This window comes from Ovis canadensis, chromosome 12 (assembly GCF_042477335.2).
Source record: "Ovis canadensis isolate MfBH-ARS-UI-01 breed Bighorn chromosome 12, ARS-UI_OviCan_v2, whole genome shotgun sequence".
NCBI lineage: Eukaryota > Metazoa > Chordata > Mammalia > Artiodactyla > Bovidae > Ovis > Ovis canadensis.
The window spans coordinates 13,580,170-13,865,239 of record NC_091256.1 but is presented as its reverse complement, the minus strand read 5'-3'; the positions used below and the strand labels follow the sequence as shown (position 1 = coordinate 13,865,239).

General features: G+C 52.3%; 2 protein-coding genes, 1 long non-coding RNA gene and 1 other non-coding gene across 6 annotated transcripts; all 4 read right to left on the bottom strand.

Annotated features, from left to right (window-relative positions):
* Positions 1 to 3,419: 3,419 nt before the first annotated feature.
* Positions 3,420 to 35,851, bottom strand: CNTN2 (contactin 2). The gene is made up of 23 exons (XM_069544499.1): positions 35,666 to 35,851; positions 26,775 to 26,925; positions 21,245 to 21,389; positions 20,989 to 21,164; positions 20,738 to 20,833; positions 20,153 to 20,362; positions 19,775 to 19,874; positions 18,112 to 18,287; positions 17,702 to 17,838; positions 17,120 to 17,249; positions 15,273 to 15,423; positions 15,020 to 15,147; positions 14,368 to 14,543; positions 13,741 to 13,861; positions 11,839 to 11,997; positions 11,004 to 11,153; positions 8,825 to 8,895; positions 8,335 to 8,569; positions 7,873 to 7,985; positions 6,692 to 6,878; positions 6,304 to 6,416; positions 5,675 to 5,843; positions 3,420 to 5,323 (listed from the first exon to the last, which is right to left on the bottom strand). Exons 2-23 carry the CDS (start codon positions 26,842 to 26,844, stop codon positions 5,214 to 5,216), a joined length of 3,123 nt encoding a protein of 1,040 aa, XP_069400600.1. The 5' UTR covers positions 26,845 to 26,925; positions 35,666 to 35,851; the 3' UTR covers positions 3,420 to 5,213.
* An 11,808-nt stretch (positions 35,852 to 47,659) lies between these two features.
* LOC138415953 (uncharacterized) lies at positions 47,660 to 48,342 on the bottom strand. Its single transcript, XR_011247462.1, has 2 exons — positions 48,188 to 48,342; positions 47,660 to 48,108 (listed from the first exon to the last, which is right to left on the bottom strand). It is a non-coding gene; the product is annotated as an uncharacterized lncRNA (long non-coding RNA).
* Positions 48,343 to 61,162: 12,820 nt separating this feature from the next.
* NFASC (neurofascin) lies at positions 61,163 to 258,939 on the bottom strand. Of its 3 annotated transcripts, XM_069544498.1 has the most exons (32): positions 258,803 to 258,939; positions 156,214 to 156,322; positions 130,342 to 130,519; positions 124,588 to 124,605; positions 123,840 to 123,945; positions 121,795 to 121,991; positions 121,214 to 121,336; positions 119,069 to 119,239; positions 108,545 to 108,656; positions 107,940 to 108,124; positions 106,303 to 106,434; positions 103,232 to 103,375; positions 102,199 to 102,310; positions 101,731 to 101,897; positions 101,130 to 101,277; positions 99,882 to 100,006; positions 99,038 to 99,082; positions 97,820 to 97,921; positions 97,344 to 97,541; positions 96,490 to 96,560; positions 94,751 to 94,973; positions 93,089 to 93,204; positions 91,208 to 91,412; positions 89,841 to 89,963; positions 88,537 to 88,710; positions 86,037 to 86,051; positions 80,225 to 80,458; positions 76,719 to 76,835; positions 75,513 to 75,665; positions 67,657 to 67,788; positions 65,334 to 65,403; positions 61,163 to 62,550 (listed from the first exon to the last, which is right to left on the bottom strand). In XM_069544498.1, the coding sequence occupies exons 1-32, from the start codon at positions 258,907 to 258,909 to the stop codon at positions 62,319 to 62,321; spliced, it is 4,344 nt and encodes a 1,447-aa protein (XP_069400599.1). In that variant the 5' UTR covers positions 258,910 to 258,939; the 3' UTR covers positions 61,163 to 62,318. The 3 variants fall into 3 exon arrangements, with proteins under 3 accessions (XP_069400599.1, XP_069400597.1, XP_069400598.1); XM_069544496.1 differs by lacking the exons at positions 75,513 to 75,665; positions 76,719 to 76,835; positions 80,225 to 80,458; ... (2 more) ...; positions 93,089 to 93,204; positions 124,588 to 124,605; XM_069544497.1 differs by lacking the exons at positions 75,513 to 75,665; positions 76,719 to 76,835; positions 80,225 to 80,458; ... (3 more) ...; positions 124,588 to 124,605; positions 258,803 to 258,939 and adding an exon at positions 225,467 to 225,632.
* TRNAC-GCA (transfer RNA cysteine (anticodon GCA)) lies at positions 123,359 to 123,431 on the bottom strand. The gene has a single exon. It is a non-coding gene; the product is annotated as a tRNA-Cys (tRNA).
* Positions 258,940 to 285,070: the final 26,131 nt, after the last annotated feature.

Genomic DNA, 285,070 nt, shown 5'->3' with positions numbered 1-285,070 from the left:
AAACTGCTCTAAGCTGTGCAGTTCAGACATGTACAGAGCTGGGGACTGTCACTTCAGACCTGGACACTTGGCTGAAGCATTCAGGAGAGAGCTTGCTCTGCTTTGAAAGAGGACCGAAAAACATTAATACTACATTGATGAGGATGGTTGAGGGGTGCAGTGTGTTCCCATTATACAGATGGAAAGACCTAAGAAGAGCTAAATAACTTCTCCAGCATTCTATTGTAAGCCAGCAGTCAAACATCAGATGGGATATCTTACAGCTCTAGGTTTAGAGCATTCTGCATTAGTTTGAGGATGTGAGGGTACTGAGTTGGGAAGAGAACAAAACCCAATTAAATGCAGCCTCAAACCCAACTTAGTTCTTTGATTCTATGCGTGGGGCCTGTCTCTAAAGCGTCAAGGAGATGCTGCCTAGATTTGGGCTCCAAAATGGCCAATGCTTCCAGCATCCCTCTGGGTGCAAGGTAGCGGGAATGAAGCTGCGTGCCCTCTCGGGGCTCACTGTCAGCCTCGGCTTCCCTGTGCCTGGCAGGCCGGGGGCAGGCCACTGCTCACCTTGTCTCCCGCGCAATCAGCACAGGGCCCTACCTGCTTCACGTTGAGAGAACTGAACACTTAACAGCTGCCTATGTGTGTCCTGCATCTCGGGTGTAATAGATGTTGTGGTAAATGTTGAATGCAGAATAGTGTTGTAGTTGGAAAATGTTGACTAGAAATTCAAAAACTAGGCTGCTGTGCGCCAAGGCTGGAGGCACCCACTTCCCAGAAGGGGGTCACTCTGTCTCTGCAGGGAGACGACTGCCCTTTGGTACTGTTGAGTCAATACAGGTATCTCCTGCTTTTTGAAAGGTCACTTTCCACCACTTTGGAGTTATGAGAAACCTACATTAGTACCTGTTCTCACTAACTGAAAGACATCTGAAGAGGATTTTCCCTTTAAAAAAAAAAAGAGTAACTGCTTCTTTGCTTTACACCATTTCAGCTTAAGAGTTCATAGGAACACTTGACGTTTGAGCTGCAAGAGAACCTGTACCTCAAATGCCTTAAAAAGCAGGGGAGCGGAGAACAGCATCATCACACGAACACGGTTTACTGCCCGCCTTTCAGGGAGAGCCAGCCAGGCAGGGAGCTCTGCCCTGCTCTGCGGAGCCTGCCTTAAGGCCGCTCAGCCTAACTTTTCTCCCCTCGCAGCACTGGGTGCAGCGTATGCACCACGTGCTGTGACTTCCTTGGAGCTGGCTGTGCGGAAGGTTGAAGGTATTGGATAGAGGCCTAGAGAACACAACAAGGAGACACTCTTCAGTCTGAGGATAAAAACACCCACGGCTGGTGGCAGCTGCCTCACCAGGTTGAGAAATCATCTTTATTTAAGAACTGCCCGCTACCAGAGTCAATAAATAACTACCATTACAAGAAGTGTGAGAGAGGCAGGTAATAGATCAGTGGGAGCGGGTCCATTTTAACAAAAGCCGAGTTGACAGTGGTCCGATGAAGCCCCAACCCTTGCCCTTGCAAGCTTTTCTAAGCTGTGCAGACCCTGGAGGGGGTGTGTCGGTTGGAGTCTGGGGAGTCAGAGCAGGGTGGACCCCATTGGAGGGCATGAGGCTTCCTAGGACTGGGGGAAGCTATCTGACCCATCTTTTTCCCTCTTCATTTTCCTTTTATTGTCCTGCCTTCCCAAAGCCTATACATACAGCTGGCTCCCAGGAACCTCTTTCCGTGGAGCTCTCTGTGAAGCTCCTTAAGTGCCCACCTGACCCCCTGTGCTGCTCCAGGGGCCTCTCCGGCCGCCTCGCTCGTCTCCAGGATGAAGCCTGGTCTGACCTGAGCCAGGGAAAGAGGGCGCCACCCCTGTGCTGCAGACCCAGGCGTGAGCACCCTGCTGCCTCTCCATAGAGAGGAGCCAGCAGGCGTCACACTCTGAGACCAGGACTAGCACAGTCCTCCAGTGGGGAAGACACCAGGGCGTGAGGCACTCTGGAGTCAGCGCAGGCTCTTGCCCAGAGGAGACCAGACCACTCCCGGGACTGCCAAGGGGCAGTAGCGTGTGCTGGGCAGAGCATGCCTGGGGTGCACCGCACCTGCAACCACCCCCACCCCCCACCCCCCGCAAATGACGAGACTGCAGTCACTCCCTCGCAGTGCGGGGGTCCCCTGCAGGGAGAAGCGCCAAGACTTCCCGCGCTGAGCACATTTTGATTCCAAGAATGTCAGTCCTGAGGGACACTTGGAGCATCCTCTCCCGTCATCACCTGACCTAGACTCCAAGACACAGCCGTCAGAATTCCTCAGAGCCCCCTAGGAAAGGTCTCGCAGACATCTCTCTGGCGTCTCTGCTGTTGCTTTATCCCCTGGTCAACAGCCCTCCTGTTCTCTGGCACCGCCTGTGCCATCTGAGGCCCAGTGGGGGCACTGACACCACTGGGCACTGAGGCTGCGTCTGGAGAGAGCTCCGGGCTGAGGCACACATCGGGGCTGTGGGGCAAACAGCATGGTGGAGCCCAGACCGGGGCAGGCCGAGCCCGGCGTGTGCGGCGCAGAGGTTCTCCCAGTCCCTGAGGCACGCTCTGCCCCCAGTCCTCAGGCACTCACTGGCCACTGAGCTGCAGAGGGAAGCACTCGCTTGTGGCTGTTCCCCTTGGCTGCCAGCCCAGGGCTCGGCATGACCGCGGTAGGAGGGAGCCGCAGCCCATCCAAGCAGAGGTGGTGGCAGGCCGGCCTCTCGGGCAGGGAGGGACTCAGAAGTTGCCTCATCTCACCTTCCGCCTCCACGCAAGCTCCTGTGCAGCCACCACCCCAAGAGGTCACCTGTCTCATTCGGTCTGAATCAGCTCGCAGCCTGAAGTCTCGGCCTGCAGGAGCATCTGTTTTTGTCTAGTTCTGAGTCCCTCCAAACAAGTCCTCCCTACACAGGCCTCAGGTGTGGCTGAGGGTGAGTTTTCCTAGTTACTAATAAAAAATCCTGGGTTTCCAAGAGGGTCGGTCTGCCCCCCCAGAACTAAGACTCTTGGTTGCGTCTCTGGCTTCAAGCAAGCCTAGGGCCGCAGCTGCAGCCACACAGGTTCTGCGCCAAAGCAGCTCAGCCCTCTTGGCCGGCATCTGGACACCTGTCCTGCTTCTGCCGCAGCTAAGGCAACGAAGAAAGAATCAACGCGACCTTGGAAGGAGGCTTCCTCCTTTCAGATTCCCCTTTCCAAGAGCGGGGTACAGGCCACCTCACAGCCTTGCAGGACCAGGCTGGGGGCTGGGCGGGTTTGGGTCTCTGCAGTGGCAGAGCAGTCACGGAGCTGAGCCCCCAGCACCGCATGGGGGTGAAGGACGGGGGCAGGTGAGGAGGGTTTGATCGGATGGCCCAGGGGGGCAATCCCGTGGGCCAGGGGCAGGGCGGTGAGTACTGTGGTGGCACAGAGAAGGCATGGTGAGCTTACATTGTTAAAAAACTGTAGTGGGTAAACATCAACATAAACCTGCCCAGTAAAATAGAGCAGGACTTAAAAATTTAAAAAACCATAACAAAATAGAGCTCTGACTGTAAACTACAGAAACCAGGCTCAGGGGGCCTGTCCCCTGCAAGATGCCTGTCCTGCTGCTCCCGTGCGCGAAGGGTCACCTGTCACAACGTAGACTTTGGAACCTCCTGGTTAAGCCTCCGCTGCTGCCTGGATTTGGGGTCCCTGTCCTTGCCTCGGCCTCTCTTGAAGCAAGGGTAAGAGGCACAGCGGGTTCCAAGCCAGCACTGCATGCTGAGGGCCCAGCAGAAGCCAGCTCAGGAGGCAAAGGAAGACGGGACCTCTAGCGCTCTGCACACGTGTGGGCTGAAGCCAGCCCTGCCGAATACCCCACCGTCACCCACCGGAGCCTCCTGAGCAGGGTCTTCACAGCCCCCTCTGCCCTTCTTGACCACCTTCTTAACCAGGTCATGGCTATTCAGCATGGCCCCCTTCCTCGGCAGACAATGGGCCTGGGACTGGTGGGAGAAGAGGGCCATTTCCGCCCCATCCCTGGTGGGCTGTGTGACCGGAGGCAGGCCCTGCTCCTCCCAACCTCCGCTTCCTCCCGGTAGAGCAGGGGCCTGGGCACACTGAGGTCTAAGCCTCTTCCAGCTCTGATGTGCCAGGACTGGCATCACACCCCAAGAGCAGGCCAGGGGGCCCCATTTACTCGCCCCCTCGTCTTCAGGGGAAATGCAGAACAGCACCCGAGGCCGCATGGGGGTCGGCTCGCCCAACGGCCCGGGGTGTTCCTGGGAGCGGGCAGGGCTGCGTTTATCCTCTGGGCTTCTTGGAAGGTGCCTGACTGCAGACTCAGAACGACTGCTCACGTTCTGTGGGACGAAGCCGGTGGGTCATGACAGCTGTCCCACCTCCTGCCCAGACCCTGGAGGGACCGCGCAGATGGGTCTTGGTGTGGTAGGGGGCCTCCCCAAGACGAGCCCTTTAGTCACCAGCCCCCTGTCGTGGCTTCCGTCACTCGGGGTGACAGGGTCGGGTTGGCAGTGTTGGCTAAGAGGGTGACTGCGCCTCAGGCCAGGTCTGGTGCAGCTTTCCAGCAGGAGGCCCAGCCTCTCAGCCCTTCGGAGCTCCCACTCAGCAGTGGGAGCACGGCCACCCAGAGCTGCGGGGCTCAGGCTGCCGGCCTGACACCAGGACACTGGTTCTCAGCCGTCTGGGCAGGTAGGGGGGCCTCCAGGGAGTCCTCGGGGACAGTGTCAGGGTCCAGCCGTGCTGCCCTGTCAGAGGGGAAAGAAGAGTCCCGGTCTTCGGGTCGGGCCCGCTCCTTAGACTGAGCGACGCTGATGCTGCTGCTCTGTCCCACTTCAGCTCGTTCCTGTCCAGTGTTCCCGGGCTTGGGACTCTGCCGTCTGGGCCAGAGTCCACATGCGGTCCCAGAGTGCCATCTCCGCTGATACACAGATACACATCTAACTCCCTTCTTCCTGCCTTCCATGCAGGCACCCTAGAGGGCCCAGGCCTAGGGTTCAGTATCATCATGGAAGTTACTGCCTGGTGCCTCTCGATTAAAACAAAAAATCCTTGCATGGGTTCTATCCTGTGGCAGAATATGACATATCCTACCTCCTACAAAAAGGGCTCTGTAAATACAGTCAGTGTTTGAAACCAGCAGTTCTCAGGCACAGCGCTGGGCCACCTTGGCATCGGGAAGGGGCTGGGGCGGGTGCCCAGCTGTGGTGGGGAGGCAGGGCGCCGAGATCAGAGCTGCAGGTAGCGTAAGAGGACCAGAGCTGCCACGGAGTGGGTGAGGGCGGTGTCTGGATGTGGGGCTGGACAGACCGCGGAGTTCTCCACCATCATGCTGGTGCCTGAAACCAACAGGCGGGATGGGCTGAAGGGGCTCATCCCTGCCCCGCCCCCAGGACAGAGTCCAGACCTTCCCTAGGGAGACTCACAGAGTCTGCTTTCAGGACTGGGAGGTGCTCTCAGCCCTTCTTGGGCAGGGCTTTGTAGGACTTTTGCTCTTATTCCCGAGCAAGGAGCGCACCCAGCCCTCAGGGATGTTTGGGGAGGAGGGAGGCGGCAAGGGCGGGTACAGGGCTACTCTGCAGGAGGTCCCTGACACCGCCTTTTGTCTCCCTGGGGACTGGCTTGGGCTGGGATGATCCCTGTATCTGGATGGACCCTGATCTTTCTGGGGGAGATGGGCAATACAGCACCTCCGTTGCGCACGATGTGAACCTCTGCTGGGACCCCGTCGCCTCCTGGCCCTGTGGTCCGAATCTGCACCAGGGCGTGGCCGATGTCCTCGGGAACTGTGATTTCTATCCAGTTCTTGCTGGTGAGGTGAAGCGTGGGAGTCGGGTGTAGGTCGTTCTGGTACAGCATCTGTGGGAAGGGGTTAGCCAGCCAGGTTTCCTGACAGCGGGGCTGATCCTTCCCTGGCCCCAGAACGGGAGGAGCCCACGTGGCTCTCTGACCTTGAGGTCCTGCCCCCTCCTGTTGCCCGTTGACCAGGACCAGGCTCTTGAATATGCTCTTCCCTGGAGCCAGTTTCCTGTTCCCAGCAGCTGAACTGATTTTGTAGGCTCCTCAGACCAGAAGGGCCCCAAACGTCACCCAGTCTGTCACCGCCCTCGTGAACCCTGCTTTTCCGCAGTCACCCCTCTTTCCTCCGTGCAGTCTCCACTGCATGCTCCCCAGAGACTCACTCACACAGTCGCCTCTCACGGTCCCAGACGCTCTGCTTACATCTGACTCAGACACAAGCTGCTAGCTGAAGCTCCTTTTGTTTACGGGGCACACAAACGTGCTGTCCCTCAGCGTTCAGTGCCTGCTCGCCCCTTACCTTGTAGCCGGTGACTGCAGACTCATTACCCAGCGGGACTACAGGGTCCCACTTGATACTCAGGCTGGAGCTCGAGAAAGTCCAGGAGATGTTGCCAGGGGGTCGCCGTGGAGCTGCCAGAGTGGGGAGAGAGTCAGGAGGAGTCTTCCCGGTGTTTCCCCACCACGCGCCCCCCTGCTTTCAGCCGGCCACTTTCTAGACAATCTGCCCATCACAGCTGTGCCCGGAACGTTGTTACCACTGCCTGAGAAACAGACTCCAACAGAGACTGAGAAGAGAGGTGCCCCAGAGGCCGTGAGCCCCACTCCCTCCTCACCATTAGCTGAGCGGCCTTGGAAAGTGGTCCGAGAGCCCCCCGCCCCTCCTGCACCCAAGCTGCCAGACTCACGCGGCTTCATGGTTGTGGCGTTGGCAGAGGGGCTGGCGGGCCCGGTGCCGGCCCGGTTGTAGGCCCGCACGGTCACGTGGTACTTGGTGCTGGCGTGCAGGCCCGTGACCAGGGCGCTGGTGTCCAGCCCTGCAGTCCTCACTCGCTCAGCGGCTGCCGCTTTGGCGCCGGCCTTCCAGTAGCGGATCTGAAGGGAGCAGGCGTCGCCAGGGGTCAGCGGTCACGCCCAGGGTCTCGGCGCTGCACTGTCCCGGCCCTGCCTGGCCCCTCTGTCTCGGGCTCGGAGCCTAGACACTCGACCATGAGGCCCATGAAAGAGACAAGCCAGTGTGATTTGCTGCTCCCTTCTTGATGCCCAGTGGAGGGCCCAGTCCAAGGAGAGAGCTTAGTACCTGTGCTGGATGCAGGAGCAGGTGGCTGGGTACAGACTCCACCGAGAGGTGGCCTGCCGAAACCCAGCCCCACTCAATGAACTCAGGAGTCCTGTGGGGACTCTCCAAGGCCACGGAATGCATAGTTGAAAGCAGTGCCCCAGCCCCGCCGCCAGCAAGCTCATGATGGCTGCCCAGTAAATGCAAGCCCACTGGCACAGTCCTCGTGGCACCAAGGCCTTCTAGATCCTCTTCTGAGTCAGGGCAGGGTTTGATGCTCTCTCTCCAGCGGGCTCACCTGGCGTATTTGCTGAAGCCCAGAGCTGACTACGGGGCTAGGATGTACAGCATCACTAGGGTTCCCCCTCAGACAACATTTTCTGCTGGTCCTTCTTTCCCTTCCTCTTGCTCCATCTCACTCTCCATGTACCCCCACATGCACCCTAGTGGGCTCAAGGCTCGGGTCAGAAACCGCTAGGCCAGAGTTCCTCGGGGACAGGATGATGAGGGGGCTGTGCTGTTCTCTGCCGCCCTGAGCATGCCAGGAGAGCTGGGCTCTGGCACGAAAGGGGCAGGCCATGCCCCTCCTGGATCTCCTCCTCCAGGCTCCCACCAGGCAGTAACGTCAAGGCTGTCCACAGGCACCGGCCACAGGGCTGAGCTGAGGCTGCGAACGCCGTGCTGCAGAGGCTGCATGTGGCGTGCCCGTTGAGTGCAGCGGAGCTTCTGGGAGGAAGGCCGCGGAGCTGCGAGGCGGCCCTGCGCCCGACCCCAAGCCCTCCTCCCCTCCCAGTCCCTGCCAGCGCTCACCTCGTACCCCAGGAGGATACCGTTCATGTCCTGCTGCACGGGCTCCCAGCTCACGTTCATCTCCGAGGATGAGACCCCTTTGGCCCAGACCTTGGGAGGGGCCACCCTGGGCTCTAGAGACCAACACGGAATGGGTGTGGATTCCCGGGGCCTCCCTGTGTCCTGCAGAGCGGCCGCCAACTGGAACTGCTCTTGCGCAGGATTTTAAAATGCCCGAGGTGCAGGGTAGGGGCCTGGTAGGGGTTCCCAGAGCACCCCCCACCCCCGGGGGCCCACTTCTCTCGCAGACGGCCTTCCCCCTTCAGGCCTGAGCCGGGCGGAGGCTGCCAGGGCTGGGAAGGCAGCCAGGGGTCTCCCCTGCCCCGCCTGTGGAGCCCAGTCGGGGTGAGGGGTCCTTCCCCCACCCTACACCCGGCAGACAGGCCGCAGGGGTGGCGGCGCCTGGTGGCCCCGGTGGCCCACCTTCCTCGGCCGAGTACACGACGGCCACGAGGCTCTCGGGCCCCTCCCCGCGGCGGTTGTAGCTGCGGATCTTGACCTCAAAGGGCGTGTAGGGCCGGACGCTGTCGTTGCTGTAGACGAAGTACTGGGCGTCGGCGCCGGGCACCCTCGCGGTCTGCCAGCTGGTGCTGCCCTGCCTGCGGAAGGACACCAGGTAGCCGAAGCCGCCTCCGTGCTGGTACTCCCGGGACATGGGCTGGGGGCGAGAGAGCGCGTGGGCGAGGGGCGGCGGCCGCCTGCCCCGCCCGGCCCCCGCCCCCGGCGTCCCCGGGACTGCGGCTTCCGGCCTGCAGCGGGGGCACGGGGCCCAGGTTCGCGCCGGAGTCAGGGCCCTCTCTGCACGCTGCGCCCCTCCGGATGTGAGTCCCAGGGGCGGGGCGGGCCGCAGGTGGGGAGAACCGCCCTCCCAGAGCACCGCAGGCCTGTTCCTGCCTCTGTCCTCGCTGCTTACCGTCCAGGTCACAGTGAGCTCTCCCGGCGCTCCACCGCCTCCGCTGAGACCCGACGGGGCTACCGAGGGCGCTGTCGGGGCCAAGGGACAGACAGTTAGTGGAGACGGGCCTGCGGCTGCGCTGAGAAGCACCGCAGGGTCAGGACTCCCTTCCAGTGGGCCCTGGCTACACGCCCACAGAATGGACCACCTGGAAGGAATGGACAAACTCTTAGAAATGTGCAGTCTCCCGAGACCAAACCAGAACCAGGAAGAAATGGGAAATAGGAACAGACCAATTACCAGTACTGACATGGAATCAGTAATTTGAAACTCCCAAGAAACAGACGTCCAGGATCAGATGGCTTCCCAGGTAAATTCTACCAAACAATTAGAGTTTACATCTGTTCTTCTGAAACTATTCCAATGAGCCCTGCTTTTGTCCACTGGGTCCCTTTGGATGTGGGCTCAAGAGTCAGGTGGATCTGAGATCAAATTACACCCCTGCCACTTACTAGCTGTGTTTCTCTGGACAAGTTATTTAACCTCTCCAAGCCTCTGATTCCCTTCTCCATAAGATAAGGATAATAATGTTTCTCTCAAAGGCTGTAAGACAAACAGAATTAAACGAGACAGTGGCTGGCTTATACATAGAACGCACACTCTAGAAATGAGCGCTAGCCTCATCCCTCTAGTTGGTGTAAATGCAATAACAACAGACCAACTCCACTTTTCTTTAAGGGGAATAAATAATCCAGAAGCGCAGTTAATCCAAAAAACATTTCTTTTGGGTTACGGGGTGTTTTTTGGTGTGTGTGGCAGATTTAATTTCCTAATTGTCTCTAGTAGTCAAAAAGGCTGCTATTAAAACAATGTATTTAATTAGACTGTGAAGCTTGGCAGGGAGTAACTTGGCTGAAGGTCAAAATATTTCTGCAGCTGACACAGCGAATGGAGACTTATCACTTGGTTCTGATGAGAGTTGAGGGCCTTCTCATTTGCAAAGGGTACTTAAACACCTATTACCCTTTTCAGAGTGGAAAGGTTGAGGCCCAGAGCAGTTAAGTGACTTGCTTAAAGTCACACAGCTAATAAATGTCACAGTTTGAATTTGAACTCAGGTCTTCTGATTGAAAAGCTCACCATCTTTCTTCTGCATCATGGCTTTGTACTCAACTCCTGAATACTACGGTGGAGGAGACCACTTCTCAACCTTTGACTCTCCAAGTTCAGTCAAAGAAAATGCTCCTTCTGGAATTCTTACTCAGGAGAGGTACCAGTTAAAAATGTTGACTGATTCCATAGGGAGCCTGGAAAGTCAGCCTGGGGCACATAGGAAGCTGTTTCAGGGACACAAAAAGGCAGACCCTTGTCCCACAGCTGGTGGGGCGGGCCTGGGTGGGTGAGGAAGGGGAGGCAGGTCCTGACTCCACGCTGCTGGCCTTGGGAGCCCAGGGCTATGGTCCTGGGCTTCACCTTCACCTCTTCCTTCCCCACCTGCCTTTAAGGGAGGGGTGTGGGCAGGTTGTCCATCCCTTCTGCTGCCAAAGAAACCATCTAAAGAAGGACTTAGAGAAGCTGGCTGCTCACCTAGTGCCCTGCACAACACACATCACTACCTGATTCCTGCAGCTCGTGTCTGTCCAAGGAAGAGAGCTGCCCCTTACCCCATGCTCCTCGGGTCGAGTCCCTGCTCTGACAGTGTGACCCTTCCTTCCTTCAAGCTCTGTTTTTTCCATTTTTTAAAAAAAATTAAACTTTTAGGGGCTCCCCTGGTGGTCCAGTGGCTGTGACTCTTGATCTCTCAATGCTGGGGTCCTGGGTTTGATCCCTGGTTGGGAAAGTAGATCCCACATCCCACAACCAAGACCCTGTGCAGCCAAATAAATATTTTTAAAAAATAAAATTTAAACTTTTAGATAATTGTAGATTCACATGCAATGGTAAGGCAGGCCCGTTTCTTTGGGTGAACAGTTTGGACTGGAGGGCTTCCAGCCCTGACCGCCTGGGGACCAAGGCACAGTGTGTCGTGCAGTGTAGCCGCCTTGCCCTGACATAGGTTCCTTCCGCATTTGTTCTGTTAGGGTCCGAAGTCTGGTGAGCAGGGTTGGAGCTCCATGTAACTGCTGTTGGCTTGGAGCATCCTTTAAGGAGAGCTGGTGTCTGTGCCCTGACACTACTTCTCACCCAGGGCTCTGACCTGCTTCCTTGGTCTGGATTTTGCTGGAGGGTCCACTGGGCTCCCCAGTGCCTAGGATGTTGCTGGCTAAGACCCGGAACTCGTAGTCCATCCAGGGCGTAAGGCCAAGCACCTGGGCAGTTTCAGCGTTTCCCTCGATGTTGGCGGGATCTGCAAGGCACAGGGAGTCAGTGTCTCACCGGTCTGGATGCAAAGGGCAGGGACTGGGTGCGCATCATGTGCTTATATCCAGCTCTCACACCGGTGCCTGCTATTTACTAAAAGTCAGTGCCTCTTCTATCAGTGACGGGGAACTAGGAGGCAGACCTCCCCACCTTGGAACCTTTGTAAGATGTTGTGAGCACCCTGTAAGATGTTGTGAGCACTCTGTACCCCAGGAATGCTTTCATCGCACCAGCAACGGTCCTGCCAGGGCTTCAAGGGTGCAGACTGAGCCTCCTCCTCCAACTCTTGCCCCGTTCTCCTGCTCCCTGTGTGGCCCTTTTCCCTAATGGCCTGGGAGCTCCTCCAGGCAGAGGGGCCTACACCTGTCCCCCTTGGAAGCTCCAGGCTCAGCCTTGGCCCCCAAACCCCACCCCCTCCAGCACTCCTGCATACGTGCTGGTTGCTCAGTCATGTTCAACTCTTTGCGACCCCGTGGACCACAGCCCAGCAGGCTACTCTGTCCGTGAGATTCTCTAGGCAAGAGTACCGGAGTGGGTGGGTTGTCATGTCTTCCTCCAGGGGATCTTCCCAACCCAGGATCGAACCCAGGTGTCCCGCATTGCAGGTGGATTCTTCACCATCTGAGCCACCAGGCTAACCAGTGCCGACCTAGGTAGGACCTCACACTTACTAGTCCGAACCTGCTTCCATTTCCCTGAAGGCAGAGTGCGAGCTTGCAGGGTGTACTTGGCAATGGGGCTGTGGTTGTCAAAGCCACGGCTCCAGCTGAGCTGGACAGAGGTGTCGCTGATGTCTCTCACCACCACGCCTCCTGGGGCACCTGGCGGACCTACGCCAAGACGTCAGAGGAAAGTGGGTCAGAATTGCAAAGCTTCCAATGGGAGCCAATCTCCTTCAGGCCTGCGTGGGCCGCTGCAGTACCAAGGGGGAGCAGCAGAGGGCGCAGCAAACACACGCTCGGTGGGAGGGCAAGGATCGGGCGGAGTGAGCTGCTTGCCCGGAGGAAGGACGTGTTCCGGGCTGGAGGAGTCACAGAGGCGTGAACGGACTTCGCAGCATGAGCCTCTGATATTCCAGTGAAAGTGTTAGTCACTCAGTCGTGTCCGACTCTGCGAACTTATGGCCTCTTTATGCGCCCGCCAGGCTCCTCTGTCCAGGGAATTTCCCAGGTAAGGATACTGGAATGGATTGCCATCCCCTTCTCCAGCCTCAAGAAATTTCTCCAGGCTTGGAATGTGTTTAGAAGTAGATTTTTATAATTTTGGCTTTGGAGAAAGGGTATTCTATTCATTCAGTACCTGCAAACGCCCTCGGGATGAGTTCAGCTCAACAGACTTGTTAAGATGTCCATCCCAGTGGGGGTGGGGTGGGAACCCCGTACCTCGGACCAGGACCGTGGCCTCCCTAGACGCACCGTCCACCACCGCCTGGCCTTACCTCGGACCAGGACCGTGGCCTCCCTAGACGCACCGTCCACCACCGCCTGGCCTTACCCTGGACCAGGACCGTGGCCTCCCTAGACGCACCGTCCACCACTGCCTGGCCTTACCCCGGACCAGGACCGTGGCCTCCCTAGACGCACCGTCCACCACCGCCTGGCCTTACCCCGGACCAGGACCGTGGCCTCCCTAGACGCACCGTCCACCACCGCCTGGCCTTACCCCGGACCAGGACCGTGGCCTCCCTAGACGCACCGTCCACCACCGCCTGGCCTTACCCCGGACCAGGACCGTGGCCTCCCTAGACGCACCGTCCACCACCGCCTGGCCTTACCTCGGACCAGGACCGTGGCCTCCCTAGACGCACCGTCCACCACCGCCTGGCCTTACCTCGGACCAGGACCGTGGCCTCCCTAGACGCACCGTCCACCACCGCCTGGCCTTACCCCGGACCAGGACCGTGGCCTCCCTAGACGCACCGTCCACCACCGCCTGGCCTTACCTCGGTCCAGGACCATGGCCTCCCTAGACGCACTGTCCACCACTGTCTGGGCTGTGCACGTGTACTTCCCACCGTGGCCTCCCTAGACGCACCGTCCACCACCGCCTGGCCTTACCCCGGACCAGGACCGTGGCCTCCCTAGACGCACCGTCCACCACCGCCTGGCCTTACCTCGGACCAGGACCGTGGCCTCCCTAGACGCACTGTCCACCACTGTCTGGGCTGTGCACGTGTACTTCCCACCGTGGCCTCCCTAGATGCACCGTCCACCACCGCCTGGCCTTACCTCGGACCAGGACCGTGGCCTCCCTAGACGCGCTGTCCACCACTGTCTGGGCTGTGCATGTGTACTTCCCACCGTGGCCTCCCTAGACGCACCGTCCACCACCGCCTGGCCTTACCTCGGACCAGGACCGTGGCCTCCCTAGACGCACTGTCCACCACTGTCTGGGCTGTGCACGTGTACTTCCCACCGTGGCCTCCCTAGACGCACCGTCCACCACCGCCTGGCCTTACCTCGGACCAGGACCGTGGCCTCCCTAGACGCGCTGTCCACCACTGTCTGGGCTGTGCACGTGTACTTCCCACCGTGGCCTCCCTAGACGCACCGTCCACCACCGCCTGGCCTTACCTCGGACCAGGACCGTGGCCTCCCTAGACGCGCTGTCCACCACTGTCTGGGCTGTGCACGTGTACTTCCCACCGTGGCGCAGCTGGGCACTCAGGATGGTCAGATCGCCAACCGTCTCCTTCTGCACACGAGGGACAGGGCGCGGGGTAGGTCAGAGGACCCTCCCCTGCAATGAGTCAGGGGACAGGAGGTGCGGCTCACTGTCCCCTGCTCCGATATGCCCTCAGACCTCTTCACCTCGCTTCGTGGGAGGAATCAGCTACTTTCTACTTGGTACCACTGGGGATTAAACAGCAGTTTTGTTGTTGTTTTTAGAGAGGACAGCCAATGTTGGTTCGGGTTAATAATATCATCTGCCTTGTGGGGAGGGGCAGCAGGATAGTGGGGAATTAATCTTGCTGGATGCTGGGAATCCAGGCTTGCCCCTAACCTTCTCCTGCGTGCACAAACTTTGAGTGGAACCAGGGAGCTGCCTGTCTAAGGGAGGGTGTTTATGGACCCAGGGATGGGCTTGCCAGCATTCCTGGGGGAAGGGGAAAGGCTTTGGGGTGGTGATGATTAAGGACATCTTGGGTCCCCTGTCACCAAGGAAGGAGGAGCCCTGAGCTCTCTGGCCTCAGGCCTTACCATGCTGGCCCTTTGGTAATGACCCCCAGGCTTGTCAGAGTCGATGGGGAAGTCGTCCAGGGTCCAGACGAAGGTGAGGTCCATGGTGGGGTCGTGGGAGGCGTGGCATTGCAGGGTCAGGTTGTCACCTAAGTTGATGTCGGCGCTCGAGGGGGCTAGCGTGATTTTGGTTGCATCTGCCAAGACAACGGGCCCCTGAGTGGAGCAGGAGGCAGGCCACAGCGGGGCAGCAGGCCAGGGTGAGTGGGTTTGCCTTGAACCCCAGGAAGAAGAGAACAGGCCGTGTGGCAACAGTACCCTGACCTGCCAGCAGCCCCCTGAATGTGTGGGAGGGATGGAGGCGCATATCCTGGATGGTGGTCCCCATTGAGACCAAACCCCAGGGTAGCCTCGAAACGGAACTGGTGAACACGTGTCCCCCATCCTGAATTCCTCCCACCTCCCTCCCCATTCCATCACCCGAGGCTGATTCGAAAGCTACTATAATATTGTAAAGTAATTAGCCTCCAATTAAAATAAGTCAATTTAAAAAAACCACGGAACTGAGAGGAACAGAGGAACACAAGAGCCGGGTGGTGGGGAGGGAGGGCGCCCGAGGGAGGGCGCCCTGCAGAGCTCGAGTGGCTGACCACAGCCGAACCGCAGCCCTCACCTCGCACGGACAGGGTGCCTGTGCTGTTGGCTTTCCCCATGAAGTTCTCAGCAAAGCAGGTGTATTTGCCTTCATCGGACCGACTGATGTTTCTGATGATCAAGGTGCCATCCGGAGTCACGGTCACTCTGCAGCAAGGACGGAGCGCACCTGGCTGACCCAGGAACACCCTGTGGTCCTGCGACGGGGGTGGGAAGCCAAGGAGAGGGAGTGGAGCTGGAATCGCTGGGGGCAGAGGGGGCTGGGCTTGTACCTGCTGCTGTTGACCAAAATCTCAGTGCCTTTGCTCCAGAGCACCACGGCCTTGGGAGCGGCCCGGGGCTGACAGGGGATCACAACCTCTCCTCCTCGGGCTGCAGGGATGAGACGCCTTACGGGGTTCAGCCTGAAGTCGGGGGCAAGCGCTGGAAGAAGGGGAGAGCCCCGCAGTCACCCAGGGAATCCAAAGAGTGCCCCTTTTGCTTGATTAAGACGCCACCTGGCTACACGCTAAACATCTGATGGGCTCTCTATGGGTGACTCCCAGCAGCACCACTTGTAAAACAGCCAGGCTGCAGCCCCTTCTCCTCACCCCCCGCAACCTCAACTACCACCAAATCTCCGCTGAACTACTGAGAGCCCCTTATTTGGTCTTCCTGTTTTTGCATTTTCTTTCTACAGTCTTCTCCACACAGCCGCCAGGAACGTCTTTTTAAAGTCACGCAAGTCAGACACTCAGAATGAAGCCAACACCTCCCAAGGGCTCACACAGCCGTCTCCACTCTGACTGCAGTTCGCTGCTTCCCGCACCCACTGTGCTCCAATCACCTGGGCCATTTTTCCTTTTTCTTTTCTGTCCCATGAAAATGCCATGGGTTTTCCTGCCTCAGGACCTTTGCGCTTACCATCGATTTTGCTTCCGAATGCCCAGATCTCACATGATTGATTCACGTCCCAAATGTGACTTTCCCCAGAGAGGTCTTCCTTGACCCTTCCCTCTAACTGACCCACCTTACCCCCACCACTCAGGGATTTTCCTTTCTTTTTTTTTTTTTAATTTATTTATTTATTTTTGGCTGTGCTGGGCTTTTCTCTAGCTGAGGCGAGCAGGGGGGTCTACTCTCTAGCTACAGTGCGAGGGCTTCTCATTGCAGGGGCTTCTCTTGTTGTGAAGCGCAGGCTCTAGGGCACGCAGGCACCAGCAGTTGTGGCCCATGGGCTCAGTAGCTGTGGCACGCAAGCTTAGCTGCTCCAGGCATGTGGGATCTTCCCGGACCAGGGATCGAACCCATGTCTCCTGCATTGGCAGGCGCATTCTTTACCACTGAGCCACCAGGGAAGCCCAGGGATTTTCTTTATACTGTATTTGTTATGACTATCTGAAATCATCCTTTTAAATTATTTGATTTTCTGTTTGTTTGCCCCTCTCCACTGAATTGTAAGATACTTGAAGGCAGAGACCTTATCTTTCATCCTGACTTCTTAGGAGGTGCTGAAGAAATGCTAGTTGAATGCATGAGTGAGTCTTAGGTAAGCCTCACTGCAACTTGATGAGATAGGCACCATTCTGTCCATTGTACAGATCAGGACACAGGCTGCAAGCTCAAGTCACACAGCTAAGGCTGCTGGGCCAGCTGACGCTTGTAGGCACCTGTTACGTGATGGGCAGGTTCTCTATGCTTTAGCTCTATCATCTCCTGTAACCCCACAGCCTGTGTGAGGGCTGGACGATGATTTCTTGATTTTATTAATCAAGAAACTGAGCCACAAAGAGGTTAATAACTTGCCAAAGGCCACATAAGCAAAGGGGCTGCATTAAACCCAAATCTAGTTGATTTGGTTTCCAGTGACTTTTGCCACTTTTTTTTTTTTTACAGCAGTAGGCATTTACTTTCAGATGTGGGTCAAGCCGGAGACCCTGTCCTCTGGGAGCTCTCTGTCTAGTGCCTCAGCTCCTGTCTTCAATCCCTGAGTGCTACTTAGAAGCTGTTGGAAAACTGCCAGGTGAGTGTGTGAATGTAGACATGCCGCTGGTCAGAATTCCTGACCCCCTCCCCCCGCACCACCCCCCCCCCCCCCCAGCGTGTCCCTGGGGACATCCTCTCTCCCTGGGCCCTTTACCTTGCACCGCCAGCTCCGCGCTGGCGTAGATGGTACCGTGCTTGTTCTCCGCCACGCACTGGTACATGCCGGAGTCCTCCAGGCTCAGCTTGGAGAACCGCAAGTCCCCGGCCAGCACTTCTACCCGGGCCTGTGCAGACACGCCCGCCCCAGGCAGGGCAGGGGCATCAGGACCCCTGGAGCGCCCCGTGGGCGCTCACAGAGGCGCGCAGTGGAGACGGGGCTGCCTGGAGAAAGCCCCCCTGTGCGGTCCTCTCCAGGGCCGCCTGGATCCCAGGCTTCAGAGGTTCCCCAGCCCTTCCATGTCGGCACGTGGAAGCCAGGGGGCTGAGGGACCGACCCACTCAGGACCACCGGTGCGTTTGTGGCTGAGGTGTGCCTGGACTCAAGTCCCAGGACCCTCCAGTCAGGATTCTCTCCAGCTGACCGGGAGAACGTGACTCGGATGTACAGAAGCACCTAGAACTACCCTCCGGCACCCTTACTGGCCCAGAGGGCCCCCGGGGGTGTGGGGGGGAGGGGGCCAGGGAGCAGAGCGCACTGAGCTGGGGGGTGGGGGGGCGGACGCCCCAGGTCTCCTACCTGGGAGGTCAGAGGCTCCCCGTTCCGCAGCCAGCGCACTGCCGGCCGGGGCTTGCCGGCGGCGGCGCAGGCCCAGTGGAGATCGGAACCGATGTCAGCCTCCCTATCTGAGATGACCCGGAGCCACTCGGGCTGAGCTGTGGAGACCAAAGGGAGCGTCTGCCGCGGAGCCGGGCAGGGCCTCGGGGCTAAGTCTCCGGGACAGTCGGACAGCAGAGGGCGGAGGGTTCCGGGACCGGGGCGGGGGTGGTGGGCGGTGGGGAGAAGCAGGTTCACGAAAACCGGCATTTGGCGCCTCTGCCAGTAGCTTTGAGCGACTTAAACCTCTGTAGCGCGTCCCGTGCGCTCTGCAGCTCAGGGGCCGCCTCTCGGGACCGGGACGGCGGGGCCGCGGGCGCCGGCCGGCCTACCCTGCACGATGATGCGGCCCTGGACGGTGTCGCGGCCCTTGGCGTTCTCCGCCTCACACTCGTAGGTGCCCTCGTCCTCGAAGCCCACGCTGGGGATCTGCAGGGTGGGCTCGGCCGTGGCCCACTGCGGGGACAGGGAGCCGTCCACTTTGCGCCATTTGATCCTGGGCACGGGGCTGCGGGGAGACAGAGCCAGGGGGCTGGGCGGGGCTGGGCAGGCGCCCCGTGCCTCACGCCCACCAGGCCCTCCTGGGACGCTGGGCAGGTGGGGAAGGGAGAGGGGTCCAGGAGAGACGGGGAGGGGGGCAGCGAGAAGCTGCTCCCGGGGGCTCAGCGCCCCCGGGGCCTGCACCCCGAAGCTGGCTTGCCCTCCCCCCACCCCCTCAGTGGCCTCTCCTGGGCCCTGCCTTCCCAGCAGCGGCCTGAGACCGAGGTCTCTACGGGTCCCTCTCCTTTCTCCTCAGCGGGGCCTGGCCTCTACTTTTCAAAGGGGATTTAGCTGTTAGTAATCTGTGTACTAAATTGACTGAGGACTCAATGACTCTTATGTGCTTTCAAGATGGGTTTTCTGGAAGCCCAATCAGTCTCTACAAAGCAGGGGGCATCCTGGGTAACCCAGGAGATATAGGAGGGAGGAGAGGACCAATGGTCAAGTTACATTCTTTCATTCATTATAGGGACATTTATCCAGCACCTGCTAGCAGCTTAGCACTGGTCCAGTGAGTTCTTCTCCCAAGCGGGGAAGATTTCTGTTACAAACTTTCTATCTTAAAAGGTAACTGTTAGCATCCATAGAACACTTACTCAATGCCAGATACTGTTCTAAGCACTGTATGTATATTAGTTCATGCAAACCTCATAACAACCCCAGGAGGTAGGTACTATTATTAACGCTAGGTACAAGTAGGGAATGTGAGAGCTGGACTATAAAGAAAGCGGAGTGCTGAAGAATTGATGGTTTGAACTGTGATGCTGGAGAAGACTCTTGAGAGTCCCTTGGACTGCAAGGAAATCCAACCAGTCCATCCTAAAGCAGATCAGTCCTGGGTGTTCATTGGAAGGACTGATGGTAAAGCTGAAATTCCAATACTCTGGCCACCTGATGTGAAGGGATGACTCTGATGCTGGGAAAGATTGAGGACAGGAGGAGAAGGGGACGACAGAGGATGAGATGGCTGGATGGCATCACTGACTCAATGGACATGGGTGTGGGTAGACTCCGGGAGTTGGTGATGGACAAGGAGGACTGGTGTGCTGCGGTTCATGGGGACGCAAAGAGTCGGACATGACTGAGCAACTGAACTGAGCAAATAGGGAAACTGAGGCTTAGAGAGGTTAAGTGGTTTACCCAAGGTCTCCATGTCAGCAAGTGACAGAGCTGGGGTTTGAATAAGGCAGGCCAGCTTGGGTCCACGCACCACGTTACCTGCCTCCAGCCTGTGGTGCTACATAAGCTGCCTGAACCAGTCATGGGCTGGGAAGACCAAGTGAGCCGACATGTGTCAGGGCCCTGGAGTGTGCGATGCCTCACCTACAGACTCAGTGTCCACTGAGGGCCCAGCATTCTGCTAGACCCTGCGCAGGGACACCAAGATGACTGAGAGCTGGCCCTGCCCTCTCCCTGGGGGCTCGGAGGGGCTGGCCCTCCCTTCCCACCACTCACTTCCCAAAGGCGAAGCACTCCAGGGTGACCTGCTGTCCCACCAGTGCGTAGGTCTCTGCTGGGAACCGGGCCTTGATGCTGGGAGCAAAGAGCCTGGTGTCTGCGGAGAGGGGGAGTGTGCGCATCAGACACAAACACTCCAGGTCAGGGCTCCTGTGCCTGTGACCTCAGCGCAGCTCAGAGCCTGCGTTTCTTGATTTCCTTTCCCGTTGGTGGCTGGAGCAAGGCCCTGAGACTGGGCCGCAGGAGGGCCCCAGGGTCCAGGCACAGACCCTGTGCCCTCCGAGCTGCTCTTTACAGCTTCAGACGGAAAACCCGCGTTCCCAACGCCCTTGAGCCTTCAGCCCCCTGCCCCCGGCCCTGCACACCGACCCTGACCTTCTGCGGCCAGGTTGAGCTGAGCAAACTTGCTGAAGACGCTCTTGGTGGAGAAGTCCATGTGGCTAGTGGCCAGGCAGGAGTAGTTGCCCAGGTCCGAGGCGTTGGTCCGGGCGATGTACAGGTTCCCTGTGGTCTGGGACACGAAGTGCCGCCCGTCCGTTGGGATGAAGTTGGGGAACTCATTGAGGAGCCAGCGGTAGGACAAGCCTGCGAAGGGGGCGTGTGAGGGGCCTGGGCCGCTGGTCAATGGAGCAGCTCTGCTGGGACCCCACAGTACACTGGGGACCCGTAGACCTGGTCCTGAGAGGCGCTGGGCCCTGAACTGGGGCTGGGGGGAGACCCAGAGGGAAGTCGCATCTTTAGCCCCACTCTCAGGGAGTGCGGTCTGCTGGGGAGACAGCTCGCAGTGGTTGGGGGACACTCCCAGTCTGGCGTGCTGGGGGGCACAGAATCATCTGGAGCTGGGGACCCAGGGATCAGCATTCCAGGGCCCCTCACCACCGCTTACTCCATCCCTCTTCCATAAGTGGCCAGACGCCTCCTGTACCCTCTCGCATCGGCATCACCCAGGGCCTGGCTCACCTGGGTAGTGGGCGGGTGGGTTGCAGGGTAGCATCACCCCCCAGCCTTCGTGGGTCTTCACTGGGTCTCGCTCCTCCTTGGAGAATTCCTGCAGAACTGGAGGTGGAAACCAGGCCCTCAGGCGCTGGCCTTCAAGCCTGCGGTCCCTGCCCCATCAGCCTCCATGGGGCAGGAGTCACTCGCCCTTTCTGGACACCTCCCAGCACCCTCTTTGCCACCCCCACAGCATCTCAGCCCCCCGTGGGGCTCACAGCCGAAGCGGAGGACAGCCTCTCTGCTGACGACAGTGCCCACGGGGTTGGAGGCCAGGCACTGGTAGACACCAGCATCCTGGGCCTTGCTGGGGTTCATGATGACCAGGTTGCCCCCAACCAGCTGCTGGCGGGAGCCTGGCTCCAGCTTCATGTCGGTGCCGTTCATCTTCCACCTGCAGTGGGGGTGGCAGGGGCTGATGTGAGGACAGCCTGCCGCCGCCCAGGGCCTCCCTTCACCGCCGCGGGGCCTCACCTATAGGTGGCTGGAGGGCTGGCCCGCGCACGGCAGGCCAGCGTCACCTTCTCCTCTGTGGACTCCTCTGGGAATAGCAGGCCAAGGGGCTGCTCTTCAAAGACAGGCCCAAAGGTAGCTGGGGATCCCCAGGCCGAGCTCCAAGCTGCAATGGGGGACATCACCAGACGTCTCAGGGCCTCGGGGCCAGCTGGAGCCTGATCTCCAATAGAACTTCCTGCAGTGATGGGAAGCTTCCATTTTCTGAACTGTCCAGTACAGTAGCCACTGGCCACTGTACCTCTGAAATATGGCTGGTGCAGCCGAGTAACCAGATTTTTAATTTTGTTTGATTATAATTAATTAAAAATTCAATTTCAATAGGTTAGGCAGACCACAAATTTGGAAAACTCAGCAGTGGCCACAAGACTGGAAAAGGTCACTTTTCATTCACATCCCAAAGAAAGACAGTGCCAAAGAATGTTCAGTGTACTATACAGTTGCGCTCATTTCACATGCTAGCAAGATAACGCTCAAAATTCTTCAAGCTAGGCTTCAACAGTACATGAACTGAGAACTTCCAAATGTAAAAGCTGGATTTAGAAAAGGCAGAGGAACCAGAGATCAAATTGCCAACATCTGTTGAATCACAGAAAAAGCAAGAGAATTCCAAAAACATCTCCCTCATTGACTATGAGAAAGCCTTTGACTGCGTGAATCACAATAAACTGGAAAATTCTTAAAGAGATGGGAATATCAGATCACCTTTCCTGCCTCCTGAGAAACGTGTATACAGGTCAAGAAGCAACGGTTAGAACAGGACATGGAACAATGGGCTGGTTCAAAATCGGGAAAGGAGCACGTCAAGGCTGTATATCGTCACCCTGCTTATTTAACTCATATGCAGAGTACATCATGCGAAACGCCAGGCTGGATGAGTCACAAGCTGAGATAAAGACTGGCGGGAGAAACAAATATCAACAACTTCAGATATTCAGATGATACCACCCTTAGGGCAGAAAGTGAAGAGAAACTAAAGAGCCTCTTGATGAGAGTGAAAGAGGAGAGTGAAAAAGCTGGCTTAAAAAACTCAACTTTCAAAAAACTAAGATCATGGCATCCGGTCCCATCACTTCATGGCAAATGGATGGGAAAACAATGGAAACAGTGACAGACTTTATTTTCTTCGGCTCCAAAATCACTGTGGACAGGGGCTGCAGCCATGAAATTAAAAGATGCTTGCTCCTTGGAAGACAAGTCATGACAAACCTAGACAGCGTATTAAAAAGCAGAGACATCACTTTGCTGGCAAAGGTCCATGTAGTCAAAGCTATGGTTTTTCCAGTAGTCAAGTACAGATATGAGAGTTGGACTGTAAAGATGGCTGAGTGCTGAAGAATTGATGCTTTCAAACTGTGAAGCTGGAGAAGACTCTTGAGAGTCCTTTTGGACGGCAAGATCAAACCAGTCTATCCTAAAGGAAATCACCCCTGAACATTCATTGGAAGCTCCAATACTTGACCATCTGATGCAAAGAGCCAACTTTTTGGAAAAGAGCCTGATGCTGGGAAAGATTGAAGGCAAGAGAAGGAGGCAGTAGAGGCTGAGATGGTGAGATGGCATCACCAACTCAATGGACATGAGTTTGAGCAAACGCCAGGAGATGGTGAGGACAGGGAAGCCTGGTGAGCCACAGTTCATGGAGTTGCAAAGAGCTGGACATGACTTAATGACAAAACAACAAGGCAGATTCCATCTCGTCAAGTTAGTTCAGTCAGCCACCCCTCCCTCGCAGGTACTGAGTACCTGCTGTATACTTAGCACTGGGTAACAGCGACTCCTTCCATCACATGGAGCCGGAGGCCCAGGAAGGAAGGCAGAAAGCTGACAGTGCAAGGAGGCAAGGACCGTGACAGTGGCTTAGGCTCACGCGCAGGGACCCTTGGAGTGGAAGAGGCCAGAGGACTCACGGGAAACCTGGCCTGTGGGGTGTGAGAGGGGCCTGGAGAGACTCCTGGAAGCCACAGGCCAAGCGGCAGGGAGAGGACGCGTGGCCCTGGGCCTGTGCTCCTTCTGGGGGGCGTCCCCAGGGAATGTGCTGGGGCTTGGGCCTCTGTGGGCTGCCACAGGACCCTCGGCCTCAGCTTCCTCACCTGGGAGGTGGAAAGGTGACCGCCCCTCGAGGCCCAGAGCAGGGCCAGCCTGACACAGGTGGTGTGCTCAGTGCTGCTCCTGGACCCAGGTGAGGCGTGGGGCGGGGACCAGGGGCAGGCAGGCTCAGGGGCGGGTGGATGCTGTGCAGGTGGCTTTAGGGCACTGTATAAAATTTCCATGTGTCAGTTCAAGAAAGAGAGGCCCAGAAAGGGGAACAACTTGCCCATCGTCACAGGGCAAGCCTGGGGCACACAGAGGTCTGGACCCTGGGCTCCTGGGTTTGCTGAGCGGATGGGCATCCCGCATGCAAACGGCGGCGTTTCTCTGCCTGGCCCCTCCCAGAGCAGATGCCTTGCTCTTCCCGGCGCGGGTCCAGGCTCCCTGGGCAGGGGATGCGAGGCAAAGGGCAGGGTCCCACACCCGCCTCGACGTGCTGGCCAGGCAGCTGGGCATGCCTTGCCTTTGTGGCGTCAGGCGGGAGCCAGGCCACCCCTAGTTGGCTCCTGTCCCTTAGTGAAGCTGATCTTAGCTTCCTTGGTCGGTCGTGAGGTGGGGTCCCCATTAACTAGTGCCTACTCTCCTGGTTCATCCAGCTGTCAGCCTTAGTCCAGGGGCGGGGATGGACCCCATGTCACAGCTGAGGCTTGGTTCCAGACCCCTGGGAATGACGGCAGCTGCTAAGCAGCTCTCAGAATGGAGGAGGAGGCGGGGCTTCCTGAAACGGCACCCTGCCTCCTGCCCCCTCAGCCGTCCCTCTCCCTCATGGCTGCCCCGGGCCTCAGAGATGGCCCAGCTTAATCCCGAGTTAATGATGGTGGTGGAGGGGAGGGACCCCTGCCCCAGCTGGGACTGTGCGGAGGGGCGGGGGAGGCAGCCAGGCTGCTGGGAACAGCCCTGCATAATCGCAGCTTCCAGGAAGTCTGTCTTCATGGTGGGGGTGGGGGGCTGAGTGGGCCTGGGGCACGCTGATGCTTTAAGACTGGCTTCCTTCTGCACTTGATCCCAAGCTTGATCCCCTGCACTTGGCCATATACACACCCTCACCCCGACATCCACACAGGCACACTTTCCACGCCTGCCATGTACGCCCACTTCCTCACGTGCACACAGACATCACACATATATACATACATGACTCTCTAAGCTACTCCAGGAGTCAGATACATACGTTGATACACACATCGGTTTCCAGGCACAGACGGCTACAAATGTCCACATATACTTGCCTATGTGTATACATATACAAAACGGGCGTTCATAACATCCAGGCGTTAATAACCACAACATAGATTCTATCTCTTGAGGGCTTACTCTTTATCAATATCATGTTCTACGTTTCTTTTTTGTAACCTCTTTACAAGATAGGTACCGCCATTTTATTGTTTGGCTAATCTGAAAACTGAGACTTAGAGGTTAAAAAACTGGCCCCAAATCACACAGTGAGAAGGAGCAGATCTGGGGTGTGGACCCTGGCCAGCCTCCCCGAGAGCCACGTCCTCAGCCACCGGGCTCAGGGCTCCCAGCAGAAGCGTCAGAGGTGCTGGTCCATCCTGAAGGTACCGAATCAGCATCTCTAGGAGGGAGGCCAAAGAATCTAGATTTTAAAGGGGCTGCGTGGACGTTCTGAAGGGCAGTTAGAGCTGCGAGCCACTGCACCGCGTGTAAGGACGTCTGTTCACGTTTGTCTCCCCCAAAATGCAGCACGTCCTCCATGCAATAACTCGCTCACATCTCTACCCTCCCAGACATCCACAGGCACACACTCACTCACCCCAGGCCTCCCTGTGAAGCTACACACACATCCACCCACATCCACACACACACACACACACACACAGACTCCCAGGCAAACCCACCCCCTCCATGCTCTCCTTGTTTGACAGCCTCTCTGATTTTCTCCTGATTCCCTGTCCAGACAACCCTGCTCCTCAGTGCACAGGCATCGGGGCCTCGCAGAGGAAGCAGAGAGGGAGCTGGGAGTCTGCGGGGGAAGCCGCACAGCGCTGCTTTGCACTGGGGCGTAGGAGTCCAAAGCTGTGTCCTCAGGGTGGGTGCACAGAGACAGCTAAGAGCCGAGGCCCCTCCCAGGACGAACAGCTGTAGGACACTCCACTCCTCCCTCTGCCGCTCTCCAGGGGGCCGGCCAGGTCCCACCTCCCTGGGTCTTCCTGCCTCTCAGGGTCTGAGGACTCCGCTGTCTGCCTTGGGGGCTGGAGCCCCAGGACTGAGCTGCCCCTGAGGGTCAGGAATGTGGCGGAGCCCAGGCACCCCCCTCCTCTGCTTTCTCTGGGCTAGATGTCTCCTGCTCCTGAAGCCTGGGCTCCCTACCCCAGCAGCACCTCCAGGCCTAGAAGCCCCGGCACCAGAAGCTAGGCCTGGGCTGGGCGCCCAGGAGGCTCCCTTACTTCCTAGCAGCCTCAATGATCTGGGTGCAGGGCTGGGAGGTGGTCAGAACATAATGAGGACATTTGACAGTATACCAGTGGGGTCCCTCCCAGCCATGACGAAGAATTTAAGATATGCAGCCCTGCAGGGGACCGCGGGGTGGGGAGGTGGAGTCTGAAGCGGTTAGGGCTCCAGAAGGCCATCAGACGATGGGCACACTTTCTCCCGTGGCGATCTTGAAGGGGAAAGGACACGTCTGTGGGTCTAGGCTGGGGGTCAGGGCGGAGAGACAGAGCAGCGGTCCCAGCAGGTGCTTGAGCTGCAGAGGCTGCTGGAGACCCTCCGGCTCTGCCAGCCCAGCCTGGGGGCCTGCAGCTTGCTCTGCCCTGCCCCCTCCCCTCCTGCCAGCCCCCCACCCCGGGATCCCTGGCTCGAGAACCTTTCCTTGGGCCTCTCCTGCCTGCTTCCTGGGCACCCTCTGCTCTGCCTCATCTCTGCGCAGACCCTGTTCCATATCTCGTCTACTTGCCAGGCCTCAGTGTTGCCCTGAGGAGCCCGCCCTCCCAGGGTTTTGTGGTCAGGGGACCTTAGAGCGGTCCTATCCAACAGAGCAGTATGTGAGGATGGTAATATTCTATAATCTGTGCCGTCCCATGCGGCCATGAGGCCTTGAAGTGCGGCTAGGACAATTAAGCAGCTAATTTTTAATTTCATCTTGCAGCCTTAAGGGCTACAACTCTGCGCTAATGTGGAGCTCTGGCTGGGCCGTAGTCTTGCTGTGTGACCCAGGGCAAGCCACTCACCCTCTCTGGATCATGTTTCGTTCATCTACAATGAGACAAAGACTCGTCCCCTCTTCTCCTAATCTCAGGAAAAGTAAAATCCGCAGACGTGAAAATTCCACGAGGACATGGCCTCACGCTGAAGTGCAGAGTCAGTTATCTCTGTAGTCATCCCTAACAATGACAGAACACCCGACCCATCGCTGCTGGCTCCGGACAAGCCCTCTTACCTGGCGTGGAGACTAGGGCCGCGGCTACCAGCATCAGCAGGCATGCTCTCCTCCCGAGGGGCGTCCCCATGGTGGGCTCCAGGCTGGGGCCGGCAGCGGAGATGAGCCTCAGCCCAGCACAGGGAGTGTCCGGCTGGAGGCCGAGAGGGACCTGGTGGGGCAGAGGGATGGGGAGGCCTCGGAGCTGAGCAGTGCACTCCCGGCTCTGGGCGCACGGGCCGGCAACGCTTCTGCCTCAGCCCGAGGAAAGGCTGGAGTCGCTCCCACCCTCTTCAGGGCCCTGGGGAAGGGCCTGGCTATTGCCCAGTAGCTCTTCCCGGGCTGAGTGCCTCCTGCTGGCCCCCTGGGGGTCTGGCTCTGCCCTGGGCCCCTCCCCTCCTCCTACCGCCCACTGAGTGGTGCTGCTCGGGAAGTGAAGGCAGTGACTAATCGGGAGGCAAGAAGCCGCTGCATGTTCACCGGGAACAGCTCTCCTGGAGGGCTGGAGAGCTCAGGCTGGGGCCTGAGCCCGGGTGTGGGGAACTGGCTCCATCTTCTCAGGCCCACTCTCCCTGGTCGCGCTCCCACAGTGGCTGGGTTGGAGGGTAATGAGGGTCTCTGTGAGCTGCTTCTAGCCTCTAGGAACCAGCCTTATTTTCTAGCAGTGGGGAGGAGTTTCACTGATGCATCCCGCCCCTTTCGCCCTTATGTGCAGTGCATGATGGAGCCGTAACTGTGGCCCCCTTAGCAAGGCTCCCCGCCAGGTGGACTAGTGGTCCCGACAGGCCTCTGGGCAAGAGATAATGCAGCTCCTAGACGAACTTCCTGCCTGCCGAGACGAGCTGCCCTTCTCCAGGGGATCCTCTTGACCCAGGGACCCAACCTGGGATCAATCAAACCGGGTTTGATTAACCCAGGAATCAACCAGGGATTGACCCCGGGATCCAATCTGGGATCAGTTGAACCGGGTTCGATCAGCCCAGGGATTGATAGATCCAGGTATCCAACCTGGGATCAGTTGAACCGGGTTTGATCAGCCCAGGGATCGAACATGGTTCTCCTGCCTTACAGGCAGATTCTTTACCGCCTGAGCTACCAGGGAAGTCAGGATGAGCAGAGGTGTGGTTAAATCCTGAAGACCTGGAAAACATGCTCCCTGGGGGCACCAATAGCAATCAGAGCCTCTCTCCATCAGTCTGAGAGGTGGGGGCCTCATCCTGGAGCAGGAGTGGGGCCACCTACCCCCATCTCCAGGCAAACCCGCACAGTTTGGGGGAGTGTGGAGTCCAGGGGCCTCCTTCCGGTCGTCAGAGTGAGCCTGGGTTGCAGGGCCCCCAGGCTGCAAGGAGAGGTCACACCACTGCAGGGCCCACCTCTCAGCCCCACCACCTGCTTTGCAGGAAGCTAAGAGCAGGAGAAGGTCTAAGGTTGAGGGAGACAGCCTGGCTGGGGACTCCGCTGCTAGCCTGCTCCGAAACCCACGTGCTCCTGTGCTTCAGCGTCCTCCTGTGGCAGGCGGGTGCTCCAGTGTCTCCTGCAGCTGTGAGACAGCAGTGCTCCCGAGGGCCTGGGAAGGCTGGCCTGGATGGGGGTGGGCAGTGGAGGCCTGGGGCCCGTGCAGGGCCTGCAGACCAGGCAAGCTCAGGGTCTCTCTGCCTCACTGTGGGCTCCACTCCCCGCAAAGAAGGGCTCCCAAACCTCTTTCAGCCTCAGCATGGGCCGGCACCGCCCTTTTCCTGCCTCCCCAGCAGCCTCAGCTGGGAAGGTTGTGGGGAGAAGCGGCCGCAGGGCTCAGGCAAGATGTGGGCTGAGGAGCTGGGTGTTCTATGGGGGGTGAGCTTAAACTGGTGCACCCCCTCCCCTGCCCCAGCTCCGGCATCGTGCCCCTCCCCATGTCAGGCGGCCCGGACTTGCCCATCCCCATCCTTGTCCCTTTCCGCTCCAGACCTCGACGCAAGGTTTCAGCACTTTCAGCCGGCCGGACACTCCCCCAGGGCGCTCGGTGCAGAACGGGCACCACGTGTGTGTCATGCTCACCTGCCTGAGAACAGCTGTCGTGTCAGACGCTCACACTCACACTCACACTCACACTCACACGGTGGGTTGACCAGGCTTCAGTCCTGCTTAAGGGTTAACCCAGGGCAGACAGACACACACGGGCACCCTCCTACTCTCACACACACTCCCTCACACACACACACTCTCACACAGGGTCAGCAGGGTGCTCAGTCATGGAAGAATCTAGAAGCAGGACCCTGGAGGGTCACAAATGCAGAAAGCTGTCCTCATGACAGGGAGCCACTGGGCACTGGAAACCACCGCAGGCTTTGGAATCACAACAGGAGTCGGTGACCTTGGCTTTGTCTCCTAACAGTGTTGTGAACTTGGACGAGTCTTCTCCCCTGGTGGACCTCAGTGTTCTCATCTGCCAAGTGGAGACCATAACACTTCCTTCCCAGAGTGGTTCTGAGCGGTCAGTGAGGTGTGGAGCACCCCGCAGGGGCAGTCCTCGGGCTGTTTGGACTTGCCCTGGCTGACGGTGGGGCCGGGGGCATGGACAGAGGATGGGGCAGCGGACCCTCCCCACTTCAGCCAGAGCAGCTCCCCTCACCCTTGCTGGATCCACTAGAGACCCCTCCCCGCTCCAGCCAGAGCAGCTCCCCTCACACTTGCTGGATCCACTACAGACCCCTCCCCGCTCCAGCCAGAGCAGCTCCCCTCACACTTGCTGTATCCGCTGGGCTTCCCTCCCAGGTTCCCTCTACACAAAGGGATCCGCGGTTCCGAATGGTTTGAAAACGTCTCTTTGGCAGTGTGCCCCGTCTAGAGTCTGGCCCAGAGAAGGTGCTCAGTCATCCTTCGCTGCCTGCCCTTTGTCTGTCTGCCAGTCCTGCGAGCTCACAGGGGGAGGGTGCAGGCTGGGGGAGACGTGCCCTTATCCTGAGCTGCCCGAGCGGCACAGAGACGGACTGACAGGGACCGGAGGCTGGCCTGCAGACTTGGGCAGGGGTCTGCTGTGCCCAGCAGCAGTGCTGGAGAGAGTGGGTGGGTGTGCGTGTGTCCACACGTGTGTGATGTCTGTGCGTCCCTCTGTATGTGTGTGGTCTGGTCTTCTGTCTCTGTGTGTATGCATGTACCTGTGTCTGTGTGTGGGGGCAGTATCTGTTCTTTGTGCATATGCCTCTGTGTGTGTGTGAGTGCGTGTGTGTCTTGCGTCTCCACCCGGCACAGGGTGCGAGGACCCAGCCCTGCCTTGCTTCTCTGAGACCTACACGCTGGATCATTCACCCCCGCACGGCAGTGCTCAGAAGCAGCTGCCATCTCTTTTGTTTGCTTTTGTTGCTAAGTCATGTCTGACTCTTTGAGACCCCAAGGATTGTAGCCCGCCAAACTCCTCTGTCCATGGGACTTTCCAGGCAAGAATACTGCAGTGGGTTGCCATTTGCTTCTCCAGGAGATCCTCCCCACCCAGGGACTGAACCTGCATCTCTTGCATTGGCAGGCGGATTCTTTATCGTTGAGTCACCAGGTTCTCTCTCTTACTATAAGTAATTATAACTCATCATGAATAACACGATTCCTCTACTCATCCTTCAGTTTAATCCAGGCTTCAATCAGTCACCTCTGGGTTCAAGCGCCCTGGGCGTCCCTGGGGACTGAGACCTGTGGCCCCAGAGGAGACGTGGATGCAGAGGGGCTGGGACTGGGCACGCCTAGGGCTGTCCTCTGGGAGCACTGGAGACTGATCAACTCCACCAGATGTGCACTGAGCCAAGGCCTGTGTGAACACCCCCCCGAACCCCCCACCGCCTCCCACTCCCACCACAGAGCCTGGGGCAGAGATGGGACCTCACTGCCTCCCTGATACGAGGCACTGGCATCTGGCCTCGTCCTGCGTCTGTCTCCGTTGTATATTTAACACTGTGTGCCAGGCACTGTGCTAAACGTGAGGGGTGGGCAGGAACAACACCACCACCCTTGCAGAGCTCCTGCCCAGCTGAATGCAACCGGGGGATGTGCTCGAGAGCCTCAGGGGCCAGTCGTCTTCCACACCAGCCCTGTGACACACTCTAGAATGCCCAGGATGGAGCTCGGGCTGGAGTGGAGCTATGCCAGGCCAGAGCTGGCCCCAGGCAGCTGCCCTGGTGCAGGGGGGCAGGCGCAGGCTGGCACAGGCGGGCACAGGCTGCCACTATTTGGGACCCGTCCTGAGAGAACGCGGGAGTTCATAGCTGCTCGAGGTTCAGGGGAGCTGGCTGAGTTGCTGGGCCCTGGAGACAAAGGATCTGGAAGACAACTGGGGATTGGGAGGCTGGGAGCTGGACTCCACCAGGGTCTGCGGGCTGAGGACCCCTGCTCAGGGCCAGTCAGCAAATGAAAGACGCCCTCTACTAGGGTACTGAGGTTCCCGGCCCTGGAACCCGTCTCTCCTTTCCCCTGACAACGGAGATCTGAGCAGGTCTGGGATGAATGGGGGTAGGAAAAGGAGTTAGGAGCCCAGTTGAGGCCAGAGACTCAGTGACTTCTTATAAGCCACCAGGGCTTACAGGGGCACCCTGGGTTCCCCGCCCCCGGCATGCTGCTTAAAGGCGGGGGTGGGGTCCGGTGTTGACAGGCCTCATGCTTACTAGCCAGTGTAACCTTAGGATAACTAACCGGTATAACCCCAGTGACTGTATGTTCCTGAACTCTGAGCCTCAGTCTCGGTCTGCAGAATGGGAATGAGAAGGGAAGTACCCACCTCCCGGGACTCCTGTGAGGTCAGCACCATTCCTGGCCCACAGCAAGTGCTTGAGGAACATCAGAGCTTGTCACTGAGAACCCTCACCAGTCTCAAGCGCAGGCACCGGCACACCGAGGGACACACAAGCGGGCCCACAGACGCCGCGCCTGGCTGTGAGCCGAGGTTCCACACGGTCTCAACATCTGGGCCAGACTCACATGCACGGAGAACACTCCCCTCTCCTGTCTCCCTGCACGGGCGCCTTCCCCCTTCACCCCCACCGGTGTGGGGGGCCTGGGCAAGCACCCACAGGCATGCCGTTGCAGACGAGGACACAGGGGCACACTGTCACACCCAGGCTCTGTGCGTGCAGGAGGGCGCCTGGCTCAGACACACATGTGGGCTCCCCTGAGCAGGTACTTTTTATCAGCCGCCCTACCTCCTGCCTGTGGGGTCTAAGATGGGAGGGGGACTCTGGCTACAAAAGGAATTGCCTGTGAAAGGGTCCTGGGACATGACCACTGTCTTCCAGAAAGGTCTAAACCACCTCTATGCCCCTGGGAGGACGGGGTCTGCACAGGCCTTGTGGGGCTCCGTGCCCGGTGGGGCAGGAGCTGGTGGGAAGAGGATGGTGCCTTTGAGGCCTCGGTGGCGGGCGGCTGGTGTCCTGAGCTGGAGCAGGTCCCTGGGTGTGTTGGGCGGGAGGGGAACCCCTCAGTCCCCGTGGGAACAGGGACTGCTTGGGGACAGGGCAGCCTGGCCGCGGTCCCGCCCCTGCCTGCTCCTTATGCTGCCTCCCTCCTGGGCCCTGCTGGTCTCTGCAGCCTCTTTGTATTTGCAGCTGGCACCCTGAGGCCCTGCCCCGGCATGATTGTGCCCTCCGGGGAGAGCTGGGACTCCCAGGCTTGCGGATCTGCCTAAGCGTTGGGCCCTGGTCTGGGAGGGTCAGCCCTTGATCTGCGGCCTGGAGTCTTTCCCTCCTGTGCCCATTCTCTCCACTGAAGAGACCCCGCAAAGTTGGGAGTGGACAGAAGGGGCGAGCTCTGCGGGCTTCTGAGGTGACCTGGAGGTGGGGCTCGCAGCACCCAGACTCCAGGGTTCCTGTCTGCCTGCCTGCCTGCTAAGCGTGGGGTCTGGGGGCAGAAGGAGAGAGGGCTTTGGAGGAGAGTCCCTTTCTGCGATATCAGGAGCGGGAGCAATTGTTCCAACTTGGTTTGGAAAATCCAAATCAGGAATAAATCAGTAGAGCAATTTTGCATGTCCCCTCTTCTCTGCTGAGAGATTCCCCCGTTTCTGGACAGGCTGGTTCGGAACCAAACCTGGTCAGGCTGGGTTTGAACTTGCTCCTCCCCTTCGGCCAGTGTCCACGCCAGGGCCCCGGTTAATGGCACCTGTGGGGCTATGCTGCAGGAGGGCCACCCTTCCGCCAGACCCAGGGTGGAGAAGCCTTTGGTCTATCAGGCGGGCAGACATGGAGAGGATGCAGGCTGGAGGAGACCAGCTGGTGTCATCCGGGGGGTGCCCTGAGTGTGGGGTGGGAGTCATCAGATAAAGAAGCGGAGTGCCCTTGGGTCGGCCCAAGTCCTGCGATGGAGTGTGCTCGGTTTTGGGTGAGACCATCACACACCTTAGCTGTGATTTGCACCCTCTTTGGGTAAACAAGGAAACATGGGCTCAGTTTATAGCAAGATAACTCATTAAACCCATGGAAGGACTTCTTCACTCCAGGATGGTTACCATCAGGGCACAGAACCCACAAAAATTTCCATGAATATTCCAAGTTAGCAAAGCCCCAGGGGGTTTGGTCTAGACTGGGGAGGTCCAGAAGGGTGAGAGGTGGGCAGCATGGAAGAGGGAGAGAAAAGGATGCCTGTCTGCCCATGGATTCCTGAGTCACTCCTGCCTGTATTTATTGCAGGATGACCTGAGGCTGGGAGAAATTTACAGGGTCATCCAGCCCAACTTCTACTCCAGGCAGAAGTGCCTCTCAGCTTGGCCCGGACCCCACGTCCCCGCCCCTCACACAGTCATGGGAAAGAGGCTGCCCCAACTCTTCACGGCTCATCGTCCTGGTGAGGAAGTCGCTCCTGCAGTCTAGCTTCAGTCTCTCTTGCTTCATTGGCGTATCTGTTGCTCTAGTTCTTTTCCTGTGAATCAACCCTGTGGTTCTGACCTTAGGCTTCTGAGATAAGCTTTCTCACAAACATTTGGCTGAGGACATCTCTGGGGGTGGGGGCACTGTGCCTTCTCAAAGGGCGTGGCTTCCCCAATGGTCTTCAAGTCAAAGAAGACACTTTGCGGGCACCTCTTTCTTAGTACTGCTCCTGAGGAGCGAGTCTGGTCAGCCAGTCAGAGACCATCCTGCTGAGCGCACTGCCTCAGAGGCCCTTCCCACACGTGTCTATTTAAACTACTCTGGCAGAGAAGGTGTTGGAACGGAGTTGCATAAGGGAGTGAAATCCGGGGCTGGGGGGGATGGTGTGGGGTGGGGGCGTGCATTTGACCCGCAGGGACCGTGTGGAGACAGCTTGCGGGTGTAGACACTGGGTGGGGAGTAAGAGGGGAATAAGCAGGGCCCCTCTGCTCGGGCAGTGTGCTTCTGAGTCCCCCGCCACTCAGGGGGGCCCCAGAAGGAGAGGGGGCATCGGGGACTTTGCTGCCGTGGGCACAGCGGCCCCTCCATGTCTGTCTCACCTCAGCCCCCTCCTGATGGCTGGGAGCTCCTGGTAGATCTCATGAGGAAGGAGAGAGAACTCTGACCTCAGGTGAAAGCCATCCTCGAGGGGACCTGCAGCCTGGCTGGAGAGGGTTAGGTGGTGGGCCCCGGGTGGGGCATGGACCTCCCTGCTCCCAAGGCCAGGGTCGGGCACGTCTCTGCCCCACCTCCGGCCCACCCTCTCTGCCCTCGGTCCCATCGGGTGGGCTCTCTGGCCGGGAGGCTGGGAGAGGAGTCCCAGACGGCCGCCGGGAATGTGATCAGACCAGCGACACCCTGGCTAACGTGGAGTCTTCCTCCTCTCGCCTCCCTCCAGGCAGAAGGACAGGATGCCAGCTGGGCTGGGGAGGGAGGCTGGGGCTTTGGGGGTCAGGCCGGAAGGCAAGGGTGAGAGGAGTCTGACCCACTGCAGGCTGGATGTGAAGCAGGGGGAAGTTAGGAGCAGGAAACCTGGGGGCAAGCAAGCCCAGATTCTCCGGGGCAGGGGTCATGGGCACTCACAGCTCCCCAACCTCTAAACAGCCTGGACCGACAGCTTCTCCCCTAGGACTCAGGCTCAGCCCCCACCCGTCTGTGGCTTTGTCCCTGCGCGGCGCGAACACTCTCCTTCCACAGGCGCTGTCTCAGCTCACCCCCTTCCGCTCCCCAGACATGGGGACCCCTCCTGGAGGAGGAGATGGCTGCGCACCCCCCTCTGCCTCTGGCCCATAGGACTGCCTTCTCTTTCAAGACCCCCGACTTGGCAGCCCTCTCCCTTCCGGCCCATCCCCTCCCCTGCTGGAAAGTCAAACTTCTGCACCTCCTTCACCGCCACCGGCGAGGATGGGGTGGCCCGAGGAGACGAGGAGGGTGGGCAGGGCAGAAGGGATGTGACTTGACCCAGGTTCTCCTCCCTAAGTCCGGGCTCCTGGACGGGCCTTTGCCTAAACTTGCGCTCCAGTCTCCCCTCACCTCCTGCAGCCTCCCCCTCGGTCTAACAGAAGCAGGACTTTATAAAGAGGTCAACCTGCACAGGCAGGCCAGCGCGGCCTCACGTCCGGCCAGTCAGGTTCGCTCCCATCCAGGGACAGGGCAGGCCAGGGCACGGGGGCCTGGCCTCACTCACAGACAGTCAAGCCCTGGGCTAGGGGCACAGGGCAGGGCTGTGGCCTCTGCCCACTCTGGGGGCAGTCACTGCTGCCAGCCTGTGGCTTGAGCTCCTAGACACACTCTTGGGGTTCAGCTTCCCGGCCAGGCCTGGCCTGCCAGGGCCCTGCAGGGTGCCACCTACATCGACAGGGCGGAGGGGGTCTCGGTCTCGGCGGCCCCTGGGGGGCTGGGGTGAGAAGTCAGACGGCCCCTGCCAGCCAGCTGGGGTTTCTGCTCTGGCCCTGTGCCCTGCTCCCCGCAAAGGAACTGAGCGCCCAGCCCCTGCCCACAGCGGTGCCCCGGGAAGCCCCTGGGCTGGAGGAGACAAAAGCGGCTGGCACCTACCTGGGATGCAAGGAGGGTGTTGGCCGGGGAAGGGGGACGCCGCTCACGCCGGGGAGCCGAGCCAGCCGGGCTGCCGGCCCGAGCCGCCCTCCTCCGCTCCGCTCCCTCAGCCCCAGCGCTCGCTGCCGACCTGGTGCAGCGGCGGGCGAGGGCGCGCGTGTGCGCGTGTGCGCCTGTGTGCGCCTGTGTGCCGCCGGTTCACTGCAGCATCTCTGCACCGAGATGCGCTCCTCCCTCTCGCCGGCGCCGCTCACTGGCTGGCGCGGGCTCAGCCTGGAGACGCGCCCCGGCCCCTCCCTTCCCCAGCCGCCCTGCTTCACCTCATTTGCTTCCCGTGTTTAAGGGCCGGGCGCGTCTTCCGTGGGGCTCGGGCGTCTCAGCCCCCGCGCCGCCTGGCCTCTGCCCCCGCCCTCCCTGCCCAGCGCCGAGCTGAAGGGCTGCAGAGGGTGCGCTGAGGAAGTACTAGAGAGCAGCTTAGTCCTCAAACCGGAGACCCATGGCAGCAAACTCCATGGAATCGACTCTTAGAGGAAGGGCTGCAAATTAGAAATGAGGTGCGGGCCGAGTGGGGTGGAGGGCTGCCTCCGATCGTCTTTATTGTTTCCCGTTTATGAGAGTAAGGTGGGCTCTTGGTCAAGATAACCGAACAGTAGAGGAAATTTTAACATAGATAGTGAATGTACCTTAACAGATTTAAATTACATGCCTCCGGGTTTATTATTTTCCTGTAAATAATTACATGGATTATTAGTATTATTTTATGCAGATGGATCACCTCATATATCATTGATTGACAAAATATTTTAAAATTATATAGTAGACCTTGAGCCGCTTTTCACACTTTCAACCAGCCCGCAGTGTGTTGTCATGAAAAGCCCACTAGGTTGAGTCTGGGTCTCTGCAAGGCAGTCTGGGCCCTGCGACTAGCTCAACTGAGTGTTCTAGGCTGAGTGTGTCATCTTCCTGAGCCTCACTGATAACCTGAAGGGGCTAAAGGTGGCCAGGGTCCCTGCCGGCTCTGAGACTCTAGGTGCTCTCCGGTGAGCGGCGCGTCTCCCGCTCTCTGCTCCTGTCGTGTGGCAGGCGTGCCCTGGGAGGCTGGGGCCTGGAGGAGGAGGAACGAGCCGTCTGTGGCAGCCGCGGCCAGGCAGGCTGTCACTGTGTCCCCATCCCGGTCCACCTGCTGTCTAGCTCACACAGATGAGACCAGTGAGCGGTCCAGATGCTGAAGCAGCTGGTGGGGCCACGCCAACGTCAGAGCTTTCAGGGGGCATACCTGTCAAGCCTGGAGCGTGGCCATCAGAGCTTTCAGGGGACATAGCTGTCAAGCCTGGAGCGTGGCTCCATGTATCTTTGAGTGGAGAGGGACACAGAGGCTTGGGACGGGGCTGGGTCGACAGAGAAGGGGCCTGGAAAGGGAGAAGGAGGTGTGGACGGAGGGAGGGTCTGTAGCTCAGCCTCCAAGGCTGGAATGCCTGCCCGGGTCCCATCCACTTCCCCCCCGCCCGGGCCTGCCCCTGCATGGAGCTTTCCCAGCTCAGGGACAGTCTTCCTCGCTCCTGATGGAGGCTCTGTGAGTCCTCCTTGGACTGCTGCCGAGCAAGTCCCTTCCGGGATGTCCTTCCTTCTTCTGCCTCTGCCCACGTTGTCCTTGTCTCTCTGTCTTCCTGAGGCTGGCAGTTGGCCTCAAGCTTCTGAGGTGAGCTCTGCCCTCTGACCCCACTCACGTCAACCAAGGCTCCAAGGAGAGCGCCCCGAGTTCTCTCCAAACAGAAACGGCTGCCAAGAGGGGTTGGCTCAGCTGCTGCCCTGGGAGAGGCGGAACAGGTATTGGCTGACTCAGGGGCCAATAGTCTGGAAATGTTTGCAGGGAGGATTGCTGTAGATTGACACTGCTGTCTTTATGACTGGTTTAGGACAGCTGCCGCCCTTGTGGCGGGGGGTGGTTCCTTGGGGAGGCCACAGTTCCCATCCCAATAATACAGGTGACTGGGGTCTCTAAGATGTTCTCAGACCCCTCTGCAACCTGCCTGCCCTGCCCGTGGGCTCCAGAAGCCACAGTAAGTGCAAACAAGAGTGCTAACTGAGCCCAGGACTGGATTCGGGGCAATATCTCCCAAAGTTTCATCTCAGGTGGATTTAGCGGGCTTAGGGGCTCCTCACTGCCTCTCAGGTGCTTCTGTTTCTGACAAAAGAGTGGGCTGAGCCTTTGGGGGTCTAGGCTGAGTTTTGCTTGTGGGTCCATTAGATTGATAATGGCAACAGCATTTTATAATATTATTATTAATTATTGTATAAATTATTAACAACAACTTGAGTGTCTCCAACGAGCCAGGAACTGTACTAAGTGCTTTATCTGAATTGTCCACCCAAGGGGGTGTGTGTTATTATTATTATGCTCCCTCTACAGATGAGGCTCAGAGAGACTGAAGAACCTGCTCAGAGTAAACAAGAGGAGAAGTGGAGCATGCTGGTCTGACTGCAGTATCCACGTACTCCAGCCCTCATTGCAGGCCCCTCTGCGGTGGGCAGAGCAGGGGACAGGGCGGTATACTTTTTTTTAGTGCCTGTCAGATCCCAGAATCCTCAGCATAGTTGATTACAAGGGGCACCTCTTCTTTCCGGGGCTAATCAGTGTGTCTTCCTGTTGTCTAGAGCCGGGCACCTCATCCCCAAGTTGGGTCCACAGACTTCCAGACGGGCAGAGAAGGTCACCTGAAGACGGTCAGGCAGCTAATCAAATGGCCACTGTTTGCCTGGCAATGTGGTGACCCCGAGTGGGGGCTTCCAGGAGGCATCTTGAGGGCCACTCAACCCTGCTCTGGCCACCTGCTCCCCACTCCGGAGGCCCACCAGGGGATCTCCTGTGGTCAAGGAGGGGCCTCGGGTCAGCCCCAGGGGGCCAGTGGGGAGGAGCTCTCTGCCAGGACACAGGCCTCTGATGGTGTGGCTCTCCTCCCGTGTTAGTTCTGAGCCTCACATGGCCTTTCCCAGCCCCTCCTGCAAGCAGGCTCTTCACCTCTGGTCTCAGGCTTCAGAAGTTTTCTAGCACTCCCAGGAGTCTTCATGTGTTTATGGAGCCGGGTCTCTACCTAGAACAGCAGGGTGTTCAAGAGCCACCAGATATGGTCTGTCTTCAGTGTGCCTGTAACCTTTCCGGAAGCAGTCTGGCAGTGGGAGGCGGATGGTCCATCCGCAGCCTCCAGAAAGAGGGACAGGCGGGTTGGGCAAAGCTCTGAAACCAGACCAGCTTGACACATAGTCCTGCTACTTCCGGGCTGCGTGGCCCCAAGCAAGTCACTAATCTCAGAGTCCCAGGTTCTCCATCTGAAAAACAGGGGTGAAGATACAAACCTCACCTAGTTGATGTGAATGCTGAATTAAGCATATGGTAGGTACTCAGTAAACATTCATACTTCCCTTTGGGCCCTTTTCGGATTCAACTTCCCTGTCTATAATGAGTGTGTGCACCTTCATAGCTGAGCCCTTCTCTGCTTCAAGGGTTGGGGGACTCTGGATTCACTTTCAGGAGAGCTGGACTCTCTCTGCTCTGGATGACCCAGCTGGGGGATAATGGCAGGTCACTGACAGACATTCAATTTCTCTGAGAATCCAGGTTCTCATCACCAAAATGCAAATAATCCTATTCTTAACTTAGAATAGTGTAAGGACAAGTAGATTAAAATATGACTTTTATAGGCACTGTTTGTGTGAAAGCGAAAGTGAAGTCGCTCAGTTCCACCATCTCTGGAATTTTCCAGGCAAGAATACTGGAGTGGGTTGCCATTTCCTTCTCCAGGGGATCTTCCTGACCCAGGGATCGAACCCAGGTCTCCTGCATTGTAGGCAGACGCTTTACCGTCTGAACCGCCAGGGAAGTCGCCATGCAAAACACTGGTGACGATTCACTCGACCACGCAGTCTCTGCGGGCAAAGACTTTCTCATTCATGCCCATGTTTCCCGCACCCACACCCCCAGCGTGACCTAGTGACTGATGCCTAGCAGAGACTCAAATAACTATCCGTTGACTGGTGAATAAATGGGGGAGAATGACTGCTCTGACAGTTCAGATGGGGGAGAGCGGGAGCTAGGAGGTGGGCAGAGGTTTTGGTGGATGGGTTGGGGGTGCTTCCTGAACTGGAATAAACAGTGTAGAGGTGGGGAACGTGTTTCTGGCAGGGGGTTGCTGGGGACTGGAAAGAGCGTGATTCGTGTGGGTCCGGGAGGAGCCAAGTCGAACTGAGCAGGGGGCTGGAAGGGAAATCTCAGTACCCCACCCACATCTGCCTTCCTAATGTTGCGTGAGGGCCTGAAGGGGCCTGTGGCCCGGAGGGGCCTAATTATTCTCTTAGCCATTTCAACCCAGGGCTCTTGGAGCTTCTTTTCAGGCTTATAATGGACAATGCTAATGTCATTATTAATATTTAATAGTAATGACGCTAATAATGCCTTGCATTTATGCGGTCTCTCCAAAGAGCTCAAAGAACCCTGAGATCATTTTTTATGCACAGTTTGGCCAGTGTGGGAGGTGGAGGGTGGGAGGGCAGGGGCAGCCAACAAAGGACGGAGCCGTAGGGAAACCGAAGCCCAGAAAGGCTGGCCCAGGGTCCCGGATGGTGGAGGTGGAGCTGGGCTGGGATCAGGCGCTGGGGTTCCCCATCTGGGGCTCTGCCCTCTGCCTCTCCAGGACATGCAGGGCCATGTTTTGACTTTGTCAGAAGACTCCCCCACCAAGGATGGCCTCCTCCTCAAAGCACGGCCCTGGATGGGGCAGGGCTGCTGGGCAGCGGCCTCTGAGTGCTCTTTACAAAGCCCGCTCTGTATGACTAACGCGCAGCCTGGGCACATGGGAGCCGGAGGGGCAGGTGAGGACACTGGTCCTTGGCCAGATTCTGCAGGCCTCCCTAAGCCTCAGGCCAGGCCCTGCTGTCCAGCATCCCCAGATGGCTGAGATGTCATCTCCTGGAAGCAGCTTCAATCCACCCATGTCAGGGTACAGGCCCTCTCTCTGCTCAGTCTTCTTGGGCTGAATTTGCTGTCTTTATATTCCCTGCTACAATCTGTCAGGGCCAGAAACATACCCCAAAGATGCAGTCACAAAAAAGCCAGCACATTAGAATTTGGGGGCTGCTAAGAAGCACTATCCAGGGAGCTGCCCTTATATAAGCATGGTGGGTGGTGCCCCTCGAAGGAGACGGTGCGGAACAGAGTGGAAGGCTACGGGCTTTGGTGTCTGACAGCTATTGATTCCAGTCCCACTCACTGTATTGATTGTCTGGTGACCTTAGGCTTTTCTGAGCCTCAATTTCCTCTTCTGTAAAATAGAGGTGAGATGATCTGCCTCAGAGGGCTGTGTGGGTCAGAGGAGGGAGGCACCCATGTTGGACTGCAGCAGAGGAGGCGGCAGGACGCTTATGGCTCTGGCACCCGTGGGGGAGCGTCCGGTGTGAGTGACGCCCGAGGCGGTGTCCTGAGCAGGCTGTCCTGAGATGTGACCTTGCCGCCTCTGCTGCCTCTGTTTCTGCCCATTTCTGAGTTGGTTTCTATAGCCTCCTCTGGTTCTGTGATCCATCTGATAACCTCCTGGTGAATGTCCTTTTTGCTTACGACAGCCGAAGTCTGCTTCTGCTGCCTGCAACCCAGAGCCTGGGCTCAGGATTCAAAGTTCCTAGACAGTGCCTGGAACAGAAGAAATGTCCAGCCAGAAGCTGGGAGAAAATTGACCACATCTGTCCTTCCATCCATCCATCCGTTTAACAAGCAGATATTGAGTCCTCTTGTACCAAGCACTGCGCTGGGTACTGGGGACACTGAGAAGAATAAGGCAGGGGATGCCCTCTTACAGAGCTCACAGCAGAATGGTGGGATGACGTGAAAAATGATCAGAACACAACCCATTGAGTGCTGTAACCCCAGCTCGCACAAAGTATCATGGAGGGGTACCTGCCTTGGCCTAGTGGAACCACAGTGAGGCTCAGGAACAGAGAAAACATTTTAATTGAGTCTTGAAGGTATACTCTGAGCTCACGAGGTAGGCCAGGTGTATTTGGCATGGGCTTGGAGACGCTTACTCCTTGGAAGGAAAGTTATGACTAACCTAGATAGCATATTGAAAAGCAGAGACGTTACTTTGCCAACAAAGGTCCGTCTAGTCAAGGCTATGGTTTTTCCAGGGGTCATGTGTGGATTTGGACTGTGAAGAAAGCTGAGTGCCAAAGAATTGATGCTTTTGAACTGTGGTGTTGGAGAAGACTTTTGAGAGTCCCTTGGACTACAAAGAGATCCAACCAGTCCATTCTAAAGGAGATCAGCCCTGGGTGTTCTTTGGAAGGAATGATGCTAAAGCTGAAACTCCAGTACTTTGGCCACCTCAGGCAAAGAGTTGACTCATTGGAAAAGACTCTGATGCTGGGAGGGATTGGGGGCAGGAGGAGAAGGGGATGACAGAGGATGAGATGGCTGGATGGCATCACCGACTCGATGGATGTGAGTTTGAATGAACTTCGGGAGTTGGTGATGGACAGGGAGGCCTGGTGTGCTGCGATTCATGGGGTTGCAAAGAGTCGGACACGACTGAGCAACTGAACTGACTGACTGAACTGGAGGGGCGAGGAGCATGTGGTTCCAGGAAGGAGCAACCGTTTGTGCAAAGGCAGCAGTGTGGCAGAACATGGTATGTTTGGGAAAGGAGTTGGTCTAGGGTTGAGGATTCAAGGAAGGGATGAGGTTGAAGGGGAAGGCTGTGGTCAATCCTCAAGGAACCTTATGAGTCCAGGAGGAGCTTTATCTGAGGGAAGTGGGGACCATCGGAGGGGTCTAAGCTGGCAAGAGACAGTCTGAGATGTGTGCTTTGGAAAGTCCACTCAGGGGTGGCAGGGAAGGGGGAATGCACAGGGCAGACACAGACCTGGAGGCAGGGAGGCAGTGTACTCAGCCACTGTCAGAGGAGAAGTGATGGGGACTTGGAAGTGTTCTGAGCATGGGGCTCAGACCTGCGCTGGCCAGCCAGGAGTCTTCATCAGATGACCACGGGGCTCTCACACCTCTACATGGGACCAGCCCCTGTATCCATCCCTGTGTTGGTCAGTTTTGTGTGTCAACTTGGCTAGACTACAGTACCCAGCTGTCTAATCAAACACTGATCTAGGTGTTGCTGAGAAGTGATTTTGCAGATGTGGTTCACATCTACCATCAGTTGACTTCAAGTAAGGAGGTTACCTTCCATAATGTGGGCGGGCCTCATCCAATCAGCTGAAGGGCTTGAAAAGCACAGCTGAGATTTTCCAGAGGAAGAAATTCTGCCCTCAGTCTGCAGCCTCAGCTCTCACCTGAGTTTCCAACCTGCCAGCTTGTAATAAGCAAACAGACTCGATAGCCCTCACAGTTATGTAAATCAGTTCCTTGAGATGAAGCATATTTGTTTCACGTGTATTGGTACACACGCACGCACACATCTTGTTTTCTTTCTTGGGAGAACCCCGGTTGATACCCCCCCTTTACCCTGTCCACGGGCCTCTCCTCCTGGCTTCCCTGCCTCATGAATGGCGCCCCGCCCTTTACACCCTCTGGGACCCACCCCCTCCCCCTGCCTCCTGTGTCCTGCCAGCCACTCAGTCCTGCTAGTTCTGCCCGCCAGGGGCCTCTCCCATGCACGCCCTGCCCCGGTCCCCCTCCCGAAGTTGTAGCTCTGCTGCTCACCTGTTTTCACCTGCGCCCTTACCATCTGTCCTCACCAGGCTTTCTGTTTCCAGTCTCGCCCGCTCCCATTCACCCTCCAGACTGCAGTCAGAGGGAGCCTCCTAAAATGCAAATCAGATCATACCACTTTCCTGCTAAAAATTCTTCAGCTTCTCCGCCTCCAGGCTGGGGCCAGGCTCCTTGCAGGGACTCGTGGTCTAGTGTCGCCTGCCCCGCCCCCTTTAGCTCAGCCCCTGTCCAGAGTATCCCCCGCTCGCTCCAAGCACACTGACCTGTCTGCCCTTTCTGGGAGGTGCTGGACTCCAACTTCACTCTTTTGGTGGTGTTCTTTGCTGAAAATGGCTGTCTTTCTCTCTTAGGTATGCCTGGCTACGTCCTCCTTGCTCTCGAGAATTGGCCTGGAGGTCGTGCCTCCAGGGAGCCTCGTGTGCCCGCCTTTCCCGGGCACGAGGTGCCCTCCCCGGTGCCCTTGTCACGCGGGCGTGCTCCTCACTCACCTGCGTGGGGATGGGCTGTCTCACCTTGTGCCTTACATCTTTGCACCGTCAGCGCAGTATTGCTGCTCGAAACGTGTTTGTTAAACGGCTTGACAAGTGCGGCCCCCATTCTTCTCCGGGGTTCAGGATGCGGCAGAGGAAGAGACCGTGCTGGACCACAGCTGGCTGCCTCCCTCCCCGTCCCAAAGGTCCTGAACCTCCCTCCCCGTCCCAAAGGTCCTGATATCGTGATCCCTTCGAGAGCCTTAGGCCCAAGTGCTAAGAGTGTGTTTCAAATTTTCAAAGAGTTGAAAAAGGAAAGATGTTTTGGGATACACAAAAAGAATATGAAATGCAAATTTCAATGTTCATAATAAACATTTCTTGGAACACCGCCACATTTGTGCCTTTCCGGCCGCTTTCCTGATGCTCTGGCAGTGGAAGAGTTACCAGAGAGTCTGTATGGCCTGCACAGCTGCAAACACTCCTTGTCGGGCGCTGCGCAGGAGCTGTTTGCAGGTGCTGCGTCTGAGCCGTCCCTTTGTCGCCTGGGGGGTCTGAGGCTCGAGGGTGGCAGGCTCTGGTGTGGAGGTGTCGGTTTTCCTCTTGCCTTAGCTCAGTGCTTCTTGACCAGGGGATATTTGGTGAAGTCTGCAGACATTTTATCACAATCGGAGTTGTGGGGGAGGGTATGGAATGTGTATCAGGCATCTAGGGGGTAAAGATCAATAGCCTATAAAGCATAGGGCAGCCCCACACCCAAGAATTACCCCATCCCCAAGCATCATTGAGATTCCCTGTGTGGAAGGTCAGCACAGGGCCGGACAGGTTCCTGGCTGGTCTTCTGGGCTGAGGAGCCAGCCAGAGCTTCCACTGCTCTGGAACAGAGCAGTTCAATGATTGTGTGTGTAGGGGAGGGGCAGACAGGCCAGTTCTTTTCTTGGCCCCCTGAGGCTCCTGTACCTGCTAGGGGCCCTGGGCAGGCCTCCAGGGGAAGACTAACCTCTTTTCCGTATCCCCCAAAGGACAGGACAGGTGCCTGCCTGCTTGGGCAGGTGAGTTTGGTTCCAGAAGGGGAGATGGTTACCAAGGCTGCCAGCTGAGGACATAGGGAGGGGTGCCAGGGCCAGGGGTAGGGGGAACTGGGGGTGCTCGCAGGGGCCCAGGTGATCAGGGTACCCAAACTGGCAGAAGGTGCATGAGGCGGGGGGAGCCTCAGGGAAGGGGTTTGGCACGGCTCCCACCCAACCTTCTGGAAAGTGAGAAGAACAGATGCTGTGACTGTCAGATGAGATGCTCCTGGCACTTTGGGAAATTGCAGAATTAACAAAAGGACGGTTGCTTTCAGGGAACACAAGCAGGGGCGCAGCGTGGACAGCTGGGCCAGACTCTGGGGACTCCTTTTCCTGGAAGAGCAGCGAGCAGGGGGTCCTCCTGCCTGGCTTCTGGGCCTCTTGCGGGTCAGGACTGGGGGACAGGGGGATGAAGCAGAGGGTCGGGTCTGGGGGCAGAACAGGGTCGGGTCAGAGTCAGGCCAGTCTGCACGCAGCTTGGAGCCTGGCAAGTGGCAGGGCTGTTTGGAGGTCATCTCATCTCTACTTCTGCTCCTCAGCAGACGGTGTCCTGCCGGCTGAGGCTCCACACAGAGGGGCCCTCAGCAGGAATGCGAATTCACCAGCTGTTACTTGCAGAGGCCCCAGAAGCAGCAGCCAGCTCTCTCTGGAAGTTTCATGGACAAAGAAGCAAGGGCCTGAGGGTCTGAAGGGAGCCTGCACTTCCTCCTGGCGGAGAGCTGGGCGGCAGGACGGCCCGCAGCGGTGCGGTTGCCTCCTGGACGATCACCGGGGAGGGGGAGCCGGTGTGCGCACCGCGTGGCTGGGGTAACCGAGGGAGGCGCAAACCAGAGCTGGCTGGCCGGTCCCACTCAGAGGCAGGAGGCTCAGACGCCGTGCTTCTAGACCTATTAGAAGAACAGGAAAGGAGCGGATGATAAGCAGTGTCCCAAGAGGGGATGGTTTTAATTGCAATGTGGAGCTAATTTAGACTCAAAGAAAAAGCTTTCTTTTCTTTTTTTAAATTGGGGTATAGCTGACTTTCAACACCGTTAGTTTCAGCCGTACTGTATAGCTGATTTAAAATACTGTGTTCGTTTCAAGTGTACACACACACACATACATACGTATGTATCACCAGTATTTTCCATTATGGGTTATTATGAGATATTGAATATAATTCCCTGTGCTACATAGTAAGTCCGTGTTGTGTAGATATTACATATATAGTGGTGTGTATCTGTTCACCCTAATTTTGCCCCTTCCCACCCTTCACCTATAAGTTTGTTTTCTGTATCTGTGAGCTGGTTTCTGTTTTACAAATCGGTTCAGTTGTATTATTTTTTAGGTTCTGCATATAGGTGATATCATCCATCACATTTTGTCTTTCTGTGTCTGACTTACTTCACTTAGCGTGGCATTCTCTAGGTTCGTCCACCCAAAGAGAACTTTCCCAAGCCGGGAGGTCAGACAGGGGAGCAGTGCAATCTCTGCGGAGTCAGGGACCTGCCTGCCTGCCCTGGATGCCTGGCCTGGCTAAAGCCCCCCATTCGGGTGGTCCCGGGGCATCGCTCTGGCAGACCCTCTGCTTTCTGGCCCCTGGAGCTGCAGCAGCTGAATTAAGGATGGGAGACGGGGGGGGGGGGGGGGGGGGCGGGAGCCGGGGGCTCCGACACTCTGGAAGCCCCTGGGCATGGGCCAGGGAGCCCCCAGAGGAGGCGGTTGTCTCGTCTACCCTCGCAAAGTGAGCCGGCCATCGTGAGGGCCACTCGTGACTGGGAGGCGAGCAGGAGCGGAGGGCGAGGGGCAGCAGAGAGGCGAGGGGTCACGCTCCTCATTTGCTCCAGTGTCATCCGTCTCCTTGTCACAACTCTCTCCAGGGGGCCAGCCGGCGACAGATGCGCCCCTGAGGAGGGGCTGCCGGCCTCCTCCGCACGGCCCCGCTTCTCCCGTCCCGGTCCCCTGGAGCCTGCTGCATTGTTAGCCGGCCCCCCGGGGGAAAGACTGCAGATGGAGCGAAGCGGGTGTCTGTTTTGTTTTGGGGGCGGGGGAGTCTCTGAACCAAGAACCTATTTGTCTAATGAAGTTGTAATTACTCCCGGGCTCACTAATGGGATGAAAACCCGCGGCTCCGCTAAAGCCACTGATGGCCCCGCGTGTGCCTGACGGCTCTGCAGAGGGCCGGACGTCGGAGGTGGGAAGGGTGGGTGCTGGGCAGGGAGAGGGCGCAGAGGCTGTGCTTCCGGGAGCAGGTCGCGCTGGCACGGTCCTCGGTCCAGGATAAGACGAGATTCCTGAGAACCATCGTGCCCCCAGTTTTCCCAAACCCAGCACAGCTCCCAGCCACCTGGTTTGGTGGGGGATAGAGACAGCTGAAAATCCCAGACTATTTCTACCTGTCTTTAGAATGCATCTATCCTCAGGTTTGTACATATTTTGTTTCTTCTAGAAAACCCCTCAGCCCTTTCGGATGCGGTCCAGGTGAGCATAATGAGAAACGTGAGCCTGCTTTCGCCAAGGAGGGCTTGGCTAAAAGGGAAGGCAGGGCCAGGGCATTCGCTGGGAGCCGGGGACTCAGTGTTTGCTGGGAAATGAGGGGACGGACCGGGACTCACACTGGCCTTCACTTTCTGCAGGGCCAGGATCTTACTTCCCGTTCAGGGATTGAACCTTGCTGCCCTTCTACCAGGGGCTAGAGGCTAGAAGCCAAATTTCCTGATTCTTACCCCATTTAAAAGCAAAAAACGCTTCAAGGAGTCAGAAACTGCAAAACACGCTCAAAGTTTATTATTAGAGACGCAGCCCAGTGTATATGGGAGCACACAGAGGAACATTTATTTTTGTCCGAAGCAGCACAGAAATACACACTGGGAGAGGGGTGTGGAGCACACTAAAGTGATTTAAATCACCAATATAGGACGGCCCTTTGGGTCTTTGCTTTCATTTGGCCGATTACTTGTTTCTTCCTTCACAGCTGACAGGTCCTTGGACCCCCCGCCAAGATGCACGCACAACTTTCTGCTGAGACGGATCCCACTGCAGAGGCTTACGGCTGCAGGTCCACACTCATTATGGGGAGGGCCCTCCCCTTTCGACCCCCAAGAAACTTTCCTGCACGTGTGCAGAGGGAAGTCTCCCTTGACCTCAAGAGAGGCCATCTTATCTCTTTGCTTCAGCAGAGCTTAGCTTCTGCCAATAGCTTTGCCTTTGGAATACCTGAGAGAGAACAACATTTGAATTTTACTCCGCTTGACAGAAACCTGCCGTCCAGCCCAGGGGCCCGTCCGTCTCCTACCTCAGGTCCGAGCCACATGCACAGAGCTGGGAGGGCTGGGTCCGTCCAGGAGCCCCTGCCGACTGAAGACTGCGCTCGCGGCCCTTGTGCACACCCGGCCCAGCCCACGTCCCATCGCAGCCGCTGGCCTGTGGCCTTGACCGCAGCAGGCAGCCCAGGGCATCGTCACGTGGAAAACTTGGGGAGGAGGTGCGTGTGGCTCAGGAGGAAGGACTTCCTGGCTTTTGTTTCTCGTGGAGGCTGTTGCTCGGCTTTGGGAGGGAGAGGGATAACGGATTTTAGCTTCTCTGGACTTCAGAGCTGATGGCATCAATGATGGTCTCTGACAAACACCCCTCCTCGGTGACAGATGTGTCGGTGTGGAGCCAGAAGGAGCCCTGAGTCCCATCCCTGTGGCCTGGACGGGTGGTTCCTCCCGTCGAGCTTGGGTGTTGGCTCCTCAGTCTCAGGGGAAGTGGCCCCAGGGAGGTAACCATACCCGATTCCAGTCTGGGCGAGAACTCAGGAGGGGAACCTGGCCGAGTTCTGCCATGGGGCCATCCTCTCTTGGGACAGATCCAGGCCTTCCGGATGTCTAGCCTATTCCTCTTCTGTGGGTTGTCTGGTTGGGGGGGGCGGTGTTGTGCTGTGTCCTAATGGCTAGGCTGGAGAGAGCAGGGGCAGGAGGGAGGGAGGTTCAAGATGGACAGTTCTTTCCCATAAATGAGAGTGGGTTCCTTGGCTTTCAAGGGAGACAAAAGCACTTAGGGGACTTTGGGAAACTTAATTAATGGGGCTGTAAAATGAGCGTCTAGCTCTCAATATCCATCACCAGCCGTTACATCCAACCTCTTGGAACCTGGTAAACCTGCTTTTAGGAAGATAAATACTGCCCGCTCCCATCCCCTCCCACCTGCCCCCACACAGTCAGCACCACCCAGACTAAACCACTAGCTGGGCAGTAAATACTGTCATGCAGACAGCTTGAAGACAAACGGGCCTGCTCAGCCTGTGGGGACCACCCACTGCGCGTGAGGGGCCACAGAGTTACCGAGTCACGGGCCGCTGCTCCTGCCCACCAGAGGCCTGCAGCCTGGCCAGGCGTGGAGGAGACAACTTGGACACTTGTGCTGAAGGCTGGGGCAGAGGAAGCGGGAGGTCAGGGGAAGCTCTTTGGAGAGAGATGGAATTGTGGGCCAAGGTGCTTTTGAAAGGAGGGACTTGAGCCCCCCTGGGAGGATGGGAAGGACTTTCAAAGGAAGGAATCAGGCTAGGGAGAACATCCTAGAAGGCAGACGAAGGCAGAAGTATAAGAGGATTCATCCATTTATTTAAATTTAACAAAGTATTATATAATACTTACTATGCATCAGGCATTTTTCATATTTTAACTAATTTGATCCTTGGTGTTGTTTAGTTGCTAAGTCATGGCTAACTCTTTGAGACCCCATGGACTGTAGCCCTCCAGGTTCCTCTGTCTGTGAGGTTCTTGAGGCAAGAATACTGGAGTGGGTTGCCATTTCCTTCTCCAGGGGATCGTCCTGACCCAGGGATCGAACTTGCGTCTCCCGCATTGGCAGGCAGACTCTTCACCGCTGAGCCACAAAGGAAGCCAAATTTGATCCTTACAGAAACCTAAAGGTTGCTACAATTATAACCCCTGCTCTATAGATGAAGAAACTGAGGCAAAGCAAGGCCAGGTAACCTGTCTGCAGTTACACAGCTGGGATCTTACTGACTGTCCCCCGAGCCCTGGCTCTTTCTCGGTACTCGAGGCTGACTTGTGGAAGGAGGCATGCCTAGGGCTTCGCTGCCCCTCGTCATGTGGCCAGGGGCTGTAGGCACCCACAGCCCTTCCCTGGGTTCTCTGGGCTTTCTTGGAGTGGGTTCAGGGGCCCACATGTGCTACCACAGCAGAGCAGAGCAGAAAGGGACCAACTGCTGCCGGATCCCGTGAAGAGCTAGCAGGGGCCACTCCGGCATGAAGCCTTGAAAGCAAGATGCCAGGGCTAACTCTTCACAGAGATGCGCATTCACATCCGAGTGTAGCCGTGAGAGCTGAGGGGTCAGGGTCAGAAAGCCCTGACGGCTGGTTCTGGCTTCGTCACCCACCTTGGGCCAGAGATTTCAGCTGCATGGAGCTGCAGCTTCCTCATGCATAACAGGACATAAAGCTACCTCCTCAGAGGACGGCTGTGAGGTTAAGAGACCATTTGCGTAAAGCACACAGCCTCTGCCTTGCACGGTCGGCCAGCCTCAACGTTATTAGTTACTCTTTTCCTGAATCACTTAATGTAGATGTACTGTGACCCAAATGCCAGCTGGTGCCTCTTGCCTCTTTGACATCTATGTATAAACGGCTTGCTGCTGCTGCTGCTGCTGCTGCTAAGTCGCTTCAGTCGTGTCCGACTCTGTGCGACCCCATGGACTGCAGCCTTCCAGGCTCCTCCGTCCCTGGGATTCTCCAGGCAAGAACACTGGAGTGGGTTGCCATTTTCTTCTCCAATGCATGAAAGTGAAAAGTGAAAGGGAAGTCGCTCAGTCGTGTCCGACCCTCAGCAACCCCATGGACTGCAGCCTTCCAGGCTCCTCTGTCCATGGGATTTTCCAGGCAGGAGTACTGGAGTGGGGTGCCACTGCCTTCTCCCATAAACGGCTTAGTTGCCTGCCAATTCCATGGTCTGTAGAAGTCAAAGTCTCCCATAATTCTTGCTAATTCCTGAGGCCTTGTGCTCTGACCTCTGCATTCTCCTGTGGCCTCTGCTTCCCTTTGCATCAGTTTGGATGTAGCAGTCACCAACTTTGCTAGTTTTTATAAAACATTGACTCACACAAAGCTAATCCATCAATTGGGTAGACTTGACTGACAATTTGGGGGCAGTGGGTAGGGCTGCATCCCAGAGTTCCCAGGCTTTTCCTTGTGGGTCCTCTAATCTAGGGGTCCTCAAGCATCAGTCTGCCTCGAAGGTTTGTTAAAACACATATTCCAGAGTTTCTGAGGCAGTATATGGGAGCGGGGCAAGAAATCTGCATTTCTGCAGGTGATCCTACTGCTCCCAGGTGATCCTATCACTGCTGGTCTAAGAACCACACTCTGAGACCACCGCTGGTCCAGGGACCACACTCTGAAACCACTGCTAGTCTAAGAACCACACTCTGAGACCACTGCTGGTCCGGGGACCACCCTCTGGGACCGCTGCTGGTCCAGGGACCAGACCCTGAGACCACTGCTGGTGTGAGGACCACACACTGATACCACTGCTGGTCTAGGGACCACACCCTGAGACCAGTGCTGGTCGGGGACCACACCCTGCGACTGCTGCTGGTCTGGGCACCACCCTCTGGGACTGCTGCTGGTCTAGGGACCACACCCTGGGACCGCTGCTGGTCCGGGGACCACACCCTGAGACCACTGCTGGTCGGGGACCACACTCTGAGATCACTGCTGGTCCGGGGACCACACTCTGAGACCACTGCTGGTCTAGGACCATACCCTGAGACCACCGATGATCTGGGGACCACACCCTGAGACCACTGCTGGTCTGGGGACCACACCCTGGGACCACTGCTGGTCCGGGGACCACACCCTGAGACCAGTGCTGGTCGGGGACCACACCCTGAGACCGCTGCTGGTCGGGGACCACACTCTGATATCACTGCTGGTCTAAGGACCACACCCTGAAATCAGTGCTGGTCCAAGGACCACACTCTGAAACCACTGCTGGTCTAGGGACCACACCCTGGGACCGCTGCTGGTCCGGGGACCACACCCTGAGACCACTGCTGGTCGGGGACCACACTCTGAGATCACTGCTGGTCCGGGGACCACACTCTGAGACCACTGCTGGTCTAGGACCATACCTTGAGACCACCGATGGTCTGGGGACCACACCCTGAGACCACTGCTGGTCTGGGGACCACACCCTGGGACCACTGCTGGTCTAAGGACCATACCCTGAGACCACTGCTGGTCCAGGGACCACACTCTGAAACCACTGCTGGTCCGGGGACCACACTCTGAGACCACTGCTGGTCCAGGGACCACACTCTGAGACCACTACTGGTCTAAGGACCATACCCTGAGACCACTGCTGGTGGGGGACCACACCCTGAGACTGCTGCTGGTCCGGGCACCACACCCTGGGACCACTGCTGGTCTAGGACCATACCCTGAAACCACTATTGGTCTAAGGACCACACCCTGGGACGGCTGCTGGTCCGGGGACCACACCCTGAGCCCACTGCCGGTCCGGGGACCACCCTCTGGGACCGTGCCCTCATCTTCCTCCTGCCGTCGCCGAGCTGCAGCTGTCTCCTGCCCTGGATTGCTCCGGAGTCCTCAGACCTGCCCCCTGGGTCATGCAGGCTTCCCTCACTGCTCTCTGGGAACACTCCACCCAGGTCAGCCGCAGACCCTCCACTAGTAGGAATCAGCCCTGTTAGAGGGCAGTTGTGATTTTAAGTATCTCCTCAGTAACTTTGTTTTGTTTTGTTTTGTTTCATAGTGATCTACTCTCACCTGCCAGCCACAGCTCACCCTTCCCTAGTTCTCCTGAAGCTGAGTTCCTGTTGAGGATATGATGAGTTCCTATGGAACCCTGGCCAGGACCCTACCAGACCCATCCCTGTCTACACAAAGCCGCGCTTCTCTGCTAAGGGTCTGAGGCTCAACAGCGGCAAGCTCTGGGGGTGGGGGATGGGGGGTGGGGGGTGGGGAAGGGGAGAGGGGACTGGGACCTGGGGCTGCTGGGCCGCAGCTGTGGCTCCAAATTGCTCAGAGGCCCACTGCCTGGTCTGCAATTCGGCAGGAACCACATCAAACAAATGGGCTCTGATGCATTAAGTGGGGAGAGGGAGGCTGAAATAAGCCCTCCCCCCCCCCACCCCCCACCTAATGCAGTGTTGAGCAGTAGAGGCTGCCTTGATGAGAGGGACCATAATGAATTCCCAGATTCCATCCCTTCGGGGGCAGCTGGGCAAGAGGGGGTATAGCATTCACTCTTAATAAAGATTGGAGGATGACTCGCTCCCTCCCACTGGGTCAGTTAATCCAGCTCCACACTGGGGATTAGCATTTCTAATGGGCTGGGAGGCACAGCCTTCAGAAGACGGGGATGAGGGATGACAGATATTCTGGGGGTCCCTGGGGGCTCTGAAGGGAGGCCGGCCTCTCTTTGTTTGGACTCAGTTGAATCGGGGTCCGTGTTCTTCAAGTAAGACAATTGCTTCATCTCTCTACTTCTGTGCTCTTGAGTGGGGGCTCCTGCTCTAAAAATGGGCCAGTGGACCCCCCAAATATATCCAAGTCCAAAATCCAAATATCCAAAAGGATGACACAAAAGTTTCGAATTCACCTGGCTATTTCTTTTCTTCAAAGGCACAGCCGTGTCATTCATCCATCCATAGTCATTCTGTCCTTACTGTGTGCCAGGCTGGCCTGCGGATACAGAGGTGAAAAAATGATTCTAATTCAGGCTGTTCATCACTTAGTGAAAGAAGCAGAAAATAAGTGTTGTATGCTGAGCCCCTGGGAGAGACGTGAAATAGGTGTTCTGGGGGCTTAGAGAGGGAATCTTAACCAGACTGCTCTGTGTGTGTGTGTGTGTGTGTGTGTGCATGTGTCTGTAGGGGAAATGTGGTTAGAGAGATTTGGGAAAGATGAAAGAGCCTGGAATTAGGTGTTTCAAGGCCTGGTTGTGAGCATCAGATTATGAATTATCCGGTTGGACAGGTGTCTGTAAAGTTGAGAGGAGAGTATTTCAAGCCTGCCAACTTTTGATGATAATTCATTTATTGAATCCACAGTTACTTAGCCCGTTGTCCTGGGCATTGTCACATTGCTTTTGCCTACCTGGCCATTTCCCTTGGTAGTCTGAGTTTCCTGAGGACTAGAAATCTATCCTACTTATTTTATGTCATTAACTGGTCCAGAAAAAGTTATTAATAGGTGCTTTTTGAGGGGAATTAAATTGCCAAAATTGAGAAGTCTGAGAAATTGCATGTCAAAGGCACTAGAAATAGCTTGAACTGGCTAGAATTTAGGGTATATGTGAAGAATAGTTCAGTTCAGTTCAGTTCAATTCAGTTCAGTCGCTCAGTCGTGTCCGACTCTTTGCGACCCCATGAATCACAGCATGCCAGGCCTCCCTGTCCATCACCATCTCCCGGAGTTCACTCAGACTCATGTCCATCGAGTCCATGATGCCATCCAGCCATCTCATCCTCGGTTGTCCCTTTCTTCTACTGCCCCCAATCCCTCCCAGCATCAGAGTCTTTTCCAGTGAGTCAACTCTTCGCATGAGGTGGCCAAAGTACTGGAGTTTCAGCTTCAGCATCATTCCCTCCAAAGAAATCCCATGGTTGATCTCCTTCAGAATGGACTGGTTGGATCTCCTTGCAGTCCAAGGGACTCTCAAAGAATAGTAAAAGTAATAAATAAGACTGCAGAGGTAAGGGTCAGATCATGAAAGATCTAACATGTCAAACCAAGGAGTTTAGACTTTATCTTATTGTAGCAAACTTGAAGTTTTCAAGTAAAGGAGTGACATGGTCAGATTTGTGTTTTAGATCTTTTGGCTACAGTTTCAAGAGGGAGTAGGGAACACTCTTGGCAAGGACACTGTCAGTTCAGCATGAGGCCGTGGACTAACGCTGGGGACAGTGCAAATGAACACAAGGAGCAAATTTCTGAGATAGTTTGTGAACCTGAGAATGATAAGATCTTTCTTGCATTAGAACAAGTGCACAGGGAAGTTCAGAAGTGGTGTGTGATAAACCCAATGAGTTATTCAGAAGGAGCTAGACCTGGAAATACGTTCTTATTTTAATCTAGTGAAGCAGTAACTCCTCAAGTCAATGATCTTTTCTGAGGGAAGAATAAATACCAGTGGCTTGGAACTTGGTGGTTCTTTGTCCCAGAGATTTGGGTCTGCATTTGCAGGGGAACCTTTTTGCCTATGTTTCCCATTACTGCCTATAAACCACTAGTTACCTTTCTGCACAAGCAGAACCGCTGTATGCCCACACTGTCCTGAGGAAAGGGAGGGGGCTGACAAAGTCTGGGTGCATCCCTCACCATCCACCCTGCCTGGTGATGGTCTGCAGCCGCTCCTCGGGGAAAACGCGTGCTGCCGTGGGCCAAAGCAAAGGAAAGGAGGCGCGGTGGGGCTGGAGCCGTGTTCCTCGCCAACAGGGGCCCCTCTGGCTCCTTCCCTTCTCTCTTTGCTCATTGGTTGATATTCCTTTGAGTCTATTTGTTTCAAATTTAATTTTATTTTTAATTGGAGGATAACTGCTTTACAATATTGTGATGGCTTCTGCCATACGCCAACGTGAATCAGCCCTAAGTATGCTTATGCCGCTTCCTCTTCAATCTCCCTCCCCGCACCCCGTCCACCCCTCTAGGTTGTCGCAGAACACTAGCCCTGGGCTCCCTGTGCCACAGACAGCCTCTGAGTCTATTAGGAGGGGCTTTTGGTGCATCGCAAGCAGTTTTATTCATTCTTTCAACAATATTTAATATTAAGTATTAAAATTAAACAATATTACATTGCAGCAGATACCAGGCCAGGCATGCGATGGAGCTCTCCAGTCTCAGGGCAGGGCTGCGGGGGCGGAGCGGCCAGCAGGCACTCCTCGCCCCCGCCCCCGCGCCCCACCCCCACCCCCCGGGCCGGCGCTCCTCTAGAGGCGGGGGTGCAGCAGCAGGGCGCAGCTGCAGGGAGTCAGCAGTGTCCCCACAACCGAGCACGTTTCCGTGCCTCTCCGTCTACGCTGAAAACACGGACTGTGCCAGTGAGGTTTCCGGGATGTGACCAACTTCAACACGGGGGCTGGAGGGACTGCCCTGGTGGCCCAGTGGCTAAGACTTTGCATTCTGCATGCAGGAGGCCCGGGATCAATCCCTGGTCAGAGAACTAGATCCTGCACTCTGCTATGAAGATCAGAGATCCCACGTTCTGCCACTGACTCAGTGCAGCCAAATGAAGAAAAGAGAGGGGCTGCTATCACAGAATTCTGTGTGTATGCTGGCTAACGCCCATGAAAAACCCTATGATTCATTTCTTTTTATATATAATTTCATTTTTATTCTTTTAAAATGTATTTTGGCTGCACCGGGTCTTCGTGGGTGCGGGTCTCACTGGGTGGCGGTGGGCCTTCTCGGCGCGGAGTGCAGGCTCCGGGGTTTGGCCGGCAGAAGTGGCACACAGGCTTAGTTGCCCTGCAGCACGTGGGATCTTCCTGGACCAGGCGTCAGATCCATGTCCCCTGCATCGGTAGGTGGATTCGTAACCACTGGACCACCAGGGGCGTCCCCTGTGATTCATTTCTGTCATTAACCCCCAAACATCCCTCTTCTAGCCACCAACTAAGGAAATTGAACAAATTACATGGCCAGAGTCCATTGTGAACAACTTTTATTATACGTTTAGTGTTCTCTATACAAAAGAAATCAGTTTTTTTTTTTTACAGTGATTCAAAAAAAAATTCTGAATAATTTGGCCTTTCCATTGCTCATGCAGTCAGCTTATAAGTCCACATATTAGATGGTCCTCTACGGCCCAGAAGCCTTCCCTGCTGAAGGCCGAGTATGACACCCTCAGATACGCATCTGTCACTGACAACGTTGGTTAATGCAAAATAACTCGAAAAAAGGAAAGACACGATGTGAGAGGGGTTAAAACAAGGTGTGCCTTGGTGAGTTAAAATATTTAACCAATGGGAAAAAAAAGATCAGGCCAACTTGTGGGTGTGTGGGTATGTGGGAAGGGATGGAGACATTTGGAAAAGATTTCCCTGCTGAACGGAACAAACTGGAAAATGTGTGTGCTGGGGAGGCTGCAGGGCCAGAGGTCCCTGGGGCCCAGCGTGGGGGAGGGAGGGGCAGGACAGACCGGTGCTCAGAGCAGGAGGGCGCGAGGCTGGCACAGGCTGGGAGCTGGGCGGGGACAGCTGATGAGGACACTGAATCTGGGAGTCAGAAAGGAGAGCAGGGCAGTCATCCGACCTGCATCCTCTTTGAAAGAGAAACAAGAGACGTGCACAAAACTCCGGATTTCTTCTCCCAGAGTTTTGTGTTTATTGCTTCACTGAAGTCTTTGCACGTGCTGCACTCCAGCCTGGCGGATCCAGGGGCAGAACTTCCACGGCCCTGCTCCCTCTCAATGCCCTGCAGCCAGGGTGGAGGGGACAGAGCCCCCCAGGCCCCTCTCGCAGGGACGCAGTATGCTGGGGGCCCAATGCATCATGAGGCAAGAGATGCCACCCAAGGGGAGAGCTTCGTGGTGACAAACACCAATCAGCTGGTCCCTCTTCTCCTGAACAGCACAACCGGTTCACCATGGGCTGGCAGACTGACTGACCTGGGACTCAGAAAAATCCTGTGATTTCACTTGTGGAGATATAAGGGCATGTGGGAGAAGCAGAAAAGAATGTGGGCCAGCTCTTAAATAACATCACTGTGTCCAAGGCGGGAACACCGCTGTTTCCAGCTGTGCTGAGATGAAGGAACACTGGACAAGGAGTCAGAGGGCCCGAGTTCAAGGCTGGACCTCACCTCGATTCGCCAGCTGTGTGACTGCAGACAGTCCCTTCCCCTCTCTGGATTTTACCGTACAATGAGTCATTTCAATCAGATCAGCTCTGTGGTTCCCATGCATGCTGAAATCTGACCCTGTTTAAGCTAGACACCTTTGTACCTATTTCACTTCCGTCCTTATTATGATGAAACCACCATTTAATACTACTAGACCAGCATGGGGCACTGGTTTTGGCTTGAGACGCCGTGTAGTGGGGTCTGGCGGCTTCCCTGGATGGCTGTCCTCCCTTCCCCGTCCCCTCTCAGAACCCGTTCTCAGTAGTGGAGGGAGGGTAAGCTGGGCAGGCTGCCCACAGCCATAGTTCAGCGTGAACTCCCACAGGTTGCCCCTGCCTGTCCTAAAGAGGGGCTGCCCAGGAGTTGGGCTCTGCAAAGGCCACTGAGGGTCCTCCTGTAATTTCAAGCTCTTTGCTTTATTTGTTGACGCCTCTGATTTATTTTAATCAAGGGTCTCCCTCTATGCACCTCTTAAGCCCCCCACCTAGTGATCAAACAGGATCTGCAGGGAGGTTTCTTTCCCAGGGACTGAATCACAGCGCGGGCTGGGGTGTACGTGCTGCTGGCGGAGTGATCAAGGCATCACAGACGGGGTGTGTGCTGGGTCCTGCCGTGGAGGTGCCCTCCCGCCCCCGAGCTCAGAGGCCAGGAAGGCGCTCTTCAGCCCTTAGCGGAGCAGCCGTGCAGAGACCGAGGCGAGGGTGGGAAACCCCCACGGCGAGGGTAGGAAACCCCCACCGCTCTCGTAACACGGCTTTTGGGGATGCTCTGTGACTTGGCCCTGGCCCTGCAGAGGGCTCCAGGAGCCTTGGAGAGCTGCGGCCCATGCTGTTCCCAGGGAGAGCTCCCTTTCCTTTGGATCAAACTCTGTCCTGGGTTTGCCCACAGGAATTGCCCAGACGGGGTCCGCGTGGGCAGCCTCCTACCGCTGCCCTGACACTTCCAACACACTTCCCCACAGCCCTTCACACTTCATCTCCGCGTCTGGGAGTGGACTCAGCCTCTTCCAGACAAGGTCACGCTCTGTACTGCTCCTCCTGAAAGCGCTACCCGGTGATGGAGCCTCAGCCTGCTGCATGTGCACGTCCGTGCGGGTGCTGAGTGTGAGCAGGGGAGGCCCTCCCTTGGCTGGAAAAGCCGCAGACATCCACGGATCTGTTTCCAGCCCTCTTCTAAGGCTAATTGTGTTCAGGGAAACCACGAGGGTACTCTCTGGGCCCAGGCCACAGATGTCCTCCTGGGGAGAGCAGTCCCGACCCCGGCAGCCTCTCGGACAGGTGAACGTTTCTCTAGGCCTCGGGACTTGCTGGGAAGGGGCCAAGGCGATGGCCAGGGGACAAGCGTAAGCTCAACCATTTCCTCAAAAGCAAGGCAAGGGGCAGAGGGGCCTGTTCACCACGACCCTGGCCACGGAGCAGGCACTGCCCCCGGTCCTGCAGGCGTGTGCTCCCTAGAGACTGGCACCCGGTCCTTTAGCTGGGCACATGCCCCTCTGTGGGGACAGGTTTTCAGAGGAGGGACTGACTAGGGGAGACAGAGGCACTGAAATACAGACCAGTCAAGCAGCTTGCCCCAAGCGCGGCACAGAGCGATCCGGGAGGACCGCTCCCGTCCGGCCCAGCCCGGGTAAGCGAGCTGTCCCTGCAAGGACCCTCCCTTCAATCTGCAGCCACGGGGGCTTGAGCATGCAGAGCGCTCCCGTCACCACCGCCTGTCACAAGACCTCGCGCTGAGGACAGGGGCCGCGGCTGCCCATCACCGCAGTCTCCAGGGCTCAGGCCAGCTGCTCCTAAGCATCTGCGGCGCAGAGGGACGGACGGACAGCTGAGAGCAGGAGGCGCCATGGCTGAGCCCCGCGGGTGGACGGGGGCTCAGGCTGGGGATTTCCAGAGCTGGAAACGGCCTACACTTCCACCCCTTCCCCTGCCCCCGGCCAGGCAGGCCAAAGCACCAGTGGTGGAGCTCTCCTGGCATTGCGGTGGGTATGTTCGGGGTGGCTCTTGAGCACCCTGCTTGGCAGGGAGCGCTGGACAATGCTGCTCTCCAGCTGAGCTGGGTGGGCTCTGGCGCGGGCTCCACAGAAGATGCACTCTCCTCGGCCTAACCCTGCGGCCCACACAGCCCTCTGGGCCCCTGCCGTCTTTGATCAGGGTCAACCTGGGCCCCACCTGCCAGGAGGGCGGCGGTCACGTGGTACGTGGCTCTTAGCACAACAGCGCACAAGGGGGCTGGTGGCACTGCCTTCACACCCAGGGGGCAAGCCTGGCAGGACAGGGAGACAGGCTGAGGGGTCATCACCCCCCGAGCCCCCGGGAGCAGAACCCCTGCCCGTCATCGGCCATGTGAAGCGCTTTCCTGAGGCAGGGGGATGGTGTGAGGACAGCTCACCATCCACCCCGCTCGCAGAGCTTGCTTCCCGCGCAGCAAGTGTGGACAGTGCGATGTGGAGTGAAGGCCTGAGTAACGACTGCTCTGCTCACATCCAGAGTGTCCCCCAGAAATCCAGCTCACAGGCACACCTCCCTGCATTCCCTGCCCAGGCTCCGGGAATGCCCAGCGGCAAACAGGCAGGTGGGGGGTGAACGCCCGGGAAGGCGCCCCTGAGCTAGCTCCTCAGCCCCTGCCGGTCACCCTGTCCCTCTAACGAGAGCCCGCCCAGGCCTCCTGCCCGCACACCTCCTGCGGCCTGGGCCAGTGGAGAGCTGCCTGCCCTTCGGTTCAAACAGCACAGCTGGCACAGCTCAGGGCTACCTTTTCTTATCTGCAGAGAACACGTGTCTAGGGGCTTGACCTTCAACTGACCAGTAAGTGACTCAAGCATTGCTAATACCTTTGTGGCTTAAACATGTGGCAAAAGAGGCTTAAATAAGGTCTCTGAAGAACACAGTGCTGCTCCGGCCCAGGTGCCCTGGCCAGCAGCTGGAGGCTCCCAGCGGAGGCTGTGTCTGTGGCAGGCGGTCCACTCTGGGGGTCAGCTCCACTCTCCTAAAAGCAACTCTAGCTGCAGCAACAGCCGAAGGGCTATCCTTAGGCTCAAGATCTCTCTCTCTGAGGCTAGGTACCTTTGGTTTCAAAATGGAATAGGTGGGGAGGATGAAGGCAGAGCCCTGGGTCTCTGAGAACCGCAGGTCTTCGAGTGTCTCCATCTGGGGCACGTTTTGAGTGGCTGCTTCGGGCTCTGCTGGGACGCCTGCATAGGCTGCCCTGCTCTCGAGACAGGTGTCACTGGAGGCTTCAAGGCTTGCAGGGAGGGGCTGCGGAGCTGGGGACTGCAGGGACAGGTCAGAGCTGCGTAAGGCATACGGAGAGCCCTGCCAGGCCCAGCTCTGCAGCACCAGGTCCCGCGGTCCTGTGGGGGTTCCTGATCATGAACACCCTAAGGAACGGACACGCAGGCTCGGTCCTGGGGGTAGCTGCACCCCATGCACACACCATAAAACACCAGATTCACCGTCACACAGAGCCGACCGAGGAGAGGCTACCTGCCAGACAGGCAAGGGGAGTGCAGATCCACCCCCAGGCACACCAGCACAGTCTTTGCATCGTGCGGTCCATCTCCTGGGGGCAGCCCCAACCCTGGATGCTGGGGGCGTGGTCCTCTGCCCCACAGCCTGAGTCTCACTGATGAGGAGGAAGGCAGTCCAGCCCTTCCCTTCTCTCTCGAGGTGGGCACAGCTCCCCAGGGACCAGACGCCTGGCTTCCTTCTGCTTGAGGTACATGGTCACCGGAGCCGAAGTCCTTCATCTTGGTGCCCACTCCTGTTCCTCAGAGGCCTTCAGTCAGCACAGCTTTTGTCTTGGACGCTCCAGAGCAAGGGGCAGGGTGAGAGTGAGAAGCAAGAGGTAAGCCCACCCCCACAGCTGAACCAGAGCCAGGCGAGGAGGCCTGACCCCCTCTCCCTCCCTGCCAAAAATACTGTCGTTTCCCAGAAAGGCGCCAAGCCCAGCTCAGCAGCTGACAAGGTTGAGGTGGAGGGGTTGGGGGCCGGGGGAGGCGTGTGAAGAGAAAGGCATCCTTGGGAAATACATGGGCCCAGCAGCGGTTTGAATACTACAGCTCTTCGGCACGTTCGCTTACAGATCAATCCTTTTTGCTTATCTTTGCAGTTTCCTGGGGGAGAATCCGCCTATCGTTTCTTTTTTCAGGGACATTTCTTCAAAAGGAAAAGAAAATGGACATGTTGGGTCTGGAGGGGTAAGACTCACAGCAAAAACAGAGACAATGGAAGGGCTGTAACCAGCGGAAACCTGGTGAGTGTGTGTGGAGGTCGGGGCGGGCAGTGGGCGGAGGCCTGGGGTGACCGTGGGGCTGAGCGAGAGACCGGGGCTCCCTCCGGCGGAGCTGAGCCGAGGCAGCAGCTTGCCCACAGTGGGCACCGGGGAGTCACCGGGAGGGGGCTTGCGGCCGGCTGGGCGGTCACCGGCCCTCACAGCTCGGCAGCCTCTCATGCTGTCCTCCGTCCCTGAAGGTGGTGGCGGCTCTGGGGCAGGTCTGCAGCGGCTCTCTCCCCTCTCCCTTCCTGCTTGCAGAGTAGCGGTTGTGCCTGCAAGGCTCCGTTAGGCCAGAGAATAGATGGCGTTGACCGGAGACGTGGCCTCCGAGCTCTCGTTGCCTTCCGTCTCCTCCTTGTCCTTCTTGACCGTGTACTGGCCGATGAAGGAGCCGTCCTCGTTGAACTGGCCCTCGCCGCCCTCGCCATAGTCCACCAGGCTGTCGTCGCTCTCCTGCTGCTTGATGGTGCCGTCCAGGGACGTCTGGCTGCCCTGCAGGGGCTTGTTGTCCTCGTCACTGGACGAGGAGAGACAGAGGATCAGAGCCAGCCTACTCAGTGCCACCCAAACCCCAGCCGGAAGGGAGAGGGCCTCCAGCCTCTCGCTGCTCAGAGGACCGGACCCCAGGATGACCCAGACAGCCCTCACTTGCTGGCCTGTCTGGCCAGGTCTGCAGGGGAAGCTGAGGCCAAGAGAGGACACTTCTCTAAGGCAGAGGGGCAGGGTGGTGCTGGGCCAGGATACCAGCATGCACCCACACTCCTAGATGCCTGGGCGGGGGTTTTTTCTGTGAGGCCGGGCTGCTGGCTCTCTGGGATGGAAGCAGACAGAAGCAGCTAGACCCCCCCAGGAGGCAGAGGGAACTGCTTGTGGACCAGCAGGGACAGGAAGGGTCAAAGAAAGGGGTCAAGGATTCTGAGTTCTGGTCCCGTGTCCCTGCGGCTTTGGGAAAGCCCTTCCTTTTCACTGGGCCTTAGTCCTGCCATCAAGAAGGTCCATCTAGCTCTGACTCCGTGATCTGTGACTCTCTCTGGAAAGACTGCCCTTGGCAACGAGTGAGAGTCCGAGCCTGAGAGAGTCAAACCCCTCCCTGCCTCTCCTCTCCTCTTTCTTGGCGGTGTTACCCTCAGCTCTGGTTTATCCACAGAAAGGTGCTGGTTTCAGGGCAAGTGGAGGGAGGCGGGAGGGTGTGCGTATGAGACAGGAGGGCCGGCAATCAGAGACAAAACTAGCCAGGCGCGGAGGACTGTGCCCAGCTCCCTCGGAGGCCCTGCAGGCCCTGCCCTTAAGCTCCTCGCATGCAGAGAGAGCTGGTCATTACAGTGGCATCTGCCTGCTGGGGTGCCTGCTGTGCCCCTAGGGAGGGAGACACCCGGAGGGGGTGGGCATCTGCTCTGGCACCGCATCCCGTCCCCTGAGGCGGGGACCAGATGCTGCACTTCAGAGGAGAGCGAGGTCCCGGCAGGCAGGAACACAGCAGGCCTGGCAGGCTCAGCAGACACTCCGCAGCCCACTCCTCTGCCCCAGGCCACACCTAGCCATCCCTGGGCTTGTGGCAAACACTGGATTGTCACTAGAGTGGGAAGGGAGTTCTTGCCTCAGCACCGGGCACAGGCAGCTGCCAGGGGCGGGGAGGACTGTGAACCAGAGCAGAGGAGCTGGGCACCAGCAAGTGGGAAGCTAGCAGCCCATCCCTGCCGTGCCGAGCAAGATACCCCCGCCACACGCTGAGGGACAGTGGCCCTGTCTCCTGGCCTAACTGCGGGAGGGGCAGCTGAGAGGGAAGTGGGCCTCCAGCGTTATGTTATCTTTGTTCAGGGGGTGAAACTTCATGTTTTGAAAACCAGCAGATTCTAATGACCAAGCTCCTTAGCCCACTTGCCACTATTTCGCAGGCACCCTCCCCCGGGGCTCTCCACCCCTGCTGCAGGGCTGTGATGACTGTGTCTGTGTGATTCTTGTGAACTCCAGGCCCCCAAGCTACATGCAGGCACTCTGGACAGGCTGGCCCAGTGGGCGTGGAAGCGGTGGGAGAGGTCTTCACCGTGTCAGGTTCTTGTGGGGAAAGACCTACATCCGGGAAAGGACTGTGACCTCATGGTCTAGGCACCCGTTCGCCTCCCTTCCAGAAGACCTCTGAGGACCAGGCAGACAGACCAGGGAGAGAGAAGCAGAGAGAGCCCCACCAGAGAGGTGCTGGGCAGGGGGGTCCAGACGAGCAGGGCGAGCCCGCACCCCAGGCTGTCCTGCCCGGGAACCTGGCTTCTCCTTTAACATACTGATTTTCGCCCTTTCCAACTTCCGACTCTTGGACTCATCCAAGTGGGGCTCCAGGATGGATGCTGCAGGGGCCCCAGAGCCACAGCGAAGGGGTGTGCGTGTGCACACGTGCGTGTGCGCGTGTGTGCTGTGCAAGCCCGTGCCTGCACGCACCAGTATGTGTCTCTGGCCTCAGAGTCAGTGGGCCGGGGGTGGGAGTGGGGGGGAAGCAGACGTTTTCACCCAGCAACTGTGGTGTCTGGGAGGAGAGGTGCCCGAGGAAGCGGCTTCTCTGAGCACAGGTCCCTGGGCCCTGCCCTCACGCCGCCTCGGGGTGCACTGAGGGTCTGGGAGAGAAGGCCCAGGCTCTCTGGGACTCGTGGCCAGAGAAGGACCCTCGGCCCACGGGGAAGCTGGGCCCCACGAGGGGTGCTGAGGCCGTCAGGGAAGGGCCTCTCACACTTGCCCTTTGGGAGGCTTATGAGGATGCAGAGTGGACGGATAGACAGTCTATAAGGCGCAGACACTCCCCAGCCTGGGCCTTGATCCTCTCGTCTGGGACACGGGCGCCGGACCAAATGCCGTCCAAGGCCCATTCCAGGCTGCAGCCCAGAGGTGTCATTCTAGGTCCTGAGGGGAAGGCCCAGAACACCGCTCCCTTCATCCCTCACCCGGCTGAGTCTCAAACACAATACAACTTCCCCGTGTCGTCACCATTTTCAGGGCCGGGGTGGGGTACAGGCAGAGGGGAAGCTGAGAGCAGAGCTCATTTCACAGCAAGAGGGAGCCTGGGGCGCGCTTTCAGAGCAAAAAGGCGGAAACATACATACACACAGTGAACCTGAGTTGTGCAGCCGGATGAACAGAACGCTGTTCATCAAATGAGTGTGAGTGTGTTGGCGGTGCTCCCGCCACAGGCAGAGGTGATGGGAGGACATCCGCCTGGCGGCCTCTGAGCCCAGCTGTCAGCCCTGAGGGCAGGAAGGAAAACCCACCAGACAGGGGTGCTGAGCGTGAGCAGGAGTGAAGGGGACCGCGCACCTGTAATCGAAGGAGCCATCCTCTTCTTTGGGGTCTTCAGGGCCAAGGGGCACATCCTTCTTTTCTCGCACTTGGTCAGGAAGAGAAACAAAGACACAGAGGTGATGACCGGCCCCAAAGGAACAGCCGAAGACGCGGCCTCTGGGTTCAATACCTCTCCTTCTCAATACCGCACGACCCACGGCCTCTGGTTCTTGCCTCCCGCATTTAAGCAGGTTCCAAGCTAATTCCGCCGCCTCCTCGCCATCATCTCCACTGACCACTGAAATCTTCCCCAACCTGGCTCACCTCAGCCTCTCCATGAGGTCTCCCCCAAACACCTGGACGCTGTCCTTTCCTTGGCAACTTTCTTTTTGCCACACTGTGTGGCAGGCGAGATCTTAGTTCCCTGAACAGGGATCCAACCCATGCCTCCTGCACTCCTTAGCACGGAGTCCTAACCACTGGGTTGGCAGGGAATTCCTTGGCACCTTTCTTAATCCTGCTCTGTGTTACAATTACTTGTGCACATTTATGACGCCCATAATAGAATGCCAGTTCTTTCCTTGAGGGTGGGGCCTGTGTGTCTCTTCAAAGCTCCTAGGAGAGTGCCCTGGGCAGAGAGGACACGCTGCACATGCCTCTGGAATGGAAGGTGCTCCCCTAACTGGGACCCCACTTGTCTGCGTGACTCCCCTTTCCCACTCCGCCCCGTGAAGGGCCAGCCCTCCTCCCAGGCCCTGTCTGGTGCTGTGACCCTCCTACAGCACCAAGCACCAGGACTGGTACACCGCAGACACTTAGGTGAGTGACTGCTTCTTTTTGAGGACAAGGCGGGATAACCACCCCTGTTTTAGCGGAGGGAAGCTGAGGCCCGGACGATGTCACAGGACAATTAGCAACTAAACAAAGTGTAGAGTGGACACTGGAGCCCCTGTCTCACGGCTCCCGGTTCACTCATCCTCTGATGAAAGGAAAGGAGCTTAACTGTACGAAGAACTTCCTAAAATGGGCAGAGGAAGGTCCAGAGTTATCTGATCAGTTCTCAGGTGTCCCAGTTCCACCTGGAACAAGGAGTGAGATCAGAAAGGCCGCCCTTCCTCAGTCTTTCTTACAGAAGAAAAACAATCCCAACACAGCGCAACGAAGTGAAGGACTCGTTCACCAATGAGCACGCTAAGCGCTAAGTCGCTCAGTTGTGTCCAACTCTTTGCGACCCCGTGGACTGTAGCCCGCCAGGCTCCTCTGTCCATGGGGATTCTCCAGGCAAGAATACTGGAGTGGACTGCCATTTCCCTCTCCATCATTCACCAATAATGAAGTATAATTTCCTGCCTTTCCTGACTTGAAGGAGTCCGTCAAGGAGTCCTTTAGAATCCTAGGGTCTGAGAGCACGTGGGCCAGAGGACGGAAATAAAATAGAACCTCCTCTCTCTGGGCTGAGTTTTAGATTGTGGAGAAGGACTTGTTCACAGAGACAGGGAGGAGCCAGCACTTGGAGAGCTCAGGGTGCGTCTGGTGACGGCTCTGGGGGCAGGGAACAAGTTCACCCTGCAGTCCAGCCGGACGTCTGCTCTCAGGGTCATCCATTATCCTGTTTCCTGGCACCCTCCCCACCCCACCGCAGACAGATGGCTTTCTTGTCCCTGTTTGAAAAACAATCAATATTTCCAGAAACAAAAAAGCCAGAGGTCCTTGTCCTTGACCTTGGTTTGTCTGGGCTGGAGGATCTTGAGGCCACAGAAGTACCTCTCTGGGAATCAAATAAAAGCCCAAAGCCCTTTAAGGACTCGCGAGGGGTGGGGGTCCTCTCGGTGCAACCTACCCCCCAGCCTCTGCCTGCTCCTCATATAGGGCCGTCTGCCCTCCTGTTGAGGTATTGTGATTGCAACCCCGCCGCCGTGCTGAGCGCCCAGCTCCACGGCCTCTCTCATGTGTGTGCTTCTTCCGTCCAGACCTCTCCTCCCTCCAGCCTCTCTCTCTCATGGTTACAGAAAAGCATCTCTCCTTTCTCCTTCACTGGGATACAGGATCCTAATGAGATTCAGGCTGAAAAAAGCCAATTACTGAGCAGATGGGTGGTGAGTCCAGGGGAGGGAAGGTCACTCGTAATGGGAGCCAGGGTTCCTTCCATCCCCTCTCTGGCTGCTTGGACCGCTCCATCCCCCCATCTCAGGGGAGCTTAATTAACTCAAGTGCTTTCTGGCAACTCTACGGTGCACAGAACAGGCAAAAGGACCATTTGTCCCAGCCTGGGGAAGGGCTGTGCTTGCTGAGAGAATGGTGACTCACAGGACAGCCTGCTGGCCCTGTCCCTGAAGCCGGCTCCTTGGACACATCTTACCGGGGTACTTGCCACCGCGACTCCTCTTGATGAAACAGACGATGAGCAGGATCAGCACCAGCAGGGCGATGGCACACATGAGCCCGATGAACCAGCCCTGGGTGGCAATGTCCGCCTGGTTGTTGGTGTAGGCTGCGGGGGAGGGCCAGAGGCAAACACATGAGTGAACGGTTCGCAAGGTGGCAGGCAAGGAGCAGGGAGAATTCCAGCTATTTCATGGCCAGCTTCCTCCTGCAGCCTACTGCTACCACCCGGCGGCCCTCTGGCTCAAACCACCCCGCTACAGGGACGAAAAGGCGAGGGCCGGAGGTCAGGAAAGAGGCACCACCAAGGAAGGAGCAGAGGGAACAGAATAAGCAGCAGAAGGCTGAGCAGGCCCTCTGGGAAGAGGACGGTCCTAAGCTTGAGGCACTGGCATTCTTGCAAGCACAGTGGCTGGGCACAGCCTGGTGGGGAAGGAGGGAAGGCCAGCGATCGACTGTGACTCCCTGTGGATGAGCCGGGCTGAGCTGGCACGCTGCCCACCCAGGAAAGGGGGCCACGGTCACACGCACAACCCTGGAGGAACACCTTTGCAGGCCGGCACAGACACTGTGACAGAGACCTGTCCTAGCAGCCAGTCGGCCGTCCCCGAAGCGGGACCTGGGCGCGGTGCAGTCCAGGGTGCCCCGTGCTCCCTCGTGTCTTTCCAACGGCACTGCGGCTAGCAGCAAAGACGTCCCAGCGTGGGCACCTCAGATGGGCCCGTGGAGGGGCCGTGCCTTCAGTACACCCCACGCCACTCCACCACACGCAGAGACCCCTGTGACAGACGGCCCTTTGCCATCCCTGCCTAGACACGTGGAGGCCTGTCTCAAGGTGGGAGACCCCTTCATGACTCCAGGGGCAGGCTGCATGGGCCTGGAGACCGGAGGCACGTCTGATGGTGTCCTGGAGGACCCAGGACTGAGGGTAGAGATGGGAAGGGGTGGGACGCATAGGAGTCACCTGCCCTCTTCCTGTCTACGGACTGAAGAAGAAAAGACACAGCCTTCCATGGAAACCACGACTTGGAGGACAGGATCAGGGACAGAGGAGACCGCAGGGAACCCGGGGCAGGCAGAGCCAGTGGAGGAGCCTCTGGGAGACCCAGACTATGGTGGCAGCACTGGGAGCCACGCAGCCCGAGCTGAGGCTCCAGGCCTCCTAGGGAAGAAGCACAGCGGCAGAGACGCGACCCCAGGCTGGACCCCAGGCTCTGCGTCACACCATCGTGCGGGGCAGGTATCCAGGTGTGGCCTACTCTTGGCTCTTCATGGGCGGAGAAACTGTCTTTACCGTGTTCTCAGCATCCAGCCAAGGGTCTTGCACCAAGCTGGGTCTCAATAAACAATGAAGATTGATGAGCAAGACCTTTCCCTCTCTCTGCAGCCTGGCTGCCCAGGCAGTCCGGGCTGGAAAGTTCCATAAGAACACGGCCATTACCACGCTGATCCGGGTGCTGAGGGGGAAGTCCCAGCCCTGCGTCCACAGGCTACGTCCCACACAAGATCTGAGAGGTCTTCCCAGGCCCCACACAGGATCAGATTACCTCATTTCAACCTCCGGTGTTTCTCACTCCCATTAGGAAAAACTCCTCCATTCCCTGCCCTGACCCGCCGGGCTCCATCAGTCGCGTCTCCCACCACCCGGGCCGCTCCGGGCCCCCTGGCCGCCCCCACGCCTGCCTCAGGGGCCTCTGCATCTGCTGCCCTGAGATCTGATGAGACGGCGGCCTCATCCAATGTCGTCTCTTCAGAGAGGCCTTCCTGGACCTTCCCAGCTAAGACAAAACTCTCTTTCCCACCCAGCCACTCTATCTACAGGACTGCACTTGCCCTTTTCGTAGCACGTAAAGCAACTGGCTAGACTACTACTGCTCACAGCTTACACTTGTTTAAGCACTTCCTATGGGCTGACACAGCTCAAAGCACTTTCCCACATTTATCTAGTTTAAGCCTCACAACAGTCCCATAGGGTGGATTTGTTGTTCGGTCACGAAGTCGTGTCTGACTCTTTGCGACCCCGTGGACTGCAGCATGCCAGGCTTGCTCAAACTCGTATCCATTGAGACGGTGATGCTATCCAACCATCTTGTCCTCTGTCATCCCTTCCCCTCCTTAAGCAGCAGCAAGAACTGCAATCCCATGGCCTCCAGAATGAAAAGTACAATCATAGAAAACTAACCAAAATGATCACATGGATCACAGCCCTGTGTAACTCAATGAAGCCGTGAGCCATGCTGTGCAGAGCCACCCGAGATGGATGTTTCATGGTGGAGAGTTCTGACAAAACCTGATCCACTGGAGAAGGGAATGGCAAACCTCTTCACCAGCAGGAAAAGGCAAGAAGGTGCATTTGTACTATCACCCTATTTCATAGGTGAGGCAACCGATGTGCTGAGGTCAGTGATCGGCTCAGGGCCCTGGAACGGGTAAGTGGTAGAGTTGAGCTGTGGCCCCAGGCTATCTGGTTTGAGTCTGTGCTCTTCACGACTCCACTCAGAAGGTGAGCTCCTTGAAGGAGGGACTGTCGTCCCCGGGGCTGGGCCAGAGCCCGGAACACAGGGCACTCGGTTCTCATCTGCTCCTTGGCTTCGTCCCCTGGCCCACCCCCTCACCCTCTGGGCCTGATGGGGCTCTGCCTCCTGCAGGCTGCATGCTGCCCTCCCTTCCGTGCCACACCTGACCCAATCGCCCGCTGCGGCTCCCCTTGGCAGTTACTGCGCTCTCCTGCTCTTACAGTGAGCTTCGCTGGCGGAAGATGCAGACCAGGCCCGTCACAGACTCACGGAGTCATACTTCAGTGGGCCCTCCACGGCAGCGGCCCCTCTTCCGCTCCTCCCTGCTCCCCCTCTCCCTCCCGCTGATCCGACGTGACCCTCCCTCCCAGTCTGCGTCTTGGTGTCATGCTCACCTGCTCCACACTGGAGCGTCACAGCCTCTGCAGCCGGCTCCTTCCATACCCGGCTCCTTCCATACCCGAGAGGGCTCTCCTCTCTCCCCTCTGCAGGGACCCAACACCTCATCTCCTTGGTGGCTCCGTCCTGTAAGGATCTCTGAAAACTCCAGCATTTCTCAGTTTCTCCCCCCGTCCTGTCTCTCCCCTTTCTCTGTTAAACGCGCTGCAGCTCCCTGTTTTAAGGCATTTCTGAGGAGCCTGCCAGGCTTTTTGGCTCTCATGCGCACACTGTCCTCTTACAGGGAAATGCTCCAACCTTTCGCCATCATCGCCGATTCCTGCCAGCTCTTCTGTGCCCCACGTGCTGGCCTCCACGCCCGCTGTACTCCGTGCTCACCCACCACCACCAAGGGCGCCTTTCCCAGACTCACCACAGCACCCTGGACTCACTCTCACCTGTCCTCTGGCCGTGCCTTTCCAAACTCCTTTCATCTCCCCTTGTCCTTCCAGCCAGTTCCACACTGCAAGCCCGGGGCTTGCTCCCGACATCTCCCTGGCTCACCCATCTGCCCCTGCTGCCAGCACCTCACATCTCACCTCTAAGGGCGATCATTTGCTCCTTCCAAAGTGTTTCCCATAGTCACGTCACTACCCAGTTCTAAAGGGTTCCACTCAGTCTGTTCGTCAGACTCCAAGGATACAATGGTACATCATGCTGTTATGTTTTCAGAACACTTCAGTCAAGTCAGGTGCCCTGGTTGTCCCCTTCCGCACCCTCCCCACCCTGCCCCAGAGAGCCTGGACAGCCACCCTTCCCATCCTTCCCCTTTCCACGTTCAACCCCCTCCTTCCTGAATCTCCGATTCCTTCAGCTCACACCAGTCTCTTAACTCCAGTTTCAACCCCCTTTACTCCACATGATGCAATATTTAATTGCTCTGTTTCCTGGGTTCTGATGTCCAATGATATTACAAAGGCTGGAGACCTGGGGATCCTTTGAGCCCCCTTGTCCTTAGCATGATGCTGGTCACCCAACTAGTTGTCACCGACTACTTACTGACTAATGGCCAATTTAATCCTAATATAACTATGGAGGAGAAAATGGCAACCCACTCTAGCATCCTTGCCTGGGAAATCCCATAGACAGAGGAGCCTGGCAGGCTATAGTCCATGGGGTTGCAAGAGTTGGACATGACTTAGCAAATAAACCACCACCACCACTAAGGTTAACACGGGCTGTCTCTTTCATTTTTTCTTCATACCAGCCAAAGGGTCCCAAGGATGTTGGCTTCACCACATGCCACCTGGGCACTGGGATGAAGGAGTCACTTCAACTTATGTTTGAACGGTGGTTCCCATCTTTTGCAAAGAAGTTGGTCTGAATGTCTGCAGTGACCTGTTTGCTCCCCTATCTTGCTGACAGCTGTCTCCCATGAGACTCCTTCCTCCACAGAAGGTGGCCATAGGAGAAATTTACAAATTAAATATAGCTTTCCATTCCTGACACCACCATGCAAAGTTCAAATGTTACTTTCAGTCCTTACTGAAAAGATCAAAGAATTTTCTGTGAAGTTCAGACATACAAGGCTCTTCAAAACCAAGCAGATTTTGTAACTATGTTTGGTGATAGATGTTAACTAAACTTGTCCTGATAATCATTTTGCATAGGTCAAATGATTATGTTGTATGCCTAAAACTAATCAATGTCAATGATACACAATAACAAAGACACAAAAAACCCAGTGGGATCTGGGGTAAGGTGGGCTCAATCAGACTCCACCAAAATGATTTAGTTTCTCAAGAACCAAAAGAAAGTTAAGGACATAATCTCACTCACATGACTCCAAAGACCCTGAGAGGAGGCGGCATTTTTGCAGGGCTTCAGGGCAATTACATTTGTCTGCCAAGACCATTCTTAATCGATCCATTCAACATGTTTCCAGATCCCTAACGGTCACGGTAATAGCAACATCCCAAGATCAGTGAATATCTACATTTTCGACCTTTGTTGGAGCTAACAGAACCCCGGACAGCACCTGTTCACTGGGAACACACAGGTTCTAGTATCTCCTACTCTGGCCTAGAGGTCACAACCATTCTCTACAACCCTGCTCGGAAATGTGTAGTTTACTACAGGTCCCTTAGGCTCTTCACTCTAATCAAGAGGAAATTGGTTTGATCATTGGAGAGAGGCCAGTCACTCAAAGCAGGCAGAAAAACTATTTCAGAAATAGGGTGGATGAACAAATATGACAGGGACGGGCTTTCTTCAAATGCAGTTTGGTGTGGCTGCTCTCACTTACGCATCATTTTACACCTCTCCATCTTCACCTCACTCCATCCTGGGCTTCTCCCAGCTCAGCAAAAAGAGGCCGACCGCAGGTCCCCTAATGTCCCTCCTCGCACGTCCCTGAGGCCTAAGGCAGCTTGCTGTCTGTCTCGCTGGGCCCGTCAGCACCCCATCCAGCCTGCTCCAGGATGTGAGAGCTGAAAGGTCTCTTGGAATCCAGGGTTATGTGTTGGGGCCCCTCAGGCCTCTTTGGTTTCAAAAGCTTCCAGAAAGTGATTAACTTCTCATGTGGGATCTTTCTGGTGAGAATCAGGGAGCCTGTGAGCATTCCTTGTGGTTTTTTTTCCATTTCCTTCGTGAACCATTGTAACGTGTTTGAGTCTATGGACAGAAGCGATAGCCTGTGGTTGTCTAAAGACTGGTGGTTGGGCCCCAGGATGGTTATGAACTTGATGAGACCCAGGGACCTGGGAGATGATTGTGTGAACTTGGCTCTGGAGTCCACCCACTCCTTCGTGTATTTTCAGAGGATCTGGACACACACTCACAGGCATACACGAAGTTTAGAAAGTAAAAACAGTTTTCTTCTCTATGTGGTTTGCACATAGTCATTTCCAGCCAGCCCGTGAGGAAAGGGAGCTGTAAGTGCCCAGAGCGAGGGTCACGAGCCTGCCCTCTCCAGCTTGCATGGGGAGGAGGTGGGGACACATGCGGGCGCTGCAGGCCTCACACCCTGAAAGCAAGCTATGGGGTCAGCCTCTCCATAGCAACCACAGGAAAGGGGAAATGAACTTCTAAGTCAGTGTTCAGAAGGGCATCGCCAATCACTCTCACGGCTTTCCTTTGCACGGAATGCTGGGACTTCAGAGCAGACTGGGGCGTCCCTGAGGGCAGGGACTGGCCCCTTCCCCTCTGGCTCTTTCTCCCCAGCCCACACCCACAGCCCCTGGGCTCAGCACTGGGCAAAGTTAAGCTCTGCAAGCAGGCTGAGCCGGCTTTTGCTGCATTCCCTAGGATGGAACTCTCTCATCAGATCTCATCCTTGCTTTCTGCCCCTGGGCTGGACTCAAGTTTGTAACAAAGCAAAAGCAAACGCATGCACACGTGAGCAACAGCTCGGAGCCCTGACTGGGTCAGACAGAGTCCAGCCGCCTGCTTCAGTCAGTCAACTGCCCAGTCTCCGGGCCTGGCTCCCAGGATGGCCTGGCTACTTGCAGACTTCCTGTCCTAGCTGGCCTGGTGAGCCTCAAGCAGGCAGCAGGACTCAGACTCCCCGAGTCTTGATGGCATGGATAGGCATGGACATGCACGTGCGCAGAACAGGCAGAGACACAGGGAGGAGGCTGGGACACCCGGACCGCGAGGGACCAGGCTGGAAGGGGTGGCGGGAGGCATTACACACACGGGCTGAGACTCTCGAGACGCAAGCCACCAGGATCAGCCTCAAGCCAGGCACAGGGGGACACGTAAGTCCACGTTTGGAACTCCACATAAACCGTGGCGTGTGCTTTCCTTTGGCCTTGTGTCTAGCAACCTGCACCTGAGCAGGACGTGCCTGAGGGCAGGGATGGTCCTTTCTTCTCTGTCTCTTTCCCCAAACTCATCCTTTCCCCAGGGCTTAGCAAACAGGCCCCTTGGCCAGCTTGCCCAGCTGATTTTAAAGAGAGACACAAACAGACAAGCAAGTGCCCTCCAGACTGCCAGCCACCCTGACGAACAGATTTCTGAACCTTGTTAACTGAGCCCCAGTTTCCCTGTTGGTTTGGTACAAATGAAGAAGCTTCTCCATCCACAGCTGAAGGCTGGAAAGGTCCAGAGCTCTTCTAGGACTGGAAAGTTTCTCCTCCTCAGTGCAACAAAAGGCCAACTACTTTTAAGCCATGACAAATCTGGGGCAAAGGTAAGCTAAAACAAACTGAAGTGAGGTCGCTCAGTCGTGTCCGACTCTGCGACCCGTGGACGGTAGCCCACCAGGCTCCTCCGTCCACGGGATTCTCCAGGCAGGAATACTGGAGTGGGTTGCCATGTCCTTCTCCAGGGGATCTTCCTGACCCAGGGATCGAACCCAGGTCTCCCACATTGCAGGCAGACGCTTTAACCTCTGTGCCACCAGGGAAGCCCAAAAACAAAGCTCCAAACAATTCGGGTCACACCCTTTGGAGTTTTTAAACAACAGTTGACAGTGGCAAGGCAATGCCATACACGCTGATCCTTGGTTTGGTTCCTGGGAAGATTCCTGGGGTAAAGACCTGGTCTATCCCCTAACCCCACATGCAGGAAGCGAGCCTGTGTGAGGCCAGATCGCACTGCCCCGAGACCCCCACACAAAGACCATGTTTATGCTCACACCGAGCCCTCGTTTCCAGCACAGTGGAGGCTGGGGGGCTCCGCTGTCCTCAGGCTGCGTGGTGCCCCCTCATCCCCACAGGGTCGGGCGTGCACTTTCCTCTCTGGCGGCATGCACTTTTGGCTCATTCTGTCTTTCCGGTAGCTGCAGACTGACACGTAAGAAGAGCCGAGCCACGCCATGCAAGGTGAGGAACGGGAGGGTGAGTCTTCCTTCCCGGGAGGAGAGACAAGCGGGAAGCTGAGGATGAGCACGACATGCCCATGCTTGCCGGGGATGGCCAGGCCAGACCCCTCTCACCTGCACTGGTCATAAAGGTGATGACGGCACTGCTGATGCCCTCGTTGTCCCGGGAATAAACGCGCAACGTGTATGTCATCCCGGGATAGAGGTCTGTCAGCTGTACGGGCTGAGCCTGGGCCTTAACAGGGACAGTTTTTTTCGTATGATTGCCTGGGGAACAGAAACCTCAGTCAGCCTAAGGCTGGGCACGGGGAGCTGGAGAGGCAATACCTAGACGCCTGGGCACCTGCCAAAGGTGGAGGCACGGTGGGGGCGGCGGGGGCCAGGCCGTCCCGCAGGACACTGGCCCTCATGAGGCTTCCTGTGCTCGCCGCAGGCTGAGGCACTGAGCACACTAGGACCCGCTTCCTTAGGCTCTCAGGGTGTTAGCCAGCGCTCCGCTACCCTGCAGAGGGAAACTCAGCACCCCGCAGGGTGGCTCTACTCCTCAGGCCTCACTCCCGGCTTCCCCTCTCATTTCTCGCTGCATGAGCTCGCACTTCAGGAGAAGCGACAGCCTCGTTGTCTGGGGGGTGGGGTGAATGCTGGTCGTGGGAAGCGCTGGAAAACTATGACAAACTAGCAGTTCTGGGCTCTCCAACCACAGAGAACCGAGTTGGTTTTGTTCTCTCTCAGAGCTTCGGGCGCCCTTCCAGCACAAGTCTAACAGGCCAGCACGGCGGGTCTGAGCCCTCCGGAATGGGGCCTTCACCCAGCTACCCTGATCTCACTCCAGTCTCACAAATATCCAGTAAAGGAGCACCAGCTCAGCTCAAGCTAAGACATGTGACCCTGGATGGCGTCTCTGACCTGTGGGCAGCTGGCGTCCCTCTGTGAGCAAAGTACAGTTGGGGGTCCAACTGTCCAGGGGAGACCCTAAGAGTAAGGATCCTAAATTAAGGAACCCACACAGCAGCAAGAGTGAGCTCACTGGGGTACTGTCGAAACCCTTGTCCTGGGCAGGAAATGGACAGAGGGCCCTCAGCCAGGCCATGCCCCCGCTGCCGAGCAAGGCACCCCTGGACCGCCACTGATGGCGCAGAAACCCCTCTTCACCTCGAGCTTGCTCTGCCCACCCCTGCCGCCTGAGCACGCATCGACTTCATGAAGCCACAGTGGGGCGGCGGAAAGGCCTCCCTGAGCCCAGGGGCGCGCCCTGCGCCTCTCGAAGGGCATCCGTGCTACCCGCGGCAGCTGCTGCCGCACCCACACAGCAATGCTTACTGTCGATGTACTCAACCACAAAGTCAGTTCCCGGCCCGAAACTGTGCTTCCAGGTGATGTTGGCCCATTTACTGTTGGGGACCACAGTGACGTTCCAGATGGACTGCTCGTCGGGGGCTGGCGGGGGTTAGAAGAGGAGTTAGTGGTGAGGAGGGAGGAGGCACTGGAGACAGACAGACAGACACACACACGGGCAGCTAGGACAGGGTAAGTAGGAAGGGGCTGCACACAGGGCCTGACGGAGCTCCAAGCTGCAGCCTTGGCGGCCAGGCCAGAGGTCGCCATCCAGGCACGAGCAGGACAGTCCGGGGCCCTGCGTGTGAGGCAGAGCTGGAAACTGTGTGTCCACATAGGTGGGGGTGCGAATGAAAGAGTGGGTGTGGCCCAGGCCACCGGAGGCCCTAGCCAGGGTTCCTTCCCTTTTTAGGTCCCTTCTCACAGATTTCCACGGTGTAGTGAAAAGCCCTGTTAGCTAGGATGCAGACCTGGGTGGGGTGGGGGGCGAGGGGCCGGGGGGAAATGTGCCTCTTTCCCATCAGCTACAGACATTCTACAGAAAGGAAAAAGGCATCTTGAAAAGCCGGTCGAGAGAGAGATGAGATCTGCACAAAGGACAGGACCAAAGGAAAACCTTATTGCACTCCTGAAACTGGAGACGGAGAGCGGCAGCTTACACAGAGCCCTTGGGGTCATTCTTGGTCACCAAGACGCTGAACTCTGTGAAAAAGGGCCTCAGACTGTCTAACAGGACTTGGGCCTAAAACCCCAGGGCTCCGAGAAGAGACAGTACGAATCCTTCCTCTCCCTTTCACGGCACATAGAAGGTAACTCCTTCTTGACACCCAACATTCAGAGGCCCAGACACCAGCAGAATCCTGTTCTGTTGGTATCTTTGAGGCCTGATCTCCATGCAACACAGAAGACATTAATTACGTAGTTCCTATGAGCTGGGAGCTGCTTTATTAAAGCCATCACACAATCTGAAGCTATAGCCTGTGGACAGGAGAGTGGCAGGAATCTTCAAACACAATCATTTTCCCACATCCCAGCAGTCTAGTCTCTGTACCCCATTTCTCAGCAAAGATTTCACAGCGGAGTACTAGCACGAAGCCTTGTATCTCAAAGACTCTACCAGTGCGGCTCTTTTATTAGCACGCAAGGGGGCACTGTCACCAACTCACTTGTCAAAAATAAATGAAGAGAGTACATTGGTGATGCGTGCATTATCTATCTGACACGTGACTGAGTCTGCAGGGCTCGGGAAGTGATAAACGATCTCCTGGTCTTCACTCCAAAGCAGCGCCTTTTCTACTCCAACCTTGCTAGTTGCCGGTCGCCCCAGGTGAATGTGATTCGTTTTAGGCGAGGAGCAAGAAAGAGATTCCATTGATGGTGCCAGGCCTTCTCTGCGGGCGGGGCAGAAGGCAGGCTTCCTTACTGATCTGTCTACGGTTTCCACTGTATCGGCTGCTTTAAGTCAGCCCGAATCCCAGCTCCTTAGGAGCTCATGGCTCTTTCTAGTGGGAGTGAATTGTGATTGGTTATGGTCTAGGGACTTGACATTTTCCCTCCTCAGCTCTGGGCCCTGGAAATAAGCCCAAGGATTTGGGTTTAAACAGTTTGACTACCAACACAACCCTGGCCCAAGGCTGACTGTCTTAAAGGTAATGGAAATGGGGGCACTATTAGATAAGGTCAAGCAGTGGGAAACCAAATGATTTTTAGTGGGAGGTGGAGGAAGGCTCTGCCGTCTAGAAATACCAAGATGATGATCACTAAAAGATGAAAAGCTCAGAGAGAGGCAGCAATAAGGAAACCTATCCTGGACTATAACAACAAGAACTGAAGGGAAGCAGGGATTGTTCTGTCGACTCCTGAGATGTGAGACGTAAGGGCTATCCCTTGAGATCAAAAAAGGAGAGCCACAGGACAAAGTCCCATTTCACCCTGAAAAAAAAAGTAAACTTAGGAACAATCCTATCCTCAGTTGTAAGGCGTGATAAAGATGCACATTCCTTTTGGAAACCCTGGGCAGCAGAGCCGCTGCGCTGCGTGCAGGGACCGGGGATGTCGAGGGGGCCCCATAAGGACGAACTCGGAGGGCGGTGTGGGCCCTGCAGCATCTCAGGTGCAGCTACAACTCTGCGTGCACGTCCACAGGCTGGTCCTCTGTGGCATCAGGACCAACCCTTCCAAGAGCAAGGCCCACTCCCTGTCTTCATTCTCAGTACATCTCTCCTGCGAATTTGGAGCATCCACGTGGGACACAGAGGCCCACCTGAAGCCTCCCATGGCCCCAAAGAACACCCATCACCAAACTGCCAGGGGCAGCTCCTGATAGCCTAGCAGGTTTCTCCTTAGCCAACTTTTTCTTGCAGAGCAGGCTGTCTACATTTTCAATACTGCAGCTTTAAGCTAAATCAGTTTCCAAGGTCTGAGGAGCATCATGTCAGCTACACATTGCGTGTCTCACTTACAGCTCACACAACTCCACGTAACTGGATTAAAGAAAAGACTCACACGTGCATTAAGCCTCCGTTCTCACTCGGGTGCTGAGAGAACAGGGGAGGGGTGAGTGCAGCCCTGGCAGCTGGAGGGACGTGCCCAGGAGAGAGGGCGGCCTACGGCCCTGCAGCTGCCGGAGGAGCGTTCCGGGAGCTTCCTGCCCGCAGCCCTGCTGCCGCATCACGCTGGCTTGACAGTTGGTCTCTGGGCTCCACAAGCTGGAGGCCCTCCCCTCCACGGTAATAGGAGTGTTTGATGTCAGTTCTCAGAAGCACTGCTGGGTCCCCAAGGGGTCTCCGCGGGCTGGAAGTACAGAGCTTCCCGGCCTGGCTGCCTGATGCAGGAGCAGCACATTGTCTGGGCTCAGCAGGCCAGCCCTGGGATCGATCCTTCCCAGGGGCCCCTAGAAAGCCTGTGGTTTTCCCTCCGTGTGTATAATCTGGGGGTGTGGGGAATACGAGGGGAGAGAGCAACAAAGCACTCGCCAGCATTTCAGAACTCCTCGGCAGTACCATTTCCTGGAAGCTCTGACCTTATAAAAAAAAGCCTATAAACCTGCTTTTCCAGGAGAGGCTCAAGGGAGGCGCGGGATTCTGGGAACAGAGCCGCCTGGCTCGGCCAGCTACGCCCCCCTCCCCAGGCTCTGCCGCAAGGCTGGGGCAGCACGGCAAGGGCAGGAGGCCTTTGTAGTTGGCCAATGTCCGGCCCCTCTCCTTCCCCCCTCGCCCCCTCTGCAGTGCTCAGCCCTCAGCCGATCCCTCAGTATGTAGCTGGAGGCGGCCCTACTGTCTGGGCCCTGGAGTGCCTGCCTGCGTGGTGTAGCCCTCTGTTAAAGAACAAGGATCTGAGGTTAGGACAGGGTCTGAGTGGTGGAGACCCCCCAAAGAGTGGGGGCAGGGTGCCCTGTGCCTCGAGGCCACCAGCCTGAGAATCCAGTCTCCCCCCTCCTGCCTGGGGAGGCCTGCGGATGGAGGGGCAGGGGCATGGACGATGGGCAGTACCGGATTCCCGGATCTCAGTCCTGGTGGTGGCGGGACTCTCCGTGGTGGTGGTGGTGGTGGTGGTGGTGGAGGCGGAGGTGGCGGCAGTGGCTGTGGCTTCGGTGGTGGCGGTGGTGGTAGGAGAGACGGGTGGGACGGTGGGGACTGCTGTGGCTTCGGCGGTGGCGGCAGTGGCATCGGTACTGCTCACCGTGCCGGGCGCGCCCACCGTGGTCGGGGGCGACGTGGGAGGCGCTAAGGGGAAATGTAAAATAGTCGCGTCTGGTCGGTCTGGCTGTCCCAAGGCTGGACGCAGGGCCCCGCGTGCAAGGCAGGCAGCCCACGGGACAGATGGAGCTCAGTGACCGGAAGGCTCTCCAAGCAGGACAGATGGGTCAGGCAGGCACAGGGCCGCGGGAAGGGAAGAGAATGAAGCCTGAGTGTTTCATTTTCTTCTCACGGCCTATGTGGCTCAAAGCGCCCAGCATGCACCCAGCCAAGGGCAGTGACGACGAAGGCACATGGACTGAGTCCCTCAGACCCCAAGGGTGACATGGAGTCCCAGGCCAAGCGCCACCCAGCAGAGGCCAAGCAGCATCACTCGGGTCCAGGCCTGGGGCCTGGGCCTTGAGATGGGCAGCTGGCAGGGCCCTGTCTGCAGGAGCACCAGGAAGCCTGCCATTCCCAACCGTTCACTCCAAAATGACACTTCCGCCCACCTGCCTGAGTCCTAACACCACCCAAACCCAACGACAGAGAGAGAACCATCCCCACTCTGCAGGCAAGCCTTGTCCCGTGCTTGCTCTTCTCTGCCTCCACCGTCACCCCTTCCCCAGGCTCTCAGCTCGTATTTACTTCCTGCCTCTCTTTCCTTCTTCTCTGCCCAGGGATGGTCCTTCCTGCAATTACCCCAGTCCATCCTGGGGGCGACACAGGATGAGATGGTTGGGTGGCATCACTGACTCAATGGACATAAGTTTGAGCAAACTCAGGGAGATAGTGGAGGATAGGGAAGCCTGGCGTGCTGCAGTCCAGGGGGTCACAAAGAGTCGGACATAACTTAGCGATTAAACCACCACCACCACCCTGGCTTGTAGTAACTGCCTTTCTCTCTAGGACATTTGGGTCCTGGGCCCCACCTCCCCAGTCCACAGTAAATGCAGAAATCCCAAGATACGACTGAGGCACACGCGGGCTGCTTTTTTGCATAAATCTTCAGAGGGCTTCGCATCTGCCCTAACTCTTACTTTCTCATCTCCCATCCAAAGCTGCCCTTTGACAGGGGTGAGCCGTAGGGGGTTAGGTCTATCATGACAATGTTTCCACAGACCCTCTTTCTTTCTATAGAAGAGCTGTGGATGCTAACAAAGGGCTGACCTATTACTCTTTAGTTCCAGTACTGCTAATGCTGAGAAGAATGATGGGAAATCAAGAGAGCCAGGGATACCGCTCCTCCTTACCGTCTATCTCCTGTGATCTGACCAGCCTACTTTCCGCTAACAGGGCAGAACGTAGGGTATCACTCAGCTGTGTCTGACTCTTTGTGACCCCATGGACTGTAGTCTGCCAGGCTCCTCTGTACATGGAATTATCCAGGCCAGAATACTGGAGTGGGTAGCCTGTCCCTTCTCCAGGGTATCTTCCTGACCCAGGAATCAAACCAGCCTCTCCTGCATTGCAGGCGGATTCTTTACCAACTAAGCTATCAGGGAAGCCCTTAAGGCACAAATAGGTAACGCTAACTTCCAATGAAGAGAGATATCCTATCTTATCTCAAATCTCCAGAAGTTCAGGAAAATACTATCCACACTCCCCAGAAGAGGGCCGAAGCAAGAAAGAGACCAGAGAGAAAACTGCCAGAAAGCTTCTCTCAAGAATTAAGAGATCCTAAGCTTCTCAACAAGAGCCTGACCAACAAAAGCCCTTTTCATTCCCGTGGGCCTCCACGTTACAAGTCCCCCACAGAAAAGGAGTGACTGTTCCTGGGATCCCAGTTGCTTCCCTGTTTATAAGATCAGAGGCGTTACTGGGCCTGAGGGTGCTGATCACAGAGGTCACAGTGGGCAACTGACCATGCCCCATGCATTCCAGAGATTCCTGGACAAAGTCAGGACCAGATAGCACTACGTTCCCCAAACCCAGTCAACACGGACATCAGGAAGGTGGGCGTGAGGGGAAACATGTAGTGGGAAAAACTCTCCCTCTCACAGTGAGTACTCAAGGATGCATTTCAGGTGGCACAGGCCTGCAATGCAAGCCTGGTGTTTCAAGGATCAGCCAGCGGGAATTTTCTTATCCCACTCACCAAGACAGGCAACGAGACAGACGTGCACACACACGAATCTGAGACCCACAGGGCAAAGGCGAGCTCCTGCCTAGGCCTGGTACTGGCAGCTCTATGGCCATGGACACACATGGGCTTTTCCTGCTGTTCTGAGCTGCTGGAAGGAACCCTGAGAAGCTATTTTGTCCATCTGGACAGAACTACTCTGATTTGGCTCCTTATCAAGTGTGTTTTCTAATAATTTCAGAAGTCTCACCTTTGCTATGACTACTTAAAAGACATCATCAAGAAACTGACACTCGCTTTTAAGTTAAGTCACCCCCCTCTGTATAGTGTGGAGATGCGGGCTTCCCCCCATGTGCACAGTGGTTCTGCACTCCAGCCCCTGGAGACTACACACTCTCCTGTGGGCGCTGGGCCTCCCATGGGCAGGGACACAAGCTCAAGTGGACACAGGGCCGACTGGAGGCCCACATGCGTCCCCGGGCACTGCAGTGAGCAGCCCTAGAAACAGATGCAGAGAGGGCCAGAACAAGTCCGTCCTGGGCTCTGCTGGGCAGAGACAAGAACGAGAAATGAAGATGCTGCCACAGACTCAACCCCTCCCTCTCCGGTCCCTCCACCCAGTGTGGCTGGAGCAAGGGTTTTCTCTGATGATGGCTACTAGATGCTCTTCCTTCAGCTTGGCAGCAATAATCAGGCGTTAGTGAAAGGGGCCCAAGAGGAGCGGGAGGAAAGGAATTGCTTCCCAGGTGCCCTCCCAGAGGATGCCCAGCATTGCAGGTGCAGTAGCGGCGGCACCTTAGCTGGCCGCGGTCACAGCTGGTGAATCGGCACTCTCTGGCCCACTGCTAACAGTGTCGATTGTCCCAGGGATGGGCAGGGCCAGAGAGACTGGGAGGGCAGAAGCAAGAAGGCAAGGTTCTGAGGGAAGGGCTGGAAGTCAGTGGGTGAGCTGTCAAGAGCCGTGTGCAGGCAGGAGGGAAGGGCGGGCTTTCCAGGGGAAACAACCCAGTGTTCGGGTCTAAGGGGATTCAGATGACTTCAACCCCCGGGGCGGGGTTAGGGGAGCAGATAGATACCCTTATTTCCAGGCTACCCTGGGCGGGGGGGGTTTAGGCAGTGGGGCTTATAGGCAGAATGGCCCATGGGCTGGACAGACCCATCGCTGGGCTGGGATGCCATCTCCAACCACAGCAGAACCAATACGCTCACTGCTCAGCAGAGACCACCAGGCTGGAAACTAACTGAGTGACGGAGGGCCAGGGTGATAACCGAGAGTGACGGAGGGCCAGGGTGGCGGCCAAGAGTGATGGACGCCAGGGTGGCGGCCGAGAGTGACGGAGGGCCAGGGTGGACCTGGAGGCACAGGACCCCTCCCCGAAGTACTCAACCCAGTGTGCTAACACACTCTGGAAGACGCCCCAGCCAAGGCCAAGGGTTTTCCACCAGAGTTTTGGGTGATACCATGCAAGAAATGGAGAAAATTAAGAGACAACATGTCTCTTATTCATCTTTTGTTGCCCAGAACCTACCACAGAGCTGCCCAGCAAACGCTGGCAGATAAGAGCTGAGCCAAACACAAGGGCAGCAGTTCCCAGACATTCCAAGGTGGATGGCTCGGTCCAAAAGTGTCCACCTGGTGGACAGACTACCTTGGCCAAATACAGATGGCCAGAACAGATGGGCAGCAACCCTAAGAGACTGCAGACATGGGCGCAGGAGAGGGATCATCTTTCCTGGGTGAGAGGAACACATCAGTTTTGGGGAAAAACACCCACAATTGGCGAGAAAGAGAGAGAAGGGAGCAGCGGGCTAGGGTCCAGACCACGCCAACAATGGAGACCCTGGGCGCCGTCACTGGCGCCTTCAAGGCTGGGAACAGCCAGTGCTACTGGCACAGCTCATTTACCAAGAAACGCCCTGTGCCCTGCGGAAGCAGAGCCCAGGAAACACGTGACAGACAGACAGAAGTCCCGGCTCCCTCTGCACACCAGGGTGAGCTCGGATCCTTCTTAAATGAGGAGGAAGTGGGGGTTTGGAACTACACCCATCCCTCTCACACCTGCCACGTGAGAGGGGTATCACAGCCCGGCATGGATCCCACCGAGCAAAACAGGCTCTCTGCCACCAGACCCAGCTGCCTCGGGTCCCGGGTGCCAGCATGGGGAGGGGACTGTGAGCTGTTTGACCAGAGAGCTTCCAGGTGACCTGCGTGGCTCCCTCACTGCCTCTCTCCTTCCGCCTGCACTGAGTGGTTTCGGGGCCCTGGGGACCTGCTGGGCCAGCCCCAGGGGCGCCCATGCAAACTCGGATCAGGAAGTCAGGGCGACCCCCAGGCTGCATGGATGGCCCTCCCCCGGTCTCCAGGCCCAGGACCCCCCTCTGCCTCCCGTCCCAGCAGAGGCAGGGAGGCACTGGCCGTTGGGCTGGGTTATCTGAGGGTAGGAAGGAGGAGAGGGAAGCACGATGACCGCGCACCTCCCAGAGGTCTGGCTGACGGGACAAACGCAAACAGAGGACGCAGGGTGCGCAACAGAGACAGAGCCAGCCTAGCGCGCGGGGGCTGTGAGTGAGGATGCAGGGGATCAAGCCGGGGAGGCGGCGTCCTCCACGCAAGCCGGCCCTCCAGCTCCTCACCCCGCTCTCAGCCTCCCTGCTGCCTGAGGCGGCCCCGGCGCACCCACCTCACGGCCTCCGCTCTGCCTCGAAGGAGGGCAGGGGCGGCAGCCTGGGCCCCTGCCCAGCCCCTCCAGCTTGAGGGCCGGCCTTGCTGATGCTCCTCAGACCACAGCGTGAGGGGGCTTGGGAGGAGGGCCTCGGAGGGCAGGTCACCTCCTGCTCCAGACCTGCCCACCCAGCTCCTCACGGTGTATCTGCCTTCCAGACCCCAGAAGTGGGCACTGTCCTTAACACCCAAGACTGAGAAGCTGGGTTTCGGCAGGCTGATGGGACTCTCAGCCCATGGCATCCTCTGAGACTCCAGGTCAGGGGTACCTGGCCCATCCAGGACACAGACTCACTGAGCGGAACCCATGGGAGATGGCAGAGCTGGTGCCCGGCCCCATGCAGCATGCAAGGCCAGCATGCATGGCACGCTCACCCTCGGGTCACCCTTTCAGGGGGTGGCAGCCTGACCCGGAGACAGGAGCCAGCTGTCCCCACCCCCAGGGCACAGCAGGTCACCCAAGGGCTCTGTGCCTGCTGTGCTCTGAGATGGCAAGCCGGGCAAGAGACCAGGTGCTCAGAGGAGGTAACCACTCAGCTCCAGAGAAAGCTGCAGCTCCAGGGAGCAGGTCTGGAGCCGCTGAATGGGCTCCCTTCCAAGCCAGCTGCCTTCGTTAGTGAAGGGAGGGGAAGGTGCTGGCTCTCCTCTGGCCCTGCCCCCCACACACAGCCTCCTACAGAATCCGGCTTCCCATCCGCTGAAAGGGTGCGTGCCGAGAGCATGCTTTCACCCCAGGCCTCTCCCTCTGTCTGCCCCGCCAGGCTGGCCTCTGCCTGCGCTGCCCCATGCCATGCCCGTTACCTCTGTGGTTGGTACAGTACCTGCGGTTGGTGTGGCTTCAGAACACGGCACCCAAGATAGCCAGAGAGGGAGAGGTGGAAAGAATGAGAGGAAAGAGAAAACAGCACAGGTGAGACCACAGGACAAGCAATCACAGGAGAGACGGTTCTGGCTCAAACTGACCCAGATGGCGTGGCTGGGTGCTGGCCACAGCCCTGCGGATACCACCTGGCCTTCAGGGATCGTGTTCAACCCCACGGGGGTCTGCCACGTTGCTACAGAAAACCTTCCTGGGTCTTGGAGACCTTTCTAACATCTTTGCTTCTATCTCAACTCAAGGACATCTAGGAGGTGGCTGCAGAAACAGCCCACCTAGAATGCCACGTTTCCATGTCTGTTTTGAAGGGTGTGTCCTTCTCTAGCGGGGCTGATCTTTACGAAGGAGCTGGGTGACCCTTGATGGTGCCAGGAGTTGAGGGCATAAGACAGAGGTGTATAGAAGGATACCAATCCCAGGCAAAAGGAAGCCTCCTTTATCCCCAGGGGCAGGCGGTGGGTAGCTGAACCACGCTGGGGTGGAGGGAGATGGAGAATGGGTTTGGTGGCCCTCCCTGCACCATCTCAGCCTGGAAAGCTGGGGCCTGTGATGAACGGGAGTGCGGGGCCCTGTCCCATGTCCTCCCGTCCACTGGACTGCACGAAAGAGGAAATGCAGCTGCGGACTGAGAGCCTAAAAGGAACTCCTGAATCTGCTGCAAAGCCCTTGGCTGAGTGGGGCTGAGCACCCCTCTTTGTTCTCTTGCCCCCTGGCACTGAGATCCTTCCCTGCGGTGGTCACCGGAGCTGGGCAGTGGGGCTTTGTTTATCTGATGTTCAGTATTGGTGGGGGCGGGAAAAGGGAGGGAGAAGAGGCTCTCTACATATCTCCTTGTAGAGTGAAGTCGTCAAGAAAGTGCACCATCCCTGACCTGACCTTTGGTACCAGGCATGTATCAACCACTTACCCAAAGTCACCCAGGCCTAATACACTGTCCAAGTACCCGAGAAACTGGAAGGGAGACTGGGGGAGAGGGGTGTGTTGTGTGGCTCACTCCTGGTTTACAGGAGCAGACAGGAACACACACAGCACCGTCAGCCTTCCCCAGCTTCCGCCTGGCCCCTCGCCCCTCTGCTTCAGTGCTAGCCTGTTGGTCAGGTGAGCAGGGCCAGGGGAGGGACGCGGGACTGCTTGTGGAGCTCAGCTGGGAGCATGGGGGGAGGCAGCAGGCCCGGAGGTACAACTGCTCTCCTGGGCTGGGGGTGGGGATGCCCAGGAGGCCCCCCAGGCCAGCAGACCTCAGCCTCCTTGGGAGAGTGCTGGATGTGGTAATCTGTGGTCAGCGTCAGAGGTCCCTAACCACATGGCCCCTTCTTTGCAGCCTTCCCTTGTGGACTCAACCCTATCCCCTGGCCAGCCACTGCACTTCCGTCACCTAAACACAGTGCTGCTTGTGGTGAATCACAGTTGAATCCTCTTGTGGGCGTCCCTCCTTCTAGACTGGGGGAGCTCATTAGTTTTATACCCCTGGTTTTTGGCACAGCTGTCTGGCATCTCGGGCAGTGGCTGTTGAACAGCCCACGGTGCTTCTGGGGAGGCAAAGCCCCCACCCTCTCTCACAGGGGGTCTGCGGATGGATGCCAGGGCTTTCAGTCTCTCCCGCCCGAGCGCTCCCGGACGCCACGAGCAGGGGCGCCGGGCGCCCTCTAGTGGACACCGCGTGTGCGCAGCTCCGGGCCGGGCGCCCTCTAGTGGACCTCGCGAGCAAGCGCAGCTCCGGGCCGGACGCCCTCTAGTGGACATCGAGTGCGCGCGCAGCTCCGGGCCGGGCGCCCTCTAGTGGACATCGCGAGCACGCGCAGCTCCGGACGGGCGCTCACGGTGAGAAGACGCCAGAGCCCAGGAAGGAGCTCACTGTGAAGCTGGTTGGGCCGACGGCTGTTTCCCAGCTCCCTGTCCTCTCCTCGGCCTGACAGCTCACTCCCTTCAGGCCGCCAGGAGGGCTACATCTGTCTCCTGCTCGACCCAGGACGCCAGCAGTCAGCGTCAGTCACGGCTGGTCCGTGCTCCCCTCCGCGCCAGGCCGCCTCAGAGAAGGGGCAGCCCCAGGGCCCTCAGGGGCCGCCTCCCTCACAGCGCGGCCTCCCTCACCTGGCGAACGCCTTCCTGCTCCGTGGAGTCCGTGAGCACACTTGCTTCCAACGTGCATTCTCTCTCGTCCCCTCAGCTCAGCCACGAGTCACTCTCTCTTCCCTGTACCCCCAACAGGTAAACAGCTGAGCAAGTCGAGGCCACGTGGGGACCCAGGTCTGACTGGGACAGTATGAAGACGTGTCTCCCAGGTCCATCGCCGGCACCTACCTCTCAGCACGCAGGCTGGCTTCTCCCTCTGCGGGCCTGCGGGCCATGGCCCCGCTATCCCAGGAGGCCAGGCCAGCTCAGGGTTTCTCTGGGCGCCTGCACTTCCCGGGACCATCGCCCCGCGGCCGCCGCAGCGCACCTACCTTCATTCGGGGGTGCTGGCGACTCCTCGGTGACTGCTTCCCCCGAGCCCACCTGCGTCCTGGCACTGAGGGAAAAGCGGTAGCGCGACACGGGGTCTGCTCTCTGCACCGTGAACTTGGTCTGATTGGGAGAGAAGTTTTCCACTATCTGCTTTCCTACTTTGGTTCCATTAACTGGAGAGAGACAGGTAAGTGGAATTGAGCTTTAGCAATCTTGACCATGATGGCTTATATATAAACTGCTGCTGGAAGGAGGAAGCCTTCTCGACTCTGCTGGGAAGGGAACCCATGAAGCCTGCTCGTGATCTTAAGGACTCGGCTTGGGAGGCGTTTCAAAGGCTGAGTGTTGGGCCACAACTCCTCTCTGGCTCTTCGATGATGCACCAGGGTTAACACTTTCCCACTGATCTCATTATTGCTAGCTCAACACAAGGTTATGTGGCTGATTCTGAAAGATTCAACTTTTAATCCTCGAGCTTTTTCAACAAGGACAAACTTGAGTTCCTTTTTTCCTTTCAACAGAACTAGGGCAAAACCACTAGAGCTTTTTTCATTGTTAGTGCCTCCTTTGTAAAAGGCCTATTCACTATATACCTCAGAGGGGGAAGGTCAGGTCCAGAGATGGATTCAGAATCACAAACAAGCACACAGTTGGCTATTAAAATCCTTAATAACACAATGCCTGCCCTTTGAGCCTCACAGTAAGGTATAACATCACCTACTTTAGACGACATTTGAAGTCTTCCAAATGAATGACACTCCTGTCCCTGCCTGGTGATGCTGAATTCTTTAGGTGAGGTCATCCCAACCCAGGCTCCTGAGTGAGCCAATATCCAATACTGAATATTTAATATTCCATGGCAACTCCACAAACAGCTGCTTTACCCAAAATGGCAGCGTGTTAAGGTGGCCCCGAGGGTCAGTGTCGTGTGGATCCCTATGCACGTACTGTCTGCCCTAGCGGATGGAAGCTCTGTCAAGTAAGAAATGTTCTGTCCTAGACGTTTAGGAATTAGAGACTCTAAGATTCCTGAGCCTGGGGGTTGAATCCCTCATCAGACCAGATGCCCCCTATGCCTCACCAGGTGAGTGGAAGCCCCCCGAAGGAGAAGCTGTGACAAGAGAGCAGGGATTGGGTCTCACTCGCCTCCCATAATCCTATAGGAAGCTTTTTCCCTTCCCCTTGCATCCCTCCACGATGCCCTGTGTACCCGGAGGCTTTCTACCTTGATTCCTTAGGAAAAGTGGTGAGATTGGGGTTTCTGATTCTCAGATTATCCAAGAGAAAGAAGGGCAGAACGTACAGGCCACGTATTTGAGAGTATATCCAATCAGGATCCCATTGGGGTGCTCTGGATGGTCCCATTCCAGGTTGATTGTCTCCAGGTTGGGCTGCCGGACTCGGAAACGCCTGGGGGCACTGGGTACTTGGGGAAGGAGGAGAGAGCGGGGGACGGGGGGAGAGAAAGGGGCGGGCAGGAGGAGGAAAACACAAGAAACAAAGCACAAGTATGAAGGCATTGACCTCTGGACAACCCCTGTGCTGGACTGCTGCTAAGCCAGCACCTGGAGGGCTGTGAGGTGGCTAGCACCTACTGCCTCATCCAGGATGGCATTTCCCCACATCTAGGACAAGCACGGCTCAGACTTGGTTTATCTTGGGAAGGAGTCAGTCAAGTTCTCCTTTAAAAACTACCCTGAATACAGCACACATTAGACTCTGATCCTGCAAAAAAACCTCCAGGTTGGGCAGAATCATCCTCAGGTAGGAAACCGACTTTAGCCTCTGTTTGGTAACAGAAGCCGCAGTTCTCAATCTTTAGACAAGGATTCTTACCACAGGGTCAAAGTGTCAAACCTTGGCCTCTGGGCTGAGAATGCCAGGTTCAGGGGTGAGGAGAGAGAAACCCACATTGGAACACGTGGATGGGGCCAGGAGCAGGAGCAATGGGGAGAGGCTGGTGATGAAAACCAGACAAGGAGGAAGGGATACAGGAATAAAGAAACAAGGGCGGGGAAACACAGGAGAGGAAAAAGGAAGAGGGGCAGAAGAATGGGGGAAAGTAACAGGTAAGAAGGCACGAAGGAGAAACAGAAGAGGGCCTGGTCTTGGGGGCCTGGCAGGAACAGGAGATGTGCAGGGACCTGCCCAGGTGTCCAGCTCCCAGGACTGGGCGCCCCTGAAGGACAGCCTCTAGGTCATAGTGGTGACAGGAGGGAAGGTCCTTGGGGCTGAGGCTGGCGAACCAAGCAGATGCCTCCTGGGAGTCCAGGTGCCTTCTGGAAGTCCAGATGCCTTCTGGGAGTCCAGGTGCCTCCTGGGAGTCCAGGTGCCTTCTGGGAGTCCAGGTTCCTCCTGGGAGTCCAGGTACCTGGGCTCCCTCAAGACGCAGTGGGCGGCTCCCGCAGTGCCCTTAGGAGTCCATGTGCACAGCCTGTCCAGAGTCCTGTCAGCCGCCTCACAGTCTTGTTCTGACATAGAACCACCCGTCAGGGCAGCCGCCTTGGGGACAGCGCTCCACGGGTGCCATCAGCATGCCGGTCATCCCTCCACGAGGTTGTGCAGAGGTCAACTTGTGTCATCCGGGGAGAGGCGTGCTGGAGGCGCTTGGGGCCACTCGGCCATGCCACCCCCGTCCTGCCCTCCCTGGGGAGCAGCAGCCGGACCTACCTCCTTCCGGGGTGGTGAACTCCTTGGTTTCACTGCGAGGCCCATCGCCTCGCCCATTGACCACAACCATCTCCAGCTTGTAGTTGCTGTAGGGGAAGAGGCGGGACACCACACCACGCAGGCGGTCGCCGGGGAAGCCAGCTTGCTGCCTCTTCTGAGACACCCACAGGTTCTTCAGCAAGCTGCTCTCCCTCCAGTAGTAGGCCTTGGGACAGAGGCGGGCTGGTGAGGGCTCGGCCGGGCAGGGCAGGGTTAGTTGTTAGTGGTGGTGCTGGTGGTGACTGGTCTTCCCTTTCCTGGCCACGGGCTCCGAATCGCAGAGGCCCTCAGCAGCCCCCCAGAAGGCTGGGGGAGGCAACCTGACAGTCCCCGATCATGAGCCACTAGCGCGTGGGGACCGATGTCAAACCAAATAGAGTTTTTGTTTTCGATCATTTTCTGAGCTGTGTCGTCTCTCTGGGGAACAGGCATGCTGGCCAAACGTACAGCCGAGATGCTCCATCTTGAGACTTATTTCCAAGCAGGGGATAGGTTGCTCAGGGAGTCTGTACCAAAAGCACAAATTCGAGCCAAGGGCCCAGGCATGGAGAGCTCTTTTCTGTGCTCAGACACCACATCACCTTGAGTTAGATTTAGTATGGTTTAGATTGGCAGCAGACAGGAGCTGAAAAGTAGCAGGTTAGCCCCAGAAGTCTGAATACACGAAAGGGTTGATTTAGTCCTTTAAAATCAAAAGCTTCCTCTTGATACTATTTAAAAACCATTAGGAGAGTGACATGTCCAAGCCAATGGGAGACCAGGCTGTGGGATGGCAAGAGCTGGGGTGGGATGGGACAGCCTGTGGAAGGTGGTAGTGCCACAGTCAGAAGGCTGTGGCATGGGGTGTGATAAGCAGTGGGAGGGAAGCCCCAGGTCAGGCCGTCACACCAGCATCACCTGAGGCCTCCAAGGACAAGGTATGGAGGAAGTCCAGACTTAAGAAGGGGACCCAAAGAGAGCTTTAGCCAAAAACATCTCCAGGCAAGTAGGTTAAAGGTGCAAGTTGGGGAAGAGCTCATTCAAGCATATATATCATCTCCCTTTCCCTCCTCGGTCTGCCAAATCCATTTCCCTAGAAGAGACTGACTCCCTCTGTGCCACCAACTGTCCAGCCAACCCCCGATGACCCCTAAGGCACAGAACCCATGTTACCCCAGGGCCACAGCCTCTCCAGGAGTTTTAAATAGAGCAGCTCATCAGGGAGAGCCTTGAATACCCATTCAAGGCTCATTCAAAGAGAGAAACATCAGGGAGAGAAGAGGCGGCCGGGGGAAGTCAAGGGCCATAATAACTGCAGTTGGCTGTGGCAACAGGGAAGGGTTTGTACCCTTGTAGTAGCTCTTCCGGTTAGCTGGGGCTTCATGAAATCAGACTGGGTGAGGCAAGCAGCCCAGAAGGGCCTGTAGGAGAGGGGAGGGTGTAGCTCAGCGGTGCCGCAACACTGCCTCTGAAGATACGCGTGTGCCCTCACAGGGAGGGCAAGCATAATGTGCTCTGTATGGCCAGGGCACACCCAGCGCACCTGGTGCAGGAGACACCTGGTGTATCTGTTTTTGCTGAGGATATTTTGAACAGCTCGCTCTAGACATCCTCTTTTTTGTTTTGGCTGTGCTCCATGACTTGCAGGATCTTAGTTTCCCAACCAGGCCAAGGAGCTGAAAGTGTGGAGTCCTGACCGCTGGACCACCAGGGAATTCCTCAGACATCATCTTCTTAAACCAACTCTGGATCCAACAACTATCCCAAGGACCCCTTCCAAACATCTCATGTACCGCGTCTGCTACCCCCTCGCCCTGTTAGGGAGCTGCGTGGTTAGACGGGGCCTGCAGCTGGCCTCCTCACTCGATATTCTCTGAGCTGGCCCTGGACCGTGTCGGAGTAGACGCGGCTCCACTGAAGGCTGATGGCGGTGCTGTTCAGGACTCGGATTTTAACATCTGTGGGTGCAGCCCTGGGATCTGCAATGTGTCGGGACAGAGAGCTGGTTATGCAGGTGGGGCTGCCCCTCCCTGACTCCAGAGTCCCCTCCGACTTGCTTGCCCTCTGCTGGCTTGCGCCTTCAGCCCACTCTGGACGCCGGGCACTCCCTCCAGGCCAAGTGGCGTGATGGCACTCCACTGCGGCTGGCCTCCTGGTGGCTTACCAACCTTGCTGTTTACCCTCTAACCCTGTCCTCACACTGGAAATAGTCCCCCTTGAGTGGCATTTGTTTCTTGCCAGTGCCCCGCAGGAAACACTGCCTGCAGACTAAAGACGCCCTAGCCTAGTTCAGGAAAAGACTCTGATCCTGTGACTACCTGCAGAGGGAGGGCCACTGCACCCATAACTGGCTCTCTCCAGTTTTTTCTACTCTGCCACGACAGTGGTTCTGCCCTATCCCCTCTAACATATCGGCCGCAGGGTACACAGATGCGATGGAAACGGTGGGCTGGTCCGTGAGTCCATGGCTAGATGCTGCTTTTTCCATACTTACCCTCCAGAAGTCCCCACCGCCTTCTGTCTGGAAATGTCTGCCACCATGGAAATGAGGAGTGGGATGGACAGAGGGCCTTCTGATCCCCACTCCTTATCTCCCGAGGGGGTCCGATCCACAATCACCTCCAGGGAAGCGGGGCACGGGACCTGACCCTCACTTCCTCCTAGCTCACTGTCATGAACCCCACTGGCCCTGCTCATGACCCCAGCACTGGCCCCCTGAACCCACTCTTTCCCAAGACTCTCCTCCCTCCTTCCTTTGGGTCACCCCACCCACCTCCATGGTTTCTTCTCGGATCAGACCCACATCCACCAGGGTATGGATTACCCTGACCAGGAGGGGCATCACTAACCCTCCGGCCTTGCTCAGCAGCCTGCAGGACTGATGTACTGATGTACTGCCTCCACTGTCTGGAGAGGCAGGTACACACTTCTACACATATCCCACAATCACGTTGATTTATCCAGTGACAGCCTCCAGAGAACTCTTTTTATGCCCAGTGTTGCAGTGGGTGGTCCTGGAGTGTTCGGTCTGGGGAGCTGTGGACTTCAGGCCCTCCAGGATTCCCCTGGGGAGCCCAGGGAGGACTCTGGCCTGGCCCTGCTTCCTGTGGAGGCATTTAGTTATGGCCTTTGGGTCAGATGGTCCTTGAGGCTAGCAAGGCCTGCCAGTAAGATAGACCACAAACCTGGGTTCTGTTCTTAAGCCTGGAATTTGCTATTGTGCAATATGGGCGGAGGTTTCCCTCGCAGGACCCCAGTTTTCATGTTCATAATGTGAGAGTATTGGACTGTGTGACGATGTTGATTAATTCTAACTAGCATTCAGATGATACCATCTCTGCTCCCGGCACCACTTGGGGCCTGTCTGCTCTAGGTCACTGCTGGAAACCCCTCTTTCCTGGTAACTTGCTGTCCTCCAGGATGCTCTTAGAAGATCCAGGGCCCAGGCCAAGGTTCCTGGTCTGCGGGGATGGCCTGGGCAGCCCAGCCGTGCGGGCCCCGGGTGGAGGGAGGGCGGGTACTCACAATCTTCTCCAGAGTAACCGATGACGGTGTCTGGCTCAGGGCCCTTCCCAAAGTCATTTTCAGCCTGGACTCGGATCTCGTAGGGCACATAGACAGGGGTCTGCCCCACCACGTATCGGGAGCCCCACACGGTGACGTTGTTCCAGGCCTCGCGGGCCTCTCTCCGCCGCCACTTGACGATGTAGCGCAGGTTGGGGCCGAAGGCGGAAGTGGCATTCATGGGCTGAGTGGGGAGAGACGGCAGGAGTGGTGGGGCACTGGCGAGGAGCCCAGGCCACCCCGGCTCGCCCTCTTCCCACGGCAGGCCCCTGTTCCCAGCCTGCCCAACCATGGCCAGCCCCTTGCAGAGCTGGAGAGAGCCTGCCCCAACTCTGAGTCCCCCGGGAGCCCAGAGTCCTGCAAAGCCAGCAGCGCGCAGATCCCCCACCCAGGCCCCAGTCCCTGTGACCTCACAGCCCCCCCTCGGCAGGTACACAGGCAGTAAAAGCGTCACTGTCAACAGGACTCTGCAGTGATGGAGCAACCGGAAGCAGAATGCGCACGGGGATGTGACAAGCCCCCAGAGTCAGAGGAGCGGGTTCTGGTTTAGTCATGGCCCGCCTGCCACCAATGAGTCAAAATTCCCGACTTCAGTCCTAGCGAATCCACGCCTATCTGCCCTACCCTTCTTACAAGGCTGGAGCTGAGAGCGGGCGTAACTCTGTCTTTGTTCCCCAAGGGCTGGTCCAGGAAGCCGTTCCCTGGGCGCCTGCAATATGGAGCTGAACCACTTCTTGCCAGGTCCTAAAGATGAGCCCTGGAGTCTTAAGTCTGGGCTCAGCCCAACTGCCAAGGCTGCTGTGAGACCAGGCCCTCGGCAGACAGTGATGGTCGTGATTCTAAACTCTGCATCTATTTCCATTATTACAGCAACAGCACAAAAACGTTAAAAATTCAGTGGCTGGGACTTCCCCCGGTGGCACATGCTGTGGAGCGACCAAGCCTGTGCACCACAATTACTGAAGCCCATGTGCCCTGGAGCCTGTGCTCCATAACAAAAGAAGCCCCCACACCACAGCTAGAGAGCAGCCCCTTCTCTCCACAGCTGGAGAAAGCCCTCGCGCAGCAACAGAGACCCAGAGCAGCCAAAAATAAAAAATGTTCAGTGGCTGAATTTGCATCTCAGACTTAGAAGCAGTTTGGGAAAAAAAAAAAAAATGTCATTTGGAGGCCACATATCCCAGTTTTGGTTTGGAAAATGTGGTCAGGTGAGCCAAGACGGAAGATGAGTTTTCCAATCCTGGTCTGGCAGTCATCTTCGGAGCCCCTCTGTCCACCCTGGACTTACAGACGGCTGCCACTGGAGACCCACCACTCGGCTGGTCTCTCTCCACACTCAACAATCTCCAGCGAGAGGAGCTCAGAACTCACTGAAGTGGGGTACCGGTGTTTAGGCTACATCGTTTCTGGGGACTAATCTAAACCTCTCCTTCTTCTAAAGAAGCGCTTTGGTTTTGTGGGACACTCTCTGCTTTTGCCAGAAGGATAGCGTCTGTTTCCTAAGTCACCTCTGCTCCTGTCTTACAGCTTGCTCTTAGATACTCTCCTGTTTGATTTCTTGACGCTCGATGCAAAGAGTGGCCCTCACACCAGGCAGGACGCCTGGGCCATCCTGCAGCCTGGGGGCCCCAGGAGTGTACAGGGCGAGGGCCCCTAAGACTGCCAGGCAAGCCTCGCGGGCGGGCTGGAGGAGCTCTCACCGTCCATGTGATCTCCATGTTGTTCTTCCTGGTCCCCTCTCCCTTCACATCAGAGGGGTTGGACTCGGGGGCTGGAACCCAAATGGAGACAAAGTTCAAACCCAGAGCATGCATCACAGGGCACAGTAAACAGCCTCTCCTCCCCAGCTGACCGGCCCCTTCCGTGCTCGCCTCTGCACTTCTCAACACACTCCGTCCCCTACGCGGCTGAGCTTGCTCTGCCACTCTGTCGTACATGTGATGTGCCTTCCTAGCCGAGACTTAAACCCCCAAAGGAGGGATAGTTTCTTCTGAGTTTTAATCCCTGACACGATAGCATTTATTATAAGGCTTTCCACACTTCAGGTGCTCAATAGAGCCAACTCAATGTGGATTATCCACTAAGGGTGTTTAATACCAACTTGGTTTATCCTGGCATTCAACATTTTGGGGGAGCGGCTTTCACCCTCAGCGAGCCAGTGTGATTTCAGACATCTAAGCATTTCATTACCCAAGTATGTCAAGAGACCTTATGCGACATGAGAGTATATGTTTCTACCGCCAATCTTCACAGCTCTTCCCTTTAAAGCAGATCAAGAATTATTCATAATTATTACTAATAAGTAATAATAAAAATGTCAGTTAACATTTATTGTGTGCTTACTCCATGCACATTACATTAGGGACCTGAATTATATTTTCAAACAACTGTATTTTCACAATAGCCCCCTAACGGAGATGGCATAATTATTCTGTTTCATAGATGAGGAGGCCTGGAGTAGCTTGCCTAAATTCATGTGGCTGGGGACCCGGGGAACTTAGTCTGTACTCGGGTGCCCGGCGTCAGCACCTGCCGTTAGCCCTCAAGCACTCACGTGCTCCGCTGGTTCGGTAGCGCTCAGATGGGAGGCTGGGGTGGCTGCTGCCCACCTCATTGATGGCGATGACCCGGAACTGGTAGTTGACGTAGGGCGATAGCCGGAGCACAGCTGAGTTGACACTGCCCGGGAACCTGGAATGGTCATGCCAGACCCCCGGCTGGAACTGGTCTTCTTCAAACTGGACGACGTAGTCTGAGGAGGCAAGGAAATCCGGACTGTCTGGGGAGCTGAGTCAGTGAGCTCTTTCCCAGGGTGTCCCTTGGGTTCCCAGCAGTGTTGACAGCCTCCCATAGGGAGACAGAGGCACATGAACCCTTCCCAAACACAGAACGGGAGACAGACCACGGCCTCCATCCTGTCGACAGCCCAGGGCACATGCCCAGTGAGGAGGTGGTGGGGCCCGAAGCCAGGGCCGGGCCGGCCACCGGGCTGCATCCCTCTCTCCTGGTCCGCGCGAGCCCGTGGCTGACCTGTGATGGGGCTGTTGTTGTCGTCCCCTGGGATCCAGGTCAGCCTCACGCTTCTCTCGGCCAGGTCAGTGAGCTCCAGGTCCCGGGGTCGGTCCGGTCGTCCTGGCGGCAGAGGGAGGGGCCTCCAGAGTCAGAGCCGGCCGGCCTGCAAGGGCCCCAGCCCCAGCCACCGTCCCGCAGACAGGACTCGAGTGGGCTGAGCTCACCCCCAGCAGGGACCAACCCCAGCCTGTGCTGGAGGGTCAGCCCAGGGGCCACCCCTGCCCTCAGGGTTCAAGGAAGGACAAAGAGCAAAGACCCCCAAATTCCATCCCCCCAAAGAATATCAAGGGGTGCAGGGAGCAGTGAGAATTGGGGCCAACCCACCCCAATATGTGGGTGTTCTTGGAGTGGAAACATTTGGGAAAGAATCACACCTTTAGGAAAGAAGTATGGAACTTCTATCTATAATTATCTTCTACTGTGTGTGCTGAGGCTCTGAGGGGGCAGGAGCCCAGGAGGGTGTTTGGAGAGCTTGCAGGGCAGAGCAGTTAGGGGGATGGGGGGGGGGTGGTGGCGGACAAACACAGAGGACCAGGCCAGGGAGGAGAGAGCAGCTCCGTCTAGAAGCTTCCATGATGGACAGCAGGACAGTGTCCCCCCGCAAGGGTGGGGCAGTGCCTTTGGGGGCTCCAGTCTCACTGGGTTTCTGAAGTGGGTGTGAGTGCCCTCCTGGCCACCGACTGGGGAGAGCAGGCAGGTTTCTTTTCTCCCATCCTGGCCCCTTGAACTAGTTATTTCCACATTTTGGCTGGTAACTGGAAGGATCTGAAAGGTGGGTCCCAGCAGCCACATTTACGTGTTGCACGCGCGTGCACGTGGACTGTAAATGGGTGCATAACAGCAGATCTGGAGAGGCTGCCAAAGAGATGGGCCTACGGATGACTGGAAGCAAGGGTTCCGAGACCGCGTGGAGAACAGGCCGCCCAGGGGAGTGGTGGGCGTGGCCAGAGGTAAGGGGTGGGAGGGGACCGCAACTCAGTCTGCCAAAGGGGCGGGACTAGAAGGGCTCAGGAGGGGATGGGCCTCCTGAGAGGGGTCAGACTTGGCGGGGGTGGGGCGAGCTGGCCCCTCCCCTGTGCACAGCACTCCTCTCCTGCAGGGCCTCCCTCCTCCTACGTGCCCCACTCTGAGGCACCTGGAGTGCTTGGTGTGAGTCCCGGGGTTAGTACAAATTACCTTTGGGAAGGGCAGCCAAACGGTTAGTTGGAGTGGCCTGATCAGCTGCAAAGGTAAGACGGGTTACCCAGGTTAGCAGGTCATCTGGGGATACAGGTGCTCTAAGGGCGGGGTCAGGAGGCGAGGCTTGAACAGCAGCGCCTGCTTGGCCTAATCCCCCATCCCGTGGAGGGTGCCCCCGCCCTCACGAAGGCCTTCCCGTGCTCCCTCCGCAGCCAGGGCCGGGCACGCGGTCTGCTTGCTATCCTGGTGCCGGCACCCGCCTGGGCCCACTGCTCCCCGGGAGGGTGCAGGGACACACCTAGGCGGCAGAGGTGAAAAGAGGATACACTCTGCTGGGCGGGAGACCACACCCCCGGGTTTGGGATGGCTTCGTATTTACAGGCTGGCTTGGGGGCGAGCCTCCAAGAGGGAGTCATCGGGAGTGCCCGGCACCCTGTGAAATCCCTCCAGGAGAGGTGGGCAGAGAATAAAGCAGCAGCGGGTGTTGGAAGGCCAAACAGAGCTGTCTTGCTGGATAGGCAGTTTTAATTGACTTAGTGGTTTAGAGTCAGCTGTAAAGTTGGTAAAGACGACCACAATAAGAACCCCGTCCATCCCTCTCTCCTCCGGCACCTTTCAGTTGAGGACTGAGGCGAGTCAGCGATTCCATTCAGGAGGTAAGGCATCCAGTACAGCCTGCTCTGAGAGGAGCAGCTTCCTAACCCTCAGGTCCTCAGACAAGAGGACCCCCACGCCTGGCTGGCTGGCTGACTGCGGGCGCTGCCCTCCGAGCCACCCCCACCTCTCTGGACACGGGGAAGCGGGGTGGGGGCAGCGGCGGGGCGGGGGCAGCGGTGGTTACCTAGCACGGTCAGGTAGGCTTTCGCCAGGTCTTGGTCCAGCTCAGTGCTGGCAACGCACGTGTAGCTGCCCTGGTCCCGCTCGGCCACGCCGAAGATGGTCAGGGAGTCCTCCTCCTTCTTCATTCTGCAAAGGAACAGGGAGGGGTTGGAGGAAGGTGGAGGGGAGGCAGTGAGGTAGGGAGGCGGGGCTGGCGGGCACCGCCTGTCCACCTTTTCCCTGGGGTGGGGACAGTGGGTCCGAGCGGGCAGCTGCAGCCCTTCCTAGGGGACGGGGGCTCATCGCAGTGCTGTGGGAGGGGCAGGGTCTTCCTGTCACGCTGAGCACTTGCGGAGCTTCACGGAGGGGACGGAACACAGGCGGCACTAGAGCGGCCCCCTCTGTATTCACCGTGCTTAGATTCCCCCCCAACCCCAGGTCCTCTGCGCTCCCCTCCTGAATTAGGGCATAGCTTGGCACACCGCTGAAGGCAGGTCTTCTCAAGCTCCCAGCTCTGTCTCCAACCCAGAGCGATGCCTGCGCTCAGCCAAGTGCCCTGGGCTCCCCTGAACTGTCTCCACAGAGGGAGGAGGGCACCCAGGAGCTGGGTGCCAGCAAAACCCGTGCCCACTGGAGGATTATGCCCCTCCAGGAAACCAGATGATCAGCAGACCCAGCTGGTACCCATGTGCACCCTGCCCCAAGACCGAAGCTGGCACAGAAGAGAGCCCGGGAGGAGGCTCAGAGCAACGTTCTCAGCCCCAGCTGCATATTCCCAACAGCTGGGGGACTTTACACACCATCTACGCCTGGGCCCGCCTTCAACTCCAGTCAGATCCGAATCTGGCTGAGGGAGAGGACAGGCGTGGGCCCAGGGCACAGTAAGGGCGAGCCAACTAACCACAGGGTCAGAGCCTGCTCAGGCAGCCCCGCCCTCTGTCGGGGGATGCAGAACTGCTGGCTGGGCTGCAAGGAGGCGGGGGCGTGTCCAGTCTGGACACCAAAGAGGAGCAAGGAGGGGCCGAAGGACAGAGAAGAGAGTGCAGATGGAGAGAGGAGGGAAAGGAGGGAAGGAGGGGAGAGGAGCAGGGCGCTGAGTGGAGAGAGGGCAGGCACTGGAGGGGGTCTCCCCTGAGGGGTCCAGAACCCTCTTTGGCGGTTCTGCAGCGAAACACCGACATGGGAGCCGCAGGTGCGTCCACGCATCACCAGGAGCAAGGGAGAAGGCAGGGCCCCAGAGAGCAGCAGGCAGGGAGGCAGGAGCAGAGACCTGTTGCTGATGTAGAGTGGCTCGTCATCCTTCAGCCAGGAGACTGTGAGCTTCAGGGAGGGGTCGTGCTTCACGCGGCACTCCAGCTGCACCGTGCTGCCCCTCTTGGCGACCTGGTCCTCGGGCATCCGGTAGATCCTCGTGGGGTCTGCAGAGAAGCGCCTGAGCTCGAGCTCCTCTCTGCCACCCCCACCCGCAAGCAGCCACAGGGTGACACGCAAGACTAGCTTGCATGGACCGCAGAGGGTGGCAGAAATAGGATTCAGTTAGGTGAACTGGTCGGGGAGGCCCGGAATAGGAGATCCCCAGTGGAAATAACGCCCAGGTCCTTTCTCGCTGGCTCAGGAACACAGGACGTGGTTTCTGGGGCGGTGGTGGGGAGCTGGTGTGGGGAGCAGGCCTCCCTGCCTAGGGAAGTATGTGCAGCACCCAGGCCAGCTGGGGGCCCTGAGGGAGGTCCCACTAGGGATTAAACATTAAGGGTGGTGCGTTTTCAAAGTGACACACACGGATAGCTTTGAGGAGATGGCATTCTCAAAGTTAAAAATGCCCCCCACTCCCCAACTCACTGCGCCCTCTACCTAGCGACCCTCTCCTTTACCTTTGACCTCAAGGCGGACCTGGTTCTCTGCTTTGCCCAGGATGTTGGTGGCAACACAGGTGTAGATGCCCTGGTCCTCTTTTCGGATCATCTTGATTTCCAGACTGCCGTTCTCATAGACGTGGTAGTTGCCACCGTCCAGGTTGCTCCCTTGTCCATTCTTAAACCTCACAACGGAGCAGCAGGACACACAGCATGCTGAGAAAGGGCCAGCCCGGGGGGAAGGGACCCCGAGCCACGCGTCTGCCCCGACCCAGGGCTGGCCTTGGCAAGCCTCTGGCCTCAGTTTCCTTCCTTGCACAATAAGAGGCCTGACCCAGATGCTCTGCCAGCTTCGTCTCAGCCTCCACCCTTTGCGGCTCCCAGGACTTGCTGAAGCCCTCTCATGGGCCGAATGCGATGAGAGAGGTGAGACAGATGCCCCCTCCAGATGCCCCCGTGGGGGAAGCCTGGTCTCCTGGAACTTACCATCGGAGTGTGGGGATGGGAGACCCAAAGAACGGGCAGTCCAGCCGGGTCCGGTTGTACAGGATCACCCTGATGAGCTGGTTCCGGGGCGACAGCATCCGAGGCGGCACGTCTGCAATCCCAGAGACCTAACCCTGACCTTGGGCGGGCGTCTGCCTTCCTCTGCGACCCCAGAGACCTAACCCTGACCTTGGGCGGGCGTCTGCCTTCCTCTGCGACCCCAGAGACCTAACCCTGACCTTGGGCGGGCGTCTGCCTTTCTCTGCGACCCCAGAGACCTAACCCTGACCTTGGGCGGGCGTCTGCCTTCCTCTGCGACCCCAGAGACCTAACCCTGACCTTGGGCGGGCGTCTGCCTTCCTCTGCGACCCCAGAGACCTAACCCTGACCTTGGGCGGGTGTCTGCCTTCCTCCCCCTCCTTGGGGACCAGTCTTATCTCTGTGTGCCTTCTCCTCGGGGCAGCTTTCTCAATACCAGCGTGACCTCCCCCATCAACCTCCCTCCCAGATTAGGTGAGGAAGGAGGAAGCTTACCCATCTGCACCTAGCCTACATCCAGTCCCACTTTTGCAGAGGACGCCCCCAGCCTTCCAGCAGCTTCTGTATCTGCCCCTCCACAGCCCCAAGGCTTCTCCTAGTGGCACCTGCCCACTGCCCTCCATCTGCTCCAGGAGAGCCACAAACACACTCAGGGTAGTTCCTACCCTAAGGCCCCGGAGAACCCAGGGGAGACTCAACACGGACACACCAACAAGGTGAGATGGTCCCTTCTCTTGTTGGGGGAGGGAGGGGACTGAGACTGGCGTTTCAGCTCTCCGTTCGTCCTCTGAGTGGAATGAACAGTCTGCACACCCAGCTCTGCAGGTTTTAAGTCCTCCATCACCCCTCCTCATTTCACCCTGGGTCTCCACACTTCCCCACTCCGCTGCCCTTCTCCCTGCAGCCTGACCGATCTCTCAAGCAGAGAGGGAGCCCATGCTCCGAGCAGGGCCCGGGAGGCCCCCGGAAGGCGAGCGGAGAGGGGCGCACTCACCCAGCACGCTGACGAAGGCGTTGGCCAGCAGGTAGCCGTGCTCGTTGGAGCTGTTGCACTGATACACGGCCCGGCTGCTGATCTGCGTGTCACGGAAGATGATGGTGTCCCCGGCCACCTCACGGTTGGGGTTGGGCGGCGCCGCTACAGACAGGAAGGTGCTCCTCGTAAGATGGGGAGGGCGGGCAGAGGGCGTGTGGGACTCTGGTAGGACTGAGCCAGAGTCTATTTCTCAATCCGTCCACTGGGAACAGGAATCCCGGTCAAAGCCACATGGCAGCTGGGCAGCTGTGGTTTGAATTCTAACCACATTATGCACGGCCCTACTGTCTCTAAACGCTTCGGTCTCCTTGTCTGGGGATAACACCACCCCGTGGCATTTCTATGAGGATGACTGAAGAGTCTATGCGTGTCCTTAGAAGAGGGCTGAGCACATGTGCTGGGAGGGCTGGCTGGTTGCTGTTAGCATCTTAACCCAATGTGCATATACTCAAAAGGGTTTTGAAAAGCACATGAAAAGTGTTTTGAAAAGCAATACACAACTAGGTGGGACCTGCCCGCTTCCCATCCTCTGAGCAGAGCACTCTGCAGACGTCCACAAAGTTAAACCTGGAGGCGCACGCCTGCTGAAAGTTGATGCACCCTTGCATTTGCCAAAGGGACCTAACCTTCCCAAGACACGTGCGCACTGAGAGGACACCCCTGCCGCAGTTCTCCTGGCCGTGGATGCTGAGAACGGAGGCTGGGGAGTCGCTTTAGGCACGTCCGACTCTTTGCAACCCTATGGACCTTAGCCTGCCAGGCTCCTCTGTCCACGGGATTCTCCAGGCAAGAATACTGGAGTGGGCGCCACGCCCTCCGCCAGGGGATCTTCCCGACCCAGAGATTGAACCCGCGTCTCTTATGTCTCCTGAACTGGCAGGCGGGTTCTTTACCACCAGCTCCCAGGGAAGCCCAAATCACTCTAAGAGTTGGGGCAAATCAGTAGCTCCTCTGGGCCTCACTTCCTTCACCTGTCAAGTAGGGAAGCATTTCTTCCATCTTCCCCTCCTCTGAGGAAGGGTAGGGTAAGACAGCAAGAATGAGATAACAAGCGATACAAATAAAAGTTTTCCAGAAATGTAAAGAATCCACCCTTTTCTCATCTTTCACACCACGAGGTGCCTTTCCTCTGTAAGGTTCTGGGCCTGGGCCAGATGACTTGGCTTGTGTGATCTATGACCTCACCCAGGGTCACTCAGACCTTCCCCAGGAGTCAGCAGAGGGGGACCCAGGGCCCGGCCCCACGGGCGCCACCCCACAGACAGCAGGTCTGAGCCTGGAGATGTGGAATCAGCCGGTGAGCAAAGCCAAGGTCAGCATTCTTACCCTTCTTCCGGCATCTCAGCAAAAAGGCACAAAGGAAGCAACGCCAGCAACTTTACGTCTCCTCGCCTGGCGAGGCGACCAGCGTTTCTCCCAGTCACTCCTTTGAATGATGGGGGACCTTGCCAGGGCCAGGGCTCAGCTGCAAATCCCGGGCTCTGCATTTCTTTAATGGAGCTGTGGAGTTGAGAGCCTTTGTCTGCCTTATCCTCAAAGTGCCATCAGGACAGGGAGAAGGGCAGAGGGCAGGCCAAGTCAGTAAGTGGCTTGCATGCAGGGGGAGGCTATCTCCCAGGATAACCAGAGGCTCAGTACCAAACAGGGCAGGTTGGGTGTTGTCACAGCAGCCTCCAGCTCCCTCAGTCCCAGGTCGTGTGACCTTGGGCAGCTGCTGCAAAGGCAGCACTTCATTTCCTCATCTTCAACGTCTGAGGTTAATGAGGTAAGAGGGATGCTCAGCGCCCGGCACCCAGTAAATGTCTAGAAAGGTGCAGTCACGCCTTCTCCTCTGCCTGTCTCCCTACCTCTCCACCTTTTATCAGCTGTTGCTCATGAGTTAGGCTCTGAGTTCTTGCCATCTAGTTTCTGTCCCATCTGGTTGATAATACCGTTTGTATTTGCTCTGACCTTTCAGAGAAAGTAAGGGCAGGACCTTTAAAATGTAAAGCAGGGCTTCCCTGGTAGTGGAGAGTGGTAAGGGATCCACCTGCCAATGCAGAAGACACAGGTTCGCTCCCTGGCCCGGGAAGATCCCACATGCCACGGGGCAACTAAGCCCAAGCAGCAAACTACTGCACCCTGGAGCCTGGGGCTGCAGCTACTGGGCCTGAGCCCTAGAGCCCAAGCTCCATGCAGAGAGGCCACTGCAGTGAGAAGCCCGCACACCGCAACCGGAGATGAGCCCCCGCTCCCCACAGCCAGGGAGGGCCCCCCCCGCCACCGCCCCCGCTCAAGAGAGCCAGGGAGGGGCCTCTGCTCCCCACAGCCAGGGAGGGGCCCCCGCTCCCCACAGCCAGGGAGGGGCCCCCGCTCCCCACAGTTAGAGAAAAGCCTGCGCGGCAATGAAGGCGCAGTGCAGCCAAAAACAAATGAAGTTATTTTTTAGAGAGTAAATGCAACTGGAGTGAATTCAGATGTGAAACTCCGACTGAGACTCTGGCTGGAAGGAGCCTGGAGCCACGCACCCCTGCGTCTGGAGGGGACTAAGCCTCCCTGGGCGCAGTGTGCACTCAGCAACCGCTCTGGGCAGCTCTGCTCTCACAGGGGCTTCCCCTCATTTCCGATCGTATCGCCCATGTTGTCGCACAAGCCTGCCTCTTATTATACCCTCAGCAGAGGGAGGGGTTTGGTGGGGGGCAATGAAGATGAGCTACCAAGGTCTCCTCTACCTCCTGAGCCCCATGACCCAGAGCCCATAATCTCAGGGACACAGCTGAGGTCCCCAGCTCTTGAACTGGGTTTGCAGTTATTAAGGGCAGAAAGCAGACATTTATGAAAAAACCCTAGGGAGCAGAAATCCCCTAAACACGGGCACGGGCCTCCTGTTCTCTCTCGCACAAAGGAGGCAGGTTTCCCCCCTCTTGAAGGGTCCAAAGGGATGGGCCGCTCCCTCACTTCTGATGGTACAGAGCCGGTCCACAGGGGTGGGGAGCTGGATGCTCCCAGGAGGGAGAGCAGAGACAGGCAGGACAGCAGCGGTTACTCACATTGCAGAGGTTCCCCGTTCACCATCCACTGGACCGTGGGCTTGGGGTTTCCATTGGCTCGACACACCAGTCTCCCGTCCTCGCCAGGAGCCAGGATGAGGTTCTTGGGTTCATCCAGCCAGTATGGAGCAGCTGGAAGACAAGGACAGGCACAGGCAGGGCTGTCAGATGACACAAGCAGGCAAAGAAACCAAGTGGGCTCCCTCTCAGAAGGCAGGAGCCCCCGAGTGCCAGCCCCCACCCCCACCGGCCCCCACCGGCCCAGGGCTCGTCCTGATGGGATGACGGTCCAGACCTCTGGTTGACTCGGCACTACAGATGCGGACTGGTTTATTTCAAGTTCACAGAACAAGAGTTCTAAACTGAGGCCTCCTGAAGAGCTTTTAAGAAACACAAATGCCAGGGCCCATCTTCAACCTAGTAAGTCAGAATCCCCGGGGGAAAGCCCAGGCAGCCAATGATTTGAGAGCTACTCGGAGAAGGCGACGGCACCCACCCCAGGACTCTTGCCTGGGAAGTCCCATGGATGGAGGAGCCTGGTGGGCTGCAGTCCATGGGGTTGCTAAGAGTCAGACACGACTGAGCGACTTCACTTTCACTTTTCACTTTCATGCACTGGAGAAGGGAATGGCACCCCACTCCAGTGTTCTTGCCTGGAGAATCCCAGGGACGGCGGAGCCTGGTGGGCTGCCATCTATGGGGTCACACAGAGTCGGACAGGGCTGAAGCGACTTAGCAGCAGCAGCAGCAGCAGGCCCTCCTGATGTGCACCCAAGGGTTCGAGCCGGGGAGGGCAGTAAAGTAGCAGGGGCCGGCCCCGCTGGATTTCCACGCTATTGCTGCAAGATCAGACCACTAAGGAAAGGCATGCTGCTCATTCTTTTACTGTTGACCTTTGGTCAGCAGAAGCTCTTAGCTGGCCACTCCTTCCAACTGTTTGAAAATTTTGTGACTATGTGGATTTCTCTGAGAAGAGGGTCCTTCAGATCAGAATTCAAAGATCTTGAAACCCCAATAAATGTTAAGCACCCCTATTCTGAGTGTGGTGCTGAAACCAAGGTCACAGGTCAATAAGCTTGTGCTAAGAAAGTTCTTATCCTGTAGTATTTAACCTCATCACCCGATCATCCATTCAGCCCCGCCATTCAGACTGAGAAGTGATTGGCGGGCCTCCCAGCCCCATGGCTGGGACCCACAGGCACGTGCTCCATTGCTGACAACAGCTCAGGTGCTCTTAGGGGAGGGAAGTGATTTCCTAAAAAAATAATTCAGGCCATGATCCCTCCCCGTTTTTAAAAAGAACCACGTTCAAGTATACAGACAGCACAGGGCTAAGACAACACACCATGAACAGGAATGAGAAACGAAAGACGGGTTCTGGGTCATCCAAACGGGCCACAGAAGAGAGTGCGCCTGCTGAGAGAGCCCCAGGCGCTCAGGGGAGGAGGGCAATGGTGGGGGGATCTCCGCCCGTGACACCCCCTTCCCCCCTGCTCTTACACACTCCTGCAGGTCGCTATTGCCACTCATCAGTGTGCTGGTGTTTTCCCCACTCACGCAACCACCCCGAGAGGGAGGGATGGTCGTGGAGTTGAGGGCTGGCGAGACTGTCGTAACGAGAAGTGCGCACAACGTACCCTTCACTCTCACCGAGATCGTGTGCCGGATACTGCCCATCTTGTTCGAGGCCAGGCAGAAATACTCCCCGGAGTCTTCCTCGGACACGTTGGTGATGCGCAGGGCCTTGTTGAAGTTCTCAAACTTGGCCTTGTCGGATGGCAGATCCCCGCCTTTCTTGTACCATGCAATGTCTGGTGTGGGGCTAAGAGAGACCAAGCGAAAAACAGGGACTTACCACCAAATGTGGCTCTGCCACGCCTGTGTGGAGCCTAGGACACCACGGTGTGCTTATGGTGTCCTTGGGCTCAGGGGGACGCGTGTTCTTCGAGGGCTGATCCCTCCTGTGCAAAGGGGATGCTCGGCCACAGGGCACACAAAGGACTCAGCTAAGATCACAAGGGGGTCTACCACATATAGGAAGCCTAGCTCCCGCCTCTCCTCAGTATCTGAGAAAGGCGGCTGGAATGGGATGACGGTGATTGGCAGCATCCTCACTAGGAGCTGTCTGCTTCTCTCCCCCACCCCACCCCCGGACAAATGCTGCAACAAGAGCATGCACAATCCCCCAACCCATCCTCCTCAAAGGTGGGCAGAAGTCGGGGTGCAAACACCCCGTACATACACCCCAGAGGCGATGCACTCCAGCAGGAGGTCCATGCCACGCAGCACCATCTGACTGCTCGCGGTGCCCTGGGGATACATGAAGCTGGGTGTTCTCTCTGCAACTCCTCGGGCTGAAACAGGATGGAACAAGCTCTGTGAGCTTACTGCCCAGAGGGCTGTCCCAGCTGGGCCGAGCTATTGGACTAGAGAGAAAGGTCGTCATGCCCTCCTGATGATGCCCTTAGTCGCAGAGGCACCAGCCCCAGACCCCCACCCCCTGCTGCGCCGCTGAAACCACCCCAGGGGCCGGGGCATTATTAAGAGAGGTGTGTTAGGAAGCGCGGGGCTCCTCGGCCCCACCGGCACACGTGTGTGAGCAGCTCTAAGCTCTGAAAGGCTCTGCCAAGAGGAGCCCAGCGTCCCCCCAGTTCAGTAAGCCTCTCTGTCCCTGGAAAGGGCAAGGGCTGCCTGAGCAGGGACAGTCCACTCCCTGTGCATCTCATGCTGGGATCCAGAGGCCAGCACGGTGGCCCCAGGGAGGCCCTCTCAGCTTGGGGCCACAGGATAGACAACCTGCTCTTTGGGAGCCCAGAGACAAGGAGCCAGGATGAAGCCACAAAGACTCAGATGAGCAGTCAGAGATGCAAGGAGTATTATTAACGGCTTAGCAAAGACAGGGGGAGAATTAATGAACAGGGATGACAGGAAATCACTGTGGGGCTAGAAACCAATCTGCTGCTTCACTAATGACTTTGGCACGGCAGGGAGGAGGGTGTTAATTGGATGTGAGAGACTGAGGGAGGGGTGAGAAGCAAGTGCAGCTAAGACGGAGGAGCCGCTCCACCACTCGACCCGGCTGGAGCAGCCCTGGGGCCTGCAATCGGTGAGACACACACAGCTTTCCAAGGACAGGGGCTCACAGAGGCGACTCGCTCAGGGTGGCTCTTTCCCTGTGGAGGGGGTCATGCAAGTCTGGGGACACCCCAGTGCAGTGGACCCCACCTTACCTGAGCCTCACCTCTCCCTTAGAGCTCTCTGCACAGTTCTACGGGAATGAATGAGATGGGATGAGGAAGAACAAGGATTCTGTAACCAGGAACCCCAAAGCAAGGGCAAACTGGAGGGGTCACCTTTGCTCAAAAGGTGTATGACTGTCAACAAGAAGAGCTGAAAATATAAATACAACCTGGGCCTACCCACAGGTTTAATGGGTCTCTGACTCAGCTGGAGGGGAGGCGGGACTGCCAGGGGCTGGGAGCCCTCAGACGTGCCTGGAGTGCGAGCTGGGCATGCTTCCAGGCGGGGCAGGTACTGTTACTGGGTGCCTGGAGTGAAAACAGGCATGCTTCCAGGTGGGGCAGGTACTGTTACTGGGTGCCTGGAGTGAGAATGGGCATGCTTCCAGGCGGGGCAGGTACTGTTACTGGGTGCTGGTGGAACGAGGACAGAGTGGTGGGGACCCTGTCTCAGTGCCCCTGCTGGGCTCAGGGGCTAGCTGGGGTCTGGCTGGCGCAGCGGGGCTCCTGTCCTACAGGTACCCAGCTTCTCTCTATCAGCCATCAGAGGAGGGTGTATCACAGAACTGGCATGTATTTTATCCTCTCATCAAGGGGAAGCAATGATGAAACATACGTGGAGGTAATTAGTCTGCTGGCACAATACATGCAGTGTAGCAAGTGTTCGGTAAATGTTTGTGGAATGAATAAATCCAAGAGGAGGAAAGAAGAAAAAAGAAGGCAACGGTTTACCCTGTGTCATCTCTCTGTGCAGATGCCCTCATCCGTCCCACCAGCATACACACATATAACATGGGCTACTCAAGGGGTTAATCCATTATGTGGTTAATTCGTTACCATCTGCAACTCTAAGCGCATCCAGCTCTCAGTACCAAAGAAGCCTGATGCCAAGGCAGCAGCTTCCTCCCACCCGTCAGCCTGGAGTCGCCCAAATGGTCAGAGAGCACAAGGCCAGGGGCACCGGGAGGAGGAGGTCTGCAGGGCAGGAGGCTCTGGTGCCAGTTTGGCGGATCTGTTGAGAGCTGGGAACTGGGGGGTTACATGGAAGTTCAGTCAGCATATTCCTTCCACGTGGGACCAAACCTGCGGCAACCAATGTGTGTCCCTGTGGACATGTAATTCACACCTTAGCATGCAGCCCTGTAAGCACACGTGACCAGCACGGCCAGTATGGGAGAGGGGGAAGGGAGCACAGCGGCCCCCGTGGCTGCCTGGACACACTGCAGCTGGGCCTCTAAAAAGGCCACCGCATCCCTCATTTACAGGGTGCGGGCTCGCAACCAGAGTGGTCCCAAAGGAGGGGAAGCCACTGCAGCCAGGCCAAAGTTCAGAAACACAGGGAAGAGTGTCTTAAGGGCAGAGGTCATAGTCAGGGCTGCCGCTTGGCCGCTCACTGCTTGGCTCCGTCTCTACCACCATCGTCACGTTTGGAAATCACAGCAAACCTGGGGTATGCCTCTCATTTTCCAGAGAGGACGCAGAGGCTCAGCAGAGTCAACAGACTTGGCAAAGTCACGAGCCAGTCATGTTTGGATTCTGGACCATTGGTGCCAAAGCTTCAGTTGCAGCATCTGTTCTATACTGCCCCTCTCTTTAAAGATAGATACCCTACTTGTTCCTACGACTGACAGTCAGTTTCGGGAAGATCTTTCTTAACTCAAACCAAAGAATACCAAAATTCAAGGGCCAAAGAGACAAAGGAGAAAGATATTTTTGTTTTAATGGGCTTCTCTGGTGAAACTATTCCACGATGTTTCCCTCAAATATTGTTCTTGCCATCTCAGCTGAGAGTCCTTCTCTCCTCGATGTCTAGTCAGTAAAGTTGGGGAGATCCTTCGCTCCTAAACTGGAAAAACAGAAGCTGGGCTGGAAATTAAGAGGCTCCAAAGACATCTCAACTGGATTGTTAAGGCCACGGAAAGCTTAAGGAGGAGTCAGGGTGACATATGGGATCGTTAAGGGATGAAAAGGCTGGACTCAAAGGGGAGGCTGTGAAGAAGTGTCCTCTTACATGAAATGGATTTACAGGAAAGTTTACGAAAGATAAACCAGCTGGTACCTTTGGGAGCCACTGCTCCCAAGGGAGGGTAGCTCATTTCTTTCCTGGGGGACCCAGGAGGAGTGCTAGAGACAACGGTGATTGCTCTATGAGCTGTGTGTGCTGGAAGATGACAGAGTGTTTCACAGGATCTGTCTCAGAGCTGGGGATCCAGCCTCTCCAGCGTGATGCTACTTGTCTTATTCTCATAAATCATCAAGGCTGGAGTCAGACCTGATATCTGAACAAACTCAGAATCCAGCCGCTAACGCTCACATCTCTGAAGACTCACAGCTCCCCACATGGGCTCATCTGACTTCGAAGTCACGGGCAGTCCATTCTCTGCTGCTCTTGCTGTGGGGCAAGAGTGGGCTCATGGGTTTCCAGGGGATCGGGTCAGCAGGGGCTCATCAGGAGACGCCTCTGCCTCAACCACCTTGGCTTTACAGAGACAACGAAAACTGCCTCAGCACAAACTCGCCTCCTGCAAGAGGACACGGCAAGACTAAGGGAAATCCGAGTTGCTTGCCTCTGTCGAGTGCTGCGTGTTAGCAGAAGAGAGTTCACTGAATCAGACGTGTCTGAAAACCTCTGCCACACAGCTTTTAGGGGTGGCTGGATCCTACCTTTGCTGCTTCTGGTTCTCGGAATTGAGAACTTACGGGGCTGGATTCCTGGCATCTCACCACCTCTCTGGCTCTAGAAACAGCTGCCCAAGCAACCCCAGAAGGTGAGCAAAACTCTTTGCTAGTGACATTTAATATCTTCTACTGCCAAGAAATCTCTTCCATAAATCTACCCCCAGCCCCTCAAGCAGTAGCTGGAGCTTTGTTCTTACTGTGCTCTCAGCATAGCTGAGAATCGGAAAAGCTTTCGTTTTCCAGTTTGCCCCACAATTTCTCCCTCCATAGTCCCTTCTCCCTGTGATTGTGCCTGTCTCTCTCCCCTTCAGTTCCTCCACATCCCTCAATTTCAGAAGCAGAGAACCACCGTGCTTGATCCAGTCAACACTAAACCATCCTCTTTAACACCAACAATGGTAACACTTATTAACCATGAATGTGTTTCACATCTCACTAGGGACATACGCACATTATGCTATTTAATCTTCACAGCAATCTTTTGGAGCAGGTAATATACCCATTCTGCAGATAAGGAGAGTAAAGTCCCAACAGACTGAATGACTTGCCCAAGGTCACTCGATGGGATGTCTTGGAGCCTGAGTTTAATTCCAGGCAGACTGCCTCAGAGGGCTGAATTCTGAGTGGCAAGTTACCGTCTCAGACCAGCGTCCCCCTGCTACTTAGCATGTCAGGGGACACCTGGCATACATTCACAGGATACGAAACCACTCTAGGAAAAGTGTGATTATGATCTGGCCCTGCTGTTACAAAAGGGGCATATTTCAAAGCTAAGCCCAGAGGGGTCAGTTCAGTTCAGTCGCTCAGTCGTGTCCGACTCTTTGCGACCCCATGAATCGCAGCACGCCAGGCCTCTCTCTCCATCACCAGCTCCCGGAGTTCACTCAGACTCACGTCCATCGAGTCCGTGATGCCACCCAGCCATCTCATCCTGGGTCGTCCTCCGGCCTCCAGTCCCTCCCAGCATCAGGGTCTTTTCCAGTGATGGGCATTATTCATCACACTATGCCTCTCTGTCCAGGAACTCAGGGAAGGACTGTATCTTCTCTCCTTCCGTTTCACCTTCTGTTTTCTTCTAGAAGCATGTGAGCCAGTTGTCCTTGGTTCAGCACGTGCCTCACTTTGACTTTATGCTCTTTCTAGCCCAGGTCATACTTGGTCAGCCCCATGCACCTTGGATTGAGGATATGAGGCTAATCTTCCTGTGAGCTCCCGTGAGCTTTGTTTAGTCTCCCAGCCTTGGATGATTCTTCTAACTCCTGCTTACTCATAATACCATCCACCACCAGTCACATACTAGTTTATTAAATGGCTAGAATCACTCAAACTTATCACTGACAGAATAACTCTACACATCTGCCTCGATGGTTTATCTTATATAAAGCAAGGAGCTTGGACCAGATGGCCTCTACGAGACTTATTGGCTTCTATCGGCTCCAACCTAAAGACTACTTCCATGACAGATTACCCAGAATCTAATTTAGAAGAAGGCACATTTCACACCAGCACTCTGAGGCTCTTGACATAATGGTGGTTGGCCCCATTATTTTGAAAGCAATGCCCAGAATCCAACAGAGGTCCCCTGCATTCTTGGGCAGTAAATCTCTTTGGCAGGATCTCAGCGCGGCTCTGGCTGCTTGATGCCAAGTTAAAGCCTTTGCCTGTCTCCCTGGCTCTCACTCCCCCTTCCCTTCCTCCACTCCAGACACTGATCAGTTTATATTAGCACATCACCACACAGACACTTCCTATCTTTCTGAGCCCACAGTGACCCCCCTGGGAACCTGAAGCCTTAGCTCTGAGTCACAACTGATGCTGGGAGCAGCTGCGTCTCCAGAGCCAGCAAATGATGATGCCCCTGGCTGCTCAAGGAAAACGAGACATCCTTGAGCCATGCTTGGGGGGTAGCTCAGGTGTGGAAAGGGCCAATTACTCTCCTAATCAGCTTGAGCAACCAGTTGTGTGATGAGTTAGAAATATGCCTCATGGGAACTGTTCCATGACTTGCAAATGTGTGGCGGAGGGGGTGGGACTGGATCTGAGCACACTTCCAGAGGAGGCTTCGAGAATCGGGTGATAGGACGCAACGGATGGTCCAACTTCATTTATACTTACCTGGAAAGAAAACTCAGAGCAAGACTCTTCTTCCTATTTCCCAGGTGAATTTTAAAGAGATGTAGGACCTGTGAAATGTATCCCCAGTGACTAAGGCCAGAGCACGATGCAGGCAATTCACATGCAGACACTTAAACCCGGCTAAACAAACACTACAAAGTTTTCTGTGCTCTTCAAGCCACCGATGGAAACGAGACTTCCTGTTTCCTCCTGACTGTGCGAAGTCCCTTATTTTCAGATATTCTCTGTCCACCCACCACTGATTCCTAAGTTTCTACTGAACCTCTGAGAAGCTGTTTTGAAGTCCTACCCTGGTTTGACCAGGTAGGTCAACTTGTCCAGAATTCACAGCTGGAGGCTGGCATCTCCAAGGAGACCACACCATCGCACAAGCACCTCCGCCCTCCACACTGGCCACCTTCCTCCCAGTTCTGCAGGAGTCACCTTGGTACCCTGACCTGGCCAACTGTAAGACTTGGCAGCCGGCACGAGTTAATGACATGGTGTCAGTCGAGTTAGGCCAACTGGGGTTAGGACACGCAAGGTTACTCCCAAGGTTACCACGGCGACTCACCACTGTACATGTCAGGGTGGTTTCTTAAGGACGAGTCATTATAGGGGTGGTCTGCAATAAACAAAAGAGGGTGAGCAAACAGGGACCACGGAGAGGTCAAGGAGGCATAAACGGGAGAGAACAACAGAAATGCGAAGCCACAAAACAACCAGCGAGCACCAGTGGCCTTTTGCAAAGGAAACACACAGCATATTTGGAAAGGAAATACGCTTGGTGAAAAACAAGCAACACAAAACAGCTCCCAAAAGGGAAGAAAAGGTTAAATCCTGCAAAAGAAGGCAATAATGAGTTTCTTTTTTAATAAAGAAATTAGGCATGACCTCTAATTGCTTGGTCATACTATAATTTCAAACAAATGAGATATGAATTAGTGGTATCCTGTAGCAATTTGAACAACTCTTTTCCACCAAAATCCTCTGTTCCCAGGACTCTGGGTCAGGCCAGCTTCTGGGGTTGCTAAAGAAAAATGAGTGTTAGTGAGCCCTGGGGCAAGAGCAAAGACCCACCTGAGCAGAAGCCAGCTCGCAAGGGGTGGGAGGTAAATGAGGGGAGAAGGCAGAGACAGATCACCAACAGAATGGGACAGGAGGAGCGCTGGGAGGGCCCAGCAATCACGCGCTGAGCAGCAACAGGAACTCCCCAGCCTGCCCAGATGGGCACTATCCTGGTCTCCAGACTGAGGCTGTTGGCAGAAACGCCTCCTTCTGCAGAGGTGAGGAGTGATTCAGGGAGAGGGGGACAGCTAGGCTGAGCTTCGGAGTTTAGGCTCAGAAAGGGAGCCTGGGAGAGGAGAGAGTGCGTGAGTTGTGAGTTCTACACTTAGAACAGGGAAAGGCCTGCTAACAAGATAGAGGTTCAAAGCTCTCTAGACTAGCTTAGGATGAAGCCATCCCTTATAGAACAAGACCAGCAGGCTCTGATGTTGGGTAATGAAAACCTTTGGGCATTTAATCCTCAGTGAGAAAGACATTTTGGAATGGGGCTTATGATCATGCCAACATCCTTAAGGAGCTTTTCATTCTCCTACCAACGTCCTCATCCAGCTACTGGTTCAAGTTTTGACAGCACCAACAGAGGGTAGGGATGGGAGAGCCGACTGGAAGCCAAGCAGACGCCCCGAAAAGCCTGGACCCAGCCCCGCAGCCTGAGGAAGGAGAGGCTGCCAGAACATTTGCATCTTGGAAGGCGGATCAAATCCTCTTATAACTCATGGCGGGGAGACAACAGGAGTGCCGGCATCGCTCTGCGTCCCAGAGTCGCTTAACGTCCGCTAGAAGGAGTTTCGTTATTTAGGACCATTCTTTAAACAGGGGTGTGTTGGTTGTAAAAGACCTTGCCTGTGTGTGGGAAGGCAGCTTGGGTTTATCTGGAGGTAAAGGTGGAACCTGACCCTCACTGGCATGAAAAGGGAGGGCAGCGTGGGCCGGGAGGGGCAGTGGCTGGGCCTCGGAGGACGGGGGCGCCCCACGCTCCTGTGCCACCAGCTGCGACAGAAGGGCCCACGCTCAGAACTGACCTCACGCTTTGTGGACTCGGAAGCACATCTGAGAAACTCAGGGAGACTTCCTGATGCCTCTAAGAAGGTCACTTAGACAACAGATGTCAGAGGAAGGAGGGTTAGTTTTCCAGCCTGACTCAAGGACAGCCCTGCTCCTTCCCACGGCTGCCTCCTGTCCCCGGGAGGCACCCGGGACCAAAGTGGGACAGGCATTTCTCTGTTATTCCCACTTCACTGTCTTTGACTACCTCCCAAGGCAAGACTGTAAAATAATTTTATATTGCCCATTGTTCTGTATCAGATCCTTTCCTTCCTTTAATGCAGGTAATAAAAAATTGGCTGTGATGAGATTTATTTCTTCCTCAGTGGGCAGACTGTGAAAGAAACCCCTGGTGAGAACAGTCTTTGAAGCTGTCCCAACTTGTCTGATTTGTCTCCCACTCCCAGACCTGGTTCTGAAGGTACAAGAAAACGCTTGTGTCCTTTCCAGGCAGGAAAGCAGAGAAAGCACAGCTGAGTTATTTTAAGCAACTGAGCCCAGTTCTGAGCTGGCACGGATGCCCAGAACTTGCTCCCAGCCAAAGCTGCCCCTGGGAGAACTCCAGGAAGCCGACAGGGTTCTGTCCCCAACGCTCAGCACATTTCTCAGCAACTGGAGGTGAGAGTTTCGGTGGAGAAGGGGATCCAGAAATGCAGCAGAAACAAATATCCCTTACCTAACTCTGGTAGAGAAAAGGATGTTTCTGGAAAGTCCAACTTCTAAAGGTTGTTGAAATCTTCAACTGCTTAATTCTACAAAGGAAGGCTCTTCACCACCTCTGTCTCCCTGCCTCTACCCCAAGTACCAGTGAGAGCTTCTGCCCAGGACTGCAGTGGCCACCTGACTCTGCAGTCCCCACCAGGCAGGCAGGCTCCAAGCCTGGGTTGGGAGAGAGGGACCCCGGTGAGGCAATGAAGGAGGTCCAGGGAGGTGCTGCCTTAACATCCTGCCCCTCCACTGCTGCCTGAGGCTGCCTGCCCTGTCCTGGCTCCAGAGGCCCCTGGGCAGACCAGACTGTCCTCCTCAGCTCAGCCAGCTGGCAGGCAGTCCCTTCTGCACTGAGGCGACACCTCAGACAACCCAACTTTCTTCTCAGGGGTCCTCTCTGGGCCTGGATCCAGAAGGAAAAACACCAGGGTAGAGGCAGCAAGTGGACTGAAGCTGGGCAACCCTGCTAGGAACAAGCGAGGCTTGTCCCTGGTTGCTGGCCATCCTGTTGGCTATCAGAGTACGGGCAGCTCTGAGCAGGGTGTGGGGAGCCGCAGAGGTGGGAGGGGGAGATTAGGGCAGGAGGAAGTGGGGTTCAGAGAGAGACGAACGGGGAAAAGAGGAAAGGGGAGGCGAAACAGAGAAGAAGGGAAAAAGAGGGAAGAATGTGAAGAGAAAGGAAAAGAGAAAGGCCCACAACAGAAGGTGCACAGGAGGGAAGCTGCTTCGGGGCCCATCTCCACCCGTGGGACGGCTGGAGGGTGGGGCCGGGTCGCCCAGCAGCACCGCGGTTCCCATCACGCAGGGGCCAGTGAGGCGAGAAGGGCCCACGTGTCCTGAGAGAGGGGTGAGCTCACCGCTGCCTTCCTCTGCCTCCCGCGCCCACCCAGGAGGCAGCACCAATCACCCACAGTCCGCTCTGGGAAGCTGGGGCTCAGCCCCTTTGCTTTAACCTGTGGAAACGGCCAGCCCCACAGGGGGCCCTCTGTCTGCCCCACGGCCTCCCCTACTGCCTCTGTCCACGGTACTGAAACATTCACAACTGCCTGAGACAGATGAACATCTCTGGGGGCTTTTATACCGAAGGTCGGTGACAAAACCACAGTATAAACCAATACGGCCACTTCCAGTGTCCTGAGCAGGCTGAGGACTTTGTAGCCAAAGCTCCAGGCTGGCTGGTCTCTGGCAAAAAGTGACTCTCTAGACTGAGAGCTTCTCTCTTTCCTGGTGAAGGGTCATCAATGCTAAAATGATCAGGGTCAGGAAACGCTGATTCATTCTGGTACCAGCCAAACAATCAGGGAACAAAAAGGAAAGCAGATAAAACGAAAAGATAAACCTGCAACTTGCAAACACAGCGATTCCATATGGTCCAGCATACACTTATTGGCATTACAGAATCAAACACAATTTATTTTGCTGCATCACTAATTTCGATATTCCATGCGATTGCTTTATTTTAGAAATAAAGATAACCAAACGATGACGAAAAATAATCAAGCCGACTGCATGAGGGAGGTGCTGAATGACCGACAGCAGTGCTTCTCAAATTCTGGTGTGTCCCCAGGACACCTGGAGAACTAATGCAGACCAGAGAGGCCCAGGACTCCCGGGCAGGCGCGGGACTGGGTGCAAGTGAGGGTGCCGAGCTTGCCAGGTGACTCTGACTCCTCCACCAAAGTTTGAGAAGCACTGATTTGGAGCAGGACCAAATTTAACTCAAGGCTCCAGAATCAAGAGAGACGGCTAAAGAGCAGCTAGAGTCACTCAGGCACAGTGAGCTGGGAGAATTTCTAGGTCAGCCGTGGGGACAAGGCACTTCCCAGATCCAGGTGCCCAGGGCTGTCTGGGCTCAGTGGGCTGCTGTTCCCAGCCCCAGGCCCCCAGCCCTGGGCAGGGGCCCGCACACTCACTGGTCAGGACTTTGAGGGTGAACGGGTTCTTCTGCTGGATGGTGTGGGTGAAATGGAAGCGGGCATTGCAGCTGTAGTCCGTCTGCATGTCCTGCAGCATCACATTAGAGAAATACAGGTCCCCATTATGGCCCTGGGAGACACGCTTGTCTTGGGTGATGGGCTCCATGGCTACAAGGAAGCAGGGGTACAGGGGGAGGTTAGCAGTGCTGAGAACAGTAAGAAACATCATCATAGTTCTGGAGACTGAACACCTACCGAGGGCCAGGAGCTCCACAGTATTTGACTGAATACTGTCAACCCCGAGGCAGGGGTCATTCCCATTTTAGGGATAAGAAAGCAGAGGGTTTAACAAGATCCAGGTTGCAAAAGCAGTGAAGGGGAGTGGCATTCCATTCAGACCTGTCTGCCCACCATGTTCATGGTCTGTGACCACACCTTTCTGTGACCACAAAAGATCTGACTGGCTCTGAGGCCAGAGGGAGGAAACAGTCCTTCAGATGTTCCCCAAACCGGGAGGCACGTTCGGTTGTCTTATTTTTTAAACCTCCACTCATCCCCAAGAAAGAGAAAAGCACCACCAACTGTAAGATATACACCAATCAGTGATGCATACCATCAACTTTAGGACACTCTCCAATTTTAGAGATGTTAAAATATGCAAATATGTGCTTTTTTTTTTAAGATTAATAACATCATAGGAGGGGCTGAGAATGCTGACCACATTGTCTGCATTTTTTCCCAAGCACTGTATCTGTAAACACACATGACCAGGTTTCTAGGTTGTTAGGTTTGTAAAAACATAAGGCTGACAACTTACTCCCAGGTATCTCCTTCTTAACCCTGACAACTGCTTCTCAAGTCACCATTTCTGTTTCTTTCTCTTGAAAAGTAGTTCTATTTAATTAATTTTACCATGCGGTGACAAGGGGATAAGCTGAGAGAAGGAGTACCCAGTCCATCCTGGGATTTGCGCTGAGGCTCGAAGGTCCCGTGACATTTACCAGGCAGAAGAGGAAGGAGCTAAGGGGTTTCTAAGCAGCAGGGACAGTGTGTGCTAAAGGTAAGAACCAACAGCCTGAACTGGGGAGTCGGGGGGTGGGGAGGGCATATGAATGAAAGGATCATTTTTAGAAAGACCAGGGAGGCCAGGTATGGATGATGAGTGTAACCCAAGGAAAAGCTGATGGTGGCTCACGCTAGGGAGGTGGCGGAGAGAGTGGAAGAGCAGGGTCATGAGATATGCTCAGGAAGCAGCGTGAACACCACCCGGCGCGCTGCGGGGCTGAGAGGGGCTCACAGACCAACCCTCCGGCCTGTGGCCAGCTGCCTTCCCCACACATCCGCACTGTGATGAGGCAAGGCGGGGGCAACGACTGAGCACAAAGCCATCCATTCAGGACGGGAGGGGGGCAGGAAGCCAGGGAGATGCTCAGAGAGATGGCAGCCTTCTATCCATCTTCATAATGCCCCCTCCCTTTATTCTGACTGAAAACACAGGAAGAAACAGCGGACAGTTCAGAGAGCCTCTGTCCAAAACTGAGTCAGGACAAGCTCTGAATGAGGTTCTCTGTCCTGCCTGCTCCAAATTCCCTGTTTCCCCATCACTCCTTTATCCAAAGTTTCATTCCCAAATCCCTTTTCTGTCCTACGAGAAGACTGAATCAGAGCAGATCCAGATGAACCAAAGATCGAAAGAGGCTTGGTTTCAACCTGCCTTCAACCGGCTGATTGACAGTTTGTCCTCTGACCCATTTCTTTTTCTCTTGCTCTTACCCATCATCACAAATATTACTGAACACTTACTGTATGTCTGGCCCTCTTATAAGCACTCTGGATATATTGTTATTTGAATTTTCATAATAATTCTATTAGATAAATACATTTATCAGCCCTAGTTTTTTTTAAAGAGGAAACTGCGGCCCAGAGACGTTAAACAAGTTGCTTGAGATCACACAGCTAATAGCAGGCAGGCTCAACAGTGAGCCCCAGAAACGTCTCTCTGCAAAGCCCGTGTTCTCAGTCACATGGCTACCTTATATCTGTTCTCACGAGTCAAGGTCGTCTAGCCTTGGGAAGACCCCTTCCCATTTAACACTCCCTAAGATTAAAACAGCAATAAAGCACCAGGCCCTCGAGACTTACAGCTGCTCATCCAGAAGATGACCGGGGACGGAAGCCCAGGTGGGGGGTTGCACTGGAGCGTCAAGGGGGCACCTTCTTGAACCACGACAGGGTCTAGGTTTTCCTTGGGCCACAGGGGGGATTCTGGGGAGAAACAAAGGAGGATTCGATGAGGGTGACGGCTGGGCTGGGCAAGGAGCTGGGTTAGAAGGTGGCGGCGAGGAGGGCAAAGAGAAGAGGAAACAGGAGGACAAAGAAGGGCCGCGAGAGGGACAGGGTCTGTATGTCTGAGCCAGGGGTGGCCTGGAGAGGCAGGGCAGGCCTTTTGTCAGACTGAATGAACACACATCTCCCAAGGCTCTTCTCCTTCCCTGCCCTGTGCCCCGGACAGGTCAGTGAGGCTGTTCCACAGCGGTTTGGAAACGTCCTTTCCAAGGAACCTTTTTGAGTTGAGGGAGGCGCACCCCTGCTCAGAGGCCAGGCACGCAGATGCCCCAGGTAGCTGCAGGCCAAGGGCGGGCAGCCCTTCTGGAAAAACCCTCTACGCCCTGCCCTCTACCAACCCAACAGCGGGGCATCCTGGGCCTGGCCCGAGCACTCACTGGACACCTGCAGGCGAATCCGATTGGACAGGGCAGTGCCAAACTTGTTGCGGGCAAAGCACTGGTACTCCCCCTCATACTCCTCCGGCCGCCCGCCGCTGCGGAAATCGATCACCAGCGTCCCGGACCGCCGCCTCATCGACACCCGGGGGTCCTTGGCGATGTTAAAGAACTTGCTGTTCCGCGTCCAGTGGAAGCTGTGGACGACGTGGGCTGGGGGTTAGGGTCAGGGACAACCAAGAGTAGAGGGCAGGCTCCAGGCTCCCGGCTCCAGGCCAGAACCTCAGGGCCCTAGAGCGGGACTCAGGCCGTAACCATTCCTCCAGACCAGTGGGTCCCAGCCCTGGCTGAGCAGCAGGACCTGCTCGGACACCTGATAAAGTGCTGGGTCCTGGGTCCCACCCAGGGGAGTCTCTGAGGAGGCCCCCGACAGAAGTCGTGCCACCCAACAGAGGCTGGGGACCATGACTGAAGTGAGAGATACCAAGCGGCCGTGGGGACTTTGCTCTTTGAAAGAGTAGGCAGCAATGCTGGTTTTTTAAAATCCAGAGTGAGCAGCTACTCCCACCCCTAAGCATTCTCAACCCAAATCCAAATTCCTATTCCATCGGTCCCAACACATCAGGGAATGGGCCCTTCTCCGCCTGGGTCATTATTCGACAACTGACTCTGAGGTCGAAGTGAAATGGCCCCAGGTTATCTGTGCGCTGCTCAGAGGATGCAGATTATAAAATGGCAGCTGTACATTACAACCCCGGAGGAGCAGTTTTAAAACACCAAGTAGCCTTAATAAAACTGGGCCTAGCATGAAGAGACTAGGACACCCTCTGTCTCTCTGGGGGCGGACGTGTGTCTGCCCAGGACATAGCCTGAAAGAAGCAGGGACGACGGCAGCTTCTTGGAGTCTCAGGCACTGCCTGGCAAAGGACTGCGGGAGAAAGACCGCCCTGAGACGCGAGGTCAAGATGCCCCGCTGGAGACTCCTGCTTCTCCAGGGCAAGCGAGGCCCTGCTTGCTTCTGGGCCAGCCGCCTCGGGCACACCCGTGGAGGGAGGCAGAAGCAGGGTGCCCACCCCGAGGCCCTGCCCACCTCACGACTCCTGCGACAGACACACAGTACCTGAGGGCCTGTCACGTCTGGGTACTAGTCCGCCATGAGGCTGCCGGAGCTCCAGCCTGTGGCTGCTGCTTCGAAGAGAGTGGGCATTCCCATCCCCAGTGCTTATCACTTGGTAGAAGTTATCCCTGGTCTGGGGTGTCAGAGGCCTGGGGTTAGGTACCTGACATCTCTGTGCCTCCATTTCACTTCCTCTCCACAAGGACACGGGTCCTTCCCTGAAGGGCGGTGAGGTGGGCGAACAGACGGTGTGAGGAACATTTACACAGAGCCTGCCACAGCAGGCCTGCAGTTCGTGTCTGCTGACATCTCATATGGTCTTGTGTGTGTGTGTTAGATGTGCCGACTCTGCGACCCCATGGACTGCAGTGCACCAGGCTTCTCTGTCCATGAAATTCTCCAGGCAAGAATACTGGAGAGGGTTGCCATTTCCTTCTCCAGGGGAATCTCCCTGACCCAGGGATCGAACCTGGGTCTCCTGCATTGCAGGCAGACGCTTTACCATCTGAGCTACTAGGGAAGCCCACCGTATGATCTTGATATGCACATAAATCAGCGGATATGAACTCAGAATGGAAGACCAAAGTTAGCGCGAGGAGGGACTTCCTGTACGCTAAGCACTGGGTGGATGCTGGAAACATAAGCAGTGGGAAGAATGTTACATTCAAAGTCAGAAAACTTCACATCTAGTCCTGGCTTTTTGGTGTGAACTGAAGCCAGTTAAGTTTTCCGGCCCCCAGATTCCTCATCAACTACATTTCCTAGTTATCCAAACTGTACCTTCTACCTAGTAGGTGCCTAGTGGACATTTTCTGAATGGATTTCTCAGCTGCTTCAACTAGCATCAGGCTCCGGGGGAGGGGTGGCTTCGGTGCCCTTTTTGCAGGTCCTGTTCCCTCCACCCAGCTTGGATTTACCGTGCACTCACCTGGGGGCAGGGTTCCCCTTGGCTTCACACTCAATCAAGATGTTGTCACGGGGGTCCACAATGTGGTCCTTAACTGACTGCTTGGTGATGGTCGGGGGCTGGGACACTGCAAGAGCACACACAGTGAGCAGTCAGGGGACCTGCCCTTGGGGAACGGCTGAAATTAAGAGCTCTAGGAGCCACCCAGACAAGCAGGCCAGCAGCGGGGAGCAGTGCCCCGTTCCAGAGACCCAACTGCTTAAACAGGATCGAAAGAAAGGGCGTGGTGCGTCAAGGACTGAGCATAAGAAGAACCCCTTTACGCTCTCATCTTTATGAGAAGCTGAAGGCCAGGCTTTTGGTGTACTTGTTCATATATCTAATGCTTAGTACAATGTCTAGCGTACAATAGCTCTTGATAAATGTTCATTGAATGAGTAAAGGAACCAAAAGCAGCTCGATTTCCAGAACCTAGTTGCCATGATGGTTCTGAGCCCTGTAGGATCAATAGTTGGCAAACTGCAGTGAGGCTAGGGCTGAAAGCCGCGTTAGTCCCCAGAGGTCTTCCCAGGGGCTTGTCTGCAGCCAAAGAGCCAGCTCCAGCTCCCAGCCCCAAGATCCGAAGCCCTCATTGCACTGCCATGCCAGCCACTGAGAATGGTCCTTCCAGAAGCCGCTAGCACCCCAGTGTCCTCCACCTTCTCCCGCCCCTTCTTACTGCCCGCCACCTCCCAGAGGCGCAGTGCAGACAGGCCCCCAGGGGACTTACGCTCATTCTGAATGCTTGCTGTTAGTTCCCGAGGGTTAGCATTGTGAGGGGAGAAAAGAGACAACGGTTATCAGTTATCGGCAGGACAGTCACCCAGGCGGCCTCAGGCCCCGGCCTGCAGGGGGAGGGGAGGCCAGCGTGGCTGTCTCCTCCCAGCCTCGGAGCTCTGTGGGATAGCCACGCAGGGGTGGGGACAGACCCAGCTACGCTTCATGGAGAAGGGGACGCCTCCCCCAGGGGACCAGACCGCACAGCTGAGCAAATGGCCAGCTTCTGACCGAGTGATTTCCAGGGAAATCTGCAAGTCAGAACTGGCAATGCTGCTCAAAAGAGGCTGAGGTCTGAGGACGCCACTCGCCATCTCCAGATGCCCCCGGGGAAAGCAGGCTCCTCAGCCAGGGGTGCGAGGGTGAGGCTGGAGGGCCGCAGAAGGGGTAGAGCTGAACCACTGCTGCAGGGCGAAGCCCAAGGGCCAGTCAGGTCCCCAGCCTCATTGCTCCGCACCTTCTCCTTCACACCTGAAAGCATCTTCCCACCGTCTCCTCCTCTGCCATCCTTCGGAAAACTCGAGGGAAGGATGAATGATCGTCATCTGCTCTCGGCACAGGTGCACTGTTCTACGGAAACCCTGCTTCTGAACAACTCTGGAGACGCAGCAGAACCCACCACTGCTTTCTGTGCTTTTTACAAGGAGGGCAAAGGGGCAGGGGGCACGGATTTCCCCCGGCCTCACCTGAGACGTGCGGTGCTCATGCACAGGGGTGTTGGGGGTGTGGGCCTTAATCAGCGTGAGAATCCCCTGGGGGGAGGCTGTCTGGTAAACACACAGGCTCTGACTCAGTAGGTCTGGGGGGGTCTGGGCGCCTGCGTTTCTAACAAGCAGCCAGGTGACGCTGGTGCCTGCGGTTTGCGGGCCACACAGCGAACAGCAAGGTTTTAGAGGGTTTATTCTTCTTGGGGAGAAGGGTTTGGGGAAAATTTCTCTGCAGAGAAGAGAACACGGGTTGCTATAACTTTTTAAGATGTCTTTTCCTCGCAGTTACATCACTGTATATATTACATGACCACATTGCTGGAGACCACTCTTATTCCAGGCCAGTGGAGAGGTCAGACACTGCTGGTGTGGTGAGCTGACCTTTTCCAAGTGAGCACTCCCTGGGGGAAGGCTGTACCATGATGGCCTCAAAACTTTCTGACTTCATCAGTGAGGTGTGCAAGAGGAGATTAGAGGCTCTGAGGGGGCAGCCTGGAGAAGGCAGAGTTAAGACACGACCAAGCGACACAGAGGAGCCACAGGACAGGGAAGACCGAGAGGGGAGGTGGGGGGCAGCAGGGGCGAGGGCCCTGCTACACACTGTCAGGAAGTGAAAGTCTTGACAATAAGGCTCATGGAAAGGTTCAAAGGGATTCTTTCAGTGGGCTGGGGGTGTGTGGCCTGTTCACGGATTAAAGAGGAATTTTATCTGCTTTACCATGTGCCTGGGGCGACCTTGGCAAGAAATAGAAAAGGAAAGAAAAGGTGAGGGGAATAGCAGAAATCTTGGTTTCTGAACACAGGCTCTGGAAAGCTCCCCACCGCAGCATCTTCAACCATCTATGATTCTCCTGCCAGGACCCAAGAAAGGTGACTCTGGAAAGCCAGGGGCGTTGGGCAGGGAGGGGGAAGGAGAGGGAGGGGCCCACGGTTAGGAGCAGCAGGGCTGACCCCTGACCCACTCCCCTGACTACCAGCCTGGGCCCCTGGTTACTTCATCTCAGGATACATCTGACGTCTTTTGGGTCCTCATATCCAGTTGAGGGCCCTGGCCTCGCCCCGGATGGGAAGCCTAACACAGAGTCTGCTTTGCCCACATGGGTTTCAAGTCTCTTTTACACATAGGCCAGTTCAATGGAGGCCGCCTGAGACATGGCCCAGGGAGTGTCTGGTTCTTGAAAGGGAAGTTGATTCACTTAAGGTCCCAGAGGAAGTTTGGGGCAATGTATTATCACAAGGAAAATCAGCTCTCCCACCGTTGGTTGAGAGCTCCTTTCACATATCCATTCTCGGCTGGAGAGGTGAGCCAGCCAGCCAGCGGGGGCCCTGGCACTCCGCTCTCCCAGACACGCTGGACAGAGCTTGGGAGAGCGCAGGTTCTCTGGATTCTGCCCCCAACCCCACGCTGACATCTGGTCGGGGATCACGCTGACTGCTTGCCTGAAGAGGCAATGACACCTGCAGCCACCACTGTGCGGCCAAGGCATTTATCACAGGGACACAGTCAGCCCAGAGGACACGCCGCCACGGCGGGAAGACAGCGAGGACAGCCTGCCCGGGGACAGGGTGCCCGTCTCCACCTAGCCCTGTGCACACCCGGCCCTTCTCTCCCACGGAACCTGCTGAGGGGTGATGTCGAGTGAGGACGGATTTGCTCTTTCACTTCCAAGTGGGAGGAAAAGTCTTCCCGTGGGCTCTGCAGGGGGCGAGACAGACGCCCACTCAGTTTGCAGGGTTCCTGCACTCATGAGCCCTTTCCCTTCCCTGGCTCTGAGCCCCTGGCACCCCTGCCCCGTGGAGGATGGAGTGACTGTGCGTGTGCGCTGTCAGGCCACCCCAGCCTCATGCCCTGGCCTGACAGTGAGGAGGGAGCGCTCTCCTACCCCGCTGCCCCTCTGCGGGTCCCTAGAGGGGAAAATGCCAAGTTCCTTGAGGCGGGGAGGGCGACGGAGGGGCAAGCTGCCAGCAGACTCACTTTTTTGGCAAAATCACTCTGATGGATGGGGCAAAAGCAACCCTTTGGTTTTTCCAAAGGTCACGCTGTTCTGCTTGGGGGCGGGGTGGGGTGCATGTGACTGCTGGCGGAGCAGCCGCAGCGGGAGGCCGCGTGTTCAGTGAGGGACTGGGCTGTGGCCTGGGCTCTGGTCTAGGACACCTGCTGCGCCCAAGCCCCCGAGGCCCAGATGATGCCCCCAAAGGGGAAGTGAGCAGCGGACACGCCGGGCAGCCCGTGGCCTGAGCCCCTCTGCCCCCTTGCCAGCCGGCACACAGAGAAAGCTGAGGGCGTTCCCACCGGCTACTGTGAGCAAAGCCGTGTGCACACAGGAGTGCGGGCACCTCTCCTGCCTTTTGCACCGACACGGATGGACCCTGGCGTCAATGCTAAGCGAAATAAGTCAGACACAGAAGAACAAACACTGTGTGTTATCACTTACATGTAGAATCGAAAAGTTCAAATCAAAGCAACAGAGTAGGATGGCAGTTGGCTGGGGGTGGGGGAGTAGGGAGACGCTCGCTGGTCAAGGGGTGCAACTTTCAGCAACAAGATGGGTGAATTCCGGGGCTCCTGTGTGCAGCGAGGCGACTACTGTTAACTGCGCTGTATTCTATTCTTACAAGCCGGCACGGGAGATCTTAGAAGTTACCCCCCCACGCCCACCAAGGTAACTTCTTTTCTGAGTTCTACACCGTAAATAGACAAATTTTTACGTCAGTAATATCTCAGTAAAGCTGGGGCTGGAGGGGAGAAAGCCTGACCTTTCCCCAGCCCGTTACACTGGGTGAGATGGAAGGACCGGCTCAGATCGTCTGGGAGGCATCCACCCTGCTGGGCCCAGGGGCAGGGAGACCCTGACCGATGAGAGCCTCTTCCCAGAGCACCTGGGTGCCCTCTGAAGAGCCTGCCTCACTCTCTGAGTCTGCAGACTCAGGCTGCAGACGCGCCCACGGCCACCGTGCCTGCAGCGGCCAGGGAGGCACAGGACGCACGCGACAGGCACCGGCGGCAGCGGGAGCTTCTGGACATGGCCGGGGCACCGGGAGCGGCTCTGCAGAAGGCCTCCTTGTTAGGACGGAAGCCTCGGTCAAGTCCTGGCCCTGCCTGCGTGAGCTGGAGAAAGCAGCTCCATTTCTCTGCCCCTCGCGGTCGGCCGAGGATGACACCGACTCCGTGGACGGGCTGTGAGAGTGTGCCTGGAGAGCTCCGAGCTCTCTGAGGCAGCTGCTATTCCAGGGAGACCCGAGATGAGCTAAAGGGGCAGGCCAACAGAGGCGGGGTGTGGCACGTGGTGCCAGCCTGGGGGCCGAGGGGCCAGGGCTCTTTCCACGAGTCCGTCGCCCACCTGCTGCATGGCCCTGAGGAAGCAGGGGCCCGGGTCCCGGTGGACACTCAGGAAGACGCCCTGCAGGCCCTCCTCGGGGCTGGCAGCTCTGCCCCATGGCTGGTGCTCTGCAGAGACTGGCTGTGGGGTCCTGCCCAGGGCCCCTGAGCTTTAGGATCCAGATTCCTAACACAGATGTCGAAGCCCTCGCTTCACAGGTTCACCCCTGACCCACCTGCCCCAGGGACCAGTGGCAGGCGAGTAACCAAGGAGAGGTGGCAGAAGCAAATTGAGCCTTCACCGCGTCCTGCGTAAGCCAGCTTCCTCCGCAGCCCCCTCCTCTCCAGGGACGTGGCCTTACCATGCTTCTCATTAGACTGTCTGCCTGGGACCGTTCGTGAGAAACTATCCTTGAGCCAGCAGTGCAGACGGTCTCCACGGGAATGGTCTCCTTCACGACTGCCCTCCCCCTCCCTCCCTGTGTGTGTGTGCGCACACACACACACACACAGAGGCTGGGCCACCAGGAGGGCCGTGGGGGCCCTGTCCACCTTGCTCTGGGTCCAGCCACACGTTCTCCTGGCCTTTTCCACCCGGAAGTACCCCCTCTCTGGGCAGCGGGTCCTGGTGAAGTGCGGGCGGGCGGCAGCAGGGAGCTGAGACCTGCGGCTCTTCTCCAGGCTGTGCTAGCTCCGGGCCCCAGAGGCCGGCTTTGGAGAGCTCCGTGGGGCCTTCTTTGAGGCTGTATCGCTCTCCCACCCCTCCCCAGACACCTGTCACCTGGAGAGAGTCCAAGTCAACACTGACGTCACATAGGTCCTATCTATTCCTCGAAGCAGGAACGGGGGACAGAGGTGGTCTGTTCACATCATAGCTCTGGGATGCCCAGAACTCCTGGCAGAAGAGTCAGAATTGCAGCAGAGGCGGCACCCATCTAAACACAGGGCCAAGGAGCGCGGCTGCCAGTCAGCGGGCCGCTTACAGACGTAACGTCAGATACGGCTGGTAGAGACACGGCTGTCAGACCAGCGTTTTCATCTTGACTTTGTGATCTTGAGGGCCCAATAACGTCCCACCATAGGAAGCAGATCGCATGGATTTTACTTTTCAACTTTACCATGGGAAAGCTGAACACAAACGGAAGGAATTCGTGCCTGGCTCTCCCACAGTGACACTATAATGGGGTTCTTTATTTTAATGTCTCACTTAGTCACAGTCTTTTGCAAAAGTCACCTCCTTTACCACTCTCCCCAGGCCATCTGTCCTCACCACTTCAGCCAAAAGGACCTGGCTATATGAGAAAGGCAAATCAGAGCCGTCCACCATGCTCGGCCCCTGGAATCTCCGCTCTGATAGGTTAATCAAGACCACAGAGGGATGAGGGAGGGGTGTGAAGGGAAGGACTCCCGAGTGACGCGCGGGCTTCCAGACTCTCAGCAGGCTCCGGGCTGTGATTCAGCACAGCCGCGGCCCTGAGAGATGGCCCAGCGGCTCCAGGTCCCAGGTTCCCAAGCATGAGCTCACCCGGGTTGATCCTCTGGAGGAAAACCCGCTCTGAATCCAGAAGCCACTGCTTCTGCTGTCCCTGCCTTCTCTGAAGGGTCCTCACTCTCCCTGCCCCTCCCCGCCCCCCGACTCCTCTGCCCCCGTCAGCAGATTCCAAGCGGACAGGAGACTCACGGTCCATGGGAATCTCGATGGCCCTGCCGAGGCTGAGTGCGCAGAGGAGGATGGCTGTGTAGGCCCAGGGCGGCGGCTGCCCGGCCATCCTGAGCACCGGGCCTCGCACCCCGCACCCTGGCCTGCGAGGTCTCTCCGCCTCCAGTCGCTGGAACTGAGCCTCCCGGACGGAGTTCAGCTGCGGAAAGAAATATGATGCCAAGTGAGTGTTCCCTGAACTCCTGGTCCGCTCTAGAAATCCTACGGAGCCTTGAGGATTCAGGGACCCCTTGATTACAGACCTACATTCTAACACAGAGTTTTTTTTAACCTTGCACTATCGACTTTTGGGACCTGACAATTCTTTGTGTGGGGACCGTCTTGGGTATTGTAGGGTGCTGAGCAGCACCCCTGGTCTCTGCCCACTAGATGCCAGGATGCCCTACTCCTGCCCTCAACTGAAGACGTCTCCAGAATCGCCAACTGTCCCCTGGAGGGAGGGCAAACCACCCCTAGTTGAGAACCAGTTTTCCAGAAGGAAGGACAACTCTACATAGAATAGTTGTAAAAACAAATACTGGCTCGCAGGCCCAGCACCTGGAAGGCGCCACGCACTGTTAGTTGCTCGGTCGTGTCCGACTCTTTGTAACCCCATGGACTGTAGCCCGCCAGGGTCCCCCATCCATGGAATTCCCCAGGCAAGAATACTGGAGTGGGTTGCCATGCCCTCCTCCAGGGGGTCTTCCCGACCCAGGACTGAACTCAGATCACCTGCATTACAGACAGATTCTTTACCGTCGGAGCCACCAGGGAAACCCCATGCACTGAACCTGTAGGAAACACACCTATCTCACAGCCTTTCTGACCCACATGTGATGAGGGGGCCTGAGGCTGAGTGTGTCTGGGTCAGCGGCATGGAGACAAGATCCCAACGCCAGCCCCTCACCTCATGTGTCCTTTGACCCGGAGTCGGGGAGAGCGAAGGAGGCAGCGGTGCGGGGCAGAAGTTGGGTAAGTGGAAACTTGGTGGCCCACAGGAGTTTGTAAATGAATGATTTCTGCAGATACTTTGTGCAGCTAACGATTTGGCAGTGGTCGCTGACGCTGTCCCTTTAGGGATAATGGCAGTGCGGACATGACAGCTCCGGACAGAAGGCTCCAGAGGGTTGGGAGGATGAGCAAGATTCATGACAGCGTGATGCTCACACCCTCAAGCACAAGACATCGTTCCAGGGCTGACGGGGTAAGGGCTAAACATGCCTGTCCAAGGAGCCTGCGGTGGTCCTGGAGAGACAAATCCCACCGCCTGGTCCTGAGACAGAGGAGCAAGAATGGCTCACAGCCGAGACTCAGATACCAACCTTTAAACTGCCTGAGGCTCTGAAACACGGAATCTTAAAAAGTGGTCCAGTTTGCTGCTCTGACTATCACGGGGCCAAACAAACCACAGAGGACAGCAGGAAGCAGTTTCCCCACGATTCCTCTGGCTTTTCTCGATGAGTAGCCACCTAGCAAATGGACACACTGCTTAAAACAATTTGGCAGCAATGTGAAGCCTTGCTATCACCCGTACACTCCTGCCAGCTCCCATATATCCTGACTGAGGATATAGGGGATCCCTTGCGCCTGAATGTGGGCAAACCAACGGAAGCTGGGCCTGATGCCAGCCCCTCACCTCATGTGTGTTTCTGGACCCCTTTCCTTGTCTGCTGTCTCCCTTCCCACTGCTTCTTCCTTGGTGTTGCTATCACTGTTTACATCAGTTACTGCAACAGCTTCCTGAGTGGTCTCTCCCCACTTCTGCCCTTTCCCCTCTGACTCATTCTCCATCCATAACCAGAGCACTTACTCCTCAGAGGAAATCAGTTCAGTTCAGTTCAGCTCAGTTATGTCCGACTCTTTGCGACCCCATGGACTGCAGCACGCCAGGCCTCCCTGTCCATCACCAACTCCTGGAGTTTACTCAAACTCATGTCCATTGAGTTGGTGATGCCATCCAACTCTGTCGTCCCCTTTCCCCCCCCGCCTTCAGTCCTTCCCAGCATCAGGGTCTTTTCCAGTGAGTCAGTTCTTCGCATCAGGTGGCCAAAGTATTGTAACTTCAGCTTCAGCATCAGTCCTTCCAATGAATATGCAGGACTGATCTCCCTTAGGATGGACTGGTTGGATCTCCTTGCAGTCCATGGGACTCTCAAGACTCTTCTCCAACACCACAGTTCAAAAGCATCAATTCTTCAGCGCTCAGCTTTCTTCATAGTTCAACTCTCACATCCATACATGACCACACGAGAAACCATAGCTTTGACTAGACGGACCTTTTGTTGGCAAAGTAATGTCTCTGCTTTTTAATATGCTGTCTAAGTTTGTCATGGCTTTTCTTCCAAGGAGCAAGTGTCTTTTAATTTCATGGCTGCAGTCACCATCTGCAGTGATTTTGGGGCCCAAGAAAATAAAGTCTGACACTGTTTCCACTGTTTCCCCATCTACTTGCTATGAAGTGACGGGACCGGATGCCATGATCTTAGTGCAAATGCAAATATAGATCGGTATCCCCTAGTCAACCTCACTACCTCACTGCTGCCCCAGAATTGAAGCTGAAGTCCGTGACTTGCCTGGAAGCCCTGTGTGATGCAGCCCCAACTGCAAGACCATTTCTTACCCTCCCCGTGCATTCTGAATCCCAGCCCACATGGGTAGATTCTAAAGCTCTACTGTGCTGACTTCTGCACAGACTGACTTCTGTCTAGAAGCCTTTCTGCGTCTGCCCGCTCTCATTAGGGTGTGCCAGGTATGACTGACATGCCCCCTTGTCTGTGCTCCTGGACACCACTCCCCTATTACAGCACTTGTCACTATGAATTCATTCCCAAAGTCACCCCTCTGTACACCCTGTAAAAAGGAAGGCACTGTAGGGAACGTGCCTCTTCTTGTTTATTCCTAGAGTACAGCATAATGCCTAAAACACAGCAGGCGCTCAGCACCATGTGAGAGATGGATGCAAAATGCGCAGAGGAATGCCTGAGCAAAACAAACCACTTGGTTCCCGTGTTTTAGACCACGTGTTTCCCCATGAAACCACCAGGCGGCGCAGGAGAGCACAGGCTTTGGACCCGGAACGGTGAGGGCGTTTAGTCCGTGGGGGAAAATCCCCTCCCTACACAGGCGCTGCTCTCCGGCTGGGAACCATTCAGCTGGGAGTGAGTTAAGAAGGCAGAACAGCTCCAGACGGGAGACTGGCTGGAAGGCCTCGCAGGAGGTTGCTGTTCCTTCCTCTTCTCTAAGATGACCCCTACAGTGTCTCAGAAAGAGGCTGCGATTGCCCCTCCATGGCTCCTCACCTCCAAAGAGAGACTCAGGCTGTCCATCTGAGACCTTGGTGCTGAGGGGCCAGGCAGAGGCTCGGCACTCCTCCCAGGAGGACAGTGGGGATGACTCCAGTGTTGGCTCTGAGAGCACCACGTTTTGTTCAGAAGCCGCCAAGTGGGAGGAAGTGATGGGAAAGGGAAGGGTATCTTTTTCTGGGAATCTTGATGGAAACCGGAAGCCAGAAGCTATTCATTAACTAGATACACACTGGCAGGAAGAGAGGCCAATTATTTGCGGTGTCTTTAACCCACAATTTAAACAACACAGTAGGAAAAGAACAGAGAAATAATCTCATTTAGCTATTTGACAATTCTCTCTCCCTCTTCCCTTGGAATCCAGCTTTTCCGATAAAGTCTTTACAGAGGAAGATACTTTAAAGATTTGGCTTTATGGAATCGCCTTACTTCTCAGATGAGGACACAAGAGCCTAGAAAGGGGAGGTGATATCCTCAATGTCACCTCACACATGGCTTTGTGGCGAAACTAAGAACCCAGGTCTCCTGACTGGTAGCCCGGGGTTTTTCCATCAGATTTCCCTGTCTCTCCATATATATGACAATTACCGAGCAAAGCTGCAATTTAAAAAAGAAATGTATAGTTTGTCAGTATCTCAAAAATTAAACATAAAATTACCATCAGTTCAGCTCAGTTCAGTCGCTCAGTTGTGTCCGACTCTTTCCGACCCCATGAATCGCAGCACGCCAGGCCTCCCTGTCCATCACCAACTCCCGGAGTTCACTCAAACTCAACGTACATCAGAGTCGGACACAACTGAAGCGACTTAGCAGCAGCAGCAACGTCCATCAAGTCGGTGATGCCATCCAGCCATCTCATCCTCTGTCGTCCCTACTCTTCCTGCCCCCAATCCCTCCCAGCATCAGAGTCTTTTCCAATGAGTCAACTCTTCACATGAGGTGGCCAAACTACTGGAGCTTCAGCTTTAGCATCATTCCTTCCAAAGAACACCCAGGACCTATCTCCTTCAGAATGGACTGGTTGAATCTCTTTGCAGTCCAAGGAACTCTCAAGAGTCTTCTCCAACACCACAGTTCAAAAGCATCAATTCTTCGGCGCTCAGCCTTCTTCACAGTCCAACTCTCACATCCATACATGACCACAGGAAAAACCATAGCCTTGACTAGACAGACCTTAGTCGGCAAAGTAATGTCTCTGCTTTTCAATATACTATCTAGGTTGGTCATAACTTTCCTTCAAAGGAATAAGCGTCTTTTAATTTCATGGCTGCAGTCACCATCTGCAGTGATTTTGGAGCCCCCCCAAAATAAAGTCTGACACTGTTTCCACTGTTTCCCCATCTATTTGCCATGAAGTGATGGGACCAGATGACATGATCTTTGTTTTCTGAATGTTGAGCTTTAAGTCAACTTTTTCACTCTCCTCTTTCACTTTCATCAAGAGGCTTTTTAGTTCCTCTTCACTTTCTGCCATAAGGGTGGTGTCATCTGCATATCTGAGGTTATTGATATTTCTCCTGGCAATCTTGATTCCAGCTTGTGTTTCATCCGGCCCAGTGTTTCTCATGATGTACTCTGCATATAAGTTACCATATGACCCCATATTTCTGCTCTTAAGTATATGCCCTAAAGAATTAAAATCAGGGACATGAACAAGCACACGCATGCTGCATGCTAAGTTGCTCAGTCGTGTCCGACTCTTTGTGACCCCACGGACTGGAGCCCTCCAGTCTCCTCTGTCCATGGGATTCTCCAGGCAAGAATACTGGAGTGGGATGCCATCACCTCCTCCAGGGGGTCTTCCTGAGCCAGGGATCAAATACCACATCTCCTGCAGCACCTGCATTGCAGGCAGATTCTTTACCACTGAGCCGCCAGGGAAGCCCCAAGCAAGTACACGTACACACGTGTTCGTAGCAGCATCATTCACAATAGCCAAGGGGTTGAAGCAGCCCAGTGTCCATCAGGAGATAAATGAATAAACAAATTGCTGGATATAGGTGGGAGAAGCTGAGCAGCCAGGGGCGGGGTTCGGGGGCGGAACTGTCAAGGACCTTCAAGGGGAATGCCACTAACTACGGAGCATCCCGTGGAGGAGTAAGGAAAGCCACATATCCTTGAAAGGGCAGACGGAGGCTGCAGAAGAGGGGGTGGTGATGACGGTCTTGGAAAGTTGGAGGAGGGTGTGGATTTTTTCTGTTTAGCTTCATGGGGGCAAAAAAAGGATCAAATGAGAAGAAATTCCAGAGAGGCAGCTGCTTCTCTGAGATGCAGAGAAGAATAATCTAATAAATATAGCCATCATACAAAGCCATCTATGAAAATGAAACACCACCCACACAAGCTACCACTATGATGCATTTGAACAATCCTGTTACATTGAATTAAATAGGTAAGAGGTGAACTATAAGGATATAAAATACATTAAAGGGAGGCCTACTGCAGGGGGAGAGAGTCAGGAAAAGAACAACAATAAAGAAAACCAAAAGAGAAATCTTGTGTGAATTGAGGTATACTATGAACTGCTGCTGCTGCTAAGTGGCTCCAGTCGTGTCCGACTCTGTGTGACCCCAGAGACAGCAGCCCACCAGGCTCCCCTGTCCCTGGGATTCTCCAGGCAAGAACACTGGAGTGGGTTGCCATGTCCTTCTCCAATGCATGAAAGTGAAAAGTGAAAGTGAAGTCGCTCAGTCGTGCCCGACTCTTAGCGACCCCATGGACTGCAGCCCACCAGGCTCCTCCGTCCCTGGGATTTTCCGGGCGAGAGTCCTGGAGTGGGCGCCGTCGCCTTCTCTGACACCATGAACTAGGGACTATGATTAGTTCACGTCTTGTATATCTGCGAGCCCCACTCCCCAACCCTCTGTGTGAAAAGTAAATGAAAGAGAAGAAAAAAAGAGAATAGAGTCACCCAAACAGCCCAAGCTGGAATCAAGATTGCTGGGAGAAATATCAATAACCTCAGATATGCAGACGACACCACCCTTACGGCAGAAAGTGAAGAGGAACTCAAAAGCCTCTCGATGAAAGTGAACGAGGAGAGTGAAAAAGTTGGTTTAAAACTCAACATTCAGAAAACAAAGATCATGGCATCTGGTCCCATCACTTCGTGGCAAATAGATGGGGAAACAGTGGAAACAGTGTCAGAATTTATTTTTGGGGGCTCCAAAATCACTGCAGATGGTGACTGCAGCCATGAAATTAAAAGACACTCACTCCTTGGAAGAAAAGTGATGACCAACGTAGACAGCATATTGAAAAGCAGAGACATTAGTTTGCCAACTAAGGTCCCTCTAGCCAAGGGTATGGTTTTTCCTGTGCTCATGTATGGATGTGAGAGTTGGACTGTGAAGAAAGCTGAGCACCAAAGAATTGATGCTTTGAACTGTGGTGTTGGAGAAGACTCCTGGGAGTCCCTTGGACTGCAAGGAGATCCAACCAGTCCATTCTGAAGGAGATCAGCCCTGGGATTTCTTTGGAAGGAATGATGCTGAAGCTGAAACTCCAGTACTTTGGCCACCTCATGCGAAGAGATGACTCATTGGAAAAGACTCTGATGCTGGAGGGATTGGGGGCAGGAGGAAAAGGGGACGACTGTTGGAGATTACGAGTGAAATGACACAGAACAAGACACACAAAAGACAGACGACACGCACACTCCGGCCGGAGGAACAGAACTGGGCAAAAAACTAATTGCTGTTTATTATAAAAGCCCCCTAGGCAGAATTCCAGACTGCATGAATAAGCCTTTTCAGCACAGCGCAGGTGCATACATGTTATTGTACAGCAAAGGGGAGTAAAATCCTCGTCTACTGCAGAGTCTGTTCAAAGCCCTCTATTCCTTCCTTATCACAAGAAGGGAATGCTTCCTCGTTTGCAAGGGACCATTAAACTCAAGGCTGTGTCCAGACTCTTTGGCAGAACGCCTCGTTTGCAAGGACGTCCAACCCTAGCAGAGAGGCCCGTTTGCAGGCACATCTCTGCTACCTTATTAACCCTTCAGACGACAGAGGATGAGATGGCTCGATGGCATCACCGACTTGATGGATGTTGAGTTTGAGTGAACTCCGGGAGTTGGTGATGGACAGGGAGGCCTGGCGTGCTGTGATTCCTGGGGTCAGAAAGAGTTGGACACGACTGAGCGACTGAACTGAGCTGAACATGAAGTGTTCTGCAAGTGACACTGCTTTTCATAAAGAATGCAAATGGCATTTGGTCAGGTGTGTTCCTGCCCCCTCAGGAAGGCAACTGGATGCTTCTTAGGATCACCTTGGCACTACTGTAAGCACACAAATCTCTGGACCCTCAAACGTCTAGGCAGGGACCAAATCAAGCCTGCTGATTAGAAAAGCCTTTTTCAGTTTGAAGGCCTTTAAAACTGTTGTCATCTTACACGAGGATGCTTCACGTACTTGGGCAACCTTCCTGAAGGCAAGGCCTTTATATCTGCAAGCCTTGTGGGAGATATGAATTCAAATTATCTTAAGACGGGGCCTAGGGAAGTACATGTGAGTTGAGTGATGATCAGCCACTGGTGGAGACACCTGGAAATGACAGCCTGTCTTGACCAAGTTCAAGAGCAGTGGCTATGCAGAAAGACCACCCGGGTCTGAAGCTGCTCCCCGCTTACAAGGTGGGGAGTACAGAAGGTGCGGAAGTACTGAGCCTTCAGGTCTTGGCGTTTCTCATCTGAAAACTGCAGATAAGAGGAACACCTATTCTGCAGGGCTGCAATTGTGACTTGATACCCTAATCCTATACAAAGCACTTAAAGCTTAGGGCAAAAGCTCAAGAAATGTTAGCTGCTGCCACCCAGCAGGCTTCGACCTAGCTCCAGGACACTACCAGCAACAGCCCCAAGGAGCAATATTACTTATTCAGCACAGTCACTTTCTGCTTTTCTCTTTTTCCTTTCTTGTGGGTCCTGGTTTGCTTTCTCTCCCCAGACTGGGGGGCCCCCGGTGTTGATTCCTCAAGCTGTCCCCAGCAGATGGATGAGAGGACTGCAAGCTGTTGCAATGGGGAGCTCCCCACATTCTCACAGCCCCATTCTGAGCAGGCTGTACTGGTGGTCACAACACATTTGAAGTGACGGGGAGAAAAGACAGGCTGTGCCGAGACACAGCCCGGTTGGCAGCTCCACACCCCATGCCGCAGAGTCCGCCATGGACTCCTGAGCGGCAGTCGGCCAGCCATTCGATCACTTACCAGACCTGGTTTCAGAGAAAGAACAGGGACGAGAGACGGAGACGGGGACAAGGGTCAAGCTCTACTGTCACAGGGCTTACAGCGTTCCAGTGGGGAAGACAGGAGATAAACCTCGAATGGCAGTAACAACAGAGTGAGGCACCAGGAAGTGCAAAGAAGAAAACCCAACCCAACCTGCACACAGTGTTTACAGCAGCCTTTCCCATAATTGCCAAAGCTCGCAAGCAACCAAACTGTCTTTCAGCAGGTGAGTGCATAAATCAATTGTGGTCCATCCAGACAAACGGGATATATTTTAGCACTAAAAAGAAACGAGCCATGAAAAGACATGGAGGAAACAAACGCATATTAGCAAATGAAAGAAGCCGGTCTGGAAAAGCTGTATACTGTATGAGCCCATAGTTAACTATGGGACATTCTGGAAAAGGCGGAACTCTGCCTTAAGTCTCTGCCAGGGCAAGTGATGGTGGCCAACCCCCTTGCTGCAGTTCACTCTGAATAAAGAGCCTCTGCTTGTGCTCACTTGGGTGGCATTTATCTTCACACCAACTTTACACAATCACTCTCTTTTCCTAGTCTGCCTTTTCTGTTCTTCAACCCAACTTTCTGTTATCTTTCAGGCGCAGGTCAGGGGACACCACCTCTGGGAAGCCTTCCTTGGTTTCCCCGGACCACCAAGACCGGATCCTGTCCTCACCCTCTGTGCCCTCAGAGAATTCTGGGATATACCTGCTGTAATGAGTGCTAGGTCTTGGTGTAGAATGTTGTCTCCCAACTACGCAATGAGTTCCCTGAGGATGGGGGACAGTGTCTTATCCAACCCACACAATGTCAAGGACACAGAGAACCTCATGGGCATTTACTGAATGTTTATCCAGCACCCCTGCTCTCCTCCTCCCATCCACTGTACCTGTATCCATTAGCTAGCACTGCCGTTGCAAAGTACCATAGACCGGAAACTCACTGTCTCAGAGTTCTGGAAGCTGGCAGCCCAGGGTCGGGGTGTCAGCAAGGCTGGTCTCTCGCGAGGCCTCTTGCCTTGGCTTGCACGTGCGTGCCTTCCCGCAGTGTGCTCACATGGCCTTTGCTCTGCGCAAACACACCCCTGGTGTTTCTTCCTCTCCTTATAGGGTCACCAGTCCTACTGGGTGAGAGCCCCCCCTGCTGACATCATTCAATGTCAATTACTTCTGTACAGACCCAATCTCCAAATATAGTTACATGTGGGTAGACCTTTAACACATGAATTTTAAGGAGGGGCACAACTCAGTCCGTAATAGTACAGACATTTTCCTTAGCGAATTTGTCTCTAGAGTGATCCTACCCAATTCTAGGGTTGGGCTGTGATTAGTATAAAAAAATTAGCGCTTTCTAACTCTCACCCATATGGCCAGTTTAGGAATGGACACCTTATCCAGCCAGAAGCACTGTGCTTCATGGAGACTTCTGCTAAAAGCTCTGAGAAAGACAAGTTTCCCCGTCTCTTGAACGAGATGCAGTGAGGGCGCCCCCAGCGGAAGAGGGTGGAGCTTCAGGGACGGGTGGTGGGGGGTCTCGGAGCATACTGTGGGGACACCCCAACAATGCAGAAAGCAGACAGAAGACGTAGTGAGACCTGACTGTTTCCGTCACTGAGGGAGGGTTTCCTGAAGAAAGCCCTACTTGGGGATTTTAAATTACATGTGTGTTTATATTAAAAATTCTTTTGAATTTTTAAGCCAGCTGGAGTTGTTTTCTATCACTCGCAACTGAGAGTGCTATCAGAATCAGCAATGCCCCTAGAATGTTCGTTGAAGCCACAAGCTTCCCATGATCTTCACTTTCTGTGTTAAAGAAGCAGGTCCCCTCCGCCTGCCTGCCTCTGCCTGGACCCGGCCCCATCCCTCTGCAGGGTCTCTGACCACCAACTCTCTGCCCTTCTGAAGGTTTCCAAACTCTTCTTAACTGGCTGTCTGCCTTCGCAGAGAAACATCTTCACGTTCTCTCATAATGAAACCAAAAGATCGTTCTCTGTATTGCATAGCTCCCTATGGGTACCTAATTTTTCCTTTCATTTCTTCTCATGAAAGTTCCCCACCCCCCTCAGTAGAGGTCAATGGCTTCTATGTTTGCTGATTTTGTTCCCATTCATTACTCATCCAACCACACCCTGAACCTCTCCTGTCTCGACCCCGAATTGGCCTCCAGATGGCCAGATTCAGGGTCTGCAGTCTGTATCTTGCCAGGCCCCTTGGAGGCACTAACAACTGTTAATTACCCAACCCGTCCTTCATCCTACCTAACATCCTTTCCTGCCTGTTAGCCTCTGAAACCCCACTCTTGGGGCTCGTTCTCTTCCCGGCCCTCATAGCCTCCGTGGCAGCACCGATCACACCGCTGGGCCCTCTTCCCCTGCCTGATGTCCTCAGCGTCTTCACCGGTGCCCTGGCCCTCCATCTCTCTTCTGTGTTTGCTGGTGCCCACCTAAGTCACCGAGCCAGGCTCTTGAATCACTCTTACCCCCAACTTCTCACACCTCACATCCAGGCACCAAGGCCCCTGGACGCCTCCCTCTGGCTGTCTCTCATTCCCCCTCCTCTGCACATTCCCAGTTGCCTGCCTCTCATAACATCACGTCTCATTGCAATAACCTCTCGCCTGGTCTCCTTCCAATCCATTCTCCATGTTGCTATTACAGCGGTTTTTCTAAATCCCCACCTGATCATGTCACCGCTCTGCTGAAAACCTTCCCATTTCTTCCCATCGCTCTATGTAAGATCAAATCCAAACCACTGAACACAGCACATAAGGCCCCTTAAGACCAGGTCTCTGGAGTCCCCTCCAAGCCCAGCCAAACCCTGAATGCTCCCTTGTGCGTTAGTTGCTCAGTCGTGTCTGACTCTTTTGCAGCCCCATGGACTGTAGCCCACCAGGTTCCTCTGTCGATGGAATTCTCCAGGCAAGAATCCTGGAGGGGGTAGCCAGTCGCTTCTCCAGGCAATCTTCCCGACCCAGAGATCAAGCATGTCACACTGTATCCAACCTCCATAATTTATCCATGCCAGCCCCTGTGCCTGTAAAGGCCTTCCCTCCTTGTCATGTGATTATTCCCACTCAGCCTTCAAGACTTCACTGCTCAGACCTCTTCTGCACAGTAAAGAACACCTTGCGCCCCTCCGTGCCCCCTACCGCCAGCAGAGCTGGGAGTCCCTCTCATCTCCACTATAGCTTAAACTGCCTCTCTGGGCAAACCTGTATGATTAAACTAAGGCTTGGAGGCCTTTTCTGTAGAAGTCTAGATAGCATTTTAAGTAGGAAGTCAAGAAACACCTGGAGTAACAGGCAAATTTGGCCTTGGAATGCGGAATGAAGCAGGGCAAAGACTAAGAGAGTTTTGCCAAGAAAATGCACTGGTCATAGCAAACACCCTCTTCCAACAACACAAGAAAAGGCTCTACACATGGACATCACCAGATGGTCAACACCAAAATCAGATTGATTCTATTCTTTGCAGCCAAAGATGGAAAAGCTCTCTATACAGTCAGCAAAAACAAGACCAGGAGCTGACTGTGGCTCAGATCATGAACTCCTTATTGCCAAATTCAGACTTAAATTGAAGAAAGTAGGGAAAACTGCTAGACCATACAGGTATGACCTAAATCAAATCCCTTATGATTATACAGGGGAAGTGAGAAATAGATTTAAGGGACTAGATCTGATAGATAGAGTGCCTGATGAACTCTGGATGGAGGTTCGTGACACTGTACAGGAGACAGGGATCAAGACCATCCCCATGGAAAAGAAATGCAAAACAGCAAAATGGCTGTCTGGGGAGGCCTTACAAATAGCTGTGAAAAGAAGAGAAGTGAAAAGCAAAGGAGAAAAGGAAAGATATAAGCATCTGAATGCAGAGTTCCAAAGAATAGCAAGAAGAGATAAGAAAGCCTTCTTCAGGGATCAATGCAAAGAAATAGAGGAAAACAACAGAATGGGAAAGACTAGAGATCTCTTCAAGAAAATCAGAGACACCAAGGGAACACTGCATGCAAAGATGGGCTCGACAAAGGACAGAAATGGTATGGACCTAACAGAAGCAGAAGATATTAAGAAGAGGTGGCAAGAATACACAGAAGAACTATACAAAAAAGATCTTCATGACCAAGATAATCACGATGGTGTGATCACTCAGCTAGAGCTAGACATCCTGGAATGTGAAGTCAAGTGGGCCTTAGAAAGCATCACTACAAACAAAGCTAGTGGAGGTTATGGAATTCCAGTTGAGCTATTTCAAATCCTGAAAGATGATGCTATGAAAGGGCTGCACTCAATATGCCAGCAAATTTGGAAAACTCAGCAGTGGCCACAGGACTGGAAAAGGTCAGTTGTCATTCCAATCCCAAAGAAAGGCAATGCCAAAGAATGTTCAAACTACCACACAATTGCACTCATCTCACATGCTAATAAAGTAATGCTCAAAATTCTCCAAGCCAGGCTTCAGCAATACGTGAACCATGAACTCCCTGATGTTCAAGCTGGTTTTAGAAAAGGCAGAGGAAGCAGAGATCAAATTGCCAATATCCGCTGGATCATGGAAAAAGCAAGAGAGTTCCAGAAAAACATCTATTTCTGCTTTATTGACTATGCCAAAGCCTTTGACTGTGTGGATCACAATAAACTGTGGAAAATTCTTCAAGAGATGGGAATACCAGACCACCTGACCTGCCTCTTGAGAAACCCGTATGCAGGTCAGGAAGCAACAGTTAGAACTGGACATGGAACAACAGACTGGTTCCAAATCGGAAAAGGAGTACATCAAGGCTATATATTGTCACTCTGCTTATTTAGCTTCTTTGCAGAGTACATCATGAGAAACGCTGGGATGGAAGAAGCACAAGCTGGAACCAAGATTGCCTGGAGAAATATCAATAACCTCAGATATGCAGATAACACCACCCTTATGGCAGAAAGTGAAGAGGAACTAAAAAGCCTCTTGATGAAAGTGAAAGAGGAGAGTGAAAAAGTTGGCTTAAAGCTCAACATTCAGAAAACGAAGATCATGGCATCCAGTCCCATCACTTCATGGGAAACAGATGGGGAAACAGTGTCAGACTTTATTTTTTTGGGCTCCAAAATCACTGCAGATGGTGATTGCAGCCATGAAATTAAAAGACGCTTATTCCTTTGAAGGAAAGTTATGATCAACCTAGATAGCATATTCAAAAGCAGAGACATTACTTTGCCGACTAAGGTCCGGCTAGTCAAGGCTATGGTTTTTCCAGTGGTCATGTATGGATGTGAGAGTTGGACTGTGAAGAAGGCTGAGGGCCAAAGAATTGATGCTTTTGAACTGTGGTATTGGAGAAGACTCTTGAGAGTCCCTTGGACTGCAAGGAGATCCAACCAGTCCATTCTGAAGGAGATCAGCCCTGGGATTTCTTTGGAGGGAATGATGCTAAAGCTGAAACTCCAGTACTTTGGCCACCTCGTGTGAAGAGCTGACTCATTGGAAAAGACTCTGATGCTGGGAGGGATTGGGGGCAGGAGGAGAAGGGGACGACAGAGGATGAGATGACTGGATGGCATCACGGACTCGATGGACGTGAGTCTGAGTGAACTCCGGGAGATGGTGATGGACAGGGAGGCCTGGCGTGCTGCGATTCATGGGGTCGCAAAGAGTCGGACACGACTGAGGGACTGAACTGAGCTGAAGACAGTTTCTGTCACAAGCGCTGAACTTTACCATTAAGGAGTGAGTGGATGGGTGTGTCTATCCGCCAACAAAACTTTATTCACAAAACAGGCAGCGGACCGGGACTGGCAGGTTGCTCACCACTGGCTTAAGCTTTCTCCCATCTTTGTGGAATTCTCGAGGCTCAGACCATGCCCTGCTCATTGTTGTGTCTCCAGTGCCTGGCAGGGTCCCTGGCAGGAAGTATTTAGGGAAAGGAAGATCCAAGCAAACGTTTCAGACCTGCCACTTCTCTTCTGTAAGCTGCTTGTTTTACAATCCTTTTCCAAAATCTCATAAATGGAAACAGATACTCCTGCTTTGTCTGCTGCAGGTGGTGGCTGTGACAACCCCACGAATAGTGTGTAGGGACGTGAAGCCCAGCTCGAACGGAAGCGCTCTCACTGCTCACGTGAGGCCACTACACAGACCTTTATCCTGTGAGTCTGGACCCGGGAGAGGGTCTATGATCTACCTGCCGTTTCTCCGCCCGTCTGATGGGTGGCGTGGGGCTTGGCCGCAGCCCACTCCCTGCCCTACCGCTTCATCTAGCTCTGGGGACGACGCCCAGGGGTGAGGCTCCTCAACCATTTCTCCTCTCCCCATCGCCCCACTCGCTTTGTCCTAGCTTCCAGATTCCATAGTTCCCCCCCACCCCGGGGCAGGTGTGAAACAGACTGTGTTTGAGACAGATGAATGGCTCGATGGCCTCTGAGGCCTCCCAGAGACTAGAGCAGGTTCTCTGGGTTAGAATCAACAGAGGTAGAGGCTGATGGCAGCCTGGTAGTGGATGGTGAGGAGGACGGCATCACGGTTCCTAGGCTGGGAGACTGGATGGGATGACACTCATAACTGGCATCAAGAATTAAGGAAGGGGAAACGTCTGGAAGTGACTGGGGCTAGGGAGATCATGAGCTTGGAACCAAATATGTCCGGTTCGAAATGCCCAGGGCTGTGAACAATACACCTCTGCAGGTAGCCTGATGCTGTGTTTCAGAATTACTGCCTGCAGATACGCGCAGCGACAGATTAGTGCTACAGGGCCACGTGCCAGCAGCTAGCTCTCAGAATACATTAATGAAATGACTAGAATAGTACCACAAGAGCCAAGTAAGGAATACGCTCACACATCACTGCCACAGGATATTGTGGGGGGAGCAGAGAGATAATAAAAGCCCGACCGAGCCAACGCAAAACTCAGTCACCCTGCATCAGATTAAAAAAACAAACACGCAGCAGGGTTATTTCTGTGGCTGCCTGGAAGCAACCTGTTCAGAAATCAGAGAGAGGAGCTGAAACAAAAGAGCAAATAGAAGCCCATCAAAACAAGGAGTGGGGAAGGACCGTGTGTGTGGGGTCTCAAAAGAACTCAGGAGTATCCCAAGCCAGGCCCTGGGCTCCCTGCAGACAGGCAGGCAGGCCCTCTTAGGGGAACTCAGGACTAGGATGTAAGGAATTTCTTGTCATTTGTTCCCAGTATCAACGGGGAACAGTTGCAAATGATGTATACATGAATATAAATCCAACTGGCTCAGGTCAGATAGATATATAATATATAAAACTTGTAATAATCACATTTTCACTCACTTTCCTTTCTTCAAGAACAAAGAAAGAGCTGGTATGTGTCCTCTATTATGTTTGTTTTGGCAGAAAAAATAGCCGAGGAGCTGACCTACACTGTCTGTGCACCGCTCAAGCCCTGTGACCTGGCTCCCACCCCATGCGGCCTCTTCTCCTGCAGGGCCAGCCCGGGCCTTGCACCCCCCCGCCCCCCAGACCAGCCAGGAATTTTCTGGACCTTCGGCCACCTCTGTGAACGCTGCAAGTGCTAACCCCCTTACCTCTCTACAGTGCAAATGCCCCTCCTCACCAAGGCCCTCAGTGGCAACCCCTCTGCAGCGCAGACCCTACCTTCCCACTGAAAGTGGGCTGCGATTTCCCCTGTACCCCCAGCACGCTCTGTTCCAGGGGTTATACATATCCTCCTGCCAGTGAGACTAGCTGTTCCTACAACCATCTCCTGCATCAGAATCTGAAGTTCCTGAGTCTATGCAAACCATTACAATAAATATTCGTGGAGTGAGTGAACAGCCATCTTATCAGACACTTCCTCTTAATTGAGAGATATGCATCCATCAAGAATTAGTGTATTAGAAATTCTTGATTAAATCATATATAATAAAACTTGTTATAGCATACACTTGAGTAATAAAAATAACAGCAATAACCTAATAACATCTATGAAGCATCCTATAAAGTAGACAGACCTTGTCCCTGCTCAGCAGACACACTTGTCCCCCTTTTCCCTGAAATCCACCCCTACTCCCTCTCATGGCGTCTGTCTGATCTCAGTCAGGGCCTCCCCATTTCCTCCGTTCTGCAGACAGACTCTCAGAACTTGGGATTCGGGGGCTCCAGGCACTAACCCCTGAATGGCCATCTATTCTGTTCCCAGCCTCCCTGCACCCTCATCCTGAGGGTTTCAGCTCAGCTGCTCTGATTCTGAGGTCACCTTCTGCAGAGGGGTGCCCCAGGCGCCGGGGAGGACCCTCCTCCCTGCTCCCCTCCTTCCGCAGGTCCACAGCTCCCTTCCATCTCTTATGCCAAGGGAGGAACCAGGCAACAGATGGTGACCCCAGCCCGCGTGCTCCCTCCACTCACAGGCATCTGAAGGCTGGACGGGTTTCCTAGGAAACTCAAGTGCCCCATACTGGTGATCCCCAGCCTCTCCCAAAGAGAGCACCAAGCAGGGAGGAGGAAGACAGAGGGGAAGACGAGACCGATGGGAAGGTGCAGGAGGAGCTCCATGCCTTCCTTCCAAGTTTCCCCAGTGAAGCTAGATGCCTCACATCTCCCCTTCACCCCCACAAGCCGGCCACAGTCTCAGCATCTTCACAAAGTTTCGCTGCCCATGCGACCCTCCCCCTCTCCCTTTCGGGGCGGTAACTACACGAGCCCTCCTGGGGCCCCAGGACTTGACCGCCTAAGAAAGCACTCACCAGCCTGCTTCTTCACCTGCCTCTCCCCTGCCCAGGAGAGGAGACCCGCTTCCTCCCTGCGTGGGGTCCGACCAGTTGTCTTCTAGGATTTTCCAACAACTAAGGACACCTTGTATGTGGATTCAAGCCCCCTTCCCCCTCCTCCCTTCTCAGGGATGGAGGAGGGTGGTCTCCATCTGCTCGGTGGTTGTGCTGCCTGCCTGGCTCCCTGGCATTGTCAGAGGGAGCGATCTGGGGGGAGACAGGGGCTGTGTTTAACCATTGAGAGGGCTCCCTTGGCGGCAGGGGCACCGGCAGGTCTGGCCCCTCCTTGCCCTGCCTGAGGTCACGGGGTCTCAGCAGGAGTGGGGGATGGGGAGCAACAATATCAGGTGATCCCGATTCCCACCAGGGGAGGGGGCGGAGGGGGACACCTGGGTTTAGGATTAAGGATTTGGTTGAAAACAACTGTTTCCTGCCCAACACCCAGAACTAATCTATTGGTTGAAACCTAACCTCTTGGCTATTTATTAGGTTGGGAACAAGGGAAGGAGGGGGCAGGAAAGGAGAAAGAGGGAAGAGGCCTCTCCCTTGGGGTGCCCACCATGAGTATCAGGTGAGCTTCTCAGGCTCCCTCCAGGCTGCCAGGGGCCCAGAGCACGGGCAGGCGCCTTGGTGCTCACAAGCCACCAGGCCGCTCGTGAAGGCTGCGCCCACCCGGCACGTGTCCCCCTCTGGGCAGGAGGTGCAGGCCCCTCAATGCGGGGGGAGAGCTGGCTGGGACACTAAGTCAACAGAGCTTGGACAGGGAGACCAGCTGCGTGATTTTGCGTAGCTGATTTGCGTGGGTCTACCAAAAGCCTTTTAACCTTCCGCTTACAATGGATCCTGGTTTATTTTTATTTATTTTTCCCCATCACCACAATGCTTCAATGAATATCCCTCTACATATAATATAGAGGAAGTGGGGTGGCTGCCTTATCCTGTCTCTTTAACCCCATGCCAACTGGAACCTGAAATATATCTTCGCCTGGTATAGAGAGGCAGCCCAAAGTATAAGTGGCCAGTCCAACCCTGGACATCCCACCGCACAAGCCAGCAGTTGCTGGACACACTGGGAGGGACTGCACCGGTGCTGCAATCCAACCGAGCCAGCTTTCCGACGTTCTCTGGGGCTGTGCATTTTCTCCACATTATTATTATTGCTTACTAGCTCATCCTCCAAGAGGCAGGACTGGGAAGCACATGTGGAATGGAAAAGGCTCTCAAATGTAGCCAGAGCCGCTGCCTGGTAGCTGGTCAGACTCTGCATAGGGGCTGCCTTCGATACGGTTTGTGGATATCTGTGAATTTCCGTTATTCTGGCTCCGCTCACTGCCACTGCTCAGTGTTAACTGAGCTCTGTCTGACCAGGCTCCTTACAAAGACTAGCAGGTAAAACAGACTGTAGAGGAAACAGAAGTTAACAAGTAGGGTATGCAGACAGCCTCCAGCTTGGAGACACCAGCTAGAGACACAGGCAACAGCCTTCCTTCAGTGGGGGGAGGGGGGGGGGGCGGCGGGGGGCGGGGGAGAAGTTCTGCCGCCTCCAGGGAGGACAAGGAGAGCCCCCACCTCTCCATAACTCAGGAGCCAGCTTCGTGTTCATCTCCCTGTTTTCCACCCTCAGGGAGAGAGTTTCACAGCAATTAGACACACATCTTTTTCACAGCTGGAGGGAGAGGAGAGAGGGCTTGTGAAGCTCCCCACCCCGCCAGGCAACGTGGGGGAGAAAACAGCAGGATAGCAGAGCTGGCCCCCTGCTGGCTGACGGCCTGTTAGCAGAGGCTAGAGGGAAGAGTAATCATAACCTACAGACTCGATCCTGTGTGTGCAAGGGTGCAGCCCAAGGTCTAGGGAGGGTGAGGACGGACCCGGGTTCAGAGGAAAGATAGAGACTGGAGACAGAAGGCCTGAAGGGGGCTTGGATTTAGTATGAAAAGACCTAGGGTTCCTCAAAACATGAAACAGAGAATTACTGTATGCCCCAGCCAACCACTCCTGGGTATACACCAAAGACCTAAAAATATATGTCCACATGAGACTTGTGCATAAATGCGTTCAGCAGCATAGCTGATCACAGACAGACAGTGGAAACAGCCGGAACGTCTATCAGCTGAGGATGGATAAATAAAATGCAATATATCTGTATATATAATGGAATATTATTTAACCACCAAAGAGGAATGCTACAATGCGGATGAACCTTGAAAACCCCACGCTAAGTGAAAGAAGCCAGACACAAACGACCACGTATTGTACCATTCCATTAATCTGAAATGTCTGAAATAGGCAAATCCACAGAAGTAGGAAATAGACTGATGACTGTCTAGGGCTAGAGGAAGCCTGAGCTCCTCTGGTGGCTCAGATAGTAAAAAATCTGCCTGCAATGCAGGAGACCTGGGTTCGACCCCTGGGTCAGGAAGATGCCCTGGGGAAAAGAATGGCTACCAAACCAGTATTCTTATCTGGAGAACTCCATGGACAGAGGACCTAGTGGGCTACAGGCCATGGGATCGCAAAGAGTTGGACATAACTGAGTGACTAACCCTCACTCCCTGAGAGAAAGACCATGGTCAGGGGGAAGAGGAGGAGCGGCTAATGGGTACGGGGCTTTTTGGTGAATGGAGAAGGTAATGAAAATGTTCTAAAGTTAACTGTGGTGATTAGTGCCCAACTCTGTGAATATATTAAAAATCAGTGCATAATATTTTTTAAACTTATTTTTTATTGAAGTATAGTTGATATGCAAGTTGTGTATTTTATAATGGTGAATTGTATGGTATGTGAATTCTATCTCGATGAAACTATTGTTTAAAACATCAATGTGGAAAAAAGGATTAATTACGGAAGAACTTGGAAGACCTTGTTAGAAAACTGTGATACTTCAATAAGGAAAATAAACGATTAAATTTATAAGCGTAGCTTCAAATGTTCAAAGGAACTCAAGTTTATTAATGGACTCAAACAGATGATTATTAAAATTTATGAGATTTATAAAAAGAATTGTAAAATGTATCAGTTGAAAGGTTTAAGAAAAAACTAGGTTTGGGGATCAGTATATTGAATATTGATTTTTTAAAAAAGACTTTGGGCTAACTCCTTCGATGCCACCCAGAACAAGTCCGAGTCTGCGTACTCCCTGCCTCCGCAGTAAGCTGCACAGCGCTGTGCAGACGGAGAGCTGCAAGAAGCGCGGCCGGAGGCCTCAGTCTCCATCTCGGCAGCTCCCCTGAAGGCTGGTGGCTGTGCCCCAGCCGGCTTGCTTCCAGACCCTCGCTTCCGCACTCCAGTCACCGGCCACTGCATTCCCAGGCTCCCTGAGCGGGCTGTCTGCTCGCAGCCAGGCCTCTGTCCATCTGAGGAGCTACCATCTGGACCCATCTGTTCACCATGTCACTCATGTTAAGCTGCTTACTCCACCCTCTCTTTGTGGGATTCCAGGCCCAGTTTCAACAGACCAGGGTTCTAAAGCCATTTGAAAACCACAGGATGAGCTCAAGCAGGAAAGAAAAGGATGGGGGCAGGGGAGCAGGAAGGCTGCTTGAAGAAGCTTGGGGTGGGGAAAGGAGGACGGACCTCCAGCCCCTTCACTGACTGTGAGCTTTTGGGGGCCGAGGGCGGTGTCTTCTCCTTCTTTCCTATACTCTTCATAGAAATGAGCACCAGATGAAAGCAGAACAGGACCAACTGGGAACATGCAGCCCGGGGGAAACACGCCAGACAGGGATTCCGAGCCACAGCCTCAGGAGGAAGGGATGTGCTGTGATCCGTCTGGCTCAGGAAGGGGGTGCAGGCTTGGGAGCCACATACCCGAGGTTCCCTCTCACCTCACAGTTCAGCAATCTGTTTACCCTCTCTCTCTGTCAGAGCCTTAGCTTGCTTGTCTTTGAATGGGATAATACACGTTTATTACAATATTATTGTGATTATTAATTAAGTGAGTTGATTTAATTCATTTTAAGTGAATTAATGGGCTAATGCATTTGTATGGCATCTAACGGGCTTCCCTTGTAGCTCAGTTGGTAAAGAACTGGCCTGTAATGCAGGAGACCCATGTTCAACCCCTGGGTTGGGAAGATCCCCTGGAGAAGGAAATGGCAACCCACCCCAGTATTTTTGCCTGAGAAATCCCATGGACAGAGGAGCCTGGGGTGGCAAGAGTCAGACACGACTTAGCAACTAAACCACCACCACGATAGCATCTAAGGCAAGGCCTGGCCCAAACTTGACTTTCAAAAGCTGTTGGTTATTTCTTCTTCCCCACATGTGACAGATGGTACAATGCTTTGCTACACGGCTTTGGACAAGCTGGACTTTCGACCCTAGCTGTGTCTTACAGACCTACAAAATACACAGTGCCTGTGCTAGTAACCATAACCTAGCTCTGGGGCCTGGAGAAGGCAATGGCGACCCACTCCAGCGTTCTTGCCTGGAGAATCCCGGAGACGGAGGAGCCTGGTGGGCTGCCGTCTATGGGGTCGCACAGAGTCGGACACGACTGAAGCCACTTAGCAGCAGCAGCAGCAGCAGCTCTGCGGCCAAGGAATCATTACCCTCTGGTCGTACAGTCATCTGCATAAGTGCTGTCTACTGTGGACCAGACAGAAGGGCAGCTCCTGTGAGATTCCAGAGCAGCCAAAGCAGCCCTTTGCTTCCCTCTCTCCTGCCTCAACCCTGCACCGTGAACCAAAGCACTAGGAGCTTGTGGAGACCACTCCCCCACCCCCATTCCGCCCCTGCTCCCCCAGCCTCTTCCACCAGTGGCCCCACGCCCCATGACATCAACCACGCCAGGCGGGAGTCGACCTGAAAGGAGCCGGGTCCGTTCTTCTGAGGCTTCCATCCTGCTGTCAACACTGGCCTAGCTGCTGATATTCCAAGGATAGCACGTCCCTGGCTGCATTTTTCAGGCTCCTGTCTGACATGACAGGGAGGCGCAGGGAGGAGAGGACGAAGACAGCAGGAGGGAGCGGCATCTGTTCCCTCCCCTCCCTCCAGCCCTCTGCATTTACATCCAACTCAGACACTGGTCTGGGTCCAACTTCCGTCCTGGCAGGCTTCTGCAGGCTGGAGATGTGAAAATACAGGAGCGTGGAGGAGGGGGTGTGGGACAGACAGGGGACCGCCGTTCCCTGTGTTATGAGATGCGCTGTTTGTCTAGGGGTCTGCGGCTGAGTGCTGGCTATGATGCTTACGCCAAAGACACCGCCAGCTCCAGCGGTGGAGGGGAAAGCCGCCTTAACGCCCCCAGTGAGTGCACACAACTGTGTGTGGCAGGGCCTCTCTTTGCCGTAGTCTCTCGTCCTCCCGTTAGAATCAGAAACTCACGGGGTTACACGCTGTACAGGTGGGTTCAGCAGGGCGGCAGAAAGGCTGGGGGGTGGTGTAGACGTGAGCACATCGCGTCCACAGAGATGAGGCAGACGGCACACGCCACTGAGCGGGCCAGCTCTCCCTGTGGTCACCGGTGGCTCCACACCCAGCCCTGCACACCTCAGCACCCAGGAGAGGGTGGTAAGCATGGGTGCTGTCTCAGGGGCCCGGAGTTGGTCCTGGGGAGGAGAGTTCCCAGTGAAGCCCCACGGCCTGCCCCCGATCATCTCCCAGCCTGGCCAGGGAGGCCCGCTGCAGTGTTTTTGGAGGGAGAAGGCCCAGCACCTGGTAGGGAGGCTGAGGGGTGTGAATGCAATTAACCAAATAACGCCATCTGAGACCCCAAAGGCCTGGGGAGGCTGGTGGTTCCTCTGCCTGCGTCAGAGAGCAGGTGTCTGCTCCGAGCGCCCGGCAGGCCGGGGAGCCGGGAGCTGAGGCACCGAGGGAGGGAGAGGTTAGTCTGAGCCGGCAGGTGCTCACACTGGCCTGGCGGAGGGGGAGGGCGGAGGGGGCGTGTGAGGGAGCAGACCCGGGGCGGCCCCAGATGGCTATGGCCCGGAACAAGAGGAAAGCAGAGAGGAGGAGGGCAGACAGACAGATGACTTCCTCATCTGAGGCCTCCCAAGCGGAGACACAAAATCAGATTTCTACCTAGAACCTGGCTAGAGTCCTGCTCAGAATCATCTGTGCAGCCCAGCCCACCCTGAGAACGCTCCGAGCCCCGAAGTCACACGGCCAGCTGCGTGGTCCCAGCGCTGCAGGATGGCTTGGGTTTCCATCCGGGCGCGGGCGCTTTCTCAGCCGTGAGCGCTGAGCACACTCCTTCACCTGTCGTCGTGACACCCGTAAAACGTGGTAACAATGTGCGCCGTTTCAGAGTTGCCGTGTGGAGGATTACAGGGAACACGCCGAGCGCGGGCCGGGGAGCCCTCCGGGGCTGATTCAGGCAAGGCTGACTGTTACCATCCTCTAAAGAGCCTGCTCAGTCCTCCTCCTCCCAGAACTTCCTGGGCCCTCAGTAGCCACAGCGTGTACTCTTGCTTTCTTCTTCTTTCAAGTTTCCCAGTCAATCTGAAAGTCCTCTGATCCTTTGACCTTTCATGATGCCTCAGACTGGAGGAGGCGGTGTGGTGTCCCAGCAAGAAAAATGGCTCACAATCCGGACATCTGAGTCCTAATACGAGCTCTGTTAGGAATTCGTTTTGTGGATGTTAGAGAAATAACTTCTTGAGCCTCAGTTTATCCATCAATCAAATGGGAATGCTGACACCAGCCTTGCCCTCGTCCTAGAACTTTCATGAAAGTCAAATGATACAACTAATCTAAACAAATGCACTATAAAAATAAAAGCTCTGAACCAATATTAGGCTTGCAGACGAGACTGGACGTGTCCAGACGTATGAACTAGAACAGGTTTGCCCTGCATCAGGCAGGCTGCGGCAGGGTGGGACTCCAGCTGCCAGTCAGATGGACTGCCGGACAAGGACCCTGCTATCATCAGAGAAGCGGGTTCCTCAGGGAGGGATCTGGCTGGGCAACCCTGGATGTGTGTGCCCAGCGAGGCGCATGCACAGAGATAGAAAGCAGGGAGGGTGCAAGTACCGAGAGAGGGGGCACAGTGACCCAAAGCTGGACCAGCCCCTGATTCTGCACACACCTGGGGTCTGTTCCTATGCTGTGCCACAGATACTTACATGCCCGTTATAATAACCTATGCATTCTTTTTGCAACCAGAGTCCTCCAAATACAAAGCAAAAAACCCCTGGTGTCCCCCTGCTACTGCCAGTATGTTTCAGTTCAGTCTTTAGTAACAACGATCAGGTGCAAAAGTCCTGGGGTCAAATGGGTTTCCCAGGCGGTCCCTGAAACCTGACACTGTTCTAGGGCAAGCTGCAGATCTAGAAGAACCCCCACAGAAACTAACTTCACAAAACAGGTATATCCGAGCCACTGCTGCTATGACACGTAATAACTTTCATATACTGAACACCTGCTGCTGCTGCTAAGTCGCTTCAGTCGTGTCCGACTCTGTGCGACCCCATAGAAGGCAGCCCACCAGGCTCCCCCATCCCTGGGATTCTCCAGGCAAGAACACTGGAGTGGGTTGCCGTTTCCTCCTCCAATGCATGAAAGTGAAAAGTGAAAGTGAAGTCACTCAGTCGTGTCTGACTCTTAGCGACCCCATGGACTGCAGCCCACCAGGCCCCTCCGTCCATGGGATTTTCCAGGCAAGAGGACTGGAGTGGGGTGCCATTGCCTTCTCCAGAATACCTACTCTAAGCCTACTATATGCCAGGCACAGTGTAGGGCTCCTTTATGTTTCATCTTGACCACAAGATATTCCTTGTTACCCCCATGTAGACAGCTAGAGTGGCTTGAAAGGAGAGCTGGATTTTGTCCAGAGCCCAAATCCATGTTATCAGCATGTCCCGTTCCTAACTTTCAGCTCCCTCCCTGCCTGCATCCTCCCAGCCCAAATCCCCAACTCTTTCTGGGAGGAAGGACGACGTCTGAAAAGGGAACTGGAGCAATGAGGCAGAGACACCCCCACTCAAGAATGGGGAAACGCTTCTCTGTTCAGGCTTCCAGGACAGACTCCCTCAGCCCAGAAGCCTCCAGGCTGCTTGTTTGTGGTTCAGTGCCAATTACTCCTTGGTTAAAACTGTAGCCCTTAATTCTTGCATGTCCTCTGACATTCCTGCCTGGACACTGAAACAGGAGCTGCCGGGAGCAGCAGCAAATTTTATCCCAGAATGGAACAATGCAGACCCTGGACACAGGGTGTGGCTTCAGGGACGTCAGCTTCAGCCACGAACCATGCCCTGGACAGCTGTCCATCCACCAGGGCCCCCGCCCACCCAGAGAAGGGGTTCTCACAAGGGCCCCCATGTGCTGGTGCTGTCATTCAGGAGGCTCCCCGGTTGCAGAGGCCAGGCTAAGGGGGGTGCGGGCCACAAACACAGCTGTTCCCCAGTTTTTCAAATGAGGTGAACAGCCGGGACAATATGCAGGGCTAACACCGGCTCACTACATCTGCTGGAGAAAGAGGAACAAGAGCTTCCCCAAAGTCAGCCTCCCGGCCAAGAACAGGCTTGCAGTCTGGCTCTGTGGCCCACTATGGGGAGGAGGATGGAGCTGTCCCTCAGAAGATTCCAGAGCCAGAAACTTCTCTCATCAAAGAGAAGGGGCAGGAGGCAAGAAATTCCCCCCACCCCGCCCCGGAGCCAGGGAGCCAGGCACTCACCGTCTCTGCCTCATTCAGCCTCCTTCCTGGAACGCCAGAGGGGGCTCCCTTCCCAGCTGCAGAGGCAAGGAAAACTCCAGCGTCCCAAACTGCACAGAAGTCAATCAACCTGTCACAAAGCAAACACAAAGAAGAACCCCAGGGTCACTCGAGGAAAGAAAGAGAAAAGGCTTTGTGCTTTGTAGCTTGTTCATTCACTGGGAAATTACATCTTTGTCTACACCCGTTTGCACAGTTTCACATAGCATAAGAACATCTTTGTTCACAGAAATTCAAAGCACTCTGCAAGAAATGGGAGAGATTCTGCAAGGTGCCTAAGCGTGCTGGACTCTGGGGAAGGAAGGTCGTCTCTCTCTCTCTCCATAAGATCATTATTGTGACCTGACACCATAATCAAATTGCAGAATCCTTAGTCACCTAAAGGAGGGAAACCATATCTCAAAAGAATTTCTCCTACACCCAAGGGAGAATTTACCCAATAATTATTTCATTAATTTTCTTACTTAAGTATTATGTTTTTCTCCTCCATCTACAGATAATCAAACCGAGTTCATCATAAATAAATTGTACATTAAAAGGAGACCTGATTTTGGTGGTAGGAGACATGGGTTTTAGGTCCTAGCTTTTTTTATTATTTAGGGTGGGGTCACAGAGAGACTGAGCGACGTGTGGCTAATTTTCCTCATCTGTAAAATGGGGAGAAGGTACAGGACAGTGCATCAGATCACCAGGCCATTAGCTGACATTTCAAATGTTCTGGTCCCAGGTCTGATCCTTTGGGGCAATCATTTAGCCCTTCTCAGTACAGATAACATACCTCAGTCATTTGCTTTAACACTAACGTGTGTCTGTAGGAAATGGTAACATCCGCCTGTGTGGAGGGGAATGTGGCAATCTCTATCAAAATAAGTGTGCATTTCCTTTTTGGCCCAGCAGTCTCAGTTCTAGGAATCTTTTCAAAATACATCCTGTATGATGCCCATGTTGTGACCTTGAGGATTACTGTTAAGTGAAAAAAACCATGGTAGGAAAAAGTGTGTTTAATATGCTATCATTTAAGAAAGGGAGAACAAATGCATATATATATATTCTGAAAAGACAAGAAAAAGATAAAGCATAAAATAAAATTTCAAGTATCTATAGGGAAAGGGAAGAATAATGTGGAGGGAACAGGGACACTGAATACATCTTGTTTTGCGGATTTGCTCTGAAACATGTCAGTATTTGACATAATAATAAGGCACTATATTTTTTAAAGACATTCCTAAAATGAAAGTGTAGCAAATGAGTCTATGTGTCTAGTTGGTTGGTACAGCTACACATAGAGAAACTCAAATATGGCAGTTTGGCTGTATATCATTAGAGGGATACACCTTAATAAAAAGAACTGCCCCATCCCTCATCACCCCACCCAATACCCTAAATTGTTTTCCGTAATCATATTATTGATGAAGATATGGTGTTTTAATTGTTGTCATTCTGAGACTTTTGTATGTATATTGTGGGATAAACCAAATGAGTAATAATATTTATATTACTGAAAAATAAGAGTTTCTTGTTGAAAGAAGAATTAAATGTAAGCTTGATGAGATCAAGTTTAAATCTTGTAGTCCTGAGTGTGAACTGGGAGTATCAGGATGAACTCCATGTTTTACCTACATCCACACACACACACACACACACACACACACACACACTTCCTAGCCAGGCCTAGAAACAAGGATGGTCCTAAAAGGAATGAGTATGCCCAGAATCAGATCATGAACGCTATGCACCATCCCCTAAAGGAATCAGGCTTTCTTGGAGGAAGGTCTGATACAGCAAATATGTAAGTTGAGTCTAGAACATCTTGTCACATCAGAAAAGCAAACATTTCTAGAGTTACACCAAAAAGATTCAGAAGCTACCCAGCCTAGGATGTCCCTGGTTAAGTTGAGAATTAAAACAAAACCATGGCTATAATAGGTTGAAACATAACAAATGTGTTTAAATCTTACAAATCCCCAAGAAGATTCTTTAAAACCCCAGATAACCCATGAGTCACCTTTTAGGGATGCTAGGAACATAGTTCATCATTTTAAAATCTGGTCACTAAAGCAAAAGGGGGAGGAGTGGGTAGCATCATTGCTGAGACAAGGCTGGCCTTGTACTAATCGTTGTTGAAGAGAGTGATGGATACATCAGGTCCATTATAGTACTCTCTCCTGGTTGTAAAACATTTTCAGAATAAAGGTAAACTTTAAATGATAGAACAGGTTGAGAAATGAGAAATCTTAGAATGCTAATTCTTGAAACTTTAGAACCATAATTTAATCCTAACAACAATGCTATATGGTAGCCAAGGATACAGACATTATTATCCCCACTTTGCACTGCAAGAAATAAGTGTAAACAATTCTTTGAGCCAGGATTCAAATGCACACATTCTTATTCCAAAGTTCACTATTTAACAGTTGCTTCTTTAATATTCTCATCTTTTATAACTGCATTAATAAAATTTTCATTGCCTACATGAGGTTAATGGGAGCTACCACGAGAAAAGTCCTTGGAAAACAAATCTTTGTATATATATCTTTCTGTCACTTGAAAATTGAGGACCAGATTTGTCCTATGTAGTTGTTGTGAGGATCCAGTGGGAACTGTGATTTGAAGATGGACAGATATCAAGAGAGATAAACAGAGAACCCTTAAAGATGACTGAGATTACAATTACCCTAATGCCTTTACCATCACTCACAGGACGTGAGGGTTAAATGAGAAATGAGGCTTTGAACTCAGGATATAGACTCTCCAGCTGACCCAGGAATAGGATGGTCCTCGATACCTGATGCTCTGGAGACGATCAGGGATCAAAAAGACACCTGACCCCCTGCAGACTGCAAAAAAAGTGGCTTGGAGTCACAGGTGGGTGGGGTCCCTGGTCAGGCTGCTGGGCATCTTGGGCACTGCCTCCAGATTCCAGAAGGCCAGACACCTGCTGGGTTCCCTGAATGAGGCTCGGGCTGGAGGGAGTGCGGTGGGCAGTGGAACATGGCTTTCTAGGGACAAGAAGGCAGAGCATGTCAGACACGGGGGGACTGCCTGGGGCTGCTCACCAGCTCCAAACTGCTCTCTCTTGGCATCTGTAATCCTAGTGTCTGCCTGGAGAGGACTCACAGGTCTCTTCTCAGCAAATGTGTATTCCCAGATTGTCCTTCCCTCTCCCACAGAAGAACAGTGTGTCTCTAGCACTTTTTACCTTGGAATTTCATGATACTATAAGCGTCTATTTCTGGAGAAGTACAAAGTCAGGCTCCTCCTGGATCCTGGTTCCCGTGTCCCAAAGAAGGCAGAGCGCCGATGTTTCTGAACTGTGGTGCTGGAGAAGACTCTTGAGAGTCCCTTGGACAGCAAGGAGATCAAACGAGTCCACCCTAAAGGACATCAGTCCTGAATGTCCACTGGAAGGACTGATGCTGAAGCTGAAGCTCCAGTACTTTGGCCACCTGATGCGAAGAGAACTGACTCATTGGAAAAGACCCTGATGCTGGGAAAGACTGAAGGCGGGAGGTGAAGGGGGCTACAGAGGATGAGACAGTTGGATGGCCTCATCGACTCAATGAACATGAGTTTGAACAAACTCCAGGAGATAGTGAGGGAGAGGGAAGCCTGGTGTGCTGCAGTCCGTGGGGTCGCAAAGAATCAGACACAACTGAGCGACCGAACAATTCCCTGAGATATTTAGTCTGAGCTCAGAGAACAAGGACTTTCTCTGTCTCTTGCTTGAGGTTCTTTCTTAAACATTTAAAAAGCTACTTTGTACTCTGAACAGGTAATCTTTTCACATGATATAAAACCCCAAAGTTACAAGGGTTCACAGTAAAAGTAGAGCGTATATAAGGAAACTTCCTTCCCGAGACCGTCTGCAGGCTCCCAGTCCTACTGAGAACCTCACCCCGCCAGCTTCTTCTAACAGTGTTTTGTATATCCTCCCATAGACTTTCTATGTATACATAGATACACTGTAAAAATCATAGCATACTATACATATTTTCTTCAAACTTGTCTTTTTCAGTGAAAATCTTAGGTATCTTTCAATATTTGTTCATATGAAACTGCCTTATTACAGCTGTATATAGAAGCTGTATAGACACTTGGAATGTTTGTAATCACTGAACGTGGAAAATTGCTGTGATACATTATTTTTGGATAAATATGATTCTCTTATTTGTAAGATTTAGGATAAATTCTCAGATGCAAAATTCCTAGGCCAAAGGTAATGTGGCTAAATTGTTCTCCATGAAAGTTTGCACAACTTAAACTCCCACGAGCAATTTATAAAAGTTCTTGTTTCCCATTTCCTCTCCAACATGCTATGTTATTATTATTTTTAACCTTTGACCATCACATGCCCACAAACTGGCATCCCTTTGTGGTTCTTTTATTATAAGTGAGGTTGAACAATTTTATTTTCTTTGAATTACTGTATTCTTTGCCCATTTCTCTACTGGATAGTTGGTTTATTCTTGTCAGTTTGAAGGAACACTTTATACTTTTTTTCTTAGAACATAGATTTTTAAAATTCAAAATTATATGGAGTTTACTTGTACAGAAAGATTTTTTAAAAATTAAAGATTCCTTTCTTATAATTTCCATATTAATGGTTATCTAATACCATATTAGTATGTTAAATTTACTATAACATTTTCAGCCAGTAGCCTGTTTATGTATATCTGTTTTTTTAACTTCTACAGTGTTGTGTTGATCTCTGTCATACAGCAACGTGAATCAGCCATAATTATACATCTCCGCTTCCTCCCTCCCCTCCCCGGCCCATTCCTGCAGGTCATCCCAGAGCACCAGGCTCGGCTCTGTCTGCTACACAGCAACTTCTCACCAGCTGTCCGCCTTACACCTGATGGCGCATATATGCGGACACTACTTTCTCCTTTCGTCCCCTTCTCTTCCTCCCCCACTGTGTCCACGAGCCCACTCTCTACACCTGCATCTCCGTTCCTTCCCTGCAAATAGGTTAGTCAATACAATTTTTCTAGATTCCATATATGTGTGCTAATATATTTGTTTTTCTCTTTCTGACTGACTTCACTCTGTCCACCTCACTAGAACTGACTCAGATTTGTTCTTTTTTATGGTTCATATTCCATTGTATAAAAATACCACATCTTTATCCATCCGTCTGTCACGGGACATCTAGGTTGCTTCCCTGTCCTGGCTATTGTAAACAGTGCTGCTGTGAACACTGGGGTACATGTCTTTTTCAATTTATGCTTTTCTCAGGGTATAGGCCCAGTAGTGGGGTTACTGGGTCATATGGTAGATTTATTTCTACTTTTTTTTTTCTTTAAGAAATCTCCATACTGTTCTCCGTAAGGGCTGTATCAGTTTACATTCCCACCAACAGTATGGGAGGATTCCCTTTTCTCCACATCCACTCCAGCACTGATCGGTCACAGATTTTTTGATGATGGCCATTCTGAATGGTGGAGGTGATACCTCACTGTAGTTTTGATTTGCATTTCTCTAATAAGGAAAGCTATGACCAACTAGATAGCATATTAAAAAGCAGAGACATTACTTTGCCAACAAAGGTCAGTCTACTTCAAGGCTATGGTTTTCCCAGTGGTCATGTATGGATGTGAGAGTTGGACTCTAAAGAAATCTGAGCCCTGAAGAATTGATGCTTTTGAACTCTGGTGTTGGAGAAGACTCTTGAGAGTCCCTTGGACTGCAGGGAGATCCAACCAGCCCAGGAGATAAGTCCTGGGTGTTCATTGGAAGGACTGATGTTGAAGCTGAAACTCCAATACTTTGGCCACCTGATGTGAAGAGTTGACTCATTGGAAAAGACCCTGATGCTGGGAGGGACTGGGGGCAGGAGGAGAAGGGGACAACAGAGGATGAGATGGCTGGATGGCATCACCGCCTCGATGGACATGAGTATGGGTAAACTCCAGGAGTTGGTGATGGACAGGGAGGCCTGGCATGCTGCGATTCATGGGGTCGCAAAGAGTTGGATACGACTGAGCGACTGAACTGAACTGAACTGAACTGAATTCATAATAACCCCACAGATGGAAACAACCCCAGTATTTTTTTTTCTTCCCTTGGCTATCTATTTTACATATATATTTTTGGGCTCCAAAATCACTGCAGATGGTGATTGCAGCCATGAAATTAAAAGACGCTTACCCCTTGGAAGAAAAGTTATGACCAACCTAGATAGCATATGCAAAAACAGAGACATTACTTTGCCAAATAAGGTCCGTCTAGTCAAGGCTATGGTTTTTCCTGTGGTCATGCATGGATGTGAGAGTTGGACTGTGAAGAAGGCTGAGCGCCGAAGAATTGATGCTTTTGAACTGTGGTATTGGAGAAGACTCTTGAGAGTCCCTTGGACTGCAAGGAGATCCAACCAGTCCATTCTGAAGGCGATCAGCCCTGGGATTTCTTTGGAAGGAATGATGCTAAAGCTGAAACTCCAGTACTTTGGCCACCTCGTGCGAAGAGTTATCTCATTGGAAAAGACTCTGATGCTGGGAGGGATTGGGGGCAGGAGGAGAAGGGACGACAGAGGATGAGATGGCTGGATGGCATCACTGACTCGATGGACGTGAGTCTGAGTGAACTCCAGGAGCTGGTGATGGACAGGGAGGCCTGGCGTGCTGCAATTCATGGGGTCGCAAAGAGTCGGACACGACTGAGCGACTGAACTGAACTGAATGTAATCCCAGTATCTTTTAAAGGATGAAAGGTTAAACAAACAGCAGTATGTCCACATCATAGAGCACTACCCAGGAATAAAAAAGAAATAATTATTGAAACATGCAATAACTTGGACAAATCTCCACTAAATTATGCTGAGTGAAAAAAGTCAACCCAAATGGTTAAATATTGTGTAATTCCACTCATATAACATTTTGGAAATGACAAAAATTATAGAAACAGAACAGATTACTGGCTGCCATGGGTTAAGAAAGGGGGTTTGTGATAGGAAAAGATGGGTGTGTCTACAAAAGGTTAACAAGAGAGATCTCTGTACTGACAGAAATGTTTTTATCTTGACAGCACATTGTCAGTATCATAGTGTGATATTATACTACAGTTTTGCAAGGTGTTACTACTGAGGGAAACTGGGAAAAGCACAGGGCTTCCCAGGAGGCCCAACGGTAAAGAATCCGCCTGCCAATACAGCAGACACAGGAGACATGGGTTTGATCCCTGGGCCAGGAAGATCCCCTGGAGAAGGAAATGGCAACCCATTCAAGGATTCTTGCCGAGAGAATTCCACGGACAGAAGAGCCTGGCAGGCTTCAGTTCAAAGGACTGTAAACAGTCGGACATAACTGAGCACACACCATCAAAGCATATAAAGGATCTCTCTGTATTATTTTCTTTGACTGCATAGGAACCTATAATTGTCTCAAATAAAAAATATAATTAAAGTAGTTTTTAGTTGATTCTCTTCGTATTTCACATAATAATATCATCTGTAAATAATTATAATGTTATTTTCTCCTTTCCAATTTTTATGCCTCATTTCCTTCTTTTGGCAGATTCAACTTAATGTCGGGCATTGGAAAAACAAATTGGGAAGAAAAATCTGCTACCACATAAAGTAATGCAAACTGGATAGAAATATCTTTTTAACATATTTCCATTATGTGCTAGCACAGATTACAGACTTTTGACATTATTTTTAAAAACTAAAACATTTTCCCAGATGTATTTAAAAGCTCATCTGCACAGTAAGGGGAGGAATAACCAGGAAAGGCTAGAGGGGCCTGCACGGCCACTAAGAGAGACACTTCTAGGAGAAGCCGCAGACTTGGAGAAAATGTCTGAAAGACAAATCCGGTAAAGGGCTGGCTGCAGGACACACAATGAATTCTCAGCTAAATAAGAAGCCGATAAACAACCCATGAAAAATAAGCAAAAGATCTCAATAGATCTTCAGCAAAGGAGATACTTTTGGCAAATAAGCACTCAAAAAGATATTCAGCACTACTTGTCATTAGGGAAGTGCAAATTAAAACCACAATGAGATACCACAAGACACTATTATATACCTGTTACAAGAATAGCTCAAAAACCCCCAAATGAAAACCTCACAATACCATGTGCTGGTGAGGATATGAGGCCACTGGAACTTACATACATAGAAATAGTACATCTACGTTGGAAAACCACTTGGCAGATTCTTAAAGGTGAAACATATAGTTACTATATGACTCAGTAATTCCACTCCTGGGTATTTACCCAAGAGAAATGAATATATATTTCTACAGGAAAACCTCAGTTCAGTTCAGTCGCTCAGTCGTGTCCGACTCTTTGCGATCCCATGAATCGCAGCACGCCAGGCCTCCCTGTCCATCACCAACTCCCGGAGTTCACTCAGATTCACGTCCATCGAGTCCGTGATGCCATCCAGCCATCTCATCCTCTATCCTCCCCTTCTCCTCCTGCCCCTAATCCCTCCCAGCATCAAAGTCTTTTCCAATGAGTCAACTCTTCGCATGAGGTGGCCAAACTACTGGAGCTTCAGCTTCAGCATCATTCCTTCCAAAGAAATCCCAGGGCTGATCTCCTTCAGAATGGACTGGTTGGATCTCCTTGCAGTCCAAGGGACTCTCAAGAGTCTTCTCCAACACCACAGTTCAAAAGCATCAATTCTTCGGCGCTCAGCTTTCTTCACAGTCCAACTCTCACATCCATACATGACCACAGGAAAAACCATAGCCTTGACTAGACGGACCTTAGTTGGCAAAGTAATGTCTCTGCTTTTGCATATGCTATCTAGGTTGGTCATAACTTTTCTTCCAAGGGGTAAGCGTCTTTTAATTTCATGGCTGCAGTCACCATCTGCAGTGATTTTGGAGCCACCCCCCCCAAATAAAGTCTGACACTGTTTCCACTGTTTCCCCATCTATTTCCCATGGAGTGATGGGACCAGATGCCATGATCTTCGTTTTCTGAATGTTGAGCTTTAGGCCAACTTTTTCACTCTCCTCTTTCACTTTCATCAAGAGGCTTTTTAGTTCCTCTTCACTTTCTGCCATAAGGGTGGTGTCATCTGCATATCTGAGGTTATTGATATTTCTCCCGACAATCTTGATTCCAGCTTGTGTTTCTTCCAGTCCAGCGTTTCTCATGATGTACTTGGCATAGATGTTAAATAAGCAGGGTGACAATACACAGCCTTGACGTACTCCTTTTCCTATTTGGAACCAGTCTGTTGTTCCATGTCCAGTTCTAACTATTGCTTCCTGACCTGCATACAGATTTCTCAAGAGGCAGGTCAGGTGGTCTGGTATTCCCATCTCTTTCAGAATTTTCCACAGTTTATTGTGATCCACAAAAACCTACACATGAATATTCATAGCAAGTTTGTTCATAATTGCCAAAAGCTAGAAATAAGCCAAATATCTGTCAACAGGTGAGCGGATGAATGAACTGTGTATGTAATACAATGGAAAACTCCTTATCAATAAAGAAAGAGATCTACTGATATAAGCATTTTGCCTTTTCAAACTGTTCATACTGTTCATGGGCTTCTCAAGGCAAGGATACTGAAGTGGTTTGCCATTCCCTTTTCCAGTGGACCACATTCTGTCAGACCTCTCCACCATGACCTGCCCATCTTGGATTGCCCCCCAGGCGTAGCTTAGTTTCATTAAGTTAGACAAGGCTGTGGTCCTAGTGTGATTAGATTGACTAGTTTTCTGATATAAGCATCTGAATGCAGAATTTCAAAGAATAGCAAGAAGAGATAAGAAAGCCTTCTTCAGGGATCAATGCAAAGAAACAGAGGAAAAGAAGAAAATGGGAAAGACTAGAGATCTCTTCAAGAAAATTAGAGATACCAAGGGAACATTTCATGCAAAGATGGGCTCATAAAGGACAGAAATGATACGGACCTAACAGAAGCAGAAGATATTAAGAAGAGGTGGCAAGAATACACAGAAGATATGTACAAAAAAGATCATTACGACCCGGATAATCACGATGGTGTGATCACTCAGCTAGAGCTAGACATCCTGGAATATGAAGTCAAGTGGGCCTTAGAAAGCATCACTACGAACAAAGCTAGTGGAAGTGATGGAATTCCAGTGGAGCTATTTCAAATCCTGAAAGATGATGCTATGAAAGGGCTGCACTCAATATGCCAGCAAATTTGGAAAACTCAGCAGTGGCCACAGGACTGGAAAAGGTCAGGTTTCATTCCAATCCCAAAGAAAGGCAATGCCAAAGAATGATCAAACTACCACACAATTGCACACATTTCACATGCTAGTAAAGTAATGCTCAAAATTCTCCAAGCCAGGCTTCAGCAATACGTGAACTGTTAACTTCCTGATGCTCAAGCTGGTTTTACAAAAGGCAGAGGAAGCAGAGATCAAATTGCCAACATCCGCTGGATCATGGAAAAAGCAAGAGAGTTCCAGAAAAACATCTATTTCTGCTTTACTGACTATGCCAAGGCCCTTGACTGTGTGGATCACAATAAACTGGAAAATTGTTCAAGAGATGGGAATACCAGACCACCTGACCTGCCTCTTGAGAAACCTACATGCAGGTCAGGAAGCGACAGTTAGAACTGGACATGGAACAACAGACTGGTTCCAAATAGGAAAAGGAGTACGTCAAGGCTGTATATTGTCACCCTGCTTATTTAATTTCTATGCAGAGTACATCATGAGAAATGCTGGGCTGGATGAAGCACAAGCTGGAATCAAGATTGCCGGGAGAAATATCAATAACCTCAGATATGCAGATGACACCATCCTTATGGCAGAAAGTGAAGAGGAACTAAAAAGCCTCTTGATGAAAGTGAAAGAGGAGAGTGAAAAAGTTGGTTTAAAGCTCAACATTCAGAAAACGAAGATAATGGCATCTGGTCCCATCACTTCATGGCAAATAGATGGGGAAACAGTGGAAACGGTGTCAAAGTTTATTTTGGGGGGCTCCAAAATCACTGCAGATGGTAATTGCAGCCATGAAATTAAAAGACGGTTACCCCTTGGAAGAAAAGTTATGACCAACCTAGATAGCATATTGAAAAGCAGAGACATTACTTTGCCAACTAAGGTCCGTCTAGTCAAGGCTATGGTTTTTCCTGTGGTCATGTATGGATGTGAGAGTTGGACTGTGAAGAAGGCTAAGCACCAAAGAATTGATGCTTTTGAACTGTGGTGTTGGAGAAGACTCCTGAGAGTCCCTTGGACTGCAAGGAGATCCAACCAGTCCATTCTGAAGGAGATCAGCCCTGGGATTTCTTTGGAAGGAATGATGCTGAAGCTGAAACTCCAGTACTTTGGCCACCTCATGTGAAGAGTTGACTCATTGGAAAAGACTCTGATGCTGGGAGGGATTGGGGGCAGGAGGAGAAGCGGACGACAGAGGATGAGATGGCTGGATGGCATCACGGACTCGGTGGACGTGAGTCTGATTGAACTTCAGGAGCTGGTGATGGACAGGGAGGCCTGGCGTGCTGCAATTCATGGGGTCGCAAAGAGTCGGACACGACTGAGCGACTGAACTGAACTGAAATAAGCAGCAAATTAGAGGCATCTCCAATGCAGTTAGGTAAAAGCAGCCTGTTTCATATGATTTCGTTTATATGACATTTTAAGAAATGCGTACTCCAGGTACATAGTACAGGTCAGTGGTTACCAGAAGCTGGGATTGCGGGAAGAAGATTAACCAAAAGTGGGTATATAAGAACTTTTATGGAATGATGGGAATGCTCTGTATTTTGATTATGGTGATTGTCACCTAACTGTATGTATCTGCAAAATTTATAGGACTGAACACCTAACAAAAGTGGATTTTATTCTGAGGTATATCTCCATTGACTGAACTTGGAAGAAAAACCTTTAAGGTATATGAAAGGCAGATTAAAACCTGAGGGAAGATATTGGATATACAGATCTGACAAAGGATTGCTGCTAAGCCGCTTCAGTCGTGTCCGACTCTGTGCGACCCCATAGACGGCAGCCCACCAGGCTCCCCCGTCCCTGGGATTCTCCAGGCAGGAACACTGGAGTGGGTTGCCATTTCCTTCTCCAATGCAGGAAAGTGAAAAGTGAAAGTGAAGTCGCTCAGTCGTGTCCAACTCTTCGCGACCCCATGGACTGCAGCCCACCAGGCTCCTCCGTTCATGGGATTTTCCAGGCAAGAGTACTGGAGTGGGCTGCCATTGCCGTCTCTGACAAAGGATTACTCTCAGGAATATATAAGAAGTTCCGTAAGTAGATAAGAGGATAACTAGTCCAACAGAAATACAGGAAGGAGACAAGAATGCATATGGTTAATAACCATAGTATTGGTAATTGGGAAATGCAAATCAGGACCAATTTACAAACTCATTCAATTGGCAAAAATCGGATGATATCAACTGCTGTAAGCGGCTGAAAATATACAAAGTGTCTTATACATTGCTAAGGGTACAATCACTTCAGAAAAAGTTTAACATCACCCCCTGAAGATGAACATTCACAATGATTTAGCAAATTTACTCCTTGATATAGATCCATAAGAAACTCTTGCATATGTAGAACTATGTCTCTGGCAGCACTGTTCACTACAGGAGGAACCTAGAAATGCCCCAAAAGTTCATCAACAAAGAATGGAAAATTAAATTGTCTTAGACTCAAACAGTGAAATACACAAAGCAGAAAAAATAAGTGAATTAGAGTGCTATGCAATAAAGTGATATAATAAAGAGGAAATAAAAGAAAATTTTAGTCAAAATAATGGATTCAAAATAATGATTACTACAACTCAACAACAAAACACACGCAATTAAAACATGGGCAAAGGACTTGAAGAGACGTTTCTGCAAAGAAGATACATAAATGACCAACAAGCATATGAAAAGATGTTCAATAGGGAAATGCAAATCAAAACCACAATGGGAAATCATCACATACCCATTAGGATGGCTGCTATCTAAACCAAACAGAAAATAACAGGTGTTGCCAAGGATGTGGAGAAACTGGAACCCTCCTCCATTGCTGGGGGGAGTATAGTGCAGCCTTTACAGAAAGCAGCAGGATGGTTCCTCAAAAAATTAAAAATAGAATTACTATATAATCCAGTAATTCCATTCTCAGTTCAGTTCAGTCGCTCAGTCGAGTCCGACTTTGCAACCTCATGAATCGCAGCACGCCAGGCCTCCCTGTCCATCACCAACTCCCAGAGTTCACTCACTCACGTCCATCGAGTCGGTGACGCCATCCAGCCATCTCATCCTCTGTCGTCCGCTTCTCCTCCTGCCCCCAATCCCTCCCAGCATCAGAGTCTTTTCCAATGAGTCAACTCTTCGTATGAGGTGGCCAAAGTACTGGAGTGTCAGCTTTAGCATCATTCCTTCCAAAGAAATCCCAGGACTGATTTCCTTTAGAATGGACTGGTTAGATCTCCTTGCAGTCCAAGGGACTCTCAAGAGTCTTCTCCAATACCACAGTTCAAAAGCATCAATTCTTTGGTGCTCAGCTTTCTTCATAGTCCAACTCTCACATCCATACATGACCTGGGTACATATAAAAAGGAATGGAGGGACTTCCCTGGTGGTCTAGTGGTTAAAACTCCATGCTTCCACTACACGAGGTGTGGGTTTGATCCCTGGTTGGGGAACTAAGATCCCGTGTGCTGTGTAGTGCAGTCAAAAAATTATTTAAATTTTTTAAATTAAGAAAAAATAATGTAGCATTATTCAAGATAGCCAAAACGTGTAAGTAACTCAAGTATTCATCAACAGATGAAAGGATAATCAAAATGTGGTATAAACATACAATGGAATATTCTCTAGCCTTCAAAAGGAAGGAAATTCTATCACGTGCTACAACACGGATAAACTTTGAGGATACTATGTAAATTAAAATGTCAGTCACAAAAGGACAAATACTGTATGGTTCCACTTATATGTGATACCTAGAGTAGTCAGATCTCATGAAGACAGAAAGTAGAATGATGGTTGCCAAGGGGAGGAGGAACAAGGAGCTGTTCTTTAATGGGTACAGAGTTTAAGTCTTGCAAGATGAAAACAGTTCTGAAGATGAGTTGCACAACCATACAAATGTGCTAAACACTATAGAGGCGCACACTTTAAAAATGGGTCAAATGGTCAATTTTGTGTCACGCATATTTTACTACAATTAAAAAGAAAGAGAATGATTACTTCTGGTAGTGGGAGAGGTAGCAAGAACAGCTTAGTTGTGATGGGACCATAAGACTAGATATGTGCTAGTTCTCAAAGTCTCATATTTTGTTGTATGTGGTGGATTTGCAGGTACTGACAATATTGTTATCACTGCAGATGGTGGCTGCAGCCATGAAATTAAAAGTCGCTTACTCCTTGGAAGAAAAGTTATGACCAACCTAGATAGCATATTCAAAAGCAGAGACATTAATTTGCCGACTAAGGTCCGTCTAGTCAAGGCTATGGTTTTTCCTATGGTCATGTATGGATGTGAGAGTTGGACTGTGAAGAAGGCTGAGCGCCAAAGAACTGATGCTTTTGAACTGTGGTGTTGGAGAAGACTCTTGAGAGTCCCTTGGACGGCAAGGAGGTCCAAACAGTGCATTCTGAAGAAGATCAGCCCTGGGATTTCTTTGGAAGGAATGATGCTAAAGCTGAAACTCCAGTACTTTGGCCACCTCATGCGAAGAGCTGACTCATTGGAAAAGACTTTGATGCTGGGAGGGATTGGGGGCAGGAGGAGAAGGGGACAACAGAGGATGAGATGGCTGGATGGCATCACTGACTTGATGGATGTGAGTCTGAGTGAACTCCGGGAGTTGGTGATGGACAGGGAGGCCTGGCGTGCTGCGATTCATGGGGTCGCAAAGAGTTGGACACCACTGAGCGACTGAACTGAACTGAACAATATTGTTATAAATAAATAAGTAAACGGATTAGGAAGGGAAAAAAAGTAAGAAGGAAGGGGGAAAGAAGGGAGAGATAAGGAGGGAGGGAGAGAAGGAATAAAAGAAAGAGAAACAGCAGGGCATGCTGGGACCCATGAGGAGAATGAGTCATAAGGCAAGGATCATGATTAATCCAATGCTGTGTTCCTGAGGTCCTCCCCTAAAAATATTCAGTGGGTCAAAGGAATCCTAGATTATCTAAAATGAAAGGGATCTCAGAAACCATTAACTGAATTCCATCGTTCAAGGTGATGAGAAAAGTGACGCAGAAATAGATGAGAGATGTGAATGATGCTCAGAGAAGTCCAGTGATTTCTCTAAAGTCACACAGATGCCCACATTCTAATCCTTCCTCAGCCACGTTTGCTAAAACAGACAGTAGCAATGAAGAACAGACGTTAAAGCAAATTAAGAACAGCAAATTAAACAGAAAACTAAGAACAGACGTCCATTCTTACAAACAACCAGCCCTTTTAATTCTTACAACATTCCTATAAGGAAGGAATTATTATTCAGATTTTACACATGAGAAATTTGAAGCCTAACGATGTTAAAAAGAAAAAAAACTTGCCTAAGGTTTCTCAGCTGGTGAGAGGCAGAGTCAACACTCAAATCCAGGTTGGTGGGTGTCTTCAGAACCCACACTCCTTTGATGCCACTCAGAAGCCTGGTTCACAGCAACAGGGCAACATTCCTACTGCTACTTTGTGAATGGCCCTCAAGTTCACTTAAAAGTTCTCTTTGTAATTTTTAAAGTTTATTTATTAATTATTGAATTTTATGGCTTCACAGAATTTTGCTGTTTTCTGTCAAACCTCAATATGAATCAGCCTTAGGTATACATATGTCCCCTCCCTTTTGAACCTCCCTCCCATCTCCCTCCCATCCCACCCCTGTAGATTGATACAGAGCCCCTGTTTGAGTTTCCTGAGCCATACAGCAAATTCCCATTGGCTATCTATTTCACATATGGTAATGTAACTTTCCATGTTACTCTCTCCACACATCTCACCCTCTCCTCCCCTCTCCCCATGTCCATAAGCCTATTCTCTATGTCAGTTTCTCCACTGTTGTCCTATAAATAAATTCTTCAGTTCCATTTTTCTAGAATATACACGTTAGAATAAGGTATTTATCTTTCTCTTTCAGACTCACTTCACTCTGTATAATAGGCTCTAGATTCATCCACCTCTTTAGAACTTACTCAAATGCGTTCTTTTTTATGGCTGAGTAATATTCCAATGTGTATATAACTTCTTTATCCATTCATCTGTCTATGGACTTCTAGGCTGCTTCCACGTTCTCAGTTCAGTTCAGTCACTCAGTCGTGTTCGACTCTTTGTGACCCCATGAATCGCAGCACGCCAGGCCTCCCTGTCCATCACCAACTCCCGGAGTTCACTCAGACTCACGTCCATTGAGTCAGTGATGCCATCTAGCCATCTCATCCTCTGTCGTCCCCTTCTCCTCCTGCCCCAATCCCTCCCAGCATCAGAGTCTTTTCCAATGAGTCAACTCTTCGCATGAGGTGGCCAAACTACTGGAGCTTCAGCTTTAGCATCATTCCTTCCAAAGAAATCCCAGGACTGATCTCCTTCAGAATGGACTGGTTGGATCTCCTTGCAGTCCAAGGGACTCTCAGGAGTCTTCTCCAACACCACAGTTCAAAAGCATCAATTCTTCGGCCCTCAGCCTTCTTCACAGTCCAACTCTCACATCCATACATGACCACAGGAAAAGCCATAGCCTTGACTAGACGGACCTTAGTCGGCAAATTAATGTCTGCTTTTGCATATGCTATCTAGGTTGGTCATAACTTTTCTTCCAAGGAGTAAGCGTCTTTTAATTTCATGGCTGCAATCACCATCTGCAGTGATTTTGGAGCCCCCTCAAAATAAAATCTGACACTGTTTCCACTGTTTCCTCATCTATTTCCCATGAAGTGATGGGACCGGATGCCATGATCTTTGTTTTCTGAATGTTGAGCTTTAAGCCAACTTTTTCACTCTCCACTTTCACTTTCATCAAGAGGCTTTTTAGTTCCTCTTCACTTTCTGCCATAAGGGTGGTGTCATCTGCATATCTGAGGTTATTGATATTTCTCCCGGCAATCTTGATTCCAGCTTGTGTTTCTTCCAGTCCAGCGTTTCTCATGATGTACTCTGCATAGAAGTTAAATAAGCAGGGTGACAATATACAGCCTTGATGTACTTTTTTTTCTATTTGGAACCAGTCTGTTGTTGGCTGTTGTAAATAGTGTTGCAATGAACCATGGGATACATCTGTCTCTTTCAGTTTTGGTCTCCTCAGGGTATATGCCTAGGAGTGCGATTGCTGGGTCTTATGCAGTTTTATTTCTAGTTTTTTAAGGACTCTCTATACCATCTTCCATGGTGGCTCAGATGGTAAAGCATCTGTCTACAATGCAGGTGACCTGGGTTCGATCCCTGGGTCTGGAAGTTCCCTGGAGAAGGAAAAGGCAACCCGCTCCAGTACTCCTGCCGAGAAAATCCCATGGACGGAGGAGCCTGGTGTCCACGGGGTCTCAAAGAGTCTGACACAACTGCGCGACTTCACTTTCACATACTTACATTCCCACCAACAGTGCAAGAGCATTCGCTTTTCTCTACACCCTCTCCAGCATTTATTGTTTGTAGATTTTTGACGATGGCCATTCTGACCGGTGTGAGGTGATATCTCATTGTATTTTTGATAATGAGTGATGTTGAGAATCTTTTCATGTGTTTGTTAGCCATCTGTATGTCTTCTTTGGAGAAATGTCTGTTTAGGTCTTTTCCCCACTTTTTGATTGGGTTGTTTGTTTTTCTGGTATTGAGTTGTATGCTGCTGCTAAGTCGCTTTAGTCGTGTCTGACTCTGTGTGACCCCATAGACGGCAGCCCACCAGGCTCCCCCGTCCCTGGGATTCTCCAGGCAAGAACACTGGAGTGGGCTGCCATTTCCTTCTCCAAAGCATGAAAGTGAAAAGTGAAAGTGAAGTTGCTCAGTCGTGTCCGACTCTCAGCGACCCCATGGCCTGCAGCCCACCCGGCTCCTCCGTCCATGGGATTTTCCAGGCAAGAGGACTGGAGTGGGTGCCACTGCCTTCTCCGTGAGTTGCATGAGCTGCTTGTATGTTTTGGAAATTAGTCCTTTGTCAGTTGTTTCATTTGCTATTAATTTCTCACATTCTGAGGGTTGTCTTTTCACCTTGCTTTCTCTTTGTAATTATATCAGAAAATTGTTACTGTGATTGTATCAGAAAATTGTTTCCCTAAGGGGGAAAAGGGTATAACTATAATTAGTTTATATATTCCATATGTCTTGGTTTTAAAATACACCATGAATGAGAGGCAAATTTGTAAAGGCAACATGAACTGGCCAGAGAACAGACACGATGTCACAGCAAGCCCTATTCCTGTGACTGGGACTTAGGAAGAAAGGCTCCAAGGAAAGACAGGCTCTCACTTCAGATGGAAGAGCCTGGGAAAGTTCACAAACTGACAGGAGCGGGTGAAGACAGCACTCTACAAGACCTGAGCCATCATTAGGGGTGGGGAACGCCCTACATCTTTAGAGCATGCTTTGACTCCCAACTAGACCTCAGCAACATCCTCCACTGAATAAGCTAACAAGTGAAAATGAGGATCTGACACTGTTCACAAGAGGCAACAATATCACACCCATCCCAGCCACATGCACGTGGGGGAAGGACTTACAAACCAAGATTACGCCCTGGTGGTGGTGGTTTAGTCGCTAGGTCACGTCCTACTCTTGCAACCCCACGGACTGTAGCCCACCAGGCTCCTCCGTCCATGGGATTCCCCAGGGAAGAACACTGGAGTGGGATGCTATTTCCTTCTAAAAAGACTACCCCCTAATTAGGACCAAAGAGGAGGAGCGTGGGACACAAGGCAATTGCAATCACTTCTATTTCCACTTTTTTCCCCTGTAGATGCAACCAAGTAAATATTAAAACAACAACAACAGCAACACTGGCAAAATATAGATTCAAAACCCGAAAGGGTGATACCATCAAGGTGTTGCATTCAATATGTTAGTAAATCTGGGAGACCCAGCAGTGGCCACAAAACTGGAAAAGGTCAGTCCTCATCCCAGTCCCCAAGAAGGACAGTGCTAAAGAATGTGCTAGCCACTGGACAGTTGCTCCCATCTCCCACGCTAGGAAGGTCACGCTTAAAATCCTGCATGCTAGGCTTCAGCATTATGCGAACCAAGACATTCCAGATGCCCAGGCTGGGTTTTGCAAAGGAAGAGGAACCAGAGATCAAATTGCCAACATTCGCTGGATCATGGAGAAAGCAAGGGAATTCCAGAGAAACATCTACCTCTGTTTCATCGGTTACGCTGTGTGTGTGTTAGTCGCTCAGTTGTGCCCGACTCTTTGCGACCCCATGGACTGTAGCCCACCAGGCTCCTCTGTCCATTGGGATTTTCCAGACAAGAACACTGGAGTGGGCTGCCATTTCCTTTTCTATGTGTGGACCATAACAAACTGTGGAACAAACTCTTAGAGAGGTGGGAATACCAGACCATCTTACCTGTCTCCTGAGAAACCTGTATGAGGGTCAAGAAGCAACAGTTAGAACCCTGTATGGAACAACTGATTAGTTCCAGACTGAGAAAGTAGTGTAACAGGGCTGTCTACTCTCACCCTGTTTGTTTAACCTATACGCTGAGCACATCATGAGAAATGCCAGGCTGGGCGAGTTACAAGCTGGGATCAAGATAGGAGGGAGAAACATCAACAACCTCAGATATGTGGACGATACGACTCTAATGGCAGAAAGCCAAGAGGAACTAAAAAGCTTCTTGGGGAGGGTAAAGGAGGAGAGTGAAAGAGCCGACTTAAAACTATTAAAAAAAACTAAGATCAGGGTGTCCGGGCCCATTACTGCACGGCAAACAGAAGGGAAAAGGTGGAAGCAGTGACAGATTTCCTCTTCTGGGGCTCTGAAGTCGTTGCGGACGGTGATCCCGGCCATGACAAGACGGTTGCTCCTTGGCAGGAAAGCTACGACAAACCTAGAGGGTGTGTCGAAAAGCAGAGACATTACTCTGCCGACAAAGGTCTGCATAGTCGAAGCTATGGTCTTCCTGGTGGTCATGAACGGTTGTGAGAGCTGGATTGTAAAGAAGGCAGAATGCCAAAGAATCTATAACTGTGGTGCTGGAGAAGACTCTGGAAAATCCCTTAGATAGCAAGATCAAACCAGTCAATCTTAAGGGAAATCAACCCTGAATACTCGTTGAAAGGACTGATGCTGAAACTGAAGCTCCAATATTTTGGTCATCTGATACAAACAGCCGACTCACTGGAAAAGTCCCTGATGCTTTAAAAGATTGAGGGCAGAAGGAGAAGAGGGCATCAGAGGATGAGATGGCTGGATGGCATCACCGATGCAATGGACATGAACTTGGGGGCAAACTTCAGGAGATGGTGAGGGACAGGGAGGCCTGGTGTGCTGCAGTCCATAGGATCGAAAAGAGTTGGACACAACTGGGCAACTGAACAACCACAAAATACACACAACATAAAATTTACCCCTCTGATCATTTTAAGCGTATGGTTCCGTAGCATTACGTACATTCACACGGCTGTGCAGGCATCATCATCATTCCTCCTAAGAACGTCTTCATCTCCCTAGACTGACACTCCACAGCCAGTACACAATAAATTCCCATATTCCCTCCTCTGTTTAGCACCTGCAAATAAACCATTTTAAGGTACTTGCGGCAGAGTATTGAGTTTAGTCAAAACGTGGGTGGGCTGGGGAATCAGTTAGTCAAATTATCTGTGAAGCAAAAACAGGACTCTGATCCTCCACGACTTCATCATTATGATGGGAAGATGATATTAATTCGTCCTAAGCCCACAAGGCCCCACCTGCGCTGATCCCTACATGTGCAGCTGGTCACGGCTAGGCAAATATATATGTCCATGCAGTCTGGTCTCATTTTAATTCACGCTCTTGAATCTCAAGTGGGTCCTTAACGGCACATGCCAATCAAACGCATCTCCTGCTCATCTGCTCTCCCAGATGGCAATTCCTACATTCTCCTCTCTTAACCCCCGACCTCTCCTTCCCCATTCTTTTTTCCCTTGTTTTAATTTCATTATGAAGTAGGAAAAAACATAATGAATCTCCGTGAGCACACCTGCCAACATTGACAATTACTGACCCAAGGCCAATCGCACATCATCTCACACACACACACACACACGCACGCTTCTCCACTCTTCTCCACTGGATTATTTTGAAGCAATCCCCTGTCACTGGACAATTTCATCTATAGATATTTTGGCATCTATCTCTAAAAGATGACACTTTCACAAAACATAACCTCAATAACATCACACCTCCAAAATTATCAATTACCTAAAAATTTTTATTGGAATATAACTGCCTTACAATGTTACGTTAGTTTCTACTGTACAACATCGTGAATCAGCCGTGTGTGTACATAGATGCCATCCCTCTTAAGCCTCCCTCCCACCTTCTCATTCCACCTCTCTTGCTCATCACAGAGCCCAGAGCTGAGGTCCCTGTGCTACGTGGTAGCTTCCTGCCCGCATGCCCTGAGAAAATCACAACTCAAAAAGACACGTGTTTGCCAATGTTCATTGCAGCACTATTTAAAATAGAAATATAAAAGAAATAAAAGGAAAATAAACCTTTTATTATTATCAAATATTCACTCATTGTTTAAATTTCCAATGGGTTCGCAAATGGCGGTTTTATTCACTGTTTGAATCAGAGCCCAAATAAGATCCACAAACTAGTTGATAATTATTACACCTCTTTTAACTTCATCTCTTTTTTTCCCTTAGATATTAAAAAAAAATAAACTGGAGTTCTATCTCTCTTTTTTCCTTTACGTTTTATTAACTTTTATTTTGGGGTGTGGCTGATTAAAAAAGAATGTTGTGATAGTTTCCAGTGAACAGTGAAGGGACTCAACCATACGTATATATGTATCCCTTCTCCCCCAGTGGCTAGTTGGGGATGGTTAGATAGCATCATAGACTCAATGGACATGAAACTGAGCAAACTCCAGGGGATAGTGAAGGACAGGGAAGCCCGGTGTGCAGTAGTCCACAGGGCTGCAAAGGATTGGAAACGACCTAGCAACTGAACAAGATTCTCCCCCAAACTCCCCTCCCATCCAGGCTGCCACGTAACACTGGGCAGAGTTCCATGTGCTACACAGCAGGTCCTTGTCGTTAACCCATTTCAAATACAGCATGTGTACATGTCCTTCCCAAACTCCCTAACTGTCCCTTCCCCTCTCGCAATTTCATTTTCAAAATCTGTGAGTCTATTTTGTAAGCAAGTACATTTGTATCATTTCTTTTTAGACTCCACATATAAGGGGTATCATATGACATTCCTCCTTCTCTGCCTGATGCACTCAGCATGATGCTCTCTGGGTCCATCCATGTCGCTGCAAATGGCATTGTTTCATTCTTTTTATGGCTGAGTACTATTCCATTGTATATATATGTACCACATCTTCTTTATTCACCCCTTTGTAGACGCTCATTGAGGTTGCTTCGATGTCTTTGTTATTGTAAACACTGATACGATGAACACTGGGGTGCATATTTCTTTTTGGATTATGTTTTTCTCCAGATACATGTCTGGGAGTGGGATTGCAGGGTCATACGGCAGTTCTATTTTGAGTTTTTTAAGGAACCTCCGTACTGTTCTCTGTAGTGACTGTACCAAGTTACATTCCCATCAACAGTGTATGGGAAGGTTTCCCTTCTCTCCACATCCTCTCCAGCAATTATTGTTTGTGGATTTTTTTTGATGATAGCTATTCTGGTTGGTGTGATGTGATATCTCATTGTAGTTCTGATTTGCATTTCTCTAATAATTAAAGATGCTGAACATCTTTTCATGTGCCTATTGGCCATCTGTATGTGTTCTTTGAAGAAATGTCTATCTAGGCCTTTTGCCCAATTTTGAGTGGATTTTTTGTTTTGATGCTGTTAAGAGTCATTAGCTGTAAATTTTGAAGACTAATCCCTTACTGGTCACGTCATTTTCAAATATTTTCTCCCTATCTGTGGGTTGTCTTTTTGTTTTTCATTTCTTCTGCTGTCCAAAAGCTTTTGAGTTTAAGTAGGTCCCATTTGTTTATTTTTGTTTTTATTTCCATTGTTCTAGGAGATAAGCTGAAAAAGATATTGCTGTGATTTATGTCAGGGAGTGTTCTATGTTTTCTTCTAGAAGCTTTATAGTGTCTGGTCTCACACTTGGGTATTTTGAGTTTATTTTTGTGTATGGAGTTAAAGAAGGATTTAATTTCATTTTTCATATGTAGCTGTCCCAGCACCATTTGAGGAGACTGTCTTTCCAACATTGTGAAGACCTGCCCCCTTTGTCATAGATCAAGTGTCCATAGGTACATGGGCTTAACTCTGGGTTTTCTATTCTGTTCCATTGATCTATGTTTCTATTTTTGTGCCAATATCATACTATTTTGATGACTGTAGCTCTGTAGTATACACTGAAGTCAAGGAGCCTGATACCTCCAAATCCATCTTTCTTTTTCAAGACTGCTTTGGCTATTTGGGGTCTCTTGTTTCTCCATACAAGTTTTGAGAATTTTTTTTGTTCTAGTTCTGCGAAAAAAATGCCATTGTTAATTTCCACAGAGACTGCATTGAATCTGTAGGTTGCCTTGGGTGGTACAGTCATTTTGACAATATTGAGCCTTCCAATCAATGATCATGGTATATCTTTCCATCTGTTTATGTCTTCTTTGATTTCTTTCATTAATATCTTATAGTTTTCAGCATACAAGTCTTTTGTCTCCTTAAGTAGGTTTATTCCTAAGTGTTTTATCCTTTTTGATGTGTCGGTAAAAGGGAGTGTTTCTTGAATTTCTCTTTCTGATCTTTTGCTGTTAGTGAATAGAAACGCAACAGATTTCTGTGTATTAATTTTGTAACCTGCAACTTTACCAAATTCATTGATGATGTCTAGTGGTTTTCCGGTCGTGTCTTCATGTCTTCTACATATAGTATCATGTCACCTGTAAACAGTGACAGTCTAACTTCTGTGCCAATTTGGATTCCTTTTACTTCTTTTTCTTCTCTGATCGCTACAGCTAGGACTTCCAAAACTATGTTGAATAAAAGTGGGGAGAGTGGACATCCTTGTCTTGTTCCTGATCTTAGAGGGAACGCCTTTAGCTCTTCACCATCGAGCATGATGCTGATTGTAGGTTTGTCCTGTATAGCCTTTATTATGTCGGGGTCTGTTCCCTCTATGCCCACTTTCTGGACAGTTTTTATCATAAATGGGTGCTGACTTTTGTCAAAAGCTTTCTCTTCATCTACTGAGATGATCATATGATTTTTATTCTTCAATTTGTTGACATGGTGTATCACATTGATTGATTTGTGGATGGTGAAAAATCCTTGGAATGAATCCCACTTGATCTTTTTTGTATTGTTGGATACAAATTGGTAGAATTCTGTTGAGGAGTTATGCATACATACATCAGTGATATTGGCTTCTAATTTTCTCTTTTTTCTGGTATCTTTGTCTGGTGTTGGTATCAGGTTGATGGTGGCCTCATGAAAATGAGTTTGGATGTTTTCCTTCCCTTGCAATTTTTTGGAACAGCTTCATAAGGATAGGTGTTAATTCTCTCCTAAATGTTTGATAAAATTCACTTGTGAAGCCATCCGGTCCTGGACTTTTGTGTGTTGGGAGGGTTTTAATCACAGTTTCAATTTCAGTGCTTGTGATCGGTCTGTTCATAATTTCTACTTCTTTCTGGTTCATTCTTGGGCAACTGTACCTTTCTAAGAATGTGTCCATTTCTTCCATGTTGTCCATTTTATTGGCATACAGTTACTCATAGTCTCTTATAACCCTTGGTATTTCTGCGGAGTCGGTTTTAACTTCTTTCTTATTTCCAGTTTTACTGATTTGAGTCTTTTCTCTTTTTCTCTTGAGGAGCCTGGCTAAAGGTTTATAAATGTTATTTATCTTTTCAAAGCAGCAGCTCTTAGTTTCATTGATCTTTGTAATAGTTTTGTCTCCATTCATTTCTGCTCTGATCTTTATGATTTCTTTTCTTCTACCAACTTTAGATTTTGTTTGTTCTTCTTTCTCCAGTTGTCTTAGGGGTAAGGCTAGATTGTTTGAGATTTTCCTTGTTTTCTGAGGAAAGATTGTGGTGCTATGCACTTTCCTCTAAGCATTGCTTTCGCTGCATCCCACTGGTTTTGGACTGTGGTGCTCTCATTTTCACTTGTCTCTGGGTATTTTCTGACTTCCACATTGATTTCCTCAGTGGCCCATTGGTTGTTGAGTAGCATACTGTTTAGCTTCCACGTGTCTGTGTTTTTTAGAGTTTTTTTTCTTGTCATTTACTTCTAATCTCATAGCTTTGTGATCAGAAAAGATGCTTGACATGATTTCAATTTTCTTGAGTTTACCAAGGCCCACCTTGTGACCCAGCATGTGGTCAGTCCTGGAGATGTTCCATGTACACTTGAGAAGAACGCCTGACACTTTACAGCTTAAAGAAACTGGGACTCTCCCATCTTTTTTTGCTCTTGGCTGATGGCCATGTTTATTCCTCGACAGAAAACAGAGATAACAAGCAGGAACCTCCACAGAAGCCACCGCCCCACATGCCCGCCTGCCAGCTGATGTCCTGCACATCCCAGCTCCTCGTCCTTCCCCACGGGTGACCTGTCTGGCTCTGGGCCCAGTCTCCTCTTGCTGGCTCAGCAACGAGCTCCAGCAACGCTTCTTGTCCTCCTGCCTCATCAAGGTTTCCTTGCTTATTGGATCGTGCCCACTAGTTTACAAATATGCTGCAGTTTATCCCAAGCCAAGGATTAGCCTTCTCTCGCCCAACTTTCACCTCTGGCTGTGGCCCTACTTCTCTTCCCTTCACAAGAAAAATCCTTACAGGCCTGCCAATGCTTATATCCTTTAATTTCCCTTCTCCAAACTCCTCGTAAACCTGTACCAACCAAGATTTTCCCATACAACTCAACCAAAACTGGTCTTATCAAGGTCACCTCAACAGTGTAAGTCCAGTGGTGAATTAATTCCTAGTCTCATCTTTCTTGCTCTAACACAAGCGATTGCTGTGTGTTCCTGAAAGCACTTCACTTGGCATCTGAAACAGCACCATCCTCCTCCTTCCTTACTGCTCTTCCCTCTCCATCTCCTCTGCCGGATCCTCCTCTTCGGCCCATCTTCTAGGGCTGGAGTGCCCCACGCCCTATCCTAGGAGGTCTTCTCTACTTAGGCTCTTTGCCTTGGGATCTCACCCAGTCTCACGGCACTAAACACCATGTATACACTGAAAAGGGATAGTGCCAGGGGCTGCAGAATCAGACACAACTGAGAGACTAAGATTTAACACTATATGCTGAAAACTCCCAATTTTAAATCTCTAACTGGTAAAGAATCCACCTGCAATGCAGCTGACGCCAGTTCAATTCCTGGGGTCAGGAAGATCCCCTGGAGAAGAGATAAGCTACCCACTCCAGTATTGGGGGCTTCCCTGTCTTCCCTGGGGGCTCAGACAGTAAATAATTCCCCTGTAATGTGGGAGACCTGGGTTCCATTCCTGGGTTAGGAAGATTCCCTGGGGGAGGGCATGGCAACCCACTCTAGTACTCTGGCCTGGAGAATCCCCATGGACAGAGGAGCCTGGTGGGCTGCAATCCATGGGGTTGCAAAGAGTCGGACACGACTGAGTGACTAAGCACAAGCACAGACTCTTGTATTTTAATAAACTTTTTGCTTTCACTAAGACCTTTTCCCCCCAATATTACCACCACCACAACCACGTGCAAAGGGAAGGGTATCACTCTTCCCTTCAACAAAGAACACTGGCTTTTAAATGCTTTAAACTTGTCAAAGTGTTTCAGCATTTTCACTATAACTAATCCTCACAACCTCCTTGTATGGTAGACATTATTCCCATTATTTCCATTTGACAGATAAGAAAACTGAAGCTCAAATGATTTTTAAAAATCCTTTATCTGAGGGAAAGAGATTTGCCTTACCCAAGGTCATAGAGTTAGAAGCAGGAGAGCCAGCAATTGAATCTGAGGCCCATGATTTCACATCACATGGTCTTTCCTGTCCGCCATGCTTCCTTAGTTTAATACTGATGGGAAAACCAGTGGCCCTGGTAACACAGCAATGGAATGAAGGAGAATTTGCTCAGTTCAGTTCAGTTCAGTCACTCAGTCGTGTCCAACTCTTTGCGACCCCATGAACCACAGCACGCCAGGCCTCCCTGTCCATCACCAACTCCCGGAGTCCACCCAAACCCATGTCCATTGAGTCAGTGATGCCATCCAATCATCTCATCCTTTGTTGTCCCCTTCTCCTCCCACCCTCAATCTTTCCCAGCATCAGGGTCTTTTCAAATGAGTCAGCTCTTCTCATCAGGTGGCCAAAATACTGGAGTTTCAGCTTCAACATCAGTCCTTCCAGTGAACACCCAGGGCTGATTTCCTTTAGGATGGACTAGTAGGGTCTCCTTGCAGTCCAAGGGACTCTCAAGAGTCTTCTCCAACACCACAGTTCAAAAGCATCAATTCTTCAGTGCTCAGCTTTCTTTAATAGTCCAACTCTCAATTTGCTCAAGGTGACATTAAGTCATTTGTGGGACAAAAGCAAGAGCTTCCTGATTAACTCAACTTTGCCTGCAGTAGACCTCAAGTTTTCTTTCTCTCTTTCCGGACATCAGCAGTCAGAGGCTCCCAGGGAGGTGCTAGGGAGGAAGGGCAGGGAGACAGCAGGATGCCATTTCACCAAGGGTGGCCGGACACACACGCTGTACGCTGGACAGCGCCCTAGAGCATCAGCTAGAGGCCCAGCTGTTCTGCAGAGGCAGGAGCTGGCTCCTACCCGCACCACGAGCCCGGCCCACACAGTGGAATGTGAGTTGTGAGCCAAAGCTGGGGTTTGGATGAGGGGAGTGGAAAGACAGCCTGAGTGTTGCCAGTTACCTGTCTCCCTGCATCCTGCCAGGGCCTTAAGGAGGCGCCTAAAACAAGCCACAGGCAGAGGAGACTGGCTCAACTAAGATGGGCCCAATCTCGGAAACGACTGACCTCACCAGCTTCCCATTTTGCAGGTAGGATGAGCACTTGCTGCTTTTCAGCAGCCAGGAGAAGGCAAGAAGCAGCGAACATTTCAAAGTCCTCTGGTGGCAGCGTGGGGACCCAAGTATGACTTTTCTATCTGGCTTTGGTAACTCTGGCCACTGTGCTCTATTTACTCTCCTGTGTCTAGGCTTTCTCTCTCTCCCATCAGCCTGGGGACTCCCTGGGGTAGGTCTTCCCTCCCCTTCAGTCTGGATTTCATGAGCTGTGCCTCCCCCACCACACCGGGAGCTGTCTGAAGGCAGGGGATGTGTCTCTTCCATTAGACTGGAAGCTACCTCAGATTAAAGGTCACATTTCCCAACAGCTTTAGAGTGCCCTGAAACCCAGGACCCCCATCTCCTCTTTTGACCCCCCCAACACCAAGGACAGGGGATTGTGTTCTCTTCTCCCCTGCAATCTGACCTCTCAAAAAAATCCATGAACCACGCGAGGGAACCTGGGAGATCAGACTCTCGGGAGAGGATCAGGCACTCAGCTCATCCTTGATGCCGAGCCTCACCTTTCTGGACGAGATGTGGAACAACTGGCCGTGCTTGGTCTCCCCGCTCCCTCCCTGCCTCTCCCTCCACATTCCCGCCCCATGAGTCCTGCTGCCCGCCCTGGGAGCAGACAGGAAGGAAGAGGCCCCTCAGCCCAGCAGCACAGCCCTAGTTTAATCACAGAGCGCTTTGCCCTCACAATTAATAGTTTCATGCTTCCTCTTACAGTCGAATGACAGGAAAAAGAAACAGGTGCTTCCTGAGGAAGAGGGCTACTTCAGGTTTTTCAGATGATAAGGGTTAGCTATACAACTTATAGGTGGCTCAGATGGTAAAGACTCCACCTACAATGCAGGAGATCCAGGTTCGATCCCTGGGTCGGGAAGATCCCCTGGAGAAGGGCATGGCTACCCGCTCCAGTATTCTTGCCGGGAGAATCCCACGGGCAGAGGAGCCTAGCAGGCTACAGTCCATGGGGTTGCAAAGAGTCGGACACAACTGAGTGACTAACCTTACAGTGTCTCCTTTTATTCTGCATCTCCTAAGAAACTTAGGGGGAAAAAATTTGTGCTCAGATGGAATTTCTATCTCCCCTCAGCTCATGGATTTTATTATTTTATTCCAAATTTAATCATCTTGTTTTATTTAAGCCATCACAGTTCAGTTCAGTTCAGTTCAGTTGCTCAGACTTTAAATCCTAAATTATACAAAGATGCGTTAAAATTATATTGTGTATATATTTTTGTCTTATCAGTGATCTGAGAGGACAAAACTGTGCAGCGATTCATAAAATGGGCTTTGGAGTTAGAGACCTGGACACACACCACAGCTTCCATTAGTTTACCAGTGAATTACTGTGTCGCTGTGGGCCACTCATGCAACCCCTCTGTAATCTGGTTGCCTCGCTGATACACTGGGGACAGCATCTCTGCAACCCATTCTCACTGATCTAAATCTCTTAACAGGCCTCCCCGTCCCGGCCCCCGCCTAGCCCTCTGCTCTGCGACCACGCTGGACTTCACAGCCCCATGTGCTCACAGGCTGTTGCCGCCGCCTGGGGCTCGCTCCACCCTGGCCTCACCTGTTGCCTTTCCTGCTGGATCCTCGTGACATCTCAGTGTAAAAGTCTCTGCTTGGGAGAGGCCTTCCTTCATCTCTTACTTTAGACCAGGATAATCCCAGTCTGCTGGCCAGTGCTTCCCCAACTTCAGTGATCTTACTAAACTACAGCATGCCTGGGTGGGGCCCTGCATTTGTCATTTGTAACAAGCTGCATGCAGGTGGTCTGGATGCTGCTGGGAGGAGTGCCCTGGAGAGCGGCAAGGCCCTCTCGCACACCTGTGGACATTTGTTTAACGGTATCTGTCTTCCTGCTAGACCAAGCTCCGTACCCCAGGCCCAGGCACAGTGCCGAGACCAGAAGCACTCCAGAGATGCTGGCTGATCAAGCTGAGCAATATCTGTGATATCGCTAGCCTGGTCTCTGGTCAGAGAAAAAGAGATTCAATAAATGGTGCCAATCATCACTGATAATATTATGACTGCACGCTCACCACAGCCTCCTGTCTTTCACTTCTCTCCCAACCCAAACAGTTCTTTGGATGGTCCTGGACACAAAACCAAGGCCTGGAATGTGTTTACCGCACGGATGCCTAAAGGAACAAGTGAATGAGAGGCTCTGATCCAGGGCCCTTTATGAGTGTCCAGCATGCACAGAATGTCACAATTAATACGTCCCCAGCCATTCATATAAACCCACACCCTCCCTTCTACCAATTTCGGCTTGCGGTTCAGTTCAGTTCAGTAGCTCGGTCGGGTCCGACTCTTTGCAACCCTGCTGCTTGTGGTTAGGAGCATACAATTTAAAAAGAACAGAGACCAAGGAGTTACTGAGAAATCCTCAGAGCAAACAAACGAGTGGCAGCCCAGGAAGGAGAGTATTGTTTTAAAAATTATTTCCTTAGTCCTCAAAGAACTGGAACAAAGCAGGATTGTGTTGGCTGCCTCCCCTGCAAGAATTCACATTCTAGGCCTGTCTAAATGCCAGCCTAAATGCTACTCGGAATACAATTACTAAACCCAGCAAGCACCAGCCACAGGCGGAGGCTGCAATGCTATCCTTCCCACCAATTTCACAGTGACTTCAGGCAGTGAGCCTCATTTCTCGGCATTCAGCTTTTCTGATTACCCCACTCTGGCTTCCCCGCCTCCATCTTGTTCCTTTTGGCCAATTCCATGCTGTCTCCTTCAGGCCAGAGAGTGGGCAGACCTGTGTGCAGTTTAGAAGCTTCTAAACAAAATAATCACAAGGAAACCAGTGGATCAGGCCATCTCCAGGCAACCTAACCCATCGGCAGAACCAATTCCCTTCATTCTCAGCCACCTGCAGATGAGGGAGGAAAGTAGAAGCCTGGAGAAGGTGCTAGAAGACTGTGTGCCTCCATGTAGACGAATGCAGGACTAGAGGAGCCACACAGAGAAAGGGGGTTGGGAACATCAGCCCTCACATTCAAACGTGGGATCTTAAGTATTAAAAGAGGAGACAGTCTTGAGTGCTGATTTGCATTTTCCTCATAGGAACAAAATGTTGTAGGAAATAAGACTGAAATCAAACCAACAAATATTTACTAGGAAAGATACTGTGGGGGGTAAATAGAAATAAATAAAACAGGACATTGACCATACTTACAGTCTTGTTAGGGGGATGAGATAAATAAGAATATTAAGTAACAATGTGGCATTTAAGTAATGCATCAAGTCTACTACACCAGAGACGTTACCATGAGGTACATCTCTAGAAGCTGAAGGAACAGTGCAGGGGTTCCACGCCACTGGCAAGGCATTTCTGGGAACAGATCTTAAACTTCACTTTTGTCGCGTGAAATCCTGTTATCCTGTGTTATCAGCTAAAATCAGAATGTGAAAGAACAAAGGCAGCAGGAATGGATGACCTGGGTGTGAGTCCCCAAAGCACCCCTTCACGGATCACAGCCTTGTCATGGCGAAGGGGCTTGGGTAACTCAACAAAGCTATGAGTCTTGCCGTGTAGGGCCACCCAAGATGGACAGGTCATAGCACAGAGTTCGGACAAAACGTGGTCACTGGAGGAGGGAATGGCAAATCACTCCAGCATTCTCACCATGAGGATCCCACGAACAGCATGAAAAAGCAACAAGATATGACGCCAGAAGATGAGCCCCCAAGTCAAAAGGTGTCCAATATGCTCTTGGGGAAAAGCAGGGGGCAATTACTAACAGCTACGGTAAGAATGAAGCGGCGGGGCCAAAGCAGAAGTGGCACTGGGGTGCGGGAGTATCTAGTGGTGAAAGCAAAGTCCCATGCTGTGAAGAACAGCGTTGCAGAGGAACCTGGAATGTTAGGTCCATGGACACGGTCAAGTAGGAGATGGTAAGAGCGAACACTGACGTCTTAGGAATCAGTGAACTAAAATGGATGGGAATGGGGGAATTTAACTCAGATGACCATTACATCTACTACTGTGGGCAGGAATCCCTTAGAAGAAGTGGAGTAGACTTCACAGTCAACAACAGAGTCCAAAATGCAGTACGTGGGTGCAACCTCAAAAATGTCAGAATCATCTGTTTGTTTTCAAGGCAAACCATTCAGCACCACAGTAATCCAAGTCTATACCCCAACCACTGATGGCCAAAGAAGCTGAAGTTGACCAGTTCTATGAAGACCTACAAGACCTTCCTAACACCAAAAGAAGACATCCTTTTCATCATAGGGGACTGGAATGCAAAAGCAGAAAGTCAAGAGATACCTGGAATAACAGGCAAGTTTGGCCTTGGAGTACAAAATGAAGCAGGGCTAACAGGGTTTCGTCAAAAGAACACACGGGTCATAGGAAACACCCTTTTCAACAACACAAGTGACAGCTCTACACATGGGCATCACCAAAGGGTCAATATCAAAATCAAACTGATTATATTCTTTGCAGCTGAAGATAGAGAAGCTCTACACAGTCAGCAAAAACACGACCTGGAGCTGACTGTGGCTTAGATCATCAGCTCCTTATGGCAAAATTCAGGCTTAAATTGAAGAAAATAGGGAAAACCACTAGGCTATTCAGATATGACCTAAATCAAATCCCTTCTACAGTTGCTGTTGTTCAATCACTCAGTTGCGTCTGACTCCTTGCGACCCCATGGACTGGAGCACGCCAGGCTTCCCTGTCCTTCACCATCTTCCAGAGCTTGCTCAACTTCATGTCCATCGAGTCGGCGATGCCATCCAACCATCTGTCCTCGGTTGTCCCCTTATCCGTCTGCCTTCAATCTTTCCCAGCATCAGGGTCTTTTCTAACAAGTTGGCTCTTCGCATCAGGTGGCCAAAATTCATCTTCAATAACAATCCTTCTAATAAATATTCAGGATTGATTTCCTTTAGGATGGACTGGTTGGATCTCTCTGCAGTCTAAGGGACTCTCAAGAGTCTTCTCCAACACCACGGCTCAAAAGCACCACTTCTTCAGCATTCAGCCTTCTTTATGGTTCAACTCTCACATCCATACATGACTACTAGAAAAACCGCGGCTTTGACTACATGGACCTTTGTCGGCAAAGTAGTGTCTCTACTTTTTAATTATGCTGTCTAGGTGTGTCATAGCTTTTCTTCCAAGGAGTGAGCACCTTTCAATTCCACGGCTGCAGTCACTGTCTGCAGTGATTTTGGAGCTCAAGAAAACAAAATCTGTCACTTCTACTTTTTCCCCTTCTATTTGCCACGAAGTGATGGCACCAGATGTCATGATCTCAGTTTTTTTTTTAATTGAAGGATTACAGATTACAGCTTTACAGAATGTTGCTGTTTTCTGTCAAACCTCAATGTGAATCAGTCATAGGTATACATCCCCTCCCTTTTGAACCTCCCCTCCCATCTCCCTCCCAATGCCACCCCTCTAGGTTGATACAGAGCCCCTGTTTGAGTTTCCTGAGCCATACAGCAAATTCCGGTTGGCTATCTATTTTACACATGGTAATGTAAGTTTCCATGTTACTCTTTCCGTACATCTCACCCTCTCCTCCCCTCTCCCCATGTCCCTAAGTCTATTCTCTATGTCTGTTTCTCCACTGCTGCCCTGTAAAATTCTTCAGTACCATTTTTCTAGACTGCATATATATGTGTTAGAATATGATATTTATCTTTCCCTTTCTGACTCACTTCACTCTGTATAACAGGTTCTAGATTCATCCACCTCATCAGAACTGACTCAAATGCATTTCTTTTTATGGCTGAGTAATATTGATCTTAGTATTCTGAATGTTGAATTTTAAGCCAGCTTTTTCACTCTCCTCTTTCACCTTCAAGACGCTCTTCAGTTCCTCTTTGCTTTTTGCCATAAGGGTGGTGTCATCTGCATATCTAAGGTTATTGATATTTCTCCCAGCAATCTTGATTCTAGCTTGTGATTCATCTAGCCTGGCATTTCGCATGATGTACTCTGCACTGAAGTTAAATAAGCAGGGTGACAACATACAGCCTTGATGTACTCCTTTCCTGATTTTGAACCAGTCCATTGTTTCATGTTCAATTCTATCTGTTGCTTCTTGACCTACATACATGTTTCTCAGAAGACAGGTAAGATGATCTGGTATGCCCATCTCTTTAAGAACTTTCCAGTCTGTTGTGCTCCACATAGTCAAAGTCTCCACGTAGTCAATGAAGCAGAAGTAGATGTCTTTCTGGAATTCTCTTGCTTTTTCTATGATTGAACAGATGTTCACAATTTGATCTCTGGTAGAGCAGAGATGATGAAGAGATTCAAGAGATTAGATCTTTGGTAGCCAGAGTGTCTGGAAAACTATGGACAGAGGGTCACAACATTATACAGGAGGCACTGACCAGAACTATCCCCAAGAAAAAGAAATGTCAGAAGGCAAAGTGGCTGTCTGAGCAGCTTTGCAAACAGCTGAGGAAAGAAGAGAAGCAAAAAGCAACAGAGAAAGGGAAAGACATACCCAAACGAACACAGAGTTTCAGAGAACAGCAAGGAGGGATACGAAGGCCTTTTTCAATGAGCAATGCAAAGTAGTAGAGGAAAAGAATAGAACGGGAAAGACTAGAGGTCTCTTTAAGAGCACTGGCGCTATCGAGGGAATACTTCATGCAAGGATGGACATGATACAGGGCAGAAACGGTAAGGACTTAACAGAAGCAGAAGAGATTAGGAAGAGGTGGCAAGAATACACAGAAGAACCCTACAAAAAAAGTCTTAATGACCGGGATAACCGCGATGGTGCGATCACTCACCTAGAGCCAGACATCCTGAAGTGTGAAGTCAAGTGGGCTTTAGGAAGAAGCATCACTATGAACAACGTTAATGGAGGTGATGAGATCCCAGCTGAGATATTTAACACACCCAAGGATGGCCCTATTATAGTGCTGCAGTCCGTGTGTCAGCAAATTTGGAAACCTCAGCAGTGGCCACAGGACTGGAAAAGGTCAGCCGTCTTTCCAATCCCAAGGAAGGACAGTGCCAAAGAACATTCAAATTACTGGACGACTGCGCTCATTCTGCATGCTAGTAAGGTTATGCTCACAATCCTTCAGGCTAGGTTTCAGCAGTATGTGAACTGAGAACTTCCTGATGTACAAACTGGGTTTAGAAAAGGCAGAAGAGCCAGAGATCAAATTGCTAACATTCACTGGATCATAGAGAAAACAAGGAAATTCCAGAAAAACATCTACTTCTTCTTCATTGACCACATTAAAGTCTCTGTGTAGATCACAACAAACTGGAAAATTCGTGAAGAGATGGGAATACCAGACTACCTTATCTATGTCCTAAGAAACCTATACGCAGGTCAAGAAGCAAGTTTGAACCGAACATGGAACAATGAACTGGTTCAAAGCTGGGAAGGGAGTACATCAAGGCTATATATTGTCACCCTATTTATTTAACTTATATGCAGAGTACATCATGTGAGATGTGGGGCTGGATGAATCACAGCTGGAATCAAGCTTGCTGGGAGAAATACCAACAACCTCAGATATGCAGATGATAATGATACCTCTTGATGACGGTGAAAGAGGGAAGTGAAAAACCTGGCTTAAAACTCAACATTCAATGGATAGAGTTCCTTCGCTCTTCACCTGAAACTACCACACAGCAGTCAGTTACACCGTAACACAAAATAAAAAGTTTAAAATTACCGAAAAACCTTCAACATTTGAAAAACTAAGACCATGGCACCTGGTGCCATCAGTTCATGGCAAATAGAAGGGGAAAAGGTAGAAGCAGTGACAGATTTTATTTTCTTGAGCTCCAAAATCACTGCAGACAGTGACTGCTGCCATGAAATTGAAAGATGCTCACTCCTTGGAAGAAAAGGTATGACAAACCTCGACAGCATAGTCAAAAGCAGAGACACCACTTTGCTAACAAAAGTCTGTCTAGTCAAGGCTATGGTTTTTCCAGTAGTCATGTACAGATGGGGAGTTGGACTGTAAAGCAGGCTGAGAGCTGAAAAATTGATGCTTTCCAACTGTGGTGCCAGAGAAGACTTTTGAGAGTCCCTTGGACAGCAAGGAGATCAAGCCAGTCAACCATAAAGAAAATCAACCCTGAAAACTCACTGGAAGGACTGATGCTGAAACTGAAGCTCCCGTACCCTGGCCACCTGACATGAAGAGCTGACTCTTTGGGAAAAATCCTGATGCTGGGAAAGATTGAGGGCAAGAGGAGAAGGGGGCAACAGAAGATGAGATGGTTAGATGGCATCACTGACTCAATGGACACGAATTTAGCAAACTCTGGGAGACACTGAAGGACAGGGAAGCCTCGTGTCGTGCAGTCCACAGGATCGCAGAGTCAGACAGGACTTAGCAACTGAAGAACAAGAACAAAGAGCTGAGACCAATGACACCAAGGGGCAGATGTGTTTGGAACACTGATGTATATACCACAGCAAAAGTGCATCAGAGTTCAGAGAAGGAAGGGGTTGTGGGAGACTCATGGGGGTGGGGAGCTGCAGCTGCTAAAGAGATGGCGTGGGGGCTGCTGAGCAGACAGCCTAGTTCTTGGAAGCTTAAAGACGGGGTAGGAAGTAAGCAAGTCAGGCAGGGGACGCGTGCATCATTCGATCCCAGGCAGGGAACGCGTGCATCATTCGATCCTGGGCTGTGTCTGTGGAATGAAAGACTCAAGGCTGGTCTTGAGGGCAGGAAGGATGCCAATTCGAATGGAGAGGGGAGCTCATGCAGAAGCACAATGCGAGAGGGGCTGGACAGAATGTGGGAAGCTTTGAAAGCTAGGCTAGAGGTTTTTTCTTTTTAAATTCTTCAAGTAACACAATACATTCTTGCAGTAAGAGATGTAATACAGATGAAGTTAACAAACCCCTTAACACCTCTCAAGTCTCTCCTACATAGATAACTACTGTTATTGGCTCAGTGGCGACCCTTCTGTCGGGCGAGACTTCATGAACAGGCAATGGACTCACTGCAACATTCTACGTCAGATACTGTGTTCGAATCAGAACAGAAGCATAGGTGAGCAGGTGACTCGTCAAGAATGGAGTAATGCAAGGCAGGAGGTGGAAGAGAGTGACTGTGATATGAACACAGGATTTGCAAAGTCAGGGCTGGCTGCATCAACCAAGATGGTGAGGAATGTGGCTGCAATACTGATTTAGAAATGAGCAGAACCAGTCGGCCAATTCAGTATCCCAAGCACTAAAGACCTCCCAGGAATGACAGCGGCCAACAAAAGGTAGTAGGCAGAAGGGTCTACTCAGTATTTTAAAGTTTGACCTGTTACATGCCTCAGTGGTGAAATAGGTGAAATAACTGTTTTGCTACATAGCTGCCAACAAAGGTCCGTCTAGTCAAGGCTATGGTTTTTCCTGTGGTCATGCATGGATGTGAGAGTTGGACTGTGAAGAAGGCTGAGTGCCAAAGAATTGATGCTTTTGAACTGTGGTGTTGGAGAAGACTCTTGAGAGTCCCTTGGACTGCAAGGAGATCCAACCAATCCATTCTGAAGGAGATCAACCCTGGGATTTCTTTGGAAGGAATGATGCTAAAGCTGAAACTCCAGTACTTTGGCCACCTCATGCGAAGAGTTGACTCACTGGAAAAGACTCTGATGCTGGGAGGGATTGGGAGCAGGAGGAGAAGGGGACGACAGGGGATGAGATGGCTGGATGGCATCACTGACTCAATGGACGTGAGTGTGAATGAACTCCGGGAGTTGGTGATGGACAGGGAGGCCTGGCGTGCTGCGATTCATGGGGTCAAAAAGAGTCGGACATGACTGAGGGACTGAACTGAACTGAACCGAGCCCCTTAATAAATGTTGGGTTGAATGTTTTCAAGCCTAAATTGCAGGGGCCAAAAATATGGGTATGGAAGACACCACTGGTTTCCCATCCAAAAGTCATCCCTCCTTCTTCCCTGGTTTTTAGGATCCCTTTTTTTTTTTTTTTTCCTGTTAGTGCCAGGCTTAGAGAAGGTGGATCATCCTCTTGCTCCAAGGTACGAGCCATGATTTGGTTAGGTCAGCACAGTAATACCATCTCCGTTTGCTCGTGCTTGGTTTAGAAATGGCCAAGTTGGCCAATGAGACATAAGAGGAAACTGGCTAGGGAAACGTCTGACAAAGATTTTTATCTCTGACAAAGATAAAGCACAGGCGTGACATGTGACATTTTATTCCTTCCAAGAACTTGACTATTTTAGGATATGATGCTTAGAAGTATGGCAACCATCCCATAATCATGAGGCACTAAACCTGGCGACTTAAGGATCAAGAAACTTAAGACACCAAAGAGGAGAGAAACAAAAGCTGAGTCGTATAAGTCCTACCCCCTGAGGCTACATACCTTCAGACTGCTCAGAGAGGTAATTAAGTGTCCTTTTACTTAAGCCTCTGCCCTCTGGTTATTCTGTTCACAGTCATCTGAAGGCTGGCAAATGGTAACTGGTGAGGTAATGTGTTAACAGCTTTTACTAAGACCTGAAATGTTTAATTGGGAAGCAAAGTTCTTGCTGTATACTGGACTTAGTGAACAAGAGGAGGGAAAGGCGAGAAGCTGAACAGAGCAGGGAAAAAGCCTAAAATAGCTAGAGTAGCCCAGAAAGTAGTAAACCCAATTCAGTTCAAACAAGTGCAGTATGATACAATGCGACTTAATCGAATTCAACAAATATTATGTGTCTTCTGTGTACAAGGGCTTGCCTGGTGGCTCAGACGGTAAAGCGTCTGCCTGCAATGCACGAGACCCGGGTTCGATCCCTGGGTCAGGAAGATCCCCTGGAGAAGGAAATGGCAAGCCACTCCAGTACTCTTGCCTGGAAAATTCCATGGATGGAGGAGCCTGGTAGGCTACAGTCCATGGGGTCACAAAGAGTCGGGCACGACTGAGCGACTTCATTTTCACTTTCACTTTCTGTATACAAAGCTTTGGGGGGAATAAAATGTTGAATACATGGCCCACTATGTTCCAGGAATCTTTTCCCTTTTCTTCAGCAATTATAGATTAAGCTCAAGATCCTGTTACTAGATCACTTTTTGGCCTACTTTGAAGGTTCTGTTTACCTTCCTTATACTTCAAACATGGCTATTTCCCAGGGTCTCACTCCCAAGCAATATCTTCTTAGTTTACCAAGCACCGCTCTGGAGAATCCTATCTCTGCAATGGTTTTAATCATCTCCTATTTGATAAGATTCCCAGTCAATTTCTCCTGTCCCTCCTTCTCTCCCACAGTTAAATTCATATTTACAGTTGTGAGCAGCAGCAGCAGCAGCAACTGACCATCTCTACTTGGGTCTCCTATAGGTACCTTAAAAACAACATAATTAAACAAGACATATGATCTTCTCTATCAAACCTATTCCTCTTCCTTGTAGTCACATTATCCGTGAATGACACAATTATCCACCTACCCAGACTTGAGAACCAGACTCTTCTCTTTCTCTAAAGTGAAAAGTGAAAGTCGTTCAGTTGGGTCTGACTCCTTGCGACCCCATGGCTATACAGTCTGTGGAATTCTCCAGGCCAGAATACTGGAGTGGGTAGCCTTTTCCCTTCTCTGGGGATCGAACCCAGGTCTCCCACACTGCAGGTGGATTCTTTACCAGCTGAGCCACAAGGGAAGCCTTCTGTTTCACTAAGCCTTCCACAATCAATTTCTATCAATTTTGGCTCCCAAGTATCTAATTACTCTGTCCCTTACTATTCATGCTTCCTGCTGTGCTTTAGTGCAAGTCTCAACAAGATCACTATAAAACCTGATCATTGTTTTCCTGCTAATAATATTGATCTCTGAGTCTCAGCACGGTAAAGGGTAGGGTTGCGTTATGGTGGTCCCAGAAGTTGCAGCCTCCCTCAGGACCTGGAGCCTGTGGGTCAAAAGGCTAGGTGGGGTGTCCTTCAGTTAAGCCCAACGACCGTCACTAAGAGCAGTGTCTACTTTCCATCCTTTGGTTGGCTTGACGACTGTTCCCCATATTGTCCCAGCAACACGAGTGGACATCAGCTGACTACAGCAGAATGCCAAACTACAGGACTGAGTTACTGTGTCTGCTTCTGGTGCTTGGGATCGACTTGGGCTGTCTGTGGCATGAAGGCACAGGGTGCAACGGGGGGTGGGGAAGGCTATGCAGGTGTCCAGCAGGAGGAAAGCACCGAAGCTGGAGAAGCAGGTGGTCCATGGAGAAGCCTGGCATTCACCAACGTGTCAGTGAGGGGCCTGAGCAGCACAGCCCAGGCCCGGACTGGAGCAGTCCTAGGTTCTAGGTCTCACCAAGTCACTTAGCCCTCTGGATCTTCACTTTCTTCCTTCAAACAGAGGTGTTACAAAGCAAGACTCTGCACACTAGCCCAAGCTCCTCAACCTTAAATAATTCTGGATCCTTCTACCAGAAGTGAAATGTATGGTACAGAGGTGAAAGGTAGGACCATTTATCTATTTCATCATTTATGTGTATAAACTGTGAAATCATAGTTTCATTTGTAACACAGCTACATATTTCATTCATATAGTATAATGCTGTCCAATGAAATATAAGCCACATATATAGTTAAAAATTTTCTAATACTTATATTAAAATACTAAAAAGAAACTGATAAATAGAAACAAGTAGAATTAGCATTTTATTTAATCCAATATTACAAATTATCATTTCAACACATAATTGTTGTTGTTCAGTCACCCAGTCGTGTCTAACTCTTTGCAACCCCATGGACTGAAGCACACCAGGCTTCCCTGTTCTTCACCATCTCCCAGAGCTTGTTCAAACTCATGTCCATTGAGTCAGTGATGTCATCCAACCATCTCATCCTCTGTCATCCCCTTCTCCTCCTGCCCTCAACCTTTCCCAGCATCGGGGTCTTTTCTGATGAGTGCTTTGCATCAGGTGGCCAACGTACTTGAGCTTCAGCTTCAGCATCAGTCCTTCCAATGAATATTCAGGGTTGACTTCCTTTAGGATGGACTGGTTTGATCAAGATTCTTCACCAACACCACAGTTCAAAAGCATCCATTCTTTAGTGCTCAGCCTTCTTTGCATGCTTCTTTAACATGCTGTCTAGGTTTGTTACAGCTTTTCCTCCAAGGAGCAAGCGCCTTTTAATTTCATGGCTGCAGTCACCAGCTGCAGTGATTTTGGACCCCAAGAAAATAAAGTCTCTCACTGTTTCCATTGTTTCCCCATCTATTTGCTATGAAATGATGGGACTGGATGCCAAGATCTTCATTTTCTGAATGTTGAGTCTGAAGATGCAGAAGCTCTATACAGTCAGCAAAAGCAAGAACAGGAGCTGACTGTGGCTCAGATCATGAACTCCTTATTGCCAAATGCAGACTGAAATTGAAGAAAGTAGGGAAAACCATTAGGCTATTCAGGTATGACCTAAATCAAATCCCTTACTATTATACAGTGAAATTGACAAATAGATTCAAGGGATTAGATCTGATAGAGTGCCTGAAGAACTATGGACAGAGGTTTATAACATTTTACAGGAGGCAGTGATCAAGACCATCCCCAAGAAAAAGAAATGCAAAAAGGCAAAATGGTTATCTGAGGAGGCCTTACAAATAGCTGAGAAAAGAAGAGAAGTGAAGGCAAAGGAAAAAAAGAAAGACACACCCATCACAGCAAGGAAAGATAAGAAAGCCTTCCTAACTGAACAATCCAAAGAAATAGAGAAAAACAACAGAATGGGAAAGGCTAGAGATCTCTTCAAGAAAATTAGAGATACCAAGGGGACATTTCATGCAAAGATGAGCAAAAGAAAAGACAGAAATGGTATGGACCTAACAGAAGCAGAAGATATTAAGAAGAGGTGGCAAGAATACACAGAAGAACCATACAAAAAAGATCTGAATGAACCAGATAACCACGATGGTGTGGTCATTTACCTAGAGCCAGACATCCTGGAGTGAGAAGTCAAGTGAGCCTTAGGAAGCATCACCATGAATAAAGCTAGTGGAGGTGATGGAATTTCAGCTGAGCTGTTTCAAACTCTAAAAGATGATGCTGTGAAAGTGCTGCACTCAATATGCCAACAAATTTGGAAAACTCAGCAGTGGCCATAGGACTGGAAAAGGTCAGTTTTCATTCCAGTCCCAAAGAAGGGCAATGCCAAAGAATGCTCAAACTATTGCACAATTGCACTCATCTCACACGCTAGCAAAGTAATGCTCAAAATTCTCTAAGCCAGGCTTCAACAATACGTGAACTGAGAACTTCCAGATGTTCAAGCTGGATTTAGAAAACGCAGAGGAACCAGAGATCAAATTCCCAACATCCTTTGGATCATAGAGAAAGCAAGACAATTCCAGAAAAACATCTACTTCTGCTTCATTGACTACACTAAAGCTTTTGACTGTGTGGATCACAACAAACTGTGGAAAATTCTTAAAGAGATGAGAGTATCAGACTACCTTATCTATGTCCTAGGAAACCTGCATGCAGGTCAAGAAGCAACAGTTAGAACCAGACATGCAACAATGGACTAGTTCAAAATTGGGAAAGGAGTACATCAAGGCTGTATATTGTCAGTCTGCTTATTTAACTTCTATGCAGAGTATATCATGAGAAATGCTAGGTTGGATGAAGCTACAAGCTGGAGTCAAGATTGCAGGGAGAAATATCAATAGCTTCAGATATGCAGATGACACCACCCTTATGGCAGAAAGCAAAGAGGAACGAAAGAGCCTCTTGATGAAAGTGAAAGAGGAGAGTGAAAAAGCTGGCTTCAAACTCAACATTTAAAAAACACAAAATTAATATATCACAATTATTAATGAGATATATTACATTAGATATAGTTGCTAAGTCTTCAAACTCTGGTGTATTCTATATTCACAGCACATCTTAAATTGAGCCAGCCACATTGCAACAGCCATACATGGCTAGTTGCTACCATACGGGGCAGCACAGCCCTCAGCCAGGCAGCTGGTAACAGCTCATGCCAGATGAGCAAGGCTGTCTGACACCGTCCCTTTGGGCCGCCTGGTGGGTTCAACCACGTGAGTGATGCCAGGCAGAAGAATGTCTGAACCACCCTGTTCTTAAACTACTGACCAGAGAATTGTGAATAAATGATATGGTGGTTGTTTTAAGCCCTTAAGTTTTGGAGGTGGCTTGTTATGAAGCAGTAAAAACCAGATACAACATAGATAATGTTGCTGCCTTTACTAAAGAAATGAAGGTTTTAAGAGTTCAAGGGAGGAAGGGGTTAACTATTGAAGTGTGAATGCAAGCTAGTAAAAGAAAAGTACAAACGATAGTCCCTGTCAGAGATTCAGTTTATTCAAAATGTTTCAATTTTGCCAACACTGAGCCCCCTTTCATGCTTGTATATTGCTTGCTAAAGCCTCACTTGCCTACACAGGTGCCAGGCACATCCTCGGCACTCAGTACTGACTGAGGAGTCCACAGAACTCTTTTATCTGGGCTGGGTTAGGTGCAGGCTCCATGGAGGAGGACTGGAGAGGTCAATGGTTTCCTTGCAGACTAGGTTCGTTTGACCAGAGGTTGGTCCACAGTGGACTGAATGGAAGCTGTTGCTGCTTACCTGGCTATCTTTCCTCTTTATCTTCACGCAAAGGAAAACCAATCCTTCCTGGCACCACCCCCAGCCCCATCCTACGCCCTACATTCTTGCCAATATTGAAAGCAAATTTATCTTGCCTCTTGTCCACTATGGTGCGCGAGTGTGTGGTCTGGGTCCCCCTCAGCCACATCTGCCGCCTGGGCCTTTCAGCCTTTCCCTCCAGCCCGACACTGCTTCAGTGACCAGCTGTACAGAACTGCCCACATCACGTGGGCACCACCTGGCTGTGCCTAGACTTCTGCCCACTCCCAGCACCTCCGGCTTCCAGCCCGAGGGCTCCCTATTGACCCTGTGGGCTGAGACACGGCAGGGCCTACTAGGGGAGGCCAGGCAAGTGCGACCCAGAGATGCCAGGGAATGAGGCCCAGTGGGACGAGCTACTGACCCATGGGAGAAGGGATACCCTCTGCTCCCGACTGAGGAGCGTCAGCTCTTACAAGCCTGGAAGACGGAACCCCTGGCTGGGCTTGATGCCAAGTAGCGGCAGAGCAGTGGCACGTCTGCGTGCTGGCGCGCCCTCTCTCCCCGCGTCACCTGCTGCCGCACTGCTGTCTGGGGCTGCTCTCGCCTGCAAAGGTGGGCCACACAAGTCTTTGCCTGAGGCTGTGTTCTCCAGACTCTGGGTCAGAGGCCGAGTCATCTAAGATTCTTCCAGGGGGTAGATCCCACTCAAATATGACACTAAACACCTTGTGTCTAGGGGCTTCAAGGGAGATCGACATTTCTTCGGCTCCCAACTGAGGACCCCTCCCATCCTACTCTGCTTGCCCGAGAGGGCCTAGCCCACAACCAGAGCAAACACGTCCTTCCTCTCTACCACCCCTCCTGGAAAAGAGCCCCTCACTTTCCAAAGACACAGACACTGTTTTTCTTAAGTACGTTTACTCAGGATGCTTAAAACACTCCACTTCTCCCCCTCTTTTGATACTATTTTATGCCGAGTTTAGGAACAACAGCTTCAGTTTCACCTGCTCCCTTGATTCACCTGTGGGATGCCAGGGTTGGGTGCTCTACGTTCTGCCAACAGTCTCACACAGAGCAGTCTGATTTTCCCAAGCATCCTGGAAGCCCTGTGAAGGCACACGCCAGGTCTCACTCAGCTCTGGCCCCCGGGCCACTCCTAGCACAAGCAAACACTATCTGGACGGAGGAAGAGACAGATGTTACCAAGGAGGCACCTCAGAGGACTCAAAGCACCAACTCTCCCACAGGTCTAACGCCCAGAGAGCCAGCCACATCTGCCTCTGTGCTACGTAGCACCCTAAGCAGATGCACAAGGGAGCTCCCAGAGACAGAGGAGGCCTGCTTGCTGGTCTCCTGTGATCACTGCTATATAGCGACAGGGGAAGGTAGTCAGTTACTGGAGGGGAATTACCTTTTAAGCTGCAGCACGATGCTGAGATAAGGTAGGGTCTGGTTACAATTAGGAGCAAGCCATTGATGTCAATGGATTCTACAGATTTGTACTCTGAAGACCCGAACAGCCAGAGAGATCACCAATTACCACCCAGGACATTTACCTTCCACAATTGCTCCTGGGATCTGAGAACTCTTATAAGCCTCCATTCTAACGTGAGTGAAAGGAAACACAGATGACAGACATTTAGAGGTGGATGTCTGGACTACTGCCCCTGGGAAAATGCCCTGGGACCTGCCAAGACATTTACCACTGCGGAGAGATGGAGCGAAGTGGGTAAAGGGGACTGTAACCAGGGAACTCTATACAGAAAGGCAGCATCGTCTGCGGAAACAAAGTAAGTAAAAGCGATGCTGTTCTGGGCCCACAGGGATTCTGTGGATTAACGGCCCCATCTGCTCCACTGTTCCCCTCAGTTAACCTGGATAATGGAGCTCTAGAGCTAGACCAACAGAGTCATTTCTGATGGGCTCAATAATGGGCATCCTGCTGCTTTAAAACTCAAAACTGGAGAAGAGTAAGCAACCTGGCCGCTTGCTTCCCTGATCCTGGGTAGGTGGGAAAGTGAAGGCGATACACACCTTTCAGGAGTCCTACACCTGATGCTTTTGGTTTAACTTTATTGACAGAAGAATTTTATAAGTCAACCAGAAAGGGAATGCTATTTAGTCTCAACTTTCCTTACACTTAAAAATATTATGATTTTCGTTAAGTTTCACAGCATCCTCCTGAGTCAGCTAAAGAGACATCTGGGTTCCGCACGCTGGGTTGGGACTGTGAGCTGGCAAGCCTAGGGCCTGTTGTTTCTTCCCCTTCAGCCCCCCAAAAAGCTGCTAAAAGCAGCTGCTCTAGATCCCTCCAGACAGGAGTGGATCCCAAGGAAGACACCTTCTTCGACCCTCAAGCTGACACCCATTTGTAAGCAGCAAGCACCAGACTTCCCAACTGGCCTCACCAATTGCAGAGTAACACAAGAGGTAGCTGGGTGGTGGCAAAACACCAATCCAAGTAACTGGTTCTTTCCTGCCAAATGCCCAGCTTTGGAACCCTGTCTGCTAGCTTCTCGCTCTCTCGTCACACTCACTCATTAATTCTACAAGTATTTTTTCTAATCTCTACTACATGTAAGGTCTTCCCATGCCGCCGCCTGGCATGCTGCCTCCCTGATCACAGTCATGTTCCATTTAGAAAACGGAAGGTGCAGTGTAACGGGGTTGGATCTATCGGTTCCAGACTGCATTCTGCAATGCAGTGGGAGTGCTTGGGGCTGGCAAGATTTGATGGACAGGAATACAAACTATCAGGAAAATACTCAAAGACAAAGAAGGAGGCAAACCTGAATGAAGACTGGCGGTAGTGAAGTCAGAGCAGAGTCAGGAGCAGAAGAGAGAAAACGCAGGGGAGCATTTGCAATCTCTGGCAGCAGATTGAAAATAACAGGGTCTCTGTCACAAGGCCTCAGGGCAGTGAATTCACCTTCCAACATGAGCACCAGATGAGTAAGAGCCAGGGACCGTTCCTGCTCTGTCTACCCACTAATTGTTAATAGCAGATCCATATTTCTAGCCGCAAGCTCACAGAATCAAAAGAAAATCAAGTACCTCGAAGTGTGATCCAGCAATTCCACTTCTGGGTATATTCCCCGAAGAACTGAAAGCAGGGGCTTGAAGGGATATTCGCACATCCATGTTCAAAGCAGCAATATTCATAGTAACCAAGAGGTAGAAGCAACCCAAGTGTCCATCAGCGGATGAATGGACGGATAGAATGCGGTGTGTGCTTACAACGGAATATTATGCAGCCTGAAAAAGGAACCACATTCTGACACAGGGTTCAACACGGACGAACCCTGAAGACACTGAGCTAAGTGAAATAAGCCAGACACACAAGGACAAATACTAAGATGGTTACACTTACATGAGATACCCGACGCAGTTAAATTCATAGAGGTAGAAAGTAGAATGGTGGTTATCAGGGGCGGAGGGACAAAGAAATGGGGAGCTGTTTACTGGGCACATGGAGAAGGCAACGGCACCCCACTCCAGTACTCTTGCCTGGAAAATCCCATGGACAGAGGAGCCTGGCAGGCTGCAGCCCATGGGGTCGCAAAGAGTCGGACGCGACTGAGCGACTTCACTTTCACTTTACTGGGTAGAGTTTCCCTTGGGGAGGATAAGAAATGTCCTGGTGGTGGTGACACAGCATAACAACGTGTACTAAGTACACTGAAAAATGGTCAGCATTTTAAATTTTGTGTTGTGTGCATTTTATCACAAATTTTTAAAAAGCAAATCCAACACAAGTTATTCCTGTGGTGAAATAAAAATCAAGGCCCAGGTGTACTAAAGGGGATAACAGGCCAGATTATTTGGAAGCAGGAAGGTCTTACAAAATCTTAAAAACTTACACTCATGTTAGCTAGCCTCCAACCAAGAAATAATAATTCGCAAAGCATTAGACTGGGCCTATTGCACGCCTGGGTTTCAGATCCAGCTTTCTTACTAATCGAATCACACAACACTTGGTAAAGGGGCCTCTTCTTCCTATACTTCAGTTAACCAACACGTAAAATAATGAGCTGGATTTGCTGACCAAAAGCCCCTTTCAGTTAGCTCAGGAGGTGTCTCAAGATACGCACCAGGAGCAACAGCATCCCCTGGGAGTATATTAAAATGCAAATTACTGAGCCTCACCCCAAACTTACTGAATTAGAAGCTCTGTGCGTGAGCCCAGCCACTTGGGTTTGAACAAGCTAAAAGGTTTGAGAACCACTGACATAAAATATTTTATGTTTTTATAATTGATAATGAACTCCGTAAGCCACATTTTTAATAACATAAAAAGCACAAGTATCCACCCACATAAGACAAATGCATTAGGAAATGAACAGGAATGAAGAGGATCACTTTTTAAAAACATGAGATATAAACGTAAACAGCAAACTCCATTAAAAATATCAGAATTAATATGCCCACATGAGTCCTGTCTTTAAAATAATAAGAACCTACCACCTGCTTTCTAAGGATGAGTCTTTGCACAAAAACATTTTTGACATTTCATTTGGAATCCATTTTTGGGTCAGTCAGAAGTTGGATAAAATCAGCTTCATTTGTTTGCAACTAAAAGAATCTCCATTCAGCTTGATCTTATACTTATTTTCCTGATTAAGCTACTCTCCCAAATTAGATTCCCTCTAAGAGAAAGAAGAGAACCCATCCCTGAGGAAGCGTGAATGTGCCTGAGCTGGAGGCTCAAAGGCAGATCCAAAGCACAGCTCTCACGTGTTCCAAACAATGACAGCTGTGTGTCTGGCATCTCTGGAAAGGGGCAACACTCGCTGCATCAGAGCTGGAGGGGAGTGAAAGATCATCCCACCCTCCCAAACCCCCTTCAAAGCGAGCGGAATTGCCGCCACCATCTCACATGTGAAGCCACTAAGGCCAGAGGGGCTGACGGATTCGCTGAAGGTGACGGAACTAACAGGTAGAACCCTGCGCAGGCTAAGACCCTGGAGCCTGGGAGTGGGGGCTGGGCCAGAACAGGAGGCCCAACCCCCCAGGCTGTGATGTCAGATCAGAAGAGGAGGCTCCAGCCCAGGCGCTTTCTTCAGCAAACAAAAGACTCTTTCGAACTGACTGAATATTTTGGCACCCGCCGTGGTCGGTTCTTTCTCCTTCGGTGGGTTGGAAAATATTTCTAGCATCCCACAGAGTCCAGTGACAGCGAAGAGGGTGGAAGATTCCTCCTCTATCTAGCCACAAAGATCTTCTGCTCTTTGGGAAGGAGGCGCCCATGGATGAGCCCCTCGGAGATCATGGCGAGGGTGGGGCTAGAAGGCTCTGGCCACTTGGACCTTCTACCTGGCCCCTCAGCCAGAGGGCTTCCTCCCTGCTCCACGTGTGTTATTATAAAGTGCTCACTTGCAGGGGCAGGGAGATACTAAAAGTAGAGTATTACTTTGAATATATATCAAGTTTTTTCCTAACCCCACCCTTAACTCCTCAAAAGGCTTCTTCCCTCCATGGGTCTCTCCCCGACACCCTTACGGTCTAAACCTCATTTTAGATTTCTGTGTGTGCTGTGCACTGTCCTCTGTCTTGTGAGTATTTCTCTTTCCAGCCAACTTATGTCCTCGGTGGCTGACATGTGATCCTCTGTATTTTTCAGCGTCCAGCATGGCAATGGGCGCGACACAGGCGCAGCACCGTCAAGTGGTGCTGACGGCGATGCTAAGTCACCTTATCACCTGTGCCCGCGAGGTGCTGGGTTCCTGGATAAATGCTCTGCTAATATGCATCATCTCAGGGTAATGCAGGGTAATGCGGTATCTCACCACACAGTGCAAGGTGCCAGGGGCCATTAAATTCACTTTTCAGATAAGAAAACCAAGACTCAAGAAACTTAAGTAGCCTATTCAAGGTCAAGGAGGTTAAGTAGCCTATTTAAGGTCAAGAGGAGAGGCTGTGGTACAAATCTATGTCTCCTGGACTCCAAAAGCAGAGCTCTCAGCACTTTGATATGGCTCATTTCTCAAGATCCCAAATTAAGGGGTCAGAACACTCCTGACTTTACCTTCTGCTTCAGGCATTTCAGCCCCAAAGGTTCTACCTGACCCTTCCTAATCTCCACACTCTCCCCCTCTAGGCTAAAGGGTTAGGAAGAAGGGAGTGCACAGCCCACGTGGTGGTTTTAGGAACCACTTTCAAGATGACTGGCCTCCCTGATGGCTCAGCGGGTAAAGAATCTGCCTGCAATGCAGGAGACACAGGAGACTCGGGTTTGACCCCTGGGTGGGGAAGATCCCCTGCAGGAAGATATGGCAACCCACTCCACTATTCTTGCCTGAAAAATCCCATGGACAGAAGAGCCTGGTGGGTTACGGTCCAAAAAGTCGCAAAAGGTCGGACAGGACTGAGCAACCAGGCACGTACCCACCAAGACAACTGACCCCAGAAGAAGCAGCAGGAGGCAGACAGGAAACTGGACAGAGAAGGGGAGGGCACTGCAGGGCAAACATACCTCCCGCAGGCCAACGGCCTTTCCATCCAGAGGCCACTCCATCCACAGGGCTGACACCCCCTGACACGCCCTGCCTGGAGCCCGACAGGGTAGGAAGCCACATTGCAGTCCGGTGTCCGAGGAGAATAACTGTCGCTCCAGCAGAGAACAGGATCCACTTATTCTAATTTCCCAGAGCAAACCTCAGTGCTTCGGGTGGGACACAGGGCTGAAAACCGAGGTGCTGATGCACTGTTGCCCACGGTTCACCCGCCTGGGCTCTTGCCCTAAACAGGAGACAGTGCAAAGAGCTCCGAGCTGGGAGTGGGGACAGCGTCCCGGCTCTTCTGGAACTCTTGGGGCCCCAGGCACCTTGTCCCTACGGCAAGGGCACCGCCGCAAGGCCTGCAGACGGCCTTCCAGCCCCTCAGGTCTGCAGCCTGGGACCAGGCTTGCCAACCACATGCCACAGGCAGCCAGGCTGCAGACAGTGGAGGGCGGATGCAGGAGGTAGGGTCACACCCTGGCCCGCTCCCCCTCAACCTCAGGCCAGCTCTGATGGTCTCCCAAGGAAAAGGCTGACCTCTGGCCTGGCTGACTCCGAGTTAAACAAAGGACTGCAAGTTGGTGAGCTGGGGGCCGCCTTCCCTAGGGTGGGCCATCTTCCACCTGCCAGCTGACTCTCGCACACTCTCCATGCCCCAGCTGCACAGGCCACGGGGAGGGGCTGGGCCCAGCACACTCTCCACGCCCCAGCTGCACAGGCCACGGGGGGCGTCATGCCAACAGGACTCCAGTGAGACGTGAGTGACGAGGAAGGGGCCAGAAAGCAGAGTTCATGGGTCACAGCTCACTGCACAGCTGGCACTCCCGCCCGGGCCTTCAGAGCAGGAAAGACCCTCAGCGTCACCGCTTCGCCTTGCTCTACCCAAGTTCAGACTCCGTTTCGGCCAGGCACACTTGCTCCCCGTGGCCCGTGAGAGCGTGCCCACTGTGGCTTCTCAGCATTACAAACCAGGCCCTCAAAGTGAGTCACCCAAAGCTCTTCTGTCCTGTATGAAGACCTGCCTTTTTCTTACAACTACTGATTAAGATCTGTTTTCCAGAAAGTCCTCCAGAGTCCACCTCCAATGTACTCCACCTCATGAGCCGTTTCGTGCGTGATTCACATGGATTTCCCGAAACTGACTAACGTACAGCATCTCCCAAAGAAAAAACAATCCCCAAATTCTCACGGGCATATCTAAGAACCGCACCCCGCCCCAACGGGTCTGTATATCCCAGCGTAAGAGGTACTGTCTTAAAAACACCAAAATCTAATTTTATAAACACTATCTCTTAATTGCAACTTAGAATTGTACAAGAGAATTTTTCTCGTTTTAAATGTTAAAAAAATTTATTTTATTGAAGTGTAGTTGATTTATAGTGTTGTGTTAATTTCTGCTGTCACAGCAAGTGATTCAGTTACTCACACACACACACACACACACACACACACTCACGCTCTTTTTCACGTTCCTTTCCATCATGGTTTATCACAGGATAGTGAATACAGTTCCCTGTGTCACACAGTAGGGCCCTGTTTCCTGCTCATCCTCTATATAATACTTCGGATCTGCTAACCTCAAACGCCAATGCACCATTCCCCCACCCACCCCCGTGGCAACCACAAATCTGTCCCCTCTATCTATAAGTCTGCTTTGCAGATAAATTCACTTGCATCATAGTTTCGAGTCCATACATAAGCAATATCATATGGTATTGTCTTTCTCCTTGGCTTAGAGAAGTTTTCTCTTGACAGCTGTTAGAGCAATACAAAAGCATATTGTAAACATTCTCACAGAATCTCACACGATCAAATGCAATTCTCTGAGCTACACAGTTCGTCACTTAGTCATCCAATATTTATCGAGTGCGTCCCATGTGCCAGGCGATGCTTTTAGCAATGGGATTCCGGGATGAATAAGACATTGTCCCAGCACTGGAGGAGCGGACCTTCCAGAAGGTGGGGGGGCAGGCAATCACACATTGAACAAGCAAGTATACGAGTGCTGTGAGGAAAAGCAAGGCAGGGAAAGCGGGCAAGTGAAGGGGGTAGGAAGGAAGGGAGTCCTGATTTGACACGGGGTGGTCAGGAAAGGATACCAAAGCAGAGGCCCGAATGAAGTGAAGGCAGAGGAGGTGACGGGCGAACAGCTCTAGGCCAGGGCACAGCAGGGAAGGGCCCCAAGGCAGAGGCCAGCTGGAGTCCCGAAGCCCAGAGCCCAGGGCGGCGGAAGCCTGGGGGAGGAGCGTGTACACCACGCAGGGGAGTCCGACTTCATGGGGAGCCAAAACGGAGGCCGCGGGAGGGCTCGAAACACGGGGTGACAGCTGTTTCCTCGTCTCTGCCCCCACCCTGGCTCTTCCTGTGCCTCTGGTTGGCCCCATCAGACTGGGAGCCCACTGAGCCTCTCATACCAGAGCTCCATGATGGTACAGGCCACGCTTCCCCTTCCTTCCGATGTCTCCCCTCGGGGCCCAATCCTGAACCTCCACCTGCCACCTACGGCACAGCGGCTCCACACAGTGCGGCCGACCCCAGCTGCCCCACCCGCCCTGCAGGCTTGGCCACCAGAGCCCCTCAGAGGAGCCCAGGTGGCGGCGCAGGCAAGGCTGGCCCCTGCCCCGCGCTGAGGCACCGTTGCAGGAACACACCACCCCAAGCCCTGCATCGCTGCAACAGCCTTGAGGCCTCCACCGCCACCGCTGCCCCAGGGGAGCCTGTATCCATAGCAACTGGCATTTGTGAGTTGCCATCCCTGGAGGGAGGGCAGGCAGCATCACTCTTGCTGTTTACTCTGAGTGGAGACAGGCTTTCCTCCTGCTGGTTTGGGAAGCGCTCCATTCCTGACAGAGGTATCCTCACACACTTTGGTCTGTTTCCCCTCTCTGTCAGCAAGGTATACATGGAGATGATATACTGATTGAAAGGCAGGATGTTCTCCCGGATTCTACTTGAAGCCGATCCTGCATAAAATCTTGCTTCTATGTTACCTGGGAGCTCGGAGTAGGGACAACTAGAAAAAAAACAAATCATACAGGTGGTAGGAACCTGAGACGTCCTGCCCCCCTGCCTCTGAGCCAGATGGCACCTCACCCGATCTCATGGCAAAATCAAAAACACATCTTCTTTTTAAATGAATTAAAAATTAAAGTGGAAAAAATTAAAACACTCATAATAAGTGCTTCCCTTAAAAGGGATCCCAGCCTGGGACTCTCATTTCAATGTCTCATATTCCTTTTCGGTCAGGGAGCCAGAGGGTCTACATTTATCTTACACCATAGGTTACAGGTTAAACGTGAGTAGGGGTGAGGGGCTTCCTGGGATGAATGCGGAAGACAGTCACAGGTTTTCTTTTAAAATATTTAAACAATTTGGTGCCCCGTTCTATGGAGATACTAACCGATCTGACCCTAGAAAATATATTCAAACTCAGAAAGCAGGCTTCCATGCGAAAGAAACTGGGCACAGCAAGCCACCTTCACCCCAGAAAGAGAGTGGCGTCACCACCAGCTCCCGTGAACGGGGAGCCACACCCCACCACCAGAGTCCCAGCCATCCGATAGCCGGGCTATGTCAACCAGAGCAGAAACTGCCCCTCCCTCACACGAGAAACCACTTCTCTCATTCCCCAACTCTTCTCCCTTGAAAGACGGCAAATCTTTTTTTTCTTTTAAAACAAAAACAGAACAAACCTAGCCCGTTGTCTTTTCTCTATCACTTTCTGCAGCCTCCAAAAAGCACTCTTAAATTCCAGTCTTCACTCTTCCCTTTCTCCCAAAGAGCTGCCCTGGCTTTGAAATACAAGGAATCCCACATCGTCTGCAAAGTTGAGAGAAAAAATGTACCGTTCGGCTGCCCCCATCCTTTGCGAAAGCACACCTGGTGGCGCTTATGTGAGCCCATTCCTGCAGCCCCAGAGATGGCCCCTGGTGCCCTCCACCCTCCGTCACCTGCGGTCTCCCCTCCAGACATTCACTCTGCTCAGACAGGACGGCAAGAACACACACGGCGCCACCCCTCCGCCAGAGGCGGGACGCGGTGGCCCCAGTGTCCCTGTCTACAAAACAGACAGAAACTGTACCCATCTTACAGACTGCTTGGGGGGTATAAGCAGACAATGTCAAGCGTCTAGCACATACATATGTGAGTTGTTATTATCAGCTGTTACATTAGTTGCTAATAATAGCTGCTATTTTTGTGGACCACAAATTTTTCCAGAGCAGATATCAACATTACATAGTTGGACTCCCAGGATGAGGCTCAGTGTCTGGCGCATGGTGGATATTAAAAAAAAAAAATTAAAATGTCTGTTAAATAAATCTAGTTGAAGAGGCCATAAGCTTATTTCCTATTGGTTCCCACTTCATATTAGATTGCCTTGGCTGTTCCCCTAAAGGGATGGCTATCCTCACATAACCTCTCCTCCTACTCAGAAAAATTCCAGTAAAATCAAACGGAAAGAGGAAAATGCTTTAAGAGCGGGAAGTCTCTCTGCACATCACCTCGCCAGGACTCACCAGGCCTCTCAAAAGATTGGTCCCCTCCCCCTGCCTCCTGGATGCTGTTCAGTAACCAGCTGAATAATGAACCATCAGAGGGGATTCCAACTGATGGCAATTAACACTCTTCCAGCTGGGAAGAGATTTAACTTCATGGTGCCCAGATCTGCCGACTCCCCTTCCCTCTTCCAGAAAACGCCAACTGCTACCAATCCACATGGGAGGACCCCACAGATCAAAAAGAAGAACCTGGTCAATGAAGCAAGGCTGGTGGATTGGGAGACGTGGGGATCCATGAGACTATTCTCTCTACTCTTGTATATTTTGAAAAATAAACAAAACCTTGATTAATAATTCCTTCTTTTACAGAACTAGGGAGAAGGAAACGGCAACTCACTCTAGTACTCTTGCCTGGAGAATCTCGTGGACAGAGGAGCCTGATAGGCTGCTGTCCACAGGGTCACAGAGAGTCAGACACGACTGAAGCAACTTAGCATGCAAGCATGCATTGGAGAAGAGAATGGCAACCCACTCCAGTGTTCTTGCCTGGAGAATCCCAGGGACGGGGGACCCTGGTAGGCTGCCGTCTATGGAGCCGCACAGAGTCGGACACGACTGAAGCGACTTAGCAGCAGCAGGGCAAAGAAGCCCAAAGGCTTACTCTTTCCACATGACAGGTGGAACACCAGGCCTGGATTTATATTGTAAAAGAAAAGATCTGGAAAATACCTCTGGCATTTGAAAGATCAGTATGGTATTTAGGTGGTATATAGAAAGAGTGTTGGCCTCTGAGCTTGGGCAAGTAACCCAAGCCCTCTGAGCCTCTCCTCTGCTTCCTTACCCTTAAAACTTAGGCTTTGTCCCTACGTCACAGGGCTACCCAGTGAGGCAAAGGAAGTGAAGCTTCCAGTACTGTGAAAGCACCTCAAAAGGTACCTAGCACATAGTAGATGCTGGATAAAATTTATTTTCTTCCCTTAATGAAACAAAGCTGTTCTATTATATTCTTAAGAAGCTTGTGGAATCAAACTCCAGAAGTTAGCTGGTGGCCAAGAATAACTAAGACACATTAGTAACTAAGACACAAAAGAATGCTTCTAAAGAAAGGAACTCAACTCTACTGCCTGGGAAACCTGAGCTCCCAATACCCATCCAAGACTGAAGTGTGTGAATAGCATCACTTGTCACAGGCACTAAGCCAGAAGGGATAGGGCGGCGGGCTAAGAAGGAGAAGGGCATTCCTCTCCCAGGCCTCAGGCAGCAGCAGGTTTAAGCAAGAGGAGATGCTAGAAGGGTTTGCTGAGCATTTAAATACCACGAAGACCAGACCAATATTTGTACACAAATGTTCATAACATCAGCATTATCCACAACAGCCAAAATGCAGAAACAACCCAGATAGCCACTGACGGATAAGCAAAACGTACTCTATTTATACAATGAAATAACGCTCAGTGTTTTAAAGGAACGGAATTCTGATACTCGCTGCAACATGGATGACCCTGGAAGACATTATGCTAAATGAAATAAACCAGATACACAAACACTGATTCCCTAACACGAGGTTACCAGAGTAGCCAGATTCACGGAGACAGGAAGTAGGATGTTGGGGGGCCCATGGGCAGTTAGTATCTAATGGGCACAAAATTCCGGTCGGGCAGGACGGAAGGTTCTGGAGATGGTGACCGCACACGAAGTGAATGGACTTCACGCCCCTGAACCGAACATTTAAAAATGTTTAAAACGGCAAGTTTTATGTTGTATATGTTTAACCACAATTAAACAATAATGGTGATGATGATAAAGAGGGGAAAAAGTGCCATATTGATAGCATCTTGGTTTTAGCTTGTATCCCTTTTTCCCAAAGGCTGAAAGCAACCTCAATATATCCCCAAACAGGCCACTTGAAGCACAGGTGAACTGGATCCCAGAAAGGTCACGTAAGCTGCAGCAAATCGTTAGTGGTGTGTCCTCCAGCAGGGGCCACCTGGGGCAGCTCTGCCACAGGAGCGCCAGGGTGAGCACAGCGGTCCCCCTGCCTGCCTGAGGACACGGTGAGCTGCAGACGGGAGCATGGCGGGAGGCCGGGCAAGGACGCAGAGACCCGGGGAGTCAAGCCACTCCCTCTCTCCCGCGTCTCATCAGACCCCAGAAGCGGCACAAAGAGGCCATCTCCGAGCGGCAGAGACAGTCTCAGCGACACAGCGCCCTGGGAGGCTGCCTAGGCCGGCGCCTGAGCGGAAACTCACTGCAGAGGGATGAGGGCAGTTTTAGGGGAGATGAAATAACCTTTATCCTGATTGCAGTGGTGGTTACGTGGGCGTACACATCTATCAACACTCATCTGACGATACCTTTAAAACGAGTACACTTTATTGAATGAAAATTATACCTCAATACAGTTTATTTTTGAAGTTTAAAAAAAAGAGCATGGGTAACAAAGTCACACGCTTTGGTAGTAATTTAGGAGGTAAACCTAAAGGACTCAAGAAGGAAGACGATACATCCCAAATGACTGTGTGTAGGCCAGGCTGTTCTGTGTTGAGTCTAAGAGACCCACAGACCTGCCTCTGCCTCCTCCCACTAACCCTAGGATTTCAGAGTCAGGCAGACAAAGACCCAATCAGACCGCACAGGCCGAACTTCAAATGTTCCCTCAGAACTAGTTAGTAACATCCTGTCTTGGTTGGGGACTTGAGGAGGGGGAACCAGGTGGCTGGCCCCTGTCACTGGCTCTTGGAGTGTGCTCAGGACCATTACCTGCCACTTATATCTTTCCCTATAAAAGCCTCCAGGGGAGCTGAGGGCTTGGGGACCGAGAAAGCTCTGAGGAGAGCCCGAGACGGCAACAGGAGCAGTGACTCCCCACAGACTGAGCAGGTGCCCAGCACTCAAGCCTCCTGGACAGTCTGCAAGAGCTTTGCAGGATATGCCTTTCCAGCCTGTTCTTAGGGAGGAAAGCACTTCAACTTCCTAATGCTGTATCATTCAGGCACTTCCAGATCTGTTTTCCTTTCCCTTCTCTGGCAAAATATCATTTACTCTCAGGCACGTGTGACTTCTGGGAAGCTGAACATCAGCGGTGCCCCCCATGCCTGGTCTAACCAGAGGCTGACAGAGCGATGGGGCGCTGGGGTCTCCCATCTTGCCTTCAGGGAGGTCCATGGCGAAGAGATGAGAGTTGCAAGCAAGGGATGTGAACAGGACGTTTGGATCTGCTCAGGGTCAAAAATCCAGCTCCTGGGTAATCAAAATTCTGACGTATCTGTTGTTCAGTCGCTCAGTCGTGTCTGATTCTTTGCGGCCTCTTGGACTGCAGCAAGCCAGGCTTCCCTGTCCTTCACTGTCTCCCGGAGCTTGCTCAAACTCGTGTCCATTGAACTGATGACGCCGTCCTAGCATCTCATCCTCTGTCACCCCTTTGTCCCCTATTTGACCCACCTCCTTCTAGAAGCTGCATGATTTCAGTAGAAACAAACAGACCCACACTCAATTTCTGACTCTCTCGCTTAATCGCTGTGTGACCTTAGGCAAGTCACTTAACCTTTCTGTTTCCCAGTTAGTGAAATGGGGATTGTAGTACCTGCCTCCTCAGATTACTGACGGAAATGAATGAGGACCTGTGTCAGAAGCCTGGGCAGGGCCTGGGGGCAGCCAGAGGGCATCCACCGCCTTCCTCCTCCCAGCTCCCTCATCCTGACCCTGCTCAGTCCAGAGCGAAGTGGACAGTTACCTCTCATTTTCAGAAGCGATGATAAATGCAGGCTGACACATCAGAGGGGCCGCCTTTAAGTCTCCCACCCCAGAAAGAGAGTACGCTGTGTGGGCCTTGAAGTACTTTTAAATGTCCACAGATGTGTGCAGCAGGCATGACACAGTGTGCTAGAATCACTGAGAAGGATGACCCAGGTGAGGTTCAGAGCAGGGACGAGACAGAGGCGGGAGGGGAGAAGGGCGCTGGTGGAGAAAGGGCAGGATCTCGGCAGATGCAACCAGGACCAGGGGTCAGAAAGGCGAGGGAGGAGGCGGGAGCAGGAGAGCAGGCTAGAACTGGAGGCGGGGCCCTGGAGAGCCTGTCACAGGGCAGAAAGGGAACAGAAGGGAGCCACGGTTTGGTTCCCAGGCCCCCAAGTGCTGTTAACAGGTGAGCCGTGCAGCAGACCCGTGGAGTCAGAAACCTGGCATAAACTACAAGAGGACGCTCACCTCCAGAAACCTGAAGCGAACGGGGCCAAAGGCAGCCCAGACAGCAGGAGCCCTGGACCTTGAGTGTCCAGCCTGGTGCTGGCTCCCAGAGCTCAAGGGGGCAAGAGGCAGCCAGGGTCTGCTGGGCCCCTTCACTGAGCCCAGGTGAGCGCCGGGGAAACCAGCACGTGGAAGGACAGCCCCACGCAGGACAGAGACCCATGTAGCCCTCGACGGAGGGGCCCCGGCTCCTTCCTCCTGTGCTAAACGGTTTCCTGGGTCATTCACTCACCTTCAAAAAACCGAGAGGCGCCTGCTATCGACATCAAGAGCTGAGGCAGCCGGGCGGTCACCCAGCAGAGGTGGAGCGGGGACCAGACTCGCCCGGCCCCGTCGCCCACGTGTCTGATCACCCTGCCACACTGCCTCCAGGACGCTGCATCTGCTGCTCGCAGAGCCCACGGGGAGGACAGGCGCCCCATCCTTCTGAGGCTGCTCCACGGCACTGGCAGGGTGGCGGGGGAGAAACTGCTTGAGCGGTTGACACACGGAGCCCCCAGCCCTTCCCCGACAGCTCACGGATCGCACCGAGGGGCCCTTTGCTCTGGCGCCTACACGGTGTCTGCTTGGAGAGCTTCCAGCAGCTCTCGCTGAGCATGCATCCACCACAGACGCCTGTGTGCGGAGGCCCAGGGCCACAGGCCCCGGCAACGCCGAGCGCTGCTCGCTGGGGGAGCACGGCACATCTGCCTGGAAGGCCACTAACCCTCGGGCGCTCCAGAGTTCCCAGGAGTAGTTCCCCTCTCTCAGCCTTCCTCCTGGGGCCTCGTGAATGGTCCAGTCTCCCAGCTTTCCACATCCCAGATGCTGGGTGAGTCCTTGGTGCACCCAGAAGCCGCTGGCGGTGGGCACCCTGTGTTACTGACACACGGTCTGGCATCTTTCAGGGATGGTCAGGGGTCCAGGAAACAAAGCTGCCAAGACCCCAAGAAAGAAAATCCCTCAAGTGGTCATGAACCCGGAGTCCGGCCTGCAGGAAGGCCCCCTCCCTCTTCTGCAGAGCTGGGTGCTTCTCAAAGATCTCCAAGGAGGAACATCCCACCCAGCCCCCTGTCACCGTCAGGAAGCGTCCTTGCATCTGACCTCGGTCCTCGTGGCCACCGAGGCCATAAGCACTGTTTCCATCTACTGGCACTCGGGCTGGAGGGCGGGGGCTCCGGAGCGGGGCAGACAGTGCGACACCGGGCATGCTTCCCCCCCTTGAGCCCGGCGCAGAGCGGCACAGTTACTGGGACAGTTCCAGGAGATGACAGAGCTCAAGGCTCCAGCAGCGTGGGCCCCAGGGCAAGCTCTCCACGAATGTTCGCCACTGTTACGGCTGTTGATGGTGTCCGCATCACCGGGGAGGCCACCTGGCCGGTTCCTCCTGGAGCCCCATGTGCAAGGAAGCCTCGGAAGGTGGTGTGCCCACGGTGACTCAGCACGCCCCCTCCTGGGGAAGGCCCTTGTCTCTGCTCCTGGACCTTTCAGGAACCTCCCAGAGCAACTGCCAGTCACAGACAGAGCCAGAAGGAAACCCCAAAAGCTTGGTGAAGGACGCTGGGTCATCCCTCCGGGCGGCTGACTCCCATCAGACTCTCCACGTGCACACACTCCCACACCCCACGTCCAGCTGGTTCTCCAGGGCTCACGTACTAAGCAGACGAGCATCCAGCCCAGCAGATAAACCACAGAAACAGTGCTCCCAAGAGCATGCAGATGCTTCTAAAAATAGTCACTGCTGCTTCATACTGTAGAGGAGGGAGGGAGGCAAATGCCCGGCCGGGCAGCTGTGGAGAGCCTGAGAGGACAGCGTTCTCTGCAGAGCCTGCTCATCACCCGTCGCGCTGAGGCTGGGGCCCGGGCAGGCAACACCAGGGGTGTGCCAGGCTCAGAGCCTGCCTTGTCTGCTCTGCACCGGGAGGAGCCCCTTCCTTTTCCCTCCCAACTCACAACCAGATCAGCATGCATCTCTCAGAGCTGTCTTATGATGGAAGGGTTTCCTAATTCAAGGTAGCTCCTGGCCAGACTCACTTCCAAAGCTGAAAGGGAGGCACCATCAGTTCCTGGGAGAGCCAGCTGACCCAGGCATCTGACTTCCCCCTTGTTCTGGTTTAGCACTGAATGACAGGGAACCAGGACTCCCCTGAACTAGGAGCTGCTCTCATCCCTGGAAGCCAGCCGAGAGGGAAACGGCCTGTTCTCACTTCTCTGCAAGCAGCAGCTTCTGCCTTCTGACCTGAGACCCGGAGATGCCAACACTGAGCCTTCCTGGCAGGCCTGGAAGGCAAGGGGCTCACCTGGGCTGGTGGGACCCAGAGAAAGGAGCTGGAGGAGAGAAAGGGAGAGGCCAGGAAAGACAGGAAACAGAGGGGAAGGCCAGATCACAGCGTTAACGAAGAGAGCCGTGCAGTGAGGTCACAGCACCGAGTCCTCCCTGGGCTGAAACGAGCTTCAGCACCGCCCTTCCCCGACACCCCTGTTCCTCAGCCCAAAGTGCCCCTGCCACCTCGCCCCCACCGGCCTCCCTCCTACGTTTCAGTTCGTTCATCACAATCGCAACTCTCCCTTCTCGCCCACCTGCTTCATGTTCCTGATCCTAACACCAAACAGGTCCACTCTCTGGCATGGAAGCTTTTTGCAGACCTTGCACGCAAGCAGAGCTCTAGCAGTGTCAGGGAATTATGCAGAATCCCACACAGGCCGAAGTGGGACTCACCTGGAAGGAGGCATCGGGCGGGGACAGGAGGCCAAGGGACAGGGCAGAGGCAAGCATCCCAGCTCCGTCCGGGGGGAGGCGGCCAGTCCACCCAGAGCCTGCTCAGTCTCCCTCCGTGGGGACAGGTGGGATGGACAGCGAGGCGTGCTTTAGGCCACCCTGGGGGGCAGACGCAGGCCTGAGCGAATTCCTAGCTAGGTCTTCCCTTTGGCCGCCTCCCGCAGAGCAAACACAGCAGCCCGGCCCTCGGTGGAGTCAAAATAGCTCGTGGCTTCCCTGCTCCTCGCCACCTCCCACGTGCCACCTCCCCAGCCCTCCTGGCACAAACAGGGCTCTGTTATCGTAAGCCCACCATGTCCCCTGAGAAGGCTGTGAATGGGACGCCACACAATGCTCTTGTTTATTAATAAGCACTCGGGTCCCCACCCCCAGCCGGCCTGCTCGCTCTCTCCCCGCCGGGTCCCCTCCTGCATAATGGAGGGGTTGTGCGACCCGTGACACAGGCCAGGCTGTGCCGCTCAGGCTTCGAGGGGGACAGACGCAGACAAGTGCCAGGCTGAGCCAGGCTCCCCAAGGCAGGGGCGGATGGGGCGCAGACCCCCCAGCTAAGACCTGGAGACGTCATGGTCGTGGAGGAGCACAGTGTGCTGTGGGTGGTACCAGCCCCCCCGCAAGTCAGGGCGGCAGCGGGTCACGGAGCATTTACTCAACCCCTACCCTGCCCATCACAGCCAGGTGCTGCCCAAACGAGGGGGCGGCTCTCCACACCCCTCGGCTCAGCCCGCTGGCCCACCTCTGCTTCAGGGCTCCAGGACAAACCGTCTCTCTTCCTCTCGACAGCCCATCGCACATTTGATGGCAGCCATGCGTGTAGCCTCTGCCAAAACTTCCAGTCTCCTCTGGGCTAAATGTCTCCAGTCTCTCCAACCACCCCGCAGGAAGCCACCTCCAGGCTACGGCTCCAGCCTGCTCCCCCTAAGAGGGCCAGACTTCAGAAGGTCAGGCTTTCCCTCAAGCTCTCCTAGCCTGCTGGTGAGCGAGTCCCTTGTAACATTCTTCCGGGGGAAAGCTTAGAGATACGTTCAAATGTCTCTAAGACGTTTATGCCCTTTGTTCTGTAAATTCCATTTTAGGAGTAGATCTTAAGCAAATAATCAAGTTTAATTAGATACGTCACACAATGTTTATCAGGGTATTGCTTATAAAGGTAAAAAATTAGAAGACCCCTAGACAGCCATCACTAGGGGAAATGGTAACCACATTATGGCAGCTCCATGGTTTGACAGGCTGTGGGCTATGGAAACAAAGATTCTGACTCTGCCATTTACTGGCTGTGTTATTTCAGGCGAATTCCTGAGCCTCTCTATGCCTCACTATTTGTATAATTGGCATAAAAAAACAATCAATCAATTCAACAACGACAGTACCTGATAAATAAGGTAAATGCTTAAAATAAAAAAGCTTCGATTCTTACTACTACCGCAGGCCACAGAATATTACATAATTGTTAAAATGATGAGAGAATGCAGGATGTCTTAATAATATGAAAAAGTGAAAAAAAGGCAGATTTAAAAAATAGGGTAAGAATGGCTATGTTTGAATAGTGCAACTATAGATAATTTGCATTTTTGCTTTGTGTTTATTTACATTTCCTAAATTTTCTGCAAGGAACATAAATTGCTCTGGTGGACGAAAAGTATGTGCAACAGGATGGCCCCGCCCCCAGCCCAGAGACAGGGCAGCCCTGGCCCCTGCCTCGACTTCCCTCGGGGAAGCCCCTCTGGACCCTGGACCTTCCCTTCCCACGGCCGCCCCACACTGAGCGGCCAGGTGATAACCCAGCCCCGGGCCGGCTCCCTCAGCCCCACAACTTGCCTCCTGCTTGGCCATTCCCCAGGGGATGCTTAGGGCCCTTTCTCTTGCCAGTGAGGAACGTGGGGCTAGTGGAGTGTGGGAAAGTCTCAGAAGGATCGTTGAGAAGGGCCAGGCCAGAGTGGAAGGTGTGGCCTAAGGTTCAGAGCTGGAAAAGGGCACCTTTCAGATGAGGGGCAGAAGCAAATCCCCCTGCACATCAGCAGGATAGGGAGGGGTGACTGGAGGGACCAGATTTATCCCACGTTGAAGAGGAATAGAGAGAAAGACTGAGAAAGCCAGACAAGCATCCAGACGGGGTGCCCCCGGAGGGCAGCGCTCCCTGCCCCACCTCTCCTGCTCTCGGTGTCTGTGGCTCTTCTCGGTGTCTGTGCCCTTTCTGGATGCGGGGTGATGGCCCAGGGCAGAGCAGGGGTGGGGTGGGTGGGAAGCCAGAGGGGGGCCAGCAGGAGACGGCAGAGAGCTGCGGGGCGGCCGGCCGGATTGTGGGTCACGTCCGCTTAGGCTGGAATAACAGCTGGGCTGCTGTGCCCGGGGAAGAAGCCCCTCGCCCCCAGCCATCAGGAGCACCCCTCTGCCATCTGCAGCCCCTGCTGGCAGGACTGGAATGCCACTCTTCCACCCCAGGACAGTCAGCAATGAAACCGTCTGGGGACTGGCAACTCGGCCAGAGCGTGACCCAGGGTGCATAGGAACTGCAGGCTCGGGGCGGGTCTGAGTCCCCGCCTGAGGTCCTCACATCACATTTGTTAACTGCTGTGGCGAAGGGTTCAGCCTCACCTCCAGGCACAGAATCCTCACTTCCTAGAAAGAAAAGCAAATTCTACTAAACTTGCTGTCAAGAAATACTTCCCTTAAAGTGGTTAAGCAATAGCTGGGAGACCCCCAACGACAGTTGAAAAATGCCCACAGGGAGTGGGAGACGGGCTAGGAGAGCCTCTGAGGGCTCATCCAGGGCCGAGATGCCAGGAGTGCACGCGGCTGCAGGCGGCCGGCAGGAAGCCAGTCGCTCCAATGTGAGGCTGGGATGAGGAGGACAGGTGTTCCCAGAGCAGCCAGCCCAGGACTGTGCCACTCGGATCTGTCTGTGGCTGTGCCTATGTGTGAGTGTGCATTTGTGAGTCTGTGTGAAGGCATACACCTGGGGGAGGGCTTTGACTCCCACACGTGCGCCCCCATGAGTGTGAGCACCCTTCGCTGCGTGAAGATGTCTCAATGTATGCACATCTCAGTGCATACCTACATGCCTGGCTTGGTGAGCTTGTGTGTGACTGTCCCAGAATGTCTGTCTAGTGGTCTGTGCGTGCAACTCTAGTGTGACTCAATATGTGTGGGTATTTGGGCATGTGCACAGGTGTTTCAACACACATGCATGGTATGGGATGTGTGCTCCTTGGGTTTATGGGTTGGCATCATCGTGTAGGTATGTGAGTACAAATATGTGTGTGTAAGTTCCAATGGAAGGATATGTGTTCTGATGTGTGGGTCTGTTAATCTCACACATGTGTGGGTCCTGGCTCCTCTGTGCATGTTTATGGGTATGTGTGTCTATCCTGATGTGTGTACCATCTTTCTATGTGTGTCTGCACATGGGTGTGGAGAAGGGTCAGGAGAGGGTGGGACAGGCCCAGGGTCTCCCTGCTGCTCTCTAGTCAGGAACAGCACTGCATGAATCGGCCACCTGCAAACCCTGCTTCTGAAGAATAAAACCCACCTCTCCCAGGCTAACACCCAGGGAGCTCATCAACACCCAGTAATCTGCTACGCTTGCTTTTCTCCAAATGTCTGAGATGGACCATCTCTATCTCTGCTTTTTCTGCTTCTTTGCCTGGAGTTCCTTTACCCTGTCTGCCCCACCCAGCAAAATCCTGCCCATCCTCTAAGGCCTAGAGCCAATGCCACCTCCTCCAGGAAGCCACCAGACCTATCCTCTAGCAAGATGTGACCATTCCTGCCTCCGGCTCCCAAGCAAATTCCTTATATCCCTCCCTAAGCACAGATCCCGTCCTCCCTTTCATTGCAATGATGGGCACAGGCATTTCCTCCACTACTGGATGATGAAGCACTTAGAGTCAGGAACTTCACCCAGTTCTTTGCAGCTCCCTAAGTGCCTGGTTCAGTATCTGGTGCACAGAGCCTGCAGCCAGCGTTCACTGGGTTTAGCTACCCAGCAAGCTGAAAATGGAAATGACATGTACTGTCTTGGAGTCTTTAGAACCGGGCAAGTACAAGATAAAGGCCTGCAAGTCTCTAGCGCTGGTGAGCTGCAGGGCTAGGAAAACCTATTATTAGCCTCTGTGGTCTCAGGTTCTGTGCCTAAAGGAGCCGCCTCTGGGAGCAAGTGCCCAAGGTCAGATGGGACAGTTCTGCCAGCTTCTTCATTCTTGTGAAGCATGGTTACCTAACAACCGACCTCTCTCAGCAGCTGGGCACAGCTCCAAAGCCCTGTCCACACTGGAACACACACCATCTGTTGCTGCAGCCAGGGCAGAGTCCAGTTACAAATTTCCTTCAGCAACCCTACACACACACTCCCCATCCCGAGGTTTCCCCAGGGAGGGTGAAACTCTGCAGCCCATTCTGCCTGCCCACCAGCCAGATCTCCAGCATCCAGAGGAAGACCCTGGCTCACGGTGATGGGGAAGGGAGCAAGGAGTACTCTTCAAGGCCTGGTGCCAGGAGAAAGAGCCCCTGAGCAAAGAATTCAAGAATAAGCGTGGTGTTTGACTCATACTTTGGGCCAATATACCGGAGTGGCTAAAATTCGACTAAAAAATTGACAGTACTAAACGTTGGAAAAGATGTGGTGTAACTGGAACATGTACACTGCTGGCGGAAGCAGGAACGGGGGCAGTCACTGCGGAAGACTGCTGGGCAGCGCGCACTAAAGCCAGGCACATTAACACCTGCAGTCCGGCAGTCCCACCTCTGGGCGCTCACCCAGTGGAAGTCAGCACTCTCATCCACACAAAAGTTTGTTCAGCAGTGGCTGACTGTGCTCAGATTCATACAGACTTGTGAGAGGACCTGAAGGGCCAAAACAATTTTGAAGAACAGCAACAAATCAGAGACTCACATTTCTGAACTGCAAAACTTACGGCAAAACTCCTGGAGAAGGAAATGGCAATCCACTCCAGTATTCTTGCCTGGAGAATCCCATGGATTCCCATGGATGAGCCTGGTAGGCTACAGTCCATAGGGTCGCAAGAGTCGGACACAACTTAGTGACTAAACAAGCACCACCACCAGGATAAAACCACAGCAATCAAATCAGTGCCGTATTGGCACAAGGCGAGACGGACCAACAAAACAGAATTTAGAGTTCAGAAATGAACTCACACGTCTCTGGCCAACTGATCTTTTTTTCAAACTTTATAAACTTTTTATTTTGCATTGGGATATAGCTGATTGGGCTTCCCTCATAGCTCAGCTGGTGAAGAATCCGCCTGCAATGCAGGAGACTCCAGTTCGATTCCTGGGTCGGGAAGATCCGCTGGAGAAGGGACAGGCTAGCCACTCCAGTGTTCTTGGGCTTCCCTGGTGGCTCAGCTGGTAAAGAATCTGCCTGCTCATTAACAATGTTGTGGTAGTTTCAGGCGAACAGCGAAGGGACTCAGCCGTACATATACATGTGTCCATTCTTCCCCAAACCCCGCTCCCATCCAGGCTGGCGCATGGCATTGAGCAGAGTTGTACAAGAGGTCCATTGGTTACCCATTTTGAATATAGCAGTGTGTACAGGACCTTCCCAAACTCCCTAACTATCCTTTACCCCGGCAACCATAAGTTCGTTTTCTAAGTCTGTGAGTCTCTGTTTTGTAAGTATATTTGTATCATTTCTTTTTAGGCATAGAAGGGATGTCAGAAGTATTTCTCCTTTTCTGTCTGACCTCACTCAGTGTGACACTCTCTAGGTCCATCCACGTTGCTGCAAACGGCTTTATTTCATTCTGTTTATGGCCGAGTAATATTCCGCTGGATACACACACCACTTCCTCACCCATCCCTCTGTCGGTGGACACTCAGGTCGCTTCCACATCTTGGCTGCTGCACACAGTGCTGCAATGGGCACGGGCGCATGCATCCTTTCGGATCGTGTCCTTCTCCGGATGGATGCCCAGGAGTGGGATGGCAGGGAAGCATGGTAGCTCTGTTTTTAGTGTTTTAAGGAACCTCCATACAGTTCTCCGAGTGGCTATTCCAATTCACACTGCTACCAGTAGCGTGGGAGGGTTCTTCCTCCCCACAGCCTCTCCAGCATTTGTTGTTTGTGCATTTTTTGATGATCGTATGACTAATTGATTCTAGACCAGAGTTCCAAAACTACTTAACGGAGAAAGAACAGTTTCTTCGACAAATGGTGCTAGGACAACTGGACTTACACACGAAAACCAATGATTTTAGATCCCTATTCCACATGATACACAGAAATTAACTCAAAATGGACCGATGACGTAAGTGTGAGTTAGAACCATTAAATTCCTGGAAGAAAACTAGAAATATGTCTTCATGGCCCTGGGTTTTGTAACAGCGTCTTAGATGTGGAAGCACAAAAAAACCAAAAGGAGAAATAAATCAGAATTCATGAAACTTTAAAATTTATATGCATCAAAGGACATCATCAATAAAGTGAAAAGATCGGCAGATTAGAAAATATTTGCGAATCACATATCTGATAAAATCTTAACATCCGTAACATATAAAGAACTCCTAAAACTCAACAACAAAAAAGCCAAACAACAAATAGAGGATTAGAAAAGACATTTCTCCAAATAAGATCTATGAAAACACACTTGATACCACTAACCATTAGGAAAATGCGAATCAAAACCATGAAGAGATACTGCTCCACACCTACTAGCATAGCCATAATCAGCAAAATGAAAGGTAACACGTGCTGGTGAGGTGGAGAAAGTGGAACCCTTCCACACGGCTGGCGGGAAGGCAATACGGTGCAGACACCGCGGAAAACCGTTTGGCAGTTCCTCAAAAAGTTAGACACAGAATCACCATGCAATCCAGCAATTCTAGTCCCACAGACACACCCAAAGCACTGAAAACAGGAACTCAAACAGACAGCTACACACCAGTGTTCATCACAGCATTATTCAAAATAGCCAAATGGTGGGGAAAACACCAGAGTTCATCAATGAATGAAAGGATTAAAAAGAATGTGGTCTATCCAAACTACAGAATATTACCCAGCGATAAAAAGGAATGAAGCTCTGAGTCATGCGGAGACACGGATGAGTTCTGAAAATACGCCAGGTGAAGCAAGCGAGACACAAAGTGATGAATGCTGTGTCTAGACGCTGCGATTCTGCCTACATGAGGGACCTATGTGGTCAAATTCACAGAAACAGGAAGTAGGTTAAGGCCGCCAGGGGCTGGGGCAGCAGAGAATGGGGAGCTGCTGCTGAGTGTTTACAGAGTTTCCACTGGAGTAGTGGAAACATTTTGGAAATAGAGAGCAGTGACAGCTGTATCACATAATATCCTAAATGCCAGGAACAGTACACTTAAAACGGTTAAAATGGCAAATCTCGTGCCACACACGTACACACATAGTTACAGCGATGAAAAAGATATTTTCAAACATCACTGCAGCACCCTCCCCTGCTTGGCTGCCAAACCCATCAACATCCGACTACAAACAAATGCCTGTCAGGGATAAATGCGACAAAGACAGAAGATTTCAGAAGCGCTATTTCCCCAGAGGGCGATACTCTGCAAACTTTTGAGTGAGTTACTGTGATGATGCAGTGGTGGAGGGATCTATTTGTGAAATTCCACCGACCTTGTCACTCACTTCCTGGGCCTGGCTGCAGAACTGGGACACGTCACCAGCCTCCAACATGCGTCTGAAATCTCCTCAGAACCAGACTGCTTGTCTCTGACCCAGCACCTTCCCTCCAGGCCCCTCTCTAGATGTCTTTAGTTCCACCCTCTTCACTGCTGACTTCAGCTTCTGTCACCCAGTAGGTAAAATATATCCAGCACACTGGCCTAGGGCCTTTGCCCTGAGTTCTTTGCCAAACTTCCAAAGCTGGCTGAAATATTTAACCTTTAAAGAGAAGCCCTGGATTGTTCAGGCTACAGCAAGCAAAAGTGAAAAGTGAAGTCGCTCAGTCGTGTCCGACTCTTTGCGACCTCATGGACTATAGCCTACCAGGCTCCTCCATCCATGGGATTTTCCAGGCAAGAATACTGGAGTGGGGTGCCATTTCCTTCCCCAGGAGATCTTCCCGACCCAGGGACTGGACCCGGATCTCCTGCACTGTAGGCAGATGCTTTACCGTCTGAGCCACCAGGGAAGATAGACGGCAAGAGATGTGCTATTTAAAAATTTTTAAAATTCCACTTGCCAAGGTACCAGTTCACCTGCACCATCACCAGTCTCCCTTCCCACACTGCCCCTTAAGGGGGAGAATGATCTGTGCATAGTTCATTTCCCAGCCAGACCAATGACTGCAAACACCTAACTGCCCCACCGACCCTCATGAAGACGGGGCTCCCCACTGACCCCTCCTCCCCAGCAGTTAGGCAATGCTATTTTGTGTTTAGCAGCCCACCACATTCCCAAGTTATATTTTGGACTTGGTCTCTCTAAAACTCCTAAAATGCATATTTTTCTTGGTATCTTGGAGGGGTACATAATTCAATAACTATTCACATCATCTTTTTTAGTGTATGCCTATAAGGCTTTCTGACTGATCTTTTAAATGAACACACCAGAATTTTTACATTCGGATGACTGCTGACTCCTTCCAAGAAGTCCCCTTGGGAGGCTATATACATATTCCAACAATGCACTTGCCTGTCCTTAGAACATTCCTGAAGCTTCTCTTTGGAACTGCTTTCAAAGCCTATAGCATAACTTTTGATGGGCCCCCAAGGTGGCAAATGTTTATCCTATGTGGGTAGATTCGATTTTTTTTCTTAGCTTGAAAGATAGGGCTAAGAATGGGAAAGACAGCTGGTGACGCAGTTGGGAATACTATTTGATGTTAAAAGCGGAGAATTACTATTATCGAGGATAGATCTCTGAAGACTATTCCTAGCAGGATGAAACAAGATTCTGAGCACTGGCCCCCTTATAGGGATAAATACACAGCCCTCAAATGGTGCAGTTTTGGAGGACAACACATGTGTGAATGAGTAAGATCTGGTTATACAATTAAGAGCAATCTGAAATCACGCTACTGTCCCCACAGATCCCTTGCTGTATCCACTCACGTCACTGTGTCTGGCTGGGTGCTGCTGCCGCTAAGTCGCTTCAGTCGTGTCTGACTCTGTACAATCCCCAGAGAAGGCAGCCCACCAGGCTCCCCCACCCCCGGGATTCTCCAGGCAAGATCACTGGAGTGGGTTGCCATTTCCTCCTCCAATGCATGAAAGTGAAAAGTAAAAGTGAATTTGCTCAGTCGTGTCCGACTCGTAGTGATCCCATGGACTGCAGCCCACCAGGCTCCTCCGTCCATGGAACTAGAAACTTTCCAGAAGTGGCTGCCAAAGCCAACGGCCTAGAGTGGGCACAGGGAGCAGGCTGCCCGCTCTCTAAAGAAGACAGAGACTGGGACATGCAGAGATGCGGGCAAAGTCTGGCGGGTCCTCGTTAAGTTAAACACACGGACTAGAAACTCCACTCCCAGGCATACATGCCAGGATCCTGAAAACAAGTGCTCAGTCAACAACGTGAACACAAATGTTCGTGACAGCACCATTCACAAGAAACGAAATGCCTACCCGCAGATCAACGGATAAACAAAACGTGGTGTACACAGATGGAATAGTATAGAGCCACACAGGACCTGCTACAGCATGAACGTACCTTAAAAACATCGTGCTAGGTGAAAGAAGCCAGTCACAACAGGCCGCAGAGCACACGATTCCATTGCTATGAAATGTCCAGAAGAGGCGTGTGCGGAGAAGAGATGGCCAGGGGCGATGGGAGTGATGGAAGGGGTCTGGAACTAGACAGTGGTGATGCCACCCAGCAGTGTGAATAAACGAAATGCCACGGAACTGTGTATTTTAAAACGGTCAATTTTATGTTGTGGGTATTCTACGAAAAGGAGAAAAAGACAAAAGAAGTAAGTGGGCAGGGTTTCTACGCTCACCTCTGGCAAGAAAGCAGTCTGCAGAGGGCAGCGGTGCTGGCGAGGGCTGGCGGAGCGCACAGGCAGCAGGGCCGAGAGCCTCACAGGTGCGAGAGGAGGGGTGCGGGGTGCAACCACCACCACCACCAGCCAGCCCGCAGCAGACGCAGCTCAAGCCACGTGTGACAAAAGATCCCCTGTGGTGAGAAGCAGGGACATTTCCCAAGACAAAGCCAGAGGAGAGCGTTTCTAATTCAGCTGGTTTCCCTGCCGACTCTCACCTCTGCCTGCGGCATCCTGACTGGCTGCCTAGGACAGCACTCCTGTCTCTTCTGGGTCATCAGCGCAGGGAGCTTGGGGGCTGGGCTGGGGGCAGGGAAGGAGCTGTCCTTCCCTGCAGATGAGATTCTTCCCTCCACCAGCAGCTGCTTGTCAGGAGGGCAACCCAGGCCACACTGCTCTGCAAGGCAACCCCCCTTTCCTCCGCCAGCTCCCTGAGGGGCTCGCGGACGCTCCTGGCGCCTCTCTGCATGGCCAGCTCCAGGCTTGAGCAGGAAACACACACCAGCCAGGCAGCTGAGGCTGCTCTCCAACCACCGGCCCCCGGCAGCCTCCAGCTTAGGGGTATGTTTTCCTAATCTTCATGCGTGAGGATTTACAAATCCAGAGAACAGACAAGACCCTTAGCAGCAATTACAAGACTAATAACATTAAGTCTTAAATGGTTATTACCAACCCGGATCCCTTATTAGTTGTGACAGTCAGTGAACTGGGGAAGCAGTGAATTGTAGCGCATATGAAAAGTAACTTTAAAATTCAATTGTCTCTCTGGCTAAAGCTCAGTGCAGCTGCTGGACCTGAGACCCAGGCTCTGGGAAAGACGGGAGAGCGACCCAGGCATGCGAGGCCTCCTCCTGACTCAGGGATTACCGGAGGCCGCCTTCACGCCTTGCACACTCAGCACCAGGGGGGACTACAGACCTCCTGCGTGCTTCTGGTGTCTTCCAGTCCCCTGAGGTCGGGAGAAAGGAATGAAGGACCAACTTCTGTCGCTGCTGACTGCCGTGCAAGGATGCCTCAGGCAGGGGAGGCACTGCCCAGCAGCCAGCCTCGAAGGGACCTCCCCACGGACGGCAGCTCCAAGCACAGCGAGCGTGACAAGGAGCTGATTCATTCCACTCGCTGGGAGACGGCGAGGTGTAGCGCGAAACAGGCGGCAGAAAAAGCAGCACCCAGGGCGCCTGCACGAGGGGCCCGGCAGCTGAAAAGGCAGCGGGATGACCTCAGAGAAAGGAGTCAGGCCCTGATCATTCCCCCTAACCGCGGCCACGCGGGGATGGAGACAGGGCTGCTACTGCTCCTGTGAGGACAACATCCCCACAAGAAAAACGAGGGGAAGGCGAGGGAGGGCGGGAGGAGCTGAGAGGGGAGGGGCAGCTCAGAGAGGCAACTGTCAGGCCAGCACAGCTCGTTGCCATGACGACGCCCTCCTGCGTGGCACCCAGGAATTAATTATTGATTGCGGACACTGCTTTCCCGCCTGCCCACAGCCCCCAGTGCCCTCCAGGCTGCCGCCATTCATCTCCCCTCCTCCACCTGTTCTGCGTTTGGCTGAAAGAGGAACCAAACAGGAACCCAGAGACATCACAGGCCCCCAAGGCCCTCCCCGCACCGCTCTGCCCCCGTCCTTCTCACCCTGGCTGCCCTCTCCACCCGTCACAGGCTGAACCACGGCCCCCAACACTCTTATGCTGAAGTCCGAACCTCCAGAACCTCAGAATGGGACAGAATTCAGACCTCCTGAAGAGATAATTACGGTAAAATGAGGTCCTTAGCGCGGGCTCGAACCCAGCATGACTGGTGTTCTTATGAGAACAGAAGGCAGGACGCAGGCAGGAGCAGAGGGAAACGCAAGCAAGGACACGGGGCGAAGGGGGCCGTCCCAAGCCGAGGGCGAGGCGCGTGAGAAGCCGGCCCTGCTGCTGCTCTGACCTAGGACTTCCAGGCTTCAGAACTGGGAGGAAACAAGCTTCTGCTGTTCAAGTCACCCAGTCTGTGGTACTTCGTTATGGCTGTCCCAGCAATATGCCACCCAAACAGGACCTCCTCAAAGCCAGCTGCCATTCTGGGGTGCCAACCAAAATGGAAACATCATCTCAGCAGCAGAGTCAGAGAAATCAGAGGTGCCACGTGTCCATGCAGCGGGCTTCCAGGGGCCTGAGGCTGGGAGACGGGACGGCCCAGCCCGGAAAGTGGCCGGCAGACTCAGTGCCGGGGAGGCAGGCTGCTGCAGGCATCCCGGGCTCCTCTGCTTGGGCTGAGCACAGCAGAGTCACCCCACCTCCTGGGGCCCCGTGCCCTAACCTGAAGAACACAAGGCTGCCCTGTGGGCAGAACCAGTGCACAGCAAGGGATGACAAGAACCAGAAGCGGCCAGGGCCTCCAGCCTGAGGTGAGCAGGCTTAAGTCCTACTGGGAGAAAGAAGCACCTGCTCCTCGGAGTCCAGGGTGTAAAACTGCGCAGGGCGATCTTCAGGTCAAAGGACAAGCACCAGGAGGGAGGCGTGAGTCACTGGAATCCCGGGGCATCACTGCAGGAGCGCAAAATGGGGCGACCGGGGGAAAAAACCGTTTGCTGGTTCCTCCGCCACTTAACCATAAATGACATGAGCCACAATTCTACTGCTAGGCAGACACCTCCAGAACTGAAAACAGGCACCCAAACCAGCGCGTGTGCACAGTTTCACAGTGGCCTTTCACAAGGGCCGAAAGGTGAAACAGTGCAAAAGCCCACCAGCGGCTGAATGGATAAACAGGTTATGATATATGCACGTGATGAATATTACTCAGCCATGAGGAGGGACGATACACGCTACAATGTGGGTTAGTGAAAGCCAAGGAGAAGAAGCCAGACCCCAAAGGCTACACATTGCATGGTTCCTCTGATATGGAATGTCCAGGACAGGCCAATCCATACAGACAGAAAGCAGATGGAAGGCTGCCAGGGACGGGGGAGGGGGAAATGGAGAGCAAGCGCTCAGTGGTATGGGCTGCTCTTCTGGGGTGATGGGAGAGTTCTGAAGCCAGAAAGAGGTGGTGGGGCAACACGGTGAATCTACTAAACACCACTTTGAAACTGTTATGTCACGCAAATTGCCTCTCAATAGATTACTTTTTTAAGTTAAGCCCTAGGTATATGGGTAGTTAGTCTAGTCTCGCTACCTTGGCGGGTGCTTCCCAGACATTTCCACTCGTGCGAGCACACACAGAGACACGAGCAGGGACTGCTCGGCCTCCCTGCCCCACACACGTATCCTGCCCTGCTGCTACAGGTTTCCTCACTCGTCCCTCTCGCTCTGCCTATTAGTCATCCTCTCTCCTTTTCTCCACGCATCAAAATACTGCTGATCTTTGCACATCGAGCTCACAACCTGACTCTTCCACAAAGCCTTCCTCAACGACCCCAGTCAACGGTGGACTTCCTCCCTCCTAACCCCACTGCGGTTTATCAGCTGCCAATTGAGTCAGTTATGTTTGCGCATGGAATGGCCTTGTTGAGTCTTTTTCTGCGTGTGTAAATCTCGTTCCCACATTAAGATTATAACCTTGAGGAAGACCCTGAGCTGCACACATGTGCTCTATCTGCCGAGCCCTAACACAGCCTCTGCTGTGCTGCAGAAGCCCATTCCCGGAGGCAGGCGGGCTGAAAGCTGATCCCGGCTCCATGCCTCCCTCACTGACTAAGCCTGAGTCCCAGGGGCCCTCTTCTAGGCTCCCAGTCAGAGTTCTCCAAGCACTGTAAGGAAGGTCAAATGTAGCAGCCTCACAGGGAAAGAATCCTGCACCCTGGGAAGCATGAGGCCACAGAAGGCACTCGTCATAAAGCACATGCTCCATAACTGCCTGATGAGCACGGAGAGCGGCCCGCACAGCAATCCCCCAGGTTCCAGCATCCCTGAAGGCGGTGGGTCTGGAGAAGCAGGCGTCAGCACAGCCAGGCCTGGCGAGGGTCCATCAGAAACCTGTGTCTCTCCAGACACTCCCCAGGGGACTGAATGGCTCTGCCTGGACCGGGGTGGAAGGGGACCCTGCAGGAGGACAGACTGGGGCTTCTGGCTAAACACACCATCACCTGAGGGTCCCCGCTGAGAAAGAGGAGCGGAGATGTGCCCAGGTAAGTATGCAGAGTACCTCATGAGAAACGCTGGACTGGAAGAAACACAAGCTGGAATCAAGATTGCCGAAAGAAATATCAATAACCTCAGATATGCAGATGACACCACCCTTATGGCAGAAAGTGAAGAGGAACTCAAAAGCCTCTTGATGAAAGTGAAAGAGGAGGGTGGAAAAGTTGGCCTAAAGCTCAACATTCAGAAAACGAAGATCATGGCATCCGGTCCCATCATTTCATGGCAAATAGATGGGGAAACAGTGGAAACGGTGTCAGACTTTATTTTGGGGGGCTCCAAAATCACTGCAGATGGTGACTGCAGCCATGAAATTAAAAGATGCTTACTCCTTGGAAGAAAAGTTATGAGCAACCTAGAAAGCATATTCAAAAGCAGAGACATTACTTTGCCGACTAAGGTCCGTCTAGTCAAGGCTATGGTTTTTCCTGTGGTCATGTATGGATGTGAGAGTTGGACTGTGAAGAAGGCTGAGAGCCGAAGAATTGATGCTTTTGAACTGTGGTGTTGGAGAAGACTCTTGAGGGTCCGTTGGACTGCAAGGAGATCCAACCAGTCCATTCTGAAGGAGATCAGCCCTGGGATTTCTTTTGAAGGACTGATGCTAAAGCTGAAGCTCCAGTACTTTGGCCACCTCAGGCGAAGAGTTGACTCATTGGAAAAGACTCTGATGCTGGGAGGGATTGGGGGCAGGAGGAGAAGGGGATGACCGAGGATGAGATGGCTGGATGGCATCACTGACTTGATGGACGCGAGTCTGAGTGAACTCCGGGAGTTGGTGATGGACAGGGAGGCCTGGCGTGCTGCAATTCATGGGGTCGCAAAGAGTCGGACACGACTGAACTACTGAACTGAACTGAACTGAAGGGCTCCCCTGGTGGCTTAGACAGTAAAGAATCTGCCTGCAATGCAGGAGACCTGAGTTCGCTCCCTGGGTTGGGAAGATCTCCTAGAGAAGAGAATGGCTTCTTCACTCCAGTATTCTTGCCTGGAGATAACCATGGACAGAGGAGCCTGGTGGGCTGCAGTCCATGGGCTTGCAAAGAATCAGACATGACTGAGTGACTAACACTTTACCACTTTCAAAGCAGATCTATGCCAAGCTGGGACTGTGGTTCCTGCATCCCTGAGACGAATGAATGAACAGGGGAGGACTGTCCAGGCTGGAAGGACTCCAAAGGGGTTCACCTCCACGAGGATTGCAAACCGAAAGAAGACACTTGTCCTCAGGCGGCAGCAACCAAAAGGTTAATCCCAGAGTGCTGCACACCCCCAGTCCCAGGGTCCCCGCCCTCCTCAAACTGTTCCTCCATGTAGGTAATTAGGTCAGCTTAGAGGATTTCCCGGTCTGGAGGGTAGGGGAGGCAACGCCACGGAGCCCCATAGTCCCAGGCCAAGCTCCCTACTGAGCCAGCCCTTCCCACAAGACAGGGGCTCATCTCTGCAGTGGAGGGTCTGGCACCTCCCAGGTGGAGGGTCTGCCGCAGAATGAAGGGGCCTGGCTTGAAAAGTGGAAGCAGTTGGGGCCACTTACACGCAACCCCCAGTCACAGTGGGATGGTCCTCGCCCAAGGGTCAGAATGAACGAGAGAAAGAGAAGTGGCAGGATCTGGGCTCCTGCTGAGAGGCTATGGTCAGGTGAGACATAAAGCTGGAGGGCGGAGAGGAGCCAGCAGCCTCATGGCAGTCGAGGAACGGTCCAGCAGCAAGATCACGCTAATGGTCAAGTCTAGGTGCGAGAGACTGTCAGGAAGCTTGCTAACCCCACCCAGAAGGGCAGGAAAGAAGCTGATCAGCTCTCCTGTGGTCCCTATGTCTCCAATCTCCCCACCCCGCGCCCCCTCATTTCCTGCGGTGGCAGACATCCAGCAGAACAGCAGGCAGAAAGGGTGTGTCCTGAGAACCCCACTGAGAAACTCATTCACACCTTCACCATGGGGAGTCCTTCTCACTCTCCAAGTGGGCAGGTCAAGAACATCAGAGACTTCTCTCAATATGTCAGTGAGCTGCGGAGGGGCTGGCTGGGCTTGACATCATACCAGGAGGTGTGCGCTGTGTGAACAGCTGCATACAGCACACACACACACAGCAAATGCCTCCCATGGACAGGGATGGAACACAGAGGACTGGCTCAGGGTTACAGCCCCTGTGCTTCAGCTGGCTGCATCTTAAAACTGCACTCCCCAGAGTAGGGGAGCTGGCTACAGAGTCTTGACTACAAAAAGATGCAGAAAGATGCTCTAGGCTGGGCTCGGAGAGGAAGGTCAAGTCTAAATGGGGTATATGAGGAGACACACACACACACAGGAAATGACCAAAGCTGAAGAGGATTAACATATAAAAACATAAGCTAATGTGACTGTGGGAAACTAAAAGCAATCAATTATCTGCAGCAAACAGCTTACTTCTGAGCCTGAATGAATTCAGTGGGTACCCCACTTCCAATATGGGTTCCAAGTATACATAAAAGCATTCATTTTCAGCCTCAATGAAAGAGAAGGTAAGGGAGATAATCTGTGCAAAAATGACATGCAATCAGTCATTCGTAACCCTAATGTGGACCGTAGATTATCTAGGGTTTGCACTTTCTGTGACACTGCTTCCCATCTGTTAATGTGGTTAGAAAAGCAGCAAGCCAGGCTGGGAGGAAGTGGCGGGGAGACAATGTCTACTGACCCAGCAGAGGATGCTGTAGGCGACGTGAGGCCTCAGATGCGTCCCAAGGCCAAGGGCCATTACACCAGGCTCCACACCTAATGGCCACCAGACGACGTCATTAGTGCCTCTTTCAAACATGCAGCTAAAATTCTGATGGCACGGAAGGCATGCAACCAGCTCACCCAGCAAAGGCATGCCTAGGAGACTGGCGAGAGGGAGCACTGCAGCAGTGTTCCCAGGAGTTCCAAGACCAGGTCCCACACCCATCCATCCCTGGACTGACCTTTGCCAAAGACAGCTTTTAGCTGGTGGGAGAGGGGAGAGCAGCAACCATTTGGCCAAGCTCATTTCTGAGCCCCACTGGCAGGCTCCAGCCGTGCAGGCCAGCAGGGCAGGCCATCATCCCAGGCCTGGGGTCAACCGGCCTCTACTTAAACACTTCCTAAGACACAGAGTTCACTTCTTGCAAGGCTTCTCACTCCACTTCCTATTTGGGGGCAGCTCTTAAAGGGTTAGATGATATCTAAGATCCCCTCCAATTCTCTGCTCCAATCTGAAGTCCTTAAGTAAGTTGGACAGAATGTTGCTTGTTGTAGTTCTGAAACCTGGACCCTCAAAGACTGCATCCAATCCCATCTCCATAAACAACCTAGGAGGAAGGGGGCACACTGTGTTCACCAACCCCGATGTATCATTAGAAGAACTGTCACATTCTTCATCATGGTTTTCAGACCCCACACCATCCTAGAATCCTAGTGGAACCAGAAGGTACCTTACAGGTTGTTCTTGTTAATGGTTCTCATCTTTCTAGCATGGAATCATGCCAAGGAAATGCTGATATAATTTGATTATTTTTGCATACTTTTAAGTTTAAAAGTATGCTGTTTTAGATCAGATTCAGTGAGTCAGTCCGTTCAGTCGCTCAGTCGTGTCCGACTCTGCAACTCCATGGACTGCAGCAGGCCAGGCTTCCCTGTCCATCACCAACTCCCAGAATTTACTCAAACACATGTCCATTGTGTCGGTGATGCCATCCAGCCATCTCATCCTCTGTCATCCCCTTCTCCTCCCGCCTTCAATCTTTCCCAGCATCAGGGTCTTTTCCAATGAGTCAGCTCTTCACATCAGGTGGCCAAAATACTGGAGTTACCGCTTCAACATCAGTCCTTCCAATGAACACCCAAGAATGATCTCCTTTAGGATGAACTGGTTGGATCTCCTTGCAGTCCAAGGGACTCTCAGGAGTTTTCTCCAACACCACAGTTCAAAAGCATCAATTCTTCAGTGCTCAGCTTTCTTTATAGTCCAACTCTAACATCCATACATGACTACTGGAAAAACCATAGCCTTGACTAGACAGACCTTTGTCAGCAAAGTAATGTCTCTGCTTTTTAATATGCTTTCTAGGTTGCTCATAACTTTCCTTCCAAGGAGTAAGGCGTCTTTTAATTTCATGGCTGCAGTCACCATCTGCAGTGATTTTGGAGCCCAGAAATAAATAAAGTCTGACACTGTTTCCACTGTTTCCCCATCTATTTCCCATGAAGTGATGGAACCAGATGCCATGATCTTCGTTTTCTGAATGTTGAGCTTTAAGCCAACTTTTTCACTCTCCTCTTTCACTTTCATCAAGAGACTCTTTAGTTCTTTACTTTCTGCCATAAGGGTGGTGTCATCTGCATATCTGAGGTTATTGATATTTTTCCCAGCAGTCTTGATTCCAGCTTGTGCTTCATCCAGCCCAGCATTTCACATGATGTACTCTGCACATAAGTTAAATAAGCAGGGTGACAATATATAGCCTTGACGTACTCCTTTTCCTATTTGGAACCAGTCTGATGTTCCATGTCCAGTTTTAACTGTTGCTTCCTGACCTGCATACAGATTTCTCAAGAGGCAGGTCAGGTGGTCTGGTATTCCCATCTCTTTCAGGGTTTTCCACAGTTTATTGTGATCCACACAGTCAAGGCTTTGGCATAGTCAATAAAGCAGAAATAGACGTTTATCTGGAACTCTCTTGCTTTTTCGATGATCCAGCAGATGTTGTCAATTTGATCTCTGATTCCTCTGCCTTTTCTTAGATTAGATTACTATCAGAAATTTGATAAACTGCGGTTGTAACACAATCCTTAATAATGGTTATTGTAGGAATAAATTGAACTCTCCACGTTCCCAACTTAACAAGTTGCCCAATTAGTTCAGGTTAACTAGACTTAAAAAAAAGCACACATTTTTTAAAATTCATTTTTTGGCCGTGGCAGGCACAGGATATTAGCTTCCTGAGAAGTGACTGAACCTGGGCCCTTGGCAGTGAGAGTTCACATTGCTAATCACTGGACCATCAGAGAATTCCCTGTTGACACATTTTTAGATGGCATATTATATCAAGTCGGGCTTGGTGAACAAATTATAGTAACTTAATCAAATGTTAAGATATAAAAATAATCAAAACCTGCTCTCACATCCTGAAGTTGGAACTTCTTATTCTTGGTTGCTCTGTTAAGCTTGAAATTTTGTTTCTGTAAGAGAAAAGTGTTCAGACTAATTTACATGCATTTCTCTTTTATAGGTGTAAATAGTGTTTATTCCCAGTGAATGAAAAGCCACTTTAGGTATAATTATCACTTTTTCTGAGTACTAGAAACATCTTGATGTGCTATATAAAAATTCTGGTCAAATGATTACAATATGGTAACCACCATCTTCAGGGAAATTTGTAGAATTATTACTGTGTTCCCCATTAGCTCTCTAACATTCCATATGTTTCCTGTCTCCACTCATGGTTCATTACGGATAAAAGAAACCATAGATGACTATGAAGAAAAGCAAATTAAAACTCTGAGAGCAAAAGCACCCTGCAGCCAGCAAGGTTCAGCAGATAATACATTACAGCACTAACCTCCAAATCCTCACCCCTCACATACCAGCAGAGCCCAATCTGTCTCCTATTAAGGAGGAAGAAACAGAATAGAGCTATTAACTGATTAAAAGCAGAAATGAAGTCAGACAACACTTTAACTACTTGAGAGTCCCCAGAGTTTCAGAATCACAAGGTAGGAAAAGGTCTTGTTCAACCACAACCTCATCTATCGCTACACTGAATTTTTTAGTGAAGAAACCGAGGTCTCCAGGCAAGGATTTAGCTGAGGTCACCTGAGAGTTGGGGCAGAGGAGGCTCGGGACCCAGCTCCTGACTCTGGGTCCTCTGCTCTCCCTGTGAGCCTGGCAGTGCCAGGGTGGCTGCAAAGCCATCTGAGGGCGAGGCCCTGTCAGGGGACCAGAGAGGGAAGCGGGAAAGAGCTGCACAGCACGCAGACCCTCCCATCTGCGGGCCACCCCACAGCCAGGCGCAGCTCCCCCCGCCAGTACTCGATCACAGTAATGAATGAAGCCGCAGCGGGTCAGGGTGTATACTCCTGCTTCTGCCTCTCCCTGAGTCAAGGGGTGCCTGTTCTTGTCTCCTTTCCAGAGTCGGGACAGCTTCTATCTCATCAAGAAAGCAGCTTCTGAAGACCCAGCTGCCGGCACTTCCTGGAGCATAAGCGACCCAGGACACAGTGTGGTCCACCATGCTGTCTCAGCCCCTTCGACTGCTGTAACAAAATACCGCAGGCTGGCCGGTTTACAAACAACAGAAACTTCCTTCTCACGGTGCTGGAGGCTGGGAGTTTCAGGTCAGGGTGCCGGCATGGTCAGGTTCTGGTGAGCAGCCTCTCTCGGGACAGACGCCGGCCTTCTCACTGCATCCTCACGTAGTGGAAGGGAAGAGCTAGCTCAGGGATCTTTCATAAGTAAGGGCACTAATCCCATTCACGAGGGTGCCACCCTCCTGAACTCCCAAAGGCCCTATCTCGTAATACAATCACCTTAAGCATTAGGTTTTCAACCCAGATACTTTGGCAGGGGTAGGGGGCGGGGACACACACACTTTCAGACCACAGCAGGCCCACACTTCCGAAAATGAAAGAACTGGATTAGCCGTCCTCTGAGTTCGGTCCCTGCACCAGCAGTAGCAGATCAGCTGCTAGCTTGCTAGAAATGCGCACTTCAGGGCCCCGCCCCAGAACGCCTGACTCAGAAACTGTGGGGGCGGGGTCCAGTAGCCACTGTTCTCAGAGGCCATCCAGGGTACAGCAGCGCAGGCTGGTCTGAGAATCACAGACTAGCCTGTGTTCACGGTCCCTTGCAGCTCTGACAGTTTCTATCCCAGCCTGAATAATGAGATGGTGATTTGGATGACGACGGCATCCACAAACACTGGCAGAGTTGTCGCAGCCCCAAGCACTTTCTGAACACTCCACGTAAAATGACTCAGTGCCCCAGTGGAAGGCGATCTCTGTAGGGAGGCGCAGCTGCAAGTGGCTGCAGCTGACATGCCCAAGAGTGGGGCCACATCCTCCCACTCAGGGGCTGCTGCCCTCAAAGCCTTGTCCACAGGCCCCAGCGGGAGACCCAAACAGCAGGCTTTACCCAGGCCAACTGGCCTCCCTGAGCCGCACCTGCCCTCAGTACTCTGGGACTCTTTCCAACTCATCACATCTGACTTCTATACTTTGAACAATGCAGGAAAATTCAAATAATGGCTTGCATGGTGTTACTACTAATTATTTGATTTATTAACAGCTGGGGCAGGGATGATTGTGTCTTTAAGTTGCAGGTGAAGAATAGAAGCTAGGCTGCAGCTGCGACCAGCAGTGAGACATCCTGAGAAGGGGCAAAGGATCCTCCAGGACCCTGTCCGTGTCCTCTGTTCCCAGCAGCCGACTTCTGGTAATACCTCTCAAACCAGGAGAAGAGCAACTGAAAACATACACATCACCTCCTAATGGTTGTGATTTCTAAGTGCTTGGGGGTTTTGGTTTGTTAATGCTTTTCAAATTTTATAATTTTACCTTTATAACCAGAAAACTTACATTTAAGAAACATAAAATGTGGATTTCTATACTTTTACTGTATATATGTTTTATTTTAATACAAGTTATTTAAAAAAATAATAACAAAGGGGAGTGCATCCAACCCACTGAGTCCTGCTGATCCCTGCTACAAGGTAGCATAGGTTTTCAGGTAGGATGGGTGAAATGGACAGGATGAGTTCTCCAGATTTCCCTGGTTGGGCTCTGGGTCCCTGAGTCTCCATGTGTCCCTCCAGGAAATAACTGTTTCCAGTGGGTTGACAGGAAGACAGACGCAGAGTCAGAAACGAATCCCCAAAGCCCATGTTGCCCCACCTGTCTGTATATTCATCGTCTTATTGACATCACAGCTGAGACTAACGCAACTGTGCCCCTCTGGCTCTGGAGGGATCCTGCGAGCTCTTCACCTCAGGAGGCAAACCTGAGAACTCCCACCAAGACGCCAGACGCCCCGCCCCCTGCCACCAGGCCTACTGCTCCAGGGGAAGGCGCAAAATCCAAAGTGGCCTGCCTCCAGATAGAGATGGAGGTGCATCCGTCACCCGGCCAGGGAGGGGTCTCTCAGAACCTACTCGGGTTGTGAAATTTTCTGGAAAGAAAAAATAGGAGGGTTGGGGAGTGCCAGGAAAGAGTCAAGTCCTCTACAGCCCCCCAACTTCCCAAGTGCACCAGTGGGTAACAAACACAAAGGAAAAGAAGCTGGCGGAATCTCCGCTGCCCATTCAAGCCGACAGCCCAGTAGGGAAAAGACAGCTGGCCTGGCCCTCCTCCTCCCCACCGTCTCACACTGGCATCTGGGGGTGGACGTGGGCTAGAAAGGTGCTCGACAAACAGGCGGTGGGGGGACCGGGTTCTACCCCTCTCTTTGCCACTAGGTTGCCGCCAGCTCTGAGCGAGTCCCTTCCCCAGGCTTCGTCCTCCTCCCTCCCAGAGCGAGGGCCTCCCCAGCTCAGACGGCCACATCTCCCGTGAGACACAGAACCAAGGAGCCCATGAGCTGCCGGATGGGTGCCTCTTCCCACTCCACCAGGAGGCAGCGGGGGGTGGTCCAGCCGACAGTGGGCTCTCCAGGGGGAAAGGACCTCCTCGGCCTTCAGGAGGGCACCGGAGGGTGCGAGCTCCGTTAGATGGAATCTGACTGGGATCAAAAGGATCTGAATCGAAGCCCCCGGTGCACAGCTTCCTAGCCGAGGAACCTCAGAGAAAAGCCATCCAGCTCCCCGAACTTTCCTTCACTCACTCGTAAAGCAGGGCCAGTGAGAGTAATGCTTCCTGAGTGGGGAGACACTGATTAAAAGCCCTTAGCCTAGGGTAAGTTCTGACTATCTGGAAACTGCCATTATTCTAAGCTCACTCTTGCTACTGTTACTGCTGCTGCTGCTATGACAACAGCCGGGGCGGGGGTGGGGGGAGTCGGCGCGGGGAGGGTCACAGGCCACTAATGGCCAGGACTCATGACCACGCCACACTTCCTGTCCTCCCACTGGGGGTCAGGCAGAGAACCAAGGGCAGCTTCCCACATCTGCAAGAAGAAAACCACACGGGTTCCTGACAATCACACATCAGCTCTGAGTTACCTCCACCCAGAGGAACCCCCAATAAAGAAGGAGGTCTGCTTTTCAGGAGGCTTAATACCCTCCTTACCCATCCTCTCCCTCCCTCTCCCGCTCATGCACACACACACACACACACCCATCCTCTCCCTCCCTCTCCCGCTCATGCACACACACACACACACACACACCCATCCTCTCCCGCTCATGCACACACACACACACACACACCCATCCTCTCCCTCCCTCTCCCACTCATGCACACACACACACACACACCCATCCTCTCCCTCCCTCTCCCGCTCATGCACACACACACACACACACACACCCATCCTCTCCCTCCCTCTCCCGCTCATGCACACACACACACACACACACACCCATCCTCTCCCTCCATCTCCGGCTCATGCACACACACACACACCCCCACACCCATCCTCTCCCTCTGTCTCCACTCACGTGCACACACACACACACACACACACCCCCATCCTCTCCCTCTGTCTCCACTCACGTGCACACACACACACACACACCCCCATCCTCTCCCTCCCTCTCCCGCTCATGCACACACACACACACACACACACCCATCCTCTCCCTCCCTCTCCCGCTCATGCACACACACACACACACACACCCATCCTCTCCCTCTGTCTCTACTCACGTGCACACACACACACACACCCATCCTCTCCCTCTGTCTCCACTCACGTGCACACACACACACACACACCCATCCTCTCCCTCCCTCTCCCGCTCATGCACACACACACACACACACACCCATCCTCTGTCTCCACTCACGTGCACACACACACACACACACCCCCATCCTCTCCCTCTGTCTCCACCCACGTGCACACACACACACACACACACACACATCCTCTCCCTCCCTCTCCCGCTCATGCACACACACACACACACACACACACACACCCATCCTCTCCCTCCCTCTCCCGCTCATGCACACACACACACACACACCCCCATCCTCTCCCTCTGTCTCCACTCACGTGCACACACACACACACCCATCCTCTCCCTCTGTCTCCACTCACGTGCACACACACACACACACACACACACACCCATCCTCTCCCTCCCTCTCCCGCTCATGCACACACACACACACACACCCATCCTCTCCCTCCCTCTCCCGCTCATGCACACACACACACACACACACCCATCCTCTCCCTCCATCTCCGGCTCATGCACACACACACACACACACACCCATCCTCTCCCTCCCTCTCCCGCTCATGTACACACACACACACACACACACACCCATCCTCTCCCTCCCTCTCCACTCACGTGCACACACACACACACACACGCACATGCATGCACACGCACTCACAGAGCCAGCAGTTCTCCATCGGTACCACAGAGGATTCTAGGACACTCTGGGGCCAAGGTTGAGCAGGTGCCAGCTGCCCAGCTGCAGCTGAATACAGGGCTCAGAGCAATCTACACAAAACAAGTTAAAGCCGAACAAGCCAGCCAGCCAGCAGCCACACAGCCAGTGGTGATGCAAGAAGACAGTGGGCCCTTCCCAGGCCTGGCCACCAAGTCCCAGGGCTGGTGAGACCAGGACTTGAAGCCCTGCCAGAGCTGGGAGGGGGTATCAATGGTCAATGACGTTCTGGGCCAGAGCTGCTTGAGCTGGTCGCCATCGCCCACCGAGGGATCCAGGGCCTGCCTTACGCTGGACACCAGCCGAGCCCCATGTCCCAGGACACACCCAGAAGAGAGCAGACTGGGAATCCACAGGTAGAAAATGCGGCTTGCCTCTGCTGTGATGCACGCTGCTTCCTCAACTGGTCACCAGCTCCCTATGCTTTGGTTTCCCCACCTCTACAGCGGAAACGATCATGAGCTTAGGGTATTAACTCAGTGTAGCAAGCAGATGATTAAGATACAAGTAGATTATAGGAAGCAAGACAAGGGAAATGAAATGGTTTATAATTGGAAATGAACTCTCATACTCTGGCCTGATAGGTGGTCTCACTTCTGCCTCTGTTTCATTGATAAACCTTGTGTTGATTACCTTGCTGTGTCTGTGCCTTAGAGAAGCCATCCGTTCTCCCCGTCACCCTTTCTCCTTGTAGGTGTGGCCAAAATGAAATTAGGAAATTAGAGCTCGAGGATCACCAGACTATCCATTTCTTCTGAATTTCTATCGGCCCTTGTTTACAGGAGACAATCTAATGAGCTTGCTAGGCACACAGAAAAAGTCACAGCTCCATCCTTCAAAGCTCCACTCTGAATCACCTCCTTGAATCTTCCAAGCTACCGTAGACTGAAATGAACTCTCAAACTCCAAGAGCTCTGTGCTCCAAACCATGCACTGGCATCCCCCTTTATCACTTTGTGTAGTTAGCCATCTTCACCACGCACGGATGCCTGGAACGCTTGCTCAACTAGAGCACAAGGTTTCTGAGCAAAGATGGCCTCTTCCCTCTCCACTGGAACTCTCACAGTATCCAGCACGCAAATGAGCACCTGTTTGAGGCTCAAAAATATTTTCTGGCTGCTCCCCAAAGTCGTTAGGTGTACTTGAATAAGGCTGGGCATGAAGCTACAGACGGGAAGGTGGGGAAGTAACAGCAGCAGCTCACTTTCATCAGGTGCTTCTTATCTGCCAAAGATCACACCACTAATGAGCAGAGAGGCAGACTGGAACCCAGGCAGCCTGACTCCAGACCCTTGCTCTTGCACCATCTTCTACTTCCAAGACCAGATGCATGCCCCTGAGCATTCCACTTTGGGAGCTGAGAAAAACAAACCTGGGAGGGCAGAAAGAAAAGAACGCAGGCAAATGATCGGGAGAAAAAATAGTCCAGGGCAATAGAATATCTTTAGCCACTACTGAGTAGTCCTTGGCCTGTTTTAGTCTGTCCCCGACATAACACATCTGGGTAGACCCAACATGATGTCACCAGCCTGGTGAGAAACAAAAGCATTCTTGCTCTCAGAAGCCCCACTGTAATTTTTTAGGTTGCCATCCAAAAGCTTTTTCTTTATTTTTCAAGGCTTAATAATGCAGAGGAACCACGGGATGTGTTCAGGGACTTTCTCAGTTTGACTTGGAATGGGGCCCTGACCCCGCTCCTGCACCGGAACCTTCCAGAAGGGTCCAGCCACACAGCACTCATAGTCTTTTGCTGCATCTCATTTTATCTTGCATGCGTGCTAAGTTGCTTCAGTTGTGCAGGACTCTTTTCAGCCCTACGGATTTAGCCCACCAGGTTCTTCTGTCCATGGCATTCTCCAAGCAAGAAAAGTGGAGTGGGTTGCCATAGCTTCCTCCAGGGAATCTTCCCAACCCAGGGATTGACCCCACGTGTCCTCTAGCTCCTGAGCTGCAGGCAGACTCTTTTCTGCTGAACAACCAGGGGAAGCCCCCTTTTATCTTGGCAGATGGTGACTAGAGCCATGAAATTAAAAGACACTTGCTCCTTGGAAAAAAAAGCTATGACCAACCTAGACAGCATATTAAAAAGCAGAGACATTACTTTGCCAACAAAGATCCATCTAGCCAAAGCTATGGTTTTTCCAGTAGTCACATATGGATGTGAGAGTTGGACTATAAAGAAAGCCGAGCACCAAAGAATTGATGCTTTTGAACTGTGGTGTTGGGGAAGACTCTTGAGAGTCCCTTGGAAGGAGACCCAACCCATCTATCCTAAAGAAAATCAGTCCTGAATATTCTTTGGAAGGACTGATGCTGAAGCTGAAGCTCCAATACTTTGGCCACCTGATGTGAAGAACTGACTCCTTGGAAAAGACCCTGATGCTGGGAAAGATTGAAGGCAGGAGGAGAAGGGGACAACAGAGGATGAGATGGTTGGATGGCATCACCGACTCAAGGGACATGAGTCTGAGTAAACTCCAGGAGTTGGTGATGGACAGGGAAGCCGGTGTGCTGCAGTCCATGGGGTCACAAGGAGTCAGACAGGACTGAGCAACTGAACTGAACTCCCCTAACCTGCACACTCCACATCTGTCAGTGCAGCATGAAGGCCCCCACTGCGTGAAGGCAGCCAGATGAAGAAGGAAGAGCCAGGGACCCGGGGCCACCGGCCAAACCCACCCAAGTCCCAGAGCCCAGGAGGCTCACGCTGATTCCTATACAACCCAGGACGGGTTGTGCTGGAACACCCCAGTCCGGGAGAGTGAAAAAGACTAAAGTACTAAGACCACAGACCTCTAAGTTAGACAGGGTATTTAACAGTGTTACACAGACAGGTTGTGGGTGGCCAAGCTTCTGGGTTATCAGTCAGTTCAGCTCAGTCGCTCAGTCGTGTCCGACTCTTTGTGACCCCATGGACTGCAGCACAACACACTTTTCTGTCCATCACCAACTCCCAGAGCTTGCTCAAACTCATGTCCATTGAGTTGGTGATACCATCCAACCATCTCATCCTCTGTCATCCCCTTCTCCTCCTGCCCCCAATCCCTCCCAGCTTCAGGATATTTTCCAGTGAGTCAGTTCTTCACATCAGGTGGCCAAAGTATTGGAGTTTTAGCTTCAGCATCAGTCCTTCCAATGAATTTTCAGGACTTATTTCCTTTGGATGGACTGGTTGGATCACCTTGCAGTCCAAGCGACTCTCAAGAGTCTTCTCCAACACCACAGTTCAAAAGCATCCGTTCCTCCAGGTGACAAGAGGATTCAGTTTTCAGCCCAGGCCTAACTGGACGTCCTTATTCTTATCAGAAGGGCAGCATATGCTGATCGTGCACAACCAGAGACAGGAAACAGAGCTCTCAGAAACAGAAAACCCTAGGGACACTCAGAGAGAAAGAAAAGCCAAAATACGAAATGGAGATTTAGCAGAGAAAATACTGAAGCAACACAACGCATAAACACTCTGTACTTAAAAGTAAACACTGAACAACTCATCAACAAAGTCTAGGAGAGGTCTGGATGTTGTCATACTGGCTTTGAAACAGGAAAGCAGCATCTCAGCCCAGAATTTCATGGCATGTACGAGAGGAAAAAACCAGTCAAACTGGAACAGAGCAAGAGGGTAAATGTGGACCAGATATAAGAAGAGAGAGTCAGTCATTTCTCAGTGAGGAGCATTAGAAATTCACACCAAAGCCACAACCTGGGATATCTGCAGCGCGTGTACCGTCATGCCTGCGTTTCCTACCCAGATACACAGGAGAGGAAATTCCCATCCTACGGTCAAATTTTTTTTTTGGGGGGGTCCTCTAAGTATGGATTCCATTAGTCTCAGCTAACACCTGATAAGGTCTTTAATTAAAGAACTCTTCCAACTCCAAGTAAAGACAGATAAGCACCTGGATGAGGTAGGTCCCTCCATAACTGGTCAGACCATGAAGACAGCCCTCCTCTCTCTTTCACTCAACAGCTTAGCCAAGATAGCTTCTGCCAGGGTGTGTCCTTGTAATAATGGCAGCATTACTGAGCTTAGAGAGGCGGACAGGAGGACAGCAGATATTGGGTCTCCTCTCTGCACTGGGTCTACTGGAGAAGACCCCCCAACACACCGCAGGGTGGGAGCTCGGGTGCCAGGAGATGAAAACCATCTGCCGATGTCACACTTGTGCATAAAGGAGGCTCCTGGGAGTGTCCCCTTTCAGGGCCCCATTTTCTTACAGAGCACCAGCATGAAAGGCAAGCCTAGACAGGCAAAGCAGACGAGAGCTGGGCTCAGAGGCTCCGCCCAGCAGAGAGGGCACCGCGGGGGCAGATGGTGATTCTTGCATGGGGAAGGGGCCGTAGCTTCCACCCCGGGTCCTGATGAAGCCTCTGAGCCGTGGTGTTACAGTATCATGTTGGTCAAGACTCAGAAGGCTCCAGGGCCATCAGACCCTAACATTTCCTAACAGAAGACCGGAGCTTCTGTGTTCCCAGACTTTTATCTCACTCTTCAATACAAGTGACTCTCAGACACGTAAACTTCTCAAACAAGGGACCATCAGCACATATTGGAATTCAGAGCTGTCCATTGGGTAATGAGCCAGGAATGACTTTGGAATCAGATTCAATCCCAGCTTTGCCACTCAGAGATAACCTACTTCAGGCCCATTCTGAGCCTCTCCCCTTCCAAGTGATGGGGATAAATATCCAGTCCAAGGCTGTGACAGGTCAGTGAATCAGCAGAAGGCACGCATCTAGCACAGTTCTTGACACAGGGCCGATGTCCAGTCAGCCGTGCCTCCCTCAGCCCCTGGCTGTCCTGCGGACAGAGGCACACACGGTGGGACCAGGGAGGCTCTTCCGACAAGGCTGGAAGCCCAGCACCTACAGCTCAGCCAGCCACTGTGCAAACGGACCCTTACACAAACACACGCGCTTAAGTGCACGCCAGCGTTTATAGAGCGCCTTCTCCTATACAGCTCTTACACAGTCCTGTTAGGTAGGCATTATTATCCCCACTTCACAACTGAGAAAATTAAAGCTAAAGAAGGGTAAATAACTGGTTCTAGTCCTTCAGATCCCTGACCCAGTGCCCGTCCTGCCACCCGATACTAGAATAATCATCCATTTACTGTTTGCTTCTTCTAAGTCTACTCTGTCCTGGGCCTGAATGCAGGGCTGGAGGCCCACGTGACCGGCTCCAGGAACAGCACCAGCCTACCCCATGCCAGCCACCGGCTTCTGTGCCTCACGGCTGGTGGTGCGCCTCTGGGAGCAGAGGTCAGCGTGATACGGCCAGCTGAGCTGACTGCCCGTGTGCTAACTGAGGACTGCTGGTGGGCAAGGCTGGCGGATAAGACATTCCGCGCCCTCAAGGCACTTCTTATCTCTTGGGCTAAGAGACGAATAAATAGCCAGGTGAAAAGCAGGTCCGAGGAGGAGAAAACCCATCCAGAGAGTCAGTGCTTCTCAGCCTGGGTTGTACATTAGAATCAACGAGAGGCTTCCCTGGTGGCTCCGTGTACAGAATCCGCCTGCCAAGGCAGGGGACGTGGATGGGATGTCTGGTCTGAGAAGACCCCTCATGCCTCAGAGCAGCGGAGCCCACGTGCTGTGCTCTAGAGCCAGGGAACAGCAACCGTGCCTGTGCGCCACAACCGCCGAAGCCCGTGTGCCTAGGGCCTGTGCCCTGCACGAGAAAGGCCACCGCGTGAGAGGCCCACGTGCTGCAACAAGGGCAGACCCCTGCCGGCCCCACCTAGAGAAACGCCCGTGCACGGTGAAGACCCAGCACAGCCAAAAATAAACCAGTAAATAACGTTACAGATCACCGAGAGGAAACTGAAACGCTCCTGCGCTGAGGTTCGACTCTTAGCGACTGTGATTTAATGGGCAGCAAGTGGGTCCCAGCATCAGCACATCTGAACATCTCTCCAGGTGAAGCTAACTCGTTGCCAGCTTGAGAACACACGTGCAGGGCGCTGCCAATCGGTGCGGTTTACTGATGAGTGGTACCAGCCCCAGTTCGGAGCTTGTCAGAAATGCAGATGCTCAGGCCCAGTCCAAAGCCACTGATTCTGCCCCGCACTTTAACAAGATCCCCAGGGACTCACGGGCAGGTGGAGGATGGGCAAGGGCAGGCTCCGTCCTGAGAGTCAATCAGAGAAGGCCCTCCCAGCCCTGCTGAGAGATACAGCCCACCTGCTCCCCACCATGCAGGGCACACCCCTGAGAGGAGAGCTGGGCTGAAAGCGGGGAGCCGCCTCACTCAGCTCTGCACCTCCTGTCCCCGCAGAGTCACACCTGAGCCTGCACGATGCTGCTCCATGGACCAGAGCCGCCGGAGCCCCAGCAAGCCCCTCTGCGAGCAGGAGGGAATCTGAGAGCAGGACCCTGCCACGGTTTCAGTGACAAGAAGAAAAAGGAGTTTCTTCCCCTTGCATCTCCCTCCCCCCATCGGAGCGTCTCCACCACAGAAGAGGCAAGCTCAGGACAGCAGCGCCTCAGCCCAGCCTCAGGACAGTGGGCAGCCCGACCCACCATAAAGGCAGCTCTGTCTCTGCAGGCACAGGGTGGCTGGTACCGGCTAAGCCTCGCAAAGGAGGGAATCCTCAAGAGAAGGCCAGAGACACACACACACAGGGCGGTCCTGCCAGCGGCCCGCGCCCCTCCCCCAGCTCTGCACCCCCCGCTGCCTCAGTCTTTGTTTCCATCAGTGTGTGTGTGTGTGTGTAATTTTTCTCACGTGCTGGCCTTTGCTCTCCTGTTAGACTGAGATCGACCCTCCCTGGCTCCTCCTTTGTCACTGCCCGTAATACCAAGCACAGAGGCTTAGGCCCAGCAGGGGTTTGAGAAATATTATCTGTATTCATGCACATGCATTTTCTAGGAGTCAAACCCAGAGCTCCAGGGTAACAAAGAGCTACTCACAAGCAGGCATTTATTAAGGATTATTATCAGAAAACTGAGATTCTATGTAAGAAAACTAGAAAGCATGGCTTCAAAAAGCACACACTCTGGTTAAGAAAACTAGACTTATACACAGAAAGCCTAAGACTGAGATGCAAAGAAATCAAACATATTTAGGATAAGCTTACACAGACCTCTGTGCACAGACTCATAACAACACAATGGAAATTTTCTATTCCAGTTTTTTGACAGTTTGTTATTACTTGCCTATTGATTGGCATTTTAAAGCGTTTTCCCCTCTGGTATTTCTACCACTGACCACATCCAGGTAAACAAGATGAAATGACGCCTACAGTCAGAAAGGAAGATGAATCAAGACCGGGAACTTCTCTCTGTTGAATGCCCACAAACATCTGACATCTACTTTTACAGTACAAAATCTGTACCCCATCTCACCACAGAGTCAAGTGTCCAGAGCCTTACACACTGAGTTCCTGGCCCATTCAGGGCTCCAGAAAGTCTCGGATCAGGTCCCTGGGACTAGAGCCAGAATCCAAGGAGCCTTCTCCCTGCCCTTGAAAGGAAAACCGCAGTGCATCACGTATGGTTGTTCTCACTGTGACAAAAATGGCAAAACTCATAGCCACGTACAGACCTTCAGTTCAGATTCAGCATGACGCCTTCTCCAGCAGTGCGTCAAACTCCTCCCCGTTCAAAAGTCCACTTTTGTTCTAAGTCAAACAGATTCAAGTGTGAGAGACAAATATGCAAATGTAAGAGGCAAATTGCAAAGATTCTGACACTAGAGCTGTGCAGGATATTTAAATTAAATTAAAATTTCAGTTCTCAATCACATTAGCCACGTTTCAAGTGCTCAACAGCTAAGTGCGGCCAGTGGTTACCGTGCTGGACAATGCTGATACAGAATAGGCCCACCATCACAGAAGGCTCTATTGGACAGCACGAATATTGAACATCTAGATTTTCATTTAAAGAAATGAGTAGGGTCTTCTGGGGACTTCTGTTGTTCTATCCAGGTGTGCTGGAGAGGTTTTAGGCACATTTCAGAATGTTGGGTAGAAAGAGTACCTTTTCACAATGAAAGAGGCAATGTGCTGGGAGTCTCATGTAAACACAAACACTCTAAGGCAAAATTTACAAGGCTACAAACTGGGTCATTTTAACATGCATATGTGCACACACACACGGTCTCTCCTTCTTAAAAGGGCTATTACTAGTTTCTCCTAACCCAAACTCTTGCTTTCATCACGAAGATTGTGAAGTCAAATGCTGCAAACCAATTTGGTGCCAAAAAGCCCACATGCTACCTAGTCCTAGCCAGAACTGTTTTCCAGATCCCTCTTGGATGGTTCTAAGCATTCCCTGGCTTTACCTTTTAACATGGCATCACTGGGGAGAAAAATCTTTCAGATGGCAGGTCAGCACCCTGGACAGCGACAAAGCTCCCTGCCTGCCAAGGAAGCGTTCCAGTCCTCCCCATTGCCCGAGACACCCTTCAGAAACAACACTCCCCAGACAGCACTGCCTATGCAGGGATGTCACTCATGTCTCCTAATGCCACCATCTTGTCGTCAGAACAAGAGCAAGCTCAGCTAAGAAGCCTAAATGCTCCTCACCAACTTCAAGACAAAGTCCAATTTCTAGTCAGATTAAGGACTCTCTGGAGTCTGGCCCCAGCTGGCCCCTCCAGCTGTACCTTCCACTGTTCCAGCCTGGCCAAGTCAATGCCAGAGGACCACTCCCCTCCTCTAAACCTTTGATTATGCTCCTTTAGCCCGTTTCCTTACCTTTATCTCCTACCCATCTCTGGGGACCCAGATCAGCCCCTGCGTCTTCAAAATCTTCCCAAAGGACTTTAGTCTACACTGGTATCCTCTCTTTTCTGACATACCAAGGCATTTCTAGTTTAGATCATGCTTTAAGGAACTTAATTACAATTGTACAATTACTAGGTTCATATGCAGAGTTTAAAGTTCCCAGTGTCCTGGTACATGGAAGACCTACTTTTGCCAGCAACTAGACATTTTGATCGTAAAATAATGATCTTAGATGAAACCATCTCTAACATTCTCTGAGTTGAAGATTCTCTTAAAACAAGTTGCCACCCGGAAGTGTGCTATGCTCATAACAGAGGCTTCAAAGACTAACCGCAGATGCAAGAACACCATGTAAAAAAAAAAAAAAAAACAAACCAAGGCACAGCTCAGAGCTGGGAACAGCTAGAGACCCTGGTTTAGCTTCCAACATGAGTCACAAAGGCTTCATTTCCACTCAGTGTGTGATGACGATCAGAAAGAGATCCTGTTTCTGTCCTTTCCTACGTCACAGCACAGGAAAACTGCCTGTGGCCTCAGAGAACACGTCACCTTTAACACGGGGAAAAATATCGCACAGTGTATTATAATACTGGCATTATAACAAGGTTTCTCATACAGACATCCGTGGACAGGCCAACCGATACCTGACCGCAGCGCACTCACCCCACTGCTAATTAGGCGTAAGCCCAGACCGACTATGGAAAATAACAAAAAACATAATTTTGTTGGTGCCCCCAAATAAAATTCGGACTGGTCTTACAAGTCAAGAGCTTCCAAAGGGGAGTGAGAACTGGCTTAAAATTTCAGCTCAACATTTTACTTCTTGTCAAAATGATTGTTATATGACCCCCTTTGTGTTTAAAATCCTGTTCTCAAAGCACCAGCTTCCAGATCCACATGCAATAGGATACTGGGATGGTTCTTTCCCTCACGCACATGGAGAAATTAAGACCCAGAAGAGTTTAATAACTTTTGTATTGCAAGTAAAGATCACGTTAGAATGAGAATCCAGTTGAAACAATTTCAATAGCAAAAGCGACACGCACACATAAACATACATATACTTGTATACACATACATTCAAAGAACTCTTAGTAATAGAAAGAGATGAGTTATGAAATTCACTGAGCCTGGAACTGGAAGATTCCACTGAATTCTTGCAAAAAAGTGTTACTGCCAAAGCAAATTGGCCAGGAACTATCATCACTGGGAAAAGTCCTTGGAATTGCTCTGCCAGCCATTCACTCTCATCCCCGAAAGTCACAAGATCTGAGAACAAAATTTAGCATCTGGTCAACCGACCCCAGTTGGTCTCAACTGGATGCAGGCAAGTGAGCCCAGCATCAGGGCCACAATCAACCTGTCCCAAGCCCTTCCCCAAGCCGACCATTCTAAGTGCTCAGAGAGGGAAAGCAGCGAGACTGCAGCGTGATCAGGTTAGAAAAGTAGACCCCGGCACTCAGGGACCCCTATGACCGTGTCTCAGTACCGTGCTCCAAAAACGTCCCTCACTACTGAATTGCATGCATCCACCACACAAGCGATGCCATTTACTCATCGTGACTCAAACACCCCTGCACATTCCTGCCACCGAATCTGCAGTCCTCCGGTAGCTCTGATTACCAAGTCTTCAAATCTCGAGGTCTCAAGATCCCCCTCAATTATCTCCTCCTTCAAGAGGCTTTTCCAGATCGTCCAAGCCCAATATAATCTCCTGTCAACCTTTCAGCATTTACTGTCCGGAATTAGCAACTGTTTCTTATATTTGAATATATATATATCTTATCTCCATTAGAGTAGAGACAAGGTCTTGTGAGCCTCCATTTTGCTCCAGAAGACGGTGTGGTACCCATTACCCACATAGCACATGCTCAATAAATGTTTGGTGATGATGATAAGAATAGTAAGACCTCCCCAGAGGTTCCTGTTACCCAAGGACAGACCTAGATATACAACTATGTCCATGGGACTGCGTGGGGCAGGCAGAAGGAACCCAAAAGGGAACCCACATGGTGAGCAACAGCTCACAGAGCCTTCCTCTAACTCCAGTGCCAAGAGCTTCCTCACTCTAGGACTGAGTCAGAAATCCTCCCTTCCTACCCTTGAGCCGCTGCTCCCAAGCTGTTTATCTCGTTAACCCTGTTTACTGTGATCCTGGTAAGAGGTTCTGAAGCCCTCCAAGCCCCTCTCTAATTAAATTCATTAGAACAGATTGGGGCTTTCTTTCTGCATCTCAGAAAAATTAACAACACGATTAGCATCATAATGCTGGGGAGATGGGCTGCCAGGGAGGCCTTTCAGGAGGGCCTGGCCCAGTCTGGGAGGGGAAGAGTGAGCGGGAGCAGGTGAAGGAGAAGGCAGATGCTCAGACAGCTGCTTCCCAGAGGAGGGGAGCTACGGGGTCAGAGGGGCTGGTGGAGTCAGTGGAGATGGTGACAGCCGGCGGGGATGATCCGACAGGCCCAGGCACTCCGACTTTTCCAAGGCATGGCTTTTGGGAGAGGGAAGGCAAGACAAGAAATTAATCCATAACATAAATTCCAGAGACACGAGCTTCTGGGACTAGAGACTTTCAGCAATCTTCTAGTGTTACAGAGAGAGAGAAACATATTGAAGCTCTGTTAATGATGGCATCACTAACTCGATGGATAGAAGTTTGGACAAGCTCCGGAGTTCATGATGGACAGGGCGGCCTGGCGTGCTGCAGTCCATGGGGTCACAAAGAGTCGGACACGACTGAGCGACCGAGCTGAACTGCACTGAATGATGGGGCTGGAAGTAAAACAAGCCCCTCCTGCTGTTCGTGATGATGTCCCTTCGGTAAGGCTCTACTGCAGGAAAATGGGGCGAGCAGGCAGGGGAGGCACGTCACTTCTTTCCAGAGAATCTGATTCCACAGAGTTCTTGCTTATACCCCTGGTGGGTTCCCTCATCTAGAAAATTCTCACCTTCCCTTCCTTACCAAAACTCTACTGACCTTTCAAGGTTCAGCTCCCTTTTCACCCCCCTGTGAAGAATAGTTAGCATTTGGTATTTACTGCTGGCCAGGGAGGGTGCTGGAGTCTCCTCTGTCTTATCACATGTAATCCCTAACACAGCTCTGCAAACTTCATATTAACAGTCCCATTTTACAGACGGGGAGACTGAAGCTCCTCAGCCAATAAGTAGAAGAACCAAGCTTTGACAGAAGGTCTGTCTGAAGCCAAAGCTGAGCAGTTTTCACAATGCTGTCACGTCCCTGACTCCATAAGCCATACTGAGGCATAACTGCTTCCTTGGAAATCTCACTGCCCAGGGTCTGAAGACTTAGTTATACGATACCACTTTGGTGCCACTTTTGTATTACGCCACTTTTATTTTTCCTCGCTTGTCTCAAAACCTAAGCAAAGAGGGTGGATCAAGAGATCTCAAGCTGGCTGGCAAAGTCTGACCAATGCCCCGGGTCAGCAAAGCTGTGAGAAGCGCCTCCTCAAGCACCCAGCACAGTCATTAGCTCCCAGAGCCCTCCCTGAAGCCCCAGGGACCAGGCCGCACACATTTAACGTCTGCCCTTGCCGCCAGGCCTGAGCCCTAGCTGGGCATTGGGAGTAAACGCTCAAAAGTCTGACATGAGGCTTTTCTAGCCAAAGCGGCCGTCGATCCAAACAGGGCGGTGCAGTCATCCCAGGCCCTCCTGCCCGCCAGGACCCCTCAGCCACGCTCCTGCAAGGCCAGGAAGCCATCTGCCTCTGGCGGAGCATTTCTTGTAGTGAACTTACATTTGTTTTCATTTCTGTAACTCCAACTCAACTTATATGCCCAACATGTAGCTTAGTTGGGCATACAACAATATGCCCGAGGATATATTCAAAGGCTTGGGACACACTAATGAAACGAGGTAAAGCAGATGTGTAGGGAGGAGGGGGCTTCCTCAGAAAGGTGAGGATGGCTGTCTTTATCCTGGGCTGCCGTGGATGTTCACGGCAACCTGTGCTCAAGAGTGTAGCTTCTACGGATCCCTCTGTCACCATCAGCCTCCTCCCTCCTATCTGAATTTCTCCGATGACCCCCACCTGACCGTGACCTCCCAGAACTCCGAGACCCTTCTGCCCATGTCGAGCTCACAATGACTTTACTCACCTTGCTCCTGAGCAAGTATCTGTACTCGCTGTCTCTCCATCAGTTAGGAGCTCCCTGAGGGCAGATCCTGGGCCTCTTTCCTCTGGCTCACTCTGACATTCTAAGCATATTTTGACCATCCTTTGCCCCTAAAATACAAGTGCTTAAGAAATGAGAATGGGAGAGTTGAGGAGCCTCAGTCTCGTCCCAGGGTTCCCCCATCAGGCTGAGGCAGCAGCGAGCAGGGTTCAGCTGCATGCAGAACACCACCTCTTCCCCGAGTCAGGGATCTGCTAATATCTTGCACCACCTTCTTCCTCACATTCAACCTCCAAGTCAGCCCTGGGCCCTATTTAGACAACACCAACCGAGCCCTCTTCCCAGCTGCGGTGGAGGGGGCTGATGCCGCTGGAGGGAAAGACGTCCCTCATCCCTGGCCCCATGTCCTCACTCAAGCTTATCTGTGCTATTTGTCTGATCGCTTGTCTCTCTTTCCCATCACACTGGCAGCTCTGAGAGACCCTGTTTTACTTTCCATCTCTATGATCCCAGCACCTAGCACACTGTAGGATTTAACTAGCATTTGTTGAATGAGAAAGTATGTAACCAGCCTTAAATTCCCCTTACTTCCTTCCCCTCCTCTTCTCCCAAGCCAAACAGACTGAAGACTGAACTTCTCTGCCCCTCTCTTTCTAGGTTCCTAGGAATCTCTTTTTCTAAAGACTAAGTGATGATCCTCACACTCCAGCTCTTGGATGATCTTAGAGAAGAGGGGCACCAGGGAAAGGGAACACACTGCAACAACTAAGTAACAGGAAGCTTGGAATCCTGTCTCTCCGTCACTGCAGAAACAGGACCATCTTCTGTGCCTCTGCCACCAGATATCCAAAGCAAGAACCCAACCCCCAAACACCGGCCACCTCCTCAATGTACCCCTGACCGATACAGCCTGACCCCATAAGCCCAGCCTGTCTCAACCCACAGAGAGCTGGCTTTCCATTCTGTGTGCCTCAATTTCTCCCTGCCATAGCCTCTGTGATATCAAACAAGCGATGAGAGATGAGATGCGCTGCACAGAACTAGGAGATATATACACAATTATCAGAATCCCCCACTAAACCTGAGCCCCAAGCAAGCATTTCAACATCAGTAACTTAATCCAATCAGCTCTCAAAGATGGCTCCAGGTGATACCTCCTCCCTGGAGCAGGAAAAGCTGTGAGCCCTGGGAATGCTGATGCCAGGGGAAGCCACCACCCCACCCCACTCATGCGGGGAGGAACGCGGAAGACTGACAAAGCAGAGGACAGCCAGTCCCCCAGCAGCACACTCGAACCCCCAGCCCCTTGCTGGGCCCTGCCTGTGCCTGTCCATTCAGAGACGCTGCTCATGAGCTGAAGGAGTCCACTCTATTCTAAAGTGAGGGAGCCTTGTGGAGAAGGGGCAGGATCCACCAGCAATTTGCTCTCAACCTCCAATTTAAGACTTGGGATTTTTAGCTGAGGTCCCCAGGGCAGGAATTGGGCTGCCATTGCCTGGTTCGCGGTGCCAAACACAATTTTTGGGCTAAGTGTAACAGTCTCTTTCCTCATTTGTGTTATTCTTTCTCATTCTCTTTGCTCTCTCTCTTTCTATACACACGCACGTGCCTGTGCGCGCGCACACACAGACACACACACACACCTTCAGCTGAATCTAAACAGGGGAGGAAGAAATTACTCCCTCCGAAGTGCCAGTTCTATCAGGACAAAAAGCAGAATTATTAGAGGCAGAGCAGATCCCACCCCCATCTTCTTTAAATCTTCCTGCAATGCAAAGCCACCAAATCCAATCGCCCCTATACGGCGGCGGGGGGGTGGGGGGAGGTGGGGGTGGGGGGCTAGGGGCAGGCTCCTGTCCTCCTCCTCCCTCTGTTCCACCAGCCGGTGTGACCAGTCTCCAGGGTCTCTACACGTTTTCCCTGGGCCTCTCTTACTTATGGTTCAAGTTCAACGGGTTGTGAATCTGCTGGTCTCCAGCTCTAGACAAAAAATCTGCTTCCTGCCCACCTGGGTCTCCAAGCCCTGTGGTCTGCCCTTGCTGGAGACGTGATTAGGGCCCAGCAAGGTCTCATCCGAGTTCCAAGGGTAGATAATACACACCGGGCCCTCAGGCCAGGGAGACAGACAGACAGAAAAGGGACATCGTCATCCACTCCGTTGGGCTGAGGAAGGAGGGATCTCTGCCCAACACACACACACACCACTGCCAAATGCCAAGTAAGGAATGAGGCACAGAACCCAGCTCAGGGCAAGAGGGACTGCCATGGGGACCAGAGCCTAAGGTGATTCAGCACTCTGCCCACTCAGCCCAGCCCATGGGCTACACTCATGACAGCTCTCGATGCCAAAGTGCTGACTTGGAGGCTGTGAAAGAATCCTTTCTAAAATCTGAAATCTTCCTGCCCTCCAGAGAGGCTCCTCATCCAGGCCTTTGCATCCCAGGGCTCAGACCAAGACCAGGAAGAGGCCGTGAAGCCATTCTTTGGATTCTGCTTCTCCTCCTTTCTAGTTTTCCTAAGCTTAGCACCTCCTCCCCCCACCCCCATCCCTCTAGGAAACAAACCTGAACAGCCACAGGCAGACAGTGGCTCAAGAGGAACATAAGAGAGGCCTAATAACACGCAGCATCTTTGCCCTTCCCCACCGCGGAGCCATGAATAGGATCAAACACGCAGAAAGGGGTATAAGTGGATTCTGCCACAGTGAGCACACAGGGCCTTCAGAGTCCTAGGCCTCCCCAAGCAGAGGAGGAGGGCCCAGGGGCAGGTGAGGGGGCTTGGGACAAGTCTGTGTGGCTACAAACAGCACCAGGAAGGGCAGGTGGGGAAAGTGATGGGGGGCTCGCCAGGTAACAGCCAAGGGGGAGAAGACGGCCTTCTGGAGAAGTGGAGGCGGACACCAGGAGGCAGCTGGGAAGGGGCTGGGCCCCGGTGTGCAGAAGGGACGCGGTGGGGACAGAAACTGCGAGGGAGCTGATAGAGAGACGCACACGGAGGGACGGGGGCATGAATCGGGGGCCGGAGCAGTAAGGGCAGGAGGGAGGCGGGGGTGCGGGGAAGGGAAAACAGAAGGGACGGGGTCGCACAAAGTGGGGTGCGGTGGTAAACAGGTCAGGGGAGAGCTCGGGGTGCGGCGGGGACGGAAGGACAGGCGAAGAGACGGAGGGGAGGGAGGGGGAGGGGAGGCGGCCAAGGAGCAAAGGCGTGCGGGGGGCTGGGGCGGGGAGCCGGGTCGGGCAGGGTCCCGGTGCAGACTCGGGGCTCGGGCAGGTGACGACGCGGAGGGAGAGGTCGCGGCGTGGAAGGAGGGGATGGGCTTGGGTGAGAGATGGAGACAGGCAGAGAAGGGCGGGAGCAAGGGGACGGCGCTGGACGGGCCTCCACGACCCCGTTCCACCCGCAGCTCGTCTCCGGCTTCCGCGCGTGCCTACCTGCAAGGGCTGGGGCTCCGGCCCCGGGTGCAGCCGGCGCTGTCCGCCGCCCGCGCCGCCGCTTGCCTGTCGTCCCCCGCAGCGCCGCTCGCCGCCCGCCGCCGCATTAGGGCAGAGCGCGGCCCGTGCGCGCCCCGGCGGCCGCGCGCCCCCGACCGCCTGCGTGCGCGCGCCCGCGCCTCCCCGCGCGCGCCGGGACGGGGGAGGGGGAAGGGAGAGGAGGGGAGCGGCGGGGGAGGGGGAGGGGAGGGGAGGGGGAGGGGGAGGGGAGGGGGAGGGGGGGAGGGGGAGGGGGGAGGGGAGGGGGAGGGGGGAGGGGAGGGGGAGGGGGGAGGGGAGGGGGAGGGGGGAGGGGAGGGGGAGGGGGGGAGGGCCGGACGCGGGAGCGCGCGGGCCGGGACCCGGCAGGGCCTGGCGCGGCGCGGGCTAGAGGCTTGCGGGCCCCGCCCGCGCCGCCTTTCTCTTCGCACGGACCCCCGGCCTCTGCGCACCGGGGTTGGGGACGGTAGTGATCCGCTCCGGTTTCCGTTCGCCGAGCCAGACCTGCAGGAGGGAACACGCTGGCGGGCTATCCGGGACTATCGCGTTTGTCCTGTGCACGCCCCTCCACCATCAGACTGGGACTCCTTGGGGGGCTTGTTCCCAGGGAGACTTCTGGTAGACTCTCAGGAGCTTTTCTTTCCTGGAGAGCTGCTGAATCCCGAACTGGAGACCTGAGCAATGCTGTGACACCTGCTGATGGTGGAGTGGTCTTTTAAAAGCGGGAAATTTCATTTAAATGGGCTCAGGCCCTGCCCAGACTTGAGTTAAGGGGGAGGAAGCCGAGGACTGGGAGGCCAGACATCCAAAGTCTCCTTCTGACTCTGACTCTCTGACGTGGTGAGATACTTTTCTGTGGGCCTGTTTTCTCAACTGGACGACGAAGAGTTGATTAGATGACCCCTTCAGAACTAGGAGTCAAGGCTATGGTTTTTCCTGTGGTCATGTATGGATGTGAGAGTTGGACTGTGAAGAAAGCTGAGCGCCGAAGAATTGATGCTTTTGAACTGTGGTGTTGGAGAAGACTCTTGAGAGTCTCTTGGGCTGCAAGGGGATCCAACCAGTCCATTCTGAAGGAGATCAGCCCTGGGATTTCTTTGGAAGGAATGATGCTAAAGCTGACTTTGGCCACCTCATGCGAGGAGTTGACTCATTGGAAAAGACTTTGATGCTGGGAGGGATTGGGGGCAGGAGAAGAAGGGGACGACAGAGGATGAGATGGCTGGAAGGCATCACTGACTCGATGGACGTGAGTTTGAGTGAACTCCGGGAGTTGGTGATGGACATGGAGGCCTGGCATGCTGCGATTCATGGGGTCGCAAAGAGTTGGACAGGACTGAGCGACTGAACTGGACTGAACTCAGAACTAGGAACTGTGAGGCCCAGTGCAGGCTGAGTGAGACACGAGCTCATTGTCACCTGAGACCATGGAGAGATCTGGATTGGGGCATCACATAACCTTAGGCGGGAAGAGCACTTGGAAGAAGTTTCTAGTCTATCTGTCATCCCAAACCACAGTTCCCTTGGCAGTCCCCTCTGAGGTCTCATTTAAAGTCATGTTCAGGGAATTTCCCTGGTGGTCCAGTGGTTAAGACTCCCTGCTTCCAATGCAGGAGTCTGTGATTTGGAAACTAAGACCCCATGTACCATGTGGCAGTCAAAGAAGTCAAGGAAAAAAAAAAGCATACTCAGCCCCCTTCCCTGTGCTCACACAGCCTCTGCCCTAGCACCACGATTGCTGAGCTGCACCCCAGCCTCTCTGTCCCCTCTCCAGCCTGTGGGCTCCTGAAGAGCAGGAATGCGTCTTGCTCCGCAAGCTGTTCCCAGCTGTAGCACACAGTAGGTGCTCAATCAATACTTGATCAAGGAATGAATGACGGCCAGTAATAGAGGAATCATCCAAATACCCAACAAAGTTAGGTGCTTTGAGACTTACAATTACAGCTATTAGGCAAAGTCTATACGATGGGAAAGGAAGGTGTTGATATGACAGGACCTGAAAGCATGGCTGCCTCTAGGTGTAAGGAACCCTGGGGAAAAGTTTTTGCAGGGTCCCTTATCTCTACAAACAATTTGACTTCATTCAACATCTAGTCTCAGCATCATTCTGGCAGCCCACTCTCACACAATCCTATGAACAGAACAGTGCATGCTCCTGGAGTGGGGCCTAACCACAAGGCCCTGGGATGACCCTGCAGCATCCAGGAGCCTCTTGGGGGGTCTGGTCAGCCCCACTGGCAGGTGAGGTAGAATGCTATAAATTTCTCTGAAGGGGAGAATCTGGACACTGGGGAGCCCCATCCAGATGCATTACTGGCCCCAGTTGGTCCCAAGCACTAAGGAGAAACTTAGAAAAATTAGAGAAAGTTGCTTCAAAGCACCAGGGCCCTTAGGCCTGGACTCAGGGCAGGACCCCCTTACTCTCTCACTGGACGTGTCCAGCTGTGGCTGTCTCCATAGAATAAAGAAAATAATTTCCCTTTTCTAAGCATCTGCTGTATGTCAGCTGCTGGGTTTCCTGTTTAGATCATTTGCTGGCTCTTTACAGTGATGAGATGGAGATACTTTTTAGGTGGTATTGCCTGTGGTGATGACACCAGCCAGAGACGCCTGCTGGGACTCAGATCCCACCTCCACCACATCGGATGTGGGTGAATGTGGGCAATTTCCTTTATTTCTTTTGAAAAATATTATTAAATCTATACAAGTATAGAATTACAAGTATGAATTAGAGCCAAATCATTCTATAAGATTTCTTACAAAATATGTTTCTCTCATGCTTTCCCCTGTCTAGAAGCCATCACTGTCAACCCTTTTGATCTTTGATTATTGCCTATTTACTTCCGTGTATCTGATAAGATGCTATGTTGCAACTTCTTGCTTCTGTTTAGGCATTATCTCTTGATTCCACCCTATGAAAGACACTCTTCATATATACCCGTCCTGTTCTCTTCTCCAACCTCCCAATCTAGTCAGATATCAACGTTGGTTAAATCAGAACTAGTGTTTATTATGATTGCTGCTAAGGCGCTTCAGTCGTGTCCAACTCTGTGCGACCCCATAGATGGCAGCCCAACAGGCTCCCCCATCCCTGGGATTCTCCAGGCAAGAACACTGGAGTGGGTTGCCATTTCCCTCTCCAATGCGTGAAAGTGAAAAGTGAAAATTAAGTCGCTCAGTTGTGTCCAACTCCTAGCGACCCCATGGACTGCAGCCCACCAGGCTCCTCTGTCCATGGGATTTTCCAGGCAAGAGTACTGGAGTGGGTTGCCATTGCCTTCTCCAATTATTATGATTACTTAAATCCTATTTACAACTGACATTTTCCGTTCTTGCAAACTTTTTTTTTTTTCTGGACTTAATATGTTTCATTTTGGGTTTGTTTTGTTGCCACCAGGGAAGCCCTCACATACAGTAATTATCTATAATTCAACTCTAAACTCTCCATCAGAACTCTGTATTTGTTCAGAGCTTTCAAGTATTATATTAATTTTTATCTTCTTGAAGATTCTCTCCTAGAGCCTTCTGATGTTGAAGGAGCATGGGATTTGCCAAGAAAGTCCTAGCTGACCAGCAGAGTGAACTTGGGCAGATCATTTAAGCGAAGACTGACTTTTCTCATCTGTAAAATAGGGATAAAGTGAACACCAATCAGGTAAGGTCCTTCGTAAACTAAAACGCTCTGCGCACATGTTAGCTGTTGCCCAGCTTTCTCTTCCTTTCCTTCATCTTCTTCAAAACAGGTAAGAAAACTGAGGCTTTGATTTGCTGGTGGAAACTGAACTGGAACTCGCGTCTCACAGCTGTAGTGTGAAGAAATGAACTCTGGGCCAGAGGGGAGTGGGCGCGCAGCAGGTGCTCGCTCCTCCGAGGCGTCCCCCTGACTAGGGGAGGGCGCCACCTGCTGGCGACAGGCTCTGGGGACAGGGACCGGCTTGGGCTCACGCTTGTGTGTCGAGAACAGGCTGACTCGGTGCCAAGGGCAGAAAGCGGTTGCTTTCTCTCTCCAGACCTTTCTCTGGCCTTCCTGTACCCTTTTCTTCCCTGAGTGTGTGTCTCTAGTTCTGTCTGAAACTCCAGCAGGCATCACTCTGCTGACCCTAGACTTGAAGCCCCACTTCCTGTGTCCTTTGTAATGCTGAGTGTTGAGTCACGAATGATTCTTACAAATGATTCTTACATCCCCTAGCATCTCATGGCTCCCAACCCAATTGCACAAGCCCTGCCTTACCCTGTGCTCAGGCCAAAAGAAAGACTCCGCGCTGTCTCAAGTGCTTGCGGGACGCTGGCCTGGGAGTGCTGAGGGACACGGCTGGGTCCCACCAGCTTCCGTTATACCCTCGGCCACCCTTTTCTGCATGGCCCCTAGCAGGTGTGGGGAAACAGACAGGTCCTGCATTATTGCTGGAGGATTAACTTGATACAGGGCAATTTGCCAGTGCCATCAAAAACTTTAATGTAGCCTTTAACTCATCAGTGCTACCTCTAAGACTCTAGCCTACAGAAACACTGGCGCAAATCACAAAAATGTATATGCACAAGGACGTTCAGTGTAGCCCATCCAGACGTCAGTGGTCAAATAGGTTGTATAATCTATGGGGTAGAGAGGTATGCGTGCCTGCTAAGTTGCTTTAGTCGTGTCTGACTCTTTTCAACCCCATGGACTGTAGCCCGCCAGGCTCCTCTGTCCATGGGATTTTCCAGGCAAGGATACCGGAGTGGGTTGCCATGCCCTCCTGCAGGGGATCCCAGGGATCTTGTGTCTCCTGATTGGCAGGCAGGCTCTTTACCATGAGTGCCACCTAGGAAGCCCTGTGGAGAGGTCTGGAGCCACTTAAGAAATAAGAACACACACACGTATCTTTCTAAAAGAAGAGCAGCATCATAGCATGTAGTGTATAATTCTTTTCTGGGAGAAAAATAAAAGCCAGCTGGTATAAAAGGTTGGGAGAAGAGAGAGGGAATGAATCCCTGGGCAAGTTTAGAAGCTTGAGGACAGAGCACTTAGAGGAAATCAGGAGGCACCCAATTTTTGTTGAAGCCTTTCTTGTACCAGGCCCTTCCCATTGACCTTTATTGACGATGCCAAAGCCTTTGACTGTGTGGATCACAATAAACTGTGGAAAATCCTGAAGGAGATGGGACCTGACCTGCCTCTTGAGAAACCTATATGCAGGTCATGAAGCAACAGTTAGAACTGGACATGGAACAACAGACTGGTTCCAAATACGAAAAGGAGTACGTCAAGGCTGTATATTGTCACCCTGCTTATTTAACTTCTATGCAGAGTACATCATGAGAAACTGTGAGCTGGAGGAAGCACCAGCTGGAATCAAGATTGCTGGGAGAAATCTCAATAACCTCAGATATGCAGATGACACCACCCTTATGGCAGAAAGTGAAGAACTAAAGAGCGTCTTGATGAAAGTGAAAGAGGAGAGTGAAATAGTTGGCTTAAAGCTCAACATTCAGAAAACTAAGATCATGGCATCCAGTCCCATCACTTCATGGGAAATAGATGGGGAAACAGTGGAAACAGTGTCAGACTTTATTTTTCTGGGCTCCAAAATCACTGCGGATGGTGATTGCAGCCATGAATTTAAAGGACGCTTACTACTTGGAAGGAAAGTTATGACCAACCTAGACAGCATATTAAAAAGCAGAGACATCACTTTGTAAACAAACTTAGTCTAGTCAAGGCTATAGTTTTTCCAGTGGTCATGTATGGCTGAGAGAGTTGGACTATAAAGAAAGCTGAGTGCATAAGAATTGATGCTTTTGAACTGTGGTGTTGGAGAAGATTCTTGAGAGTCCCTTGGAGGACTGCAAGGAGATCCAACCAGTCCATCCTAAAGGAGATCAGTCCTGGGTGTTCACTGGAAGGACTGATGTTGAAGCTGAAACTCCAATACTTTGGCCACCTGATGCGAAGAGCTGACTCATTTGAAAAAACCCTGATGCTGGGAAAGATTGAGGGCAGGAGGAGAAGGGGATGACAGAGGATGAGATGGTTGGATAGCATCACTGACTCAATGGACATGGGTTTGGAGGGACTCTAAGAGTTGGTGATGGACAGGGAGGCCTGGTGTGCTGCGGTTCATGGGGTCACAAAGAGTTGGACACGACTGAGTGACTGAACTGAACTGAACTTCCCATATGTTAGATCATTTAGTCCTCACACAAACCCAGTGAGATTGGCCTTACTGTCTCCAGTTTACTGATGAGGAAGCAGAAGCCCAGTGAGATTAGTAAACTGTATCATCTGCAGGTGGGATGTGGTAAAGGGTTGTGTGTGTGTGTATGTTCGGTTGTGTCCGACTCTGAGACACCTTAGTCCACCAGGCTCCTCTCTCCATGGGAGAATACTGGAGTGGGTTGCCATTTCCTAGCCAGAGGATCTTCCCAACCCAGGGACTGAACCTGCATCTCTTATATCTCCTGCATTGGCAGGAGAATTCTTTACCACTGCACCACCTGGGTAACCAGGTAAAGGATTAACCTTGCCCAAAGACAGGCTTAGCCTTTGCCCTTGGCCCCTGGGAGGTCATCGCTGAACCCCTGGGATGCCCAGCGATGTCCTGCATGACAAGAGGGTCTTTGTCTGTTTGCAGGGGCTCAGCCTCACTAGATAGTCTATGCCGACAATGTGGTTTATGGTGGGGGTTTGGGGCATCACCGCCAGAGGGCTGGAAACTTAGGTCAACCACAAGGGGGTCAGCCAAGTCTAAGTGCTCCTGCTGCTTAGCCGCTCAGTCGTGTCTGACTCTGCAACCCCATGAACTTTAGCCCACCAGGCTCTGCTGTCCATGGGGACTCTGTAGGCAAGAGTACAGGAGTGGGTGAGAAAGTTGGCTTAAAGCTCAACATTCAGAAAACGAAGATCATGGCATCTGGTCCCATCACTTCATGGGAAATAGATGGGGAAACAGTGGAAACAGTGTCAGAATTTATTTTTTGGGGCTCCAAAATCACTGCAGATGGTGACTGCAGCCATGAAATTAAAAGACGCTTACTCCTTGGAAGAAAAGTTATGACCAACCTAGATAGCATATTCAAAAGCAGAGACATTACTTTGCCGACTAAGGTCTGTCTAGTCAAGGCTATGATTTTTCCAGTGGTCATGTATGGGTGTGAGAGTTGGACTGTGAAGAAAGCTGCTGCTAAGTCACTTCAGTCGTGTTCGACTCTGTGCGATCCCATAGACAGCAGCCCACCAGGCTCGGCGGACCCTGGGAGTCTCCAGGCAAGAATACTGGAGTAGGTTGCCATTTCCTTCTCCGATGCATGCAAGTGAAAAGAGAAAGTGAAGTCGCTTAGTCGCGTCTGACTCTTCGCGACCCCATGGACTGCAGCCTACCAGGCTCCTCCATCCATGGGATTTTTCAGGCAAGAGTACTGGAGTGGGAGAAGAAAGCTGAGTGCCGAAGAATTGATGCTTTTGAACTGTGGTGTTGGAGAAGACCCTTGAGAGTCCCTTGGACTGCAAGGAGATCCAACCAGTCCATTCTGAAGGAGATCAGCCCTGGGTGTTCTTTGGAAGGAATGATGCTAAAGCTGAAACTCCAGTACTTTGGCCACCTCATGTGAAGAGTTGACTCATTGGAAAAGACTCTGATGCTGGGAGGGATTGGGGGCAGGAAGAAAAGGGGACAACAGAGGATGAGATGGCTGGATGGTATCACTGACTCAATGGACATGAGTCTGAGTGAACTCCGGGAGTTGGTGATGGACAGGGAGGCCTGGCGTGCTGCAATTCATGGGGTTGCAGAGTCGGACACGACTGAGCGACTGAATTGAACTGAACTGGAGTGGGTTGCCATGCCCTCCTCCAGGGGATCTTTCCAACCCAGGGATCGAACACAGGTCTCCTGCATTGCAAGCAGATTCTTTACCATCTGAGCCACCAGGGGAGCCCGAGAATACTGGAGTGGGTTGCCATGCCCTTCTCCAGAGATCTTCCCAACCCTGGGATCGAACCCAGGTCTCCTGCACAGCGGGCACGTTCTTTCCCAGCTGAGCCCCTGGGGAAGTGACGGAGCCTCAGTAAAGACCGTCACACTGAGGCTCAGGTGAGCCTCCCCGGCTGGCTGTCCTCTGTGCGCACCATCACACATCCCTGCTGGGGTTTGGTCCTGTCCCTGTGTCTCCTCTGGGGAGGACGTCCAGAGGCCCTGCACGTGGAGCTCTCCTGGGCTCCGCCTTTTCCTGTGTCTACTCTGAGTCCTTTCGCTGTGATAGAGCATAACCAGCCGTATACTAGCTTCCAGTGAGTTCTGTGAGTCCTCCCAGCAAATTGTTGGACCTGAGGTGGTCTTGGAGGATGCCCAAGCTTGCAACTGGTGACAAAGTGCAGGTGGTTCTGGGGACTGCTCCCCAACTCTGAAGATGGTAAGTGGTGGAATCTGGAGTCCTGCAAAGGTCTCAGAGATGCCAGTGTGCCCCCTCCCCATGTCCCCCGCACTCCCTACACTGCCCCGTTGTGTGACCAGTGCTGAAAGATGGACATTCTAGCTTCCTGCGGATGGGCAAGGGGAACAGAGTGATGGCCACACTAAGGGGCAGGGAGGTGGTGAGGATGTGGCCAAGCAAGCTGAGACGTGTGCTCAGACAGAGTACTGAAGATTTTAGAAAGATCCAGGAGCCTGTGCCCCTCGCAGTGTGGGGCGTGGAGGGGGGCAGGCCCAGAGAAAGTCAATGGAAGATGTCACTAGGGAGCCCCATTTTCCATACGTCTCCTAAGAAGCTAGAAACCTTCACCCCCTCTTTCTTTTCCCTCAGCATTTCCTCCCCTCCCTAAGGCAGAAGTGAAGTGAAGTTGCTCAGTCGTGTCTGACTCTTTCCGACCCCATGGACTGTAGTCCCCCAGGCTCCTCCATCCATGGGATTTTCCAGGCAAGAATACTGGAGTGGGTTGCTATTTCCTTCTCCAGGAGATCTTCCCGACCCAGGGATTGAGCCCGGGTCTTCTGCATTGGAGGCAGAAACTCATTACCATCTGAGCCACCAGGGAAGTCCCCTAAGCCAGAAAGGGAGTTTAAACCTTGATTTGTATGTAGATTTAAGGGAAGGCATCTGCCTGCAATGCAGGAAACCTGGGTTCAATCCCTGGGTGGGGAAGATCCCCTGGAGACGGAAATGGCAACCCACTCCAGTATTCTTGCCTGGAGAATCCCATGGATGGAGGAGCCTGGGGGACTACAGTCTACGGGGTCGCAAAGAGTCGAACATGACTGAGAGACTTCACTCACTCACTCACTGTTAAGAGAAGGAGGGAGAAAACTGAGACTGGGGCCTGATCCTTCCCCTACCTGGGGACGCACATGGTCCTTTCCACGAGCCCCATAATGCCCTCGCATCTGGCACATTCTTGACTACCTCCTCTCAGCACCCAAAGGAAAGGTCCAGTCTAGTTCCAGGCTGGAGAGCATTTTCTACCTGATTTCTCACTTCCTGCTTTGGAATTAAAAAAAAAATCATCTACTGCTGAGGGCAGGAGGGCTGAGGCCCTGAGGTCACTTGAAAAGCACACACAATGTCCGTGTTGTTAGCTCCCAGATGTGGAACCCTCTGCAAGGTGTGGAACCCTCTGCAAGGTGTGGAATCAGTCTTGCACCCTTGGCAGGGAACAAGGAGGCAGGCAGAGGGGAGGCGAGGCCCTGGAACAGCCTTTGTTGCAGCCCTGTCCCTCATCTGTGAGCGAGAGTTGCAACCACTCCAGTTCATGCTTGTACACGAAGCATATTTCCCCCTTTAAAGGCTGCCCACTATGATCATTTGGGGCAAATTTCACCCGCATGAATGTGCTGGAGAACACACACATTCTATTCTCCACCGCAGTGAAAAGCCCACACCTGTTTACATTTTCCTCTCTCCTCCAGCCAGCCAGCCAGCAAGAAGACAGCCCAGCTTCAAACTCTTTTTCTCTAAATATATGAAAGCTTGGTTTTCCAGAGGCCTATAAGGACTCATTTTCTAGGCATAATCCTGTCCCCAAACAGGAATGAATAAGATCCCTCCCCAGCAGAGAGTCCTGGCATTTAGAAAATCCTTGCCGAAAGAGCTTTTTCTTCTGCAGCTGTCTTGCAAATTCACTTGTACAAATAGTCCTGAGAGGGATCAGGCACTGCTAACCACAAGAGCATCCGTATCACCACAATCAAATGGTTAAAACATGTTAAACAATTCCTCTTCCCGAAACCTCTCTCTCACTTTATTTTGGCAGTAGACTCCTATTTTAAGACCCTGCTTAAACATCTCTCTGGTGGGGAAAAACCACCTCTCCCTTTGCCAGGCCCCGCCCTCTCCCTTTGCCAGGCCCCGCCCCCTCCCTTTGCCAGGCCCCGCCCCTCTCCCTTTGCCAGGCCCCGCCCCTCTCCCTTTGCCTTCACCTGGGCAGCAGTGTGCGTGTCACACGCCCTCTTCGTAGCTTGTGATGTTACTTTTCTTTACAGACGTGTCTCCCTAACTAGACTGGAAGTTTCCTGACAGTAGGGAGGTTTTATTCTCTGTGCCTCCATAGAATCAAACACCGCGTGCTGCTCGTAGCTGAAGCTCCGTAAATATTTATTCAACCGTTGAACGAATGTACGAATGAACGCAGAGCTTCTGTGAGTATAGACCACACTGCCCAGTGGTGCCAGCCACAAGCCACAGGCGGCTACTTAAGTTTAATCTAACTAATTGGAATTCCCTGGTGGTCCAGTGGTTAAGAATCCGCCTGCCAAAGCAGGGGACCTGGGCTCCGTCCCTGGTCTGGGGAGATCCCACCCACCACAGGGCAAAGCGTCCCGAGGGCCACGACTGCTGAAGCCTGCGTGCCCGAGAGCTTGCGCTCCACAACAGGGGCCGCCACGGTGAGCAGCCCGCACGCCTCGACCAGAGCGTGGCCCCCGGCCCTCCTCCCTGCAACTAGAGAAGGCCCACACGCAGCAACGAAGACCCAGCAGAGACAAATTAATTCTTAAAAAATTAAAGTAATTAAAATCACAAATTCAATTCAGTCGCAGTAGCCACATTTCAGCCAAGACTGAAGAACATTTCTGTCGTTAAAGAAAGTTCTGTTGAAGACCATTGGCGGCACCTGGAGCTGGGCCGCACACGACTTGCGCAGTTGTTCGGAGCAGGCGTCTACGAATGAAGCACCTCCCGGCAGGTGGCGCTCTGCAGGCTGCTGGCCAAGGAATCACACAGACATTTACGGTCTAAGGCAGGCATGAGAACATTTAAAGAATGCCCTGTTAATAAATAAATACAGGCTAACTGAAGTAAATACATTAGGGTTAGGTATTGCCAAACACATAAATAGTGAGCAGACCAAAGAAACGAAATGTAAATAGATGTGGCTGTCTTCATAGCCTGAAAACCGTCTGCTTCCCTTCTTCTGTATGAAATGAATGTTACTTTATTAGAATTATTTCTTGGAGAAGTAAACATATTTGACAGAAATAAACATGCTGGCTATGGAAATATAGCCATATATATATATATATATATCATATATATATATATATCAACCACATGTAACAACCACAAAAGATTTGTAACATGGTAGCCACTGATATTCTAGGTAAGATGTTAAGATTTCCAATGGTCTTTCCTGTTGTTTTCCATAAACCATGGAAATGCCTTACCCTTTGCAACCCTTCAACCTCCAAATTACCTTTCTGATGCTGCCTCTTGCACACAGCAAGCAGGCAAAAATTTCTTGTCTGTCCGTGTTTCTTGGCTGTCCGTCCCTGCACCTTGCAGGTCCCCCCCCATCTTCTGCAGACTGTGGTCACACTCTGCTAAAGGGACCAGAAGTCTATATGGTTCGGGACGCCTCCTTCTGCCCTGGACCAGACCCTCAGGGCTGCACCTGCACTCTTCAGCCCCAGAACCCAGGCTTCTCTGCTCTGCCCTCCCCTACCCACTGGCCCTCAGCACAATCCCTGCTGACTGCCAGGACCAGCATGAGCTGGGAGCCAGGAGGGGGCAGCTGAGAGCCTGGCCTATAGGCTGGCCACCCCTGTTCGTTTATCTTATTCAGTTCAGTTTGGTCGCTCAGTCGTGTCCGACTCTGCAACCCCATGAATTGCAGCATGCCAAGCCTCCCTGTCCATCACCAACCCCCAGAGTTCACTCAGATTCACATTCATCGAGTCAGTGATGCCATCCAGCCATCTCATCCTCTGTTGTCCCCTTCTCCTCCTGCCCCCGGTCCCTCCCAGCACCAAAGTCTTTTCCAACAAGTCATCTCTTCCCATGAGGTGGCCAAAGTACTGGAGCTTCAGCTTTAGCATCATTCCTTCCAAAGAAATCCCAGGGTTGATCTCCTTCAGAATGGACTGGTTGGATCTCCTTGCAGTCCAAGGGACTCTCAAGAGTCTTCTCCAACACCACAGTTCAAAAGCATCAATTCTTCGGCGCTCAGCTTTCTTCACAGTCCAACTCTCACATCCATACATGACCAGTGGAAAAACCATAGCCTTGACTAGACGGACCTTAGTCGGCAAAGTAATGTCTCTGCTTTTGAATATGCTATCTGGGTTGGTCGTATTAGTGCCGGTTTATTAGCACAGAACCCCTGGGAGACAGTAGGAGGAGGTTTCTGTTCTAAACAAGCATCAGTACGTTGTGTCTGTAGACTCAGGCCTGGATGGGTAGCCCTCCTGCCTCCCACCTCCTCTGGGTGGGTGGACCCAGGAGAGTACTGATCTGTCTGGGCAGATGGGCTGGTGTGTGCTTCTAAACCTTAAACCCAAGGTTCATCACAGTTTTAGAGTTTTGTGTGCAGAATTCCTGTTAAGGATCCTCTAAGAGTCTCTTTACAAAAATAATTTCTCTAATAAATAATAATTCTTTTGTAAATAAAGCTGCCTTAATAATTACATCTTGCTCTCTCTTGGGGCTTCAGATGGACTAAGTCTTTCCACTCTGAATGTCAGGAGCTGGGGAAATGCTGTCTTCCTGCTGAGGAGCGCCTGCGTCAGCCTGAGTCCCCATCACTCATTCCCTTGTTGAAGCTGAGGCTGGAGTAAGGGGAACCTACCCTCTCAGACACAGGAGAGAATTTGAAATGAATGGATGACTAGCCATAATTGGATTCAAAGCACATGAGAAATTTTCAGGGGCCACGAACTCCTTTTGCTTCATAGAGATCAGGTACCAAGGAGATCCTAGAAGGAGACCCAGCCAGTCCATCCTAAAGGAGATCAGTCCTGGGTGTTCACTGGAAGGACTGATGCTGAAGCTGAAGCTTCAATACTTTGGCACCTGATGCGAAGAACTGACTCGTTGGAAAAGACCGTGATGCTGGGAAAGGTTGAAGGCGGGAGGAGAAGGGGACGACGGAGGATGAGATGCTTGGATGGCATCACCGACTCAACAAAAAAGAGTTTAAGCAAGCTCTGGGAGTTGGTGATGGACAGGGAGGCCTGGCGTGCTGCAGTCCATGGGGTCACAAAGAGTCGGACACGACTGAGCGACTGAACTGAACTGAGGGGGCCGGGATGGGGAGAAGAACCCCACATACTGTTTCTTCCCTCACTAACACCCAGCTGTAAAAAATCCAGGGACAAACAAAAGCTTCTCACCTGCCCATCCTCTCGCCCAGAGAGAACCTTCTTTGGGCAGTCACTTGGCCATTGTGTACATATTTTTGTGTGTTAGGGCGAGAATGAGTCTGTCTGAAGCACAGATGTCCTGGTAAATATATAACAATAGGGTCACCGGGGAAAAAAGAGAAGCCCTGATGTGAAGCATTTTCTGATTCCTGTGGTGCAAATTCTCCCACCACAGTTACTTCCAGTCGCTGAATGTGAAGATGGGAAGAAGCACGCGCGGAGTGGCTCAGGATTATATTATGTCCCGCACCCCAGAACAGTCGACGTGAACAGCCTCATGATCAGAGATGACATAAAGGGTAGTAGACTAATTAGAAATGAAGTCTTGCAGTAGTTATTGCTTTTGTCTTCAATATAATCATTTAATTGTGAGCTTCTGTAACTTAATTTTAAGTAATGACAGTGTTGGGGCTACCCTGGTGGCTCAGTGGTAAAGAATCTGCCTGCCAAAGCAGAAGATGCAAGTTTGGTCCCTGGGTAGGAAAGATCCCTTGGAGAAGGCTTTGGTAACCCACTTCAGTATTCTTGTTTGGTAAATCCTATGGACAGAGCAGCCTGGCAGGCTACAGTCCATGGGGTCGCCAAGGCTTGAACATGATTTAATGACTAAAGGGCAACAACAGCAACGACCGTGTTTTACAACTAGGTTGCAAGGTCCCTGAAAATGTAGCCAGGAGCTCTTGTAGGCTGACACAGCCTGGCTCAGGCACACTACCGCCCTGAAGCCATGCAGTCACACGGTTCTGTCCCTGTTTTGCGACTTCCTAGCCCAGAATGTCTGTTTCGTGGCTCCCACGAAAACTTCAGCAGCGTCAGTATATTAGGCCTGTGTGAAAAAAGTAGAACCCGGCTTCGGGAGACACCGTGCAGCCGCCTGAACGCCCAGTGCCCTGCCCCCGCTGCAGTATCCATCCCCTCTACCCTTTGGGGGCTGCTCTGGCTGAGCAGGGTGCCCCCCTGGGTGGCCTGCAGGCCGATGATAACTCACGCGGAGTGCAACGCCTGACCCCTGGCCCAGGGAGGACTGTGCCACAGAGTTATACCCCGAGCCCCTGTGGATCAGGCCAAGGTCTTTACCTGAGACACAGTCTGGCTTGGCAATTTCCTCTTCACCCAGCTTCCCGCCTCCCCCCAGAAGTCATGGGCACAGCCTGTCTGAGGCTCTGCTTCTGGGAAACCTGACCAAAGGCACAAAACCTCAGAAGGACTTCCTTGAAGTCGCACGGTGACCGAGGCACAATTTGCACCCCGGTCCTCAGATTTCCAGGAAGTGTTCTTGGCATCATCCCACAGCTGCTGCTTCTGCTCAAGACTCTTCAGCCACTGTTGAGTAAAGCTGAAGCCCAACCACCTTAGCATGGCAGTCAAGCCCTGGTACTCACACTCCAACCTTCCTTTCCAGCCTCGTTTCCTAGGAGTCTCTTTACTTACATCCCTAACTGCAGCCAGAGCAGGCTGTCTTCTGTCTCCATGCTTTTACCTCTGTAGTTTCTTCTCCGGAACAAATAAATTTAAACGTAGCAAGTGCCAACCACTTCAAGCATTGTAGTCTGTGACGTCAGTCTTCAGATGGGGTAGATCTGTCTCTGTGGGTAGCCAGAGACTTTTCAGGAAGTATGCGCACAAGAGTAGTTTTAAGTATATTGGTTTCTAGGTCCTCAACTCTTTGTGTTTCCTAAAACTGTCTGAGAAGGGGCCTGCATACGAAATAACCCCTATACAGAACCCTCCTACCCTGTTGGTGGGGATGTAAATTGGTACAGCCACTATGGAGAACAGTATGAGGTTCCTTAAAAAAATTAAAAATAGAGTTACCACGTGGTCCAGCAATCCCACTCCTGGGCATGTAATTGGAGAAAACCATGGTTTGAGACGATACATGCCCTGCAATGTCCGTTGCAGCACTATTTACAACAGCCAAGACATGAAAGCAATTTGAATGTCCACTGGCAAATGAATAGATAAAGAAGACGCGGTACCTATCTACAGTGGAATATTATCCAGCCATTAAAAATGATGGACTGATGCCATTTGTAACAACATGGATGGCCTTGGAGATTACCAGTCTAAGTGAAGTAAATCAGGCAGAGAAAGGCAGAAATATCGTATCATATTGCTTATATGTGGAATCTAAAAAAAGTGATACAAATGAACTTATTTATAAAATAGAAACAGACTCACAGACATAGAACACAATCCTATGGATACCAAAGGGGAAAGGTTGGTAAATTGGGAGTTTGGGATTGACACACACATACTGTTATATTTAAAAATAGATAATCAGGAGACTTCCCTGGTGGTCCAGCGGTTAAGAATCTGCCTTTCAGTGCAAGGGATGCGGATTCGATCCCTGGTCCAGAAGCTAAGATCCCACATGCCACAGGGTGGCTAAGCCCATAGGCCACAGCTGCAGAACCCCCGCTCTCGAGCCCACAGACCACAGCTGGAGAAGCCTGCACACTGTGGCAAAGAGACCGCGCACCACAGCGAAGATCCAGTGCAGCTAAAAGTTTAAAGATGAAATTAATTAAGAAAGCAAAATAGATAACCAACAAGGACTTATTGTATAGCACAGGGAACTCCACTCACTGGTTTTCAGTTACCTAAATGGGAAGCAATTAGACAGAGAATAGCTACACGTGTATGCATAGTGGGATCCCTTGCTGTACACTCGAAACTAACACAGTGCTGTGAAGCAACTATCATCCAGTATAAAATAAAAATTAGAACAAAAAGTAGCGCCTTTTCCACCTGAGCAATAGTTTTACTGTCTTAAAGTATAAAAACGGTTTGGGGGAAGGTTCCTTTAATAACCAGACAAGTCACATTTACCCGGAGGGTGCTCAGGAGTAAGATACTGCGATGGGGACCCACAGTTCAGTAAGGTTGACCTGGGCTCTGATGCCAAGCACAGTGGTTTTAGTCTCCCTGCGGGAAGCAATGGGTCCATTTGGTACTAGCCAGCTACAGGGGTTTTGGCTGGAGCTGGTCTGGAGTCAACTTTTCCCTACTTGGATCCTTTAAGACATGGATCACTAGTGTATCAAGGGTTCTAGAACATAGCATATCTTCAGAGATCATCAGTTTTGCTCAGACTTGATGAGGACAGAGATGGAGTGGTGGAAGTTTAGTATTCTAGCTAGTATTGAACACATTTTTTATATTAAAGTAATAATAGTGAATGGTGACTGAAGCCATGAAATTAAAAGATGCTTGTTCCTTGGAAGGAAAGCTATGACAAACTTAGACTGTGTTAAAAGGCAGAGACATCGCTTTGCTGACAAAGATTCGTGTAGTCAAAGCCATAGTTTTTCCCGTAGTCATGTACAGATGTGAGAGTTAGTCTGTAAAGAAGCCAAAAATTTTATGCTTTCAAATTGTGGTGCTAGAGAAGACTTGAGAGTCCCCTGGACAGCAAGGAGATCAAACCAGTCAATCCTAAAGGAAATCAACCCTGAATATTCATTGCAAGGACTGATGCTGAAGCTGAAGCTCCAATACTTTGGCCACCTGATGCAAAGAGCTGACTCATTGGAAAAGACCCTGATGTTGGGAAAGATTGAAGGCAAAAGAAGAGGGTGGCAGAGGATGAAATGGTTCGATAGCATCACCAACTCAATGGACATGAGTTGAGCAAACTCTGGGAGACAGTGGAGGACAGAGGAGCCAGGTGTATATCCTATGGGGTCGCAAAGAGTTGGACATAGTGGCTGAAAAACAGCAGCAACAGTAATAGCTGACCTAGATAGTGCTTATCGTGTGGCTGTCCCTCGTGAAAGAACTTGATATCTGTTAAACACATCGATTCGTCACACTAAAGCCGTGAGGAAATCTTGGAGGTGAAGCTCCTTGCCTGAGGTCTCCCATCTGGTTAACTGAAGAGCAAGATTCAAACCCCTGTGCTAAGGCTCCAGGGTCTGTGCCTTTAACCAAAACCAGATGCCTTTAAGCAGATGTGTTTTAAAGTAGAAAGCCGTATTTCATGACTGTTTAAGCCAAAGCTTTAGGTTTCCAGCTCTCGTGAGCTTCTTCTTTCCCTTGGGGTGGATGTTGGGGTTGCAGGCACTCATTGTACTATGACCTTGGGGTAGTTGGTGGAGAAGCCTTTCCACCCTCTGGTCTCTATTCTGCTTGATGGGGAATAAAATGGGGGACACATGGAGGAGGGGTGAGGGTGTCTTGAGGAGAAGGGATGAGGACAGACCCTAATCCTGGGGAATGCTGTGTGGGTATTCATAAAGTTGGTTTTCCATTTTCCAGAGCATTAGAGATGTTGGGAGGGAGCAGGTGGGGGGCCCCTGCAGGCATCTCCATCTGGGCTGTGTCTGCCCTGGAGAACCTGCCCCACCGAGGCTACTCTTGTCTGCGTCATTCGGGGACCTGTGGGGGCAACCACAGGAGAGGGAGACGGAGCGCAGAACCCCTGGAATGATCACAGCTAAAGGAGGACCTGAGGCCATGCTGACTCACCTTGGTGAAAAGGAGAGGAGAAGATTACGTCAAAATGAGAAGGGAGGAGAGCATTCCTGTGTGTTATATCTGTATACAAAGATGCCTACAGAAGAAGGTAAGGAAATCAGAAAAGCATGAGTGAGTATGTCCCCTGCTCCCAATTCCAGTTTTTAAAAACTGACTTTATTTTTTAATCAGATTTATTTGTCTACTTTGGTTCCTGGGTCTTGTCGCTGCGTGTGGGCTTTCTCGAGGCGCAGAGCGCAGGCTCTGGGCGCATGGGCTTCGGGAATTGCGGCACAGGGCTTTATTGCTCCATGCTGTGTGGGACCTTCCCAGATCTGGTGTTGAACTGGTGTCCCCTGCATTGGCAGGCAGACTCCTATCCACTGTGCTGCTAGGGAAGTATAACGCTGTTCCTTTTAAGAGAAGCTTTAGGTTGGAAATAAGAGTGCAGAGATTTCTTAGTATCCTGGCTCACCAGTGTGGGGCATTTGTTACAAATGATGAAACTATGCTGATACATTGTTATCAATCAAAGTCCATAGTTTACCCTAGTGTTCACTCTTGGTGGTGTGCATTCTACTGGGTTTGAACAAATGTATGAATGACGTGTTCATCATTATAATATCCTACGGAGTGTTTCCACTTCTCTAAAGATTCCTCTGTGCTCTGATTATTCATTCCGTTCCTTACCTAACTCCTGGTAACCATCCGTTGACTGTCTCCATAATTTTGCCTTTTCCAGAATGTCATATAGTAAGTGGCTTTTGTAGGTTGACTTATTTCACATGGTGATGTGCAGCTGAGTTGCCTCCATGTCTCATCATGGCTTGATAGCTCATTTCTTTTTAACGCTGGATGAAATTGCCCTGCCTGGGTGGACCACGGCTTATGTGTTCACTTACTGAAAGACATCTTGGTTGCTTTTGGCAACTGTGTAAGAGACTGCTGTAACATCCCCGTGCAAGCTTTTGTGTGGACATAGGTTTTTCAACTTCTTTGGGTAAATACCAAAAAAGCTCAGTTACTGGATCATATGATAAGAGCATGCTTGATCTTGTATGAAACCACCAAATTGTCTCCCGAAGCGGTTCTTCTATTAGAGTTACCATAAGCTGCATTTTACACAGAGTAGTTAACTGGCCCACCGAAGCCCCAAAGCTAGCAAGCAAGTCATGCAGTCAGAAAGCAAACCCAGCTGGCTCCCTGGCTCATAGACTTCATCCCACCCTTTGGAAAGTGGCTGGGATGAGATGATAAGAAGTGAGCTGATATCTCACAAATGAGAATGTGTACAGCCTGCCCCCACCAAGGCCTTGAGCTTCTACTTGTTTAAATAGACTGTTGTACACAACCAAGCAAAGCCCCTCAGTGGGTCAAAATGCAGCCCACTGGGCCCAAGATGGGCCTTGCCTTAGAGGGATTTAAGGGAGCTGCCAATAGCCCTTGTGGTGGGCAACTTTCATCTGAATGTCAGCAATCTTTTGAATTATACTAGTTTTTTTTTTTTTTTTTACTATTGCTGTTGTTTACTTTTATATTATGGAATGTATGTGAATATAATTTTAAAAACAAAGCAAAGTGGCTCTACTTTTTTTTTTTTTTTGCATTCTCATCAGCAGTGAATGAGAGTTCCCATTGCTCCACATCCTCACCGGCATTTGATGATCAGTGATTTGTGCTGTGCTCCAGAGTTTGGCCCTTCCAGTAGGTATACAGTGGTAGCTCACTGTTGTTTTAATTTGCATTTCTCTCATTGTGTGCTTGTGTCTCTTTAAGTCCTTTTGGTCTAGGAGGAATTCCAGAGGTTTGAAGTTCATGGTCCTTGTGAAGCCAGAAATCCCCATAAAGAGTCTCTGAGTGAAACCACTGAGATACAACTATGGGAGCTCCAGCTTCTGTGTGGGTCAGACAGACTGTGGCTCCTTGAACTTCTGTTGCAGAGCAATGAAACACACTTGGCTGGGAAAATTTCAGAGCATCATGACATCATCTGTGATACGGTGTGACCAGGCTTGACAATGGGGCCAAAGTAAGATAGTGGCTTACTAGGTATGCCCCCAGTCACGTAGGCAGTCAGCCAAACCTCTGTGTCTGACCCCCAGTAAGCTCAGGTGAGTGTCTCTGGCTGGCAACAGTCTGTACATGTTGCTACCGCTGATGGAAACATTTTAAACATTTTTATTAAAAATAAAAGCATTTTTTAAAACATTTAAAAAATCTGCAATAGGGATAGGAAGGAGTTTTATTTGAACCATACTCAGGAGAAGGCAATGGCACCCCACTCCAGTACTCTTGCCTGGAAAATCCCATGGGTGGAGGAGCCTGGTAGGCTGCAGTCCATGGGGTTGTGAAGAGTCGGAGACGACTGAGCGACTTCACTTTCACTTTTCACTTTCATGCATTGCAGAAGGAAATGGCAACCCACTCCAGTGTTCTTGCCTGGAGAATCCCAGGGACGGGGAGCCTGGTGGGCTGTCTATGGGGTCGCACAGAATCGGACACGACTGAAGCGACTTAGCAGCAGCAGCAGGACTATAGTCTGGGAGACACAGATTCAATAAGTACTTGTGTTCTGCCAGACTACAAAATGGGAGAGGCTTATAAAGACAAAACCCACAAAAACTGCATAAATTGTTTGTCAAGATTTAGGACTGGAGCTGGGAAGAAGTACGGGTATTTGTTAAGCAAGGGTTGGTTGGGGTCCAAAAAGGTTGCTTAGTAACAAGTGGGGACCTCGAGACCATAAGGTTGCAACTAGCAGATAATTATTTTAAGAATGGTTGGTGGTGTCCTTGAGACTAACACAGTTCAGGAGATTCAAACTGTGAGCAATGCAAAAACCACATGTCTGAAACCACATCCACAGTGGCCACCCAGCTCCATTTTGGATGCCTGAACCACAGTTACTCCATTTTAATTTTAAAATGCAAAATCTTTAAAGCAGATGGACAGTGCATGTTTGACAGGTCATAAGCAGGCTATTTTGGTTAGCCTAAACTCAAGTTAAATCATGTCTAAGCTTGAATGACTCCATTGTACTCACTATGTGAAAATTTCTTCCATCACCAAATATTGCTGGGAAAAGTAAGTGCTGTCCACATGTCTCCACTGGGAGAGGACAACTGGAAGTTTGCTCCAGGTCTCTCCTGGGCCCTGCCCTATGCGTCTGCTTTCTCTGCTGTTTTCTTTCACAGTAACCAACTGTAAACATGGGTAGGACCGCCTTTCTGAGTTCTGTGAATCCATCTGGTAAATCGTCGACCCTGCAGATGGTCCTGGGGATCTCTAAAACCACAGTCCCAGTTTATTCCCTAATTCAAACTCCAAACAGACCCTGAGTGCCCAGCCTTTCTGTCCTACTCTCCCTGTTCCACATGCCCCCAACAACAGTTTCTTTCCCTCACGAGGTTGAGGCCCACAGAAGCTCCCAGCACTGACCCTAGGCGCCCCGTCAGAGGGCTCCATTTCCACTTGTCATGCTCTCTTTCTAGCTTCTGAGCCACTTCCCCACCACAAGTTCAGTTTTGGAACTAAACACGTGATTCGGACATAACAGTTTATGAGCAATGACTTCCTGAGCGCCTATGAACAACTTGCCCTGAACTTGCCCAGTGGAGATGCCACGTGGTCTCAGCCTCCAGCAAGTCACTTCCCCTCTCCAGGCTTCCTTTCCACGGCCACTGATCTCTGTAGATGCTTTACAAACTGCAGTGGGGCCTGCACACTTCAGGAAAGGACACTTTTCAGAGAGAGTACAGAGGCTAGCTATAAATAGAAGTAAAAAATCTGTCTCTGTTTCCCTTGTTCCCAGTTTCCTGAGGAAAGGAGTATTTTCTTTTATCACTAGCAAAGAAAAAGAAAATTTCAAGAAGGCTTGAAAAATAGAATATGATGCTCTCCCAGGTGCCTTTGGGAAAATAGGCCAGATGTATTTTAGAATTCAAAATTGTTCAGATTTTAGAAAGATAATTTGGTGCAAAACCATACCTTATGTAACAACCCCAGTGACATCTGGGGCAACAGTGTGTAAATCAAACACATTGATACTTCTGCCATGAGATGTTTGAATATTCACACTGAGTCAGATGAATAAAGCTATAATTCATTGCCTTGCAATGGTTCAGGTCAGGTTTGCCAGCAAGTGATTTCAGGTTAAATTAGTGTCGCTACCATATATGTTATGAAAAAGTTCTATTCAGAGAACTTTTTGAATAGGTTAAGTTTTTCACATATTTATTTTTTTTTTGAAACTTTCTTCCAGTTGTACAGAGCTATGATTGACATGAAGCACTGTATAAGTTTAAGGTGTGTAGTAGTAATGTGAGTCGCTCAGTCATGTCCAACTCTTTGCAACCCCATGAACTGTAGCCCACCAGGTTCCTCTGTCCATGGGATTCTCCAGGCAAGAATACTGGAGCAGGTTGCCATTCCCTTCTCCAAGGGATCTTCCTGACCCAGGGATCGAACCTGGGTCTCCCACACTACAGGCAGATTCTTTACCATCTGAACTACAGGGAAACCCTCTTTAGATATATAGCATAATGCATACATCATGAAATGACTATCAAATAAGTTTTGTGAATATTCATCAACTCCTATAAATATAAAATTAAAGAAATAGAAAAAAATGTGTTTCCTTGTGATGAGAACTCTTAGGATTTATTCTCAACAATTTTAATATACAACATACAACAGTATTAATTATATTTATCACGTTATATGTTACATCTCTAGTACTTATTTATCTTATAACCGAGAATTGATACCTTTTGACTGCCTTCATCCAATTTCCCCTCCCCTCACCTTCTACTTCTGGTTAACCACAAATTTGGTCTGTTTTTCTACAAGCTCTCTTATTTGTTTGTTTTTGAAGTATAATTAACCTACAACACTATGTTAGTTCCTGTTATACAGCATAGTGACTGGATATTTCTATGCATTTCAAAAACATCCTTTCCCCACATCCTAGCTAACACTTGTTATTTGTTGTCTTTTTAGTAACAGCCATTCTAACAGATGTGGTTTTGACTTGCTTTTCCCTGATGACTAGTGATGTTGAGCACCTTTTCATGAATCTGTTGGCCTCTATATGCTTTTTGGAAACATATCTTCAGATCCCCCACTCATTTTAAATGGATTTTTTTTCCTGTTGAGCCATGAGTTCTTTACATATTTTGTGTACTAGCCCCTCATCAGACATATGATTCGCCAAGTGTTTTCTCCCATTCTATAGGTTGCCTTTTCATTTTTGTTGATGGCTTTCTTTGCTGTACAGAAACTCTTTCATTTGACATAGAAATCTGTGCTTTAAAAAATGGGGGGGGTGTCAGGAAATAGATATAGGAGTATCATTTCTATATATCACTGGAGTTAAGCTAGTATAACTCTGAAGCTGAATATAATGAGTTAAGATGTATTTGGGAGGACTTCCCTGGTGGTCCAGCAGCTAAGACTCTGCACTCTCAGTGCAGGGGGCCCAGGTTCATTCCCTGGTCCAGGAACTAGATCCCACATGCTGCAACGAAGATCCAGTGCAGCCAAATAAACAAATATGTGTATATATATATAAAAGATGTATTTGGTAAAAGGCCTTAGGGCAACCGTTAAAATAATTTTTTAAAGTTTAAAAAATATTAAAGAAATTTAAATGCTGCATTTAAAAGGTTCACTTAGTGCAAAAGAAAATAGTGAAAGACGAAAAGAGAAACAAAGAAGACCTGAGATGCATAGAAAATTAAAAGCGAGGTAACAAGTGTAAATCCAGTTGTGCCAATAAAACAGTAAAGAATCCAAATAAAGACAGAGATTGTCAGAATGCATTAAAAAAAGAAAAAGATCCACCTGTATTTTGTCTACAAGACTCACACTTTGTTTTGAAAGCTACAAATAAACTGAGAGAAGATATATCTTGCAAACAGCAACCACAGCGAAGCTAGAATGGCTATACTGACTGATGTCAGATAGAATAGACTCTAACACATACAGAAAAATGTTACCAGATATAGAGAAGAGTATTTCACAATGACAAAAGGGTCAGTCCATCAGGAAGATATAAAAATTATAACCGTGTATGTATCTAATGGACAGGGAGGCCTGGCGTGCTGCGATTCGTGGGGTCGCAGAGTCGGATACGACTGAGCGACTGAACTGAACTGAACTGATGTACCTAATGACAGACCACTAAAATACATGAAGCAAAAACTGACAGAAACGGAGAAATACATAATTCAACAATAATAAATAGCTGGAGACTCCAATATCCCTTTTTCAAAAACAGAACATCTAGATAGAAGTTCAACTAGGAAATAGAACACTTTAAGAACACTATAAACCAACCAGGCCTAACAGACATCTATGAAACACAACCAGCAGCAGACTATATATCCTTCCCAAGTGCACACGGAGCATTCTCCAGGGTGGACCATACACCAGCCCATAAAACACATCTCAGTTGCGCTCCTGGGAATTCAGGGCAGAGCCATGAAAACATGTTCACTAAACAACTTCTTCAGGAACATTCATAGCAACTTTATTTGTGATAGCCCAAAACTTGAAACAAGCCAGATGTCCTTGAACAGGCGAATGGTTAAAAAAACTACACAGTATTTTCTCATAATTATTAAAGGTATTATTACTGAAAACCACATGAAAGTCTTACCACCCAAAGCCAATTCCTGCTACCACCCTGGTCAACAGCCCGTCAACACCCTACCAACACACACACACTTCACACACGTCTGGCGGTTTTCTATCCCCTCCACCCTGCACAGTGATTCTCAAAGGGAAGCTGTAGGTCCCAGAAGAGCACATCACAGTTTCCTGGGGTGAGGGGCTGAGGAAGGCTGTATGGTTTGAAAACTCCCAAAGTGACTCACCTTCACCCCACTACCTAGAGAATCCTTGGACGCTTTACGCAAATGGGGTCATAGCACACATACTATTTTGAAAGCTGCTGTTTAAACTCTATATTATTATACCTAATGGCTGCACAGTATACATTTTTTGTTGTGTGCCGGGAGCCAGCATGGGGAATCCCGCCCACGGCAAAGGCCATGAGGAAGGGGGCCTGACAAAACGCAAAGGCGGGATCTGGCCTCAGGGGTCCCCCCTGGATTTTCTCGAGCATCTACCCCCAAAACCAGAGTCTGCCTGCTTTACTGTGTTATGCTTTCCACCTACTCTTCTGTCATTAACAGGGGCTGTCCCCCCCACCACCACCACGTTTTTCTGGGAAAAGTTAATTTAGAGCTTTTAGATAATAAATCTCCTGGGCATAATAAGAGTGTTTCAATCCAAAAACCCCTCTGATGGCTTTCTAACCTGCCTGCCAGACTCTTACAGCTGCGCATGTGATTGTTTGTGGCCTCCCGACTGCGAGAGGCACAGGAAGCTTACAACATCCTAGGAATGTAGGGGCTTCCAAGAAGTCAAAATCATTAGAATAGGACTGATTAAGGGTTTCATTTATTGAGCCAATACTTGCTGCCAAATTTTCATATCTCCTATTTGTAGATATAGTTGGTATATAGAAAAAACATGTAGTAGCCCTGGTATTAGCAACATTAGATCTTTGAGTTAAGTACTTTCTTTGTTATAACCCACTGCACCTTTGTTCTACAGGAATGTAACTTTATTTAGTACTTTGAGGGTGATGCAGAGTAAAGACAAAACACTTCTAGGGAAAAGGAGTTTTCTGGTTGATAGACATTTATCTAGGAAAAGAGCCATAAAAATGTTAACAGGCCCCCTGGCCAGAAGATGATGTAAAACCACCTAAGGCCTTTTGTATACGGGAAGGTATGCAAAAAAAAAGCCTAGTCTCAATGAGGGTCAGGACTGCTGCCCCTGCATAACTCTGCATATTCCATTATTTCTTTATGTACAACTTGGGGTATATAAGCTGCTTTTGAAAATAAGTTGTGGGTCTGGCACTGATTCTTGGCTCCCCCATGTCGTTCTTTTCTCCCTTTTCTGGCTGAATTCCCATCTGGAGTGTGGAGGCTCACCGTGTCTACTTATTTGCCCTGGCTTCTAAGACCCAGTGAGAGAGAGCCCAAGACGGGGCACCCTCCACTGTTCAAGCAGGGAACCGGTGGCCTACATAGACAGTGCAAACTCCTTGTCTCAGAGTTTTATTGGTTCTCTGCATAAACCAAATTATTCAGCC

Coding starts and splice junctions, on each gene's coding strand:
- CNTN2 (XM_069544499.1), bottom strand. CDS start 26,844: ATGGGGACGCCCCTCGGGAGGAGAGCATGCCTGCTGATGCTGGTAGCC. Junction 19,875..20,152: donor GCTCAACCTGGCCGCAGAAG/GTCAGGGTCGGT, acceptor CCCTCTCCGCAG/ACACCAGGCTCTTTGCTCCC. Junction 15,424..17,119: donor CGCGGAGCTGGCGGTGCAAG/GTAAAGGGCCCA, acceptor CCCTTCTTCCAG/CGCTTGCCCCCGACTTCAGG.
- NFASC (XM_069544498.1), bottom strand. CDS start 258,909: ATGCGGCGGCGGGCGGCGAGCGGCGCTGCGGGGGACGACAGGCAAGCG. Junction 94,974..96,489: donor ACATGGAGATCACATGGACG/GTGAGAGCTCCT, acceptor CTCCCCACTCAG/CCCATGAATGCCACTTCCGC. Junction 89,964..91,207: donor GTTCACCACCCCGGAAGGAG/GTAGGTCCGGCT, acceptor TCCTTCCCCAAG/TACCCAGTGCCCCCAGGCGT.